This window comes from Neopsephotus bourkii, unplaced genomic scaffold (genome assembly GCF_033783945.1).
Source record: "Neopsephotus bourkii isolate Nb327-2 ecotype Australia unplaced genomic scaffold, CSIRO-AGI_Nbou_v1 NB_168, whole genome shotgun sequence".
NCBI classification, from domain to species: domain Eukaryota; kingdom Metazoa; phylum Chordata; class Aves; order Psittaciformes; family Psittacidae; genus Neopsephotus; species Neopsephotus bourkii.
The window spans coordinates 16465935-16688939 of NW_026900684.1; the positions used below are offsets into that span (position 1 = coordinate 16465935).

The 223005-nt window shown below is 39.7% G+C and overlaps 8 protein-coding genes and 1 long non-coding RNA gene across 14 annotated transcripts; 5 read left to right on the forward strand and 4 right to left on the reverse strand.

Moving 5' to 3' along the window:
- Window positions 1-21298: 21298 nt before the first annotated feature.
- On the reverse strand, window positions 21299-31663 carry RBM46 (RNA binding motif protein 46). Of its 3 annotated transcripts, XR_009728494.1 has the most exons (6): window positions 31585-31662; window positions 30491-30652; window positions 28288-28755; window positions 26809-27591; window positions 25478-25568; window positions 21299-22104 (listed from the first exon to the last, which is right to left on the reverse strand). XR_009728494.1 is itself a non-coding variant. In XM_061373734.1 (5 exons), the coding sequence occupies exons 2-5, from the start codon at window positions 30639-30641 to the stop codon at window positions 22079-22081; spliced, it is 1428 nt and encodes a 475-aa protein (XP_061229718.1). In that variant the 5' UTR covers window positions 30642-30652; window positions 31585-31660; the 3' UTR covers window positions 21299-22078. The 3 variants fall into 3 exon arrangements, 2 of the variants coding, with proteins under 2 accessions (XP_061229718.1, XP_061229725.1); XM_061373734.1 differs by lacking the exon at window positions 25478-25568 and having other exon boundaries at window positions 31585-31660; XM_061373741.1 differs by lacking the exons at window positions 21299-22104; window positions 25478-25568 and adding an exon at window positions 24075-24551 and having other exon boundaries at window positions 31585-31663.
- Window positions 31664-34287: 2624 nt separating this feature from the next.
- LOC133221390 (uncharacterized) lies at window positions 34288-35454 on the forward strand. Its single transcript, XR_009727996.1, has 2 exons — window positions 34288-34352; window positions 35321-35454. It is a non-coding gene; the product is annotated as an uncharacterized LOC133221390 (long non-coding RNA).
- A 10867-nt stretch (window positions 35455-46321) lies between these two features.
- Window positions 46322-49465, reverse strand: LRAT (lecithin retinol acyltransferase). Its single transcript, XM_061373651.1, has 2 exons — window positions 48815-49465; window positions 46322-48365 (listed from the first exon to the last, which is right to left on the reverse strand). The coding sequence occupies exons 1-2, from the start codon at window positions 49352-49354 to the stop codon at window positions 48213-48215; spliced, it is 693 nt and encodes a 230-aa protein (XP_061229635.1). The 5' UTR covers window positions 49355-49465; the 3' UTR covers window positions 46322-48212.
- A 4007-nt stretch (window positions 49466-53472) lies between these two features.
- On the reverse strand, window positions 53473-112006 carry LOC133223193 (uncharacterized). Of its 4 annotated transcripts, XM_061373686.1 has the most exons (21): window positions 111819-112006; window positions 111396-111496; window positions 110836-110905; window positions 109837-109967; window positions 108080-108168; window positions 105172-105271; window positions 103802-103845; window positions 102713-102790; window positions 93088-93284; window positions 91470-91529; window positions 90703-90767; window positions 88728-88834; window positions 85064-85175; window positions 78798-78897; window positions 70947-70986; window positions 69902-69953; window positions 66575-66686; window positions 63901-63984; window positions 62238-62361; window positions 56438-56528; window positions 53473-55329 (listed from the first exon to the last, which is right to left on the reverse strand). In XM_061373686.1, exons 1-21 carry the CDS (start codon window positions 111982-111984, stop codon window positions 55255-55257), a joined length of 1998 nt encoding a protein of 665 aa, XP_061229670.1. In that variant the 5' UTR covers window positions 111985-112006; the 3' UTR covers window positions 53473-55254. The 4 variants fall into 4 exon arrangements, with proteins under 4 accessions (XP_061229670.1, XP_061229679.1, XP_061229689.1 ...); XM_061373695.1 differs by lacking the exon at window positions 91470-91529; XM_061373709.1 differs by lacking the exons at window positions 53473-55329; window positions 56438-56528 and adding an exon at window positions 63256-63295.
- An 8641-nt stretch (window positions 112007-120647) lies between these two features.
- Window positions 120648-125741, forward strand: FGG (fibrinogen gamma chain). Its single transcript, XM_061373771.1, has 10 exons — window positions 120648-120805; window positions 120898-120942; window positions 121368-121551; window positions 121653-121746; window positions 122697-122827; window positions 123491-123624; window positions 123759-123943; window positions 124510-124787; window positions 125115-125284; window positions 125618-125741. Exons 1-10 carry the CDS (start codon window positions 120731-120733, stop codon window positions 125630-125632), a joined length of 1311 nt encoding a protein of 436 aa, XP_061229755.1. The 5' UTR covers window positions 120648-120730; the 3' UTR covers window positions 125633-125741.
- Window positions 125742-132214: 6473 nt separating this feature from the next.
- On the forward strand, window positions 132215-138892 carry FGA (fibrinogen alpha chain). The gene is made up of 6 exons (XM_061374292.1): window positions 132215-132362; window positions 133967-134095; window positions 134989-135172; window positions 135508-135653; window positions 136590-137670; window positions 138034-138892. The coding sequence occupies exons 1-6, from the start codon at window positions 132312-132314 to the stop codon at window positions 138741-138743; spliced, it is 2301 nt and encodes a 766-aa protein (XP_061230276.1). The 5' UTR covers window positions 132215-132311; the 3' UTR covers window positions 138744-138892.
- Window positions 138893-141604: 2712 nt separating this feature from the next.
- FGB (fibrinogen beta chain) lies at window positions 141605-148995 on the reverse strand. The gene is made up of 8 exons (XM_061373782.1): window positions 148840-148995; window positions 147041-147244; window positions 145638-145821; window positions 144816-145043; window positions 144098-144211; window positions 143428-143550; window positions 142949-143234; window positions 141605-142197 (listed from the first exon to the last, which is right to left on the reverse strand). The coding sequence occupies exons 1-8, from the start codon at window positions 148990-148992 to the stop codon at window positions 141969-141971; spliced, it is 1521 nt and encodes a 506-aa protein (XP_061229766.1). The 5' UTR covers window positions 148993-148995; the 3' UTR covers window positions 141605-141968.
- A 4973-nt stretch (window positions 148996-153968) lies between these two features.
- On the forward strand, window positions 153969-168185 carry PLRG1 (pleiotropic regulator 1). Its single transcript, XM_061373793.1, has 15 exons — window positions 153969-154103; window positions 155879-155985; window positions 156195-156337; window positions 157397-157450; window positions 157921-158014; window positions 158381-158471; window positions 158664-158765; window positions 160606-160698; window positions 161065-161214; window positions 161330-161431; window positions 161931-162033; window positions 162617-162725; window positions 164249-164388; window positions 166808-167001; window positions 167981-168185. Exons 1-15 carry the CDS (start codon window positions 154095-154097, stop codon window positions 168038-168040), a joined length of 1551 nt encoding a protein of 516 aa, XP_061229777.1. The 5' UTR covers window positions 153969-154094; the 3' UTR covers window positions 168041-168185.
- A 23645-nt stretch (window positions 168186-191830) lies between these two features.
- On the forward strand, window positions 191831-193891 carry LOC133221434 (protocadherin-23-like). The gene has a single exon (XM_061370311.1). It carries the CDS (start codon window positions 192053-192055, stop codon window positions 193889-193891), a length of 1839 nt encoding a protein of 612 aa, XP_061226295.1. The 5' UTR covers window positions 191831-192052.
- Window positions 193892-223005: the final 29114 nt, after the last annotated feature.

Here is a 223005-nt window from a genome sequence, read left to right on the forward strand (position 1 = left end):
TATGGACTAAGAGAGAAGTGACAACAGTGAGCATTTTCATTTCAAATCTTATTTCTAAGTTGTTGCAATATTTGTAAAGTTAGGAAGAAAAACAAAAGCTTGGGGTTAAATTCCATGTCCTGTTTCAGTCTTTTTAAGTTACTGCAGATCAAAAACCTATGCAGCCACAATGAATTACACTGGCAATGAGCAAAACCAGCTACTGCCTTCCCCAGAAATTTAAAGAAAAGTCTGTAATGGTCTCATAGGGTTCTGGCTCAGGCTGAGCTACTTAAAATGACAAATACACACCTAGTCATTCTACAGCTCCAGCCTAGCAGCTCTATTACACAGAGCCCCTTGGGAACCCTGAGGTAACCTCAGGGGTGTACTCCTTTGTCAAGAGAAAAAGAGCACTGTGCCAGCTGCTCAGCACCAAAGCCGTTTTACATCCCTGTAGGTCCTACAGGACAAATTACCCATTGCTGTCAGGTGGGGCTCGGGGCAGATGAGGATCTGGGCAGTGGCCTGGCCAGGCCAACAGTTTATAGCTGAGCAAGGGGGAAAGCAGGAGCCTGCATTGGGATGCTTTTTTCCTTGAGGTAAAAGGAGACATAAAAGCATATTTTCTTACCGAACTCAGATGGTATGTGATGGATGCCTACGGTTGAAAGCTCCATCAGGTAAGAGAATACCAATTTTATATGACTTTTCTGAGTTAGCTTTGACAATCCTTGTAGTATGATGTTATACTTGAAGTGTCCTTGTTTCTCATGGTGACTGGGCTTTACTGGTGCTCTAATTTCTATCTCTATTGCTTGCCAGCAAGTCAGTTCTCATTATCATTGCCAGTGAATATCATTTTAAGCGATAATCTGGTTCAGTCTGGTTAGACTGGTGGTTAAATTCTGGTTGCAGAAATCTTGTTGATGAGGGTGACAGGGAAGGAGAGAAAAACAGAGTTTGTAGCTGAGTGGTTTGAGCACAAGTAGTTTACTTGCTGTGGAGAAATATGAATATAGCTGAGAAAGACGGAATGACCATGCTCTGCTTTTTTCTCTTATGGTTGCATCTTTTAAGCTGTTTTCCCCGTGTATTGTGCCTGCACCTGAAAGCTTGGGCTCTGGTGTGGGAGGCAGCTATATGGAGAAATAAATATGAAATGTAATCCCAGAATATCCCCCTCTACCAACACTGAAGGGCTCTTTCTGTAGGTGCAGAGAGCTCTCCTGATGGGAAGGGGAGGAGACAAAAGGGTCTGCTCTAAATTTTTTGTCCAACTGAGGGAAACGCTGTGGAAAAATAAAGCACCTGGGGAATGGGGGGAAAGTAGAGAGTGGAGAAAAATCTATGCATTTAGATTCTGAGATGAAGAAATGAATGATATTCCCCAACACCCTAGCTGATACTAACACAGTGGTAGCTGATTAGAAGAGGAAGCATTTATGTTAATGATCTTATTTTGTGATTCAATTTTCTTTCAACTTCAACCATCTGTTTTAAAATACATGTTTCTATTAGGACACTAATAAGTACACATGGTTTAATGCTGTGTGCTAGTCACCAGTAGCTCTCACTGATTTAAATGCAAATTTTGCAGGAATCTGGTCTGCTAGATATGGTCCCTCTTTGAATTACAGTTTCCTGGAAATGCTGAAAAGAGGGAAATGTTTATGGAAAGATGTGTTCACATGTCCCTTCTGCTTTACTTGGAAATGATCTGTGAAAATGTAGCTGAAATTCAGAACATTTGGGATTGTTGTTTTGGGCCAGAGTGTCCCACTTATAGCAGGCAAATGCCTGGTTTTCTTCATTAGCTGCCACATGGCAGCTTTCATGGTTAAAGGTGGCACTGTTGGGCATTTCCTTCAGTTATAAGTGCAATTTATCTAGCTATAACTAAATGCAAGTATTCCAAAATGGGAAGTTAATTTGTTGGTGTAGTGTGAAGTTTCTTCCCAAGCAAGGAAGAAAGTCAGTGATTTTGGAGCAGTTTAAGGAAGCTCTTATCAAAGGGATGACAGTGAACATTTTGCACTCAGGATTCGTGTGAAACTATTAATACCCAAAACCTCCAAGAGATATAACATGAAACCCATCTGACAGCGGGTTTTTTCAGCCACTTCACACCCTTTCCCTCAAACCAGAATGTCAGGCACAAATGTAGACTTTTCTGCTCCTCAGTAAAAGAGCTTGTGTGAATGTATGTAAAGCATTTATTTATGCAGCTGTTCAAACTGATGGCATGGAATAGGCATAGAAAAGGAGCGAATGTGGGGTCCTCAGTCCCCGTGGTTTTTTTGACAGCCATGTGGATCACCCTCTCTTTCCTCCCAGAGCCCGTGAGAAGCAAAGAGCACAGCTGAATGTTGAATTTGGCCGGTTCCAGGGGATCTGTATGACTCACCTCTGCTAAAATTAGCTAAGCTTAATTTGTAACTTGTTGCTCTGTAAACACAAAAGCAGTAGCCAAAAAGACCAATCGGGAGCTAAGGATGGTGTTCGTTTTCTTTTCTGAAAGACACGCTTGAAAATTAATACTACTTACTGGTGTTTCTGATGAGCACCTCACAAGACAAACTGCGGAGGAGTGAGCTGCGGTATTTTGTCTCTCTCCCGGGTCTCACCTTAGCCTCGCTGCTGCTGGGCAATGAACGAGAGCACACAAACCCTAAATAGAAATGAGTGCTATAGGTTGGGCTCCCACTAGAAAATCTCTTTTTGTTTAATAACAGATGCCGACCAGTGTAAAAACAGGAGTCAATATTAACCTTGCCATTTAAGCTTTGACTTCATGGTAGAGCTATTATAATTGTTATTAGTTTAACTGAATTTAACCAACTTCAAGAAATACATATTTTTAATGTTAATATCTTTATTGTACTTTTTTTCATGTGGCGCTTTTCTTTCTCTGAAGTTGGCTGTTGAGATTATAGTTTTTTCATCTGAAATGACAGCTGCAGTAGCCAGGAGAGTTATAACAGGTTTTGTGATACTGGAAAATAGACACATCTTCCCAAAATAGTTTCTTTTCCCTAAAAAGAGTGACCATTAACCAAATTTTAATTTATTTGATTTCATAGATGGACAGTAATACTAAGTAAATGAAGAATCCCTCTGGATTTGCATTTTTATATCTTTTTAGTACCAAAAAAATCTTCATGACTAAGTTCATTTTTAGTGTAGTATTAAAACTTAATCAGAATTGACTGTCATTAATTCTGAATGTTATAAATTATATACAAATTTTAAGTCTTAAAGAAACTTACTTGCGAAGAGGATTAGACGGGGTCTTCTAATCCTCATTCCATCTGTTTTGACTAATATAATTAGAATGAGTATTTATAGTTTGTCATGCTCACCATGGGCCTTATCCCAAGGGAAGCCAAGTGTCTGGACCCGTGTGGAGCACCATTGACATCCTGCTTCAGCGTCATTCCTGCTTTCTCAGTGGCCTGCTTTGGCCAGAACTGTTTTGTCTCTTGTCCTGGTTTTGCTTATATGCAATCACTGTTTCTTTCAAGTGTATTGCAGTACCAGTGTATCAGACTTCTTTAGGTGCCTGTGCCTGAAAAGGATGGTGTAGCTGCAACATATTTTTCCAGGACATCAAGCCTGCAGAGGCATGACTGTACTTAAATTTCTGTGTTGTGTGCTCCACTGGGCCTTAGGTGTGTGCAAGGAATTGCATGGCTCAGGAGGCATGTATTTAATGAAGCAAGATAAAAATGGCAGCTGCTCGTATATTGCTGTGGTTAATGCCAGTGGCCACAGGTGGGAAGGAGAGAATGCTTGCATGCACAGGAGAAGAATACTGAGTATTGAGACATGCAGTTTAACCAGATTTGCCCACTTGAGGTATCATCGCTCCCTGCCACTTGATAGCATGTAATGTTGGTGAAATTGGTAAGAATTCTGCTTTTGCATTTGGCATAGTCAGGGATTTGCAAATCATTACTAATAATGCCTTTGTGAGGAGAGGCTTGAAAAGGCTGCTGGTAGAAAATAAAAGGGGACAATATACTGGGGGCATCTAATGCAAACAGGACAGTGATGGCGTAAAATTGCTACTGCTGCTTCTGCAGTATATTCACGCAGTCAACAGGAGCACAGAAACAAGTTGAACAGCATATTTCAGGTAACTCCATCCAAGCAATTTTCCTTTTACTGCTTTTTACAGTCCTACAGTGCAGCACTATGCCAATAAATGAGATTGATAGAAGATCTCCTGGAATAAAGGTGCCTCAGCAATTATCCAAGACAGCTTGCCAGTTTTCCTGGGGCTTGCCAGGCTATGAGCCAGCTGTGACTCATTCGGTAGCAGCAGTAGCCTCCAGACCCTGGGGTCTCCTGACTGTAAAAAGAGGAGCATATCCAGCTCTTGAGTGGAGAATTTTGAGGAAGAGGACAGCAGGAAGATGTCTGCACTGAAGAACGGTCCACCTGATACACCATTATCCTCACTGTGCTTGAGTTGTCCCTAAGAAGGTGGGCACCATTTTTTGAGATGAGTTGGATGGCGTTGCATGAGAAATTCTGTTGGTGGCCAGCTGCTCTTTCTCAGGAGCAAATGTGAGATAGTTTTAGGCTTGGTGAGTCTGAAGCAGTGCTCTTGTTGAACAAGGCAGGTCAAGTGAGATGGGGCAGGTATCTTCTCTGAGTTCATGTGTCTCTGCTGCTATGTTTAACTGATGGCTCTGCTCAGACTACTTGTAATAACGCATAGAGATGGTCTTGGGAAGGTGGGAAGAAAACCAAATGGATGAAAAACACCCAGTGAGTCCTGTGTTCATCAAACCATGAATTTCTTAACTTTTAACAACCACTTGAAAGAAAATCTTGAAACTGCAGTAACCCTCAAAATTGTGCACTTACTGCAATATTACCAAACTCCTGAGATAGATTCCTCAAAAACACTAAACTAATACACAGCATGCTTTATAGGTCTTGTTAAAAATTTATTATTTGCCTTCTGATTTTTGTGATGCCAGAGTTCCCCTGAGCCACACTTACAAGTTTTATTTTGTAACTTGTGTCAGTAGGAAAACATCACTTAACTGCTTAGACTTTTTTCAGCTCCAACAGCCAGAGCTTAAAGTAAACTCCATGATAAAAAGCTTCAACAAATTGATGAAAGCGTTGGGGTCTGATTAATGTGTTAGAAAATACAAAGATTTCTTTCTCTTGGTAAAATAAGAAGCAAGGTTGCTGACTATGAACTTAAGTGAATAAACAGCTGTGTAATTGGTGAGTAGTGTCAGGAAAAGCACAAGAGTAAAACTGGCCATAAATAGTAAACCTTGGTTGCAAAATGTGAGAAAGTCCTAACTCAGATGAGCAAAGCTCTAGGAGAAGCCCTTGCCATAGTAATTGAGCAGTGGTGGTCATCTTCTAAGAGGAAGATCACTTGGATCATGGAGGGAATTCCTCCATGAGCATTTTAAGAGCATTCCTGGTCTTCCTAAAAAGAGAAACCTCCACTGGGGCAGTTCCCCAGTGGTGCTTATTTGAAAAGAGCAAAACCATCTCATTTCAACTCACAGTCAGAGACTGTGAAACTTACCTTTGGGATGTAAACCAATAATGATCTATGCAGTACTCAACTCTGTATCTAATAAATGACCTAATTATATATCTTACATTGAGCCTTTTGTTAGCCCCTCCCAGATCATAATGGGATGCTGACCAGGCCTGATTTCAGGAGTGTAAAAAGGACCAAAGAGAAATAATCTTAATTTTTTTAATTCTATTTTTTTTTTCTGTTTAATTCTGGTCATCTTCCCCACTCAACCCCCCTTCTCTGGTCATCTCAAATGAGTTTTCTTTGATATAACTTGTGAGAGAAGAAACAGGATGTCGTGGTTTAAACCCAGTCAGCCATACAGTTTCTACCACTCCCCCCCTCTTTCTTTCTTTCCCCCTCCCTTCCACTCCCAGAGGGATGGGGAGGAGAATGGAAAGAATGCAACTCCCACAGGTTGAGATAAGAACAGTCGAGTAACTAAGGTATAACACAAACCACTGCTGCTACCACTAATGACAATAATGATAAGGGAAATAGCAAGGGAAGAGAATATGATACCACCTGCCAAAACAAGCCCGACCAAGAAGAGTGTGCCCTTCCAGGTAACTCCCAGTTACCTCCCCGGGCATGACGTGCTGTGGTATGGAATACCTCTTTGGTCAGTTTGGGTCAGGTGTCCTGTCTCTGCTTCCTCCCGGCTTCCCCTCCTCCCTGGCAGAGCGTGAGACTCACAAAGTCCTTGGTCAGAGTAAACATTTGAGCAGTAACTTAGAACATCGGTGTTATCAGCTCTGTTCCCAGGCCGAAAGTCAAAACCACAGCACTGCACCAACTACTAAGAAGGAGAAAAACTGACTGCTACTGCTGAACGCAGGACACAGGACTTGAGCCGTGCCCTCTAAATGAAGACCTGTAAAATCGTTTTTTTACAAATTATAGTGTAGTAAAGTGCAATTAATATTTTGATGTGACTCAGAAGTGACCTTTCCCAGTCTCCAGCATCAGGCTTGCTCTCACAAATGCACTGTTGTGGAAAGCTGATGTGTGTGCTGGGTGTACTAAAATGAAAAACATGAGCTGATTTCTTCCCTCCCCCCAGCTGCCACTGAACTATCATAAGTTATTGCTAAAAATGGTGCAGGTCCTCAGACCTTCAAGGCTGAGGTGTGCTGCTTGCTGGCATACCAGCCTACTGCAAAGGGCACCCTTACACCTTTCTGCATTGTGCCCTTCACTGAAGTCTACTCTCTTTTAAGCAGAACCTACCACACTACCAGATCCTCACTCCCCCAAACAGGTAGGTAGGGATGCAATCTGTAACTTTCAGGATACATTATGAGGAGTACACATGTGTGATTTTTGTGTGCTGTCTTGATTTTAAAGATGTGAGACTCATTCTAAGGTTAAATAAAAAAAATATATAAAAATTTCTGGAATTCAAACACCTTACAGGGGTTTTTGAAGACACAGGACAGAAAGGAAACTACATGCAGTCAAGATATTACACGACGGAATCTTTAAAGGCTTCTCTTCCCACTGCCCAGGGAGAAGCAGACTTACTTGCCATGCATCGCCAGGACTCCCACTGTGCTGAGCATCCCTTGTCTTTGGGCAGCAACCGAAGGAGGTCTGCTTGAATTAGGGGCTGGGTATTGCCTCCTTTTTTTTCTTCACCCCCTTGGTTCATGGCTTGATGGGAGAGAGGGTGCAAGGGTGTGCCTCAGTCTCAGGCCTTTTTGCTCTCACAGATGTTATATTTCCTGACTTAGATGTTATATAGTTACCCTCTGGAAATGCTGGTGATCCTGGGCACTGCCAGCCTTTACAATCTCCCATCCAGGCAACTAACAGATTTTGTTCAGCTTGTCCCATGTGCTTTCTAGTTTCATGGCCTCATTCTAGTAGAATGTGACCTCTGAGGGTCTCTAGTCCAACTCTTGCTCCAGCAAGACCAACATCTAAATCGGATCAGGTTCTGGCTAACCATGCTCAGCTCCCTCTGCAGCTCCTTGTTCCATTGTGTGCTCCAGTTCTCAACCACCATGCTAGTGGGTGAGTAGTAGAGCTCCACTGAGCTCCCTTCCCTGCACTTGGGAAACTCAGCCAGCCAATGTTCCAGGTGCAGCTTTGAGCTATGGGTAGCATAGAAGAAACACTTCCCTTGCCCTCCTGGCCAATTCTTACCTAAGACTTCATTGCCACAAGGACATACGGCTGACCTGTCTGGCTGCCTGCTCTCTTCTGCAGAGCTGATCCCCAGCAAATCCTATGCTTCATGAACAGCCAGCATGCTGCAGCTACGCAGCAGGACAGATTCTGTCTTCCTGTTTATCATGTAATCCTCTTCCCCACAAACTGAATCCCATTTTGCATGAACCATGTTTTCATCAGTCACGTATTACATTGCTGTGTTGATAAGATTAGTGCCTACCTCTTGCTAAGGATGACACTTGACAGTAAAGAAGGACTCCAAAGTGAAACTGCGTGATTTGGAATGACTGAGCTCCTCCATCCTCCTGTTGGCATGCTATGTGTAAATAATATGCGTTTGACATAGAATTTTTGTATACACTTGACAACATTCCCTCAGTAGACCAAAAAGCTGTGACTTAATCCTTTTCCTAATGTAGCAAACATTTGACAAGTTATTGCTTAAACTGAGGACTATTTATAGGTTGTTTTACTATTTAGTTTTGAACTCATGGTGACTAATGATAAAAATGATACTGTACAACCATCAAGTATTTTTAAAAACTCTCTGCTAGGTTTCTTCTAACACTTTGATTTTTATTATCTTTTTTCCATGAAGTAAGGAGGAGAGAGGCTTTTAAGCAGTTGGTTCTTTCACTTTGAGGGGGCAAAAAAACCCACCAAAAAGCGTATTTCTAATCCAGTGCCTCTTTCTAAAAAACAAACATTAAAATTTCAACATTGAAATAATCAGCTTATCTATCAGTGGGGGTTTTGCCAGCAGTTCTGTTGCTGAGCTTCCTTTGCATCCTTTTACCACTGAAGGAAGATAGTTGAATCGATCAGAAATGTGAACACGTTGCCTGCGGGGAATTCAGTTTATCATTCTGTGAAATTCCTCCCTAAGCTGGAACAAGTCTCAGTTGGTCTTGCCTCCTTTTTTGAACCCAATTTTTAGCTTATTTTAACTGCATAAATACACTCAAATTGTGCAAGCACGGTACCAGAGCAATGCCTCCACAGTGGCAATATTACCTAAACTACAGGATCTTTCCACCAGTAAACATGGCTGTTGCTACTGAGATATACCCATTGGAATGGGAGGACCTTTTCTGATTTCTGTATCAATTTAATGGGGGGTGGGAGGTAGAGAAATCCCACAGGATAGAACCTGCCAGAGCAAGCAATGTTGTTCCTCTTTCCTTGCTGCTTGCATCTGATGAGCGAATTCCTCCATGCTACAGCAGCAGCTGTTCTCTTCCACAGCTTGGAGGTGCTTCAAGCCTGAGGAGGTTGGGCTGAGAAGTTGGGAAGGGAAAAGATGCAGGGTTAGGCTTTGCCCCTCAGAATACAGCAGCTTGGGTAGGTCTCCAGTAATTCATCTGTGGCAGACTAAATGTGTAGGAGGGGAGGCAAGTTATTAAGGGCACAGAGCCAAGCTTACTTGCACCAAAAGGCTGAATTTGCAGTACCTGTGTTAAAACCTACCCACAAAATCTTTTTGGCTTGTGTAAGTATTCCTGATGAAATCTGAGGAGCAAGAGAAGTGGGAGATGGTGCCAGTGCTATAGGGCTGCCCCTTGGGTGCTGCTTCCTCCTCCTGTCTAGCACAAGCCAGCACTCTGAGCATATGGGTGGCCTGCAGCACCCATGCATGTCTTGTTTTTCACATCACAGGCCACTGCAGAACTATAGTTCATCTGTCTGGCTAATTATGTCCAGTAATTAAAATGCCTTTTTTCCTCTCTCTGTCAGAGGAATCTCTTAGCCATAGTGCTAGAATAACTTTTCTTATTCATTTTATAAAACCTCATTTTCTGTGCCTGTGTGTCGAGACCCCGGTTCAGATTAGCATCAGTGTAACGAAAGAAAAGCCAAGCTATTCTAGCTGGAGAGAAGCCCGGGGAGGTAGTCAGAATACATTGAGAACTGATGGGATCTGGCCACCTTAGTGCCTTGAAAGGCAGGCTTAATTTCTTTTAAAACTGAAAGTTAGCCAAATCCCTACCTTATGAGCAAGCTGAAATTCACTATTTGGCTGCAAGGGGAGGCTTTGCACGTTTACAGCCCTGTTTGCCCCATTCCTACTAAGGCAGCCTGTCCTGCGGATCGGCCAATGGCTGCCTTGGGGACTTGGTGATGCAGCAGCCCAAGCTCCTACTCAGGAGGGCAGCACCCTCCTCTGTGCCCTGGGTTTCACCCACATAGGTTAGGATACTGCTGGTACTGACCTGTCCCTTGGCTTTCTCTGTTAAACTTGTCCTCAACAGCAGCAGCACAAGGAAAAAACTTCTTCAAGCCAAGCCTTGCTTCTTTCTCATTTCCCTCTTCTCTAGCTTGCCTGGGTATTTCAGGAGATGAAAACATAAGTGTATGTCTGAGGTTTATTAGGTGTGCACACCTTTCAAAACCAGCTGTCATTTTAAACTCAGTTTGGTACTGAGTTTTGGCTCAGTGGAGGTGTTATGATGAATGCAGGCTCTGGTCCATCACATCTGAACAAAGCCAAGGCAGACTCAAGACTGATCTTGTCACCCTGCTGTGATACACATTCACTTGTAAAAACTGATGAATTAGTTGCAGTATAGAGGCTTTGTTCAGTCAAAATCTGTTCTGAAAAATTGCTATTGCAGTGAGTGCATTTGATTATGATAGCATAAATAAGTGCTTGGGGGGGGACAGGAAAGGAATATTAAAGAAACTCATATTCACACAAGAATCTGGTTCTTGAAGAACTCTAAAATTCTTCACTTATTATCAAGTATTGCAAAGTTGGAGATTAAAGTAACCAACACTTAAAAAAATTAGAATATCTTTCACGAAGCTGTAAGTTAATTTAATAATCATCTTCCATTGTCTCACTAATTTAAATTACTATTAGCTGTCTTGTCATCCTAGGCTGATATGCATGATGACTGTTCCATATTGCTCTCAGCTGGGTACCTGGCACGTACAAGGATTCATCATGAAATCGCATTTAATCTTTCACATAACTGCCACTATTATGCTATCACTAAGTTTGGCTGCCTTCAAAGCCTAACTTGAGCTACTGACTTTATTTCCCTGATTTCCATTAGGATTTAGTCCACTGGGGATAGTACAGTCATATTTGAAATTCAATTTAATAACAATGTTTTGAAAGCAGTGTTGGTTGAAAAGCAGAAGATGGGTTTTTCCCTTGTCAGGCTTGTGCTCGTGTTCTTCCTAGCCAAGGTGCAACGTGCTTTCCAGTGCAAGTCAGCATACGGTGTGAAACTTCTAGTACCAAAAAAACCCAGTAGAAGTTTCTAGAAGAACCTAACACTAAAATTGCAGAAATGCCTCTGCTTTCCCCCCTCCCCCCATGTTGCAGTTTAATGGCTCAAGACTTTAATATCTGCTTCCCATGAGATTTGATCAAGAACTGGCCTTAATGCTTTGATAGAATGCTTAAGAAATCAGTGTCTTCATTTTGCTCTCCATTATTTTGATGTGTATCTATTGGAAAATAAACTAGTTGGAGCATTAAACAAAAAAAAAAAACAAAACAGGTTGCTTCACCACTAACATTAACATTATGCGAATTAAATAGTTGTAGATCAATCTCTTGATCCCTTATTAAATTACTGCTTAGTCAAATATTCATATTTAGCTTTCATAATATTTTCTCAAATATTCATCCCTCCAGAACCACAGCCCCTTTGCTGCTTTTCTCTGAGTTCCATGTGAATGTCTTTGTTTTGGATTATTTTTCCCTAGAGGTAATAGTTTTCATATTTTCAGGCCAAAAACTCATGTTACTGTCTGTTCTGGAGCTGTATGGTTTTTTTTCATTGATGACTGGAATTCTTCCAGGTTGAGGATGCTGCAACTCTAATAATGCATTTATTTTCTCATGTAGGTCAGGACTTAAGACACGTGTGTTGCCAGACACATGCACCAAATATTTATTTCTGGTTTTGGTTGGTGTTTGCTTTACAAGTTACTTGTTTGCAGTCTTTTCGGTTCTCCACTCCTGACTTACTTAGCAGAACAGTTACGGAGGCTGATCTACCTTGAGGGCTGGTGAGGGCTTTGCAGGCCCTCTGTTATCTCCTTCAGCAGGGATTATCCCAGCTCCTCAGCACCCTGCCTTTCCTGCAGGCAGATCTTTGAAACCTCTCTTTTTCCCTTTGAACTTGGTGCATCAGGGAATGTGTCTAACCAGGTCCAGGTAGCCTAACCTAATGCCTCTGGGCACCAGGGAGCACCAGACAAGTCCAAAAAGATTGGAAGCTAAAAACGAATGAAAACAGAGGCAAACAAATGAATGTCTTAATGTACATTGACTTGTTAATTTGTACATTAAAAATAAAAATCCAACTCTGACTAATTGGACATCATGCAGGGATGTACATGAAACTGTGTGGAGATGGGCAGTATCTGCAATGCTAAGCTAAGCAAGAGACTGGCAGAGAAACGATGTGGTGGGGGCAGCTAAGGCAGGCAAAACTCTGCAGGATGGAAGGGAAATCTGCAGGGAAGGAAGGAAAATCACTGTTAAGCTTTCCCTTCTTCCATAAACAAGAAAGCTCTTGCCCTACTGTAATAATCCTGTGTTTACTTTTGAAAAACTTCTCTTTGAACATTTTTACCCTGTGTACATCTGCCACCTGGAAACCAACTTAAGTATGAACTTTCATATACTTCCTCTGTGCTTCACTTCTAACCTCCTTTTGCAGTCCTATAGTTTGTTTTCCATAGAGATTTTGGCTGCCATGGCCCAAGTTTGTTTTATACATCCTCCACTCCCTGTATCCCCCAGAACTGACCAGGTAACAAACATCGAAAGTTTGTCAGCTGCTTAGCTAATTCTTTGCACACTTTAAATGCTTCTACACAGATATTGTACTACAAAAGTACCTGTTTATTAGATGTATTAACATAAAATATATGCAGTGATTAGGTGGACCATTTTCCCACTTAATAGGTATCTTCCTGTCAAATAAGATGTCAGAATTTTGTTAGAGATGTGGTAGAAGCATTGAACTCCGCCTTTATGAAACAACGTCTGTGAAACATTACTTATCAGGAAAAGAACTGAGTTTATATTTGATACTTAGCAGAAATCTGTAATGTAAGCTTCCAACAGGACTCTGTTGAAGGCTTTGTTAAGAATATAAGAAAACATAACTGGTGACAGACACAGCTGAACTGGAAGGAGCCTGTATGCTAGTGATGCTGAATCCATACTCAAAATGATGTTCTGGCACCTTATCTCAAAAGCACCCTTTGAGAATGGACATAGTTTATTCGGAAATAGTCTCAAAACACACAAGAGAAGAACATTTTGATACCAAACAGTATAACTGAGAATGGCCAGCACTGTTTCAAGTAAAAGAATCAGAATAGATATGCTGAGTGGTGTGCTGGGTTTTGGATTTCTTTTTAAAGAAAAAACAATGTGACCTGACAAGGGGAAAGCAACAAAAGGTTTTCACTTAAATTTGACTGAAGCCTGTTGTGGAAGAACAATCAATGACCACGGTCAAGTTGGACAGGGCTCTGAGGAACCTGATCTAGTTGAAAATGTCCCTGCTCATTGCAAGGGAAATGGTTAGATGACCTTTAAAGGTCCCTTCCAACCCAAATGATCCTATGATTTTATGACATAGAAAAATATTTGATGGGGGGAAAATGCCAAGCAAGGTCCACAAAATATTGAAATAGCAATGAAGTGAGGAGAACATAGTCATGATGAGAAAAGCAGTACAGTTTGGGATGCAGTTTGTTGAACTGTCCTGGAAATTAAACCAAAATGAGCAAATATATGATACAGTGAGAAAGTTGATCATAGTTCCTTTTCAGGAGCTGTAATACATCTGAGTCCTATCTACACTAAGATTGTTTGGCTAGGATATTATCATTTATAGTCAAACATCTGCTTCTTCTAGCATTATGAATCCTAATAGTCCAACAAGTTTTCTAAAAGTTATGAAGCAGTTATCCACATAATGCAATTAAAAATATCTACTGGTACTTGGATCTTTATCCTTTTTCTCATCTTCTCTGCAACTCCCTCTCATGCAACAGTAATTAAAATGCCTTTTTTTAATGAATTGTTAAACTGCCAAAAGTAATTTAAAGCGGAATTTTGAAATGTTTCCCAAAAATTTTTCATAAACTCTTTCATAATCTTTCAAACAAGATACTGAAATTAAGTTTCCTTCATGTTATGTTTGTTCTCCTCTTCAGGCTGCTAGTACATGCTTCCTTGGACAGGTGCCTCTCCTGTCTCTGCTGGCTCCTGCTTGACAAACAGTGTGCTAGGGCATGAGAACATAAAATAGGAATCTTTCTACTCTGGATGACAAAAGAGGAAAGAGGCTTTTAAATTACTGCTGGCTAACTTGTAATAATGAGGCTGTTAAAACCCTGGGGAAGTGTCTGATCAGACACTTGTCCTCTGCACTGAAGGCTATCCCTATCCAGAATTTTCTAACATCTTAGAAGTTCAACATGTATTTACTTTTTCCTGAAGCAGAAAAGCTGCAGAACTAATACAGAATGAGGAAGGGCTGTGGAAGTCTTAGCACCAAATTAAGAACCCTCAAAATATGCAAAATTGCTTTTATCACTTTTCTTTCAGTAACACAGTATTCTCACTATCCCAGGGGTCTGCTGAAAATTTAAGGGAGAATGTCTTAGAAAAAGTCAGATCACACCTATACAGAAGAGAAGCTCTTTTTCAATATGAAATACTGGTATATCATGCAATTGAAATAGACTTAACAAGCATAAATCTGGTATGAAGTGGAAAAACTGGCTTTTCTGGCCAATAATTCTAGGGTAAGGCAGCAAAACTTTGGCAGATGCTCTGCTACAGGAGAATTCTTTTGCTACCTTTCACTGGCCCTAAAAGCAGCTATGCCTGCTTGCTTTTACTGGGGTTTGAAGTACAGGTGAGGAAGACAGGAAGCTGAGCTTCTGAAAGATAGGAGCATTAATCAATTACCTCCCAGTGTACAGAAGCATGCAAGAGTTCATTAAATATCTGTTATGACTGGCACAGTATGCACTATGCACCCCTTTACCCCTAGCATTAGAAGAGCCTAAATAAGCATCAGTAGAGCTGCTTACAAAAATGACAAGATATGATGCTCTTAAAGATTCCCGATCTACCTTAGGATGAAAATATTTTATGTTATTAGATTTTAACCACACACTTGTCCAGATGATCCCTGAAAGACTTTCTCTGGCAGACTGCTATACTTGCAGCTGCTTTGCTTCCAAACTCTCCGGTGAGAGCACCTAGCTCCAGCTCCTCTTAGAAACTCAATACCTGTCATTCACAGCAGCTCACCTCCAGGCACCCTGTGAATCAACAGTCTACGTCCTTCCTCCAGGTCAGACAAACCCAAATCAGGGCAGTGAGCTCTGCTAATGCCCAGTTCTGCTGTGGAACAGGGCCAGCTTGTGAGCTCTACTGTGCAGATTCACTAGAGCTAAAAAGAGTTGAACTCCACATACTTTACAGCTTGCTGGGATCTTCCTATAGTGTTATTCATGCAGTTGTTTAGTAGTTACTGAAGTATCAGACAAGCTTCACATGAGGTTGTGAAAAAGAAGCAGGGAAGTACAGCTGATGGCTATTAATAAAGACAAGCTGTTACCAGTAAGTAGAGCTGGTAGGTAGCTTTGAAATTTCTTGAGCTCTAAGCAAGAGGAGGTATCAAGGGCTTAGAAAACACCCTCTGTATGTGGGAGAAATCAAGCATTTTTGCAGTAAAGTACTGTACGGATTTAAACTTGGGAAATCCTGATCCAATTTATGCTGCAAAGTTTGGCACCTTGTGGACTTTGATGCCTTTCTGAAGATGTGCTTTCATCATCTATTATTGGGCTTGCTTGAGGAGATGTAGTGAAATTCACTGCTGTATTTGAACTGCTGGACAAAGTGGGTGATGTGACTTTCCTCCCTTCATCTACCACTTTGAAAGCTTAAATCCTTGACAAGGATGAATGGATGAAACAAATATAATTTGGTAGCTGAAATATGATATGGTAGCTAAAAATTGTATGCTTTTTTAATGAAAAAATATGTAGTGAAAGTTCTATTAAAACATACGCCTTAGTGTTAGAGATCAAGCAGCTTTCTCTCATGAACATTGTTTTAGATAATGGATGGGGGGGGAGGAGGAGGATTGCCTTTTTTTGTATTTTTGTCTAGCTCAAAAAACCCTAAAAAACCTTTAATCATAGTTTTTACTACAAGACTACATGCATGAAAGCTGTGCACCACCCCTCCTTGGAAAGCTAGTGCTAAAGATGAGCTGTCAACCATTTTCTGGCATACCTCTATTTCTGGTATAAAAGTAATACATTAAAAAACAAACATCTCCTTGGATTGCATGAAGAATTTGAGCTTTAGTCATAGTCGTCTACAAGGCAGAACTGAAACTGGGCACTTAGGCCTTGTTGTGTGGTCCTCAAAATATGTCATCCCATAGGCATGTTGAGTTTTACCTTACCTGGTTCTTTCTGCATGGACCTAAGGCCTCCTTTGCTTTTTAAGTTTGTGAGGTGTCTCTTCCTCAGCCAGAACAACTTGATTCCTGAAAGATTATGACAGCTTCTTGCCCAGAGTCCAGACAGACAATAGGTGTTATTCTGGCTAAACTTCCTGACCCTGTTTAATTGTGCTGAAGGTGCATATGTTAAAGTACACATCAACAAACAACACAAGGATCCTTGTCACTAAAAGGAAAAAGAGGGATTAGCGGAGGGTTAAAGGTCTCTTCCTTCATCAGTCTGAATCCAACCTACTGCTCTCCCTTCTTTAGGAGTGTTATAAATACTAAGTTCTGCCTGTGAAAATGTACTGGTAAATGGGCAGAATCATTCTTCCCATCTCTTGCTGTTTTAACCTGTGGAGCAGAGGAAGGGAGACATCAGGATGTGGGGCAGAAAGGCTGCTGCTGCAGGGCCAGCTGAGGCACTGGGCACAGGTAGGGAAGGTCATCACATGTGCTGTTTAAGGAATGCTTGCCCAGCACAGGACATACAAGATCCAGGAGTTATGTCCTCTCCTCAGTACCAGACACAGAAATCAGTTTGGTGGAAAGGAATAAAGAGCTGAGGTGGAATACATATAAAGGGGAAAATAGGCGCCTCCAGTGCCATTGTTTTTAGAACAGCAATTTTCTTCGTCATTAGAGTAACATCAGTATTGTAGCCCAGAGGTAGGCTCCTAAATAATAAAGGAGTAAGATTTAAGATGCCTCTTTTGTGTTTCCCATTGATTTGATAGGCTCCCTTTGCTCCGAGAGCTATTTTATCGCTTGAAATGTTTTGACTTCTCCTAAACAGCTATGTAACTCAGTGAATACTCGTATTGACACTCTAGTCTTTCACTCTTTGCTTACACATAGAGATGCTTCCAGCTTTTACAATGATCATTTGACTCAATATTTGGTTTTCATACACTAGTGAATATTTCCCTCTGCAGGAAACTGTAAGGCAATAGCAGCCACAGCCTCTGGCAGCACAGGAAAAAATGTTTGAGGCCTAAAGTGGCAACTCATGTAGTTGAACTTACTGAAATGAGTACTTGTTTCTTGGCAAGCTGCCCTAGCAGCATGGCCATGTTTTACATGAAGTTTTCTATCAAGGTATAGATTTCCACTGACTTTCACATAGTTTTGTTTCTTTTTCTCTCCCCAGCAGATTTCGACTGCACACAAATAATCTGTCTTTATCCATCCAGAATATTTTAACATTGGTACTTACAAATATTACCCTCCTTGGATTGTCAGAGAGAGGGTCATCTTTCATACTCTGCCACAGCTTTCTTGACTTCCTACCTAAGCTGAACTGCAATAAGCAGACCAGCTTCTGTGAGCCACAGTCTGCCCTTGTAGGAGTTTCTGGCTCCTGCACTGCTTCATTTCAGTTTCTGATTGTGTCAGTTTTGTGTCACTCACTTGATTTTGTAACAACAGTCAAGCTCCTGTACCTCAATGCTTTCCCTTCCTCATCTAAAACTCGCAATAGTATGCCTTCTTTCTGAAGGACCACAGGTTTTAAAATGCAGAGTACGGTCACTACTGTTCGATCTACAAGCCAGTGCTGCACTTGATGGTTATTACTGTAGATTATTCACCTCTTTCAAGTATAAAGCTTTCAAGTCTGTTGGCTTAGTTAAAAAGCATTACTGTATTCTCAAAACATAGACTGGTACAATCTTGGGTTTGCAGGCTTCTTTCTGAAGATACTGAAGTGTCCTTTTACTTCCTGAAATTTCAAGCAGTACATACAGTTTTCTTTCAATTCCCAAAAGCAGGTATTTTTTGCATTCTAGAGTCCTAAAAATTCCACCTGGTTTGACATTGTTCTACAGCTGTCATTTATGTTTTTGGAGACAGAAAAGCTTATTTCCAAGAAAATGAATGTAAGAGGCCTTGCAGAAACTAAGCCCTTCTGCAGTAAGGTGAAAGTTATGCCAGTTGGATGGAAGACCATTTAAACAAAAAATAAACTATTACTAAGGCATACTTACACAATTCTTGTCAATTAATGCCTCTCTGTGGTAGTTTTGCAGTGCCTGTACATTTGGAAAAGGCCTGCTCTCACCCCTGATCCATATGCCTGGTGCTACCCTTCTGGATGCAGCACTGCTTTCACAAGGCAACAGGCTCTGCCTCCTGATGTGGTTTTGTTACTGATGCAACCTGCAATGTGCTGAGGAGGGCCAGCCTTTCTACTCTGACTTTTTAAGCTGGAGAGTTCAGCCACAGACAACTTGGAATGGCTACATGTTGTGGTGGCTCCTAGCAAACAGCTTTGTTAGCTGGTGAAAAACCAAGGGGTTGAGGGAGCAGATCTGACTGCTTTAAACCTTCCCTTTTCTTGGACACTCTGGGGACTATTAGGGCTCTTTGTAACTGCAGGGAGGTTGTATTGCAGACTGCTGGATCATTACCTCTTTTTCTTCCCCTGGCTGTCCACGAAGTGGAATACTAAACAGCACAAAATGATGCTAAACTGGTTATTCTCTGCTACAGTGATTATGATAAGAAATAAGGAGGAAATTCTTTCCTGTTAGGGTGATGAGGCACTGGAAGAGGTTGTCCAGGGAGGTTGTGAATGCTCCATCCCTGGCAGTGTTCAAGGCCAGGTTAGATGAGGCCTTGGGTGATATGGTTTACAGCGAGGTGTCCCTGCCCATGGCAGGGGGGTTGGAACTTGATTATCTTAAGGTCCTTTCCAACCCTAACTATTCTATGATTCTAAACTCACTGAAACAGACTTGTAACAGCTGACTTCTTGTGGCTTGCTTTTGCCTCAAGTGCGCATTAACCTAGTAACTCACAGCCGACTTTGTGCTTTCCTGTTTACAAGAAATCTGCATTTAGTAACTCTTGCTTGTTATTACCTAAGATGCTAGCTCTTGGTGACAAGCAGCCTTAGCTCCCCCACCTCATCTACTGGGGTTTTTGTAGGTGTTTTTTCCTGTAAAAAAAAAAACAAAACAACAACAAAAACCTGGGGTTGGAAGATGGAAGCTGAATCCTGCACATGCTTCCTCTGTAACGTTGGCTTTACCATCTGTCACCAACCATAACATAGCAATAATACTATTTTAAAAGAAAGGCAAGCAAACGTGAAAAAATGTAACTGTAGGCATAAGGACTATCTTCTCTTATTTAGGGCAAGTTCTTAACACAGTGGGTTGAGCACAAAGGAACAAAACTTAGTTTCACTTAAGTCAGTGACCTGTGCTTTCAAAGGGACTTCTGGTTTCTACACCAATTACAGAACAGGATGGTATATGGATTCACTTGTCGGTTATATAACAGTACTGTAAAAATATGCAGCACCATGTTTTCCCTTTGTCATAGTATTTATAGAATACATGGTTTGTTTTTCAAAGGTTAATAAGCTCCAGTGAGATTTTTCTAAATGCAAAAAGTATGCTTCCAATTTTGCACAGATTACATTTTTAATGGTGTGTTCTAAATAAATTTCAAAAAACCAAATTAACAGCCACTGAGTGTTACTGCTGCTTCAGCTGCTTATTCTTTACACCTTTGTTCTTATCTGCAAAACAAAGACCAAATTTCTGCCTGAGGGTTGTGTTTGGCTTGCATCCACCCATAACGCATTACACTTAAACATTCGATTGTCGGTTTATGCAATCATAATTGTTGGGACTATTGAAAATAATTGCCAAGGTACACACTTATATTAATGACTGGAGTTGCTAGTTTATAGCAAAAGTGCTTTTTGCACAAAACTACTTCACAGATGGTAGCACAATCAGAAATCTAAACAAGAAGGATCTTGCACACCTGAAAAATACAACCCATGTTTTTCTACAGTACTGATCACTACCTCCTTCTGTTCCTGCGGGGAAGTCAGCTCTCCTACAGGTATTCATTTTAATACTCTGCACTCTTTTTTGCGGTTCATCACACCATTCCCTTGAGTAGCTAACAATATCAGTTCTACCTAGCTTTGGTTGGCCCTGATTTCCATTAGAAGTATCACAGAATACTACTGAAAAGTCTACTCTATTTTCAGGTGTCATTAAAGATTGTTGTTTTGGCCTCAGGGACCCACTTAGTTTAAACATGAACTAAAACAAGCCCCCTCTTCTTTCCGCCCAACAGTTTCTTAGGAAATCGTTACAGTTTAACAACTTTGAAATGGCACAGAAGCTATGAAGCAAACTTGTATTTTTAAAATGTCTCTTCTTTTTTCAAGGTTTTGCTAAGCCATTTCATTACCCTTCCTCTTGTTCAGAAAAGCACCTGCACTGGAGCTTCTGGCCAAAGCTTGCTGCTTGAGAAAGCAAAGTGAATCCTGCGAAGTAACATTGTGAAGGTACCATATGTGAAAAATACTATTTGTTTTACACACACCACATGCTAACAGTGTAAATTTAATAGAAATGTGAATTCAAGTACAGAAGTTAAACACATGATTTCAACATTAAAAATTACAACACTTAAAACAACTATTATGTAGCTAATATCAAATGCAAATTAAACTCCTATAACTATGCTGAAATTGACACAAAAAAAGGACAATATGGTGACGAAACATGCTGAACCAAAACAGGTGATGGACCACAATAGTTGACTGCTTTTAAGAAAAATTATTCGCCTTTAGATCTTTCCACTGCATCATTTTCTGTCTACATAATAGTTTCGACAAACACATTTCAGACAAAAAAAGCTTACAACCAATACTTGCATAGGTGAGGCTCTCAGACACTTGAAAGTATGCCACTTGACTGATGCATTCCTTGACCAGGAACTGAAACTATATACTAAATTCCAAAAAGAAAGATAATCTACTCCATTAGTTTGAGATTTTAAAAACAGACAAAACAAAACACACCCCTTATTTTGTCATTCAATAAAGCACTTTACTGAGAAAGGCTAAATAGTCACAATGAAAATCAAGATGGCCCAGTCAAAATTAATTATATTTACCCAATTTTAAAAATTTAAAACTATTTTCAGTTTAATGCTAAGCAATGCTTTCTTCAGACGAACATGGCCTGATTAGAAAGTGAGCAAACTGCTGCTCAACATAGAACAAGCAAGTAGAAGTGCTGGTTACATAGCCTGGATATGAATAAGGCTTCTCTAAATATGGAAGCACACATGTCCAGCAGAGCAGTGCTAACAGGTAATGCAACTTAGTGAGCTGTACATATAAGTACATGTAATTTGTATGTATCAAGTCGTGGGGTTTTTTTGCTCATTTTTGTCTCAAAGAATTACCTAAGGTATTGAAGCTCAACATTACAAATACAGTAATACATCTTATGTAGCCTGATGGTAGATTGACATCAAAACAGGCCTTTCAAAATACCACTCCTCTGTTGATGCAATGCTGTACCAGAAGATGTTACTGAGCACGTTCCTCCTATAAAATTTTGCATCAAGTTACAGAAACAAATCTGAGTATGATATTTAAGTTTCGTATTATGCATGTTTATGTACGAAAAGGCAGACTTGCCAAGGCGGTGTATTGTTGGTTATGTTTTTTGTTTAATGATTCTTAAGATTTATTATCACAGAAGCTGTAACATTTGTGTGAAACTCAAAATACAAGGAATTGTAGCAAATTATTTCAACACTAAAAATAAACTGTTTTATAAACTACTGCAGCTAAAAAAATCTTTTAAACAATTTTAAAATAAATCTAATCAAGCTAACTAAAACAATTTAACAGTCAATGTCACTAATCTTTAAAGTGAAATGTTTAATAAACACATATGTTTTACAGAATTATTCAATAAACATGTAATGTGATTTTCCAGTAAATCATAGAATGTATCAATGTAGTTAGTGGTCTTTTTCCTTTTGTAGCAAGATCCGAAGCAAAACATCCTGAGCTTTTCTTGAGGGCAATTCAAGCCAAATAGGGTGTACAGTTGGCTGGAGAAAAAGAGGGGGGAAGTAGAGAAGAGAGAGAATTTGATTTCAGCAAGCATATTGAATTACCTATCCAAAATGGACTTAAGTTTCTTAAGAGTTAAGATAATGGTATAATGAACATTTTCACAGTCTTATGCTAATTCTGAATTCTTCCCTTTCCTCTGCACTCCTAATACTAAAGTCAACAAGAAATTATATTACTTCAAGTACCATCAGTCTTTGGTATGGAACGTAAGTATTTTTGCATTATAGATATACATGCACCTTTTTAAAACCAAACTTCACAATAACAACCCTTTGTTTCACCTCAGCTGAGCACAAACTATTAATGAAGACAAATTTAATGTATTATATTACTGCTCTGAGTTGTAGTCATTTGTTATATATATATGTGTATATATATATAATACATACCACAGCATAATAGTACTATTAACTAAGTACCAAGTTCTGCCAGATGTACCCCACTGGGGATATGACCATACTAGGAAAATGCAGTAAATTCAGTAAATACCTGTTTTGAAGTGACTGATTCTACTGAAGTCAGTCAAGTCATTTCATGGATAAACACAGTCCAACATTGTTAAATTTATCTTTTTTTCCAAGTTATCCTACACAGGCATAGATTTACAAATTTATGTTCCCTGTCCCCAAGCAGCAGCAGCAACAGAAAAGTAACAGAATCTTCATTACAAGTCCTGAGTGACTGAGATGCTTCCAGCAGTAAAGTTAACACTGAGCATGGATTTAATGATGTTTTCAAACTGACTTACAAGCTTTAAAAAAATGAATCTCGCAACACTCAGAAAAGATGGTAATCCCCATTTAAAAAAAAAAAATGAGAGGCCTCAGGTGACAGACATCTACACTTAGATGCATCTACAATAGCGTATCTGAAAAAAAGAGAACGTTTACCCTTGTGGCATAAAATGCAGGAGGTTAAAAATAACAGGTTTTGCAAGTTGGAGGAGACATTAGTTTTTTTTACATAAAACTAACTACCCAAAGGAAGAGTCTAGGTCACGACTGTAGTAAGAATCCACTGCTGAACACAGACTTAAACTCAAGTTGGAAACACAAATAATTCAGAAATGACTGAAAAATTACCAAGAGTCATTTTAGGAGTAAAAACTGTAACCTTTCTTTGTGCTGCAAAATCCTCAGGAACATCAGACTGACTGATTAATCAGCAGGTCTACAAAAGCAGAGTTGTTTCCTTTGAAGATAAGACAGTGTTTCTGAGGGGGTAGAAAAGCCTCCACCAAACAGTCCTGGGAGGTTTACTTGCCTCTACTATCCTACTATGCTGCATTCATGGACAGCAAAGTTACATATGCTTGTTTAGGGACTATGCAAAAAATCATTATGCATAAGCCATCTGATAAATATTTAAAGACTTTCAAAGTCATACTCTTAAGTCATACTCTTAAGGAATATCTTACACTACACTCTTAGCCTTTCTAAAATTCACTAAAAAAAAAAACAACCAAAAAAAAACAAAACAACACCCCAATCATCACTTATCTGTATTTGCTAAACAAAGCCAGTGACCTTGTACTAACAAACAAAAAAAGAGCTGGTTGGAGATAAGAAGGCTGGGGGCAGTATTGGCTGCAGTGACCATGAGATGATGGAGTTCAGGATCCTGCATGGAGGAAACAGGGCAGTAAGTAGGACTGCAACCTTGGATTTAGAGAGCTAATCTTGGATTTGTCAAGGACCTACTTGGAGCAGTCCCATGGATTATGGCTAGAAGGTAAGGGCAGGATCCAAGAGACCTGGCTATGATTCAAGCATCATTTCCTCCAAGCTCAGTATCAGTGCCTCCCTATGAATAAGAGATCAAGTGCAGGGGACAGTGTGTTTCAGTACCATTTACTTTATACATTCTACGTCGCAAACTGGAATTACTGATATTTATGTGCTATACGTATTTAAATCCTTTCCCTTAATTCAGAGATTTATCAGTATTTTCTTTTCAATACTTTGCTAAATATTTTAAATACTCTCTTCTGGCTAAAAATTAATTTCTTTAAATTGTGTCTCACTAACATGCCACATGGGATAGCCTGTGTGAATAAACAGAGTACCCTATTGTGGAATAGGTCTAAAACCTGGCAGATCCCTCAAACTGAGTAAAATTTACCAAAATTTCTTCCCTTCATCATACTCAGTAGGGAGAGAACTCCCCAAGACTCAGACTTTTCTACAGAGGGTATTGTCTTAAGTTCCGGAAAGAAGTTCTGGCGTTTTCTGGTATTTCCTTAAACTAGTGGAATTCTACCAGAAATAAGTGAAAACAAAGTAACAACAAAAACTAAAAGAACCCCACAGTCATTCTCAGAACAATGTTCTGCTTTTCCAGGCTTCAGATGTTTACTCCCACTGAAGAAAGGGAAGTGAAAGTTCTACAGAGCACACCTATGCAACTTCAGGTTCTCTTCTGCCTATACTTAGGAAAGTCACCTGGATGAGCCAGTTTGAATCCATAAACTACAAAACTACTATATTACTGATGCCAAGGACCAGAATAATAATTAACATCTCATCTTTTAGGACTGACTGTGCACTAACACTGCTTCTAGACAATAGGTGGAATACAGAGTTTGTGTTAATTAGCATAATTATACAATCTTCAAATTGGAGCTGTGTTACATCTAGTCATCATCCAGAATAGACAAGAGCAGGAATTCTTACATGTTTTACTAACTGGATACCACATTTAATAGCCAAGCACCATTCTGCAAACAATACTACGGTGTTGTGTAACTTCTAAAGATGCTGATTTATTTGTGTTGAAATCAGATTCAAATTAATGAAAAAGGTACTTCTTCTACAGGGAATTCAGTTGGGGTTTTTTCAATTTTCTTCCACTCCCCAAACATTTACTTTCTAAACTTCAACATGTAGCAGGGCTCTCTTTCTAGCAAAGTGACATCCATACATGTAATTTTCATATATTTAAACAAGCCTGACTTTCATTTTTCTTCACTCCCTTGATCTGTTCATGATCTATCTAGTAAAACTAAAACACAGCTTTCTGTATTTTCACCAAGCATCACTTTCAAAATATTCAGGCGACACCAAGTGGTTAATTGCTGTACTGCTCTCCATTCAGGACTACCGTATGCAGTAACAACCAAGTATACCATTATGTGGAAGTAAATACAGAAATATGTATCATCAAAAAAAACCCCAAAGAGCATGCTTTATTAATTTTAGCAGCCCAATTTTAAAATTCTACAAATGCAGCCCTTTCTCATTTACTTAACTTAGTCTGCTTATATGCTTTAAAAAAGGGAAAAAAAAAAAAAGGCATTATCAAAAATTAAGTGGGAAGAACAACTAAGTTCCTGTAAGAGCGGTTACTTACCAGAAGGAATTATTCCTTGTCATCTTTGTAAAGGCATGCTTATAGTAAGTTGCTTCCAAGAAAAACATTCACACTTTTCTCAAAATCACTGCTACTTAAAAAAAAAACAAAAAACCCACCAAAACAAAAAAAAAAAAAACACCTCAAAGAAAATAAAGTAAAAGAGAGGGAAAAAAAAACCCCACAAAACAACCAAGAACAAAAAAGAAAACCCACAACACATGCATCCCTGCACCATCATTCAACATGCCAAACTACGCAACGCACTTCAGTGAGGAGGGGATCCTCTGTCACATCTAGAAACTCTTCTTTGGCTTCAGATGTTTCATTCATCATATTGTGTTACATTAAGTTGGAATGCAAATGGCTTCTGCAGATTAGATAGGGAAAAGAAATTCTATTTCTAGACTCCTTAGGGCTACTTTTCAGTATCATGACAATTCCAATGAAAAAGGTGTTTCATCTACCTGAAAGAGGTGCATCTTTCAAAAGCCAGCCATGTATGTTTGCTTTAAAATATGGGTCCTGCACAGAGCAGGCAGAGCAAATTCTCAGAAACAGTAAGGCCATCAAAAGTCTCATAGTTCAAAGATAACAAGACAGCATTACTAGCACTAGGTCATTAGGTAGACAGCTTTTAAAAACCAAACATGGGATCTGGGAATTCTGCTAAGTAAGAATTCACATTAACTGTGATCATGTGGCATACTGAAGTGCTAAAAAGCTTTCAAATACTGTTAAAGTCACCTTAAAATGTTTTGCCTACAGCACTTGTAACTATAATTGAAGAGATAAAAATCTCAACGCATACTTTCTTAATCTTTTTAAACTTGTTTACATTCTGGATTTTACCATAGCTGTGAATAATCATTCTTCATCTAACTTTTTTTTAATTACTCTGGCAATTCTTTCCTGAAGAAGTATAGGACAGAAAATACTATTTTTAGATAATGCTATCCGTAAAACACAGAACTGGCAGGTCAAGCACAGAACTTGAAGCTGTCTCCATTCTTCTTTCAAATAAATTTTCAGAACCACAATCATCACACAGATGACTTTTTACCTAAGTCACTTAACATGTCATCTAGTTCTTCTTTATAAATCATTATGGCAGATAAATGTAAGCAAAAATGACCCTAGCATTGCATTGTATACATGTTTACAGTTTTCCTCCAGTGCTCTCACTGATGGTCCAGACTCAGCTGACTACACAAGAAACAATTCTTCTGTAACTTATCTACATAAAGATATATACAAAACCTAAGATATATACACAAAGAACACTTGAAAAGTAACTTTTCTAGCTTCAGTTGGGAGGCATTTATGCTTACCTAGATGTAGAAGCGTGAACTGCGCTGCCAATTCCTTTGCACCTTCTACTGTTGTACATAGTTTGTCTGGCATGAAAATACTCCGGGAAGCATTAGCAATATCAGGAATAAGCACCTTGTACACCAAGAGTATTTTCCCATCCTGACTTGTGGTTGAATACAAGTAGTATTCTGGAGGTGCCCAATTATTTTTATTACAAAAATAATCCAGATGCATTGCTGCAGAACTGAAGTGACTGGATTTTAAAGAATACATGCTAATTGGAGTAAGTTTTATTCCTGGAAAAAATGGGTATATACATCTTTCAACTTCAGTGGGGACTGGACTGTGCTGACCATTAAAATGAACTGGAAGACTCACTGGTTTCCCTAAGGATTTTTGATGACCATCTTCTTTGTTAGGAAACCCCAAGAGGTTTTCAGAACTGGGACTTATCTGACCATTAAAATGTTGCTTCCAAGTACTTTCTTTGTTAACTGGCTTTGCCAGTGTTACCTCAATACTGGCTCCATCAATGCACTTTCCATTCATTACAGACATAGCAGCCACTGCATCATCTCGGTGGAAAAAGTGAACAAAAGCATAGTCTCTCAGCTTCTTTACACGTTCAACTATTCCTGGCTTGAACTTGTTGAATTCGGCTTTAATTGTCTCCTCTGTAGTAGATATCATTAAATTTCTTACATATAACACCTTAACTTTTTGCATTGTTTCTTCATCAACTTCTTTCTCAGGATCTGCCCAGTCTACTTGAATAGTATGACCCCAGAGCTGAAATGTTCCTACAGCAAAGTAATACAACAAAAAGAAATACACAAGTGAAAACAAAAATCATTCTTAGCAATTTCTCTACAAAAAAGCAAACATGATGCATGCCACATGGAAATGGTTTGTGTTCCCTGCATCTATTCAAGCAAAATATGTAAAATATTGCTACTTGAAATGACTAAAGAAAATAAAGTGCAAAGAAAAAGTTGTCTTTTACTTGAAAATCATTTTAAGAGTTTAACAAGTAAAAGATTAAAGACCTACTTTCAAACATTTTTACAGTATGAAGTATTAATAATGTCACTCATGCAGCTCAAAGAAAATAAGGGACACATCCCAAACACTGTATTTTTTAAACTCAGCTTTAAGAGAATTCATGTGCAGGGACAACATATGCAAATGAAAACTGGATGTGTGCCCAAGCAAATACATATCTTGATGTAAATTACAGTAACTTGAGTTTATAAAACAGATGTCTGCTCTTTCGTTCTCACAACTGCTTAAATTTCAGTTTCTTAAGAAATAAATAAATCCCAACCAAAAAATGTTCATGAACAAAAAATAAAAAATTCCTCTTTAGCTGAAAGGCACCACTGCAGTTTTGTAACTCTCAAAATACATTAAACAAAGGAAAACAGAGATGATCCACCACCCCACTCCATGCAATGTGGAGACACATACTCCTGCAGTTGAATTACGAATCAGTTTACCTGGGATAAGCCGCCTCCTAGCCATTGCAGCTGCTCTGTGAGATTCATATTCTACAAAAGCAAAGCCACGATTTTTAGTTTTGTCAGTGGCATTTGGATAAACAATGACATCTACCACTCCTTCTGTAACTTTTTTCATTTCATTCAGTATTTCTTCTTTCTTCTTTTCTTTTGGAATTGCTCCAATAAATAGTCTGCAGTTGTCCAAGCTTACACAGACACCAATAAACTTCCCTGGACGAACTTCATAATTGTTAAGAATCTTGATGGCTAGTTGGGCTTCCTCTTTAGTAGTATACATCACAAAAGCATAGCCTCGATTTTCACCACTGAATTCCATCATGAGTCTAAATTCATAGATCTTCCCAGCTCTCTCGAAAATAGGAACCAATTCATCTTCATACATGTCACGAGGAATCTTACCCACAAAAACTTCACATCCACGAGGTGGTGGAGGACCTTCCCAACCTTAGAAGAAATTGTCCAACAAAATCTTAGTACAAATAAAGGTAAATACATTTCCCCCAGGCTTCCAATTTGAAGGTGGGAGTTACCTATATTTAGTTTCTATTTAAAACTAGCATATTGTCATCCTGTATTTAACCCTTTTTTGTTATGTTTAAATAAACTAAATTAAAAAAAAGTCATAAGCCCACATTTATTATTTCTTTTAATTCAATCTTTTGTGTATTTTCACCGAAACCCACTGAGTCCAGCATTACTTAAAACACAGATAGGTTTCTAAGAGTCTACATTTAAATAAAACTTTTTCCTTCACGTAATAATCAAAGAGCACATCATCTACTCATGAAAAACACATCTTAACAGAATTGGGAAACTTTTGCCTTCCCACAGAATAAATTTTCCTCTATAAACTGTATACCAAGAACTACACAGTACACAAGGAAGCTACCCAGACATCACAACTGGCATGCATTTGCAGCTATTTGCTGTCATGGCTTACTCAGGAAAAAGTCTGGCTCTGTTCCACACAGCATTCAACATCTTTATGACTTTCAGCTTTATAAACATTTATAACCACTTCAGCTGAGGTCTGACAGGACATGGCAAGTAGTACAATTTGCAAGCTAGTACTGCCATCACTCCCATCAGGCCAGTCAGGTGCCCACATGAAAAAGCATAAACCAACAGTAATCCCGTTTAGCGAGTCCGAAGACAAAAGCAACCTTCATCAGGAAAGAGGGGAGGAGGCTATGCTTGATGGCATAGGGAAATCCTGACATTAAATAAGAATGTTAATTTATTAACTAGACAAATTCCCTATTATCTTCAGCCTGATAACCAATTAAACTGTGATTCTCGGTAACTAAAAGTCACCTACCATTCAAAAAGTTCCCCTTCTAATTTTGAAGCTGCATGGTAACTTAGCATTACAGCACATTACTGCTAACTGGGAGAAAGTTGCAACTCCTGACTTAAACCCCGTCTGTGCCACATTTGCCATGAGCAACATGTATATAACAGAGCCAACATGGAAATGGTTAAAAGCACCATTCCTCAAGTAGATCCCAACAGACCAGAAAGTTTCCTTGATTGGGTATTTGATCGCTGGGCAACAGACTATGGGATTCCTTTTTTTGCAGTAATTCAAGTAATCAAACTTCAATCAACATTAGAGAGTTATAATCCTCCAAGTGTTACTGAGATCCATGCTATCTTAAATTTTCTTCCACACTATTCTAATGACTTATATACCTAATGACATCATTATGTCTGCAGCAACCTAAGCAGAAGACCCAAATGAAGCAATGAAAATCAACCTTCTCCACTTCCCCAACACCCCCCACTCAACAGATACATTTTCCACAAGTGACATAAGCTGAAGAACTGTGCTGAGGTGGGAAAAAAGAATACAGTTTGTTTAAGGCAATTTTCAACCAGATCAGCTGTTTGCTCTGGACAGCAGTCAGAAAAAAACCAAGATGCTAAGAGGAAAAAAGAGCTGACACACAGACTATCTCCCCTGGCAGCAATACAAGCTTACAGAAGCCACAGCTTATACAAGCAAAATTAACAGTAAAACTCTTCATTTACAAATGGTTATCATAATTTCTTACAAGTCATCTACTACTGATCATGGTCAAGATACAGGATGCAGGGCTATACAAATTTTCAGCGTGATTCAGTGTAACTCCTTACAGCAAATAAACTCCAACTTTGTCATCTCAAAAGAAATGCTTACCTGGTGGAGGCCCACCAAATTTTCTTTGTCCATTCTCTTGAACCATGCTGTATCCAGTCTTCTCCATAAGGGCAAGTAAAGCAGCCCCATTCTGAGCGCCACTTCGGATTTTGCCACATGCATTTGCTGCAGCTTTGTTTTCCTCGTGCATATCTGCAATAGCTTCAATAGAACATTACAGATACTTCAATTCAGGTAATTCTACATTGTTATATGTACACAGAAGCTACCAAAGCACAAGAAAAACAATTTATGCTATATTTGCCTATTTACTGTGACTTTGTTTAGCATAAAGCTTCAATCCCAAATCCATCTACTATTGTCTGTGCACTTGTTTTCAAAGCATTGTTTTAAATTGTGATAATCTTGAACTTTAACCACTAACTATATATTCTATATTCACACTTTCCTAAGTTGTATCACAACTCTTTTCTAAGTATGCTGCCCTTCAACTAAAATAATGAATTGTTTCATAAATCACGTTATCACAGTTGTGTGGAGTGCAAGTTCCTGGCACTACCTGAAGTGCCAAGTTCCACTTTTTTATTACCACATTTTATAGAAATACTCCTGATTTTGAAACTGTACTTTAGTACTGAAATACTTAATTCATTAAGTCCATGCCTAAATAATATATTCAAAGAATTCATGAATAAAAGTAATTTAATTCAATCCAATACGTAATAAAACTAGGCTGAACTGTCTGACAAACTAAGGGGTTGAAATAATCCCACTTCTGGGGTCCTTATTTTCATTACTTTATCAATTTTCACAGTCGCCAAAACTAAAAACATCTACCCATATGGTTGTTGTTCCAGCCACTATTTCTCTGACATGCCAAATCTTGTACAATGGCTTTGGGTTTCTGTCATTCAGGTGATGGGGAACAATCACACTAAGAAGCCCATTTGGCAATTATCAGTCAAGCCCTTAAAAAATTAACTTTCAAGTCAGATTTATCTTTTTTTCATAGCCTCCTTTTCCTTTCACTGAATTTATGTCTTCTTTTCCCAAAAGCCTATGCTTTAAGGTTCAGTAATTCAATCCTTTGCAAAAAAAAATTACCACCAAAAAAAATAACCTACAACTCCTACTTGTTATTTGATGCCCCTTATGTTTTCAGCTTGCTTTGTCTTCAGGATCAGGGTCCAATTAATTATGATCTGAGACATGGCACTTTATTTTTTTCCAAGAAAAACAGTTAAAACCAGTTGTTTCTTGTCAACTTACTTTTACGTCAATTGATGTCAATTGAGGAAGCCTTGCTGTTCAGCAAGTATCTGGAAAACAGAAAATAAAGGAAACTAAATCAAGGACAGTAGAGTGAATAAATATTCATATGCCTCTCCCTTCATTAGGCTTCCACTATTCAAGGTCACAAGAAAACAACCATCTCAAGCACTGCAGCAAACTCAAACTAGTTGCACTTAACTGAATACTGCCAAAAGGGAGAGAAAAAGTGTTCCAGAACAGTTACAACTGCATCCTTTTTCTACAGCCTGAAGCTGAAGCGACCTTCTCTTCAGCTTGTAACTTCTGGTGCTTTTGCACCAGCTAAACTATTACTTTTTAGCTTGATGATCCAAATGAGCACCATTACCTACACAAATTATTTTGACAGCTAACTATAACTCCCTATCACTAGCAAAAGTAAGAATTAGCAAAAGTAAAGCCATAATAATGTACCAAATGTTATCCCACCTATCTTTATATCTAAAGGTTTTCAGATGATTGCTGGTTACACCAAGTAAGCTTTTACTCCGTACTCAAAACACTAACCACCTCCACAGTTGCTAGTCCTTTTCAGTTACACATTCTACTGAAAACTACCCCAGCACTTCCAAAATTATTCTGCATAATTTTTAAAAAAGATTATATATTCAATTTATGGAGGGATTAAGCCCCCTTCCTCTTTCACATTTATGCATATTATGCAATGTCCTAAGATGGCCTTCTCCTCACACAACAGCCCAGTCGTTTCAAAGGTGCTTTGAATCAAAGTACTAGCACATTCTTTTCACAGCAGCCTTCACATGACATTATAGACTTCCTAAATCCCTTAATCAGAATGCGAATAAACACAACTGTATTTTTCAATCATAGAAAAAGACAACTTTCGGTGGAGATACATTTTGTGTATTTTGTTTTTTCTATCAAGCTTGTATTCATTTTGGGGCAGGAATCCATGCAAACAACCACCCTAGTCACGTTTATATGACACCCATCACTGGTCATTAAAAAAAAGCCAAATGCCAAACAGCTCCTGGCTTTATTAAAATGAGATTCCAGAAAGGAAGCAGGATAGAGCAAAAAAAAATAAATCCCTGACAGACAACAGCAGCAACAGCATGACTCCTACCTGCTACAGTGTCCCATCTCCTTTCAGCAAACTAATTAAAATGTACTGTTTCACAGGCTACATACTTTACAAAGATCCCATGATCAGGAAAACTCTCTGCAACTTCAGGCCTAACAAGGTATGGAAACAGACAAAACTGGAGCAAGGAAGAGGCAAATTATTTTTCCCTTTTCCCTCAACGAGTTCAAACATTCAGCCAAGAACATTATCTGTAAGATCAGCAACGGGACACAAGATAAAATCGTGGGAGTTGACGAGCCCGCCCTCACCCCTCCCACGGAGGTGAAGAGGCACTGAGCTAGGACACCAGACCAGTGGAGGAAGCAACCGCACCAGACAGGCCTTAAGCCAAAAACGCCACCTGAGGCAAGCCCGCATGTGGGAAGAAAGAAACAGCAACCCTGGCAATACCCTGCTCTGCTCTGGCCGACTTGCACGTTGAGGATGCCCGCCGCAGCCCTTTCTCCACACGCCCTCGTCCCTCACGCCGCCTCTCCCCACAGTATAACACGGACCAGTGCCCGAGCCCGCCGCTACTCCTAGGGGCGCGACCCCTGCGCCACAGCAGCAACGCAGCTAGAACACAACACCACCACCCCACCCACGTAAGCCCCGCTGCCACAGCTTTCCCCCTCTCTACCCCCGCCCAGCCAATCACCAGGCCGCCAGGGCGGGCACGGGCATAATTGACAGGCAGAACCAGCCAATCGCAGCAAGGCAGAGGGAGGTGCGAGGCACACGAGCTTTAAAACAGACGGCCGTTGGCCGAGCGAGCACGCTGTGGGTGTGCGTGGCGCAGCTGCGCCGGGCGGAGCGGCGGAGGCGGAGGCGGAGGCGGAGGGCGGTGGACTGGCGCGTGCTGACTGGCGCCGCGTGGAACCTCGATGGCGGAGGCGCGCTGCCGCCTCAGTGTCCTCTCCTGAGGGAGGTAAGCTGGTGCCCGACCTCTGCTGCAAGGGGAGGCTTGTTTTTAGGCTCACTGTAAACGTTTCAGAACGTGGCTGGTATTAGTCATACAAACAGAATAGTTTGGGTTGGAAGGGACTTTCACAGGTTATCTAGTCCAGCCCTTCTGCAGGGACATCTTCAACTAGGTTAGGTCTCCCAGAACCATGTCCAGCGTGGCCTTGAATGTTTCCGAGGATGATGCATCTACCACCTCTTTGAGCAACCTGTGCCAGTACTTTGCCACCCTCATTGTAAACAAAAAAATGCCTTCCTCATATTCAGCCTGATTCTCCCTCTTTTAGTTTAAGAAGTCTCTCCCTATCTTTCTTGCAGGCCCCTTTTTAAGTACTGAAGGGCTGCAGTAGGTATCCTGTGAGCCTTCTCCAGGCTGAACAGACCTGATTCTCTCTGCCTTTCCACACATGAGAGGTGCTTCATCCCTCTGATCATTTCTGTGGCCCCAGATCCAACGCAGAGGGGAGAAAGGAGAGAAGGAATAAAAGAAAACTAAGAGAAATAGGATCATCACCCCATGGATGCAGCAGTGTCTTCTCAGTCAGGGAGTTGAAGTCCTTTAAGTTTCAATATCTTTCTGTTGCAGTTACTCTTTAAAAAGCGTGTTTTGGCCTTCAGGATATGCTCTGGTGTGTGCTTCTGCTTTAGGGAGCATTTAGTGCCATGCAGGTTCATGTTTGCCAGTAATACCAAAGTGGAAAAGGTATGCTTTCAATCCATGTTGTTTTATTTAATATTTTAGTCCCTTGGAAGAAGAGCTTAAAAGCTACAGGCACTTCTCTGGCTTACTGGTCTGGTGGTCTTGCAGTTTTAGCATAGCTCCTGAGCTCCCATCAAAACTCCTTTGAGGTCACAGCTGTGCAGCTGCAGCATGCTGCTTTGATGGGCACATCAGATACACTTGGGTCAACAGCTCGCAGTTTCTTCAGTCTGTTAAGAAAATGTTACAGTCCATTTTCCGTATCTAGCAAATGAAAGTCTCTCAAAGCCATCATACTTTCAACAGACTTCTTCCCCTCCCTTTTCTGAAGCTTTAAATGCTCAACTGCACTTAGTGATAAGGCAGAGGATCCCAGAACTGTTATCCTAGGGATATGCAAATTCATCTTTGTTATGAATATGTTCCAGAGGTTTTAGCAATATAGTTTTAAACATATACTACCATAAAATTGTCACAACATCATATCAGACATCTACCTATTTAAGCTTGCTTATTTGTCAAAGAGACAGCTTATTATCCTTTTTTTAATAACAGCATGAGATGCTAATAATGTATTTTACAAATGATATGCTTCCAGTTAAAAGTTCTGATTTTATATATATACCAAAGTGAGCATACCAGAGCTGTTGCCTTTGAGATTATACCACCTTTTCATTTTAGGTGTCATCTTTTGTTTTGACCGCAGGTGAGTCAGCCACAAAGCCTCTAACAGGAAAGAAATTTGGGGTATGTTAAGTAAAGTCTTGGGCATTTTGACTGCAGCTCAGTGTCCTTTTCCCTTGCAGAGTGCTCACTCCCTGGCAGACAACTCCATGTGTCTCACTTGGTATTGCTGGTGGAAAGTACTGAAAGAATGAGGACAATCATCTCTTCTAAGTGGAAAGAAAAACAAAACAAACAACAAAAAATACCCCAACAAAACCCACCTACAACTCCTCATCATTTTCTTTGTATAAGTGACATCTAACTGGAGTACAGATGAGTGACTATTGCTCAAAGGTAGAGTTGCTGAACAAGTGCTCAGCTGGAAATGTTAAACCATTCCAGCACTTAACAGAAGGTTTCAAGCAAAACGCACAGATTTGCCACCAGGTTTTACACTTTATGGCATGATATGAAAAAAAAAGAGAAAATAACAAAGTATTTGAAGCCTACGTTATGATCTCTTATTAAACATCAAAGTCAGACATAGGAACTAAAGACTCATTTTGTTGTTGACCCCTGCCTCTGTAAAAGAAATTAATGATCCTTTTCTTCCTTTGTGGCCCGTGTGCTAATTGGGTATCAGAGTTCTTACTGCCTCACCTGTCCACATGTGCTAGCTGCTTTTTTCTCTTGACAGTCTAAGTGTTCTGTATAATTAGGTTTTACTAAGAAGAACTGTTTTTAACCTGTATTTGTCTTTGATTTTGCTGTGACTCATGGTAAAGTCTGAGCTGGGTATTTTATTTTGTAGTAAGGATTTGCAGGGGAATGCAATACTTTTCGTAAATCAAGCAGTATAGCTGACAACTTAAGGTCTTCAAAAAAGAGTTTGCACACCTGAAAGCTTCTCGGGGCTAAATCAAAACTAGTTACCTCAGCACTCTCTGAAGTGTTGCTTTTCTTGTATTACAACAAGCAGAATTCTCCACAAGCAAACCCCTCAGTCAATCTCCCATTTCCAAATTTTTTGTTTAGTTACTTTTAACTCGTGTAATTCTGTCAAGTTGGAACAGTTGTAGGAGATAAATGCCTCTCTCTTCCATGTAGACACTGCCCCCAGTAAATTCCACCTTGGTTTAATTTCCCTTTCTCTCGCATAGTATGATTGCTTTGTCTGTTCAAAAGACATACTTCACTTATTTGTCTGTAGCTATTGCTTGGATACCTGTGGTAGAAGGAGAAGGAAGATTAACATTTTAGTTCCTGTTTCTAGGAGTGACAACAAAGTTGACAGCAAAGCAACAGTTTATCACCATTGTGATTTCTTTCTCACTCCCCATACATCTGTAAACACCACTCATCCAAATTAATGCCATGTTTTAATTCTTTTATTATTAACAAAGATTTACTAAAGAATTGGAAAGAAGACCAGGCCCAGAACAGTGTTTGTTATCAATCAGAGTATTTAGTTCTTTACTGCTTTATTGAGCCTTAGAACATCACTGTTTAACTTTTAAACCTGATGAATAGAAACTTGTTTCTGTAACTTTTTACAAGAGTTGCTTAATAATTTTACAAAAAGCACTTAGCACAATTTCTGGTTAGAAAATTACGTTAAATTGCAAATAATGTGCTATTTACCCTAAAGCTTTATACCATTCCTATTAACACTGAGTGAGTTTCCTCGCAAATGTCTTTTTGAAACTGTCACAAGTCTGATGGATGAGGACTGAGGGCAGAGTCCTGCCAGGATTATGCCATTTATTCCTTTGGCTAAATTTGAAAATGTGAAAGAGGTCTTTTTCTTACATGGTTTATTTTATAGCACTGCACCAGACAGTTGCTTTGCTTCTCATTCTAAGTTATTTTAGGTAGCTGTAACACAGTAGTCCTTGATGTTTTTTAACTTCTGTTTCATTGGAATGCTAGCAAGCCCCAGCATATATATTCCTGGAGTGGGCTATTACTGCAGTTGTAATATATGTTAATAGAAGCATAAGCTTTTTTTGCTGGTGTAAATTTTACTATGGCCTGGAGCAGGAAAAGAGGGTAAGTAGTATTTTTGCACTCTGACAGGTTTGATATGTAGGTAGTGGAAATACTTTAAAAGGAAGCAGACGTCCTTTGAAGTTTAGACAAAAGTCTCTGTAGAAAACCTAGACATAATGGGATTGTAAATCTAATTATAATAAGCTGCTTAGAAAGACTTCATTTCAGTCAGTCCATTTTATTTGGTGTTTCGTTTTATCAAGTAGCTGCATTGCCAGGTTAGGTAGGATCCTCCTAACAAGGCATCCTAGTGCCTAAAGGGTCTTTTTTCTTGAAGGGTGCTGCTTGCTCTCATTCAGCTTTCTGCCTTTAAAGAGTTGGGATCTTTTTAATCATAAAATTATGAGTCTGATACTGCTGAATAAGCATTTGAGGGAACAGAATATTAATTGTGGGGAAATCATACAAAATTGCTTTCTTTTTTTGTAAAGCACTTCAAGACACACATACCACATGACTTTAACTTATAATGCAGTGAATATGAAATAGTGGATCCTGAAGCATGTCCCGTCTTCACTTAGATGAGTGAATATCAACAATTTCACTAATGTAAATTGAATGAAATCCAATTTAAGCCAACATTGCTGAGTGCAGAGTGATGTAAAATCTGCATAATGAAGTGTATAAAACCACTTCCCCTCATTGCCTCCAGAACGATTGCTTTCTGCTCCCTCCACATCTCACTCTAAAAACCTGGACCCTTTGTGAAAAAGCTATACCTTCAGTCACCAAGGAAAGCCCTGTTGTCTGGCAGTGGAGCCAACCCTCTACTGCCAGACAACAGTAGGATCAGATGGGAACTGTAAAAGTAACACTGCAATCGTATGGTGGAAGAAGAGGTGAATGTCAGAAAATAGAAGGGAAAACAGGATGGGAATGGGAAGGACCAAAGAAGATGGAGAATTCTGTACTGTGGTACTGTGATCTTCTGATGCTCCACTGTCACAGAATGCTTTCCTGTCTGCTTTTTAGGCAGATGTTTTAAATGAGTTCTGAAATGACAGTATGTCCTCCACATGTCTGTACAGCAGCAGTTAAAGAGGTTTGGCAGTTTTAGTGCTTCTGAAAGTGGCCACTGCCCCAGCAATCTGGAAATCAAGTTTTCTTTCACAAGGATGTGAAGAGCAAAGAGCTATGGAGTGGGCTCCCTTCATCAATCACACTGCTGGTGTCTCCATACTCACCAGAGGCCATAGAAAGATCAGAGACAGTCCCCTCTCAGTTAGTGGTCAGTTTTTAATTTCTTTGCAAGCGTCGTCAGAAAGTACTTGCACTTACAGCACCTTCTGTGAAAGTCTTAGATGATGTTTCAGCATCAGAACCAAACAAGCATCAGGCATCAAACTAAGTCTTTGGTCATACCTGATCTAACCTAAACGTTAACTGGAAGTTTGCGGGGGGCTACAGGTTCTTGTATCACATCAATTTTTGAGTATTTAATAATTCCAGAAATAAATGATGTTGTATGTAACAGTGGAGAACAGGATTTCTTTTTTACTTTTCCTAGATTTAAAAATTTAAAATACCCTAACTAAATATTTTAAATACCTTAACTGAGGTTTGAAAAGCGGAAGAGTCCACTCTTTCTTTAGGCTGTTCCTACTTGGCATTGAAGTCCAGCTTATTCTATGATTCCTAAGAAGCATCAGTTTCTCAAGCTCGCATCCTTTTAATTTATGATACAGCTGCTGTGAGCTGCTAACTAGCTTTTAAGTCAGAAAACTCTGGACTGTCAATGCCAATTACAGTTAAACTACTTGCAATGCTTCCATGTAATTTTCTTTATATGTTTCCTGGGGCTTTAAAGATACAGTGCTGTGCTTGGAGACACAATTAAGAAAGTCTGAAGCAGTTGTAACCTGTGGTTTTGTGTGCTTCTTTCATTTACATGCTATACGTATTTTTATAGATTATATACATATGTATATATGCATTTGTATATTACACACACATAGAATCCCATGATGTATCGTCGAGGTTTTTTACAGGATTCATGAAGTACAGCTAACAGAATGATTTCTAAATGCTTGTCTGTATCCAGCTGTTGTCATTTCCACAAATCTAGTGCCACAGCCAAAACTGATGAAAAAGTAAAATGAACTGCTACATTGTGAGCAACTGAACAAAACCAATGTTACGCAGTTTAACCATATCTTCCTGATTTCCGGTTAGATGTCATATTAGTGAAACAGGAATTCAAAATAACATTTCTAAACCTACTTAGCAGTTATGTCATCTTAAATAATCTGATTTACCCATTCTTTAAATGTGAGTTTCACAGTTAACTGCCGTATTTGCTGGGGATGGTGCATTTTCCTGAATGGAAGAGAGCCACTAGGTGGGAGTATGTTATCTTCAGAAAAGTTTTGTCAGCCCCGGCTGGTTTTGTTTTCAAGGAGATCAGCACTTTGCTTTTCCGAACATCGAGAGATGCTGCAACACTGTCCACACCATGCCGAGCTGGAGAGAAATTTGGTTTTTTTCTTTTTGTGCTCGTGTCCACACTAGATGCTGAGGAGACACTGCTTTGCTCCTCCTTCAGTCCAGGAGGACCAGACCTGGGCATGGATACAAGCAAAGGCAGAGGCTGACTAGAAGTGCCACCCCTCAAAAAGCAGGTCTCTTACCCAAACAAACAGCACAAGCACTCTTCATAAGCTAGTTACTTAGAAACCCCCAAGGACCCAGACTAAAATAGATTCAGAGGATCACCTTGCTAACATAAAATCTAATAAATAATGTAAAAAAAAAAAAACCAGCCTTGTTAAAATATATTAAAAGCCAGGCATTTGCCAGGAAGAGAAATGGAAGATGATGTAGAAAGGGCCCTTTGAGGAATTGGGCTGTTGGGGGGGGGAAAAACAACAAACCCAAACAAAACCTCCAAACAACAACAACAACCCAAACACCAGCACCTTTTCTAATATTCAACACTAAAGTTTTCAAAGCGAGACAGTTCTTGTTTACAGGCAATAAGAGCTTCACAGTAGTCATAAACTGAGGGGTCTATAAAAGGCATTTTAGAACAGAAGAGTAAATCAGAACAAACTAACATGACTGGTTATATTCAAATCTAAGGAAACTCCAGGATGGCAAAGTTGGACTGAGGTGTAATGTGGAGTAAGTTTCTGAGGGCAGCCATGGTCCTAGAATAATGGTGCCAAATTTCTGAAGAATTTCACTACAGATTTGGAGAAACCACAAAAACTTTTGAGTTCCACATCAGGAATATCTGATTTGTAAGACAGCAAGGGGAAAAATATGAACCCAAAATGATGACTCATTGTTCCCTGTCATACAAGAATGGGAGGGACAGCTAATATAATCATCAAGTAGCCAAATAAAAAGTGCTTTTTTATATCACAGTCTTGCTGTATAACACTTTGCCCAGACGCATAAACTAAAAAAGGAATAAGACAGACAAGCAGATGTAGGGAAAGAGTATTAAACATGGTGAAATGAATGCGAGCTTTAAAGGTGAAAATTTGTGAATTGTTGGTTGTGGAAATATTTGACAGTGTATCAAGACCCTGTCCCCAAGGGCTCACTGTTGCTCATTGGTGGAGAACAACATGGGGCTAAACTGACCTTCACATATAGCCAAGCTCATTCTGATGTTGCAGAAAAAAATTGGCACTTGTATATATGGCTCTCAAAGATATAACAGCTCCGGGTTGTCTTGCTGCAGCTCTGGATTGAGAGTTGAGTTTTCCTGAAGTTTAATGGGAATGGTTGTGATCACAGAAAAAGATCACAGAAGGCAGCTGAAGCACGCATTGACTAGACCAGAAAAAAAAGAGAGAAACACTAGTGACAGACAGTCCGCAGGCAGCTGTCTGAATAATTTGAAAAACTACAAATAATTTCAAAGCTGCCCAGTTTATGACCTATAAGATTCTTCAAATCATAGTTCAATGTAAAGTTCAGAGTCACCAGGGGTTCATTGCTGAACATTGTTATGGAATTTCCTTAGGTACAAGATTTTGGGGAGGTCATGAAATGATAGAATACTTCACACTTAGTCTTGCTCTCTGTGAAGCCAGTGACAAAGATCTTTTGATTTGAGCTGGAAGAAATGTAACCCAATGATGCTGGTGTAATAAGGAAGCCTGGAGTACTATGTACTCAATGGTAGATCTGGTGAATTACTGTGACTCTTCTAAATGGGGTATTTTTTTTAAGTATGCAGTGCTAGTCAAGTGATTTTATTTTTAAAGTAACTTCTCTTTATTTTTTTATTAGGCTCAAATGTTTTGGTATAAACATGTTTTGCTCACATCCCATGCTCCCTTCCTCCTCAGTTACACAGTGAGCTCACAGTTAAAGTCACAAATCCAGTGGCTTTCCCATAAGAACAGACTGGTTTTGCAAGCACAAATTTGTATTTAATTGCAGAACTAAGTACTGTCTGTGGATGGCTTTTAACACAGTCCTGAAGCTGAAAAATGCAAACTAGAAAGTTACTGAGGGAAAGTAATCTCTGTAACTGGTTTGGGTGGATATTTCCAGTTTGCTTCTAAAAAACTATTTGCAAGTCATAAAAACCTCATCATAATTTTGAAACACATTTACATGACTATGCATCAGGTCTACTGCCTGTACAGTTCTCAGTGCTTGAACAGTGAGAGTTACTGGGATGCTCAAAGACGTCAGCAATGGAAACGCTTTGTTCCTCAGCAGAATTTCAGTTCATTGGCAACATAGAATTACTGCTTTCTCCAGGCTAGTTTTTGAAAAGAAATTCCCAGTCTACACCCTGTTTGTCAATTCATGATGAAATTGTCATTCTAAAATAATTACTTGTACAACAAAGTGGTTCTTTCTTACATACAGCATGACCAAACCTATTTGCTGTCAGAAATTGGGAGTAATAACTAAAGGAAAATAAAAAGCTGTCTTTAAATGAAAATAAAAAGCAGGTAAATACAGCTTTTATAGCAACTGTCAGTGCTAAATGGCTCACATACTGGATGAAGAGACGGTATTTTTGCTTCTATTTGCCAAGGCCATATTCTAGTTTATTACACATTTGGATTTCCAGAGGAGCCGAATTTTGTGCACATCCTGAGCTTGATAAAACTGAGGAATGGGACATCACAATGTGGCTGCGGATATCATGGGATATATCTTCACATATACATCAGGCATCGCAGCCTTACACACCAGTCTGAAGTGATTCTCAAGCCTGGGTGAGGCCTTCAGGCTCCTCTTCAAAAGCCTGGGAAGAGTTAGCTAGCTTTGGGAAGGACTCCCCAGGAACTAGCAGAGCTGGAATGTGTGTAAAGTAACTTGTGAATGAAAGAAGTCTTGGGATGGAATTTAAACAGCCAGGGGCATACCTACATGATTCAGAGCTCTTGCTTCAGATGAGCTGGTATGACTGCAGCACAGGACAGGATCCTAAGCTGATAATCAGTTCAGGCTCTAGAAGCAACAGAGCTGTGATACTGTGGTGCTGAACCAAACAGCCCTCTTTCCCTGGGGCTAAATGCAGTATGATGTTTTTCACAGTTGTGCTGTTTGTGGTTCTGGAGGCAACCAAGTCATCCTTGGCTCCAGGCTGCTGATGGAGGACACTGTTGGTCCTTTAGACGGACCCAGTGAGAGTGGTTGAAAGACCATGCCTCCCTCCCCCTGAGCATTCACTTACAACAACTTTGTCTGCAAACAGAAATAGCGGAAGTTACTCTTTAATGCTATTTTTCCACCAGGGGTGCAGGAGACCTCTCATTATCTTCACACCCACATTGCTTCCCTTTTGGTTAGAAATAATTACTGACATTTTACCTGCTGTGTGGCAGTAGCAGACCTACTCCTTTCTGTATTTCTGTGCAGTACTGAATGGAAATGTGCAGGCACTTTCTGAAAAATAGCAAGGTGCATATCTGAGCCAGGTCTCAGACTATGCAGAAGCAGAAGATAAGGTGGCTTGGCAAGTTTAGCAGAGCATAACCCTTCATTTGCATGTATTCTTAATTACATAAAATAGTATGCCTCCTGAGCCTCGTGGAAAACTCTGGTTTCACAGGCAGGGAGGTTGCCTTCTGGTAAATAACCATCCATTCTGTTTATTTGGTATGTCCAATTCAAGGTACCCACAACCTTATGCAAATATTAACAAAGTCTCACAGCTTACCAGAAAACAGAGATGATCATTGTCATCATCAGTTATAGAAACTGGAAAGAATTCAAAAAAGAGAAACTGGGCAATAGTTAGAGAGGTACAGCATTCACTCCCTGGTCCTTCAGAAAGCTTAGTGTGCCTTGCCCTTGCAAGTAACATAAACCTACATTATCTGCCTTCCCCCACTTTCACTGCCTTGTCAGGCCAAGCACCTAGTTGTAGGTGTGATATAGTTGCAGGGAATCCAAATCACACTATCACAAGAGAGACTCTTTTCCAATTCATAGAGAAGAGGCAACTATTAAAACAAGGTCACAGGGCTAAATATCTCTTATAATCAGGGAAAACATTAAGAAGATACGGAACATCTTAGAGAAAGCTTTCTACCCTAGGAGACAGAGAGTAAATATAAATCACCTGTTTTGTCACAGGCAGAACAGCAGTACTGCAATCAGTGTAATTCTTATTTGTCTCCTAAAGATCACCCCACTTACCCCCTTCTCCCACAGTCTCTGAGCACTCAGGGCCATTTCCTATATGTTCCCTTGACTTCAGAAGCAAAGCTAAGCCCAAAAATCAAGCATAGAATACATTTTTAGGAAATTATGCCAAAAAATAGCTCTCAAATACTTCTAGTGATTTATTCCTACAGCAGAAATTGTTTATTTTACCAGCAGTGTTCTGAAAGATTTCTGTAAGGCTCACAGGAGAGTGCGGTGCACTACAGTAAAGCCTCAGAACTACTAAGCTTTTGTCTTCACTTCCCATCAGTAAGCCCATTCATGATGGTTAAGTGCTCAGAGGAGTCAGGTCCTAAACTATTATAAAGTATAAGCAGCAAAGGGCTCCTAGAGTCACCTGAGAACTTCTTTTAAAGGAAGTTCAGGGGATAAAGAGATGCTAACTAATGACTGTATGGTACAGTTCTGTATCATTCAGTGGTGTCTGATGCTTTAATGTGAGAACATGCAATAAATAATATAACACCATATCGTTTCTAGAGATCACAGTTCTAACATTTGTTGCTGCAGCTTGCTTTCTGAAACCTGTCTGGATGATGTCAAGTCACACACAAGTTTAATTCCCTCTTCCCCACCCCCTCAGACTTTAACAAGTATTGCTATGATTTTGTTTTCATTAAAAGCCTCAATGGTATTTATATGTAGAATTCTCCTTCAGCACAGGAGGACCCAAAGGTGAAATCAAGCAGCAGATGACAGTTCACCACAAAATGAGTAATCATTTATGTTCCAAGCTAAAATTAATACAAACAGAAAGCTCACTGTTCTAATGTCTTCATTTAGCAAATTTCTTTTTCCTTTTTTTCTTTTAAATACAGGTTTTGTAAAAGTATTTTAAGCCTTGTGGATGCTCATTTTATTTTTGTTTTCTTTGGAAAGCCTGAAGTGAAACATCTATCCTTTTAACCTGATATCTTCACTACTTGCCTTTCCCAGTGGCACAGAGGTGATTGTTACACTCCTCCATTCCATATTCTGGCTTAACCACACAGCTTTTCTAAACAGCCCCACCACTAAAATAAGCTGCAGCTCTAGACTTACACTCCTCATCACCATCACTTAGTTACTAATGAACAACTTCATTTCTAAGCAAACACACTTCCAAACAGTTGAACTGCTCCACAGTTTTCTGTGTTTATTATACTATAACTAGCTCCTTCATTTCAGTGGCATCACAGTTGAGCTCACTCCTGAAATGCAATGCTCCACCTAGGAGAAGTGCTTATTTTTACTCACATAGTTACAGAAAAAAAGTCGACACTGACATTTACCAAAATATTTCAAAGCACAAACACCACACGCTGAGCTGAACATGAGAATTCATGCCTACTAGTCATGTTTTTCCCCCTCAGAGTATGACTGAATCAACTCATGCCTGACCTGTAAGAAAATTTCCAGATCTCTGCTAGAATTATAGCTAGTAGGAAAAACTGAACATGCAACTGAACTTCTGTTCCTACACCCACATTATTACTTTGACGAAAGGATACGGTAAAACATTATGTCATAAGCTTAGAAGTTTACATATTGAAGGAAAATTCTCTACTAATGCAGCTGGAAGTCTGCAAGGAACTGCTTTCATTTCTTTCATAGACACCTGTGAAAATCCCAGTTTAGTCCCCCAGTCTAATCTGGATGCTTTTTGCTCAACAGCATTAGCAAAGTATTTGTCTTAGAATCAGGGAATCAACTAGGTTGGAAAAGACCTTTAAGATGATCAAGTCCAACCAGTATCCCACGACTGCCAAGTTCACCACTAAACCATGTCACTATGGGCCTTATCTACACACTTTCTGAACACTTCTGGGGACAGTGATTCTACCTCTTCCCTGAGCAGCCTGTTCCAATGCCTGACCACCCTTTTGGTGAAGAAATATTTTCTAATATCCAACTAAACCTCCCCTTGTGCAGCTTGAGGCCATTACCTCTTGTCCTATCACTCGTTACTTGGGAGACCAGCCACCTCCTCACTCCAGCCTCCTTTCAGGTAGTTGTAGAGAGTGATAAGGTCCCCCCAGTCCTTCTCCAAACTAAACACACCCAGTTCCCTCAGCCACTCCCCCTAAGACTTGTGCTCCAAGGCCTTCACTAGCTTTGTTGTCCTTCTCTGGACTTGCTCCAGCACCTCAATATTTCTCTTCTAGTGAGGGGCCCAGAACTGAACACAGTATGCAAGGTCCTTAGATACTGAAGTTAAAGCAGGAACATTTCTTTGCCTTCCAGAAATCTCACTTGTGATTTGGTTAGTGGTCATGACCCCACTGTTTATTGTATAAGCGAATCATAAGAATTACTGGAATTCTTATAAATCCCAAGTAAACAAAGGGGAAAAGAAAAGCCCACCTGTAATTGGACACCATGTAGCTGCATGTTAATGGACTGTTCAGTGCCCTACTGGGATATGTTAGAGTAATGCTATAGCATTATACTTGATTTCAAGAGGCCGGCAGATGTTTTGAAATGAATAAATTCTATTTATATAATTACAATAATGACTACAGTTCATACCTTATACACAGCAAGTAAAAAAAAAAACACTGGAATTTATGTAAATATTACTAATGCATACACTATGAAAAAGCAATTCATGTTAATTAAAAAACACCTTAATTTTAGAAGTTTACCAAAAACAGTTACACTGAGCATTGCAATCTTTGAAAGTAGAGCAGAAGTTGTTTACAAGGATCCAACAGAAATTGGTACCCAGCACCATGAAGCTGGACTGCAGGCTGAATGTGCACCGAACGCTGGGCTGAAATCCCCTCTTGGCTGGTTGCAGCAGCAGTCAGGCTGCTGCTTCCTATGAGCCTGGAATTTCACCCCAGTCTTTACATTCTTTGTCAGTTATAGTGGAGAAGCCAGAAGAAAGATGGTTAGAGAGCAGCCAAGTAGACTCACAGTTCCAAGAATCCCATCTTCAAGCAGCTGTAAGGTCTAGGGGAAAGGAAGGAGGTTTATAGCACACTTAAAGTGAGTCTCTAAAAATGGGGAAAGCGGCCACTTCAGTAGCAGAGCTGATGACAAGATACTGAGCATTGCCCACAGAAAGAAGCAAATCTCAGGTTCAGTCCTTGGTGAAGACACCGCCGTATTTGCCTTTGATTAGAAAGGAAGACAGGCACGGCACATTAATATGTAAGTACATGTGTCACACGGAAGACAATACAGAAGCTCATCAACTTCTCTGCATACATCAACACATTGCTAAGAAGTAAATTAGCAAAGGTTTTTAGCATTCAAACAGATTAACCTAATTTCAAATCCAACAGTACACATTCTCAATAAACAGAAAGGATGAAACTCCAGCTGATGGCTTGAAAGTGAATACTTATTTGCAAGAGATGAGTATAGAAAGACGTCATCTTTCACCAAGAGGCATTTGTTTTAAGGCAATGTCCAAAATGACAATAAAGCTACCAGAGAAGATGCTTCAGTGATGTTGGATGCTTTACGGTGCTCACATGGGTCCCGTGACCGAGGGAAGGTAGGGACTAAATTGGCCTCTGTCCTCTTCCTCCCTACCATGTGCCCTGCAACGCTGGAAATTTCTGATGTCTGTATGTTACTGGCTGTCATAAAGCATTCTAGCTTCTTCCTGTACCCCCTCAAGCCCTCTGTCACCATTTCTCTTAGCCACACTAACCACTCCCGGTGGCAAGGAAAATGCTGAGGAATTGCCATCTTTCCTTACCATGAACCCAATTAAAGAGTTGTGTTTATGCAATTAATGTAAATGAGAGATTTGTGAACATTTCCTAAGAGGGAAATGACTGCGGCTAGTCCCAGCTATGCTTCTGCAGCACCCAGAGCCCAACCTAGGGTTAGTTTTTCTTCTTTGCTATCAAAAAGAGTCAGTTTACTCACTTGTATCTCCACCGAAGAGTATTTTAGGGACAGAGCCAGTAACTTCTGAATACTCACTATATCTACTGAATGAAGAGGTAAGCAGTTTGTTCTAAATGTCCACTTCGTGGAACTCCATCATCTATTTTTAGTAACAGTTGTGACACCTGGGTATGTAGCTAAGAAATTCAGGAACATGAAGGATATTACCAGAATCGCTTACAGCGAAAGGCAAGGAGCAGAACTGCATCATAACCCTACTTTTTCATGATTTGAAGGTGTGTTAAAATGTACCAACTGAGATTTTCAGGAAATCTATTATTTGGCTTACACAGTAAGCTTTGCCTTGTGCACTGTGTTCTAGACAAAGTTGTATTTAAAAGTGGCACACAAGGTTAGGAGACTTTACACAATGATGATGAGTAATCTGTGCTTTCATAAATACAGTAGTATACATCCTATATACAAGTGCTGGCCGTGAGCCTTTGGGAAGGCTGTTAGCCAGCCATCCACAGAAAGAAGGGAATGAAGATTGTAGGCAGCGTGGTGGAGGGTGCCAAACCGAGGCAGAATATCGATGCTAATCCCACCAGCACTGAAGCAAGAACGCTCCTCTGGTCCCGAATAATCATCTTCACAGTCTCACAGAACTGGAAAAAAGAAAGAAAGAGGAAAAGATAAGGGTTAAAGAGGAAAGCTTCAACCGGACAGCTGAAGATGCACACTCCTTCCCTTAAGAACAGGCAGTCGCCACCCGGCTCTCCCGCGGGCCCGGCTTTGGCTCCGGCCGCAGCACTGAGCTGCTTCCGAGCATTCTAAGAGCACAGTAATTGTATTATGAATTCCTCTCTGCTCTTCTCGCACCTGAAGCCAACAGAGCCCCGCCGAGCAGCGCCCCGCCGAGCAGAGCCGCCTGCTCCGGGAGGACGGCCCCGAGCAGCATCCTGGGGGTCCGGCTCTCACTTAGTTTGGGGGAGCGGAGGGCCCGAGGGGCAACCGCCGCCGGGAAGGGCCGTGCCGTGCCGCTCCCGGCCGCCCGTCTGCAGGCAGCTGAGCGCCGTCGCGGATCGCGCCTCCCCGGCGGTCGCTCGGGCCATACCTTGTCGGTCTGGAAACTGACGGGGGACCCGTATCGGCAGTAGGTGACGAAGTGCTCGCAGTTGTTCCAGAGCAGGCTGTAGGCCGTGGCGCCCACCAGCTTCTCCGCCCGGCGGGCCGCCTCCTCGCTGCTCAGCACCTGGTCCTGGAACAGGCGGTCCATGTGGTTGACGAGGATGCTGCCGCCGTAGGCGAAGTCCTCCACCGTGTCCACGCGGATGCTGGCTGTCTTGGTGATGACGCCCAGGATGAGCCGCTTGTTGGTCACTACCTGCTGGATCTGCCGGCGATCGCCGGTGAAGGCGGGCAGGATGTCGGGCATCAAGTGGGCAACGCGGTTCTCGCCCAGGTAGATGCCGAAGTGAATGAAAAGGGTGCGGGGCACCTCCAGCAGGTCACCCCGCTTGAAGCAGCTGGTGTCGTAATAGGTGGGGGCCGGCGGCGGTTCCCCGCCGGAGCTCGAGGGCAGGGGCCGGACGTGGACAAGGAGCAGCAGCTTCTCCAGCAGCAGCGACGCTACCTGAGGCACCGGGTTCTTCATGGTCGGCGGGGGGAGCCCTGGCAGCCGCCGAGCAGCCCCCGCCGCCCGCACCCGCTTTTCTAGGCTACCGGCCGGGGCGGGGCGGGCGCCTGGGCCAGCCCACCGGGGAGCGCCCGCCCCGACGAGCCGCCACGCTTCACCGGGGAGCCCACCCGGCTCACCCCCCAGTCCGGTCCCGGCTCGGCTCTCGGGGGGGGCGCGGTGGACCCTGGGGCCGGCCGCCGCCTGCAGCAACCCCCGGTACTGCCCAGGTAGAGAAGGGCAAGACAAAGTGCGCTCAGCGACCTTCAGCCGCCCGGGCAGCGCCGAGGCGGGCTCTCTCCCGGGACTGGGTCCGCCTCGTTCACCTTTCCCTGCTGACGGGACCCAAGTGGCTCCAGGCAGCGCCCCGCTGAGCCCCGCGTGGCGAGGGGAAGGGAGGGAGGCGGGGGACTGCCGCGGTGCTCACTCGGCGGCGGGCGAGGAGCGGAGCGGTGGCCTCGGAGCGCGCCTTTCTTCCTCGGAAGAAAACAGGTCTCCGAGGGAGAGAGGGAATCCACATTCACGAATTAACTCGCCCGGCTGAAAAAAGAGTGGGAACAGGCGAAGAGGCATTCCCGCGCGTTTTGTTTCACGCTGATCCATTATGTAAATGGCTAAATCCTGGCAACGGAGCCCACAAAAGAGCGGCCCTGTCAGGCCAACAAAGCCAGCCCATCCCAGGCTGATGAGGTTCGAATTCCCGCCCCCTCGGGGACCGTGGGATGATGGATGGGGTAGACATTCATCTTACCTGGAAGATGACAGGGCCCGGCGAGTGGCACGGCGGGAGGGAGGGGGCCGCATCCCCGCTGCTGTTGTTCGTGCCGCAGACAGCCCCGCTCGGCGGCAGGGGAAGCGCTCGGCCCCGTGGGAAACACGGAGTAAGAGGGGTAGGGGGTGGGAGCACTGCCGGAGAAGTGGTTTGTTGGAGCACCTTACCCCAAAGCCAGCCCCAGAGCTGCCAGCGCCCCGCGTCTGCTCGCCGGCGGGCAGGCAAGGCAAGACACGCGGTGCCAACAGGCAGCGCGAAGGGAAGCGGTGGTGTGGAACAGCCTATTCCTTTTCCCAGGCAACCCTATTGACCACCAAGCATTTTTATCTCCTCGGTGACTTTAAACCCGAGAGTCTGTGGATCACGAACGAGGTGCCTAGACCGCTGTCGAGCTGTAGACCCCCTTCGGTCATACTAGAAAAGGAAGAGAAAGGTTCTCCATCCCTTTTCCTTTCCATCAGGGTACAGCTCTGGTGTGAGCAGAAAGGCAAAGTGGATGTGAAGGATCCAGAGTGCGAGAGCTTCATACTACCATAGATACCGAACCAAGGTTTCAGGCTGGATCTTGTGCACAGGGAAAATGAGGCTTATTAATGACCCAAAGCAAGTTTTACACACCTTTGTGAATACAGTATTTCAGGGAAATGGGTTACCTCACTGCTTGCAAACAAAAACCCGTGGCTGGTGTTGCCCTCCTGTTTCCTCCTGCTTGCAGCAGAGTGCAGCTTCCCAGAGGACTGAAGGCTATCCTCACCTTGCTTCATCTGCTATGACAGACTGGCCATAACCTCTTGTTTGGTTGTTGAATACAGCCCAGAGCCCCAGCACCTCTCACCAGAGCGATCGGGTAGCTGGGATTTTCTTTGGAGAGACTCAGCCAAGCTTTTATGCAACAGAGGCTCACCTCAATCAAACCCCCTACTTCAAATTGTGTCACTTATGAAAGAGAAAATACTATAGATGTGGCTTGTGATGCTGGTAAGAGCCCTGAGCATTAGCCACCAGCCTGCATAATTGCATAATTGAGAGAGCTGCTTTCATTCAGAATCAAGATGTTTAAATGTATTTGGAAGGTTTGAAGCTTTTGCTACTAGTAAACAAAAACAGAGGCGGGGGAGGGAGAAGGGGAGCGTTTCTCATTTTAAACTAGTGCATATTTTTAAGGGACAGGGGAAAAAGAAAAGATTAAACCCCCTCATCATGGTAACAGGTCTCACCCATCTGGCAATGGTCACAGCACTGGAGCACTGTGCCATAGCCAGAAGGTTATCAAAGCCTCCACAGAAAGTCCTGGCACAGAAAGGATCCTGTCTCCTTCCTGCAAGGATAAGCACTGGTCCTGCCCTGGGCTGCCATCTCCACACACCCACCCCCAAGATGTCAAGGGAGTGCCTGGATGAGCGTTGCTGAAATAGGTGCTAAGAGATACTTCAGTTCTACAGTTCAGATTTCTCTCCCCAGCCCAAAGGAAGGTAGAGGAATTCGGCTGAACTGGCAAACACAGGCAGCTCCCAATGGGATCTTTTACTTTGAGGCATCCTTTGTTTGCCTCCTTAATGCCAGCTAGCTTTAATCCCCAAAACACTAGGGTCCATTTCAAGTAAATCCGGAAAGGAAATCAGGATGAAACCAAAGAAGAGGAATTGCCACGAGGAGGAGACTCAGATTCTTACTACATGGGAGGGTTTCAAAGGACTAAGATGAGAGCTGTGACAGTTCTGCAGTGTAATTTCCTCATACCCGAGGCACTAAAGACCCTCCTCTCCCTCCCCCATGACTACTCACTCATTCTCAGGCTCAGACAAGACAAGCGTTAGGGGCAGCAGACATGTCTCCAGTACAGCCTCACTTTTCCAGCCAACACACATCCCCACTAAGGGAAATCCACTCAGATACTGCCTCACCAGTACCTCACAATGGTTGTGAGCATCCCCGACTGAAAAGCACTTCAAACAAGAAGTCATTTCTGAATGAAGCCATTCAGATTCCTGAATGGCAACCTGCAACACAACACTTTCTGCTTTCAAACCTTAAGGGCTGCAGTCCTATTACTTTCAAACTGCCATGATGCAAAGTGAAATCTGAAAGGTATACTTACAGATATTTTTCCTCTGCTCTGGTCCCTCCTATTCTAGTGGGAAAATGGCTTCACTGGAGCTGGCTCTACTGAAAATACACTTTTGCCTGGCACATCCTTTATCTTGGGTCACTTTTGTATAATAAGCTATGTACTTTTAACACACAAATTGCAGTGGGGAAATCACTTTGAAATACTAGCAAACATTGACAAAGTATTTGCTTGGACTGTTAGCTGCTATAGAATACTTATAATGATAAACCCCATGATTTACTCTGAAGAGTTAGGTGAGATGCAATAAGAAAGTTGTGAGAGGTAAGAGAATGCAGCCTTTGTTTTGTAGAGTGGATGAGCCACAGCATGAAAACATCCCACATAAGAGATGTAAGCCAGTTTCCACTGCACTGAAACTTATATTATATAGAACCTTATTTTATACACTAGGCACTACTATCTTCAGCCTGCCCTCACAGCTAATGCAGCAGAGAAAAAGCTGGAAAGAAGGCACTTGAAAGGGTAAATTCTCATCCATGTGAGGAACAGCCTTAGTTTAACAAGCAGGCAAAACACTTTTAAGCGACTGAGGTCAAACCAATGCTGACTACGTACACACTCATGTTCAAGCACAATGTATGTTTTACCAAACCTTTCTCAATTCCTCAGCCTCTACTGTAGATTAAGAAACAAGTGCAGCTTTAACCAGCTTTCAGGTCAGCTGGGATTGCTGGAACAAGTATAGGTTCATGAATTCAAAACATGTTAAGGAGGTCAAGGAGAACAAAATCCTTGGATAGGCATTTTTGGAGGCTGTGATTTGCAAGAAAAGTATCTGAAAAGCAATGCCCACTTGGTTTAAGCTGCTGCACTGAAAGAAATAATGGGACAGAAAGCATGTTTGTGAGGGATGGTTTCACAGCATCCAAAAGGGCGATTCCAGAGATAAAATAACTCCTTTGTATTCCCATATCTAACCCATTTGAAAACTGTACCGTTCTTTTCAGCTAATTGCCGCTCCCATTGTAGAGCTGTAAATGACCAGCTCTCCAGAAAATAGTATCACTTACTTTTTCAGGTTTTGTATTTAACAAAGACCAGGGACAGAACAGATAAAACCTGAAGGGAGAAGGGACCTAGCAAGACTGCATGAAACTGCAGGCAAATGAAACAACCCCAAAACAAAGAACCTTTGAACTAAGTATCACTCTCTTCTTCCAGTACAAGAAACAACATAAATGACTGCAACAAATCTGTTCTTTATAAATGTTCACTTTTATTCAGAAATGATTGCATATACATTTACAGAGTCACTTTAGCAGCATATTGAGTGAACTACAAGTACTTACTGTAGCCTTTTTATCCTTGTAGGATATCCTTGCTACTGAAGTCTACCACTTTTTCATTTCCTCTCAATACCTTTGTCTGTTTTGTTAGGCTTCCACATTATTAACAAGAATTTTCTAACAAACAAGGACTGTAAACATAAAACCAGCATGCTGGTTATTAAGCTGGATATTTTTCTGCAATGAAATGACTCATTTTTACTAGACAGAATCATGCTGTATACATAGATCGTACTTATGACTCGCTAAGAGAATAGTATGTTCAGTTGGATAAAGCATTAATTTATGATATCTTCAATGCAAATGAACAAAACCACAGAAAAGCTGGGAGTAATTCCTTGTATAGTCCTCATTAGCAATCAGAAGGCTAGGAAATTAGTATTAGGGGTAGCACAGACAGATTTAGGGATGACAGGTATTTCGGTGACAATTTAAAATATCTTTCATAATTTTATCTCATTTGTCAGCACTAACAATTAATAGTCTCCCCAAAATAAAGGAATATACTGATTTCTGAATACGTAACACCTGCACATGTGGAGTAATATTTCTGTGGCTTCTGCAGAAGAAACACACATCGTTGTTGGGCCAGAACTTCCAGCCTGATACTGTCCCAGGAAGTATGATATGAACTTTTAAGTCTCTGCTTAATGAGGTGAAGTAGTTTAGGAGTACTTTAATTTGAACATGCTAGTCATATTGTGTAGGAAGGGAGATGGGGAGGTCATAGCTGGGAGTCAGAAGAGAGATGGAGCATGCTACATTCAGCATGTTATTCCTTCACAGCAGGAGGCAGACCTTTCTGTGGGAAAGGGAATGCAAATGACAGCCAAATGAACTTAATCCAGGCAGGATTCTGCTGCACAAAATGAGGATTTAACAGCCCTGAAACAAAACGAGGTATCCCCCTGCCACCCAACCCCTTTCCTCCCTGCCAGGATGGCACCATCACAAGAGAGCACAAGCAGGCAGACTATCCTTTCCTCATCTTCAGAATTAATCCCACACTAAAATCTGCAATTTCTTAATAGTCAGTGCTTTCAATCAACATATTAACTAGTAAGAGATATTGTAAAATATAATAATGAAGCCTGTCATTAGCTGGACAAAGTGCTGGAAGTTTGGTGGATCACCATCAAAGGTCGGCATTTACTACCAGTCACTATATAACAACAGCAATTATAACTTTCCTTTATTGCCCCACAGGGAAAGCTGTTCCCCAGTACCAGACCGTGCTGACTCTGCAGCAATGCACAGCACGTTATCCAGCCTCACTCTGTGCACAGAACAGCTGATAGGCTTGCAACTAGATCAGTCCATTTAATTTCAAATAAAGACTGACAGAAGGAAAAGAGAAATGGACTGAACAGGATGTAATTTCCATCTTTGAACAAAGTTTATCTTATTATTAAATGTTATGTTGCAATTTGATTAATTCTATTTTACAGAAAATAAATTAATTCTTCATCCAATGTATTATCTGGACGGGAAATGTTATCAGTCACAGACCAAGCTATTAGTCTCATATTACTTAAAACATTTGCTAATCTGTGCATATAGCTAAGCCTCTGAGAGATAACTGTCACCAATTTCTACTCTTTAAGAAAAAAGAATATCTCAAGAAGCCAGTTCTTGTTTATAACATGTTTTGATACCACTCAGTGTTAAAAGCATATGTATTAAACACCTGTTACTCTATCAGTGATTTTAAATCAGGAACATTTTTAATCTGGAAATCCAACAGCATCTGTCCAAGTGCTTTGCCCTGTAAGAAAAAAAACAAAACCAACATTTCATTTTACTACCTTAAATATACCACCTCTGTAAATTAAATTCATAAAAATGGTTTAGTAAGGTATTTTTCCTATAGTCAGGGTGAGAATTCAGTATGTTTTGTAGGTTTTATGAATACTTATCTCTAAATATACTATTACATAAATTTGGGGTGAGTTTTTTCAAGCCTTAGATTGTAGGCTATCCAAACTTCTATTTATCTTTTCCATTTATTTGGCTTTCTCACTTGTGAATCAGTATAGCTAAATAAGAACTACACAGCTGAATTTCCAAGCATCTAAACCTGAACAGACTGAATGGTTTCTTCAACTTATTTGGTACCTAGTACTAAAATCAATTTATTTGGGGTTCAGTTCTGCTATCTGATTCATACATAGCATCATCTTATTTTGCGAACAGTTGTCTTGACTATGCTGAATTTATTTGTGGGCATAAGCATTTCTCAGCCTATGGTGGCAGAACTGTGCTTTGCTGTAGCTACAGGATTGCCTCATTAAGAGCTCTCATCTTCAGGTTTAGATGTTTCAAATATTTAACACTGAAATTGTACGCTTGCAAAAATAGTTTTGCATTCACGTATCATCAACAAAAGAGATCGCCTATCCATCTATTTCTATCTTTCATATTTATATTAATTATCAGTGCTTTAACTATATAGGCTAAGCTTGAGGAGCTCTTGTACAGTTAATGGTTCCTGTATACACTTGGAAACATTTAATCAGAATTGTCTAGTAATTTTGCATTCTCCGGAACAAGGCAGCCTTTCCTGAGAAACTAATTTTGCTGGTGCATCTAAGCACCAGCAGCACACCGTAAAAAGCTTACCTGATTCAAAGACTCTCTGAATAGTTCCTTGTACACATCCTTTTCACCAAATACTCTAAATACCTTTCTACTTCCCTAATTCTTTTAAGGTTTGAAAACAACATAAGTAGATAATGTATATAAACAGGAAATTAAAAGGAACTAAAGAATTAAAGCCAAAAGCTTAACAGTTCCAGCTCAAAAGTTGATTATAAAGAGACTGTTTAATACACAGGTATTAAAGGTAATACTAAAATCAATGCTTTGATACATGCCTGTGGGTCACTTCTTAGAGATGCTATGCCACCACCACCAAGGGAATTCTTCAGAACAAAATTTAATCCATGGATTCCTGGCAACTCGTATCTGTAAAATAAAATCCACACATTGCTTCTCAGATTTTGTAAGAAACATTTGCACCCATCACCAAGCAAAAGACAGCATGCAAAAATTCCATGCTATTGATGGCACCCCACTACTGAGTCAAGCCTAAAAGTTAAACGAAAATGAACCCATCATCTTCCCTCCCTTCTTGTTCCTTCCCCTTACTCCAAATCAACAGTCTGTAATAGTTTTACAGTAGTACCATAAAGTAATTATTCTCCTCTTATTCAAGTTCAGAACGCCTTCATCTGTCATGAGGTGGCTTTCTACTCTTCCCCCCAACCCCCCCAAGAGTTGAAGCCCATACAGAAAGCTCCGTAGACAAGAGGGTCAAGATCCAATATGAACTCAGAGAACACAGCACCCAGAGGGAAGTATTGTTAATATTTTCTAGTTCTGTAATGAAAAGTACAATTACTTAATTCCTGGAACTCACTTTTGCCAACAAAGGCCGCCAGCTCCTTGGTAATGTGTCCCCTTTATTACTGAGAAATAACTATGAGTCACTAGATCGAACCCTTAACTACAGATAATAGCAAATGAAAAGTACAGGTACACTTCAATGCTTGCTTGCGGCCATGTACTTTGCTCAGATAAAATTTTATTTCAGTGTTACAGACCTATATTCCTGTTCCATTGCCACTCTAAGCATTTTTCCATCCTTGCTTTTGACTGGTGCATTTCCAATTTGGAAGCTTTCATAGAAGTTGGAAAAATGGCTCTGCGGTTTCCTAACAAAGTTATTTCAAATTCTATAAATAGATCTACAGCATATTTCCATTTGCACAGATTTTCAGTGTTTCGTCATCTTCCTTGTATTATTGTTTTTCTTCGCTTTTGCTTTCCTCCAATATTTTCTTTGTCTAAGGACTTGATAGCTTTCCCTTTTTTCCATAGGAAAAGGATTTAATCAGAATGTGACATGAAGAACAACTGAGAAAGATTATATCCAGTTCTTGCTCTGTCTCCAGATGTGTGACTGCTGCAATTTGAATCCCACTTCCTCCACCACCACCTATTTTTCTTTAGTCATCTATCTGATCTTTATCAGTTTAAGATGGATCCCTCCAAACCTGCTCTCTGAAATAGCTGGGATTCGTGCAGTGCTCTTGTACTGCTGATTTTGTCATTCTGAGGTTAATCTTTTTCAGCTCCTTTTTAGCATTGTAAAAATTACAGCTTTCTGATATTCACCACCCTTGTATCTTGGGCATATGACCTAAACCTCTCCTGGAAGGAGATGATTCCGCCAAACACTTCAGTTCTCACTATGCTCTTGCAAACAGTAGTTGTGGAACGTCTGCACCTACCTGCTAGGCAAGACACTGTTTTCACTGTTCCTTGTACTCTTTCATTATGTCCTGGTTTTAACTGGGATGGAGTTAATTTTCTTCCATGTAGCTGGTGCAATGCTGTGTTTCAGTCTGAGAACAACGCTGATAACAAGCCCATGTTTCAGTTCTTGCTAAGTAATGCTTGCTCGAATCAAGTACTTTTCAGTCTCTCATGCTCTGCCAGTGAGGAGGGGCACAAGAAGCCAGGAGGAAGCAGAGACAGGACACCTGACCCAAACTAGCCAAAGGGGTATTCCATACCACAGCACGTCATGCCCAGTACATAAACTGGGGTGGAGTCACCCAAAAAGGACCAATTGCTGCTCGGGTTCGGCTGGGTGTATCAGTCAGTGGGTGGTGAGCAACTGTGCATCACTTATCACGATAGTCCCTTTTGGTGCCCAACGTGGGGCACGAACGGCTGAGATAATGACAGATCTGACCAGAGCGTGTCAAAACATCATAAACATTCACTGCATCGGTTTAATAGTCACTGGCCACAGTGTTGATCTACTTGCTCTCAAGAGCTGTTGCATTACATAATACCTTACATGCAGCATGCATTCCCTGGAGTGATGTTTGTTATCTTTGGGGCCTGGCCTAAGATTATCATTCTGCTGTACTTTGTAACACTGGGTTTATAATATGATAGAGTTGCTGGCCGTGAAACTAATCTGGTATGTGTAGTTAGCATTGCTGTCACCGCTGTACTTCAGCAGTCATCTATTGGGAACTGCTAATAATTACGCCTTTTGCCTTTTCTCCTTGGAGATCCAGCCTATGGGGGAGACATCTTCCTACATCTTCCTTCTTTCTGACATCTTTGTTCTCCTCCAGGCTGATTACAGTGCTTGAGAATTTTACCATGTTTGTTTGCTACAGTGTTTGAGAATTTTAAGGGTTTTGAAAACCAACTCTGGCGACAAGCACTGCAGCCACTCCAACCCCCAACATTACCACACTCTAGTATTATAATTGTTAGTTACTATTAAGAGGAAAAGTGGTGTTAGCATTCGGCTGACCTTCCTTCAAAACTAGTTGACAGGAAACACTATCAATCATGTTTAAAGGCAAATCCAGTCAGAAGGCAGGAAAGTTTGATTAATCTAACAGTGCTCTACTAGACAACAGGAATACAAGGAATAAAGCAATTTCCACAATAAGTCATTTACATAATTTGCTAAATGTAACAGCATAATCAACTACAAAGCAGGATCGAAGACCCCACAAAATTTTCAACCGAGAAACTCAATGCAAATTACCAAGAACCATATACTATGAAAACTAGAGGTCTATACTGTATTACCATACTATACTGTAAATCTTACTCTGAAAAGCTAGTGAAGACTTCCAGGCAGCAAGCAATCTCACAGTTGGCAGATCTCTCCATAAGAACTTGACTTACGGAATATGTATTACAGAAATTAATACCTCAGCTCTCAAAAGAAGCTTCATGAAAATCAATCATTTAAACAAATCATGAGAGAAAAGAGTGTACAACAGCAGAAGCACACGAAAGAGTGGAAAAATTTCATTTCACTTTCTGCAGTCATTCTGGCAAAGGGAATATATAACACAAGCAACAGATCTTTGTTTTCAACGTCAGAATGGCACATTCATTTAAGTACTTGGAGGAAATATTTACAGTAAGATCCTCTAGCTAAAAACTAGGATTACAAAATTATATACAAAGATCAACATTTTCAATATTTTAAGTCCTGGTTGAAGAATCTGAGCATCCAAAATATTTCTGCACAATAAATACACTCCCACAATAAAAAAAAAGAAAAACCACTATAACCATCCTAACACAATACATTAACCAAACTGTTGACATGCATGTACCCATTATAATTTAATTTAATTAACTGAGATCTAAAGGAAGAAAATACTATCTACTTGTACAATTCAATCAAAAATTTTAAGAGCTCCTTTTAAAAAGCCCAGAAAACAAATAAATCCTTCAAAGAATACCAAGTCTGTGACAGGAACCAGTAAAACAAGGAAAATTCACTGTTCTAGCTGAGCTCTTATGCACAATGGGGTGCCTACTTAACTACTTCCTTCAAAGTGCTGTCCGTACATATACAAAAAAGTCAGGTTTCCCTGTGAACTTCCTGTTAAAATGCATAGAAATAGTAATGTCATTTAAACCAAGGAAAAGATAGAATTCCTTCCATCAGAGGAAAGCAAGAACTGAGTCCATAGGCTTAAAGAGGTGCTTCCATATGAGATATACTACAGAAAGGTATTTTTACTCCCCAATAATAAATATACTTAAAAAAAAAAAAAAGGCAATCTAGAAGCATCAGTACCCTCATTTCTCATTCTTCAGCTCTTAGTAAAAATATCCCATAAGAAGAAATTATCTGTCATTTTTATTTCTGAGTAATGGGATGCTCAAAACATAAAGAAGGTAACTGTATTTCAGAAGATGAAGCCAGCAAATTCTCAGAGGATATTTTTACTGTCCTTCTTAAGTGACTAACCTAGTATCACTAAATTAAAAGTTTCTTATTCCATATTTTAAGATTATCAGATCTTTTACAAATGCACTCTACACAGGGTGGGGAGCAATCACATAGGTTTGGGGTTTTAGGGTATGGGGGTGAGTGGGTTGAAAGACCACCTTTTGTTACTATGTTACCTGAAAATCTGGAAGTTTAGGAGCTTTCACTGTTCTCTATCAAAATAATCCCACCTTTTAGCTGTTCAGTACACCTATTTAACAGTTTTAATGAGAAACAATGAAAGGCAACTGGTTCTGTAGAGAGGCAGAGCCATGGCTGGTATGGTTTTAGTAGCAAAACTAATATATATTTCTTAACCACTCAATTTTAATAAAATAATTGAAGGAAAATGAAAGAGTAAGATAGCTCTTTTTAGGACAGTTAAAGCTAAAATATAAAAAACTAATTTAAAAAGAAACTATACAATCTGAAGCACATGAGCATAATCCTTATAATCCTAAATATTTCCACAAAAGGATTTACTAGTAGTTTTTCAACTCACTCACAGAGCTCCATTATCACATCATTAAAAGAAGCCAAACCCAGGAACAGATAATCTAATTAATCAAAATAAATTGGCTTCATCCAGACACAGCAAACTTAAAACTTTTATTTATGAACATAAACAACATTAAGGAACAACAATGAATCAATTTCTAGAAGTATCATTAAGAGGCTTGACATTTTTGATCTCTTCCCTTCTCTGCTGTTTCAGAGGAAATTCAATTACATTTCTCAGTATCACAATTTATCAGACACATAGATTTGTTAGCACTTACGAAACAGTGGGTGAGATCTGCACTGAGCCGCTTATGAAGACAAAGAACAGCACTTACAACTCAAAGATCAGGGGTTAAAACAACTCAAAGCTCTCCCTGAGCTCTGAGGTGCACCCTTCTGACTCAAGCTCTTTGAGTAAGCAAAAGGACATTTAACAGTTTATCTGCTATCAATGGAAATACGTAATTTTGGCAGAATCTTCACATTTGAAGAATAATTGACTTTGTTATCAAAACATATTTTAGAAGACTAAATGTTTTGTTGCAATATTAAGCTTTTGGGTTTTTTTGAAGAGGAAAAGATTTAAAATCTGTTCACTGTTTTATTGGACATCCTTAGGAGAATGAGCCCCATTATCCTACAACATCCTACAATAACAGTGTATGTCTCATTTGCTCAGGAAGGACCCTGAGCATCAGGTGAAGATATTAGGAAACCAAAAATGTTACATATGCTGTCTGCTGGCAGACAATATTGTTTTGTAGATGAATACAAGGTACAAGTGCCCTGTTTGCAATGTATTCTCTTTCATATTTTAAACAGGGAAATTAGCTGTGCATTTGGGGTTTTTTCCATTAAATTCTGGCTTGGTATGTATTGCAAAAAAATGGGTCAGAGTGTGGTACTCAAAGGAATACTTTCTCTCAAGTAAGTGAACTTCACAGGATGAGGCATGTGTCTGATGGCTGTGATAGGATTTTGGGGATTTCAAGCTGCCAGTTCTGCAGTGGCTGAGTCTTGGGAAGCTTCAATTTACTAAGGCTCCTGCAGTCTTGAAATGGTTAAGGAACAATGGAGAGCTAAATTTCTCAGAGGACGTTAAGTTATTTTTATCTGGTAGAGACATTCTGTACTGGAACAGAACAAAAAAATAGCCCCAACACTAGTACGTTAATTCTGGGAATTTAAATACCTTCACTAAACTGCCTTTGTCCAGTTTCAGGAGAGGCCCAAGCTCATGTTCCTTTTTTAATGACTATAGTTTAAGTTACTATTTGAAATGGCAAAAAAAAAAATACTGAAGACAGTACCCATGTTTGCACTATTTATGCTAACAAGCTACTCACCTTGTTACTAGTTCTTCTTCAGGTTTTTCTTGCTCAAAAAGGTGTTGGAAGTAGTTCTTCAGGGATTGAGCAGTTAAAGTTTTCTTTAGGTATGGATAGTAAAGGGGATGCCGTGCTATCACACCTGTTGGGTATAACTGGTGCTAGTTAGAACAGGGGTTGTTAAAACCAATTTGTATTTATACTTTCAAAACCGATCTGTGATCCTCCTTTTAACTGAAATCGTACATATGGATCCTCTATAATGAGCTCTTGAATAAAACACAACAATATGACAGTTTTCCCTCTATCTGTAGAGGTAGTGTGGAGCATGACATGAAAGAACGCTCCCACACTGTGACTGTTGGACTTTTTCTGGCTGCAGTTCCTGCCACTGAAAAGACACCTGAAGAACAACACTGACACACAACAAACAACCCACAGGCAGTTCTCTTCCACTAAAATGTTTGCAAGACTTGGACAAGTAACTGCAATTAACCGTAACAAGGAACCATCAGTGACTGAAGGTTTGGTCCTTGCCCCCCTCCTAAGCATGAAATCCTGATGTGTGAGAAGTTACAGTTTTATTGCTGCTAATACGCTTTCATAAGCTTCAGGTTAACTTTATGCTGAAGCTGAGGCTCCACAGCAGGATCAGGAAAGCAGACTGGTGTCACAAGAATCTTTTTCTCTGTGGACTTTGAAGCCAAATTAATCTTCAAGGTCAAGTTTGTTGTTGTTATTGCTGTTCCTTAATAAAGCAGTAGTGTCTTTATATCTGAGGAAGTCTATTAGCTATGCATCATTCATAATCTGGCAATGCTATATTGCAACAGTGGCCAACCACGAGTAAAGAAAAAGAAAAAAGGAAATAATGAAGAATAATTATTAATAACAATAAACAATAATAAACAATAATAATCCATTCATTAACCCCAAAACCAGTTTCACAAGCAAGGAATAAAAAACTATATCCTTAAATATAAATGAATAAAATTCATCATTTTTAGCGTGACAGCAAATTAACCCCCAAACGCACCTTTAATTCATACCGAGCTTTGAACACCATACGCTCTCATCTTCCAACAAGTAAGAGAGCCAATTGTTGCATGCAGAAGTAAGGAATAGAAGGAATTATTAAACAATGCAAGAAGCAGCACATGAAGGTAGAGAGATGCACACTTAAATAAACCACTTGGATTAACAGTATAATAAAACCACTCTCTTACATGCAAGAATAACTGGTATTTCCAAACACTGTTGGTATTTTAGCCATATATATGTCACAAAATTCATGTATGGAAATATTACAAACAATCGAACAACCAAGAGACTACATGACACAATATATCTGCGAAGGAGTAGCAAGTGACATGTAAAGGAAACCTTAAAAAGGCATTTTTTAACTTAATTTCTTAACTTTGCAGATTTTTCTTTGCATGTATTTTTTTTTCATGACATTCAAGTATTATTTCTTAGAACCTTAGATTTCAACAACCACTGAACATAAAACTACTGGTATTTCATTACTAAAATCCTTTTTTTATATATATTTGTTGTTTCAGCAGAGACAATTAAAAATACCCCACAAAAATCAAGTGATGCGAGAGATTTACAAAAGAACAGCCTTGATACTAAAACTTATGTGAAAATCTTACATCAGTTCAGAAAGCAAGAAAAATACCTATGTTTGCAGAGTTGCCTTTGCCTCCACTTCTAGTATAGGCAAGATCTTCTAAGCGGTAAGTATGTGGACCACTTGGCAGATCTATACAACATAAAAATGAATACATTTAATGACAGCTGCAAATAATAGGACATTTTTAAGTAGTAACTGTCATTTTAAGTGTATACTTTCTGCATTGTTTGTAGTATTCCCGAAAACATTTCTCTAAAGCTTTCTTCCCGCAGGAACATCTAGAGAACAAGAGGTGAGGCTGACAGCTAAAACTACAAAATCGATCCCTCTTGTGCCATCTCCCAAATCCCTATTATCTTTTTTACAGCTGAATGCTGTGCCAGGCATCATCTCTTCCACCACCTTTGAATATGAAAATTCATCTTGATCTTAGCGATGTGGTATCTCTGAAGGAGGCGTAGCAGCTTCCTGTCATTTCTTGACTAGGTTACAACTTAGGTCCCCTTAAATCTCTCTGCTTCCAGTGCAGGTGGAAAGCACATGTAGTTGTTACCATCCTGATAATTGTGTAAGGTCTGTTTATTCTGACAGTGTCTGTAGAGAACGGTCACAATTTAAAATACCTTTTAAAGACACCAGGTGTAGCTGACTTTCACAGCCACTTATAACAGTTACTAATTCAGCTGCATAGAAGAAATTCAAGATTTCTTTTTCAAATTATTAATTTTGTAAATATCTTAGTATTATCTAAGAAAAGGTCATAAATGCGCTAGAGGAAGCCAACCTTATTTTTTTAACCTGATGTCTGAAATTGGAATTTCAAACCTTTAGGAACATAAAGATTGTTGTGTTTCATTGAACAGAATTCATATTAGGTATTTTTATCAATTGTCATCAATACATCAAAAAAGCAAACCCACTCCTGCCCAAATGCAGAAGAGTTTATATGTGAAGGTTGATGGTTAAGTTACACCGCACAGACCTCTTGAAATAACTAAGATTAGTAGGCTGTCACCATTTGATTTCTGTTTCCCAAAGCAAGAGATGAAGTGATCACTTTGCCACCGAGTTTCAGTTGTTTGCTGATAGGACTCATCTATACTCCTGCCTCGTTTCAGACTTCCCATCCCTCAGTTGCCTTCCTCTTTGACCCCCTCCTGCCGTTTCCTGATCCTTCTGCACAGAAGTAGCAGCTCTTCCCTCTCTCTGCTCTCAGACACCAGTAGGGGGAACATTTGGAGCAGAGAAGCAACAGCCTTCCTGCTCTGTCACAACTTCAACCAGAAACATGCCATGAAACTTCTCAGAAAGTATTAAAGATTGTATTTATTTAATTGGGGAATATTACTTTTGATTAACCATCTCCATTGTGAGAGAATCTGAAAAAGTCCAGCTAAAGCTCACTGTTAATTTTGGAGAAGACTACCACACTTCACACACCACAGAAAACACATTATTTTTAATAAATTCATTCAATACACCCCTAAAGAAGAAATGCAGTCCTTCTTCAAAGGCTAAAGTATGACAGTGTTTAAACTGTATAAGCTGTAGAACTCTTTTCTCCATCAGACATTTTACACAGACAGTCTTTGACAGTCTCTCTTTAAACAAAACCAGTTCAAGGCAGTGTTCTGGTGTTCTCATTATTACCCTAATTGATTTATCTTTCATGATCTGTTTATCAGGAAATTGTTTTCATTTAATAAACATCTTAAACAAATCGACATAAAGAATTCCCTCCAAAGCTAGGGCAAATGGTGAATTCAAATTCCACCCTTCCAGAACCACATCCAGCAGCATTTTTGAAATCCATTTTCACATATTTTTCTTATCTATTCAAAGACAACTAACAGTCCCTCACACTTGAGATAACCATGAAACTACTTCCCTCCTTAATAAATGCTGACAGAAAATGTTTTAGCAGAAGCTACTCCTTTTACAGTGCAACCCATTTGTCTATTTCTCATCCATGCTGTCCATGGCCTTAAGCCACAGAAGTAGGTAAGTATTTAGTCACAAAAAGAAAACTTTTCTATTTACAACTAAGGGCAAAAGTTTAGAGGTCCTTCTCGGGGGAAACAACCAGAGGAGCTCTGCTGTCCCTCAAAAGTGCAGTTTGCTTGAATGAAGACTGAAGAATTCAGTACTTAAATGCTCATGTCAGGCACCTCGGAAAGTTTTCTCCAACAATAAGAAGGCAATGGGAAGCCTAATAGATTTGTGTTTCTCCAATATTCAGCATTGTAGTCACCTTAGCAAAAATGCTGGATCATTAGCCTTGTGTGTTTTCTTTAGAAGTCACCAGTTCCAGGTTGATCCCATTCTTCTGCATTTTGTGAAGGCTGCCATATCGAGAAGGGCCAAGTTTTAACTACCTAAATGTTAAGCATTCTTAAGTCTGCCCTCCATTCTGAACACATCTATTTTGATGTAAGGTAAACCTAACTATTTCCAGGATTAACAAAGTAATATTGCAGTATACTTTGAAACCATGTTTCAATTTAAAATCATCATTCCAACCATCTTCAGTTGTGTCTAAGGCTTAGGCTTTTTTAATAACAACTTAAAAACCTGCTACAGTCTAAAATTCATTTTATACTGTGTGATGCTAACATCTTTTGCTTAAGTATTTTACAATGGACTTAAAAATATAAAAAGGTAAAATATATTTCACAGACAAAATCTAGCATGTGATTTTCCAGGACAAAGACAAACATACCTTTCAATTCAGTGCTAATCTCAGGTGGATCAAATGAAACAACCTCATCTGATGTAAAGGTAAGATCCTCCTCAAACGTCTCAACATGCTGCCCATTTAGAAATAGGCTGACCTGGAAAAAAATACCCATTTTCAAACCATTGAATTAGAAATTCAGTGAAACATATACATAAAGTATATTTCTGATTAAGTACTGGTCTGGCACATTTCAGTAACAGCTTTACAGATAAGATTCTGTTGTTCTTTTTTAAAAAGTCACAATAACAATAATGATCCATTATAAACATAAAAGGAATCTTCATGTAGGGCAAAAAACATAAAAATCAAAGAAATGCTCTATCTAGTTAGGTATGTTTTAAAAGAAGACAGAGTCTTTCTTTCTGTCTTCCTCTATATACTGCAGCACTGCATGGAATTTTGTGTCACAGCTCTTGACAGTTGGATCCCAAAACCTGAAAGCTCCCAGCTCTTCCATGATATAACCCCCTTTTCTTCTTAACATCACTGTCTGTATTAATTCTGGAATTCTGCCTGGATCCTTTATTCATCTTGAAATAATATATTAAAAAAAAAAAAAAGTAATACTGGATATTTGGGGGTTATGTTAAGAAAAAGATGAGCTCTTCCTATCCCCTGCCCCAAAGGTATCTGAAAACATAACATAGTCAAGTATTCTATTTCATTAGCTGATCAAATTATTCACTTAAGATGTAAGCAAAGTTTATCCGGATAAATCATATAGCACAAACACGTAGAGGTATTAACTGCATCCATTTCATCTGTACTGGAGGACTCCCAGTACTAAAGAGTCAGACATACAATCAGGTTACACTGCCACAACAAAACTATACACCAACTTAGCTGCAGCAGTTATCAGTGCTCAGTTGTCAGCAAATGCAAGATAATGCTACTCAGCCCTCTTTAGGATTGTTCTTAGCGAACAGCTAACAGTGACAAAGGCCTCCAATGGTTATGCAAGAAGAAGATTTAAAATTTATTGATTTATTCCTCCAGAAAAGCTGAATCAGTAGATTTGCTGGAATTCTTTTCCCTGAGGAAAGTTTTAGGTTACTTTTTAAACATGAGAAACCACACATGGGAAATAACTGTTGTAAAACCACTGGTGATCTGATAAAACTGGGACAATTGCATAAAAGCAGCGAGAACAACAAACAAGATATTGAAACCAATCTGACACTCAGAATGGTGTTATCAAACAGAAAACAAAAGAACCCACTGTGGTAGTATTAACATATCTGCAAATCTCCTTATGGACTGCTTTTGGGTTTAGGTCAGATGCTGAACTAGAGCAAGTAGGCTCTTTGTACCCGAGCTTCCAATCTAGAAAAGCAGTTAATTCATACCTTATGTACTCTCTAACCTCTAGCTAGGCCACTGCTGTTAATACATGGCTGTAACTTTGAATTAAGGACTTGAATTACTTACACCCCAATGTTACATAACCTTTAATATTACTGCAGTACAACAGTGATGGTCACGTGACATTTTGTCAACAGTGTACCCATGCACTCATCAGATTAGCTCTACAGAGCAGAGATTTTGATTTTCTGTATGGAAAAGAGTAGATGAGACACTCCTTTCCTTCCCTGCCAAATTAGATAACTGAACTCAACAGCATTTTACGAAGTCTGGAACACAGTGATAATTAGTAAGGTTACATTTCATTTGATGAACAAAAGAATGATAGGCTAAACTTCCATTAAAATAATAACCGCATATGAGACTTGGCAAAGACAAGCCATTCATGTAAAGCAAGTTACAACAGTAAGTACTTGAACTTCTTTAATAGACAAGCTGAGGTGTTTCTGTTTAATGCTTTTTCACTATGCACTGTTTATGGACTTAGTTTTAATAACTAAATAGCATCTCCTCCGTAAAATGATTCTTAAATTATTTCCCACTAATGCACAGTACTACTCAAAGGAAAATGCAATGTCTGGGCACATTTGTGCCAACCACTGTATGGATATGAAACAGTCCTTTCCTGAAATGTTCAGAACACTTAAATTGATTAGTGATAATTGTTTTAAGTTTGGTTGGGTTTCTTGGGTTTTTGGTGGGTTTTTTTTGTTTGTTTTGGGGTTTTTTGTTTGCTTGAGGTGGAGATTTTTGTTGGTTTTTTTTTTCTTTAATCAACTGGTTTTCACTTGTTCCTCCCCTCTTCCCCCCACCTTTTCACTTGCTTCCTGTGCTTCTACGGCTTCCCGTCACCACCCTAAGCCTGTCACAAAACCTGCGGTCTGACACAGACCAACATTCTGGCCTTTGGCCACTTTCTTGTTGGTGGATTAGACAGAAAGCTCTTACTGAGTGAGAAGCACCATTATCAGGATGCCTTGGCACAAGATACATGCAACAGCTACAAGACTTAACAAGGGCACTGGAAAAAGAAAGGCATATACGCAGTTTTGTCTGCAGTCTCCAAAGGATAAATTAAGTACCTGATGGCATTCAGAAAAGCCGATTCCAATATTTATAAATCCAAACATTTTACATTTTCAGTAAAACCAGTTTCCTCATGTTTACCTTGAGGATTTCAATCAAGACAGGGGTACGTGAACAGTGGAAAAGAAGTATGGCTGTAGTTCAATGTTCCATCTCACACTGTAATTTTTCACCTAGGACCGCCTAGTTATCTGAACCATAATTTCTCAGACTGAAAGGAGACTGCTATGAAGTGAACAGGACCACAGGGATAGATCTTATTTACAGGCTCCTCCATCATACTCATCACAATAGTTGCACAGGCTTTCATAATTTTCCAGGTTTTGCAGTATAGGCAAGAGCAGAAATTACTAATCCTACTTCCATAGATAGGGAAGGGTCCAATTCTCTGTAGTAAAACCTATGTGAATTAGAAGAGATTCACTGATTTTACTTCCCTCCATTAGCAACACATGCAAAATACAGACACCCTAAAAATACAGAAGATGTGTCCAGGTTAACAAGATAAATGATCAACTGTAAATACCCTCTTTAAATAGGGCCCTTTAACTCCCAAGAAATGTATGTTTCATAAGCACTCTTTGCAAATGCAGTAAAATAATTCAAACCTACAATTCCAGGACCCTGAAAAGAGATGTTCAGTTTTGATGCAAGATACTTCACAATTCACAGCAACTAACATGCAAGGTTGCCACTTTCAACTGTTGTAAAGTGTTCTGTATGAGTAACATTAGCCTCTAGGGAAGTGTTTAATAAAAGTTACAAGAATACTTTGCAGATTTAAGACTTAAAGTCACAAAAAAAATGCCAGTGTCGACAGCATCTTTCAAATTACTTCAAAAGATCAGAGTAGGCGCTTACCTGAACATTGCTTTTGGGATAATAGAAGAAAAATGGCTTCAAAACTGGAGACCTAGACACACAAAAGAACTAGCATAAATGCATTTAACCACAAATTAATGAAAATATCCGATCGTACACCTGCATACTATTCATACACCAGACAAAAACTTCCACGGCATCATTAAGAAACAAAGATTTTGTTAAAAAACAAACAAACCCCAAAAAAGTTTTATGGGATGGAGTAGCCAAAATATAGAAAACATTTTCTTCACAAAGGATGCACTTCATGACACTGAAGTCTACCGCACATCACTGGCCCCACACTGATACCTAGGCTAGTTACACAGAGCTGCTGGAAATGTATCTGTAGTTTCTACCCCAGTCTCCATATGCAAGACAGACATACTGAAGTATTCACTTAGGGACAGGAAAGTTTTAGATGCCCTTATGAGTATGGAAAGGTGAGCATATCAATCACCAGCAGATTTTAGCCATACTTAGGAAATACTGCATTAAACCAGGATTTTATTGTTGAGGTTTTTTTTATTTTTCATATGCTCAACATTATTCACCTTGCTCACACAATGGGTTCATGTTTTATGGGATGGGGTCCAGGACATTTGACCTCACATTTCTAGGTGAAGTGAGCTGGTACAGACACAAATGTGCTGTGCTCACATTCCAAACTAACAGGTACAAGAGAAATCCCATCCAGAAATCTGCATGTATTAGCACGTACTTGAACTACTGCTCTGCCATAAAGTCATATTTAAAGTTCTCCCTGCAGCTCATCAAGCACAGACAAGCATATTGTTATGAGCTGATCTGACACCTACTGAGAATTACTGAATAACTCTAATTCAGTATTTCAATAAAGAATCTCACTATTTGAACACTTATCTTGCAGTACTCATTATTAACTTGTTATCAGTTATTAAGCACAGTGTGTAACACAGACTAATTACTTCTGTGGTCACTATTTCAAGGTAGGGAAGCTTGTGATGGTGAGTGGTAGGAACACGACCATCACGCATTACAAGTTAATTATCAGGAGTTAACTTACACTGTGGGGTGCCCTCCAACAATTCCAGTGAGGCCAGGTGCTGGAAATGGAAATTAAATTCACAAAAGAACAGTTAAAACCATCTTCAAAATACTAATGTAGCTTGAATAATTTCTATAAAGCACATCTAATAAATACTGGGAAATATCTAGTAAATCACATAGTCTCATAAATTAATAAAACTGAACATTTTATACAACAGTTAAAAAGGCAAAACATGTAAAAGGTACTATGACTTCTAATAAAAAATAACTTATTTCAAAATGTGCAAATTATAAACTAAATCTTAGGTTCTTGTATTCTGTATACCAATACAAGTCAGGCAATACATTTGACAGAAAAAAAGAGCTTAGCTTTGGTGGTTTTGTTGCTGTTCTTTCATTTAAAGAGAGCAGAGAAACAATTCTGACCTCAATCATGCTGTGTTTTAACACTTGCTTAGTATGGCCTTGCTTACTAGATGAACTGTTTCAGATTAACTTGCATCTTCAGCATTTTCAATGGCTACCTTTGCTTTTCTTAAGGTGCTTCATAACGCAGATCCCATCCTCTCTCTTTGATACATAGGTAATTGAGAAGCTTAAGTCATTAGCATGATCCCAGATTTGCAGTAAATCAGCACTGCGATTAGACTCTTGTTTATTCTTGGTATCAGGTTGCCAGGCTTTCCTACCATTAAACCCATCTACCCAGCTCTACCTCTGGAACAAACATTTCTGCTCTCCTCATCCTGAGCAGTTTTCCACCCTTTTTTCTGCCATGGAGCATGCATAAAGCTTCATGTAATATTGCAAGGGAAAGAAATGGTAAAGTGCATACATTGAATCAGTCGAGGAATTAACAAGTGTGTTAAGCAGTCCCTTAGCAACAGATGCTGTGGGAAGCTGCCCACATGGTATATTTACTCAAATTAATCCTGGCTAAAATGGGATTACTGCTTCCTCCAGGTGTGAATCCCCTGTGTTTGTGCTCTGAACAGACTAAAAGCCATGTAACCTTGCTGCTGTGGTACTAAGCTTACACTAATAACCTCTACTTCTCAGCATGCTCTTTTAGCTTGGAGTCAGTGTCTTGGTAATGTCAACACACACCACAGCATAGATTACAGACTCTTGCCATATTCAAATTCATCGGAAGTGATTTCCCTGAAAGAGTGATTAACGAGGGTTTTTTTTAATTGAAGTTTTTGAAGGTGGGTGCTGTTACACAGTCCTTGTCTTGATCACACTGCACTGTAACCAGACACATTTGTAATCAACAAAACTAAAATTCAGTGCACATCTGAATGACTGATTCAGAGATGGTAACAGTAAGAAACCTGGAGTCTTTTGCCTAAAGCTAGTCCAATAACTCTGCCAGCTTGGCCACTGTGCTAGTACAGTACTTGCACATTGTAACTTAACTCACAAAATAAACAGGCTTCACTGACTATACTTTTAGCCAGAGGCTGAAAAAAACCCAACCCAACCAACCGACCTCAAATAACACCAACTTTCAGAAGGTGTTACAGTTGAGAATAACCGGAAGGGATTACGTGTGTCACTCCTCCTTTTCCCACAAAAAAGCCTGTAATGTTTTTTAGTACAGGAGAAAAAAGAATGCCTTCAACAAAAGGAATCAAAAAAAAAACCCCAAAACCAACAACAAAAACCATGAACCACCTCCTTACCCAGCAGGTTCTGCTGCAAAATATGTGGCAGTGGATAGAATGTGAAATAATCCCTTACATCACTGTTACACAACTTTAAATGATCCAGTGAAGATTCTCTATACATATTACCTGTGCACTCGTTCAAGCATAAAACTGCCATTCCACATTAAAACTAACTGCACTTACTTTACTGAATTGTGTGCCTAATTTGTTTATTTAGGTTGCTGGGGGAGGAGGCTGGATATGGGAAGGTCATGTTGAAAGTACAGGTTCATAAAGTTAGTTAATTTAAATTATCTGCAGATTGTCACATGGCCCACTTCCTGCTAGGCAGCTGAACTGCTCATTAAGGATACCAGATTTTGTGCTGACACCAGTTTCAACTTCCCGAAAGCTCTCACTTCCCTGCTCTCATACAATAGAAATTGGCTCCTACAACAAAGCAGGGCTCTAATCACAGACAAGAAAACAATCTAAGAGCAACCACTGCTCGCACCTCATGGCTACAATAACCTTCTACTGCTGCTTGCTACCGCTAGTCTTTCAAAGTTCTCTAGTATAAGCTACTGTGCCAACAGATCTCCCTCTTGAGATACTAGATACCCCTGCACTTAAATGCAATTGCAGAGCAAAGCTACGTCTGTGCAACATCACAGTTGCAGTGTTACTAACTTCTGTATCTAAGCCACTGCTTATGTTAACAATAGCAAAATGGGAGAGCTTTTAAGTACAATCTAATTTTACTATATGCAATTCCTATTTAGGCTTCAGGCAGAGAAGATGAAGCAGATCTTAAATTAATGATGACTTATAATCAATGGTTTACTTGTGTAAATAGCACTAGAGCACACCACCTTGCCTCAACTCAGCTCAGGGCTCAGATCCCTATCACACTTTCCTGGTAAAACAGGACAATAGAAGGTGAAGCACAACTTGGTAAGAGTGGACTTGTCACTGTTGCAAGACCTACTTCTGGTAAGTTAACTGATCTCCTTAGATCAACAGTTGGCCCAAGACACCTTCTTTAACAAGATCTCCTCATGCTGTACTTTATGCTTCCTTTGCATTGTAGAGCATCTGTCTGTGCAGATGCTCCCCCAGCCTCTTTTCTGGAACACCTTATCTACGACACAAACGATTTGACATAGAGTATCAATCAGGCTGCAGTTATCAAGTCAGTAAGATTATCGGCTAGATTGAAGCTGCTGATCTCATTTCCCAGAAACTTTGTGACCACTGTTTGTTATCAGAGCTCTATTCATTAGTTCCTCAAGGCAGATAAAAGTATCACTAGCACAGTGTCATCCTATCTGACCAGTCACCCTCTTAACAAGTTGCTTCACTTCAAGCTGATGAACAGCTTCACCACCACTACCTGTCAGATTCTTTGCCTCAGAATAGCACAAAAATGATTCACTACAAAATGGCTGAATGCTGGAAACCTTCCTTTCAATTCATGTATAGTCCCTTAGTCTGTAGGTACAGGATTCTTCTGGTGTAATCATCGAACTGAATATGATGCTATTTATTTTGCTTCAAGTGTTTGATCCAAAAGCCTACCATTTCTGAAAACATTTTCCTTTGCAGTGCCTGAGGACCTAGCCTGAGAACTACAAATTCTCCAGGTGGCTGGGCATGTAAAAGCCAAGAGTCAGTACTGGGGATTACACCACATGAATCCACTGCTTTCATTAACTCCCAAGTATATGGCATTGCCCTGTGTTCTGGAGCAGGGGGGAATAAGGGGGAGAGTGAGTGAGCGGCTGCACAATTCCGAGCTAGGGGCTGGGCTTAAACCATGGCAAGCATGATTAAAGAAATGTCAGGCACTAAATCCATTAAATTCTTTCTAGGTAACTAAGCACTGGTACAGGACCCTTACTCTGGATTCTGTGCTTGAAAAATTTGAATCTACACTGAATCTACAAAGCAAAGAATCAATTATTAGTTAGCAAGGGCTTCATTTTGGTTAATCTGTGCAATTCTTCATACAGTCTTATCCCACCTTCATTTTATGACTCCTCCCTCTAGCCTACTTTCAATCTTACCCATTTTCAGGCCAATTACCTTAAGGAAAACAGACTATCATCATCTGTGTGTACACGTATGTATATTTATACGTGTTTGGTTTTTTCCTTTCTGTCATGATTCTTCCAGCGCACCTGTGAGACCCCACATTTTAGGTACAAATTTTCTGTAGAAATCTGTATTTTTGAACAGAATAATATCTGTTATATCAAAGAAAGATGCTAGACTACACAAAACATCTTGTAAAATGTTTTGGAGTAAAGAAGCATGAAAAGGCTCTGACTTGTTGAAATCTGAAATGCTTAAGTAGTTTAAATAACAGGTGACACTTCTATCTTTGGAACTTCACAGAGTTTTAAAACACAATGAAGTCTCCTGCTCACCAACTTAGTTTTTGACCCCAAATGGTTTGCTCCTTGTATTTCCAGTGACTAAACCAAAATGTTACTATATTCACTGCATATTCTAAAGATATATACATAAACCCCATATATTTCTATATAAAAAGCAGACTTCAAAGATATCTTTAAGTGATCAAACTAGACAAATCGGAAATCTTGGGTTTTACACTCAACAGTTCTTACAGTATAGTCGAGTAGAAATACAAAATGCAGACAATCTGTTTTTACAGGGGTCAGTCATAATTCTTAATTATTCTATCTATGTCCTCTGAATACAGCAGATAAACTATCTTCAGCAACATTATTCTCAAAAACTGGGGACTGCAGTAAACTGTTAGAATGAGGACATTTCTTGAAGCATCTTCCAACACACTTAGAATGTCAGTCATAATATTTACATATACTCAAGCACTTTAAAATCTCAAGTTGTATTAACCAGCTGTCATCTTAGTGTCAAACTCCGGTCATTTTAATGTGAAATAAGGGTCAGCACATGACTTCAGCTATTATTAAAACATTTCTTAGCTACTGGACTCCTATTAAACTATAAATGTCAGTTTCCCACAGCAAGGCTTTTCTTGAACCCATGCTACACTACATTTTATCCAGAGTAAAATATCTGAATTAAAGAAGACAAAGTGAATACACTACATCAACATAAATTATTTACATGCTAACCATGTGGCTGCCAGGACTGTATATAATGAAGACATTTTCCTTGAGTAGTACAAACCTGGTCTGTGATGGCTAGCTTTTATGAAGGTGTATTTCCATAGTCTGGGCAATGCAGAATTGCACTGAACTCACACAGGCTCCTACAGATTTAAAAATCTGAGTCTGTGTGTCCAGGATTTTTCACTGCCAAGCATAGAAAAGCTTACTTTATAGAACAAGGAAATAGCTGTGAAGACTGCAGATGCATTTGAAATCTCTACTTTTTTTTTCAGGATACCATACATGCATAAAACCAAACTTGCTCACTGCTGTTCAAAGAAAAAGAAAATGCTACTATCAACTTTCAAAGTATTGAGAAATAAACAAAGTATACCTTTACCAATCAGAAGTTTAACAAACTCGGGTATTAACTGTAATTGGATTAGGTGTGTCAGCATATATATTTTTTAATACCTTGTACCCCCTTTTAAACTGCTCAGAACAACATAATCCAAATGAAAACTGACAAAGTATTGAAACTGGCAGACTAAATACCATGCTTAACAGAAGTTTACACTAAAAGCCTTCCATTCCAAACAGTAAATGAACAACAAATCACTCTCTAATATATGACATGTCTATATACAGTAACTTCAAATTCTTCTCTGGCCTTAAGAATCCCATCTGCAGTTTTAGTAACACTTCAGAAAATTTTTGTATAAGTGCACTCATGTGCCCATTGGTCTTCAACAAAACACTGGGAATTTAAAAAGGATTAGAAAAAAATATTAGGGAACAGCTATGAAAATCTCAGTATTTCACTTCAGATTATGGAAGCTTTTTAGAAGATGCCACCTTCCCAAACTTCTCTTTTGCAGGTCTAACCCCTTGCCTACACTGCAGAGCACAAACACACACATGCTTCAGCCCATTCCAACACATAGGTAGTATTCCTTTCTCATTTCTTTCTGACATCAAAGATGAGATTTCATAAGAAATACGGAATTTCAAATCAGCACAATGCCTTGAGATGCCTTTCTACTCATTATCAGAAGATCTACCATAAATGGGGTGGTGGGGAATAATCAGCACTCTCAGGTTAGTGCTCTCCTTTTATGTAGCCTAAGTTTTATTATCCATTACATTTAACAAAAATATATCAAAATATATTTTGGAAAAAAGCTGCAAAAAAGTAAAAATTCAGAAATACTGACATCAAGACTTTAAATTCACTAGAAGAGCTAAAAAGCACATCTCTGACACAAGACCTAACAACCTAAGTTTTAAATCTCTGCTGTGAAGCATGAGGAAGATCACCCCTCAACACAATTGTTGCAATAAGCTTTTTAATCACAGGAAGAAAAAGAATTTCTTTCATCTTCCTGTTGTTCTCTGTACTGTCTGAAAAAGTATAACAAAAAAATCCCCCCAAATTTTGAGTCAAGTGATTTAATTTCAGCCTAATCAAAAGCCACCAAGCTAGGCTTTCAGTACTGGCTACTAAAGATACTAATACCTTTTTTACCTGTAATTTGTAATTCTCATATTATGATCCTATTACCAGAACAGAACCCCTTTCCAAACCTAGCTCAGGGCTCCACAAGTATCAACTACTAAGCTGGAATGACCTCATGAAGAGTGACAGTGCTCCTGGATTTTATCTCAAAAAAGGCATCTGATAAACACAAGTAAATCGAACAGACTAGGCTTAGTGCTGCCTCTCTCAGATACACGAGTACTGGAAAATTCCATGGACTAGAGAAGGAGCAATTAGGACTCTCCACCCTTATTCTGAACCATCAAATCTTTCTCTAACCCTCTCCTCTACTCCCCATTCCTAAATTTTAGTCAGCCTGGTTCCCTTAAATACTGGTGGAGTTCCCTCTAGCATTTCTTTCAGGAAAGCAGAACCGAGGACTCCAAATTCTTTTGTGGTTATGCTTCCTGCCACTATCTCAGGAAACCATCTATAAAGCAGAGTACTTTCCAATGTTACTAGACACTAGAAAGCTTAGTCGGTGGTGTTTACACAGCTTGAAGATTCTTTGATAAAAGGTACCATATATGAAACTTACTATCTGTACAACTGTCCACACACCACTTACAGTAACAAACACCAACTGCAAGAAGAATAAAGTTAAAAACAATACCCCACAATCATTAGATACAGTCCAAGCAGATCACCAAAACTTTCCCTTTTTTTTCCCCCTCTTTTTGCCTGATACAGATCAAGTGACTGTTCTTTGTTTCTTAATGTCCAAAAAATAATGGAATTAAGTGTTTAAGTTCAGGTGACATTGCCCTGCAAGACAGCAAGTCCTCCTTTCTCCTTGCTGCTCATTACGAAGGACTTGTAACTTGTCCCTGCTTTCCCTCAGTTTTTCAATAAATGACTCCAGAAATATGGTCTTTCCCATTGCTGCTCACTATCAGTCTTACTATGAAATTATTTATTATTTAATTATTTTATTATTATTATTTTTAGAGATATATTCTAAAAAGTTTAAGCTATTTCTCTAGGAAACAAAACTAGCACCTTCACCATCATTCATGCAGACTGCCCAACCTGATTCTACACTGTTTCATCAGGAAAAGCCCTGATAACATGAACTGAAAGCTTGCCAGCCACCTTAAGACACAGATGTGCACATCTTGTGGTAATTCAATTTCAATGCTGTACATACTCCACCCAACCCAAGCACTGCAGAGGTTTTACTTTTTTTCATTCTGTGAAGAATGATGGTGAAGGGGAAAACTGAAACCTGAACAAACCCAGCACTTTCAGAGTATGACAATGTTGCACATTGGTGTAACCATGGGCAGGAAAACAAAGACTGCTGAAAAAAAGGAAAAAAGACAGGAAAAGACAGTAGCAGCAATGGAAGAATAAAGAGTATCAAGGAAACAAACTGTGGACTTCCAGAGATTTCCTTTTATCATTTTGCTAACATCTACAGGTTGTATTTCTACACCAAACATAAATACCCTTTGAAAACTACAGTTTCACTATGCACAGTGCAATGAAAGTGAACACGGCTTAGTTTTGGATGCTAGTCATACTCATGGAAAAGTAAAAAAGTAACTTTAAAATCCTTAGAAGACAATGTGAATATTTACCCATGCCAGTTCCAGCTGGAGCAACTTCTCTGGAGAAGATTTCTACAGCTTCTTTTTGCTTATGGTGTACAGCAAGCCAAATAACAGCTTCTCGAGGACCCTGCTTCAAAATAGTAGACATTAGATTAGCCTAGATGCAGAATGTCAGTTAAATTTACCAAACTGAAAAATAACTGCAGCTCAGCACTCAAGTTATATTTAACTGAAAAATTTAGTGCTCACTGCTACAAGCTACAACTTTCATTCAGTGACTTTTCATCCAGCATCACTATAATTTTCTGTTAACGTTTCATTATCTGTTTTTAATTTACTACCATGAAATCAGCTATTGGATACTTCAAACTGCTAGGACACTGTGCTGCTTCTCCACTGTTCTCAAAGAATCAAGTACTAGAACTAACAGTACTTTATAAGAAACTAAATACTTGGCTTCACTCAGTGGAACTGGCAAACAAACTCTCCTCTTACTTGAAGTGCACTGAGAATACTTTACGGTCAAATCAAGAGCCAGGATTACTTTTCTTAGCATCAAGAAGTAAGCAAATCTGCTCACAGAAAAGAATTCAAACCTAATCCTTGGGAGTTAAATAGGAAAGCATAACTTGTAAAAGCCACCATGTTTCCAGAGAAAAGAGCAGATCTCCTCTGAAGGGAAACCCAACCAGTACTCTGTTCCCTACTCCGCAGTCAGCTAAGACACCCACCCTTGCAGACAAGAACTCTCTTACTTAAGATTTTACTTCTTTAAATATCTCCTTTCTGCCACCATAAAATCTACTGTTGGAATTAATACACTGGCAAAAGCCTCAGAATGAACTTTAGGTCTCACTGAGAGAAAAGACTGTATTTGAGAATCTGCATCCATCAGTAAGAACCACCTTTGGTCTGCCTTTGAATCTAAAAATATGAAGCCTGCTCACAATACAAGTCTGTCCTTAAGTGTCCTTGAGTGTCTCTTACTTGTCCCAAAGCACAAGCACAACCATTTCTATCACACATATGAAATGGGACTGCACAAGGTATAAAGATCTACTGGTCAGGAGTTTCTCACACAAAACTACTTCAAGTATGGAGTTCTGCAGCAGAGTACTTCTCTCTGGTAGTCAGCTCTCAAAGTCAGCTTTTTTTTGTTAGTGAACACAAAGAACTTTCTAAAGATTCTTTGGTAATGTTACATGAGATTCTTGGCTTACTTATATCAATGTAAAATACAAAGGAGTTTGACCACAAGATACTAGGGGATTTCTTCCAGTGTTTATGTTCTTTTTTCATATAAACAGGAAAGGATGTATTTCATGAAGGCATGAAAAAAATGAAACAAAAAATACCAAAGTCTGGTTGGTTGGGTTTTTTGGGGTTGTTTTAGTCTACAGTTCTACAGACCTCAGAGCACTTCACACCTCTCTAAATGCCCTGGCTAAAGTGTTTCTGTAGATTTGGCAGCTCTTCTACTAAAAATATAGAAAAGTAAAAAAGAAAAAAATTGAACATATAGCTACTTAGGATACAGAAAAGGACATTCTCCTGGAAGAAAGGAACTATTGGATTCTGGAAGATCCAACCCTTTTTTAATCTATGGCAGATGTTTTATGGCAGGAAGTTAATATACATGACTAAATAACCTGGCTTTAGTTTATTCCAACTTTTTCCTTACATATAATAATTTTAAATTAACATTTTTCCTGCTAGTGTAACATTTTTAATGGATTTTAGCAAAAAAAAAAAAAAAAGCCTATTTCTTTACAAATGCAGAAACCAGCGACACTTCTGAAAGCATCAGAGATTCTAAGTACTCAGCACACAGGAAAGATACAGATGATGCTAGACTTCAACAGCATCAACTTCAAATTGTTGGGGACTGATATATGGAGCAGAGAAGACACATTTTATGGTCAGATGAAAAGAACAGAGCCATGACTCCTTAAAGGAGTCCTCTCACCTCTAGGCTAAGGAACGGCATAACCCTACACAGTACCGAATTTTTCATGACTTAACACTGAACAGAGAGAGGAACCTTTCTTAATGCTAACAACATCCTTTGTCTAATAGATAGGAACAGGAGAGAAAAAATGAACACCTTGAAGTTGTTATTATATGCAAGCAGTTGTTCGATCACAAATTTAATTCAGTTCATCTAAAACCACATCTCAGCCTTCTTGCTGTTTTGATGTTTATTCACTACCCAAAGTCGAATGGGTGTCCCTGATTACAAGAACTAGAAACCATGTCAAAAGCAATTCTAAAATTACTTTAACCAGCTGTCAATTTACACAGCTAGCAGTGAAAAGACTCATATGCCTAACAAAATGGAAATTTACTCCTTAGAATTCTAGTAAATACAACAGCATCATAACAAAATAAAGTGTATTCCACCCCCTACTTCTCACTCCCAATTTTAATACTTGACTAAATGTTTTAAACTTATGTTTTTTCCTGAGAAACTACATGCTGAATCTGAACTCCTAAATTGCCCATCTTTTAACACATCTCCTAACCCTTAAAATAATTCTTATTTTAATTGCCCTCATTTCTGTAAAGCTGCATTGTTTAAAACCATGTAAACCAGATGTGAAATCCAAGTATCAACTTTAAAAATACCGATGCCTTCTATATTAGTATAATTTTCCCTCTGTATACAGCACATTTTTCTTAAAAGCAATACTGTTGAAGATGTCAACATTCAAAATCTCAAGTCAATCTGAGGAATTTAAGTAACTTCAGCAATGTAGGAACATGGATGTATTTCCTAGTGGCAGCTGCTGAAATGGTATTTATCATAAATGTTGTAATACACCGCATGAGTGTTCTGGCTACTGTAAGAGTATCCCAAAGAGACTGTTATGTTAACACAGTACCAAACCCTCCATTCTAGCTCAAATACATGACAAAATCGCAACACAAACAAGCTCCCTTATGCCAACTTATATCAAGGCAGGAAAGCTTCCTGACTTTATAGCTGGTGATCAGTGAAAACCTAATGATAAAGGGCCTTCTTGGTTCAGTATGTTTAAACCTAAGTTCTAAATATTCATAAATTTGGAAGATGATTTTTCTCTATTTCCTACTCTAGTGGCACATCCCCACAGAGGTACTCTGAGGTACTGTAATGATAAAGGTAATTGCTTTCATCTTGCTTAGGTACCCCTGTGTAGATATACTCACAGGGAGACACAGTTCATTTCTCAGCTTCCAAGATCCCAGCCTGGAAAATACCTACCACACTACTACGATGCAGGAAATCCTGCAAACTTGGTTCACATTTTTGTTGGCTTACCTCAATACTCATGTAGATAAACCCTAAAATAAAAGTTTAGCAGAGCCAATGTAGGAGAGGTTATATTATTCCAGCAGACCGTGTATCACAGAATAGGGTTGGAAAGGTTGGGCAGGAATGCATCACTGAAAGGACAGAAATTTCCCTCTGAATTCAGAAACAGATGTCCTGATCAAGATAATAAGAAACCAATCAGGTTTCCAATTTAAAAGTTTCACTAGATTCTTGTAAAATTGTTGCTACACAGAAAATATGCAGCCATGCCACATTCAACAAATGCATTTAACATTATTTCCAAGTATTCCCATTTAACAGTCTACCACAGGATTAAATTACTACAAATAATATTTAATAGGAAATACTCTTGCAAGAAACATAATTATGCACTCACATCTGCTTCCTTGTTCTAAACTACATTTTCTTCCTTGCACACAGATCCAAAATACAGTGGTCTGTGAAAATAATAAGCTGATTCCTGTTTTAAGTGGATGAATCCAGATATACAGACTATTTTAAAGTCATTTATCTTACAGTATCATAATTTAAAAATAGAAAAAATTTATATTCCATCAAGTCTTAAGATGTGTTTACAACACATTTACAGTGTGTTTTAACCTGGCTAACAACTGGTTAGTAGAAAATGAGAATACACAGCACAGTTTTTAATATACCAAACCCTTAACACCTGATATATCAATCACACATCAAGTATCGCTAAACCATGAACTCATTGATGCTGTGACACTATTATAACCCCCTTCTTCCCCCATCACAGAAAGCAATAAAGCAGGAGATACTAAAAATTAAGTTACTCAGTGCTGATTCAGGTCCCTTTGTTGCTCATGCTGGGCTGCTGCTGCTAAAGCAAGCTACTGGAATGGCAAACAACCACCACATAAAGAGGTGAGGAACACCAAGAAAGGAGGCAAGCATTTCTTCATTTCTCAGGATGCTTTATGTCGTCAGAACAGTCAAGACTCCACACAGAAGCTCAGACTACAGCATACAGGCCTACATAAGACAGGATGTACAGCGATTTTACATCTGCAAAGGCAAACCTTTGCACCCAGTTTGACAAACCTGCTGACAGACCTGTATGAGGATTAGTTGAGCCACACCAGCCATCCACACTGAGCTCCAACTGTTGTTCCACTTATCCTGTATTGGTATTCATATACATATTTACTTCTCTCTCAATTAAGATTTTAGAACCTTCAAAGCAAGAACTGTTTTCCTACTGTGTTAATACATTGCCTAACACAACATGGCTCTGGTTTTGAGCGCTGTTATTTGCAACCCAAATAACCACATCTAATTTGGATGGAAAGACACAATTGGAAAGAGCATTTAAGAGACTACATTATTGCTGCATGAAGCTCCAAAAGACAGACGTTTTCCTTAGGATTCCATGACTTTATATTTTAAATGTAAAAGCAAACAGCCCCCCCCCCCCCCTTCTACTATGGCTACTTTCCAGATGAAAACTCCTCTCTGTTTAGTTTCTTCTGAACTTTTGGAGGAACCGAGTAAAGGGGAAAGGCAATAACGTGATTTCCTGTATTTCAGCCTTAGCTTTCACATACGATTTCAGGCATGTATGGGAAGCACATATAATGGAGATAACACTCTATTTTTAATGTAAGACCTGGGAGCTGAGGCTGAAAATATAATAATTGCAATTACTGAATTTCATTTGGAAAATTCATATAATGTACTCTTAACAAGACAGAATGAACAGTAAGGAAGAAAAAAATGCTCTTTTTCAAATCATTATTCACTCCATAGAATGAGACAGAAAACTTTCCATGTAATATTAAAGAATGTAATACAGCAGATAACCATAAGGAGCTGGTAGGAACGGAATACAGACAAGTTCAACATCTGGAACACTTGTTCCTTTGTTTCAATACTTTGACTCTGCAATCTCAGCAACACACTTCACATTGCAGGGTTTATGATCCTGAAAGGAAAAAGACCACATTATAAAGCTCATTTCTCATGAAGCAACTCTTGCTCCTGTGCAGAATGAAATGGAAGCTGAAGCACTAAAATGAGCAGCTACAGATCTAACTTGCCCAATTTCTAAGAACACTAGGAGGACGTTTGCTCTCTTTCTCCACATCATGTTCTGGTTTCCTATACATACAAATTGTCAGCTATTTTTAAGTGTCAGCACTCCTAAGATCGACCTCAGAGCTGAGTTTTGCCACATGTACCTTAAGAGTGTTGCAAGACTGCCACTGTCAAAGAAGAAATAAATGCTGCTGTTCTGGAATACACTAAACTGTCTAAATATTTAAAGTGCATGTAAGTGAGGACAAGATTTACAGTCTTTTTCCTCAAAAAAAAAAAAACAAACAAAAAAACCCAACCAACCAACCAACCAAAAAAAAAAAAAACAACCCAAAACCAACCTAAAAAAAAAATCCACCAAAAGTCCCTAAGCTTTCGTATTCTAGATTTGAAAAACAGACCATGGCATATCACAGCTGCAGTGGCTATGGGCATCATTCATATCCTTACATATGCATTTATTAAGTCACAAACTACAATGCAGAATTATATAGTTGATGATTGTTTCATAAACAGTACTCCCAGACAGTTTTAAATTTGCAGAGGTAACAGTAATTATTCTACCATTTCCTGACTCTGCAATCTTTATAATGTGGTCTTTCAGTTACATCTAATGCAATTTAAATCTACATCATGACAACTTTTACAAGAAGGTATTTCTTTAGATGAATAACATTAGAACAGACTACAACAACATTTTTGTAAGATTTCATATCAGTGCTTTTGGAAGATCCAATACTGTCCAGAGCTTGTCAGTGTTAATTTTATACACTAAGGAGTGACACTGAATTCTTTGTAAGATGATGGGGTGAAAGTCCCAAGATGATAGTGACTTCCTTTAAAGTTGTGGAAAAGATAACAATATGGAGAGATTAAGAGAGGTCAGTAAAAGTTTAAGAACGCTCCACTGAATACTTACACCATCTATACTCCTTCTAGCATGAGGTCCATATGTATCTTCAGACCCTAAAACCTGTATGTTAACTGCACTGTAATCTTCATACCCAAGCTGACTGAAAATAAGACGAGTCCTGCAACAAATGATTTTTATTAGTAAACTTCCTGATTACCTGAAGAAGTCCTGTGTGGTCCACAGGAGTTAGTTTTGTCATGTAAACTGGACTATGAATACTTTACACTAAGCAAACGGATCTGAATACTACAGATCAAGAGATTACTGACAAGGAAGTCAGGCCTCTGAATTTATCCCCAGGTTTCAAACTGAGCCTTTTGTTTATTCACATTAATTGAAAGATGACAGGCAAAGACAAATAAATGGATTTTGCCTCTTACTTCTATCTTTAAAACAAAGACAGCTTGAAATGTAATTACAGATATGCAGTCTTCCTGGTTTTCATACTGGTAATTCAGTTTTTAGCTCTGTTTCTGCTACAAGGCATTATGAACTACAGTAAGTACATGGAACTACCTTGTTACATCACAGGCACCAATGCATCAAAAAAAAAAAAGTCAAACTGAAGAAGGAACTTCTGTTCAAGCCTTAAAGATATTTACTTGGGATTCCTGAGCATACAGCTCAAATGCCAAAAAGTAGGTCAAGTTTTTAAACAGAACATTTCTTTATTACTAGTACCTTTCCAGTCTGGCACTGAAAGCACTCTCTTTCTATAAGGTTATTTCCACCAAAAGCACATTGTGTCAAGAGTGCCAAGTTTGTCCAATCATGATTAATAATGGGGCTGAATATTACCTTTTTATACACCATGAAAACACACACTTCTTTTAGAGAGCCAAGAATTTTTTGACAAATACTAAATTTGAGTTTAACAGACTGTTTGCTACAACTATTAGAAAAAACAGCCCAACACTCAAGCATTAAAACTGAAGATGATCACTACAATTTTAAAAGCATAATCAATTGAAGTCCAAATCCTGCCCCCCCCCCCCAAAAAAAAAAAATCACGGTAAACAAGTTAGAAAAAAGTTTTAAAAGAATCCAACCATTAAAATCAGTCCAATTTATTAACATCTTGCAGATTGGAAAAGTAAGCTAAACACTGAAGCACCTAAACTGATCTCCCAATAGTCTTGGCCTGGTGCCCTTCTAGATGTATAAAAGATTTTTTCAGTTGAAACACTGGAATTATGTTAGGATGAGAAAAATATTTTTCATCAGTGAAACATTTTGAAGACACTTTTAATATAGCATCATCTTTGAAAATATTAGCAGTATAGACAACCTAAACAGAAAATATAATTTTCTAAGTGTTATGAGATGAAGGTGGTCTGTGTACCACAAATAAGGTAGCCACCTTTACTACCACGGAAAGACAGACACTTGATTTAAGGTACCTAAATTTGCAAACCATGTCTAGTAAGTTATTTTAAGTTACTTATCTACAAACGTTACCTTTAGAGATCCTAGGGTTCAAAATACATTCTGTGGGTAACCTTTAGCCCTTTCATGTGTCTTGGTAATGCAAGAGAGTACCATCAAAAATAAAAGGACACCAAAGGCTACTCCAAAAAGACTTCTTCACATACATACTGCCAAATAGTTCCTGCTTTTGAAAATGAATAAACAAATAAAGTACAAGCATGCATAACAGAAATGAGTCTTATTACAAACTGCCAAAACTGCTTGACAACTTAAGACTGCCAACTAGATTGACCTTTATGATTGAAGCACCTTAAATTTGTGCACCTTATTCTGTAATCACTGCCATTAGACTACTGGATAGTTTAACCTGTAACAGACTAGAAGCTGGCTAGCTGACAGATCATGTCCTTCCAACATTCTCTTGCAACACGAAGGGATGCTGGGGAGGGGCTCTTCATTAGGGACTGTAGTGATAGGACAAGGGGTAACGGGCTCAAACTTAAACAGGGGAAGTTTAGATTGGATATAAGGAGGAAGTTCTTTACTGTAAGGGTGGTGAGGCACTGGAATAGGTTACCCAGGGAGGCTGTGAATGTTCCATCCCTGGAAGTGCTCAAGACCAGCTTGGACAAAGCCTTGGGTGATATGGTTTAGTCTGAGGTGTCCCTGCCCATGGCGGGGGGGTTGGAACTTGATGATCTTAGGGTGCTTTCCAACCCTAACTATTCTATGATTCTATGAACTGGTGGAAAGACTGAAGTTATAACTTTCTGAAGAGATGCAGTCGCTGGTAGAACATTCTCTGAAGGTAACCAGAATAGCTTAACTCTTATTCTATGTCTGAGTTGACACAGACAAATCTTTCAAAGATGCTGAATAAATGATTTCACACATTAAGTTCTTAAGACTGTTTGAGATGGAGAACATATTATGGGCAGTACTGCTGCGATTTTTAACGCACAGAACAAACCGCAGCTGCTGCACGCATGCCTCATGGGCTAGAGGTCACTTAGGAAGCCAGCTAACCAGTCTGGCAATTTCCCATCAGCCCTCATCTGAGGATTACTCAGGACAGCACAGTAAGCAGGCTGAATTTATTTTCTAATAGAGAAAATAACTAGAGGCACTAACCACCACAAGCTGTTTCAATCGGCAGTCTGGTCTGAAATAATGTCCAAGAGCAAACACAAAAGGGACAATATACCCATCCCCCCTTTTTTTTGTTCTGTTTTGTTGGGGTTTTGTTTTGTTTTGTTCTTGGGTTTTGGGTTTGTTTGTTTTTTGTAATTCCTCAGAGACTCTGGAAGCCTCTTTGTATTTTAACAGCTCTTGAAAGGCTTTCCTTTCACTGATTTTCTCAGTAGCTCTTGGACACATACACTTATCCACATGACTCTTAAGAAAAGGTTCCTTAACTTCATTACACATCCTGCAACAGCCTGCTGTCATCTGCTATGTCTCTCGAGTGAAATCACATAGCTCCTCCTTCACCACAGTACATGGGCACATAAGCAGTACGTCACACCTTGCATTTCTGACAGGTGTCTATCCTAGTGTACTTGCTGCATAGGCCTGTAATATGGTGTAACAGGGAGTTTTATAAAACATGGCACAAAGAGATTTACCTCACAACTAGAAAGGTTGGAACTATTGGAGTAAATGCTCAAACACTTCCATGAGGATATGGAATTGTATTTAAGAGGAATCCCTCTTAACCCAAGTAACAATATGACTAGAGGTTTATCAGTCTGTCTTACAACTGTAAAATTGTTCAAGCAAACAAAACCATTAGTCAGGTTTTACCAGGAACTAAGAATTTTATTTTAAACACAAACTGCCTACATTTCATAGCACTAAGATTTTTAATCAAGTAAGATTTTTAATCAAGTTCGGTGAAAATCAATGAAAGACAGTTTCATAAGGGTTGCTCTCTGGCACTGAATAAATTTTAATCTGAAGCACAGTTTTTCCATCATTAATTTCAGATTCTCTCCACTGTCCAGCCATCTATTTTCAATAGTATTTGAGACCTTTCTCTGTCAAATGTAGCTGAAGTGTAGTTATACACTGAAAACATTTCCTAAACAGGCTACTTAAGTCTTGGAATGTCTTCTGACCTGCAAGATTATAATCTTTTAGGGTTCTTACAAGGTTCATATGGTTGGCATTGCTTATTACGGTTCTATTTTCATCATCTCTGAAAACAAGAAGTCCAAAACCCTTCCAAGACTCAAATACTAACCTCTGCAGAATACCTTCTGCAGTGCGTTTTCCTTTTTGTACTGCTTTTGGACCTCCCACTGGACAGACAGCAGTAGCTCTGAAGCCATCAAGGTAAGTGGCATTAACCTGATGATAAAGGGATTATAAAATTACATGGGATTCAGTACTGATATGCTATTAATGCTCTCTGACAATCATCCACACATAAAGCAGAAGCAGAACAGAAAGGAACCATCACCACACAGATTTACTCTTATTATTTAAAATTCAGAATTGTATTGGAGGAAGAGTCAAATCTGCAAAACTCTGGAACCTGGAATCACTTCTCGCTGTTATCCTTAAATTTTCCTGTGTTTATCACTTTCACTACATGGAACACATTCTAGTGTTGAAAAGCTGAATAACCTACGACAGTAAAACAGATCAGATGCAAGTTTCCCAGAAGTATTGAAGTAAATATGGAAAAATATCACATACATACATACATACACAAAAGAACATGCTATGCAGTGCAAACATTTAACTAACAGGCATCTTACTAGACTTACAGTGCTATAGCTGCTTAACAGAGCTCTAATACACTGACAGTAATAACTGTAACGCATGGCCATAAATGGTAAAAAAAAAAAACACACAAAAAAAACCCAAACCACAAAACAACAAAACATTTTTGAAACTAAACATCTTTTAGAAATGTGCTTATCATTTACTTTTAAGTTTTTGTTGTTTCAAACACAACAAAAATGTTATTTTCAGATTAAAAAGACACAGATATTCCCAGATGCAGATAATGCAGACACAGACTCAGGGAAACTAATTTACTGTTCCAGCATTATGTAACTTGAACTGTTGAAACTAAAACTTCTGAGCAAATGCAAAGAGCTGACAAGACAATATTGTACTGAAATTGTAGGCTGTGTACCAAAAAAGAACAAAAATCAATGCTTCATTAGATGAAAGTTTAGAAAAATTCATGTTCAGGTTACACTCCCACAATACTTTTAAAATAACAAACCCCTTTTTTCATAAAGCTGATACAGAACTGAAAAACTAACTAAGGTCGTAAGTGACGTGACCTGTGGTGTCCTACCAAATTCTAAAACTGCTTTGTGAGTATGCTTTCATTACCGAGTCTCTAGAGAGCTCTTCCATTCTGCCTTTACAAAAACCAAACCTGCTGGGGTGACATTATTATTCGTTTTTTAAATATTGCATCTTTTAAAAACTGAAACTTATAAAAAAATGGTTTTAAGAGTGCCAGAATTATTTTAAAACTGCAGTGAAAAGTTGCAAAGAAAATTACGCTCAGGCACACATTATATTATTTAAACATAAATATTAGCAAAATTCCCTGCTTAGCTGAACTCACTTTTGATATGGCTGTACTAAGCAGTTAATTTCTGATCTCAACCTTGCTTCTGTAAGTCAGTTTGACACTAGTTTAAGCAAGAAAAGGATCCAGCCCTACTGATACTTCAATAGACCTGTATTACCTTATCATTCATTCAGGGAAAGACCACCACTGGAAGACTATAGACTAGAAGACAAACAGAGAACTTCACTATTTTACTGGCACTGCAGTTTTCTTTCAACAGAGCATTTCAGGAGATGATCTGTCTCATTCTTAATTGCTCTCTTGACAAATGTAGCTACTCATCACCTTTTGAAAACTTGGTAGATAAATTTCACAAGGAAATAGAACGAAATTAACACACCAGTATAAAACAAGTACAAAGGTGTTACTGGGCTAAGATGTTTTAAAAATTAGTAGTAGTAATAGTACGAAAGAATGATCCCAGCCTTCTCAGGAGGTTTGTGGATACGCTTGTTATATGAATTAACATTTTTTTATGTATCAAATAATGTATTTCTTTGGCAAGAGGAAGGATGAGGATTTTAAATTGGTAACAGTTTATGGTAGAAAATATATAGTATTTTTTCCAAAATACAAAATTTTGTAAATCAAAAATACCTGTCATATAAAGAGGTAATACCTTATAAAATGCTGAAGGAGGGGATCCTTTTGCTCCGTGAACTTTCACTGCCCCACCATCAAAACCTACAGTGGTTAAAAATCAGTATTTAAGCTTCTTCAGTGTAACTTTCAAAGACGTTCTTCTGTGATACTTATTAAGCAAATGCACTTAATTAGAAATGAAATCACTGATAGCTGCACTGCCACAGAAAAGAGAACCTTTCAGGAAATGGTCCTCCCTGCCTTAGAAACCCAAACAATAAATTAGTGACTGAATTTGTGACTTCAGTGAGGCTTTTAACAGAATGATTGAAATGTTTATTCATGTACTTAAAAAACACTTAACATAGAAAGCAGCCTTAGGACTTCAGGCCCAACACTTACTCTCCACTTAACATAAAGTTATTGCACATACACAGAGCAAACAATTTACTGTAGTTGGTTGGAGTCGACTGAGGTCCTTCACTTGGTAAAGAAACAGTACAACAAAGATGAGAAACCAAAAATGACAGCTTATTTGCTGATAGCTTATTAAGTGAAGAGAAAACTTTAGCCTTTTTTGTCAATAACAGAAACAGAACAGTCTGAATGTATGTTCCTGTGCAATTACCATGTTCAGTATTAGGAATATTAATACCAAAAGGGAACTGAAGAAAATTGCCATCATGGCATCAGGTTCAAGCCTGAACTGGAGAAAGTTAATAGGCGCAGCTCCCTGAAAACCAGCCATGCAGGATCAGCGTCAGACCTCACGTCAGACAGACAGCATTACACTATATAGCTCACTTGCAGTTAACCTGAGCTTGCAAATATTGAGGAAGCAGTTCAAAGCTTTACACAGATACCCTGAAAAGATCAAATCAGAACTTATCTGAAAAAGTGAATGTGACTAGCAGAAATCTTACACATCACTCAGATAACATCATCACTCTCTCTGCTAGATTGACATAAAACTAATTTAATTCTCAATAAAGAATGATATCCCTACAGTCAGAGTGAAAAATCTGAAAGAGTTTCACACAGGTGAAGGAGTAATACAAAGAAAAAAAAAACCTGCACAAAACTAAATGCATAGCATGCATCAACAAAAAGAAAACAGAAGCACCTCTCAGTTCAAACATTGCAAGTAATCCAGTAGGACAATAAAATCAGCAATGTAAACAGCAAAAAATAGATAGCTTGCTTGTTTTTACTGGTGTACGTGTCAAAGCACTTCAAACTAAAAATATTTAAGAAATCTGCCCATTTTCCATCTGTTATATTTCTAAGAGGGCTAACTGAAAGTTCATGTGGAAGTTCATTTTAAGTTCAAACATGTCATATCAGGTCATTTGCAAGCTAAAAGTTCATAGGAAGGTTAGGGTTTCTTTTTTAGTTTTATAATAAAAACTAGTGGCTAAGAGCAGCAAACTGGTCTTATCAGACAGCCATTTGGTTCACTGTGCAATTTTACAGTACTTTTATTATTGATGCAAAACAGTTTTGATGCAAAACATTTTTGATGCTATGTGTTTTGAGTTTTATCACAGTAAGATTTTATTTTAAGATATCGATTCTCCTAAGTTTTATAAAGACACTCAGCATACTGTCACAGGTAATTTCCATTAGAATGAAAGAATATATAATACAGATCCGGTAAAAAACAAATGTCAAATGACCATAGCTAAGCATTTTTTCCAAGCCATCTTATCCAACCAACAGATCTTCAAATCTGTTAAGCCTGGGGTCTTTTTGTTTGTTTTGTTTTTAAAAGTAAATGCAGAACACACATTTCCACCTCTAGTCTACCGGCTTTTGAGAGTTTCAAGAATAGTAAATGGACCTTTTCAAACTGACATTCTTTGGTGGAAATCCTGTACCTCAGCACACTTCGACCACTTAAGAAGATCCAGATAAATGCCTAAGAAAAACACTATTACCAAGTAGTGCTTTGAAAGACACAACTTTTCCATTGTTACTAACATTTCAAATGCCATATGAGAAAAAAAATGTACAATTTTATTTTTTTTTTGAGCAAAGAAACTGAGCAGTTTAAAAAGAATACTGAAATCACAGTGGAACTGTCTCAGTGTTGCTTATCCAGAACATAGTTTAAAGACTTGGTATGTGCAAGGCATGCATTAAGAAGTAAAGCAAAAGGAGCAGTGAGCAAACATTTAAATTAGCCAGCCAACAAGATAAATCAAGAACATGATCAGAACTTCTAAAGGAATTTCTAGCAAAAGTCACTGAAAAATCAGTTTAATACATATCACACTTTAAGGAACTGACTGAACAAGGAATATGCAGAGAAAACACGGAAATTAACTGCTTTAGTTTGATAAAGCACGGAAACTCAAATAAATGCTTCAGTTTGATAGCTCAGTTCACTGACACAGATCTCTTAACGTATAAGGGAACTAACCTGGAATTTCAGTGATAGAAACTTTGGAAAAGTCACATGTGACATCTGGTAAGAGACAGCGCTGAGGATCGCCCAATTCATACACCAGCTGTTCAGCTACAGTGCCGAAAGAGATTAGTCCCCCAGTGTCTGGTGGTTTGGAAAGAATGAAGTCTCCTTCAGAGGAACATTCTACAATGGGAAAGCCTATGTTGTGCCTAGAATATGAAAGACATTGAAAAAAACCTATGAATACACAGGGAAAGCGAAAAGAAAAATGAGTAACATACCAGAATTTTACAGTAATGACTAATTAAATAAAACTGATCAAGACTTGTAACGTTATCTGGTTGTTTCTGCAGAAAAACACATAAGAAAAAGCACTGACAAAACTGCTCAACCAAAATAATATGAGGACACATTTTATTTCCTGGCAAAGACTGCAGATATAACAAGAGATATCAACAGTAAACAGACAGAAGTGGAGCAGGAAATGGAGAAGGACACTAACAAAAATAACTAAAGTAAAAAGAAGCTTAAAGAATTAGAGAACTATGATTAAAGAGGTAAATTCAGAAGAGGCATCACAACTGCTAATTCTAGGCTAGTCTGGCTATGGCAGCACACACAGCATGAAGGTGAAGATATGTAAATATATCCTGCACTCTGGATTTGAAAAAGGCAGTCAAAGCGGGAAGAACAGACTATGTTGGAAATCTCAGAGATGAAGGGAAGCAGGAGACAGGAGTAATCACACTTACTACAAGCAATCTCACATGTTAATAATAACTTACACACAGAAAAGTTATAATCATAAATCAGAAAGATATATGAAAATTAAGATCTTCAGCCCAGAACAATAATAATAAAAGAATGAACAGAAAATTATGAGGCATAGCAAAAAGAAAAACAGTAAAGGAGAAAGTTATAGATATGTTTGTAAATGAAAATACTCTTTCTCCTCACATTCTCACCAGAGTAATACACAGAAAGTGATCAAGTAACTCCTAAGTTTGCAAGAGGCACACTTTGGTCATTACAGTAGCAGGGCAGAATTTCAGGTTCATGTGGACAAGATCTAGATATCTGCTCTCCTGGATAAAAGGCTTTTATTTTATTTACAGAGAATTTGAGTAAAAGTAATAACCTAAAAATAATGAGGTGCCTGAAAATTAAGAGAGACTTAATATTTTTCTAAAAAGGTCACCTGGCTCACTCCCCTCTCACAGGAAGTTGGAAATCTGTGCAAGTAAAGTATCCCAGAGACGCAAGGAGTTAAGGAGATACAGCCCCTTGCAAAAGCAAAACTGTTACAAAAGGGTCCTAACAATGAAAGGTGGTGAACATCATGATTCTCATTAAAGAATGAGATTAATCAATGACCTTCAGGTCCATCGTACACAATTAAAGTTATCCGATCCCTGAAATTAACTGGTTTTGTGTGCTAGTGGTAACAGTGTGCTGAACATACAACCAAATTGGTTATCAGCAAAGGTTAGACAAACTTAGCTTGTATAACATAAATCCACAAAGTTCTGAAGGAAGTAAGCAAAGAAACCAGTGAACTCTTCAGTGACATTTGTGAAAGTTCATGGGAGCCTGAACAGATTCCTTATCATTGGGAAGCTTCAAACATAACCCTGTTATTTAAAAAAAGGATTATGAGACAAGCTCCGTTACCAGGGATCAGCAATTTTAATACTGATAGTGTACAAAACTTGCAAAGTATGGTAGCTGGAAGACACCTAGAAAAGCCCATTTCAAATCAGTAACAATTATACTTCATTAGACTGGGCTCTGAAACTATTTAAACCACTAAACAGATAAACGTAAACAAACAACAACCCACAACCCTCACCCTGCTGAATACAAAGAATTGAATGGAATTAACAATTCCTTATACCAATTCTTCTAGGGTTGGAGGGGGTTTTGAGGGGAAAAGAGGGACAAAAATGGCTGCAAGAAGTATGTAACATTCAACATTTTAAAAGTCTGACATAGAAAAAAGTAACACCCCAAACCCCCCTCAATTCCTGGCCCTCAGTATTAATGCAGAGTAACAGACTAACATGTCATTATAACAATTTTACAGGTAAGGAGATATGTACAAGAAGCATCACAATTTGCCCAGTGTTAAACAGCAGGATCAGTGAATGAACAGTAATGCCAGAATTAGGAAGCTTTTACTCTGTTGGTGCCATGCCTTTGTGTTTGACCCTACCATCTATCTGTCTTGTCTTAAGCCAACAGCCTCAGGTACCTTGCCAGCAAGATCAATGAAGCTTATTTGAATCACCTACCCAAAAGTGAAAAATGACTTCCATAAAGACAGATTACCCAGTGCAATCTATCCCACTGCAGTGACAACAGGTATCCTTGCTACAGCCCACTTTGAGCCAAGTCACCAGCACATGCAAGTCTTATTATACATTCCTGAACCTATGGCCCAGTGATCTTTGTTTTGAAGGAAAAAGAGGTGAACTGTAGACCCTCAACTTCCTACTCTGAACCACTGAGTCTACCAACATCAATTTAACTTCAGTTTGGTCAAGCTCCACTCTCAGAAGACCTGAACCATTAAAAAAAAAAAACCATAAAAAACAGCAACAGTATAGTGAGGCAAAAAAAAAAAAAAAAAAAAAATCAGTCCCTAAAATGGTTAAAATCTGGCAAATACTTAAGTCATTAAAAGTAGCCCAATCATGGAAGGCAAGAGATAAACAGTATCAGTATAAACAATACTATTATTCAGGTCCCTTCATGTGCAAAAGGAAGGACAGACTGATTTTCCTGTTATCTTAGGACCATCAAAGTCAAAGTATCTATATGGTAGAATTTTTTATGCTGCCAGAATTCCTGGAAGGAGACCATATAGGTACAAACATACTGTCTGCAGCCACTTCTAAATAACCTCCAAGGTTGAGACATACTTGCTATATAAAAATTGAACTCAGTTCTTACCACTTAGAGCACAGTGCTGACCCAAAGCTTGTAAGAAAAACCACAAGGAGAAAAGCAATTCTAACACAAAAAAACCCAAACCCAAACAAAAATCCAAACAAAACCAAACCCATACCAGCCTTTCCTCCCCTACCCTAAAAAACACCCCAAACAACCAAAACCAAAGGTGACACCCAAAGTCTTCCTAGGAAAGGCATGCCTACACAGCACACTAGCATGTCCTAGCATAAGAATTTTTATGCTATACTTAAAGCATTCTGAAACCCAAGACCCAGAAGGTCAGTGAAAAGAACACTACAATCAGTGACTTACTCTTCGTTCATTTCTCAAAATGTTCATTTACTTCATTCGTGTTTCAAAAGTTAGCAAAGGTATCAAGGAAGACTTTTTGCTTTTGTCTGAGATAAGCGTGAGAGATAAGCATGGTGTACCTCTCAAGGTACACCATTACCCCATGAACTTCCCTGAACGTTCAGTTAGTTAGTTCAAAGACGTGTTCTTCCAGGCCACATCATCCCTGAAAGTTTCCCTCAGTTTTTAACAATTCAAAACACAAAGATCAAATGAATTGAGTAAGATGCCCCTGGATTCTACCTGTACTGTAACTGGATGACTGAGAAAATATATACATCCTATACTGCCATGTAGCAGATGCCAATAATAACCTACATTATGCCTAAGAGAAAAAGGTCTTTTGTGCATTGTTAAAAGACATTAATTAAAATAAATTTTCAGCTTGGAAACAAACTGGGATAAGTCACTCCTATGGCATGATTCAGTCAAGTGACAGCTACTTAAATTTGTCATTAGAGCTCACCAGCAGAAACAGCTCCCTGGATGAAGTATTCCAGCACATACCATCAGTACTTTGATCACACCATCACCCTGATCCACATTTCCACTGAAGGAAATAACTCTTTGCCCAGTTCACTAGTAGGTTTTGCTGGGTAGCGACACGCAATAACATGCCAGCTTTATGCTGGCATAACCCACAGCCATGTTGTAATTTTGTTCAGTGTAGCAGGGGAGTTAAACCGCAGACCAATGAACTTGAACTTAGCAACAACTAGAGTCATGGCATCCAAAGTGGCACAGGGGCCAAGTGGTTTTAATAAAAGAATTGCATCAGTTTGGCCATAAAATCCCCTAGCAGATGGGGCAATATCAAGCAATGTAAACAATTATGAAAGGAAACTACTAAAATGAATTCTAATCAAATTCTATGACAGTATGATTAATAAAATATGAGAAAAAAAATTACTATTTTTAAAACATTTTGAGTAGTTCTTTTAGCACAAATACAGAAATAACATACATCAGTTTGTGAAAGGAGATGACAACTACCATTCTTTCATCCAAAACAGGTTTTGGTTTGTATGTTTGGTATTTAAATAACCAATAAATTATACGCATTAGTAAACCCGACCACTGAATAAACATAAGCCAAGATTAAACCTCAGAAACCTCCTAACAGTTAAAGCAGGTCCTCATTGACTACAGCACACAGATAAAGTTTTAAACAGGTTTTGTTGCTCAAGTTACCTTTCCCATTGACCACCCACAGCTGCTGCCCTACTGTAACAGGAATCAGGATTCTGAAACGGAGTCTCCAGTCCTTTCTCTGCCAGCCAATTACTTAATCTTGGATTATTTTTTCCATGTAAAATGCTGTTTTTCCTTCCATTCTGGCTGTCAGAAATGTTACAATTCATGGGCATGTCACAGGTGATAATGTGAACTGTCTTAAGCAGAGATCTTCTGCCTACTCTGTGATAACGCACTATTCAATCTCTGGTAGCTATGAAGACAGCCTTCCTTCTCATTTTGCCACAAAACTTACACCATTTGTATTACCAAAAAAACTAAAATCCATTATCAGTACTGGGTCCTGTTTGGCTCAGGGAGAAAGATACTGAGATAAAATGGGTATTTCTTCCCTCATAAGGTGCCAAACCCACAAGTATCTCATTCTGGCCACTGCTGATAGACCAAGACTACTGGCAACAAAAGATGGGACAGCTGGTGTAGTACATTAACTTGCAGGGGAAGATCCTGCAAGAAAAAAACAAAACAAAACAAAAAAGCCACAGCAATACACATGACATGGAAGTGAACCAGGGTCCAGCTAGGCTGTGGTATGAACTTTTAGCTTTACAATTAATGCTGTTTCCTGGGATATGACTCAATGAATGTCATGCTGAGGACAGCTCTAAGCTGACCTTCTCAACTCCCTGGGCATGCATTTTAACCACTATGCCATTAAATAAAAGGCAGAAACTGCTACCACTTTAGCGGTGTTTTTACAACCAATTCAAAACTGCTAACGTGTCAGGCATGACCAGCACAAACTTACAGGTTAAGATACAGGCATCTCTTTACATGTAGGTACCAACATGCTTCCTAACTTCTACTGCAATTCCAGTTTAGGCAAAAATTATTGTATCACTTACCTACTCTGACTAGGGCATTTCAGAGTATGCATTGTATGTAAACACTTAATGCCCAGGCAATTTCAGGCCAACCAGACTGGGTGCCTGGTGTTTTCAGCTGCCTGGAATAGATGGCATTACATAGAAAAAGGCATTCCACATTGCTGATTGGGACTCATGCTGGATTCTGTTCAAGTCCCAAATTAAGCAATCTGGATCCAGCCCTTAAGAAACTACAACTATTGACTTACCCTTTTGGTCATCCCAGGCCAGAGGATTATGCAGTCTCAACCATTGCACGCTCTTGGCTTAGGGCAAAATGTCAGTGTTTATCATCTCCTCAAAATGATTACTCTACTGATCAGCATTAGTTTATTCTCTCCTGCATTTCAAAACAAAACAAAACAATGTACTAATCACCCACTGGCACTAAATAATAGTAAGAGACAGCAATGTCTTGGGTTAAATGAAATTAAAAACAGAGCTGTGCATTATCAATATAGGTCTGGCATCACGGTTCATTTCTGCACATTACATAAATTCCCTATGGAGTGCTGCACACTAGACAGTAAATAGGGAGCAGTGATGTATTATCACTTCTTCTGGCCATATGCTGACATACATTACTACACAAATAACAGGAGTGCTTTTTTTTGACACCATTTATTTTAAATCATTCAAGAATGCACACTAGTCTTCTATAAACTGTGAACTAATAGTTTCTTGCATTTTCTCTGCTAAACATGAAAGAATTCACACAAGAGGCAAGTCAAGCAGCACTCTTCTCGCTGGAAAAGTAAACAGCATCTAGCCCCTCTATCTGTCTGACCATTTTCATGCAAACTGGACAAAACCTTACAGCTTCAAGATCCCTGCCTTTAAGTCAAATACATTAAGGAGATACTGCCAGCACAATTAAAAAATTCCAGTGCCTCAGTTCAGCAGACAGAAACCAATTAAGTTTGGCTTCTGTTAAATAAAGGAACTTGGGAGAGTCACAAGTTGGAACATATACTTTACTTATTTTACATTAAAAGCTTACTTTAACAAGACAAAAAGAGATTTTAACAGCTAATCATTCAATGGCCACAATGTATTCACATGAACATTACTGAGGCTTAAAGCATCTTTTTGCAGTGGAATTAAGTTTCCAGAAGCGGTATGCATCAGCCATTTCAAGAAAATTTATTAAACAAACTCCCACAAAACTAAAAAAACTATGGTGGATGAATGAAGTGGGTCTAATCCAGTGCCTCAATACTCCTAAAGACATGATAATATATGCATGGAATTTGAGCTCTGACTCTTGCTTTGCCTAGCTTTACTTAGTTTAATTTAAAGTGCTCTTGTTTACACAGCTGATTATTTTTTCTTAATAGATAAACAATAGACAGATAAGGTTTATAAGCCTAAAATTGGATAAATTCTTCCTTTTTTGTTTACAAGTTAAAAGAACTTACACCCATCAGTCCTTCTTTACAGTACACTTACACCTTTTTCTGCAGCCAAACACAGAACAGCAATGTACACTACTGTTCTTGGGGAGAAATAAAATCCAAAGAGAGTCAAAATATGACCAGAGTCCAATCATAACCAAACCTACCCTCTGCAATAAGATGTGACAAAAAGACAGACTGACCTCTTGACCAGAGAACAGCATAAATACTATGAAAGGTTCTCTTAAGCTCTAGTGTAAAGGTCCAGAAAACATTTGCAGAGCTGAATGGTAAGTAGTCTTGGCTGCATGAACACACAGCAGTGGGAAATTTATATTTGAAAGGCACTCTAACGACTAACAGAAATTTGACTTTGCTTCTTTCCCTGCATTTAATGACTTTGTTGGGCTGATCTGGAATTAACATTATGTATCACAGACGCTATGATTTATTGAGATCTAAACTATATACCCTTACTTTCAGGAGACTGCTAAAAATGTAGCTTTTCATAATTGAGGGAGAAATCATTAATACAGCATACTGAAGTAACTTCTGCAAACTCTGCCAGAGCTCTGCTGACCTACTGGCAATACAACCGATGCTGGTGGCAGCAAATATTGCATGTTTTGGTTATCTGGTCATTACTGTATTATTAATGTGCATTATTACACAATGCATTATCTGCATGCATTGAAAAAAGATTCAGACTAATAACAAAAAAAAACCCATGCCATCAAGTTTCTTTAAATTAAGGAGTCAACAGGTTACTATTAAGCTATCAGATGGAAAACGTGGTTTAGTACAGACCAAAAGCTTTCGTATTTCCTCTTCATGCATTTGGACCTAAATATAGTAAACATCTATTTATTGGGGTGGAGGGAGAACAGCAAAGCTCCAACAGATCTCCTCCCCTCCTAAATGGATGTGCTGGACTACAAGCCCACTTTAGTCAGTCATCTACTCTGCCTCTCCAGACATAAAGTTCACGTTAGCTTGGTTTTGACTAGATCCAGGAGTTTATCACACAGGCTGACACACAACATGCTTTTATTTCAAGAATTTCATCAACTAAATGCTTAAAACTTACTGAATTTGCAAACAAACCCACTAGTTTTAAAGCACCAGGATTAATTCTTTAGTAGACAACCTGAAAGTAAATAAATTACTGTTAGCACAGTTACAATCATGCATAGTTCAGAAGGATGCAATGGGACAAGGTAACAGAACCGTATTAGGTGCTGACCTTCTATATTGTTTAGCAGCAATACAAGCCAGGACCAGTCAGCTCTAAGCCACAAGACTACTACGATTTTAGATACAGTTACATGATTTTTATATATACCCACATGGGTAGTAGGTAAGCATATCCAAAGTATGTACACTTGTCTATAAAATTAGGTACACCCAAATTTTTATGAGCTACACCAGTAGTTCATAGCTTAATAAACTCAAACTTCCTTTTTTTTTCTTTTTTCCCAAACCAGACTGCCATTTCTCAAAGAAAAATCCTTAAAAATAAAGAACTACCTAATCATTTTAATATGAAAAGTAGCATTTTCCAAGATTCTCTTTCTTCCTTTCATTCTTTTATAAAGCAAGGTCTTTTGGATAATACAGCATAGTTAAGTCATCAGGAAATACATCAGAATAGGAATGAAATTAGCACTTACAAATTTCCAAACTGAACACTCTCTTGTTACTATAAACTCTCTCATTTGACTTCCTACTAAATACAACAGTAAGTCCAGTCTGTTCAGGGCTAGTAGCCTGACAACAGGTGAAAAGAAATGGTCTGACCTTTCACCTATACATCAGCAGTGTTCAGGAACTCAGAAGAGCAGAATGCACCTTTCAGCACCACACTCAATCTGAAACAGCCACTACAAGGAGAATTAAAAAATCTTGGCAGCCCTAGGTAACTACTCAGGAGAGCAGCTCTTCAGATTGAAGGGCCCAGTGTCCTGCTGTTTCATCCACCTGGACTACAGGTTGTTCCCAGTGGCCGTCATCCCAGAGTGACATTAGAAGCAAGAACACACAGGATTAAAACCACACTTCTCTCCTGCATTTCTCCCACTGCTTTTTCAGCACTCTCCTCAGTCATGTAAAAGCAGCACTGCCTTTTATGTGACATGGCACAGGACAAGATTCTTCTCTCTCATCCCAAGACAATAGGGATAAACTGCAGCCAGAATCACTCATCCTACCTAAAACATATTCCCTATTTTTAAGCTACTCTTAAAAACAAGTTGGTCAAAAGGAGGCTATATTAAGTCCTTCCTCAGCAGGCAGAAGGGCCTACCTGTGTGAAAATCCAATTCAGTAAGACTGAACACAAGATATGTAACTTTTTTGAAAGGACTTGGGATCTCCACAGATGTGTTGAGCTACATCATACATCAAGAGGTATGCATTCATCTCTACCAAAGCAAATGACATAAAATTTGTGACTGAACAGTAGGCAACTGATCTAGCTGATGACTAATGCATATTGTCTGTCTCATTACAATAATACATAAAAGCCAATAATAAATCTTTCAAAAGAGCAGATCATAAAGGAGAAAAAAATAAAAATCAAAGCAATAATTTTTTTTAAATCATCGGCTTAAGTTAACAAAGCAAGCCCCCAGTTGGCCAGAAAGGAAAACTGCAACAGGGAGAACAGACCACAGAAGAGTAACATTAATATGGAAAAATATCAAGAGGCCCATATTGCTTCCTTCAAAAGAATAAAGTAGAAGCAGTTATCACAACACATATAGTAGGAAACCTCATCTTTGGTCCCCTACAGACATACATGCTGATGTCACAATTACATACCAGTCTGGTACTGTATGCCAATCAGTGAATATTCCACCTGTACACTGAGCACCACATTCAATGAGATGACCTGCAAGGCTGGGAAAATGACATTCAAATAACTAAGTATTCTGTAAAATCAAGTTTCACAAATCCAGCTTAAAAATTATAATAGTAGTAACAAGGGATTCTGAAAGATGAGTGTAAGAAGAGTTGAAAGGAATAACTTCTACATCAAGAATCAACTTCCAGGGAAATAAGAACACTTACAAGCTTATCTAAATATGCACAGCACATTTTTAAATCAAGAAATAAAAGATCTCACTTCAAACGTGAAGGACAGAATGTATTATGATTATGTACTATGATTTTCAAATCTCTAATTGTGATATTCCACAAACACTCAGGAGAATTAGAAGGAAAATCCTTATCTATCATCCCCAATTCAGCTGAGACAAAGTTTCTCTCCACATTTATTCTCATGCAAAAGGAGATCAAATCATTTTATTACTAGGTGTACTCAGGTGCCTATGCAGTCACTCATTTTTATAGACTTCAACACAGTCAGATTACACAGAATATTAAACTAGGCGACAGAATTTTACCCTATGCTTTATACACCAGATTCCTAACCTCAGGGCTTACAACTAGGGTTTGCAAATGGAGTACTGACACTTAGCTTCTGCAAAACCATACAATGATGCTGACCTCTGACTGAATCTCTCACTATGCATCTTTGAGGATAAGACCTGCTACCATCTCAACTATCAACAGTGATGGCAAACAGGAAAAGCTGAGAATTGCTGATCTACACTGTAAGGTTTCACCTCTTGACACAAAATGGAGAGGAAGAGAAAGTTAAGCTGTTTAAATAAAATCATTCACTCCTTTCCTCATTTTGTATTTTAAGTGTATTCCAAATGAAGTTTCTATAATTTCAATTCCAAGCAACAGTATTAAATGAGCCTTACAAAAGAATCCAAAACCTAACAAAAACATTTAAATAAATACTTTCAATAATAACATGCAAAATCACTGATTAAAAAGTTTTGTTATCCTGACATTATGCTACAAAATATAAATTTACCCATTTCTTCTTATATCATTTACCTTCCCGCAGCTAGCAAGTCAAATTCATCCCTATTCCAGCCAAACTACAAGAAAAATACAAAAGTGTTAAATATAGAAACATTTCATACAGTACAGAAAACTGCATATAGTGTGTTCACTGCTTTGAGTGACAATGCATTGGATATGTTTTTACTTAACTGCAGAAATCTAAAGAACAGTAACTGGCAGAGGCTGTAAGTGGATTTGAGTTGCTATACAGTGAGTTTGTTAAAGAGCTCTGATGTATTTCAGTTTTCCTCTTATTAATACACAAATATAAATTCTCATAGTCACACATTCTTTAAACAAACTGGAAGTGAAATGTTATTAAAAATTTGCATGAGCCAGAATTTTTAAAGTCTAGCATCTATTTTGTGTCATGGAAACAGACCAGTACAGATTTTCAGGTTTTTTGAAGATTATCACTTCCTGAAGTACTACAAGTCATCCTTAATAACTGGAAATATATTTTCTGTTTAACTAGAAATTATTTTTCCCCCAAGTTCAACACAATGCAAGCAATATATTCATTGTTTCTTACTTAGACTATGGCAGAAGACTCCCTAAAATCTTTCAGTAAATTAGATAAGGCTGCTCTGGCATAGATAAAACATACTGACAGCTATTTTAAGAATGTAAATAGCTAGGAATAAAATAACCAAACACAATGGCAATTACAAATGGGAAAGTTTAATTCTAGATTAGGCAGTGTTGGATATGGAGGAAGTCAGGAGAGTATGAAGTTTTAGAAAGGATGTTTGTAACCAGACATTAATGTATACCCTCTTTTTAACTCTTCTTAATGTGCACCAAAAGAAAGCTTGCATATTTCACAGTGTGTGGTCATTCCCAGAAATGTATAACCTGCCTAAAATACTTCAGAAAACCACATATCCTGCTTGTATAATTTAATGAAATTCCAATAATTTGATAAATGTTGCACTGAAATTCAACTATTTAAAATAATACTGTTTATCCATTAAAAAGAGACCAGTGTTTCAGACCACCTGATGTGCCTCCCGAAAAAAACAAAATGAGCTCTACTATCGCCACCTTGTGGTAAAGAAAAACATGGTTTTTCTTAACCTTGCACATTTAAAAGGGGGAAAGTTAACTAGCGAAATGCTGGTGAAACATGATTCTTAGCTTCACAAAATCCAGCTTCATGATAGTCAAGTTCATAAACAGCCCTGCTATAAGTTTAGAAGTGAAAACTGGCAACTTTTCATGCATGTAAGGAAAAAAATAATTAAGTGCTTACTATTTTTAATTAAGTATCTGCATTTTAATAATGGACAAAAACTGGCTAACAATGATTGTTGAATATTCATTCAATTAAGTTCCCTACATGGGAATTAACTTGTACTTACAGAATGAATGAGCGGTCCTAATACAATCCCACTGTCGACACATCTACCTGTCACAACAATATCAGCTCCAAGGTCAAGAGCCCTGCTTATTGGCCTTGCTCTAGAGATGACAAAACACAACAGCAAATACTTCATTTTTTTAATCATTATTAAAAAAAAAAAATCAAATCAGTTTCCTGCCATACACAGGATAAAAATCACTTAAAAAATCCTGTGGGAAATCAGTAAAATCAATTTGTCATTTTGTATATACACCAAGATTATTTTAAAAAGCAAATATCAGAACACCTTATCAAATACAGGTACCTAAATGGCATAATTGAAACACGTAATGCTCACAGAAACTGTCCTGAACACAGTGCATAGAGGATCACTTCTATCATCAGCAAGAGAAAATACTAAGTGTTTTTCAGAGATTCATTACTCTCATTCATTTTATATACATGAGTATATAAAACAACGCCAATAGTCTTCACAGAGAAAGCTTGGTGACTTTCCCCTCCAACTTTAAACCCTCCAGATGAATTTCTGTGTTTTTAGACCTTGCAATATCAACCAACTTCAAAGAAAATCACTGTGCAATCATTATTTCTGAAGAAACTCAGACCACAGATTTTCCAGATTCTTCAGGTAAGAGTCAGCACAGTCAAAATTTGTCAGGCTTGAAAATATTCACCCAGGTGAACTACTCAAGTTTATATACTTTAGTGAGCAAGCTTTGACCAGAGTGCATGGCCCCTGGCTTCTAAACCCATGATATCTGCTGGACCCTTCTATTCTTTATTAAATAGGCAGCTTGAAGACACAAACCACATAAACCATGGGCCTTGAAGAACAAAACCAAGTGCAGTGTTTTTCCACAGTTTGATAGACATAGCCTTGTTTTTGTCACGAGGTAATTTAGAAGACACAGAAGTTCTTAGTAATGTAAGCATTAAGTACAGTGGTTTGGTTTGGGATTTGTTTTTCCAATACTACCTGAACCAAAGGATACTAGCTAAAACAACAAGCAAATATACAGCATACAGAAAAATTTATACCTCTGGGCACAGTGTTAAGTAACCCTCATAGGTAAAAAAAAAAAAACAAATGGGGTTTCTGCATACATACAGGACGCTGATGGAAAAACTGCATAATGACCTTTAGAAAGCAGTAAATACAGCTGTTTGCTTCTTACTGTTAAAGAATGTATGTGAGCTTAGTCCACAGAACTCCTAATAGCCCAAATCACGAGAGACAAAAGAAACCCTTCAGGATTGATACCCATCTGAAAAATTTCACTGGGAGTTTACACACTTGAATCAAGAATCAAAACATCATCAGATTCAGGGAATGAAGAGTGAACTATCTACAGAACTTACAAATTGTACCCAATTCACTCTGATGCTGACCTATTTACAGGTGCCTATATATAAATCTATTATTTGGTTTACAAATAAGCATCCACTGCTGATGCTATCAAAGAAAAATGTAACTTCAGAAACAACCCATTTAAGGGGCTGGTAATAGTGTTATGTCAGTGCAACTGAGATTAAAGGGCCCATAAAGAAATACTGTTTTTATTAGAAAACCAAGACCACAAGTCCAATGTTCCAGAATCTGTTAATGAAGCAGAGGTAATGGATTTTTCAAATACCTCATCCTCATACTAGCCTGCTTTTGTCCTCTCTGCTTCAATTTACATTGCTTTTTAAATCTGTAATAAATCATAAACCACCAGAATCAGAATAAACACTCTCTCACAATTACAAATCTTCAACATTGTTTCTTTGATTTCATGTTGTTACCCATGATCTGCAAATGCTGTAAGTCAAAGTTTAACGAACAGAAAATCCAGCTACAACAGAAAATGCTAAATAATAATTTAAAAAGATTCATCTACTAAAAGGCTTTATTTTACAAATTAAAATATATGCTGTTTTAGGTACAGCCATACCCTGTTATGTACCAGTGATGTGTTTTAAAAATGCAATGATAATAAGAGAAAGAGCACGGCAGTTTTTCCATGAACATTAATGTAAAAGAGGAGGGACTGTGTGCAGACTGTATGAAAACGCTGAACAGAAAAACGGGAGGCATCACATACATGACCTGGAGGATGCAAAACCAGGATCATGAGGATCATCAGCTGGGAGAGATGCTGGCTTTTGGAAACACCTGACCACTGTCAAGTAAGGCATCACCAGCAAAGACAAAGAAGTCATCATCCCACTTCAAACTTGTCAGGCCACATCTATAATACAGTGTTCAGTTTTAGTCCCTGTTGTACTAAAAAAAAATCATGGACAGGCTGAAGAAGGTCCAGAAAAAAACTACAAAGACTATGAAAGGACTGGGAAGCCTGCTGCACAAGCAGTGGCCGAGACATCTGGGTTTGCTCTGCTTAGAGAAAAGGCAGCTCATGACAGGCCTTACCACCATGTGCCAGTATTTCAAGAGTGACTACAAAGAAGACAGAGACCCCCTTTTTACAAGTAGTCACATGTAAAATACAAAGGGTAATGGGCGCAAGTTACTGCTGGGGAGATTCTGACTGGGCACAATAGAAGAATTTCCACAATGAGAACAATTAGCCATTGCAATAATCTCCCCAGCTGGACACTTTCAAGATTCAGCTGGACAGGGTGCTGGGCCACCTAGTCTAGGTCATGCTTTGCCTAGAAAGAATGGACCAGGTGATCCTTGAGGTCCCTTCCTAACTGGTATTCTATGATACTATGATTGCCCCATTTCTCAGTTCTCTTCAGAATCTGGTAAGGTTCTAAATTAAAGGATTCTTTACAAATTAAAAGGAATTTTTTTTCTGGTTGGCTGAATAACACAGAGGTGAACCTCACATACTAGGTGGTTGTAGCCAATGTGCAAGAAGTATTTTTCCATAATAAAAACAACTTGTGAAATGACTCACCCAAGATACACATTCATGCTATGAATGCTCTCTGGAAATTGTTTGCCACTCTCTATATCAGTGATACCAGCTCCTTTTAGGTTTTCCTTCTGTCAGAAAACAAAGAGAGCACCACATCAATGAGCATTTTGTAGTTATCTACTCCAAGCCTTTTATTAGTATCAGGCAACAGGTCTACTTCATAGCAACTCTAAGCAACGTGTGAACATTAAAATCAGCAACAACACGAATCAGCTGAATGGCTAAAAGCCCAAGATGCACTTTTAACCACAGTTTTCCAGCACACAGAAAAATACACCAGTCTTTAAAGAATCCTAGTTTATTCACAGATTATCAACTGAAATGAACTGGTATATTCCCTGGGCTTTAAATCTACCTTTAATTGCTGTAGAACTGAATAAATCAAACCCTGAAAACATAAATTTGTCTGCCATAACAGCAGTGGTGGCGTGGCCAGAAAACAAGGCTAATTCTGCAGTTCCAGGTCATACCTGGAATCCATTGTGTTTCCAGAGAGGTAAGTAGGTAGGGAAGGTGGGCATTTTTGACCATGTATTGGTAGCTTGGGAAACCAGTGGATCCAGGGGCCAGTGACTGCATAGACTCGGTATCTAATGCTAGTTACAGGGTGAAACTATAGTGTGGAAAAAATCATTCCCTGTTGAATTAATTTGGTATTCTATTGAAACCCTACCAAACCACAAGTAACATTTCCTAGTTTTATTTATAATGTCTGGTATCAACAGTAGGAGTTGTCTGTAGACAGTAAATGCTGTCTCTTTTTGTTCCTGTAAGTTATGTACTGACAATAGAAAATCCATCTCGGATCAGAAATGTCTGTGCCAAGCTCAAACAATTCACTGTCATACTAGTAATGAAATTCTGGACCATGAATGCTAGAGATTTCAGTAGGACAGAAGTTCCTTGAAAGGAAGTCGAAGCACTGCACATAATTTGCAAATAAAGAATCTTACTTGACCATGTTCCACACTGAATAGCATGCAAGGAGGAACAGAACCTACACAGATAAATAATTTTCCAAGTTAAAAGCAGAGATCTAACCACAGCACAAACCTATCCCCTCTTAACCATTATCAATGTGTAAACTCTTTTCACAATATCTTTTCAGGTATGGCCAATGCTTTCTGCAGAACCAGAGTTTATACATAAAGCAACATCCTTTAATTCAAAAAACCTATGTGTTTCATCTTTCAAGTTTTGGTTGGCTGGTTGTTTAATGTTACAGTTTCAATACTCCCACTTAACATTACCTTACCATTCATAAACTAATTACTTGGAAATAGAAATTACTACCTATAAACAAAATGACACCAGGAAATGCCTGTAAATTACTGAACACAGCTAGAAGAGATGAACATTTGAATATGTGGTAACTACATCACGTTTAAGTCCAAGAGATTTTAACAGTCAGGATTATTTAGTTTAGGCAGAAACAGTAACACCTTCTTCTCCCAAAGAGCAAGCAGCCCTTAGATCACACTCAGTTCACTTAAAAAAGATAAACAGCAGACCCAGTCATAAAACTCCCACCCTACACACACTAAACACAGCTGTACCAAGAACTGTTTTCATGCATAAAAAAATAAAATGAAGCAAAATTTTTAGATGCCTTTAATGGTAGAAGGCTACTGCATAAAGATACACAAAATAAGTTCCTATAGGGCAGTAAATGCCACCTTCATGCTATATAGACTAATTTTCACAGAGCTACTAAGCCTTAAGACAAAGTACAATACCTCACTCATTAAATCATCTCCAGCAACAACAGCTATTTTCAAATCAACATCTGCTTTCTTTGCCACCTCCTGAAGGGCAGCTGCACAAGCAAGCGGATTAACTCCCCCAGCGTTACTGATGACACGAACACCTAAACAAAAAAGAAACATCAAGTGCAGCAGTGTCAACAATCACTTATATTTAAAAAAACTTTAAAAAGCATGCTGGAACACAAGCAAGGTATCATCAGACATCTAAGAGAGCACTAAAATCATGTTAACATATGTACCCCACTTAATCTGTCAAAGGATCAGGGTAAGTCAATGCAGAATCGTTTACAGAAAAGTAATTGTTACAGATACTTCCCACCTTTCCTTTATACATGGAAGGAGAAAGCGACCACAAACACATACATGATGAGGCAGACAGTATCAAAACAACTCCTACAGAAACAGTATTTGACACCAGTCATTCAAGAACCCAGGCTCTTCAAACAACTGCATTTTAGCAGAAATACGCATCTATCTCTTATAAACTCCAGACTGTGCTACCAAGGTACTGGGTACTTTGACGTGATTCCCTTTCTCCTCTCAAGCTCAGAAAGCTGTATAGCCATACTAATGTAAACAGAGGAAAAAGTAATCAGGAAATACATGATATTCTACAATTATATGGGAAGCCCCAGAAACTTCTACACTGCATTGAAAATGTGTAGCTCTGATGTTTTAACAAAGACCTGTAAAGTGATCTTCCATTCAGAGATTAAAGCTACAATAAGAAATATATGGAGATGTATGTACATATTTATAACAAGCATTTCAAATTAATCAATTTTAAACATCACCATCAGACTGCACATCTATTATGACAAGTTTTTGCTGATGCTTTAAAGTATTATTCCTAGAGGACAGCAAAACACTGGGGTAAAAAGCATCCATTTACAGTAACAGAAACCGCACAAAACTCACCTAAACAAGTGAACTGAATTAACATACAAACTCATGTGAAGAGTAGCATACCTTTCCTGTGAATATCTTTTATATAGGGAGCCATGGCAGCAGAGACAAAATCTGGAGTGTAACCTAAAACCTGAAATAATTAAAAGCTGTAACCATCGGTTATGGTTAAGTTAACCCAACCCCCTTCCTTGGTTAAGATAGAAAAGAGGGAAAAAACCTAGTTCTCAAGATGTTTGGATAATGCCATGGAAAAGGACGTGAACACTTCCACTAGGTTAAACTGAATATGTAAAAAAAAAGGCCAACTTCTATGGGGCTTTGAGCAACCTGGTCTAGTGGGAGGTGCCCCTGACCATGGCAGGGGCTTGGACCTACATTATCCCTTCCAACCCAAACTATTGTATGGTTCTATGAAACGAATACATTTAAGTAACAAGCACGCAAAAGCAAACGTGTCCCCATAACCTGCCATGTCCCAAGAGGACCCGGAGTACCATCCGCATCCGAGGAGAGCTCGGAGGCACGGGAGCCCTCGCATCACCGCGGAGCGTCACCCGACCCAGCCCGGCCCCTCGCCTGAGCTAAATTGGGCATTCCGGGGCTGAGCCGCAGCTACTTACGGGAGACCGGGCTTTGGCAGTCGCCAGCAACGACACTGTAATCTCCGAGAGATAATCGAAGACGAGGAAATCCAGCTTCCCTCCGTACAGCAGCTGCGGCACTGGCGGGGCAGGGAAGAACCGGCCATGAGCATCGCGGTATCCCGGCCCTGCCGGGGGGCAGCGCTGAGGCGGGGCGCGCCGAGCCGGCCCACCCTGCTCTCGGCGGCTGCCATGCGGGCAGCCCGCCCCGCCCGGGCGTGCAGAGACAGCCCTAGCCCTGCTGCTTGCGCAACGGGGATGTTTGCGGCGCTAGTAGCCGCCGCCCGTCCTGCCACGGGTCTCGCCAGGCTTCCGTGCCCCACCGAGAGCCCCCACTGCCCAGCCGGCTCTCCCCGCTACCCCCGCAGGCAGCTGCCTCCATGGCCCCGTGCCTATGCCTACCCGCGATCGCCGTGTCTCCCCAGAAGCCCGAAGCGCAGCCGATGCGCACCGCGGCTCCCGCCGGGGGCTCACAGCCGGTGCTGCGCCGCCTGCTCCAGCGGGGCGGGTGGGCGACGGCCCTCAAGAGCCGCGGTCCCCTAAGTCCCAGCAGGGCAGCACAACTCATAGTGGTGGCGGCCCAGCGATCTCCGGGCTCTGCGGCACCGCCCCTGGCTGAGGCCAGGGCCCGCCCCGCAGAGTGGCGCCGGCCCGGCTCGGCCCAGCCCAGCCTAGCCCGCGGGAGCAGCCTGATGGATTGCTGGGATCGCACAGGGGGCAGGTGGGGTGATTGGGGAAAGCGAGGGGAGGAGGTTTATAAACCCGATTTTGCTGGGGAGAATGGCAGAAGTTGGGGAGCTCCCGCTCGGGCCGGCCGATGGTGAACGGCTGTGATGGCTCCAGGCAGCATGTGCCTAAAGGGGGCATCTGGCTTTTGGTTTTATTCTGTCCCATGCCAGACATGGATCCATGGCAGGCAGGTTTGGGGCTGCTGCATCACGGAGATGCTCAGGGTTGGCAAGGGCACACGTGCCACTTCTGGAGCTCCACGCTTGGAGTGTGGGGTTAACCATAAAGTGGAAACCCCATTTAGGGCTATAGTAATGTCAGTCTGGGTATGAAATTTTAATGACTCTGTCTCCTCCTGTAAATAAGAGATGTGTTTATTTAAAAATAAGTCTTTCTGTGGGCGTACAGGTCTCCGTTTCTGCAGGAAGGGGTTTGCAGGTCCCAGACTGTATTTCTAGTTAGTGGATGTGAGGTAAATGTCACCAAAGCAGCAAATTCCCCAACATGTGGGGAGGAATAATTTTGCAGTCCTTTGGTCTGCATTGGAGAGCTGTCTGAACACACTGTATATTATGAGGAAAGGCTTATTATGGAGAGCGACTGTTTAGCAGGGCCTGTTGCAATAGGATGAGGGGCAATGGTTTTAAACTAAAAAAGAGGGGAGATTCAATGATGAATCCACATCCTTGTGAGGAAGAAATATTCACATCCATGTGAGGAAGAAATATTTTTACACAGAGGGTGGTAAAATACTGGCACAGGTTGCCTGGAGAGGTGGTGGATGCACCATCCCTGGAGACACTCAGGGCCAGGGTGGGTGCACCATCCCTGGTGACACTCAAGGCCAGGCTGGATGCAGTTCTGAGAAAGCTGATCGAATTGAAGGGTGTCATTGAAATTGAAAGCTGATCATTGCAAGGGTGTCAAACAGATGGCCTCTGAAGGTCCCTTCCAACCCAAACTATTTTATGATTCTATCTCCACAAAGGGCTGATCACATAGAGGTACTTCACAGTGACTCCCTTTCTACAGAAAATCAACATCATTCATCTGGTATGACAAGGGCTATGACTGAATTGCTCTTACGTGCTATTCTAATGCAATAGCTTCCAGGCCTCCCTTAACACATACACTATGATACTAAGGGGTTTTTTTAATTGTCTCTTGCAAATGAAACGATAAAAGTGGGGTCTTTGCAGGAATGCTGAAAAACACAATGTTCAGTGAGGCATTGAGAGTGCTAAGTATGTGATGACAAGAGCTAGTTTTACTGATATATAAAGTAGCCATGTTGAAAATACATGAACAAGTACTTCTGAAAATTGTTGTCAAAGTGTCCGGTTAGACTAATTTCTAAATGCAGTTGAGAGAAGATAGAAAATAGTCATGATCTGGTTTTAGAGTTTGGTTCTTAGATGCAATGTTTTCCTACTGCAAAAAGGACATAAAACACCCTTCTGACCTTCTCAGTGCCTAAGAAGTGATGAACAGTTACTGTCCTAATTTATTAAACAGGCAGAACCAAGAAGGTAACAGAGAAAAGCTGGTTCCCTACACATAGAGAGGACCTAACTTTTGATTAGCAAATTTTTGAAGCATTTAATTATTATGTTTAAAGCCTGCAGGTTTTGAGTCCCTATAAACTAGTAAACATCCAAATAAATCACACTGGGGGAAAAAAAACCAGCACAAAAATGTGTTATGTATATATAGCTGACTGCAGATAGCTTTGTCCTAAATATGTGTTGTAGTTCTTCAAAATAAACTTTGAAGCAAGAAGCAGAAAGAGCACCATCTGGTAAAAAATACACAGCTATCAGTGTAGCCATAAAGACAAACGCTTTCTGTAGTTAAAATTATAAGTGGCTTCCATGTGTGTTACAATGCACATTGGAATACATTGCAATGTGTATTGAAGATCCAACTTACTGTAACATAGGAGGAAACATGGCTAATCCTTAGCAAGTCTTCAAATGGTCTCAAATCCAGTAGTGAAAATAAAATGCCATTTACCTTGGCTGAGGCTCCATAACCAACATGCTGCAGTCCTCATTCACTTCTGTGCTTAAGCATAGCCAAAATAAATGCCAATCACGAATGAGCATCATAATTTATACCTCATGAATATAAGTAAAGCTCCTGCTGAAATGGGTTGGGCCAAGATTTCGTGCTGCAAAACTGAGTTTCTGGATACGAGAAGCCAAGGCGACATAAACAGTGCGGACCAGAGGCCAGTAGGTGGCTGTGTTTCACCACCAGCCGCACCCGCTTCGCCGGCAAAGCCATCTGATGCCCCAAGAAGTGTCATCTGCTCCCAGCATCCCCTGTGCTGTCTGCACTATGTAGAGAGTCAAATGTGACCATTTCGCCCTGGATGAACAAATACATTTTCTCTATATTAATATATAAGTATTCACCTGCACCTGTGTTCACTGGTAGAATGGTTTCGGAATCTACAGGGTGCTTTATTCTTTTTAACTTTCAAATACTTTTGTAGCCTGGTTTGACAGCAGCTGCCATTTGTTCTGTGAAGGGCTGGGTCTTGCTTTGTCAGAAACCATTTTAAGGCCTTAGGGAGCCTTAAATGCAATTTTAGAAAGTTTGAAAATGATATTTATGTGTCTGTGAGAAAATGAATATCCAACGTGTATAAAATACTAGTACACAACTGTTGTTGTTTCAGCTGGGATAGAATTATTTGTTGTGGCTTAAATTGTGCCAACACTTCTTAGTTGATCTACCAAAAACACAAGGAAAGGGTTTAGGATTGTTTCCATATTGTCTCCATTATTTGCAATGGTGCACTGAAGAGATGGAGGGGTCAAAGACTATTCTGTTGGTTCCCCCATCAGTTTGTTTCTTATGCAATTTAGACTTGTTGATAAGAAGGTTGAGGCTCCAAAAAAATAATCCATTTTATTGGCAAGAGTAATTTATACAGTTCCTCTATTCCTTCCATTTGATTAGACAAATAATTTTCTTAAAGACTGTGAGTTTCTATCATCATCATCATCATCATTCCATTTTGAGCACTAATAATTACCTCAGACCCTATCCTTTCATCCGTTAGGCTAGGGTTGTATTGATGAAAACAGAGGCAAATTATTTAGAGACTCTTTACCAGGTAGGCTCAGGAAACAACATTCTGTCACAATCAAGTCTTTTTAACTTTGAGACTGTGGGCTTCAGGTGAGATGTCAGAAACGATCTACTGCGCTTTGAGGACGTTAGGTGGCACTGTGTGGTTATTGATGAAACCCAGAAGAAACTACAGTCAATGACAAGCCTATGTGAAATTCATACTCGGAAGTACTACTAAAACACATGACTGTATTTGTGGCCTACATAGGGGACATAGGTCAATAATAGATGCTGTAATTCTGTCACATAATAGGAATCCATTGTTTAATGTGCAGCTTTTTAGAGTAAACAAGATTCTGAATTCTTCTCATAAATCTCATAAATTATGGCTTAAATTTTCATACAGGAGAAAACAAAAAAAAGCTTCAGAGTAGGAAAAAAGCAAAATAGCAAAGAGTATTGTTCAAGGGTCAAATGTAGGTCAGTCCAAGAGCCACTTTCCTTCAGTGACTGTAAATACTTCAATTTACTTTTATTATGCTAGTGCCATTGATGTTTCAAATACAGGCCCGTGCTTCCCTCCCTGTAAACAGATTTGTGCACCAGCATGGAGCACACATGATGTGAAAAGAAATGTAAAATTCATTCTTCTACTAATATCATCCTGAACTAATAGTGTTCTCAGATAATCCTGGAAGTCAGGGAAGACAACAAAGAGTACATTTTAACAAAGCAAATACATTGTGCATAATTTCTCTAGGATTTTTCCGACAGTCAAGCTTCCTCCAATTGCTTTAAAAAAGTACAAGTAACGTATTTCGCATGCCAGGATTTTACTGGCCTGAATAGGATCTGTTTATTGAGTATCTGTCCTCTCAACTAATTACAAAATATTCAGCAAATATTTGAATTTATTACTTATCTTCCCACAAATTAGTGTATCTCTGTTTAACAAATGGAGTTCACTGCTCTTGCCCTCAAGGTAAAGTATACATTGCAATCTCTCTTTTGCAGACGGTCTGAAAGCCAACCTTTTCTAAGTGAACCAACAGTTGAAAATGATCTCTGTAAATCAGTAAAGGAAGAGAATTTGCCATGTTGCATCTGATACTCCAATTTAAGGCACAAACAACTCAAAGCTCAATAATGATGTTTAACTCATACAACACATGCTTTGGGGCTTTATAGTATTTTAGTAGATGTTTAGCATGTTGAAGTTTAACATACTATGCTCTGGGACTCAGAAAAACCTCAGCTGTAACAAATCAACAAAATATGTAGTATTCTGAGCTATATTGATTTTGTTCCTTTATATCCTATTTCTGTTGTGTTTAGAGATATGTTCTCTCTTAGTTCCTTAAGATTTGGATGAAATATAAATAAAATTTTTAACATATGAAAGTAAGCAAGGACTAAACAAAAACACTATAGGATTTTTATAACATAAGATAATGGCTCATCCAAACCATCAAACGTCTGGCTTATGGACATGAGGTATTTTCAGAAGTATGTTAATGATGAGGTGCCTTGATTTTTGACCTTATAAATTGTTAAATATTTTTGAAAATTTGTCATAATATTCAAAATCAAAATAAGAGCTGTGTATTAAACTGATGATGCATTAGCTGCATAAACACCCCTTGGTTATTCTTTGCAGAAACCCAACGGTCTTTAACATTCCTATATTATGAACAAAAAGTGATGGGAAAAATTACCACAAGAATATGACTAACAAACTAGATGACTTTCAGCAGTCATGCATCAGTGTAATATCCATGCTTAGGTTTAAGAAACTATAGTATCCCATAGTTATGTAAGAATACACTCTAAGGTGAGTGAAAGCATCTCTTCTGCATTCATGGTTTGCATGCATCAGAGTATCCCATGAATTCTTTCAAAATTGAAGCTTCTGGCTGAGATGAAGTACATAAATTAATTTTTTTCCTTACTCAGTTTTCAAAGAATGAAGTATTTCCAGCCTGTATTTAAAAAGAAGCATAGAAAATATCTGTACTGGTGTCACAGGTGAAAAAGAAATTAAAGCATCTCCCACGCAGAGCAACTGATTTTTGCTGACTCACAAATCCTCCAGGCATTTCACTTCAGGAGGGGTGAGAAGGAAATCTGTTGCACAGAATGGACTCTTTTGGCCATTTGACAAGAATGTTGTGATTTCACTTTTGCCCAAGTTTTTAATTTTGAAAGAGAAAGAGAAAGATGAGTTACAAAACTTTTTTTTTCATTTTCACTTTCCTGCAGTTGTTTGTTTAGCACACCAGCAACGTAACTTCAACACTAGACTGCTTTTTTGTCATCTCTGTTTCTCATTCTAATTATCACTCACTCATTGAGTGACCTGGCAAAGGGAATTTTGCTCACTAATCTGTATAGCTTACTAGTTGTACAAGCAGGGTGATGCTTATTAGTGATAGGCTGCAAGGGAGACAATTTTTAAATATTTACTATTGGGAATTTTTCAACATTTACTTTTGGTATTTATTTTTAAATAAGAAAATCAACTTCTGGAGCATCTGGGGAGAAAAAAAAAGCGAAGATCTTCATTTAAAACAATAATAAAATCTACTGGGAAATGTTAAAATATATCACTAAAGTATTTCTGAAATGTTGCAACTGAGTTTTCAAGTTAGATTGTTAAGGCATGTAATTTAAAGAACACTTATTTTTCCAAGACAGACATGAGAATACTCTGGAACTAATACTCAGGAACTAAACAAACACAAGCATATTTCTGGTTTGTATTTCTGAGGGAAGATTTACTATGAATAACGGGAAGGTGTTGGATAGTCTCCCAGTGGCTGTTTGACAAAAATACTAACTAAAATTGAGTTGGAGAAAGCTCTTTTTAAACAAATAATGATTCACCTTTGCTATCTGATCAAAAATAAGTTGAAGGAAAAAAGTAAACTGACTGAGAACTCTTCACCTGTGCTACACGAATTGTTCCTCATTTGTTACCAAATTAGCAAATAGACTTACTGGAAAGAAAAAGCTGTTCAGAAAATCAGTGCAGTCAAATTACGTTGGACACGTCTCAGGGTACAACTAGGTCTCTAGCACATTTGTTTGGTAAATGGGTCAGCTATTTTGCAGCCAGGGTGATTCAAGACAAAATTACATGTAAGGGAGGAAAAATACTACATAGTCATTCCACTAAGAATACCTGGTTTTCCAACTGAAGGAAAAGCAGGAACAATTTATTTCTAAGTCATGCAAGGTAAAACTTTTGAAGGAAAGGAAGCAAATATAGGAAGGATTAATTATTCAAGGCTAAATCATGATCATGTAATCAGTAAAGCAAACAAAAATTTCCTGAGGTTTAAATATTTACATCTTCTGCTAAGAAGTACAAATGGTTGCAACCAGAAGTACAACTATGCAACACTTATAAATGTGGTGTACAGGTATTTTGTACAGTAAAGCGATGTTTTTGCTTTATTCAAAATTTATCGATTCCTTCATGCATGTGAATATATGTAGTGACAATTTTGTGTAGCACAAGTATCTCACTGAAAATTCAGTTTTCCAATTCCTAACCTATTTGCAGGCATAATGATCCTTTTGTTTTACCCACTCAACTAGCTAATTGTCTAGAACAGTTAAACTCTACTTGCACATTGAAATTATTTAATTACAGCCATTTTCATGTTTTAATTGTAAAATGTTAGGCATTTAATGTCAAGATTAACTAAGGTACTACTGCCAGTGTTGAATGTTGTCACCTTTTCTGACTCCTGAAATTCCTGCCCAGGAATGTAAGGCAAATTTTGCCTTATTCTGTTACTAGATATTCTTCTGAAATTGTTTCAAGCCTGTACATACTGCTGTTAGTGACAAAAGGGAAGGGTGTATTCTTTATTCTGTTAAAGGATGAAGGCTACTTGGATTGTGTTACGTGGTTTGCCTATCATATCATGAACATTACGTGCCTGTCTGCACTCTTGAGTTTACATCTGTGGCTGGAGCTTGGCCAGTCAGTATACAGAGTTCATACCAGCGACATACTCATGCTATATTGTCATCTAAGGGAATCCTGGCAGTGCACAGCCACCTTCAGGACTCCCTGGATCCCATGTCATGACCTGCAGCCGGTGAAGCAGCAAAGCAAGCTCAATATACGAGCAGCAGTGGCAAGGAGATTAATGTGTTAACAGCACCAACAAGAGAAAACACAAGAGCAGGTAGACTTTTAGGCAGTTGTATTTATTTTCACTCTTTAGGAAACAAGGCTAACCATGTGAAAGGTGGAGCCGTGTCCTATTGGTGTCAGTAAGGAAAACAGAAGCAGATTCTGCACATGACTCTTTGAAGTGGGCAAGTGAATTAATGCCAGCTTTGGAAGGACAAACTTCTACCATTGGCCATCCATTGGAAAGGACTTTTGGCAGTGTGGCAGCTAACTCACTGGTCATCAGTGGAGTTACTGGAAATCTGGCTCTCCTGTGAACAGTGCATCAGCTTCACAAAAGTGTCCCATGAATTTGATTTTTGGCATCATAAATGCTCAGATTTTCTTATAGTAGTATGTGGTTGGATCCTTAAGCATGATGTATTGAAGTCAAAAGCTTCATTCAATATTGTCTCATCACAGATGATACTGTACAGACACAAAATGAGGATTTCACTGGAGAAGCCACAGCCTAAAGATCAGGTGCAGGGCATGCAGTTAAAGCTATTAATGCTATAATACAGATAGCAAGCAGAAGCACATACATGAAATAATTTATTTTGGATAAAGGCCAAAGCAGAAGAGAGAGCCAGTTTTGTAGGTGTACTGCATAAGGCAGACACTGACAACATTAGTTCCCCAGCAAGGAAGCTTTGACCACAGTTGTTCAGATGGACTCTTTGGGTTGAAGGGTAAGGAAGAGTCATACTTTCATTGTCTGTGAGAAATACCACAGGCTTCTTTTCCAGATGTGCCACTGCCTAACATGACTTCATGCCTTTCTGTGCCTCAGTTTTGTTATCTGCAGGATAGGGAAAATAGTGCTGATTACCAAGCCCATTGAGTTCTGTGTCAGGGAAGTGCTACGTAACCACAAAACAGTATTTATTGTCAGGCTATCAATAGTTGTTACACATAATTCAGGTAACTACTGTGGCTTTTCCTTGAGCTGTTTAAGTGAAACTTCTACCAGTTCCCATCCCAGTGCCATGTGTGGGTTTCCTTACGCTCATATTACCAAAAGTAGCATCTCAATGCCTCATCTCACCTTCCTGCCTCCCCTGAGACCTCCTGGCTGGAGCAGAGATCAAGCAGATAACTGGGAAGCAGGTTCTGAAAATGGGAGGAGTAAGAGATGTGTGCAAATTCTGGGAATCCACCTCAATCCCTACCCCACCTCCTCCCGCCACCTCTTGGTGCCCGCCCACAGCCCCAGCCTGCTGCCTTAAACTACTGCCGCCCTGTGCTGGGTTGAACATTTTCGGCTGCTGGCTGCGCCGACTACACTGAGCAGCAGTCGGCACCCAGTGGGACAGACATGATGGTGCTGAGGTTACAGAACTGGGCTGCCCTGGGGCCTCTCCTCTCCCTGCTCTTTTCTACCAGTGTGGCGGTAAGTGAGGAGACAGCGTTATAAAACTGTGTTGGCACAGAAAGCCCTGTTGGTGAAAATTCACTGAAAATGGTTTTCTTTCTTCCCTTCAGTACATTGCTACCAGAGAAAACTGCTGCATATTAGATGAACGATTTGTAAGTACCTGAACGATTTTCTTGTATTTTAAAAGCCTAATTAGGGTTTTCCTACACTGATTATGAACTACCATTATCACCTGATCCTCACTGTTATTTTCAATACCTATTAAATGCTCTGTCCTTAAACCTGTTACTTATTAATGGCAGTATATGCTTGGTAAAAACATACCAGAGGCTGCGCCGTTGATGAAAGCACGTATCTAGAATACAAGTAATAGCATGCACTGTTTTCTTGCTATGTGTGCACACAGTGTGGAAGTAAACCACCTCTGTAAATTCAAATACAGCAAAGTGGCAAATGCCTACCCTTTGTTATCCACAATTGTCTGTATAAGCAGTGCCTGAAACTTCCCCTGCCCAAATACTCTGCTTTCCTTTTGTTGCTCCTGAAACATTGCCTATGATTATTCTTTCCTTTTTAGGGTAGCTACTGCCCAACGACCTGTGGCATTGCAGATTTCTTTAATAAATACCATCTTACCATGGATAATGAACTGCAGGAAATGGAGAGAATTTTGAGGGAAATTGCTAATTCCTCAATAACAGCAGATCATTTGATTCAGCACATTCAAAGCCTCTACCCTGCAGAGAAGCAGGCACTACCAAGTGAGAATATAAAAATAACTACACAACTGATAAATATAATTTATGTACTTTTGTGGGGATTTTATTCGTCTGATTGCAATAATATTATACTTGTTTTACAGATTCAATTGAAGATTTCACTAAAAAGTCCAAGAAAATAATTGAAGAAATCATCAGATATGAAAACACAATTTTCGCTCATGAAAGTACTATACAGTAGGTATCTTTCATTCTATTTTATGCCGTTTGACAATCCAAATTGTTTTTGTTCTTTTCTAAAGTGCAGCTAAGGATCCCCCAGAGGGGGTTTTGTTCTCATGTAGACAATTATGCCCACACTTACATTAGTAGCTGCCTAGCAAGACACAGAAAGATCATGAAGATCACATACTGCATTCCCTGCTATTTGCATAAGCCATTAATTGTGCAAGAAGTGCAAGATAAGAATGTCAAGAAGCCTGGTGATACTTTTATTTACATTTCTTTTGCTGTGCCAGCTGGTCCTAAAATCTTTTTCATGACCTTTGGAGATTTTATTTCTACGAGTTTGTGCTGTAAAGCATAGTGTGTGGAATGCTTATACAACCTGACTAATATCTAGCTAATTTTGCTGCATACAACCATGAAAATCAGCTCAGTTACATCAATGTAAATCATAAGCAGCTATAAACTCTGTGGTAGTCTTTTGTAAACTGACATTGAAAACAAAATTGAAAAACATCATTAACTTTTCTAAATCTTAGGGATATTTTTTTTTATTTCAATGTAGAGAAATATCCACCTTTTAACATTATATCAAAGATGGTTTAGGTATTCTGACATTTGCAGCAGTTTATTTACAGTATTTATATTTTACAAATGCATCCATGATGTGAGCTGGCATTGACTTTTGGAGAACAAAGAAAAACTTTTCATAGCATAATATTCATACATTAATTACTGGTTTGAGTTTTGCAGATTAGAGTCAGGTTAAGTTTAGCTTAAGGTTAAGTGCATGCTTTCCTATTTTGGCTAGTTTCCTCAACATTTAATCAGTGCTCATAGAAGCAGACCCTTTTACAGGGATGTATGTAGCAGCATGCTACATAGGTGAAGCATAGACATGTGTATTACTTATTCAGAAACAGGTGAAACAATAAGCCATGTTTATGTCTCTCTCTGTCTAGGCAGTTGACAGATGCACATATAATGAACAGCAACAGAATCACGCAGCTGAAACAGAAGATTGCCCAGCTTGAGTCAGAATGTCAGGAGCCATGCAAAGACACAGCTGAAATACAGGAGACAACTGGAAGAGGTACCCCAAATGCTTCTTGTATGGTTGAGGGTTTGTTCTGTTACAAGTACTGCCAGGTAGCATAACAGCAATGAGTTATTTATAATCTTATGGGCCACAGATTTCTGCAAAGTGTATAAAATTGCAAGTTATGAAAACAGTGCTTAGATCAATATAAGCACCAGGTAGATGCTCTGCAAACAAGGCATTCATATGGGACAGAGTTCTTGTTCGTTGTTTTGGCCTTTTTGGCCAAAATGTGATTATCCCCAAATGTATGCTCAACATGAGGGATGTGAGTAGGGTTTTCATGGACATAGGACAAAAAGAAGATAATCTATTATCACATTTCTACTGAGTCATCTGAAAAAAAATTTAATTATTCCATTATCTCCAAAAGTGCCTTTGTTGTTGCTGTAGAAATTAATGCAGTGACTGTATTTTATATTTAAGTTGCTCAACTTCTATCTGAGACTAAACTCCTCCTCATCTCACACAACTCTTGTGACATTCAGTAGGATTACTTATAGAAATGACATTAAAGTATATGGAATAAATAGCTAACTTTGTAACAATGACATTTAGATTAGTTGTATTTCTTCTACTAAGAAAGCTACAATATCAAATAAATGTGAGGATAGAGCTGTAGGTTAAATAACCGTCCTTTGAATATCTTTGCTTCAGATTGTCAAGACATTGCAAATAAAGGTGCCAGAAAAAGTGGTCTTTACTTTATCAAGCCTCAAAAAGCCAAGCAGTCATTCCTAGTCTACTGTGAGATTGATTCATATGGCAACGGCTGGACAGTATTACAAAGGGTATGCCGCTTTTGTATTATTACCACAAACAAGCTTATTGCATCAGCAGTGTCTTTATTTACCTACACTAGGTGCACATATTTATTACTGAGGTTTTTTATTTTGTTTGCTTGTTTGCTTGTTTATTTTCCCAGAGACTGGACGGGAGTGAGGACTTTAGGAGAAATTGGGTTCAGTACAAGGAAGGATTCGGACACCTATCTCCAGATGACACCACAGAGTTCTGGCTGGGTAATGAAAAGATTCATTTAATAACCACACAGTCCACTCTGCCATACACCTTACGAATAGAACTGGAGGACTGGAGTGGCAAAAAAAGGTATGTGCTCATGATGCTTCTAAACGTGACAGCTTAAAGCCTACTGCTCCTGTTGCTGTGTCCATTTGTGCAGCTTTCTGAAAAAATACTGAGCCCTTTGGCTCCTGAACTCACCACTGTGACAGTACCCACCATGTGTGACCTGTTGCCAGGCAAATGTATGTGTCTGAAGGCCATGTGCTGGCAGCCCTAGTTTTTTTTGGCAGAAGGGATGTTTCTTCTTTCTTCACATGAGACATGAGCTCCTTCTTCCTGCTGAGAATTTTCTCATGACCTAAAGAAGCCTTAGCATTATGAACCTGGGAGATATATATATGTGGGTGTATATAACATAGATCATTCATACATCACTGAAGACTAGTAGTCAGAAAACATCTCTGATAATGGAGCACAAAAGTTTGTTGGATGTGTGTCACTGAACTGAGGCACATAGTCATGCAAAACCAATCCCTTTCAGACACTATTATGCCATAAAGGCCTTTTCTGCATTTCTAACACATATTTTTCATTCTTGCATGTACTGGAAATGCAACGTTCTCATATTCACTATTCTGTTTTGTTAACAGCACTGCTGACTATGCTGTATTCAAAGTGGGAAGTGAAGTAGACAAGTATCGACTGACTTATGCCTACTTTATTGGTGGTGAAGCTGGGGATGCCTTTGATGGTTTTGATTTCGGAGATGATCCAAGTGACAAGTCCTTTACCTATCATAATGGCATGCGGTTCAGTACCTATGATAACGACAATGATAACTATGCTGGCAACTGTGCTGAGCAAGATGGATCTGGATGGTGGATGAATAGGTGTCATGCTGGCCACCTCAATGGCAAATATTATATAGGTAAAGTATCTCCTAAATACCTGTAACCCAGGACACCACATTTCAGTGACAAAGAAAAATGGGTCACTTTCATTGAGTATGTTTTGTCATCTGGATTTCCCAGAGCTGAGGTAGCCCATTCCTTGCAATAAGTGATAACACTAGCAGTAGGAACTCATGTTTGAGTGGGAGAATGAATCAGTCCTGACAGAAACAAAGAAGGGTAATGGACAAGGCCTGTTAGCATGCCCAGGGATGCCATAGAGGTGTTAGTACCAGAAAAATGTATAGGCACATGAAGTATTCTAGAAAGCAACTAATGGTTTTGCTCCAACTGGTATTTTTCAGATGGTGTGTACACATCAAAAGATGCCGGTCCATCTGGATATGACAATGGCATTATCTGGGCAACCTGGCGTGACCGGTGGTACTCCATGAAGAAAACTGCAATGAAAATCATCCCATTCAACAGACTGTCAGTAGATGGACAGCAGCACAACTTGGGCAGCGCCAAACAGGTTAGACCACAGGGCTAAGGCAATATTTAATATGACAACAGAACACAGTTAATTACTTCAAACACTGAGCATAGAAAGCTGAAGTGTTAATCCCACTACATCTTAGAGAAGTTGGCTTTGATTCCCATTTTGTCACGGAAATATTTGTACTTTGATTTTATTCTCACTGATTCTTTTAACAGATAACTAAATGTATAGTCTTGTGATCAGAAATAATTCCCTGCTTTCATGTGCTTCAAATATGTATGAACGCTATCAACATGCCATTATAGCTTTATGTACTTTTTTCTTTAGAAGAACATTAAAATGCTCTTTCTTTTTTTTCTGTTGTAGGTTGGAGACTCATAAAGGGACAATTCCACAAAGACTGGTCTGAACAGGGAGAACAAACCTATTATCTTTTTTAGACACTGAACTTACCTAACATTAAAGAATTCAGTTTTGACTGTAAAACACCGTTGACTGTAAAATGCCCAAGCCTCTTCCCTGAGCAGTGCTTACTTTGTACGTGGTTATTTTTTTTCTGTACAAATTCTCAATAAATTTTTGATTATTACAAAAAAAAAAAAATCTGAATTTCTGTGCTTTACTGTTGGCCAAACAAAACAAAGTAAAATTTATGATTGTTAGAGGGTTGATGATCAAACACATAAAGTCATAACCCTCATTCAGTCATCTCTGAATTGCACACCAGTAGTTTCTGCTTTTTGTTTAGAGGTGAGTGTTGGAGCTATTTCTCCAGAAAGTGGCTTTTTCCAAAAGTTTTCATTCTATTTTCTGATGTAACTGATTTGTGACATAGATCGAAGTACATAGCAACTTGAAAGAGGACTATTTTGCTGCTGAGTGCTACTTAACTGAGCTTACAATGAAGTAAGGAAGATATTTTAAATCAGGATGTGTTAGGAAGTGTACTATCAATGACCAAGAACAAATATTTTACTCCAAATCAACAAGTTTCTCAAATATTACTGAGAATAAAAGTTTCATTTGCTTTATAGCACATAGTATTGCACTACCAACCATTATTCTCAAATGCCCCCTTTTTATGCATAAATATCTAAAAATGAATCTAACATATGCCATTATTCAACAACAACAACAACAACAAAAATTACAGCAGAAATTCATTGTATTTTATTTGCATTTTCTTTTTTTAGATCTGGTAATAATTTTCCATGTGATCCACATAAGCAAACTTGCAGCACAGTTCAAGAACAGCAAAGAATTTACAATGCTATCTGAATGTACTCACTTAGGATATCTGATGAGTGCGTTTGAGGGGTGCATTAGGAAATCAAATCAGATCTGCGGATAAATTGCTCAACAAAAAAGACACTCAGAGCTAGAATATATACCTCTATATCTCTGTATCTATGTCTATATCTACATATCTGTATCTGTATCTATATAGCTCAAGTTGATATATTTAGAAGTGAAATACAAAGTATATCCTGGTCTTTATTTTCAGTTACTAGTAAAAGGCCAGAGGTTCACCTGATATTTCTGAATAGCACATTCAAATGCTTTAAAGACAGGAAGACATTACTCTTGTAATACAGATCTAAAAGGTGGTTTATGCAGCCTCAATACTTTCCCAGGTCTGATGCAAGGCTGATGCTAAGCCTCTTTCCCTGGATCTGAGACTCCATAGCATGATAGATTTCTGTTCCCATGTAATTTTTACTGAGGTTGTTTTGACTTGGTGAAGTTTCACCCTTGAGCCAAAATCTAAGAGGAAGACAGGTTTCCCAGGAGTAGGTGAGTAGAAGCCCTTGTGTAACATAGGGTCAGCATGGGGTTAACAACTGTTTGGGATGAGGGACAACCCCTCCATACTACTGAACACAATATTTGCACAGCAATATTGCACCCATGCAACCAGCCATGCTGCCGGCTCACCACCAGCCTTGACATCTAATTCCTCACAAAGCAAAGCAGTATTTCTCACCATTTTGTGCTGTGAGGCCTTTCCCATGGTTCCTTGTAGCTGAAGCAGTATGTGTAGAGAGGCCTGGGGGAAAGATATGAGCTGGGGATTGGCAAGTCCTGTCTGATCCTGGTTCTGCAAACAGCCACTTGAGTGGCATTGCCCAAGTCCCTTCCACTTTCTGTTTCAGTTTATACCACCTATGACATGACATTAAAGTTCTTATCTACATGTTTGCAACATGGAATTATAAAAGACTCCTTTCCCCTTCATTGCTTTGACTTCTCTATCCACACTACGTTAGGTCTGAACTGTGATTGGCCTCTCCTGATTAGCTTCCAGACACATTGATTTATTAGATGAGAATTTGCTGTGTCTGCACACATTTCAGTGGTGTGAGCTGGCATTTTGTAGGTTGCTCACCAGAACTAAGATTGCCTTATTCTTCTAGTTGATTTGTTGGTTGGTGTCCTAAGCTTTTACAACTCATTTTAACCTCTTTGGAGAGGACCATCTGCTCCGGTGGTCAGGAGGGTCAGAGCTATTAAATCCAAGAACTTGAAAAAGTTCTCTGCCAGAGTTCATCAGGGAGTCTGCAGGATCCCAGTCTGCAGTTACATTCTCTGGGTCCTGAAAGAAGACTGGAAACACTCATGCCTTTTGGCACTTCTTTCTACTGTTTCCAACCATCTAGCTATCAGAAAAAGGCCTGAAAAGATCTCATGTTTCTTCGGACTCTTAGAGAATAATACTCTGGGTATTATTTTTTTGCAAGAAAATATATTTCAGCCCTTATTTTGTAGTAGTGGTGGAATCACCATCCCTGGAAGTGTTTGAAAACCATGCAGATGAGGCCCTCAGTGACATGGTTTAGTGGTGGTCTTTGCAGACCTGGGGTAATGGTTGGACTTGATGATCTTAAAAGGTCTTTTCCAACCTAGGTGATTCTATGATTCTATACTGGGAGGTCATATTTCTCTTTTCTAAATCAGTCTTTATCATACATGATCCTCAAACTATTAGCTATATGTCCTGGGTTTAGCAGTGGCAGTCATTTTTCTCTTTCTTGGTAGCTGGTGCAGGGCTGTGTTTTGACTTTCAGCTGGGAACAGAGCTGAAAAACAATGATGGTTTGGTTTGGCCAAGGACTTTGTGGGCCTCATGCGCTGCCAGGGAGGAGGGGAGCCGGGAGGAAGCAGAGACAGGACACCTGACCCAAACTGACCAAAGAGGTATTCCATACCATAGCACGTCATGCCCAGGAGGTAACTGGGAGTTGGCCGGAAGGGCTGAGGGGACTGCAGGGTTGGAGGAGGTATCGGTCGGTGCTTGGTCAGGCTGGGGGGGGCGAGTTATAGGTCGGCTGGTGATGAGGTGTTGTATTCTCTTCCCTTGTTATTTCCTTTATCATTACTATCATTGGTGGTAGCAGTAGTGATTTGTGTTATACCTTAGTTACTAAACTGTTCTTATCTCAACCCGTGGGAGTTGCATTCTTTCTGATTCTCCTCTCTGTCCCTCCAGGAGTAAGGGGAGGGCAAGAAACAGGGGGGGGGAGTGGGTAACAAGCTGTCTGGTTGGGTTAAAACCACGACACTATATTATCTACAGTGAAAGTTGTGTGGTTTTGGCCAAGCCTGCCCTGCTCTGAGTCTATCAAAGTTCATTATAGGATTTGGTGGCTATGATGAGTTTGCCTTTCTCTCACACCTCAATGCTTGCAGTCACTCTTCCAAAGACCACTGTAGCACAAAACAGAAGAAAGTGGATGAGGAAAGGGTAGAGGTAGAAAAAAGCAAGTAAGGTGGATGGACTGGAGGACTTGCTGGGTTCCTCAGTCTTTGGGACATCGCATGGAGACAATGTGGGACCAGATGCTGGGACTGGCTAGTGACAAATTTAAAAGAGTTTAGTATGAGGAACATATGAAGAGAAGGTGGAGCTGAGAGCTGGAGCTGAAGAAGACTGGAATCTAAGGAAAGGTATCTAGAGGAGGGATGTGAATGAGCAGGCAAGAGGAGGAGAAGTCAGTGTTTGGGAACTGATGGTGAGGACTTACGGTAGTACAGGAGACAGAGGCAGTGCTGGGCAAACAAGGGCTGGCTCACACCTAGGGTACACAAGCCAGAGTTAAATCCCAGATTCCCAGCTATTACTGTGGCAACCTGCCAAGAGCAGGGCAGCTGAAGTCTGTCCTTTGACGGTGAATTAAAGTTAAATCCAAAGTTTATCTAGCTCTTGGCCTTTAGCCTTTCAAACAAACACAGAGAGAAGTGATTGGATGATTGCAACAGGAAAGCAAAGGTACAGGCTGAAGGTCAGGCCCAGATTCAGTCCTCAACTGGAAATTCTGAGGAGATCCTCCTTCACCTCAGCTTCACCCAGAAACCCCTTCACATGAAGCAGAAAACACCACTTAGTTTACCTAATGGTAATGGTTGGTTATCAGCTTTTTCCAGTCCTTTTAGCCATGGTGGCCAAGTTTTACTTGGACCAGCGCTCTAGTTTTCTACATTTGAAGGTCACCAGAGAGCTTTGTCCTCCATCAGGGTTTGTGGAGGCCTGGCACATGCTTTGTGCCGTGTCCAGTTTTACACTGGTAGCTGGTATCTGGGTCACCACCTAGCAAATTGTTGCATCCTCTGTAAGCACAGTTGGAAAGGCAGAAAATCTTCTGCTTGGTGTGCTCTGACTACTATCGATTTTTAAGTCCTATTAAATTACCAAAATAATGTTCAGACATTATTGAAGATCACAAAGTCAAGCTCTTCCAAAGTGAGAGAAGCCAGAACTAAGGTGCCATGTCACATCACATCTGAATTATGAAGGATGCTTTCATTGTTGCATAGGTTGTAATGCAGGTAGGGAATAAAACCAGGTGGGGCATAGTTGTGTCTTACTTACAGCTGATACCCTGCAAATTCAGGTGCTATTCCTGCCCTCATCCCTCAGTTCCTGTGAGATCAGAAGCAAGACACTCAGGTAAAGCACTGCGATAGCTGAGTGATGAGCACTATAGGAAAATATGTGAAGCTTTAAACAGTCTGCAGGGCATCATCATACAATGAAAAGAATGTACAGCTCTGAGCAGCTGCTTGCTGTCTTTTCCTCCTTCAAGCATTTTATTGTTTGATAAGCTTTTAATAAGTCTTCCACAGAATTGCTGCAACATAATGAACAAAACTGTGTAGGACTTGGAGTGGGGAAGCAAGATCAATTTTGCTCCAGCTGAAGTTAGTAGCTGAGGGTTTTGGTGTGTAAGAATATTGATTATCTGCTTTGAGTTTAGGAGCTGCCTTATGGACATTTATTGACCAAAGAACACAGCAACGGCTGGCTGATCTTCAAACTGAGCAAAGGTAATATGTGGTCTGTTTGGACATTTCTTGCTGAAGTTGTTTGGGCTGTCTTGTTGCTGAAATAGAAGTCTGTTGAATCACAGCATTACTAGCACTGCACTAGCAGTGGGATTACTAGCACTGAGATTCAACAGAAGACTTTACAGAGCACGTTGCAGAGAATTTATATGAACAAAATGTCTTGTTTCAGAATGTGCACATATAAAATAAGACTAAGCCTTAAATATAATAGAAACACTTTGTCATGCAAAACCAGGTCTTGGTGGTGTGTTAATCAATTTAGCACCATCTTAATGAGCTCTTCTGCTACCTGAGAATAAGACTTGGGTAGATTTAGATTATACATTAAGAAAAAATTCTTCATCACAAAAATGTGATGAGACATTGGCACAATTTACCCAAAAAAGTTGTGGATGCCCCATCTTTGGCAGTGTTCAAGGCCAGGCTGAATGGAGCTTTGAGCAACCTGGTCTAGTGGAAGGAATCCCTGGCCATGGCAGCGGGTTTGGAACTAGGTGATCTTTAAGGTCCCTTCCAACCCAAACCATTCTATGGTTCTCTGATATTGGTATATGTTCGATTTAAGAGGGTCTTCCTAGATAAGAGAAGCATGAAATACAAGGCCAGAACTGGGAGGAAACAAAGGGTCCCATTCACATCTCTCTAAAGTAGAACATGGTAAGATGTTGCAGCCTGTACATGATGAGTTTTTCGAATGTCATGTTGTTTTAAAAAGCCAAGAGAGAATTTTGTTCTTTTGACTCATGAGGTCAACATGTGCTCTAAGCAAAGATTTTCTTGCTTATTCCTAATCACTATGGTGGCAACTTTTGAGATGGGCAGCATCTATCAAGTGTCTGACAGCCATGTGCGTCATTCCCCAGTAACAGTAAGGCTAGTTATAGAGCTCACATTATTATCATCAGTTACCCCATACAAACTATACCCATTATGCAAACATTTCAGAAGGCATGACTCTTCAGGAATATTTTATTATGCTTAACATCTGTTCTGGGACATTTTCATGTACCACTCTACTGTGGTACTCTTCATAAATTTGTGTTCATTTCAAACGAATCTTACTTGATACAAAGTTATAATATGCCATTTGTGTAAGAGACAGCATAAACACATCATGCATCATACAAATACCACTAAGGTCTAGCTGTAAAAACTGTTGTAAATTGCGCTCTGGCCTCCTCAGGAATTAATTTCAGTTGGTGACCACGTGGTCACAGATAAACTTTCTTAGACCAGTACTTGCCTTGGAAAGGTTGATGAATTTCACAGCAGTGGAACACAGTCACAGAGAAAGGGCAAACCAATGACTTCCTGTTTCAAACAGTAGCTCTTTGATTATGCTGCCTAAGTTCCCATTGCACAGTGTGTGTCTTCCAGGAGGTAAGCATTGCTGGATCTCACTAGGTCCTGTGTACATCTAAGTTGAACGTCCATTTATGAGAAACCAAGCTTTAAACAGATTTTTATTTTCCTGGAATACATGATGTTGTCCACATGTTGGTGTTGTACAAACTTATCTGGAGCAAATAACAGCCCAAACTTGTGCAACATGCCTTAAGTAATCACCTAAGGGGGAGGGGGATATCTGGCATGTTTTGTCTCCAAACAGAAGGGAGCATAATGATTAATCTCAGCTTCACACTAAGGTTTAAATTGCACCCAGAGATGGGGGAAGAGTATCCTTTCAGTTAAAGTTCTGCTTGCTCTTCTCCTGAAGATGATATCAATGAGGATCCTCTGTGTGTTGCTGTGCCTCTGCTTAGCCTGGGTATGAATTTGATTCTTTTCATATCTTTCTGTTTTGAAGAGTGTCTATTAGATAGATAAATTTTGACTGTCATCTAGTTTGTAAAAGTCAATGCACACCCATATGCACAAGCCTACCGCAACCATTTCACTGCTGGACTTTCATCAATAGTTCTTGAGCATCCAGCTCTCTCTAGTTTTGTTTAATTTGGTTTTACTGAGTCTGCCTGGATTCACGAGCAGCATATATATTAATTTGAATTTATAGATTCATAGGTAATGCTGTAAGTCTGTGGATGCCTGTGGCTCCAGCCAGCCAGGAATTTTCATGTTTGTTAGGGTGAATTCTGCTCTCATTTGGATGGTACTCCAGCAGGGTTTTACATGTACAAATGATATGCAATACCTTTATTATAAAATGCACATTAAAATCCCAGGATTCCTGTAGCAGCAATATCAGGTTAAACTAGGGCTAAGTAAGAAACAATTTTTAGATAAGGAAACAGACTTGATTTTCAGCTATGTTAATATAAGCTTGTTTTTCTTATTGAGGTCTCAGGCCATAACTTTATGTTAGATTCTTCACATTTCTCTTTATGACTGTGTTTTGAAGAATATGCATATTTTAACAAATGACAGAAATTATAGAAAGCTGATGGGACAAAACAGAAGCAGTCATACTGCAGCTGTCAATGCTGAAGGGGCACAAACTACCTAAAAGCAAAGGGTTTTTTTGTTATTTTTAAAAGGCCAGATCCTCAGGATTAATCAAACCAGAGTGAATCTACCAATTTTAATAATGACATTCCAGTTTCCCAGGGCTTAACAACAATATAATGTAACTATATATAACATATATAAGTAACACAGTAGAAATCCTTACATTGATTTGGCTTAGAATTACCTTGTATAGATGCCCTTCTCCTCAGGTTTGAAGATCTCAGTATATTTATTTCTCTTCTTTCCATTAGCACAGTGGAATCCACCCATCAGTGACCTTACTGTTTTTATTACAATGTTACTAGCTTTCTTGCTCTTTATGCCAGGCAAAACATGGCTACAGGCTTACATGTAGCAACTGTAATTAAAATCAGAAACACTAATGGGAAAACACTCTTCATATATATATACATATATAAGTATATATATTTAAGCCAGTTTTGTGTAGACTGAAGGTGGTAGAATGAAAACACAAATTTAACACTATTGCAGCAAGTGAAAATAGAACATAGGATTTTTTAAGTATTTGCTTTAACTTAACCAGTTTCAATCTGATTTCAAGTTAATTTTATATTTACACACGGAACAAAAGATTTTTATGGAATTACATTGCTATAATATATCTTGAGCATCACCAGCTCTCTACATAGCAGCAATAATTTTAAGAGATGAAAAGCTTTATTCTGACAAAAAAAAAAAAAAACAACAAAATTGTATCTTCCAAGAAATGTCAGGAATAAAACAGTGCAAGGGCACTGCTCAGTAACCAGTAACAGCCAGATGGCTGTAACTGCCACACGTCAGCTATGGCACTGAGTGTCTGAGGACATCAACATTGTGTTTCTGTTCTCTTGGCAGCTGTTTAGTTAATCTTGGTTTTGCTTTTGCCCTTTTTCCTCCTGGCAGGCACAAGATGGAGAAAGTACCTTTGAAAAGGAGGGTGGAGGAGTACGTGGTCCCAGGATTGTGGAGCACATGTCCCAGTCTGCCTGCCAGTATGAGAAGAACTGGCCCATCTGTGCAGATGATGACTGGGTGAGCAATGAGCTCTGGGGGCGAAAAAGGGACCTATCAGTAGAGTGCTCATGGACCTCAGCTGGACTGCTATGATGGGTGCCATGCAGCCAGCACGCAGTTGGGGCTTGGGTCTTAGGGAGGATGGGTAATACTTCATGTCAGGGCAGCCTGGAGAGATCTCCTGCAGGAAAGCAAGGAAGGAAATAATTAGGAGAAAGAAAGAGGTGGAAGTTTGCCAGGGTGTAAAATCAGAAGAGAATGTAAGTCTAGAAAAGAAAGATGAAATAAAAGAAGGTCATACCTAGAAAAAAATAAGGATTTTTTTTTAAATAATTTTGATATTGCCACTTTTGTAGTTGGTAAGAGAAAGGCACCAGAAAGATGTGTGACAAAGAAAATAAATAGCTAAAAATAACTTTCTCTTCAGTACTTACTTTTTAGGACGTCAGATGACAAAAAGTTCAGTAAAAGGTACATAATTATCGACTGGATGTCTTTGTGTGTAAACTGTTCATTTGTCTCTCTCCTGCCTCATATGTCTTAGCCCACCTCTATGCTACATTTATTTGATGAAATCTTGGCTAAGAGATTAATTAATTAATTAATTAATTAATGTCTGTAAGAACATTAAGATTTTCCGAGGAAAATTTTGCTTAAATAAGTTGGCCTCTAACATCCCTGCTCAAACCGGACAACAGATTTCTTACAGCAGCCCTTTGGGAAATACATACATATATATAAAAATGGACATCTGAAGAAAACTTGCAGAATCTCACCCAAACTTTTTTTTTATTATTATTATTTTTTTATTTTTTATGTGTTTTCAGTGTTGGCCAGAAGTCTGAAATATAATGCTAAAAAAGTTTACTCTTGAAGATTTTAACACAATTATTTCCATCTTCTGATTTTAGGGTACAAAATGTCCATCAGGCTGCAGAATGCAAGGACTGATCGATGAAACAGACCAGGATTATAGTCACAGAATAGACAAAATCAGGAAGCTGCTCTCAGAAAATCAAAACAACTATAAAAAATCAAATCGGATAGTTGTGGAAACTGTAAATGTACTGAAACCAAACCTGGACAGTGCTCAGAGTGAGTATCTTGCACCCAGTTTTATTATCCATTGCTGAATTACTATTTTTTTGTGCATAAGCAATATGTAGTGAAAATATATCGTAGAATCATAGAATTGTTAGGGTTGGAAAGGATATGCTGCACTGGACCTTATGAACAAGACCCAGAATAAACATAGTAATTAAGACTCCTAACTGCTAACTAGTAACAAGTAATGTACTTTTTTTACCTGTCGAGTACTGTGAGAAATATGTGCTTAATTACATGTTTTAATTACTTATTTTAAAAACCCCTACCCTTTTAGGAAAGAAAATCACACGTACATAGCTGACTGTGAGGCATTTCTGTTTCAGAGATTGATGATGATTATGGTCGCGTATCAGGAGAACTGAGACAGAGAATTGTGACATTAAAGCAGAGGGTTGTCACTCAATTAAACAGAATTAAAGCTTTGCAGAGCAGCATCCAGGAGCAGGTGACAGAGATGAAGCGCTTGGAGGTGGGTAGCTGCTATGTAGTTTCCATTTTTTCTAGGGCTTAGCTACAGAAAGAGGGTCTATCCATTACACTGTACATGGTGAGCAGTGCCCCCTCTAGAAGAAAACTTGATGAACTCTCACAGGACCTGATTTGCTGAAGCAAATCCCCAAATGAGTTGCTTTTCGTGCAGCTAGGTGTGGGAACGAGTATGAGCTCAGGAGGACTCCTGGTCCCATTTCTCACTTCTCAGACATGTACCAAAGATATCTACTGATAACTGGCTCTGCATGAGGTGTTTCTCCTCCTATAAGGAGTTTCTGAGCAGCTAGGATGAGAGGGGTGTACTCTGTCCTTCCCTAGTGCTGCCACTGCTGCCCAAGCCAGTGCTGGCACTAAAGCCCATGTTCCCAAGCTGCAGCCAATCCTTTTGACAGTAATGAAAGCAAAAGTCCTGGCACAAACAGTGGGTTTGCTCAAAAGCCTGTTTTGATCCCCAGATCAGAGATCCATCTTTTGGATCATCTAGGAAAGCAGTGGTAGCCTTAGCATGGCAGGCCTCACAGCAGGGCCATGACAGGCTCTGGGACAAGCCCAGTGTCTTTCCCTCTCCTTGGAGGACTCATTTCTGCCCTGGTCCCCAGGGAGTTGCCCAGGTCTACAGCACTCCCTCCAGACCCAGTAAGACACCCCTATGAACCAAGAATAAATGGAGCAGACATTGGGAACGTGCTACAATATACTTCTCCGTGGAGCTCACGTGCACTGTGCTATTGCATGTGTTGTATTTATTGGAAATTAAGCCAGGGATGATTTCAAAGCTGAGCTTTGGAAAAGCTCTGCTGTAGGTGGGAGGTGCCAGGATCTCTCACTTTTCCTCCAGTCCAATTAAAGAATACACTTGCTTAAGAAAGTCACGAAAGGTCCCTAACCAAATTATTTCTCTCTGTTTACATAGGTGGACATTGATATTAAGATACGAGCTTGCAAAGGAACCTGTGAGAGAAGTTTTGATTACCAGGTGGACAAAGAAAGCTATGACAATATCCAGAAGCAGCTTACCCAAGCCAACTCCATCAACTTGCACCCAGAGCTTCAAACAACCACCTTGAGCACGCTGAAAATGAGGCCAATTAAGGACTCAAATGTTCCTGAGCATTTTAAGCATAAGCCTCTGCCAGAAATGCAAGCTCTGAACATAATTAATAACATCAAGCAGATGCAAGTGGTATTAGAAAGATCAGAAACAGACACAAAGCCCTCCCGAGGCGACAGCGTGTATCTCGCGGCAGAATCAAGGGGGGATGGACCTTCACACACCAGCAAATTAGTTACTCCTGCTCACGGGAGAGAAACTATTAGTCTGGGAGACAAAACCTCCTCCACTGTCCGTAGGTGCACCAAAACTACCACCAAAAGAGTTGTCACTGGCCCCGATGGCCCTAGAGAAGAAGTAGTTGAAAAAACAGTTTCTTCTGATGGCTCAGACTGCTCCTATTTGCCAGGGGCAGGAAATGTTAGAGAGGAAGGGAGCATGTACCATGTTGGTGGGACAGATGGTTTCCACAAGCTAGAGAGGTTATTCCCTGAGCTAGAGTCCTTTTTTACTCCTGACTCTGCATCCACTGCTAGTAAGCACTTTGGTGGATCAAGCAGCGTTTCATCTAGCAGCCACACAACTGGTACAGGCAGTAGTCACTTAGGTACTGGAGTATCCAGTCATTCAGGGACTTATGGGGGGAAAGGCAAATTTACAGACTTAGGAGAGGAGGAAGAAGATGACTTTGGAGGACTTCACCTTCAGCCATCTGGATTCCCATCTGGCAGTGCAAGTCACTCCAAGACTGTAGTGACCAGCGCCTCTTCTAGTTTCAACAAGGGAGGCTCCACTTATGAAACCAAATCACTAAAGACCCGTGAAATAACTGAGGAGCTAGGTGGGGTGCAACATGATCAGAGTGCAGAGGATACCCCAGACTTTCAGGCACGCAGCATCAGACCATCAGGAAAGAAGCAAAGGAGAGCCAGCACTGGGAAAGGTACACAGGCATCACAGAAGTAGTTAATTGAGGTAGTGGAGCCAAACTCCATCAATAACCAAACTGACACATTGGTTTCAGACAGTGTGATGTTAAAATGTGAACACTGTGTCCATTTATTGCCACCTTGGAAACAAAAAAAATAGTTCATTGATATTCGGGTATTACGTAGACAATTCACAATTTAAGATGTATGTAGTTTTCTTTTCTGAATCCTTTTTAATGTTGCCTGTCCCTATACATAGTGTATTTCAAGACACGTTTAACAGTTTTCCTCAGAACTATTGGTACTTGGATTCCTCTGAACCTTTTATTAAATTTTGCTGATAACTCCTGTCAAACCAGATCAACTTTTTTTTTTAGACTGTGATGATATCCGCCAGAAACACACTTTTGGTGCCAAAAGTGGCATTTTCAAAATCAAGCCAGCGGGATCGAATAAGGTTTTGTCTGTTTATTGCGACCAAGAGACAACTTTGGGAGGATGGCTATTGATCCAACAGAGAATGGATGGATCAGTGAATTTTAACCGGACCTGGCAAGACTACAAGAGAGGTTTCGGCAGCGTGGATGGCAAAGGGCAAGGAGAGTTCTGGCTGGGCAATGAAAACATACACTTGCTGACTCAGAACGACACTCTCCTTCGGGTAGAGTTAGAGGACTGGGATGGAAATGCTGAGTATGCAGAGTATATCATACAGGTAGGATCTGAAGCAGAAGGGTATGCCCTTGCCGTGTCCTCCTATGAGGGGACTGCTGGGGATGCACTGATAGAGGGCTGGATGGAAGATGGCACTGAATACACATCCCATGCCCAGATGCGGTTTAGCACCTTTGACCGGGACCAGGACCGCTGGGAGGAGAGCTGTGCAGAGATGTACGGGGGTGGCTGGTGGTACAACAGCTGCCAGGCAGCCAACCTCAATGGCATTTACTACCTGGGGGGCCACTATGACCCCAGGTACAATGTTCCTTATGAGATCGAAAATGGTGTGGTCTGGCTGCCATTTAGAGCCTCTGACTATTCCCTCAAAATTGTTAGAATGAAAATCAGGCCCATTGAAACCATGTAGAAAGACAGGCTTTTAATATATGTTACAACTATAAGTTGAAAAGATTTTTTTATATATGAATTTGCATGATGTACCTTTACTCTGTGAATTTGAAGGCAACTGGACACATATGTGGCTTTAAAAATAAACACTGATTAATAATCAACAAACCAGTACTTTCATCTTATTTGCAATTGCCAAAACTTTTCAAGGAAATATTGATTTTAAACCCCTTTTTTATATGAACTTTGTCTCTGTCTTTCACAATAATAGAATCACTGAATAGTTAGGGTTGGAAAGGGCCTTAAGATCACCTAGTTCCAACCCCCCTGCCATGGGCAGGGACACCTCACCCTAGAGAATGCCATCCACAGTTCTGTCTTTGACAGGTCACACCTAAGCTGGAGCTAAAAATATTTATAATTTGGATTATTTATTTTGTTTAAAAGTGTTAAAGATAATTTAGAAGTATGTTCACCATGAAGTCCTGCCTCCACTAGCACCAAACATGAACATCTGATCAAGTTCAATAGTAACGCTTCTGGGTGTCCCCTTGCATTTCCATTTTGAGGGCAGCATAACAGTATCAGAGGAGTCAGTTCTCAGGCAGAGCTGCAGAGGGTTTGGATTCTTGCTTTTGCCACAGACCTAACATGGAGTATGCATTGATAAATGGTGCATCCATTTTAGGACTAACTTTTCAGGATCTCCTACGCTGTGGTTTTACAAACAGGAGATAGACCTTCCATCCCTTTGATGAATTCTAGGCAGATTACCACGCATATACTGTAGCATCAAAATAAGACGGTTCATGATAAATCACCAAAACACAACTTCTCAGAACAGGCAATTATTTTATAGTGACCACTAAAAGGTTATGACTATAACCAGCAAGATGTGCATCATCTCGATGGCAGTAGTATGTAGCCTGTAAACCAAGTATCTTTCCTTGGTTTAGAAAGTTCCTCGGCACATGTGTCAAGCAAAGATTCTTCTACAGATAAGGTGTTTAAATCAGCAACTTACTGACAGTGTATGGTAAGGGTTTTTTTAGCAAAAAGCTGGTTCATGGAAAAACAGTTACACAACTGCACAAGAACATGCTGACATAAAATTGTACAAGTATTTACTCTTTAATATTTCTGTGCTTCTGTTGAGAAACAAGCATGAGCAAACTTTCTTGCCTCCAACCTCACTGGCCAGCATGTTTCATACCATTTAACAGTATCAATAAATACTGGCAAAACAGCTCACTTTGAGCCTTTTCCCAGTGCTTCTCAAACACAGCCACTGTCTAACCTTTTTGGAGATTTGGTGAAGAGCAAAGACATCTTTATAGCCAAGTGCAGAGAAGCATCTGTACTGTTGGAAAATGGGCTTCTGCTTTATGCCTTGTTTTCTTGTTCCCTAGCCTCAGTGGAAGCCTGCCTGTGGGAATGCTGCACATTTGCACTCATGTATTGAGATGATGACATTCTATCTCCTCACCCTCCCAGACTCCATAGATTAACACAAGAGGTTACAGATGGGATCCATCTACTGCTAGCGATCTGGGTCACTTCCTCTATGGAGGAAGGCAGTCTCCTCTGAAACATGTTCAATCCTGCCTACCAGGCTTGGGAAGTCCTGTCTCTGGGACAACCTCTGCTTCTGGCTACATAGGGAAGCACAAACTACCAACTTCAATGAAACGCACAATCTCACCTATGACTGGAGTCACTAATTGCTCTAGTCCCACAAAAATGATTGCATGAAAAACATATCAGCCAGGTCTTCTATTGCTGTATTTTATTCTGTGATAAAAGGAAGTTTAATATCTTCATCAACAACATAGACAGTGGGATTGAATGCATTGTCAGCAAGTTTGCAGATCACACCAAGCTGAGTTGGTGCAGTTGACACACCCAGGAAGATATCCAGCAGGACTTGGACAGGCTTGAGAGGTGGGCCCATGTGAACCTCATGAGGGTCAACAGGCCAAGTGCTGGGTCCTGAACCTGGGTAGGGGCAACCCCCACTATCGATAAAGGCTGGGGGATAAAGAGATTGAGAGCATTCCTGAGGAGAAGGCCCTGAGGGTGCTGGTGGATGAAAGACTGGATATGAGCTGGCAACATGTGTCTGCAGCCCAGGAGGCCAATCCTAAGGAGTGTGGCCAGAAGGTCAAGAGAGAATTATGCCCCTCTGCTTCGGTGAGACCTCGCCTAGAGTACTGCATCCAGCTCTGGAGTCCTCAGTTTAGGAAAGACATGGACCTGTTTGAGAGGGTACAGAGGAGGGCCACAAAAATGATCAGAGGTGTGGAACAGCTCTCCTATAAGGAACATCTGAGCAGGGCTTCTTGTGATAGGACAATGAGTAACGGTTTTAAACTAAAAGAGAGGAGATTCAGGCTGGATGTGACGAAAAAAAATTTTACACAGAGGGTGGTAAAACACTGGCACAGGTTGTTTAGCGAGATGGTGGATGCACCACCCCTGGGGACATTCAAGACCAGGCTGGAGGTGGCTTTGGGCAACCTGATCACTGGAAAGGGCTTGGACTAGATGACCTTTGAAGGTCCCTTCCAACCCAAACTATTCTATGATTGTATGATTCTATGGTGTAGGATGGTGGAAGAGATATCCAGAGGCACAGTATGTGAGCCAGGTCCCCGGAAAGGGCATATTTTATCCAGCATACAGGGTTTTAACTAAGTGACTGGTGACCTACCCATTTGTTAGATAATGTCTTTTCACTTTATTCCTTCTCAACTTGTTACACAGGTAGTTGTCATTATCTTTATAATAGAAAAGAAAATTATTTAGTGTCCCTTATTTAGTGGAATGTGTTCGCTCCTTCCCAGATAATTCATAAATATGTTGGAAACAGGTGAATAAAACTTTAGTTTTAAGGCTTTATTTAGTTTTCAGAAAACAGAATAATCCTCTCCCTCTTCAAATGTGGCATAGAAGTCCGTTGTAAAAGAGTGAAACAAGTTGGGATGGGTTTTTTTATCAGTGCTATTCTATACTAGATACCACTGTCTCGTGAACAAGTGAAAAACGGAACCAAATACACTTGAGTTATTTTCATCAGTCAGATTTTGATTTACAGTTGACATTGCTTTTCACTTTAGGTCACAATATGCTCATGCATACATATTTGGTTCTCATACATAAAAACAAGCCTGAATACCATGCCTAAAAAGATAACCATGTACAAATATTAAAAGAAAATCCCTGATTCTGTACATTTTGATAATGGTTAATGTGGAAAGTATGGCCTGATTTTCATGCTCATCTTCTTCATTGAATACCATGACCCTTTCCAGTTCATCCATACAACACCATCATCTGTACCATGTTTTGCCATATCCCAGCTGTAGGCCCCTCCCCAGTAGTATCTGCCATTGGGGTTGGCTGAGTGGCAGCGGTTGTACCACCATCCACCACCATCTTCTTTGGAGCACTGTTTTCTTGGATCTGTAGTTAACCTGATGAAGGAAAAAATAAAGTGTTAAGAATGACAAATGAACTGTAAGCAAACAGATCAACAGAGTACATACACCTGCTCCTGCACTGAAATTTTCAAACCGTAATAAATATGTAGTGACAGGAGAAGGGGAATGGCTTTAAGATGACAGAGGGGAGATTTAGATTAGATATTAGGAAAAAAATCTTCACTATGAGGGTGGTGAGACACTGGCACAGGTTGCCCAGAGAAGCTGGGGATGCCCCATCCCTGGCAGTGCTCAAGGCAGGTTGGATGGAGCTTTGAGCAACTTGGTCTAGTGGAAGGTGTCCTTGCCTGTGGCAGGGGGCTGGAACTCGGTGATCTTTAAGGTCCCTTCCAACCCAAAACATTCTATGATTCTATGACCCAGTATGTGTTACTGGAGTGAGTAATAATATTCCTACTTAAGCAAGACAGTGCCATCTGCACATAGAACAATATATATATATATATATTGCATCCAGATTTGCTGATTTGTCTATGGTAACATCATTCATGGAATCAATAAAATTCAGTGTGCTTGCTTCTTGTTTGTAGAGCAGCACTAACATTTTATATAGTTTTACTTGCCCTTGGCTATGTCAAAAGAACTGCATGGACGTTTGGCTGGTAACTTGCAGGGATAAAACACATTTTAATAAACTACAAAATCCTGTGAAAACTAACAGCAAACTAAAGAAACATTATACTCAGTTCTATTATTTTTTTAAATTTCTTACACAAGTACATACCATCCATCATTGTCTCTGTCAAAAGTACTGAAGAACATGCCGTTGTGAATTGTCATTGTCCTGTTTTCTCCATGCACCTGTGAAGCTCCTTCCATTAGTGCATTGCCTGCATTGCCTTTGTAGTTACTAACTGAAAGCTGGTACTTGTTTCCTTCATTCTGTATGGTGAAACCTCCATAATGAGCTGACACTTTATTGCCATTCCAGTCTTCCATTTCAATTAAAACTTCAGTGGGCCCTATTTTGGTAAGTTGGCTGATTTTGTCATTTCCAAGCCAATATTCACCTGAGAAGCAACAAGTGAGAGCTCTGTGAAATAGACTTCAAATATACTTCAAGGCAAATTTATTATTTGCCTATAGGTCTGCCTAAAAGTGGATTAGTTAACTAAAAGAAAAAAAAAAATCAAGATCTTAAAGAAATACAAGAAAACAGTTTCAGTAAGAAGAGCTCTTTGTGTTTCATGCTCGGTGTTTTACCTGGTGTATCACAGTAGTTCTTCCCTCCACTCTTTGCAACATTGCCAAATCCTTTTTTATATTGATCCCATACTCTTCCAAAATTAACACTGCCATCCTGGCGGTTCTGAATCAACGTCCAGCCTGCAGAAGCAATAGTTTTTAGATTAAATTGCCATTAAGAAAGGAACATGAAATGTTAAGATACAGTCCTTTGATCTTCATCTCAAGTCAAGTGGAGCATATTGCAGCAGGTCTGAATTTTCAAGCTCAGCCTTACCATTCTTACTCACACTTAAGTAGTGCTTTGCTTCATAAGGAAAGGTGGGAAAAGCAGAACTTGAAGGACTGCCCTGATCTTTTTGTCTAGCACATGGCAGCAGGGTAAGGAATGAGACAGGCTGTCCTTGTTTACCCACCCAGATATTGTCTACTCTAGTCACAGTAAGATATGTTTTTATTTGCAAACCCTATCCCAACAATTTATCTCCAGTTTCATTATAGAAGTATCCTACTGTGCATCTGAAGAAGACCGAGAAGACTCTTCAGAATGAGTCAGTCAGACTTAAATCTCAAGTAATTACAAAAGTGATAACTCCATATTAGTTTTTATAAAACGCAAATTACTAAAATGATTTTTGAAACATTCATATTAATTAATATTTTAACACCACTGTTATTTCACACTAACCTCCGTTATCTGTTTCCATGTCACAGTATACTCTGTATGGTCTGACGAAAGGATCTGGCTGGATGAGGTACATTTCGGATATCTCACCTCCTTTTCTGATAATATCCTCACATTCTGAGAGAATAAATCGGAGACTGTTACTGAAAAAGCTATGAACTTCTTCAACAATCTTCTTATCCTTTTGTTTGATGATTATAAGAGAACAATTTTAAATACATATAATTTTATATATATAATTCTACTTTCATTTTCATTTCTGTGATACATAATGTGAAAGAGTGAGGGAAGAAAGAACAGCTCATTTGCATTGTTCTACTTTTCCAAATAGGAATTTCTAAAAGTTCAAACTGAGTGGTGAAAGACTGTATATTTTCCAAAGACTTTCTGAACTAGACAAACTTGTGAAACAACCTTTCCTGACTAAAAAAAATCAAGGGTCACAAATGTATCACCTCCACCTTACAAAACACTGAAGCACCTATTTCTTTAAAATGCCACTGGCCACTAGCAAAGACTGATCTTGTGTAAGAAGATCTTTGGTCTGACCAGTATAGATATCTGTAAAAGATTTTTCGCATTTAGGATCACCTTCCATTTTTTCTGCTATCCTAATCAATGACAGACTTCAGAGCTCATTCAAATCAATTGAATGATGCATCTATCTATCTGCACAGTGAAATAAATGGGAGGAGTGATGTCACCATAGGTGAATAAGTACCTTTGCCTGAAACCACTGGAATATTGCAGGAAACAACACATGGGGAACGGCAGTAATCCGTCTGGGTTGCAATGGCATTTTCTAGTTTTTGTATCTTTTTGTGTAAAGTATCCACAACTGAACGAAGGACCCTGAGGCTAGATGGGATGTTATTGTCCAGATTGTCCTTTATGTAATTATAATGCAATTCCACTTCTGTGTTGTACTGAGAAAGTACATCATCATTGTCTAGAAAAGCAAAGAGATGAAAAGCAGATTAGTTTTCAACATGTTTTCCAGTTACGGAATAATAAAGAGCAATCTGTAACCACAACTTAAGAAACCACTTCTTTCCTTAGCAGGGAGAAAGGATAGGCGTTTCCTTCGCTTACGTTTCCACGATGCAAAAAAATATGCAGATATTCTCAGGAAAGTGGTGCATACGTATTGTTATTTCTTTGCTAGCTAGTAGGTTTATCAGTGGTGCTATATTCTGCCAGAGAACTATAATGAGCTTCTCTCCAGGGAGCCATGGTGCCAAGCAAGGTGCTGGGCATAAAGGGTTTTGATGGACATAGGAAAGCAGGTAAGGGGGAACACATGACCTTCATGTTTAGGGCTATCATATGAATTGGTATTATGCCTTGGTATAAGATCCATTCCTTTGACCTCTCAAATTATTCTTTTTTTTAAGATTTAAGAGGACATGGTTATGGAACCCTGCTTTGCTCGATATTTCACTGTATTTTTAATTTTTAAAAGAAGTTCCATTAACAAGTAACAGCAGCAATACTAATAGAACTGAAATAGCATTTACACTAGTAATTCATAGAAATAACATACCTCTTCTTTGTTTTTGCCTATTTACCAATTTATCATCTAGAACATTCACATATTCATAAAAAGTTGTAGAGGTTTCAGACAGCTTGCTCACTTTGTCCTTTAGATCACGAACAACTGATTTCACAGTTTTTTCCTGTTTTACCAGTGTAGTTTGCAGCTCACATCCAGTTGGACATAGCACTCCCTTAAAGACAACAAACAAACAATAAAGTCAATATAAAAAGTTTCTACTTCCATTAGTGTATGACCACACGTCTGAATGCACTGAATAGTTAGCAGTGTGAGACCAGATATTTATCTAGATCAGGACTCAAGACATTAAACTTCTGCAAAGCAGCTGCAGCTGATGGTCAGGAAGGAGCCCTGAGTTCCCCATAAGGATTCTTTCATAGAAGATCTTAGGAAAAGCCCTCTCTCTCCATACTTTTTTGGTCCACTATCTGCTTTTCATTTTTCTGCCCTGCTAAATGTTCACAGTGTTAGGCCACCTGAACTATGATTAAAGCCTATCAGGAACTACCTGGTGCCTGTGCCATGTTTATACCTACTCCTCTCCTCTTTCTCTGTCCTCAGAGAACCAACCATGTTATCCATACCTTGTTATATATATCTGTTGTGAAACAGCCACACAATTCATTTTAAAATTACCATCTCAAGAAACTAGGCACCATTGCTTCCACAACAAGTGCTGCACCGTCAAGGACAGCAATGTTTTAAAAAGAGGTGGGAAATTCTGAGGTCCTGTGAGAACCGAAATACCCAGGCAGCAGTGGGCCTTACCACAACTGTGTATTCATTAAGCTTTAACAGACTTCATTTGTTGGCAACCTCCATACTCAAATTTGCTCTCAGACAATAAGATGTCTCTTAGCACTGTCACAGCTTGCGTTTTCTAGCAGAGAGCACAGCAGGGACTACTGCAGGGGTGCATGGAGTATGCTAGGTCTCAGCATGCTTGCACACTTCTACGTAAGTACTGGGGTAGGACTGAGTGTATAGTAACTAGTTTGAAACAAACGGGAGGTTACTTTTTTGGTCCCTAGGTTCCTTGAGATTATCTGAAATTCAAGCCAGTGCTTCTACAGTGGTTTTTTTTTGTTTGGTTGGGTTTTTTTCCCTTCTTAACAGTTACCTGTTCAAAATCATAGGGATAGTGCAGGCTAACCCACAGGTACTTCCTTTCCTCATTTGCAGTTCAAATCCCATTGGCTGTCTGACTCTGTGACTAATCCTATGAGCTCTGTGTCATTACTTTTTCTGAATGCAGTCCTACCAAACTCAAATAAAATGAAGCAAAATCGGGCTGCTTTAAATGAATGACTGTCCCTTGCGTGGCAAAGAAAACTCCATGTTGGGTGCACTAGAAGAAAAGGACAGTCTCTTATCAGCAGGCAGATACCTACCAGCTCTTCTAAAGGATGCTTGCAGCCACCAGCATCAGGGTAGATGATACGTTCTTTCTTGTCTCCTGGTTTCACCCTCTTTGGGGGCCGGGGCTGGTATCCGGTTCCACTGATGGGAGGTGCTACGGGCCGGAGTGTGGGAGCCACTTCCCGCCTCTTGTCCAGGGGTCGGTGGCCTCGAACCCCAAGCTGAGGGCTGTCGTCCTGCAAAGCCAAAGGGAGAGGAAACTGAATCTGGGATTGCTGTTGTAAAACGTGATGCACAGGGTAGAGGCATCCGATCAGCACTCTTTAGTATTTTAAACATCAAGGAGAACCATGGAATGGAATGCAAAAAAGCAATAATGGAAATATTATGCTGACGTTATCTAAAAGTCATTGCTATGCCCTCTCTTGTAAGACTAGTCACACTCCCTCTACCCTGATATAGACAAACTAAAAAGTCTTCAAACCAAAGCAAAACAATATTTCAGTAGCTCATTCTGATCAAGAATAAAGTTTATATAGTTCAGAGCCACTAAGCACCGTGAGGCCATGTTAAGTAGGATACAAAAACAAACCCCAACACATTCTTGGGCTTAAGAAGAATATTCAGCATTATGTTATCAGTGTCCCAATTTTTCATCAGACTACAGGAAAATTTGTAAGGTGTCAGAAAATCAAGCACAGTCAAATACATCATCAGGTCTCAGGCCACATGCCAGCTATTAACTGATGGAATTAGGAAAAGCATTCAATGCTGTCTCTCGAGCTAGGTTTTTAGAGCTTGTTCTGATGCATATGTTCCCCATCCCTGCCAGAAATGGTAAAATCTAAGAGGCTGGGAAGAAAAACAGGGCCTAAACAATTGTTAAACTATTTGAATTAATAGTTGTTTGAACTACTGAATCAAAATCTTCAACAATCTCAGATTCCACTCTGACTTAGCTACAAATAATAAACATTTGTAGGAAACCAGGATCAGAGACTTCAAGTGGTTTCAAAAGTAGGCAGCATACAAATCACAAAATTCCTGACTTTGCCTTCCTTAGCATGGTAGTGTTATCAGTAGTAAACATACAGACACAAATGTTTAGATTGTACGACAGAAAATCACCACATTTTGGCTACCCTGACCTATGTAATTTTTGCAGGAATTTTCAAAGATATAAAAAAATGTACTGAGATTCTAAATTATATTTCCCATTAAACATTTTACTTAAAATTACATACAGGTTAAACTGTTATTTTAGATTGATCTTCACTGCTTGCCTTTTTGTTTAACGATTGCAACCTCTCCATTTCTAATGTAAAGCTGTATGAACTGGCAGTTGATTTATTTTTTTTTCAATGTCTACTGAATCCATAGGGAAGTTTTTACTGTCTTTGAGACAGGACATGATTAATTACACATTAATTCTACTTATTTGCACCTGATACTACTTGTCTGTAACATCATTATCAACATTGCTAAATTAATATCTTTAACTAAATTCAGCTAAATAATTAATTTTACCATTGGACATTTTTCATTCCTTGCAGAAGAATAAAATAAATAGGAATAAAATATCCAAACTGAGAAAAGAACTATCATGCAATTACACATACATGAAGATATAATACAAAGGTCATTTCTTTTAACACTTCAAGTGGGCATCAAGAATATGCACTGGATCATTTTTTCCCACAGCTTCAAACTTAGTTAATTCATATAAGCTGAGTCATGCATGCAATTAAATTAATTATTAATAATTATTATAATTATCATAATTATGATTATTATTATTGCTCTTATTATTATTGATGATCAGTATTACAACCTCATCATCATAGTCTGTAGAGGCCTGGGATTTAACAGAGGAAACACAGAGCAGGAACAGCAGGAGCAGTTTCATGGTGCTGCCTTGCTTGAGCAGTTCAGTGACCTTCTCCCACCAGCAGCTCTGACAGGGAGAGGTCCTCTCTGTTCTCATATATATAGGAGGCAATCCTCATTTCCAGCTTCACAGTGATAGGATCAACCCTTCTGAGCAATCACTGTATGTCTGTTAATATTCAACCTTTCTCTTCACTGTGTGCCGGAATGCATTTGCTGTTGAGCAACTTCTTTGGATAAATCTTATCTACATGTCCCAGAGACCTCTGTTGGTGCTGGCACCAAACAGATGTTTAAATCCTTAAAAGTATCTCCTGCTCAGATTACACAAGGTTACAATTTTCTCAAAAATCACAAGTCTTTCAAAACAGCTGAAAAGGTGAACATCAAAAGAAAAAAAAACCCACATCATCAGGTCTCACTGTGATGTCTCCTTTTTTTCTCTGTTGAAAATTTGAGTATTTCAGAAATATCATTTAAATTTGAATTAAATTCACATCATACAGATTGCTACATTCTTCTGGTGCCTGATAGGTATGCAAGTCTTTGGGTCTCTTTAAGTACAAGAGCAAAAAGGAGTATATTATGCTCAATACGTAAATAATTTTGAATGAAAACATTAAAGATCAGATGAATATTGTAAGCTATTCCATCACTTTAGTATTGTAAATTAACTAAAGTGAATAATGTTACATATGAATTTGCTGGTTTTATTTTTTTTAATACAAAAAGTATATCTGTTGAATATTATTTACAGGTTTTTAATAATTTTTTAAAAGAATACAGCATTAAGTTATCTGTAATCATAGTGGAATACTCAAACATGTTTTCTGATGCTTTATAAGAGTATGACATATCACTGCTCTCATATTAGCAGGCTTTTAACATTTTAGTGTCTTTATATAATGTGATTTTCTCACGCATTATAAATGACCATAGCACGCTTTTCAAAAGCCATTCATTTTGGTGTCTGAAGACACAAAGAGATGCAAACCATGGGCTGAGGTTCCATTTCAAAGATCTGCTTGATGGAGTGGGAGATTTTATGGTAAGTAAAGATGAGGACAGCTAAAATTACTTGGTTTAGGCCTTTTTCCTGTATTTGTGCTGTTGTCAGAATTCTTGTAAACTATGGAGATTCCTGAAATATGAAAACTATTTAACCTGACCGGTTTAATTATTAAATAACTTGGACCAACATCAGCTGTGGCTCAAGGAGCTCTAACTCCACTGAATTTGATCCCTTGCAGGAGGACATCAACAACACTTTGATTTGGAAGAACACAAACTTCTCCTCTCAGGCATTAGAGAATTCTGCCTAAAGCCAAAACTGACATCATTAACATACAGTTTCCAAGATATTATCCCTGATTCTGGGCATGTCCCAACCTTAAATGCAGTTTTCCCCCCAGGTACCTCTGAGGGAAGTTCAGTCACCCTCATCTTACGTATTAGGAAGGGACATAGAAATGCTGAACCCTTGCTCAGGGATTACGGGTAGCTTGCAGTACAGCAGAACTAAAAGAAGGTCTCACTAGTCCTGACCCAGAAACTTGCTACTAAATTATCCTGGCTCAGTCCAAACAAAACTTAATTAAATGTATGAATTTGTCCTAAATCCATTCTGAAACCATTGCCATGTTCTGCAGTAACTTATGGTGTCCTTCTTCAGGCATTAAGTACACTTTGTCCCCTATGAAGAAGCGTGGCTGTGCCTGTGCAGAGAATGTCAGGGACCAGATGACAGGGATTGGCACTGAAGCCCCCAGGCTTGATGCAGAGTCCCAGAGAGGGAACCCCTAGGCTCCATCTGCCTTCAGATGGGATTTCCTCTTTGAAACTTGTCCTTTGACCCTCCCAGCTCCAGTACTTTTCTTTGGTTTCCCCAAGAGAGTTGGGCGGTTGTGTCTCTCTCGGGATTTACTGTGAACAACACGTGTGTCATACCACATCGGGTTTGCGTCAGAGGAGCAGATGCCCCAGCTGGTGAGCCAAGGCCTTGTCTACACTGCAAAGATTTTGCCTGGAGAGTTTTATCAGCAAAAAATGGTCCAAATTTGAACTACATACAGAGCAACCTACACTGGCAAACATGTATACAGAGAAACATTTCGGCAGCAGAATTTAATCTACATTAGCGTGCTGGTTATGAGATGTGATTTTTCTCTCATGCTTGCAACCAAATACAGTTGGTTCACACTTTCTAAGGACTGAATGAAGCCTTATTAACTGCCACTGCTGAACCCAGGACACAACCACAGCCATGGCTTAAATTTCTTCTAAAAATGATATCAAAAAGGCTTTCTCTTCAAAACAGGACACCTAATCTTTGTTCCTTCATATGCCCTCCTCCAACTCATGGTTAATGAGAAGCTGTTCCCAAAGTTAACGTGCCAGTGGTACCACAACACACCTGCTATTAGGAACTGCAATAATACAACACAGACCTGGTGTTTCAGGACATCCCTTTGTACAGTATTTTTGTATTGAAAAGGCACCTACTGGCAGAGGCGTATGTGTATGTTTGGAGGAATGACTATTTGCTTCTGCCCCCTGTGTTTGTTGTGCCGACGTGTCTGGCAGTGGTGGAACCCTCTTTACACAAACCCCTGTCAGGCAAGTCATGGTCACTGGATCATAGCTTTTCAGAGCTGAATGTGCCTTCTGAGGTGTTCTTGGGGTAGGGGAACAGAACCTTCCTGTGCCACGATGAGATGTAGTGTTGACTAAATTAAACTTTAAAATAGCAGTTCATATTAGAAATGTCCTTTTGAACAACTAGTGTTGTAATATTGTCATACTATGAAAAGAATACTGTAAACTTAAATGTTGGTCTCTGCTGAGATGAACATCCCCATTTCTTGCTTTCATTGATAACAAATATTACTTCAAAGGTTTTTCATAAATGAGAATTAATGCTTTATGCATGTTCTGGAAGCAAACAAATTCTCAAACATTAATGAGTGGGGCTGTTCACTTTGAACTTAAAAAAGCACTAAAAGCACATGCCACTTACCAGTCACCTTGTCTAAGTAGCAATTTATAAAAAATTACATAGTGTATTATTTCCAGAATTACAGCTGGCAACTGCTGCTGGCATGCAAGAAGACATATAGTGAAGAAAATTAATAAAGTACATACCCTAATCAGTACTGCTGTCATTAATTTATTGAAGTTCTGGGACTAAATTTCACCTTGGACTACATATTCTGTCAAAAAAAAAAAGAAAGAAATTACTACAGAGATTAATTTGTCCCCTGATTTTCTAAAGCTTTCCAAGGACACCAGGAAATAAGGTGAGGTTATAAATTTCTGAGGGGAATGTTTATTTGTAAAAAAAAAAGCAGCTACAGGGCCATGTGCATACTAGTAATAATAGCAATAAACAGCACATAGGAGCGAAATTTTCTTGGAAAATATAAATGGATAATTATTTGATTTTGCACTGCTACAAGAGTCTGTATTTCAAATTTAGTTTCCTTTAAAAAGGCAGTAAAAATAAGCCTGATTTCTTTCAACAGACAATAGAAAGGAAACAACTGCATTATGATACTCTGTGTTGCCAGAGATTAGCCCTTAAACCATTTCTACATATCAAATCCATTGACCAATCAACAGGTACAGACTACTCTGTGTAAGCTTAAAAACCACCAAACCTGTATGAAATCCCTTGTCACTAAAATCTCATTTTAAACCTTGTGTATCTTCAATCTAGCCTCACCAGCCTGGGAGGATGCAACAGATTTGCCCCATTTTAACACACCACCCCATGGAGTTTGCACTTTTAAGACCTGACGGATGATGCTCCTCCTCCTCAAGGTGCTGTGCTGGCCTTTACCCAAGGCTTGGAAACCTAACAGGGATCACCAGAGGGACTACTAAAATAGGTCCTCTTATTAAACATGAAACCTGGCTGGCTTGTCTTGAAACTGAGCTGGCAATGCTCCTCTGCTGTTAGCGGTACAACGTAACCGACATCTCTCCCACACCTCAACCCCAGACCAGGAACTGGGAGCCAAAGCTACTTGCGGCACATGTCTAGCTGTCACTGTATCTTAAATTACAAACCACCAGTGCCGCCACCAGACATGACCCATCAACTCAAAAAAAAGAGAAAAGATGGTCATTATGTCAACCAGGAAGTTTGTGTGCCAGAAATAATGCCAGGTTAATTCCATCCTGTGGCTAACCAAGAGCACAGGTTTGAGCTGAGTGATGTTGCACTGGATTGCGTTTAAACCAAATCAGTTTGCAAACTGCTCACAGCTCAGGCACACAGACAGATGTAGTAAGTGGCAGGCATAGTGGTAAAGAAAAGCAATGTGATGGTAGGGTTGCAGAAGATGTGTTTGCCAAGTTCCAGCTCTGGCTTTGGAGATTAAGGCTTCCTAAGTTTAGGAGCAAGTGAGTGTACGTGAAGAAAGTAGATGCCAATTTGCACATATGCATTTGGTTATTCTGCCTATGAAGGCAAGTGAAAAATCAGCTGGAGTATCCGGGTACATTTGGAAAAGAACTACAAGCCCTTACATAGCATACATGCTGTTAGGTGTAGTCACACTAAAGGTACTTTCTCAAAAATGCCAAGTATAATGGCTAGCATCCCCTGTTAGTGCAACAGGCCTGGGACTCTTTTGCTACATCCCTCTCATGCTGTGCAGTTCCCTGAACTGAATTTAACCTTGGGAACCCACAATAAACATAACGCCTAAAAGCTGTAGCTGCACGACCCAAAACAACGGGCAAAGGCCAAAGATTTCTGTAAAACCAGGCTGACCAGAGGGTACCCAACCCCTCAGCCTAGGGAACCGTTGCGCAAATGGCGCCGACTCCTCCATCACCCCGGTCTATGAAAGTCCAGGTGCCTTTCACAAGGCTGAACATTGCTCTCTCCTGGCCGGTACCCCTCACTGCAGTCCTCTCGCCGCCCCTCCTCCCCGCATCCGCGTGACCGCATACTCCCAACAGCGCCTGCGGGCCTCGAACCCACGACCTCCGCCCGCCCCACGAGTGCCATAAACCCCACCTCCATAAGGTCCCGTTCCCGATCCCTTTATCTGCTCCGCCCCTCTCGCGCGCGAGTCTGTGCCTGCGCCTTCGCGATGCGTCACTTCCGTTGCGGCGGGGGGCAGGTGCCGGAAGTGTCTCCATAGCGGTCTCGGACTGCGGTGGTGGTGGTAGTAGGAGATCGCCGGCGCCATGGTGGAGGTGAGGGGGGGAGTGGGTTCGGTTACCTCCATTGGGCACCTCATGTGGTCCCTGCCTTGCCGCTGAGTCGTGACGGGAGGAACTAGGGAGCGCTGCCGGGGCGGCGGGGCGGCTTGGGCCCGTGATGGGGGGGGAAGCCGGCGGGGACCACCGAGCACTTCAGCGCACCCCCACTTCGACCTCGGTGCGAAAACGCCGCTGTGGTGGTAGACCACGGCAGTCTTTCTGCCTTCCCAGCCCCTGCCGCGGGGACAGCGAGTGGGGCACAGGTGTGAAGGCTACAGGGTGCGGGTTTGGGGCGGGAGTAAGCAGCAGGTAGCAATTTTGGTTTGAAAGACGCCGGATGCGGTATTTGTGCTGGGATCTGAGAAATGGTGTTGTGATTCCCGGCCTCCGGTGACTTACTGGCTTTGTCAGCTAGCCAAAGAAACGGAATCCGGCCTGTGAGGGCTTGGAAGTGAAATTATGGAGAAAGCCACTGGTTTTACAGGCCCTGAAATAGTTGCTGTGAAGTGAACATCATGCACTTCTAAAAGCAGGTAGTGTTGTCAGGAGCATGTACGAAGATGCAGACACTGCTGCTGTATGTAACCCTATAGCAGGGCTTTTTACAAAAGAGTATTTGTCAGAAAATATTTGTAAATGCTTTTTCCCTCCTGGGGAGGTGTTGTGTTACCTAGTACTCGTGTTGATTTCAACAGCTGCTGTTGTTGAATGGTAATTAGCTTCTATTATTCTAATCTCTTTCTTCAGATGTATGAAATTCCTAATCCTACTCTAAATGTTTTGGCTCGGGTTTTTTTCTCCTGTTTAATACCTGGAGATTGTAGGCAAGTATTGAGCCAGAGCAGAAAACTTTGTGTAGCTGCTACTGAGTCAGGAAACTAATAGCCACTGCAAAATGGGTTGGTAAGTGGACAAACAACTTTGAAGACAGGAAAACAAAACTTACAGATAGCTAAATAGGGAAAGCACTTGGGTAGTGAGTCTTGAAGGCTGGGCAGTGCCAGAAGTTATTCATGTAGCTTCCAGTTTGTTGCAGTTTTTTGTGTGACATACAGAATGTACAGTCATGCAAAGAGTTTTGGCTTTGTACCTGAGCAAGCAGGCTCAGATTTACAATGATTTTTTTTTCCATTGAGAGGAAAATATTAGCAAGAAATTACTTGTACTGTTAATAAGTAAAGAGCCTCTATAAGTTAATAGCTTTTTTACTCTGCTTGTTAGTTTCTGGATGGGAATTGTAAGTATGTTTTGCTCATAGTAACAAATGAAAATTATAAAAAGAAAACAAGTTTTGTCAGGTTTTATCCCAAGTTTTCTCTTAGTAAACTGCTATGTTTATGTAAGGTGTCACAGAAACTGGTGATTGCTCTTGTTCTTTTTCTGGTGGTAGTGAAATAAAACTTACAGAAGTGTTTTCAGAATTCATTATTTTATTGCCTACTTACAAAAACAGAACGTGAAAGGAGGAGGAGAAAAAGCTTGTACACTCATGGAGTTGTCTTGTAGATGCCAGTGCAGAAAGCCTGATCAAAGTTTTTGGCAGTTTCGAAGAAAGGGATCATTATTTTAGGTAAATGCTAAATTAAAAAAATTAACAGATAAACATAATTTTCTAGTTTCCAAGATGAGTGGTGTTTTCTGTGAACTAAACAGTGCTATGTTATCTTATGGTACTGAAGTCTGGAAATTGCTGCTCGGTTTAATCTGTGTTTCAGTTTTTCATGTAATTATAATCAAATGTATTTAAATGTTCTTTTCTTTCCTCTTAGGAAGTCCAAAAGCATTCTGTCCATACACTTGTGTTCAGATCTTTGAAGAGGACTCATGATATGTTTGTAGCTGATAATGCCAAGCCTATCCCGTTAGATGATGAAAGGTAAGTACTGCACTCAGTCAGGTTTTAACCTGTGTTAGTGATTGCTCCATCCAAGTCACAAGTTCAGAAGGTTCTGTAGTAAAACAAAGTAGTCTTGAGGGGAAAAAAAATACCATAAAGTAAGTTGTATAAAGTCTCTTGGATCTTTCAAAACTTAATAACAACAAAAATCAGGGTTTATTCAGGCTTATGCTTTACTCTCCCAACAGTCACAAAGTAAAGATGGCAGTCAAGTTACGTACGGAGTATGGCTCAGTATTACACATGCCTACTCTTAAAGAAAACTTGAGAGAGAAAGGAGGTCCAAACACCGGGGATCCTTATGGACACAAACAGTACTCTGGAAATCAAGGTTAGTTTTCTCTTAAGGGTGTATTTGTCCTTTCTTTTGTAACAGCATCACTGATGTAAAATCCAAAGAATGCAGTCCAGTGTGTTAATCCATTGGAAATAAATGTGGAAAACAAAATACTTTTTATTTATTTATTTGGTTCGTATTTTTCTTGCTACGGTCCATAGGAGGTAAGTGATTCAGAACAAGGAGGAAGTTTCTTTTAACAAAGGAATAATAGGCTGCTGTGAAGTTTTTACAGTGATTCATTAGTAAAAAGAGCAAATTTTATGGTAACATTAGTGTAAGCTGTACTTGGGTATTAGAAGGATGAGTAATGTATTTCTCCTTTTTATATGTTCATGATGGTCAAGGACGTGTTTTTTATTTGGTTGGGGTTTGTTTTGGTTTTGGTTTTATTTTGTTTCATAACGTTTTTTCATGCTTCCTTTAGGTCTGCAGCTATGAAACCAGAAAATTATATTAAATCTCTAGGCTATTTTCAATCTATGTTTGGTGATATATAAAATTTGTATGTAATAAGTAGATCCCATATGGAAACTTCTCTTCTAAAGAGTGCTAAATGCCTCCTTATTTCAGTTAAGATTTCTGTTGTTTTTTTTTCTCAAGGTACTTTATTTGGGAGTATTCTGAAATATGTTGAGAGATAATGAAAAATCTTTAAAGAAAAAGAAAAACCTTTTTCTTTTCTGATACCACAGACAACCAGTTGTCTTTACTAGCTTACGTTTCAGACGCAAGTGCTATTTGTGTACTTGAATTCTTTTGTATGATAGCTACTACAAAAGGCATCTTTGACAGTATGAAGATTTTTCTCTTGAGAGTCCCTCTTGATAATGGGTATCCTCACCATTTAAAAATTTTTTTTTTTTTTTTTACTATTGAGTTTTAGAATATGGAAGTAATTGGAACAAGTGGAACGAAACTAAAGAATGTTTGCGTAGTACACTGGAAGTGATTGTTAGTTTCTTCTGCTGCTGTTTTGCTTTATTTCCTGTTTGAGTACATCATTTTCAGTATGAAATGTAATTATTAATGAAACATTTTGTTGCTTTTCAGGACAAGAACTTGAGTATTTGATAACTGGCACACATCCATATCCACCGGGGCCTGGTAAGTAAAATTCTGTGTGTGCCTGGGTTTTTTGGCTTCCTGTAACAACACGGTATCCTAGCAGGAGCAGTCTTCCTCTTGCTGTGAATCCATATCTCATAGTAGTGGGAAATGCGATTGATGACTTTCATGGTATTGATGCAGATAGTTTTGTGACTGATAGGAAGGAGGAGGATATAGGTACAGATGCTGTGTCTTCTCAGTGAGCCTCAGTGAATATAAGCTTGCTGTGAGGTAGTCATTCATTTCTATGAGATTTCACCTTCTGTGGTAACATTATTACAAAAATGTTTTAGAAATCTCCTCCGTGATATTGTGGTCCCCTTTCTCTGGGAGACTTTTCCCTGAGAAAGAGACATTAGGGTCTAATAATTTGTGTCATTTGATTTTGTCTGTGCTTGGAAGGGTTATGTTTCTATGTTGTTACATTGGCCATTGCTAATTGTCACTACTGTTTTATTTTTTTCAAGGTGTGGCTCTGACAGCAGATACTAAGGTACAGAGGATGCCTAGTGAATCTGCAGCACAGTCCTTAGCTGTGGCACTTCCTGCTTCTCAGTCCAGGTACTGATGTGTTACTTCATTAACACTTTTCTATGGGGATTTCAAGGCAAAATACCGAAGTCAGGATAGGAGCTACTTTGAGTATTTTGTATGAACTCATTTATGAAATGATTAAAGAAACTACTTTTAGTGTGGTCAGGTGTCATTTTTCTGTGCCCTCCTGTTTTCATGGAAAAGAAAAAATGAGGCTTTGTTTGTGGGTGTCTTTTACCTTGAGGTGGTCAGTCACAGGAACAGGTTGCCCAGAGAGGTTGTGGAGTCTCTATTCTTGGAGGTGTACAACGCTCAACTGGATGTAGCCCTGCGATAACTTATTTAGTAAAAGAAAGTTGATTCCAATTCATCAATCATTTTCATTCAACCTAGGTTGGATGCAAGTCGGACAGCTGCTGGTGTGGGTGATATTTACAGGCATTCTGGAATATCTGAGCGTTCACAGCCTCCTGGGATGTCCGTGGTGAGTTGCACATCTAATGTGAAAAGTATGTAATGTTCACCAGATTGCTTCTGGATACATTTGTGTGTTGTGTGGAGATCTCCTGACTGACTAAACGTACTCAGTATTGAGATGTCACAGCAAGAAGGCTTTAGGTTCTAGGTAAGGAAGTAAGTTATAGAACATAAGAGTAACCTTCCTTTTGACTTACAGGCTATGGTGGAAGCTGGTGGAAACAAAAATTCGGCATTAATGGCAAAGAAGGCTCCAACCATGCCCAAACCTCAGTGGCATCCACCTTGGAAACTGTACAGAGTAAGTTACAAATGTGTGAATATGAACATGCACATAAAAATAAATGAGTATTTTATGTTCTGTGAAGACCTCAAAGCATAATTTTCCTTCTCATTCACAAAAAATCAAATGAAAAGTGATCACAGCTAAGTTGCTTATGTACATTTCCTTAAATAACAAAGAGGTTAAATTACAAACATCATTCTATATGGCAAATTATTTTGTAAACATTGTAAATTTTACCGTTATATTTACATTGGGGTAGCTGTATTGTGATAAATTTGTTATAGAGGTTGTTTTTTCTAGTCTGATTCTGTGATAGGGGAACTCAAAGGCAAGGTGCAGAATTCGAAACTAATAAGATGTTCAAGAAATACTGCTAATGCAGTAAAATTGTCTCCAGAAACACTTAAAGGCAGTCACTGAGTCAGCAAAACTTCTTTTACTTGATATGAAAATGGGGAGAAGAGCTGAATACTTGAATTACAAATTATCTCTGTGGTTTGATTGCTTGATTTCTAGTCTTGTTTTTTAATTACTCTAATTTGCCTTTTAATTTTCTTAGCTATTCCCCCCGAATCTGATACCAGCTTCAAACATTTTGGTGATAAGTATGGCAAAGGAGCTGAGTTGAAGAGAAAATCTCTAAGCATGTGTATCTGTTCGGATCTTTTTTAACTTTTCAGGTGCATCTGTTTGAACGTGTACCTTTTTTACTTAAGGGGCTGATTCTTACTATGAAATTCAAACAATTTCATATTTTGTCTAAGAAAGAGTCAATTTTATTGACCCAAATAAACATTATGAATGTTAGGCTTTCCTGACACTGCAAAATCTTATGTTCTGGTATCAAAACTGCATTAGCAATGTTCATCTGAATGTAGCACCATACATAGGCATTTAGATCTTCAGAAGAGTCCTGAGTGCTGCATTAGTCATGAATCTTAAATTACTTTTTGCGATCAGCCTTTTTGAAAAAAGCACTTTAGCTCAAAGGAATACTTGGGTTTTCTAAATGTGGCAGTAGTGGAATGTGCTCTTCATAAAAATCAAAACAAATGCCATTTGAAAAAAATTGCACCAAAATAAACCCATGAAAGATTTTAGGTAAACAAGTGAAAAATGCGTACTTGTTCAGAAACGCTTTCTTTTCAGAGAAACTGTAAATACAATTGAAGTCACTGTATTAATTCTACATCTAAACAGTTTTAGTGGAAGTTTGCTGTCAAAATCCGTGTTCAGCATGAAGAAGCTTTTTCAGAAATAAAGCATAGCTAGAATGCTAAATGTGGGTTTCATCTTGTCTGTTGCATTTTAACTGATCTCCCCAAGCTTGTGAAAGGTGAGGACCTCAAATAGGTCAGATAAACTATTTCTTAGATTTCTCCCTTGGAAATGCCTGTTTCTATTTCTAGACTAGGAAGAAATCTGGACAATTATCTCAAATGTGGCTGTGGTCTCATCTGGTCAGAAGAATTCACTTTAGCTTTCCAAAGTATTTCTATCTAAGAATTTTTCTTGTTTTAGATATTTTTTTAAATTAACTGTGTAACAGTACATGAAATACAACATCCAGTGAAACCAAATATGGGGTTGGATGTTTAGCTGTTTCACTTCAGAGAAATTAAAGAGACAAGCTGCTGTAAACAAGCCCTGTGTTGGTAGAGCTTTTCTTACGAGATACGTCTCCAACATTTTGTTACCAGAAAGTTTCTCTTCAGATCTGATGTTACATTTGACTTTTTTGGGAGTATACATTTCCTGGTGAGTACAAATGAACTTCAGTGCTGAAAAATGAAAGTTATACTGGCAGATGTATGTGTATTATTTCTGATTTAAAAAAATTTTATTCTTTCTAAAGGTTATCAGTGGTCACCTGGGGTGGGTGAGATGTATTGCAGTAGAACCAGGAAATCAGTGGTTTGTCACTGGCTCTGCTGACAGAACCATAAAGGTAAGAGGCTGGAAGACATCACTGACAAAGTTTGGGTGGGGGGTGTTAGCTTTTTGTTGTCCTGTTCTTTAAAAATGTCTTCAGCTCTTGGAAACAACTTCTTGCAACTCCTTGTAGCATAACTGCTTGCAGAATAATGAACTACAGAACAGTTTTTTTAATTTATCACCTAGTCATAAAGGATTTGTGGATTACTACTACTTCTGAGATTTCATTAATTACATGGTAGTAGCTGGAGGGCAAATGTCTATGTTACTGTAAGTTTTGATTTACGGTGCAGCAGGGTCACTTGCATCTGGGCTGTTTACCCAGACTGTTACTGGGTAGCTTTTACCTGTCTACCTCAAAATCTCTATTTTGATGCAGATCTGGGACCTTGCTAGTGGCAAATTGAAATTGTCTTTGACGGGACACATCAGTACTGTGCGAGGGGTGATAGTAAGCGCAAGAAGTCCATACCTCTTTTCTTGTGGAGAAGACAAACAAGTGAAATGCTGGGATCTTGAGTACAATAAGGTAAGCTAGTTTCTTTAATTCGAATTAATTGGTGGTGTCAGATATAAAAATCAAAGCATTTAGAAAATTCTTTCAAATATCAAGTTAGTGTTTGTGCATTTTTTTACTCATCTAGGTTATTAGGCATTACCATGGTCATCTCAGTGCTGTGTATGGTTTAGACCTGCATCCAACAATAGATGTACTGGTAACGTGTAGCAGAGATTCAACAGCACGAGTAAGTACAGCATTGTTTCTTTTTAATATCTTGGTATGTCAGTGTTTCAACATCCTCCATTTTAAAAGATAACATGAAATTAAGATGAAAATACTAAGGTGATTTTTTTTTTTTAGCTTTGTCTTCCGTTGTTGATAAAACTCAAGCCTGAATACACAAAAATGCAGTATCACTTTAAGATAAGGTTTTATTTCTTAATTTAGTGGGTAGACTTCATAGTGTATATATAGGATTGCTTAGCATTTAGAAGGGTAGTATGGCTTTATGGTGACTTCAAATTATTTGTATGTCTAGAAATTCAGTGTCAGGCTTCCTGCTCCCCTTGCAATTTTCCAGCTGAGGCAACTGCGTGATGAGCTGTTGGGTGAAAAAATAAAACCTAAATACTTTTTAATCAGTAGAACTATGGCAAGGAATTCATGTAATCAATGACAGTGCCTAAGATACATTGAATGTGCACCTCTTACTGACCTCTGACATACTTACTGTGAATTCATAGATCTGGGATGTGAGGACAAAAGCCAGCGTGCACACACTATCAGGACACACAAATGCAGTAGCGACAGTGAAGTGCCAGGCTGCAGAACCACAAATTATTACAGGTATGGTGGGCATGGCTTCACAGGTAACATGATTGAAAAACCTAATAATTTTGGTATGTGTTCATTAATTATGTGAGGTTCATAATGCAATCCATGTTAATTTACTTAGTTTCTCTATTAGTTTTCTGTTGAAAATAGTCAATGCCATGGTTATTTCGTACTGCTAATGGCATGTTTAAGCAAATAAAGATTTACATTGCTTGAATATTTTTCTGCGCTTTGTTTCTGATGTTTACATTTTCTGTTGTACTAGGAATTGAGACTTGCCTTCTCTGTGATATACCACAGTTCTCCCAAATTCAGTTAATAAGTGTCCAATACCATGCTTAAATACTGTTTAGCTTCTTTCCCATTGCGTAAAAAATCAGGTTTGCTGTGTAAGTTAGCTCTTAAATTTCAAACCGTGTAAAAAGACCATTACAACCCAGCATCTTCCTCATCTAGAGAGGCATTTAATAGCATATTTTTGTAACAAGCATAGTATTTTTGTCTTTTTTCCTATAAGGTTTTGGCTGCCTTATCAAAGTGATAATGATGATAGAATCAATATGATGTTTTCTGCTACTTTTTATTTTCATTGTAGGCAGTCATGATACTACCATACGGCTCTGGGATTTAGTGGCAGGAAAAACTCGTGTTACTTTAACAAATCACAAGAAATCGGTTAGAGCAGTAGTGCTACACCCAAGACAGTAAGTTTTCCTTATTCTTTTACACTTTCACAGTTCAGAACATTGTGTGGTGATAGAAAGCCAATGTGAGTGGTGATTTAGAATGGTAGGGCATAATAATGTGAAAAACTAGTGAGCTTAGAATGCTGTAAAGTGTACGTATATCAATTCTCAGATACGTTTTATTATATTGATTGTGCTCCCCAGGCATTGGTGTACATTAGCAATCCTGAGAATGTGTTACATCCCACATAATTTTTTATGTATGTGCCTTTGAAGTCATTGAAATCAGTGACACAGTAAGGCTAATGATAAAGATGTAACTGAATGATTGTTAGCAGGTAGTGAAGTCGGTTTGTAGAATGGTACATGTGTGAATAATGCTAAAGAAGACAGGGATTAATACAAAGTGGGGGTTTTGAATATGTGGTTCTCTGCACAAAACATTTCAGTCTAATTGATCTTAAAAAGAAACTTCTTGAACTTAGTCTTTGAAGCAGGTGTTGTTGGAAGTGTTCTCAATTTAGATGCTGTATTTTGATGCATCAGTAGTTGCCTGTTTGAATAAATAGACATTAAAACAATGCAGAAAAGGAATTCGCGTAGAACTATAATACTTCTTCACTTCTAATATTTTAAAATCCTGTCAGTGCAGAAATACAGAATCTTTAGTAAGTTCTGACCAATCTATGTGTCTTAAAAACTGTGACGGTCTTATGCAATGCCTGTTAGTTATACCAGAGAAAAACCCTAATTTTACTTATATTCTGAAAAATAATCTGGTTTCAGATTCATCAGTTGTACCTCTTTGGAACTAAACTTGAACTGTTTTTATCAAGCTATAGCAACTGTCAGCCTAGTTTTTTTTTATATTTCAGTATTTCTGTTTTGTTTTTTTAAAAGGTCTAGTTCTTTTCCTAATATTTTTTTTTAATTGAAGGGTATATTAAATAGCAAATGGCTTAGACGTTGTGTCAATTGAAAGTATTCCTACAGGGTTTTTTATGTGCTACCCAAATAACCTTGTAACTTCTTGCACATGTTAAAATGAGGGAATTGCTTGTTTTAGGGATACTGTGATACTGTGAACTCAGTAAAACAAGTTCTCTTTCAGAAATAGTTCACTTTTTTGCAGTTCTTTATCTTTGGTTGTATAGTTTTGAATGACTAACCAGTAGTGGGGGTTTGCTGCTTTTTTTTCCTTTGGTGCCTTTGCTGATGGTTCACTTAAACCTGAAAATCTGCCAGAATAACAATTGAGAAGAACTTAGTGTACATTTTTAATATTTGTTGGCATATTAACACTCTATATGGCATAGGATTTATAAATTTTAGGTAGTCTGTGGAACAGGAAGAAGACAGTAAAAATAGGTAATTCATGATGTCATACATTTGCTTCATTTTCTGTGAAGTAAAAATGTCAGAAAAGCAGTTTTACTATTAAGTAACTTTGAAGCTAGCATTTAAGAGCAGTTTCAATGAAGGATGTCTGCTATACCTACAGCTGTTTTGAACTTCAACATACTGTGCTTATTTTCTTTCAGTTACACATTTGCATCTGGTTCTCCAGATAATATTAAGCAGTGGAAATTCCCAGATGGAAATTTCATTCAGAACCTGTCTGGTCACAATGCTATTATCAACACACTGGCTGTAAATTCCGATGGTGTTCTGGTCTCAGGAGGTAAAAATGAAAAATAAATGTTTGTATTTCCCCTTTACACTCCTCTACAATGGCTGGAGGTCCTTAGACAAAGATGCTAGCTGAGATGTCCTTTATCTGGGCCTATAAACCTGCTACAGCATACAACTTCATAGTCTTTTATCTTTTTGGATGCTACTGAGCTGCATGCCCAAAAACGTATCTGAAGTTACTTTTAATGTGCTGCAGGGAGGAGGTTTCCTCTTCTCACCCGACTGCTTGTGCAAGGCTCCAGATTTCATCCTCTGTGATCTCCTGATGATTAGAGTTCCCTCGGGAGTGGTGTGGAAACTGGGAGCTGCCTCAGAGACACCAGTTTCTTTAGCTGCTCTCTGTTAGTAAGAAGTTGATGCAGTGAGAATGGATAGAGCATATAGGAATATCTTGCCAAGGCTTGCTGTACCATTTAAATGTGAACTCTTCTTTGGTCCTTATGCAGCACAAATGCACTGGTTCTGTTGTCTCAAAGTTTCCTGCACACGTTTTCTGATGTTACTTTGATTGTTCAAAAGATTGATGGTTAATCTCCAAATATTACTGTGAATCAAACTCATGTTTACTTAGCAATATTATGTGTTCAAGCATTTGGAAATTAAGAAACTAGTCCTTTGGCTCCAGTGCTTATGAGAGGATTTTGTGTCTATTGTGACACATGGATTTAATTTTTTAATTCAAAGCTCCCAGGATTTAATAATCATCTGATATATTAGAGTATTGTTACCCGTCTGTGAGCCCCTGACCTCTTGGATCTATTAGTTTGTATTCGTGTATCTGTGTTGGGGTAGCAGAAGAATCCCAAATGCTTACTGTGTCTGATCATGAATAATTTTATGTCAGAACAGTTATCCCATTGTAGGTAGCATTTTTCCATATATTAGTTACCCAAGCACTGTAATAAAATTATTTTGTTTGAAGTATGTGTTACTTAAACCATAGTTTGTAAAATTTGAGTTCTGTGTTTGTACAAGACAAAGTACGTACATAGATGTCCAGTTGCCAGCTGGGTTTAAACCATGACAGTAAACTTTCTTTCAAAAAAGCTTGTCAGTAAAAAAGCTTTGAGAAATCTCGATAGGAAGATGGTGTGTTTTAAATGTAGATGTTGTTATAAACAGGGAAGGAATAAACAGTGTGGAAAAAGAAAACGCTAATTTTACAGCTTGAGAGCTGAGCTCTAGAGTAGCAGTTCAGGATTGCATGGGAGTTTAAACCCAAATCTCTGAGGTCCTAGAGCAGTTGCTTAATTATGAGATTGTCCTGGGAGAGCTCTAGCAGAGGAAAGTGAATTAAGAGGCCAGGCTGTGGTGTTCCACATAACTTGCAGAGCATGAGTTTTTATGTCTCAGTTTTGCTTGTCTAATACTTTTGGTAGTTGTGAACAAGGAGGGGACTCAATTCACAGCATCACACATGATAGCTTAAGATGGGTTCCATGAGTTTACATAATAGTTACAAAAAACATATGTGTGTTTGTAACCAGAGAATAACAAAAAAAGTAACAATGAAGCTACACTGTGGCCATGGATTTGGTCCCGCTTGGTCCCGTTAGATACAGTATATCCTGTAGGCTAGCGATGTGGGTAAGATGGAAATGTGCTAAGCAGGAGTTGGGAGATAGCTGATAATAAGTCACTTTACCCTGATTATGTTTTCAAGCATGTATAAATAAGTTGATACTAAATTAAAATAAGTTGAGGTTACCTTAGGAACTGTAAAAACACCCTTCTTGGTTTTTTTGGTGGTTTTTTTTTTTTTTTTTTTTTGGCTAGCTCATAACTGGGGCTCATAGCTTTTAAACTCATAACTTTTTTAGTAGATCTGTTTTGGCTAGATAATGCTTTGGGAGGAGAGGTTGTTTTTTGTAACTGAAAAATTGCTTTGAGAGCATCCTTGTGAATACAGAGTTCAGATTGCTATGAGTATGCTGCAGGTGATGACGGCAGTAATACTGGCAGTGGTTTGAACTGGATTTGAAATAGAACCTCTGCAAACATTAAGCTATTTCCCATTACTGACTCCTTAATGTTTGTAATCTGTTTGACAGGATGACATCTGTTCAACTTTAGTGGAGCTACTGACCAAGGAGCTTGATACTGAGAATGCCAGTCCATGCTGTGCTTCCAAAGCACCTTGCTTCAGTTGCCATGTGTTGTAGTGTGTCATCTCTCTGGGTTATCTAATACAAAGCTGGATGAGATTCTGAGGAAGCTTATATCAGCCTTAAACAAGATCAGCCTTTCTTAACTAAGAAGGAAACCAGTAGAAAATAGCAAACCTTGTAGGCTCTACTGAGCTATTCTACATGAATGTTATAGCTGATGTATTAGTTACTTGTTCATGATACTGTTTTTAGAAAACTAGTAGAAATTAACTGGTTAAAAATATTGTTTCTTTGTTTTAGCTGACAATGGTACAATGCATCTTTGGGACTGGAGAACTGGATACAATTTCCAGAGAGTACATGCAGCTGTGCAGCCGGGCTCTTTGGACAGTGAATCAGGAATATTTGCATGTGTTTTTGACCAGTCAGAAAGCAGACTGCTAACTGCTGAAGCTGATAAGACCATCAAAGTATATAAAGAAGATGATACTGCGGTATGTCAAAGTGGCTTTATAATGTTATGCAGATCAATAAGAGACATGCACAGACTTGTGTAATCAGTTTTATTGAAGTTTGGAAGCAATATGTTTGCAATAACATTAAGAGGACAGTAGCTAGTTTCTGGACTCCTAATTTTTTATTATATGCTATAGTACAAATAAGTGTCAGGCCTGTCAACTCTTCTACACATGTCCTTTGTGATGAGGTTTGGAGAAATCTTAATACAATGATGCATACTGCATTTTAAAGCCAGTAGGGAACTGTGTGTGTTTATATTGATTAAAACACGGGAATTTGCAAAAGGATTACATTTGAAAGATTTATTGTACTTCTGTATATGATTTAGTTTAGTCATTTGCTTTGGCAGTTTCCAGAATTCAGAGTAAATAGTCTTATTTTTAAGCTGTTATTCTCAAATCCAGATCCATTTACTAATGGATAAGACAATAGATTTATTATATAGTTTATCAGCATATGTCTTCAATATAAAGGATATAAGGATTTTCATTAAATCTTAGGATTTTTGCATTGAATTAGACTTGGAACAACTCTTAGGTCTGAAGGAATACGGAATGTTTTATCCATTTTATGACTGGGCAGAATGCAGACTCTGGCATCAGCCAGTACTGATATTAATATCGCTGGAAGGACTGTCTCTGGAATTCGTGTTCTTTTGCTTTGATCACTACAGTGTTGTTCCTGAAATGCCACTGGCAACCTGATTTTTGTCCTTGTTGCAAAAAAAAACAAAACCCCACAGAATAAGTTTTGTCATGTACTTCAGACATTGGGATGATATAAAGTTCCATATGGGTCAATTAATTCCATAGTAGATTAGGTAATTACAGTGTTACGTATGTCATAGAGTCTATATGCTATGTGAGTAACATTTTAAACTAAACACTAATTACAGGTGAATTTCGTGTTTAAAAAAAAAAAGAACCTCATGAGATTTTTCTTTTTTCCCTTTAGACTGAAGAAACTCATCCTGTCAGCTGGAAGCCAGAAATTATCAAGAGAAAGCGATTTTAGTGCAGCAGGATACTTATACTATATTTTTGTTCTGGCTTTCCTGAGAGCATTCAGTCACATTTTGTTCTGCCTGGAACAGCAGAGCAGGAAGTCAGCTAAGTCACTGCTATTTCAACATGTTTTATAATAAATCTTATTTCTCTTCCCTTTTGTCTTTTTTTTTTGTTTGTTTGTTTGGTGTGATCCCAGCAAACCAGTTGCAGCTGTTAACTTTCTCTTTGTGGAGCGTATATAGTTCATGAAAAGGATAGATGTGCAGGTGGTTACTTTTTTGTATGAATCTACTGAGCGTAGGTCTAAAATTATTTTTATGAGCCAGGTTTTCTGAAAGACCCTTACTTGACTCCAGAAGTTAATTGCAAGTTCATGCATAGAAGCCATGTACTGGGAATTTCTTGATTGACACTCTAGATTTTAGACCAGTATAGCTTACTGTACATATTCTAATTCTGTACTGCAATGGAACAGTATACATACTAAATTACAGAGTAACTGTAATCAAGAAAGGAGCAGGACAGTATAATAATGATGTAGTTTACCTTATAAACACAGCCACTGAGCGTTGCCAGTGCTGTATTATTGAATTAAATAGGTTTTCAAAGTGTTTCTTTCCTTAGGAAAGCTTTCATATGCAACTACTCATTTCATTTCAGAGTGGACCTCCTATAGGGATTACCACTGTCAAATCATACTGTTCACCATCACCATGGTGTTAGGACCAGCTGACTTTCTTTGTAAACCACCTGTTTGTTTTTTCAGTTATCTAAAGTATATATAACATTAGAGTACTGAGGTCTAAGAGGAAAAGCTCTTAAGTCATTCCAGCCTTAATTTTACACGTTGCTGTCTCTCCATGATCTTCTGAAGGAATTTAAAATATTTCTGAAAGATAATTTGTACTCCTGAATGGACAAATCTTTCACTGTGTTTACAAACAGTCACATAACATGCAGTAAACATAAAAGCCTCCTTGCTACAACTTTTCTGTGATGTGTGTGATGCTCTAAAGCGTTTTCTATTCATGGGGGAGAGAAGTGTTGAAGCTGTCAAACCATCCAGTTGTCGGCAACTTTGCTAGCAGTTTTAATAGGTGCAGCAGCAAGGTTCATGCTGGGTAGGTGCTGAGAATTGTTCTGTGGCCGCATCATTGATAGCAAGCAGTTCACAATAATTATTTCTGTTCTCTGACAGTCTGACTTTTTTCAAGCCTGGAATTAATGTTAGAGAAATGACAAGTTACTTGCAGTGTAACTTACAAAAAGCTAGTAAAACTAAGTGCTGCTTAAATTATAAGAATTTTTGTCTTTTTTATGGTACTCAGGAAGTCTTGTACTTATAATCTGAATGTTTGACAATATTATTTTAAGGGAGTCCATGCTGCACAAATACCCGATTTTTGGTTGACAGCTGTTGTCTGAAGCATCTTTACAAAAGAGAGAGGAGAGTATTTGGTATTTACAAGTTGGATTAAACATCTTTTATTTTGCTAATTTGAATTTTTCTAGATCTTTATTACAGCTGTTATAATTTTAACTAACATAAAAGGGGAAAACACAGACTGTGGCTTAGATGTATCTTGTATTACTGCTAATGCTTCATTCCAGAAATCAATGAATTATTGGCATTACACAGAAGTTTCTTGCTCACAGTGAAATCTGCTGAAGATAACCAGAGTGGAGAGGAATAATGCACTTGAAAAGGGTTGGGATTGTTGTGAGGTTTTTTTGGTTTGGGGATTCTGGGGTGTTGTTTTGTTGGAGGTTTTTTTAGCGTCTATTTCTTGTGACAATTTTGAGTCGGGAAGGGGAAATCAGAGATTTTGGCTTACAGTTCCAGCACATCTCCTCCCCTTTAAAAACTGCATTTATTCCACTGTCACTTTGAAGATTGATCAGAAAGTCTCCTGCAGAACCTGTGCACTGGGTAAATACTTGGTTTGCAAAAAAGGCTACTCACTATTATTTAGGATAACACTTTTCCTTTTTGGTTCTATAATATGCTGTACCAGTTCTAAATGTCTGTCTTTTCTTTTTCTTTTTTTAACTGTATTAACATTTGATTTGCATGTTCATTTCCATCCCAGCAGTGTTTTTCTTCCACTTGACAGTAATGTGAACAGCATCACATATGTAGTATTCATGACACGTCAGAATTATTGTATTTCATTTAAGTTCTTCTCTAGCGCAAAGTGTGCCTCGATAGTGAATTTATACACATATATCTGTTTGTGGAGGATACACAGTGACACTAGATTTGTCCATGTAAGTCACAAGGTAAAGCAAAATAGGAGGGTCTGGTCCATTGGATGTGTTGTCCCTGATTCTGGGAAGTGTCACACTGCAATGTCAGTTAATAGGAGCCTAATCTCAGAAAACAATTGTAATTTATTTCATAAAATTTTGTTATCTTCTGTATATGATTAAATCATACACATTTCTACCATGAACCCTGAGTTTTGTTTTATACTGTACACAGTTGCGGAGAAGAAAATGTTTTTTTTGTTTGTAACATAATTCAAAAAAGTGTAACTGGTAAAACTGAGAGTTTTTAAGATCACTCTTTGCTGTATACTGAAGCTTACAGTGTAAACTATGGAGCTAGAATGCTGCCATTTGCTGGCAGCATGAAAATCGTGTAGAACAGTATGTGTTTGGCACCTTAAAGACCTACAGAAGTAAATCTTTAATAGCCAGTTTCTTTTTAGTCCTGTTGGATAAAAATTAAAAGTGCTATGCCGGATTTAAGTGACAGCAATTTAGCCATCAATAAAGCCTTCAATACAATACGATGTCTTTTTTTTTTCTGTTTGGGGTTTTGTAGCTAGAAGAATGGAAAATAACTGTATTGAAAGCTAAAGTTATTTAGGATTAAAATGGACTGTTTCCCATAGTACAGTAACAAATACTCTTGCAGATCAGCTATAATGGAAAGTATTGCTAGCTATTTTATGCACAGCTTCCTATCTGCATGAAAGGATTATCAAAACAAATGCAGTATTGTTCATTACCTTTTCTCTATCGTGTTTAATTTGGTATGTTTATGGGGAACAAATTAAAGGGGTATTTCTGTCTGTGGCACATAACTGAAAATTTTCTTGCATTGAAATCAATGGGAGCTTAGCATTGATTTTGATTTTTTTTTCTTTTTTTTTCCAAGTCAAAGAAAATGGTGAGGATTTGTAAATTGATGAATGCTGGTAAGCCTGATCAGCTGAAAAAAGTCAACTTACAATCTTGTTCTGTAAATTTAATACTAGATCAGCAGGATTTGAAACTAGTGTAAATATGACGTTCTGTGGAAGCTGCTCCATAAGCAGAATATGCAGGTGGTGAATCACTTTATTCCTTTGAAAGCAGGCAAACAGCTAAAATGAGCTTGGAGGCTGTATGAAGAGGGAGAAATGCGTCTTGACTTCTTTTTTTGTCTGTGGTTTGAAAACTTGACAGGCAGGGACCTGAATTTCACTGGTGGTCATTTGGGTAGATCTTGTCACTTCTGGAAACTCCATCTGATGCTAAGAAGCAGCTTTCTGGTTTAGTAGGACAGAAGTTGTCTGAAAACTGGCAAAAAAATGTTGAATGGAAAATGCGTGGCCATCCCCGTCTAAAGATGATCCTTCCAAGAAAAGTATCAACATTTTTCAAGTAATTCAACATTTTCAGTAAAAACACAAATTTTAATGTTGGAGATTACTTGAGAGGTTGTCTAGTAAAATGATCTAATCAGCATAATTTTCTCATTAATTAGTATGTATGTACAAATTCCTGTGAAGCAATGCTTGGGTATTTTTAAAGATGTGTGGAAAACTCCATGGGATTTGGGAGCACAATGGGAACTCTGAAGTTTCTAGGTGTGGACTTGCTTTTTTCAAAATGTTCTCTTGAAGATCTTTTCCATTATTTTGACTTTAGGGATTTGCAGGGTCAGCCCTTAGGTGTTAACTGTTTTCCTATTGCTGCTTGCATTGAAACTGTAGTATTAGCTTTGTAAGATTTAGTTTTGAACTTTGAAGTCAGTAACATTATAACTTCCTTCAGGTGCATGTTGTCACCAGGCTTTTGATAGCCTTTCTTTAGGTTTTTGTTTTGAATATAGTAAGTACATAAGCCTCAAACGTGTATCTGAAGGATGGATTAATTGGGGCACTTTCCTGCAAATTAGACCTCAATAGTGCACACAGTAACTGAGCTAATTGTCTTCAGGTAAGGAAGACTGAAATCACTGACAAGAAAACTACAGTTGAAAATGAGAAATCTTAAGCTTGCACAGGCTTGGAAAAACTCTATGGTGCTGGGGTTTTTATTTTATTGAAAAAAAACCCATACCTTGCACTTGTGCTTTAGAAGTGCAGGTAACGTACATAAAACACTTGTTTCTGCCAACCCTTTTTGCTTTATTTTTAGGGAGAGTAAGTGTCCCTGTAAGACACATCACCTTTACTCCTGCTGTAGTAACAACTCCTGAGCTTGTGGATGCTGCAAATGTTTGTGGGTTGGGTTTTGGTGTGTTTTTTTTTCAGCTGATGCATTGCTAGAAGGAGGGCTGAAGGGTTAAGCCCTCCAGAGCAAGGAAGAATCAATGCAAGATCAGTATGAATTATGGATACCAAGGGCTACACCCAGAGAAGAGAGAGACCTCCTAGAAACCCGATAAGAAAGAGCTGTAACTAATGGAAATCTCTCAGGGAGAGGTGAAAAGGACAGTGGAAAAACTAAGACTAGAGGAGACCAGAGCTATGACATCTAAAAGTATTTGAAAACATGCTGCATTTACCTGGCAGGCTGGAAGAAAGGAGATATTTCTAGATTAGATGAATGCTGCATGGGTATAAATGAAAGAATGGGAGAGAATAGTGCTAATGTGGGTGCAGGCAGTAGTGAAAGTGAAAACGTGAGCACCTGAATGCAAATTCATTTGACAGCAACTTGCAAATGCATTTCTGAGAAGTGCTGGCATTGCATGTATCTGCATGGTCCAGTACCCTCGCGCTCTGAAGTTAGAAAATTCTGTGGCACATGAAAAATTGCAGAGCAATGCAGTGAGGAGTCTGGAGGGTTTTGCTGTCTCAGTGGGATTTTTATAAAGGAAACACAAGTGCAATTCTAAACAAGACCAAAGAGTGTGAAGAGTGAAACCAAGGTTTGCATTGTGAATAGTTTAAAATATGGTGAGACTGATTTTCACAGCTGATTGAGTGTAAGGATTGCCTTACAACACTTGAGTTTGCTTCTTTCTGACATGCCAGTGGTGTGCTGTAGAATGAGACGTGACTCTATAGCCATGGAGGTATCATGCTGACAGGATGCATTGCTGTTGGGAGACTATCATGTGATAAATAAGGGCGTAGTGTATGCAATCAGAAAAACTTTTGTGCTGCATCCAGCAGCGCTTTTCTTAAATAGGAAAAGACACTACGAATTGTAACATGACTTAACTATTTCCAAGTAATCCCCTTGACAAGCAAGCTTCCTGCATTGACAACTAGAGATCTGCTCTCAATAAAGCAGCAGAGTATGAATAGAAAAATTCCATACAAAAATTTGAACATGGCTTCAGCTGCCAGATGAATCAAATTTCATCTCAAAGTATATTAATTCTTTCCTGCTCATTCAATTTATTTTCTTCCCATGCAACATGGTAATGAACATGCTTCTTTCAAAGAAAGCTTGGCAGTGCAAACCTACAGGGATCAATCAGTTCTGTTAATGGCTTTGTTCTATTTTGGAACTGAAAATCCCAATGAAGGAGTTTTATTATTCCATGTTGCTCAAAATCAATGTGTAACAGGAAATTCAAAAGTAACTAGCAACTTGGAGTCATCATGGTAGCTAAATGAAATAGATAAAAATGCTTGCTTCTAATTACAATGAATGTAGTGTAATGCAGTGTAGTTCTCTTCCTGAGCAAGTCTATTTTGTTAATTTATTTCTTAATTTGTAGGTGAGCTTTTAAATGTCCTTTAATCACATAAGGGGAAAGAAAACTGCTTCCGTTGTTTCTCCAGCTTTAGCTGTGTAGGTACATGCAGTTGCCAGGTCAATGATGCAGTTTTTCTCCAGCCATTAAAATGATATGACTGTGCTTAAAACAGCACAATGTGTTTCAGACTTTCACACGCTGAAGAAAAGTTCCAGATGCTTTGTAGTAACACAGCCCTGTGGTCTGTGGCAGTGTGTTTTGTAGCGTGTTCTCTCCCACAGGTTTCAATTTCTACTTGATTTTTGTTTTTTAAGGTGACTGTAGCCTTTAATGGGGAAAACACTGCTAAGAAATTGGAAGCTATCTCTAGCCTGTATCTCCAGCCTGATTAATTATGATCTGGTAACTCCTTTTATTCCTTTACCCAAACTTGTTCTGGTCTTCTTCCATCAACAGCATCCCCATGGAGCCTGCAAGATCCTCAGCTGTTCTGGAGAGCTTCACATTGTCCAGTTACAGTGTGCAGTGCTATGGATTGCTCTTCCAGGTGTCCACGTGGCTCTGCCTCATTATATCAAACATGGAAACTGAACTACGTGGTGGGAAGTTGTTCTTGGAGATGAGGAAAACATTGACTGGATAAAATCTTATTTTCTCGCCTGATATGCAGCCTGATGTCAAGAGATGACTGTTCTCCCTCCATCCTCACAGTTCTTACCCCACTTGATTTTTTTCTCAAGGTATCCTTCTGGTGTACAGTACACTGTGTATAACATATGCCAGTGGTTGCTAGCAACGCCTCACACTGACTTTCCTAACAAAATCTGACAGCAATTTTCACATTTTTGGAAGAATAAAGGCAAATGGTAAAGGCTAAGACTGAATGAGATGCATGCCATGGAAACCTAAACCAAAGTCAGAAGATGTTTAAGTAAATCATGTCTGTAGGCTTTTTCTTTTTAACCTCCTGTTCTGCTCAGCATCGTGCTCAGTTCCAGTTTATTGATCTCAGCTTACTCTAGGATAAGTTCAGGCTGACTGAGCTGAGACTGTCCCAGCAGATGCTTTGTATTGGTTAAGCTGAGTGGGGGAGGATGAGGTGGAGAAATGCCCAAATCTCTGCTAGTGAAAGGCTGTCCTCCTTGTAAGGGGACAGTGTCTAGCTTTTCTCTGTTTCACAAAGTGCTCTTCATTTCTTAAACACCATAAATAGTTGCTATGAATAGTGTAGTAAAAAGTCCTAGTGTTGCAGGTAATACAGGTCTCTATGGACAGAACTTCCAAATTGTCTTAAGATTGTGGGCACCAGAATATTCCAAGACATGTAAGGCTCACTATAACATGATATCTCTTACTATAAGTAAACAACAGCCAAGAAGCCACTATCAATTATAGTCACAGTTAGGAAATGGGAGAACTTTCTGCTCCTTAGAATCCACATCTCCATAAAAGAGAAAAGCCTGAATGTCAGAAGGGGTGGTGGGGTCTGTGTGTGCATGTGTGTGTAGAAATGGAATGGCCAGAGCATAAATGTCTGTGTGCTGTTCTGTAAATGTATGCTTTACACCCTGTTTATACTGAGGCAGTTCATTTGAAACTGATATCTGTGTGGAGAGGTGAACCTTGCATGTGAAAAACAAAACTGGTGATTATCTGCAGGGGACACCTTAACAATTAACCACCAGGAGCCAGGACATGTTAAAATAACACAGCTGTTGTAACTCATACCTCAGGGCAATAGCGTGTTTTCACGCTGCCCCAGTTTTAGGACGTATCAGTTCACACTTTTTTTAACTTGGTGTGTTTCTCTGGTGTAGACAGGACCAGAGGAATATGTGGTGGAATTTAGGAATGTTCCCGTATGGAGGATACGCTTTGCCAAGAACAGGAAACCTCATCCTCTTTCATCTTTTCTCTCCCATGGTTTTTGTTGAAAGGTTTTCCTGCACTTTCTCACATGCAGTTCATATAAAGTAATTTCCTCAGTAGAGTGGGAACCGAATCAGTATTAAGCAAGAGAGGATAAAAGTTCCCTGAGACTTTACCTGGGAAAGATTAAAAAGTATTAGGTTCACTTTTTTTCTGTTGATAAGCAGATATAAAATAGATACAGTCAGCTAAGCCTCTTGCAAAAATGCGTTTGATGTCTCAGCTCTTAGAAGGCACTTTCAGTGCTTTCAGATTTCCTTAGGCTGCTGTAATTTCGCCCTGTGCCAAGACTGATAAGGGTACCAACGCAGCAGAGTGAAATTCTGCTTCCCTCCTTCCTCATCTTCAGCCTGCCTCTTCCAGGGAGGAGGTGAGCAGAAATCCAGCCACAACCCTCTGCTCCCAACCCAGAGCTCTGCCCCTTCCTCCAGTCATACCCAAAGCCTCTTTGCCTCTTACTTGTTCATGAGCACAGTAAAAGAGTAATCTGTTATTTCCTTCATGTGCATCAGAGACCATCATGAAGGTGAGTGTATTACAGGGAATGAATGTTTTTTTTCCTCTTTGATATTTAGAGATGAGAAAGGGATCTCCTGCTTTCTCTTGTCTGAAAGCAGCGCAAGGATAAAAATAATGCTGGTGATCTGTCATTTACCACAATGAGCACTGAGTGTGGAGTTACATTTTAACATGCTTTTCTCCAAAGAGTTTTAACTTCTTTTCAATTTTGTCTTTGAAATGGGACTGGGCAGCATCACTGATTCGCTCCATTGGATTTCTAGATTTTGTTTGGTGAGATCAACGTGGTTTAGAAAAAAGAAACTGTACAGAGGAATATAAAACATAGCTGGCTCTGCTCACTGCTTCACTACAGCAATCATTGTCCCTAGCAAACATGTAGCCTGAGCAGTAACTGAGCATGGCAGAATGGGCTCCTGCTCCTACAGCTATGGTGATAGGACTGTATAATTACTTGTAAAGCTTGTTCCTCACAAATTGCATTATCTCTTTGATCTAGGCCGCCAATTGAAGATGCTAGTGTTGACATATTTTTGCTGTTCAAAAGCCCATTAAATGTTTCCCACAGGACTGAGTGTGGTGTAGTCCTATCAGCCCTGGGGGGCATGTCCCAATTTAGAGGTTTCCTCACACGTACATAGGTAGATCCCACCTGTGCTCTCCATACGTGTTCCACCTCTTGCCTCCCTTTCCTAGGGATGAATGGCAGTGACAGCAGCTTTGGCAGTGCAGTGTGGACTATTTGCAAGCATGCCCAGCTGTTCAGGATGTTTGCTGCTGCCTCATCCATTCCCTGTCTTCTCTGGGAAAGAGGCAATAGGCCATTGAAATGCATGCTAGATCCATAAGGGCACTGTTGTGGCCTGTGCTCACAGACTTGGTGCGGGGAGGTAGGCTTTCACTCTAAAAGCTCAGCCCTATCTCCCTTGTCATTAACATTGTGAGATCTTTATGCCAAACCAAGTGTGCTTCACAACTTAACCATCTATGTTGTGTGATGGACATTAAGCAAGAAAAATAAAGCATATGCACATTCCTGAACACATAAAATTTGGGAAGCTAAGTTTGCAGCTCCCATTTCATGTTCTTTTCGTCTCATTTTACATGAAGCATCAAGACAGCAATGCTGTGAGTTGTATTGTGTGTGTGTGGCACACATCCTTGCTGCTGCATCTCATAATGGGAGGAGGAGAGGAAGTGTTGCTTGTATATGCTCTGCTCTGAAGTGGTCTTTGCCTTGCCAAAATCTCTTCATTGGCATTTTCTCCCTATCTGGCTCATTGGAGCCATGCATTTGTTTTCCATTAGTTGCCTCAGTTAAAATGATGAGTTTCTTTCTTGTTGCTCTTAAATATTGCTTTTTAAATGAAAAAATAACACACTCATTCAATGGCCTGATAAATCGTTGGAAGACTGTTTCCTTATTTTCCTCATGCTCTTCACTCATTTTCCATTTTTTCCTTTGTTTCACTCCTTTTCTTTGAGCCAGCCTTGCTCACCCACACACCAGGTTTAATGTGTTTCCATGTACTTTGTGCTGCACACACAAACTCCCGCTGTCTGCCCACGTCAGGGAGAGCCCAGCTGACCAGTGTGCTGGGGACAGGACACCGGAGATACCAGAGACAAGATGACGACAGGTGAAAAGAGCATGGTGTGGTTAAGTAGCAGCATTACTAATACCTGTCCCAGCTGGTTGCCTGACTCACTTTCCATCTACCTCTTCATGTTCCGTATCTGTTCAGGCTTTTGCTTCCTTTAAAAGGAAGTAGGGAAAAAAGAAGATAGAGTGCGCAAGAGTATTGAGAAATAATGCTGAAGTGAGGTCTTTCATATGCTCTTTGTATCCTATAAACCCACCAGCAGTAGAACCATAGGATAAAGCCTTCCAAATATCATACTGTAAAGCTTCCTCTATCAAATCCTTAATTTTTCCTTTTTTCTCCCTTTGCAAAGATTTAAGCCAACAAATAAACCTTGCCTCATAGCCCAAAGGTCAATAAATCCACCCAACATACACCTATGGGGAAATTAAAAAGTCACATTGTCCTCCTGGCTGCATTTTCTATGATGTTTTTCTCTCCTAGTACTTCTGGCCATAAGCCCTTTGCAGCAAGTTCTGCTGTTGTGTTTGTGCCTCGAAGCTGTACTAACAATAACAGGGGAGGTGATTTCTACCATACTGAGTGGTTTCCCTTCTCAAAGTATATTCAGTTACAACCAGTTAATGCTAATTGAGGTGAGATAGAGAGGGTAAGCTAGGTGTGCTGAGATGGGATGTTTTCATTCCTTTTAAAACATTCTAACAGCATTAATGTGCTGCTTCTTTCTTTCATGTCCTTCCCCAGCTCAGAAAGCGATAAATCATAGGATCAATATTTGTTCTGTCTAAACACCTGTTTAGAACACCACTTTGAACCATTTTCTTGTTTTTATGCCTTTGCCTTTTCTGTATGTTTCTTCAAAAAGGGAAAAATCCCCAGGCTGGGATTATCAGCACAAATGTTTTGTCTTTCCAACAGAAAGGTCAAATAACATTAAGTGGCTTCTGAACTTGGGCGTACAAAAACTCCCTGCATCAAATGGCCATGTTAGATCTAGGTTTTGAAGAGAGGATTGCATCTTCCAGAGCTCTGTTGAGGCTTTTTAATACCTGAATTGATGTGTGGGGGAAAGCCAGGCATGAGTTCACAGAACAGCAATTTAGTAGGAAATCAAAGCCTCCCAAGAGAGAATCTTACCGCTTTCTCCTTCCCCAAGAGATACTTATTTTTCCAAAGATCTCTCTCCTTCTGAGGAGTTGCTTAGCTGTTATCTGCAACAGTTTGATATCCTCAGATACCCCATATTGCTGCTCATGTTGGGGTGTACATGAGAATGGGTTGCAGTCCCTGGGTCATCACCTTGTACCTGCCAGGCCATGGTGCAATTTGCTGCCCCATGTGTTAATACAAATTGAGGTACTTAAGGTTAACTCATGGGAGCGTGAACTGGAGAAGTTGAAATGCTGATCTGGGTCTGGTTCTGTGACTGTGGGACAGCAGTCATTGCAGAGGAGCAGCAGAGGGCAGGGGGAGGTAGGTTGTGTGCCACTGCTTTGATGGTTATGCATCTTCTCTGAACACTTTTCTCTGCCCAGCTTACTCTCACTGGTGCGTGGGTAATTGCCCCTGTACTCATTGAGAGGCTCTTCAATGCATTTCCCTGTCCTTAAACATTCCACTTCATGGTTTGTTCCTTGTTTCATGATTGATTGTGTTTGAAATTGGACATGGAGATGTGTACGAACAGAAAATTGAAGGATGGGTCTTAAACTGCGCTGCTGCACAATATTAGCAGCAGGGCTAGCAGCCAGTGAGTTCACTTGGCCATGCCAAACCCAGATTAGACAGTACAAACTCTGACAATTTGGTATCATTTTCTGAAGAAATTATTCCAAGTGTATTTTTGTGTTTTGGGAGAAAAGAACAACTTTCTTTTGCTGTTGAGCAAATACAGGGCGTCTGCCTTATATGCATTATGCATATCCAAGGAAATGTACGCAAAAAAGGTTTATTTTGGAGCTTAGTGGAAAAAATCTAGTCCCTGCAGAGTAGATGGGAGATTTGCCATTGACTTCAGTCAGGCCAGCATTTCACCTGATACTTTTTACATATGTTTTTATATGTTATGATAATTCATGAATGAACTAAAACAATTCCTGTAGAGAATATATGAGGATTGCTCTTCTCTACCTTGAGGGGAGCAATCTTTACTTGTGGCTTACTATATGGGTCTGTGAGTTCTCAGAAAGAAATGTGGATGGGAGAGTCTTTACTACGTGAAAGATACGTACTTTATCTTTTATCTCTCTTCTGTATAATCCATCAATGGCAGCGTTACACAGAGGTTAACTGAGAAAGGAGCACAGATGGGAAGAAAATGTCTGAAACCAGATCTGAAGGGGGCTGAGGTGATGTTGTCTGGATGGGGGTTGTAACATGAGGAGAAAGGAAAGAGAGTATCTTGCCCTTTGAGCAAGCCTGTCTTAGATTGTTCCAAGTCTACGATCCAAAGGCCTGGTTGGGTTTCCAGCCTTGTTCTGGCTGGATTTCTAAATACTCAGAACCACATTAGTAGCCAGGACAAATATTTTCTGTTGTATTTGTTTGTTGCCTGGCCAGGATTGATTCTGATGAATCCTTCTGGAAACAGACCTCGCCATTTCATCCAGGCCTTTGCCTCCCAGCTGCGGGTTTGTTCAACATGTTCCTTACAAAGATGCATCTTCCATCAGATCAGAAAGCAATACCCATGGAGATTATGAACTGGTTTTATCCCTGTGTGAGCCTGTGCTCCACAGTCTACCTTGGCCACCTCTTGCCTTGGTCTGAACATGTTAGTTTTGGCTCGGCAAGCTCCAGCAATCCAAGGAAGCTTGTCCTTTCCTGGCCCAGCCACCAGCTAGTGCTGGCCCTCGGCCTGGAAAGCTGCTAATGTGAGAGAGAAAAGGGGTAGCTGGAGAGTCATTTTCTGTTCAAGATCTTCGACTTGGAAACTTACTTTCTCTTCTTGTTCAGACTGCCTTGAGTGGGGTGAATTAAGTGGTTTGAAGTTTAGAGGAAAGGAAAAGGCTGAAGCTAATGTCATGCTATTTTCTGTTGCAAGACTCTTGTTAGCAGGCATTTGGGGGAATCCTCTATTATTGTAACCACAATCAGTTTAAATATCCAGTGAAGTAGGAAGTGGCCACCCAGAGAAAATAAAACTATAGCGAATCTAAAGCCTAAGTAAATCAGAGCGTGAGAAGGTATTACAAACAACTGGGAGGAGGAAAATGCTGATGAGCGCAGAGGTCCCAAGCCTTTCCTGACAAATCCATGTTGCTCAGCTGAGGTGTGGAAGGAGTAGGGCTGTTTGGGTGCCACCGTAAAGCAAGTAAAGAAGCTTGTTTTTTCAGAGCAACTGGGGTGTCTTCCATACCTGTGGTATAACTGATTCCCAACCACAATAATTTACTTCCACATAACTGCCAGCTATCTGTATTTCCAAATTGATCCCACAGTTAGGATTACATAGCTGTTATTTATGCAGTTAAAAAAGTGTATTTAAAATTTTTAAGAAGATTTAATTGCTTATTGCAGAAGACATCTCTCTATTAGCCTAATGGCGTGCAATTCTGAGTGGTCCAGGTTTTTCATTTCCCTGGTACACTATTGAGTCCTGACTTCTAGGTGGTACTTCTGCTGTACTTCTGTCAGGCAATTAATCTAGGCAGTAATGACATGAAATTATTGTAGTAAATAAAGCATTTCAAATAAGTGCTTTAGTGATCAAGCAAAGAAGCCCATGGGGGTATTTCAACTCATTCTGATTTCCTTTAAAGATTATCTTGGCCACAAAGTACTGTTATTCACCCTTGCAATATGAAATTTTCTGGAAAGCTTTACCACAAGTTCTCTTATATCATATTGTTTTATAATAAATTATCATGGTTTGGCTGATGTTCTGTTTTAAGTCTGCTCTAAAACAGAAGGAAGGAAAGTAGCCTAAAATAGCAATTAGAATAGAGGTTTGAGGGTCATGAATTATTTTCTATTTCTGTCACTAGTTTAGGTCTTAGCTCAGAATGCCTTGAAATCACAGAAGAACTTTCACTGATTTCAGTAGATTTTGGATCAGGTGCATTCAGTCTAACCTTGGACAACTCAGGTGCCTTCTGTGCTTGGGAGTCAAATGTGCATGCTCTGCTAACACCTCTGACAAGATCGCTGTAAAGCTTCATTCATCCATTCACATCTGTAGAGAGCTTTAGGACTCACAAATGAATGCCACTTTCAAAGTACAAACTGTTATTTCAGTGTAGATTAATTCAGTTTACCTTCCCATCAGCTGCCAACAATCTGTTTAGTGCGGTGAAATCCTGACAGCCTCTGTCAACTACTGAAATCAGCTCTTTCATGACAGAGGAAAAAGAGTAAAGGCAGACCTGAACTCTTCCCCTCACAGAGAATGTCTTTGTGTATGAAAATAAAAATCCTGTCATTTCAAAAGGCCTCTCGTAAAAGAAATGCACATTAAATTAAAACCGCTGTTATTCTTTAGATTCCATCGCAATACAGACCCCTCCTGGTTCTTGATGAAGAGTGAGGTGAAATATCGCACAACTGAGCTGCAGAGAAAACAGCAGCCTGTTCCAAGAGTGTAAGCCAAAATGAGCGTTCAGAGAGAGATCACCATGTCATGAGCTCATGCTGGCAATGTGGTTTTTTCTATGGGTGTAAGCTGAGAGTTGAGCCTGAGAGAGACCCTATATTGAGCCTCGCAGGAGCACTTTCATGTGTGTTGTTTTCCTTAGCATCATGAGGAAGTTGTGAACTGCTCCCAGATCTAGAAAAATTCCTACAGCCCCAGCAAGTCCCACTGCCCGATGGTCTCCTCCCCTTGCCTCGCCACCACGCACCGATAAACTGAAGATGGAGCCAGAGGTAAAACATCCAGATTTTACTGGGGGACAAAAACATTTTGCCCTGCGTAACTATTTGAGTTTGTGTGGCGGTCCAAATGTCTTGCCTGTGTTCATTGCAGATGTGGTGGGCAGATGTAGGGATGTGGTGGGCAGGGGCATGGTGATCAGCGTTTGGAAGCTGAAAAGCAGATTGAGGCTTATGCTAGGTGGCACAGCATGGAGCCTGGTTTCCCTGCCCCAGCATGTCATCAGGGAGCCCATGTGTGTTATCCCATCAGCAGCTCTTCCCTTGCGGAGCAGGGGCCCCGGGGTGGTTGTGGAATCCCTGAGGAAGGTTCCCTCCTAGGGGTCAGCCCAGAGGCCAGCTGCAGAAATGGTCTTTCTCTGGTTCTTGTGAAGGGAAAACGATGTCCTGGGCACCACCCGAAGTCAGCAGAGTGCCCAGTTTCTCTGTACTCTGAATTGTCAGCCAAGTAATGACAGGGATGATGGCAAATTCACTAGGATATTTTATGCCTTTCTCGTTGCTGCTTTTTTTCCTTCTAGTTGTGAGCAACACTGGGATTGCTGCTATAAACATGTTCCTCCCTGTGCCTGAGGTCTGCTTCCAGCGGAGTATAATCCAGTGCTCATCCATTTCTATACCTAAACACCATACAATTCCTTTTAAGAGTGTCATATCTTTCTTCCTGGCAAAATCTGAAAAGCACAGCAGTGATTCTTTTCCTTGGTCTACTAAACAAGCCTATAAGTCTTATTAGGAAAAATGTATTTAAAAATAGGTGTACTCTTCTGATCTGAAAAGTGCAAATGCCCAGTTTTAGAGTATGACGGACACTGGGGGGACACCCAGCTTTGGGAGGGCCTGTCCCCAGCTGCGCTAGCCCCAAGACACCTACTGTGACCAGCAGGTTTAGGAATTCAGTCTCATTTTCCTGATGGCATGTTTCAGCAAAGGGATGCATTTTGCGTTATTCTGAAAAAAAGCTGCTGTAAAGCCTTTGATGCAGGAATTTGGGAACAATGGGGTCAAGCCAGATACAGACACATGGCAAGTGCAATTGAAATAGTGAGCTAGGCCTATGAAAGTTCTTGCCTAAAATTAGCTGTATGAATTTAGTCTTCCTGTGATACTTTCTTGTTCCTGTAGTAGCCACATTCTAGGGAATCTGTGTATAGGGATTTAGAAGAACTATTTTCCTTTTACAAATACCCAGCAGTGTTCCTTTTCCCTGTAAATGTATGACAGAAGTTTACCTTGAGCCTCACTTAAAGGCTTGAGAAGCCTCTCCTTCCTATCCTTTTTTGGCTGAGTTCATTCTGAAAAACAAACACTGATTTCTGTATTTACTCCTGAACGATACCTGAAAGCATTGCAACCCATAAACAGTTAAAGGTAACAAAGGTGAATATTCAGTAATATGACTAGGATTAATGAAAATACACTTAAAAAGAGATTTCATTGGCAGTTCTACATTGGGAAACAATCTGCTTTTGGTAACAGTGTAATCTCAGTGTTTGAAAATTAAAAACCACTGCTGTGACACTGTGATCTCAAGCATCTCATAATTGGCATTCCAGCCACCAGAGCAGAAGATACATAGCTGAAACTGGTAAAAGCCTGTGTTATTTTATGTTTGAGCACATGAGGAAAAAAAGGTCAGCAGTTCAAATACAGTAGAGCAGGCTGGGGAAAGCAAGCGGCAAAAAAAAGCCTGACGACACTGCCTTAGGATTCAGGAAGGGGTATCGCTTGCGTTGGTGACTCCCTGTGTGAGTGCAGGCACACTGAGCTAGTGTGCAGCATGGAGCTCTTCACCTCAATGTATTCATATGCTGTTCACCTGCCTAGCAAATCTTTTGTGCAGCTGAGAGTCCTTCAAAGAGGTGTTGCTGAAATCAATACAAATGTGCCTGGGGAACTATAAATAATGGAACACCTGATGCTCTAAGACACTAGTTCGGCTCTAGGGATTATGATGGTGAGATAGCTGGGGCTTTTCTGGCATATAACTCTCCCCTTTGGTCTGTTATTTCAGGCTGGGGACCCTGAGGGTGATGCTATGACATCTCCAGCTGAAGAGCAAGGCTGGAATTACCTAAAGACTCTGTCCGTTGTAGGATGCAAAATGTACCCTATGGACACATAACGTAGTATCTGTGTGTGGTCCTCTGTGGAATGGTGATAATGGACCTTCCCAGCCCCATAAAGATTCTGTAAAGATAAACTCTGCAAAAAAGGATAACGACATTGGATAATTCAGTGAGAACACTGTAAAAATAAGGTTTTCCCCTGCAGATATGGAGTGTCCGGAGGAAGCTGGCAGAACTGCTTTTAGATGCAGCTTGCACTTCCTAAATTAAAACAGGCAACCAAATTCTGTTTCCAGCACTCAATTTGGCTTACTTTCAAGAAAATAGGATCCATTAGTTAGGATTTGCACAAATGTGTTTTCACACATAGTAAAAACGGGTGCCTATCCAAAAGCTGCTAGGTGCTCCACTACCACTTACTGAAATGAAAGGAGCAGAATTAGCCAGCAGCAGCTTACTGCCAGCTGCCAACAAAAACAAACCTGCTACAGGAGGTAATGCAAGCATCTGCTCCCCTATGGCTTCTATGTGGTTTCACCCTGCCCAGCTGCACCTCCAGCTGACACCTCCCTGAAGAAAGGCATAGTCCTGCATAATATGTGTGCCCTGAAAATCAGCAGGTCAGGGCACTTGTGCACTGGGACAAGGAGGAGCGCTTTGTTCTTGTGTATTTATAGCCTTGCCTTAATAGGCTCTCTAAGAAAACAGGAGAACCTTTTAGGATCGTAATTGTGGTAGTGTCAGTTGGAGCACGGGAGCCAAGACTCGGGCATCCAAACTCCTTACGAAATTATCATCTGGAAAACAAGTGCAAAGGCTCAAAAGATTCTGATGAATTAGTTGTTTTTAGCATTTGTGTGCATGTGAGAGAAGAAGAAAATAGCCATCGGCCTTAATTCACACGTGAATTACAGTATATTTTACTTTGAAAAGCAAAGCCCTTTTCTGATTTACAGCTATTTTCAATAATTACTTAGGCATAGTGGCTTAGCCTATTAAGATCCAGCTTTATGTGTCGACCCTCTCTCTTCTCAGTGCCACAAGCTTGAGTCCTCAGCAGGGACTTTGGCTGATGAAGTGATAGCAGCAAGTTTCCAGATCTTAAGCCTGCTGTGTGGGCTACTCTTCCGTGATGAGGGCAGCTGCCCTGGGAAACTGGATTTTCATGGATGTGAAAGCCAGAAAGGAACAGTCTAATCATACAGCCTGACTTCATTCTACTTGTAATTCCTGCCTAAAGTCCTGTCATTTGTGGCTGAAATAGAACATGCTTTTTTGCCTCATTCTGAAGACCGTAAGTAACAGAAAATGCATTCTATCCCATTTCATGCCATTACAATTGTTCTTGCTATTTGCATCTTGTTTGCAGCTTGAGCTCTTCTAACAGGCTTTCAGCTTCCAAATACTGTATTTTGGCTTGCTGGCACCAGCACTGCTTTGCACAGTGTTCGGCAATGTTAACATCAGCTAACTGACATCCCTGAGGGGAAATCTGGGAAGAGTGAATTCAGAGCAATCCTCTACTGGATGATTTCTTATGTATTCAGATATGGTTGTCATCATTTTGTTTTGCTTGCTCTCAGCCAACTCTTGTTTTTCAAAGCTTCAAAGTTTAGAGAGAAAGATTTTGGAAGTGTAGGAAATGCCATGGTATCATATTCTGTAGATGCAGAATAACTTTCCTAATGCTGCATCCCTGAGTTAAGAGGCTGCATCTGGAGGAAAATTATCTGTGGATTTAGAGCTCCTGCAACTGCATCTGGTCACTGCATACTTTTGGTATCATCTGCAGTTCAGACAAACATATCAGATAACAGAATTCGGTCCTGTTTTGTTTCTCACATCTGTTCTTATATGCCCATGGAATTTAACTACTGGATCTGACTGCAAGTTGTGATCTATTATTGTGTGAGAAGAGTTGATTATATAGATAATTTTATACATTTTGTGTGAAAACTCAACACAGTAGTCAAGGGAGGTATTTTATCAAGGAAGTATTAAATCCAACCTGGAATTATGTTTTATCAAGCTTTCTGGAGCTCACCTCTGAGCTGTAGAGAGACCACTAAGCTCTGGATTCAGTGGTGGCAAGCAGATGGCAAAAGACAGCTTTATGTGAATGTAACCCATCCAGTGGGAAGTTCTTGTGTGTTTATTTCTATCCCAAAAGGGTGGTGAACCATTTGCTGTCTTAAAGGGTTTGTTTCAAATCTGCATCAGCTTGTCAGAATGATAGCAAAAGAAAGAAGTCTTCCTTATGTTTTAAAGATAAATTCACAATATGTGAATAGTGATATAGATTGCAAACCACATGAAGAAGTCAACAGCAATCAAAAACAGGGTTTTCTACTTTTGTATAGATCCCATTGCTAGAGTAGTAAGATCTGTGGCTAAGTTCACAAACTAAATGTAGGTATATATTAAAAAATGGTTAGAATGTCAAAATCTGAATGCACACCTATTACAGAATCATAGAATCATAGAACAGTTAGGTTTGGAAAGGACCTTAAGATCATCTAGTTACAACCCCCCTGCCATGGGCAGGGACACCTCACACTAAAGTATAAATAAAACAGTTTGGGTTGGAAGGGAATTTAAAGCTCCTCTATTTCCAAACCCTCTGCCATGGGCAGGGACACCTTCCACTAATCAAGGTAGCTCAAAAGCCCTATCTTATCTAGTAGTATCTAATTAAATTCTGATAATATTTATTTGCATATTTTATTTTATCTGATATTTTCTAGAAACTTTATGCATAAAAGTGACATGAGTTAAGGAACATATTCAGATTTTCCAGGCAGATACAAATATATTTGAGTAGTCATCCAGACAAGTGATGTGACACTCAGTTTGAAGCTAAACAGAATTGATGGCAAAGAGACTAATGAAGATCCACAAGGCGGAAGCACAACATCAGGACAGATGATTAGGCCTGGGTAATAGCATATGAGATAAGTGAACTAGAAATAAGGTTAATCTGAAAGTATTGATCTGGGTAGCCCTACTTAGGCAATTGTATCTGAGCGACAAATTCTGAAATGATTACCCACAGAAGGCAGCAGCGACATCCATTCCACAGGAGGAGCAAACGCATCCAAAATACATCTAGAACAAAAGGGAAAAGAAGCCACTATTACTACCTGTCCCATAGCTTCATAACTCTCAAACCAGTCTTTCCTGGAAGTCTTTCCTACCTTTGAGGGCAGACTCAGTACACTATTTCCAGCCAGATTCTGGCAATAACATGATTCTTCATCAGTGAAGGCCAAGCGTCTGTTCCACAGCAAAATGAGTTCTGCAAATTAGTTTGTGATCAAGAGTGAAGGAACGGCTACCAGAAAAACCAAACAAAAAACCTCTTGACTACATCTCACTGCGTCTATAAGGAGACCAGTCCTACACATAGCTTTCTATTATAGCAACTGTGACCAGGCTTCATTGGGTCACCAGCAAATCTTTTGTGCAGCTGACACTCCTTCAAAGAGGTGTTGCTGAAATCAATATATGTGTGCCTGGGGAGCTATAAATAATGAAACACCTGATGCTCTGCAAAGTTAACGCTTTCTCCATACATCATCTATTCCAGGCTGAATATATGTTGTGACCCCAACCAGTAAGGCTGCGAGCAGACATCCTTTCTTAGATCCAGCTGCAATACTTGAAGATATTAGTGTTTCCTCACCCCACAGTTTTGCCAGAAAACTGATTTATATGGGATCTCTGTAATCCAGCACAGGGGAAAAAAAAAAAATCACTGGGGTTAACAGAAATAATTGTTTCAGTGTTGCTTAAACTATTCTTTGACCTTAAAAGTAAACCCAAGGAGGATCAGGGAACACCACCTGGTAGGCAGAAATGGAAGTGTGGTGCCCGCTGGCTCAAGGGCAGTAACTAGCAGCTGAGCCCATACTGCCTTCAAACAGCACAGGAAATAACTTCATGGAAAGACTTATTTTTTATTTAATGTTATTTGCTTCAGCTTTGTCTGGAGCAGTTCAGCCACTCTCTGCCCTCAGCTGGCTGCTACCGCCCATCTGATGAGTGCCGGAATGGATCCTGTCGCGCTCCCACCCTGCGTCAAACCCGAGTCAGCTGGTTTGGCTTGAACTGCTGCTGCTGCTGCTGCTGAAGATGATGTGCAGCGAGCCAGGGAGCTGCAGAAGAAGGAAGCAGTCATGCTGCTTTACCCCCTCAGCCATCTCTGTCTTCAGTGTGGGAAGGTCACATCTTAAGCTGCCACAGCTGTTGCGTGGGCAAGGCAATGTTTGTAGGTAGAATTAACTGTAATTATGATGCACCTTCATGGTTAGAGCAACACTATCTCTGTTTCAATAATTTTTTGTGCGCTAGAATTGCACCACAGCTTTAGTTTGCTACAGTTTAATTCTCCTTAAAGGAAAAAAATTCCTGTTAATCCAGGGAGGATCAAGCTACAGAAAATATTGATTTACAAATACAGGATGATTAAAATTGAGCAGCTGATGCAGTTATCGCCTTCCAGTTTCCTTCCTTTCTCCTTTCCTAGAGGTTGGGTCTGTGCCACAAGGACAGCTGAATTGGCATTCAGAGCTGCTCGGGAAGCATCAGTTCTCTGCCTTGCACATGGACCACAGCAAAGAGGAAGGGCTGGAAACTTCAGTGGTTTGAAAGTAGATTCACATGCTGTTCACCTGCCTACCAAGTCAGAGGTGGCGATCTTTAGGAAAGGGATGGGAGAAGAGATGGGTGACTGCTATCTGACTGAGCAAGCTGGCTCACAGGTAATCCCTTCTAAACTGTAATGGACAGGCATTTAGCACACTGTAACACACATCCCCTTCCTTCAAACAAGGCTGTGCTCCTGTCCACACGCTAAAAGACTTGGTAGATCTGAGGAGTTAGAAAGTGTCTTCACTAAGAAAGAGACTGCTTGAGGATGCAAGGAAGTAGCTAGTGCACTAGAACTTTGCACCCTTGCTTCCTTTGGGATAATATCATTGTGGCAGCTTCCCTCCAAGTCTTATGTGATGCCACTTGTCTTTTTTGTGTAGGTCACCATGTCACAGATAAAAAAGGGAACAGCAGGAGCAGCTAAATATATCCAGGAGACCACAAGCATCTCCTCAAGATTTAGAAACTTCTGGTTGTGATTTGTGGAAGAAATGAGGTCATGGACATGGTAAAAGAGAGGGAGAGAAAAAGCTTAAGAAGGGAACAACAGAAAGAAGAAAAGGCTCAGAGAAGGCAGAAAAACAAAGAAAGTGGAAGAACACTTACAAGGCAAGGCTCACATGCACAGTAGAAAGAACATCTATAGTGTCCCAAAGATGTGGTATTTCTGGAAACATGATGTAGCTGGGCAGTGCTTTTGACTTCACTTGTTACAAAACTGCTAAAGCACCCTGGTCTCACAAAACGCACGAGTGAGTACTGACAGAACCACAGATAACTGCATTCATCTTACTTTTTTCCCCACTATCTCGACGCATGCTGTGTCTGAATACAGAACTTTGCTTTTTAGGCACTGCCTGACCTTGGCAACAGGAGGTTTTGCTTAGTGTTCCAGTGAATGTGCCTGATTGAACATGATTCACATGTTTTCTTAGTGACTCCATGGGCTGCATGGGACATGGCTGTTTTTCCAAACTTGCTGTGATTCAATGGAATTCAGGCATTTTCATGCTGAACATCTGTGACTTGGGGAGGATCCATGTGTTTTCTCAATGAATATGAATGAAACTGGCAAGGTCCTCAGTGTTTCCTTCTTGCTTCTATGCTTGTAATTATCATAGTATATAAATATACAGAGACTTTCTCAGAATGTGTCTAAGAAGGTTTTACAAAACCTATCTTTTGCCCAGCCCCGTCTCTCTTGTAAGGGAGGCAAGTCAGATACAGTGGATAAGGTCTTGTGTCTCCCCTCCCATGCATGCAGACACACACATGCACTAAGACTTCCAGCCTTACTTTAGAACCCAATTCTCCCACTTACTTGGATACGTGGAATTGTTGGGTCCCAATAGTGTCAGAAAAACCACTTCTCCTCTGTGTGGATACATCAAGGGCTGTTACAGTGGGTTTGTCCCCTCCTCGGGAAACCAGTGCTCTGGCAGTGGGACGTGGGAGACCTTCCATGACTTGAAAAATGGCAAACAGCAAACCAGCTGCCCTCCCTAGTGCCCATTTGTAAGAGAGGACCAAGCTGCAGAAACTTCTCCTGCTACATTATTGTCTTTGCCCTCATTTTCCTTGTCTGTCCTAGCAAGAATTTACTTTTCTATGACCAACTGTCAGACTTTGCCATAAAGGTGAAATTAAGTTTGGCAAAGGACCAGTAGGAACAGCAAGAGACTGGTAAATGCTTAAGTATTTTACTTAGATGTCATGGAAAGATGGATGGTTGGTACTTAGCATTTATATGATGCTGTATATTCTCACTGTCATTGAAGAAACAATAATTCATCCTCAGTGCACTCCCAATTAGATATGGGAGTCAGGAATAGTGAAAAGGGAAAGAAATTCTGGTCTTGCTGAAGCTGATGAAGTTTCTACTTAAAGCTTCTTTATAGTAAATGCTTCCCTGCCATGCCAAGCACTATTTACTGACATAATGCTAGGATAGCAAGCAAGCCTTTACATGGAAAATGAGGACAACGTTATTAAGGTGATAAAATTCCTTGCTCAATTGGGCATCCCCGTTAATCCTCGCACGTTTCTGTCCCATTTAAAGTCCCTGCCTTCATGAGCCATGCCACCTGCGCTGGCCACCGCTTTCCCACCCTCAGCAGCTGATTCCCCGAGGAATCAAGATCGGCAAAGACTCCTCCGAGTCTTCCAAACGCTGCTCGACACGTCCACGCGGGGGTCACCAGCCCCGGGCGCGGGGAAGGGGCGGGACGGGCGATGTCCCGGCAGCGCAGCTGGAGGCGGCGGGGCGGGGGCTGCGCCGGGCGGTAGCGGTGGGAGCCGCCCTCCCCGCCTCCTCGCACAGGCTTGTCCTTCCCGGCACCAGCGGCGGCCTGCAGGATTTCCTCGCGCAGCAGCGGGGCGAAGCCACCTGCCCGGCTGAGGGGAGCGGCGCGGCGCGGCGCGGGCTGCCCGCGATGCCGGCTTAGCGGCGAGGCATGGCGCGGCGGCAGCGGGGCGGCAGGTGCCGGGGCGGCGGTCCCCCGACGGGGCGGGCGCTGGCGCTGATGGTGCCGCTGTGGCTGTGCGCGGCGTGCGGCGGTACGGCGCCGGTGTACAACCTCAGCCTGACGGTGGACGAGGGGCTGCCGGCCGAGACGCTGGTGGGGGACATCCGCGCGGGGCTGCCGCCGGGCGCGGGTCCGCCGGGCGGGTTCTTGCTGTCGGAGGGGAGCGGCGAGTCGGCGGTACTAGCGGACTTCCACGTCCAGCCGGAGACGGGAGTTATCCGCACGGCGCGGCGGCTGGACCGGGAGCGGCGGGCGCGTTACAGCTTCGCGGCGGCTACGCTGCGCGGCGAGGTGGTGCAGGTGGAGATTGCGGTCACCGACGTGAACGACCACCCGCCGCGCTTCCCGCGGGACTACCTGCAGCTCAACATCTCCGAGCTCAGCCCGCCCGGCACCGCCTTCCGCCTCCCGGCAGCCCGCGACCCCGACGCCGGCCGCTTCGGTACTCAGGGCTATGCGCTGCTGGAGGAGGGCAGCGCAGCGGGGGAGCCGCCGCTCTTCCAGCTGCGCTACGGGCGGCCGGAACCGCTGGAGCTGGTGCTGCTGCAGCGGCTGGACAGAGAGCGGGCGGACGCGCACCGGTTGGTAGTGGAGGCGTGGGATGGAGGCAGCCCGCGGCGCCGCGGCCGCCTGCGGGTGTCCGTGCGGGTGCTGGACGAGAACGACAACGCGCCCGCCTTCAGCCGCAGCGAGTACTGGGCGCGGCTGAGGGAGGACGCGCCGCCGGGCACCTCGGTCTGCCGTCTGAGGGCCACGGACCCCGACCTGGGCCCCAACGGCGAGGTGCGCTACTCCATCAACCGCCGGCAGAGCGACCCCGACGGCTACTTCGCGGTGGAGGAACGCAGCGGCGTGCTGCGCCTCCGCCGCCCTCTGGACCGCGAAGCGCGGGCTCTGCACCGCCTAGTCCTGGAGGCACGGGACGGCGGCGCCCAGCCCGAGGTCTCCAGCGCGCTCGTCTCCGTGTCCGTGTTGGACGTGAACGACAACCGCCCTGCCATCCGCCTGCTGTACCTCACCGAGAGCGGCGGCCCGTGGGTCTCCGAGGGGGCGCGGCCCGGCGACTATGTGGCCCGCGTCTCCGTCTCGGACGCGGACGAGGAAGGTGCGGAAGAGGGCGGCGGCGGCGGCGGCATCGCGCTGGCCCTGCTGGGCGGCGACGGCGCCTTCGCGCTGCGGCCGTCGGGCGTCGGCATCTTCTTCCTCTGCGTGGCGGGGCCGCTGGACCGCGAGACCCGCGACCTGTACGACCTGCGACTGGTGGCCACGGACGGCGGCGCGCCGCCGCTCTCGGCCGAGGAGCCGCTGCTGCTGCGCATCGCCGACCTCAACGACGAGACGCCCGCCTTCCCGCAGCCCCACTACCGAGCCGCCGTCTCGGAAGCCGCCTCCCCCGGCACCGCCGTGCTGCGCCTCAGCGCCTCGGACGCGGACGAGCCGGGCTCGCCCAACGCGGAGGTGCGGTACGCGCTGGAGGGGGACCCGGCCGCGCTGGCCCTGCTGCGCATCGACGCGCGGAGCGGCGCCGTCAGCACGCGCGCCCGCCTGGACCGGGAGCGGCAGGCGGCGCTGGAGCTGCGCGTGGTGGCGCGGGACGGCGGGCATCCTCAGCGCGCCGCCGCCTGCCGCCTCAGCGTCCGGGTGGAGGACGCCAACGACAACGAGCCGCGGTTCGAGCGCCAGGTCTACCGCGGGCGGCTGCCCGAACATGCCGAGCCCGGCCGCTGCCTCCTTCAGGTGAGCTCCGCCCCGGGCCCGGCAGGGTGACGCGGCGGGGTGGCACGGAGCCTTCGTGTGGTGCGGGGTGGCGCCCTCGGCGCCCCGCGCCGTGGGTGAGCGCAGTCGGTGCGCAGTCGCTGCTGTAACCGGCGGGAGTGCCACTAAAACCGTGTTCTGTAGAGCGGGTAGTGGGCACAGAAGCTAGGCCTTCAGAGGGACTCCGGTGTTGGCTCTCAAAGAGTGTTAAAGTCCTGTGCTCCTCAGGGTCTGAGGACCTGAGATAGTCCTCGGAGCAAAAACAGTAAGACCCATCTCTGAGGGTCAGTGTGATGCACATGGGAACAGAGAAGAGGCCAGGCAAGTTAACACAGAGGGACCTTTTTTGTTCGGTTGGTTGGGATTTCTTTTCCCTAAATTTTAAGTGCTTCTGGAACTTTGCAGTATTTCCAGAACTTTCTGCTAATCATAGTATCATAGAATGGTTAGAGTTGGAAGGGATCTTAAAAATCACCTGGTTCCAACCCCCCTGACATGGTCAAGGACACCTTCCAGTCGACCAGGTTGCTCAAAGCCCAGTCCAGCCTGGCCTTGAACACTGGCAGGGGTGGGGCATCAACAGTTTCTCGGGGCAACCTGTGCCAGTGCCTCACCACCCACACAGTGAAGAACTTATTGGTAAAGAATCAGTTCACTCCACCTTCACAGAAATTGATTAATAGAAAAGCTTCCTACTTGTACGTTTAAAAAAACCCCTTATTCTTTGCGGGTGCAGTTGAATAGAGGCTTTGCAGAGCCAGGAGTTGCCAGATAGCCCTGTTGCTTTTACCTTGTGAGGGCATTTTGGAATTTATACCTGTAAACTGAGCAAAGTCTTTTCCACCAGTAGCAAATTTGCAGCAATTGGCCCTAGGAGGAGATGCCAGTGTTTCAGAGTTTGTGCAGCAATTTACACAGATCTGGGGGAGAAGTGTGTTTAACGAGACCTTGGGAGAGCTGCACTGTGTTTTCTCAGTGCTTTGGCAGAAAATTCATTCTCTCTTTACTTCTGGGTGGCCAGCTTCATTTGTTTTAGGTCAGGGAGGTGTGGGTGTAAACATGCACACAGGCGTGAGTGTCCGTGGTGCTGAAATGCAGCAGGGTAGAAGCCATGGGGGTGCACTGCCACAGCCTGATGCATGTCTGGGGTTGGTGAATAGTGATTTCTTTTGCTTTTGATTTAAACAGATGGAAGCATCCTGAAGGATTCCTAGAGCATTTTAAAGAAAATAAACTGTGATTGTGGCTTTACTTTTTCTTGTAGGTTTTGGTACACTAATAATGCAGATTATCAGGTTAAAGGTGTCATAAACTATGGATATCATCCATGATGGACTGGATTTTGAAAGTGTCACTGTGCTGCTGTAATCCTATTTAAAGAGTAGAAAGAAATAGTTAGGTCCTGGTGGCTGAATGAATTCAGGCCAAAGGTGAACAAAATGAGACACTGGAGATGTGCGTAGGCAAAGAGCACCCCATGGACTGACAGGGAAGGAAGCTGGTGTTTCTACTTGCAGGTTAATCCTGGATCATCAGAGTGATATCCAGGTTTTATACTGTATGATATAATAGGCTTAAGTTTTAAACAAACCCACCTTTTAAGATTTAAGCATACAATGATTGGACTAGATGATCTTTTGAGGTCCCTTCCAATCTCTAGCATACTGTGATACTGTAATAGGATCATATGCCAGATTGGAAGGGACCTTGAGGATCATCTAGTCCAACCTTTCTAGGCAAGGCACAGTCTAAACTAGATATCCCAGCATGCTGTCCTGCTGAATTTAAAAGTGTCCAGTGTTGGGGAATCCACCTGGATAATCTCCACTTCCCTGGAGAGATTATTCCAATGGTCGATTGCTTTCACTCTAAGCAAGAAAAGCTATCATGAAGCAGGAGTCTTCATTTATTTATCATTACATATATTCATTCAGCTTCAGGAGCTGCACCTAGTGATAAGAATGAAGAGAATAAGTTTTGATCCTGCCAAGTCATATTCAGACTCTGTGGTATGAGTCCTGTCTCTAACTGGGTTTTTGAACTTAAAAGCTAGCATGGAGAGGAGGTAACCACAGACTGTGTTAATGCTGCTCCTAGAGAACTGGATTATGATCCAAGACACCAAAGGAGGCTACTTATGTCCCTTAGCTTCTGCTCCACAGCCTGGAGGGTGCCGGAAGAGGTCTGAGGTTGTTATCACATATTTGTGAAGAACGTTTCTGCTCTGTTCAGTGTTTGGATTGCAATCATAGTAGCTGGATGTCTTCTATAGCTTCCAGTCTTTCCCCTCCGTAAGCAGAGAGACTGTTACACTAGTGCATCGCTGGGTTCATGAGTAACCTTTGCTTGAGGACCAGCTGGTGACAAACCAATGCTTTGTAGGTGGTGTGTCTAGAGCTTTCTGTCCTAGTGCTTTTGCTGTAGCTCTGCCCAGCCACAGTTTATTCACTCATGTTCTTGACTGCATGTTTATAATAGATTTCCTTCCTTCTGGGAAATCTTTTACTCCTGCTGTGATTATTATTTAGTTTACCTCCCCATCCCCCCTCAGTATAGTCCATAATGTGGGCTAGATTCGTGAAGTGGATCAGCTTGCATTTGTCTGTCTTTTACCAGTTTCTCCTAATCTGTGGGATTTCACCTTTGAGAAACATTAACTGTGCACTTAGGAGATATAGTTTTCAGCACTTCTGGAAATACTACTTTATTCGAGGCATAGACACGTGTTTTTCTGTGTTGACAAAAGCTCTTCTTTCCAGTGCAGATTGACCAGTAAGTGAGAATATGCATCCTGAAAAATAGGTGTAATTTGTTTGGATCAGCTAATATAAGGAAGAAGCGTGGCAATGTAATAATTGCATTACTGGGGAAAATAACGCAGGTGGAGAGCAGAAATCTGAGCAGAAAAATGGGAAAAAGTCTAAATGAAGAAAAGGGAAAATCAATGGGAAAGTAATGGGTTATTGAACATTAGAAACTGGAGCACAGGTGTGAAACACATAAGCAGATTTTCGATGACACCGGCAGTATTTTTCATATTTTTGTCCATTTTTGGGTGCTAAACTTGTGGTTTATTACTGGTCGTTACAGACACACTTTTGTTAAAATTTAGGCTTTACTGGTGAGAGGATTGAAAAGCAGCAAACGATAAAAAGATACAGGCACAGGGAGGAAAAGATGAACACAGTTGGAGATAAATTGTAGACCAAGGCAATTTGCAGTAACTAAAGTGGAAGCAGCAGAAGCGCTCTGTGTGATGTGATGTTAGCAGATGGTTTAGTAACGCTTTGATTTTTGCAGGTACATCAACATCCTGTTTCTTCATGTAAGAGATACTATATGTTTTTTTTAGTGGTCATTGGCCTTACAGATGCATTATTTATTCAATTGTTATAATGAACTTTCATCATAATATGTATCTGTTTCCTGAAGATATTCAGCATGACCTAGAAAGGCAATAAGAATGGAGGAATGTGTGAGAGCACCTTAGGCTTTCTCCTGTTTTTTTTACTACACCTTTCACCCCATTCTCAAGGACCAACATGATTACAAATGCCTGTGGACTGTTGATTGATGGTGATAGTTATGTCCTATTTCTGCACTCCTTGCTGTCAGCTTGGGAAATCCAGGTGCATTTAGCATCTGATGATGCATAACTTCGTGATGATTGCACCTCTATGACCCAAGAGTGAGGAGTGTGACCGTGTCTCTTTTCTGAGCCATTCCCTTAATCCTATGAGTAAAGTAAGGAATAAAGCTTTTCTATAGACCTGCCTTGATAACATAGGTTAAATTCAATAGATCGATTACAAATTTTATTTTCAAGCTTTTTCGGGGGGGGGGGATAGCAGTGCTGCTTAATACTCACTGTACAATATGTCTGCAAATTATAGTATTGAGTGGCCAGGTTTGTCAGGATTTTCAGTATTCTACCTGAAGCGGCAATATATTGCATTTCTATCCTCCTCTCCTCCTCCCTCCCCCCACCTCCCCAATGCATCAGGCTAAAACTTGCCATAAAGAGAAATAATTCAGCGCATAGGTTGGCACTAGTTTTTCCTGTGTGGCAGCTTTCACCTTGATGGGGTGAAACCCCATTCTGTTTCGTGTCCTCCAGGGATTCCTGCATAAAAGAATTTTTCTCCCTTATTGGGCTGTACAGAGTTCATAGTTAAGAGATTTGGTGACTGGGGCAGCTCTCAGGTTAACTCAGATTTTTAACTTAATGAAAGTGCCTATTTTGTGTTATACAGCATAGTACTCCTATATCTGTCTGGGGCTTGTAGGTTAAACTTACTTCCACTGCCGGAGTATGTTGTAGTGTGTAAGGTACTCTGTGGCATAAATGTCATTCACTTTATCCTCTGCATGCATTCTTATGAAAATTGTAACAACTTATGTACCTGTAACTGCATCCTGGAAGAGAACATTAATCGTCATGAATTAGTGACAGTCATATCTGTAGTTTTTTACTAAATTTACTTTATGGTTTATTAGAAAATACATGTTTATTTGCTTTTGAGTCATCTCTGACAGAGCAGAGGAAGTGGAAAAGTGTATGTTATCTGTCAAATGATAGAGACCCATATGCATTTCACTGTTAGGATAAGTTGCCCTTTTCAGGTCTGTTAAGGAGGCTGTTTCAACTCACTGGTTAGAGCTCCTCAGTTCCTTTTATTTTAAAATAACAGACTTTCTGATGCTAAGATTGTGGGGCATTTGTAAATGCAATACCAGCAAAGAAACATTTTGTTTAAAGCTCTTAAAGCTAACTTAGGTATATCAGAAACCATGGAATAATAGACCTGTGTGGGTTTAGAAGGTAATATTTGAAGGTATACCATATGTAAGATATTTGAGAGAAGTTGTTCATTCTTACCTGAAATGCACATTTCCAAGAGGTACTTGCAGCACGAGAGTGTTCTAAATAAGACATTTTAACGTCCATATTTTCTGAATTTTTCTCTGCCTTCTGCAGCAGTAAAAAGAAAACTAAAAGGATAAAAAGTGATGGAGGATGCTGCTGATACTGATGTCCCTACTGTGAGGGATGGAGACTCAGAGACTCCTTTGTTATTGAGCTGCTGAGCAGGAAGCAGCATTGGTTGGAGACTGCATTTTTCTTCCTTTTCTCTCACTAAAAGTTGAAGCAAGGAGCTAAAAGGATAGTCCTTTCTCTGATGGATATGGTACTGGATCATTTAGTCCACACTGCAGTTTCTGAAATCAGAAATGAAGCCGGCAAACTAGGTTCATGTAATTTATAAAAAGCTATAAAATCCAACTCATCCTACTTAGAATTAAAACAAGAAGCCAGAAGAGATCAACCCATCAATCTGTTGGCTTGACATTTCCAGGTCTAGTGTTCACTGCATCTGATTTAAAGAAGTCAGCTGCAGAAAAGACACATTTTGTTTGTTGACGTAGAATGCTACTGTGTTTTAAAGCTAATGCAATTGACAACAGGAAGACCAAACACCAGGCTGAACTACAGTTACAGCAAAGAAATTTATCACCTAACCTGTAACTATAATGCAAAGCTATTTATTTGTTCATCCAATTCATGTTATTATTTTACTGAGCCTGAAAGCAGTTAACATGTCATCATTTATCTGTTAGGTATATGTATACATTTATAATTTTGAAACAATTATTTCTTTCTAAATTCACAACTAATTTCCCTTTCCACTCCAGAAGCCATTCAGTAGATTCTCAGTAGATTCTAATACCTTTGTGGCTATCAAATTACTTGTTATGACTGTGCAAAACTTTTTGCAATCTGCTAATATGTAGTTTTGAAAGTGTGGATGGTCTGGGCTCAGAGATAAATAAATGTCTCTTTGAATGTGTGCAGTAGCTGCTGGTTGCATGACAGCAGAAAAATTGAAAAAAGTATCAGAAAATGAAATACACTATTTTAATAATTATTTTTAAGTAGCCTTACATGAATGGATTTCCTACATATTTTGCTTAAGAATACTAATTGTGGTGCCCTTCTAGGTTTTTAACAATAGGAAAACCCTTCCATTTAATAATTGAAATGTTTCTAAGAGTGAGAGTCTGTTCTTTGATGGAATCCTTTCAATACCAGCTTCCAACAGTGAATGGATGCTTGCAGATGTAAAAAACTCTGATCCTGAAAGTGAAAGGATGTGATAAATGGGAGGTGGAAGCCTCTGACATTTGCTGCTCTTAGTTTGTAGTTACTCTTAAACATGGCAAGTGTTAAATTTTCAGTATTCAGCACCTGGAAAAAACCCAGATCTCTGGAGGTAAATAATTCCTCCTCTTCCATGTACTGAACGTACAGCTGTTTGCTAACTAAACCCACCACTTAGAGAACACACGAAACATGGAAACATCAAAAACATTGACATGGAAACATTTGGTTTTTATTTGATGATTAAAAATCATGTGAAAGTTTGAGAACAAAAACATTTTTAAAATTACTTCAGAAAATGCCCATTTTTCCCCCAGTTCTCAGGGAAGTCTTTTAATTGATGTCAGCAAGCTGGGTCTGGGAAGAGGGAAAGTTTGAAGGCTTGTGCGTGACCGAGTCTGAAATTCTGTGTATACTTTGATCTGTAGCCATGATGAGAAAAGAAACATGCATGAAAAAGGTATTGTTAGAGAAATCAGATGTATCCCTAGCTTTGGAGTAGTGGAAGAGGAGTAATGATATTAAGTAGTCTTAATCATGTGCTTTATATCACAGAGATCTCTGTACTAAAATATAAGCTGGAAGACCAGTGGCAAACAGAATCCTTGAATACCTTTGGCTGCTAAGTTTGTAGAATTTTATGCAGCATAACCAATTCAGTTATGTGTCCAGCAAATGTTCCTTTATAGCCACTGACCTTCTGGAGTAATGATTTTGAACAACCCTTTCAGATGGAAAGCATTCCAATTCAGAAATGCAAGGGTTTTGCTGGTATTCACCTTTATATGAAAAATGCTGACTTTGGCACTTGTCTTATTAGTAATTTGCTCAAGTGTATTATAAGCTGTAAATGGCTGGGTATAGCCTGTCTGTTCATTTATCAAATATTAATGTCAGTTTATCATATGTATAGATTTCCATAAATTGCTAGATCAGCAGAATACTTAGTCTTTCCCAGAAGGCTTTAAAGCGTTGGGAAACAGATGAGTTAGGAATCTTTTAACTTCCAGCCTACTGTGCAAACAGACTGACACGCTGCAGAATGAGCCCTTTATTTTACTTTGCTGTTCAATTCATTCTTGAAAACAAACTTCTAATTGCATGCTGAAAAAACATCAATGATTTACACACTCTTCATTTCTCTTTTAAAATGCATGAATTTGATTTAGAACAAAGTCAGGAACTTTATGGGCTTCGATGTGCGTGTAGATAGCTTGGAAAACTTGTTCAGTGCATTAAGGATAGAGTTTGTCTGAGCAATCCTTACTCCACATTCAGTGCAAAACAGTAATATGAACACTGCTGTAGCGAGCAGTGGGGCTGTCTGTCAAACTGACTATCCAAATCCTGCTGCAGGTGTCAACAGTACGGAGTCACAGATATCAGCTAACAGAATACTTGGGGGGAAAATACCACACAACTCACTTGGCACAGCTGTTACATGTAAGAGCCTTTGTATGTATTGTATCACACCAATATCCCTCCTACTCCCATATCTTTTTTTTCTCATAGTTGCTAACTCTGTATGCAGACGAGTGTAAGAACAGGGTGAACATGTAAGTCTTTCCCTCATGGATTCTTGGTGTTAAGCTGTTTTCAGCTCAGGGACACCCCAAGCAAGACAGATTCTATGTATTTGCAACCCCAATGATTTTATATTTTTTTTCAGTGAATACATACCTAGCCCTCAGCTTTTCTCAAGTATCATCAGCCACAACATACTGTGGCAAGGGGTGTGCTGATCAGCTACCTGCTCCATAAGGAATTGCCCTTTTGCTTTGAACCTGAAGAAAGAAGAGTGATCAGTCCTGACTACTAGTGATTTCACACATTTGTTATATCACTTCTCCACCTCATTTCCAGTAGTCATTCTTGTTAGCTGAAATATAAATAATAGCATTTGGACAGCAGCAGCTCTTGAATGCCAAATGCTGAAATGTGCCACTGGTGAAAACAGAAAATTAAGCTTTGTTTGCAAAAGTGATGCAGCAGAAGAAAGTTCACATTTTATAGAATTGATAGAAAATGGTATCCTAGCTCTCAGTCTATGAAGAAAGTTTACCAATCTGTGTAAAAAGGCATTTGTTTTGGGAGAAGTAATAGATTTTTAAGATACTGCTTATAAATCACAGTTCATGCCGTCGGTTCTAAGCTCTTTGAGACTCCTCTCTAAGAAGTTGTACAAAATCAGGAGCATTGACACTTAGGTGAAATCATTCTTCTCTGTTGAATGTTGAATTGCAAGGGATTTACGTCATACCTGGAGAGCATGACCAGCAGCGGTATATTTAGCATTGCAACAGAAGTTGTGCAGCTGTTTCTCACCTTTTTGTACTGAACTGCTGTTCTGTATAAATTTGTATATATAATTTTATATATATATATATATATATATATAAAATGTGCAGCAGATTAAACTGTTGTATTCTGTCATACATGGCCAAATGTAGTAACTGTCAGCATTTACAGTAACTGCTAGTGCAGAGGGAATGTTTGTAAAGATCTGTGTGCTGGCTGGCCATGCTTGGATGCAAACTCTCTGCCGAGTCCTCTTGATAATGACTTGGTGTCGTGGTTTAAGCCCAGCCTGTCACTCAGAAACCACGCAGCTGTTTGCTCACTCCCCCCGCTTCCTTCTGCAGCTCCCGGAGGGATGGGGAGGAGAATGGAAAGAATGTAACTCCCACGGGTTGAGATAAGAGCAGCCCAGTAACTAAGGTATAACATAAACCACTGCTGCTGCCACCAATAATAATAATGATGAGGGAAGTAACAAGGGAAGAGAATACAACCGCTCAACACCCGCCGACCAATACCCAGCCTGACGTGAGCGGTGATCTTGCCCTTCCAGGTAACTGCCCCCAGTTCTACATCCTGGGCATGATGTACTGTGGTATGGAATACCTCCTTGGCTAGTTTGGGTCAGGTGTCCTGTCTCTGCTTCCTCCGCCCTTCCAGGTAACTGCCCCCAGTTCTATATCCTGGGCATGATGTACTGTGGTATGGAATACCTCCTTGGCTAGTTTGGGTCAGGTGTCCTGTCTCTGCTTCCTCCCGGCTTCCACTCCTCCCTGGTAGAGCATGAGACTCAGAAAGTTCTATGGCCAGTCTAAACATTACTGAGCAATAACTAAAAACATCGGTGTTATCAGTGCTGTTCCCACGCTGAAAGTCAAAACCACAGGACTGCACCTGCTATTAAGAAGGAGGAAAATGACTGCTGCTGCTGAACACAGGACACTTGGTTATGGTTTTCAGGGTAGGTGCAGGAACTATTTTCGAAAGTAGGATGGTTAGTGATGAAATTGTTCTGTGGATGAAGTCAGTTCCTATTCCTCACTTAGTCCCATTTAAATGAAGCAGTGTAAAGAAAATTTTAACTAGGCTTTTTTTTTTGTGGGGGTGAACTTGACAGTGCAACTCAAAGCCTCACTCATCTGACCGTGAGTTAGCCAAACATGGTTTAAGGGACAAAGCTTTTGTTGCAATCTCTTCTTGTGCCTACTTCCTTACTTTTTTTGCTTCCTTCACTTCCATTGTTATGTTGGTTACTTTAAATGGGTCAGATCTATAGACTTTGAAATAGTGCTTTGTTTAGAAATACTATTGTACAGAACAAAGGATTTCGTTCTGTAACTGGAAGTACAGCATTAGAGAGGCAGCTTTAGGTTCTGTTTCTTCCTCTCCTTTGACTGAACGAAAACAAGCATTACATTTATGCCAGACTTTACTAGCTCCATTTCCTGCTGGATATGACTTAAAATAAAAATCAGGATACCGTCATGCCTATTTACTTGTGCTCACAGGCTGCAGTGCTTTAAGCATTAAACTGTTGCATTACCAACAATATTTGCTGTAATAAAAGCAAATGTACTAACTTCCAGCCTTGACAGATGTCTCAATCCCCTGCACTGACCTTGTGTAAAGTGTTTGTGTCTCCCCTTCCCCCTCACTGTCCCCAGCTACCTCCCTCATGCAGAGAATTAGGTTGTCATGCTTATGTCTGCTTCACTTCCACTAGCTTGTGCCTACATCTGGTACTGGGTAACAGGAAGGGCGATTTTTTAACTAATGCCTGACTAAACATATGTGAGACAACTTGTGTATGCCCTGATTTTTTTAGCAGTTATAAACATACACATATGGTTTAATGCAGTCCAAGGAGCTATGCGTCTTACCAGTCAGAGTAATTGCTGGGAATTGCTGCAGTCAGCCTATGGTACATTACCTTCTATGTGACCTTTTGTTTTCAAATGTGTAATACCCCAATAAATACACATTTTTCCTACACATTCAGTTTTTTCTGCTATGTTTTGTAGCTGCTTTGAATTCTGAACTTATCTGCAGGCATACCAGAGTAGTGACTTACGAAGCCTTTTCTCCCAGGTGTCTTTCTGTGGTGTGGCGGCATTGATAATAGACCTATTATTGTATGAAACTGTGTTTTCTCTTAGGCTGTTGTCAGTCACAGTTATATTGATATCTTTATCTCTGCTTCCATACACAAATGGAGTTAGGTATTAAACATTCTCCATAGATGCATAGGCACCTGTTTAGTTTTACTTAGGGATACATTGTTATTCTTTTGATAGGCTATTGCCTTGGATATTTACCCAGTTTGAGTCTGTGAGAAATCCCAACATTTTTAATTAGCTCATTTTGTGGATACATTTCAGTTTGGTACTTTTATCAGTATGGTGCTTAATAAGATTTCTGTAGGAATGATGTTCAGTTATGTGGGCATGGACTCAATAAAACATGTGCATTGTGCTGAAAAGGTTTTCAGTTGTCTTAAGATGCTTTGGAATGGAGGTGAATAAGCTCTTTGAGGCAAGGATCCCTTTGTTAATGCTGATGCTGTACATTGTATCACAAACGCATGCTCTATAGATTTTTTTTTTTTGCTGTACTATTAGAAAATATTAGAAACATTCTCAAGAATATATCAACACAGAATTTAAACCTTAAAATTTGCAGTGACATTGAGGGAAAGGGGAGCAGTAACCTGAACGTGCCGCCTCAGTGCTTGCTCAGTTTTCAGCAGGTTGGTTCCTGTTTCGAGTGTTTCGTGTGTGTACACTTGCTCATGAAGACACTGGCTGGAATTTTATTTTTCAATGCTTTGAGAAAAGAAATCACTGAGAGGACTTCAGATTTCTTGGGGCATGCTGTGCTCCCGTTGTAGTTGCTCTAGTGTGGCTGTGAGGTAGCTTTTTAGCACCCTTAGTAACAAGGGTCAGTTGATGTTTGGAGCCCCATCAGGATCTAGTCTCCAGTGCAGGGTGCAAAATTAGGATGGGGCAAAAGTTGCTTAAACTGAAGATTGACTGTTTAACTTGGAGTACAAGATTCAGTAATGCTGGATTTTAAAAATGACCAAACCTGGTAATTCCTGCCTGCTTTCTGCTTTGTGTAGATCTATAGGAGTGTTATACAACAGCATCACACCAGTTGATGGCTGCAGAAGTTGTGAGGCAGTGGGGAACTGGGAAGGTCTTTTCAGAAAAGCTTTTGTTGCACAAGTGTGCAGGGGGCTTAAGAACCCAAGCTGCAATGAAATCAACCATGACTTGTTCTCTGGGGGGCTTTCACATTCTCTGGATTTTGAAAATCCCAAATAATTTAATGTGTGTCTGTGGGTTTCTGAGGGGAAGAGAGGTCACTGCGTGCATGATGCTGTAGGAGCAAGGGAATGAAATAAACTCCAAATGTGACCTGCTTTCCCAGACCACAGAAATTTTAATGTAACATATTTTAAAACGATATGTGCTGCCATCAGTAGTAATACTATAGTCATTATTTCCACCACGAGTTTAGTTTGATAACAAAGTCACAACTTAGAAAATTCTTTTCCCTTTAGACTTACATTTGTATACTTTCTAAAGGATCTAAGAGCATTTCACGCTGGTTTTAAAAAGGAAAAAGGAAGGCAAACCTCATATATTTGGCCCCTCTTGTTTGTTTGTTTGCTCTCTTTTGTTACTATAAAGTAAAGCTCCTTATTTTGGAATTTGTTTCTTCTTTTCTTTTTTTAGTGTCTTTGAAGTTGATGTCTTCAGCAAGAATTTTGGCAGTGCTGCAGCCTTACAATGATTTTGCTCTGATACAAGGCTGCTTTTGTGTTCCCTTTCCATTGAAAAAGCCCAAAATCTCTTAGGTCTGTAATTCACAGTTTGAGAAGTAAGGTTTGAATTTCATGGAACTAATCAATAATTACTGTCCTTTTTTTGTTTTGTTTTGTTTTGTTTAGTTTTAATCTCCATTTGTGCCTGTAATCTGAGGAGGGGGACAAGACCTGACAGTCGAAACACACTTTTTGAAAGGCTGACTGCTTTTAATTGTCAGAAATGTTTGTCTGAAGGGAGAACCCAAGGCAATATTTGGGAGATAGACCAGAGCATGTGATATATTTGCAAAATCCTGTGGTCATGGGACACAAGTTTTCCTGCAGTTTCTGAAACTGCTGTTGAAATGCAATGTTGAAAAACGTTTTTGCTTCCTGGAAGATTTCTGATGTCTGTTGTATCTTATTGGAGGCAACTTAAAGCATGCTTTTTAAGACTTCAATTTTTTGCTATGGTATTATTCTTACTAATTGCTCATAACATTAGCCATGTTTTAGGCCCGTGAGCATGCACTAAACTGTGGTTGTTTTTCCTAGAAAGCGTGGATGAAAGTCAGAAACATTGCTGGGCATTACCAGGTTCAAATCTCAGTAATGCCGTCCCCAAGGGCTCCCAGTGACTGCACCTCCCCTCGGAAACACCACATCTCCAGGAAGCAGAGCAGAACTGCTGCACCTTCTAAAACACATGGGCAGGCAGGCAGGTGTTATCAAGTCTCTGGCTCTAGCTGGACCACTGGACCTCTCTACCACATCATTTGTGCTCAGTATTTTCCAAATGGGAACTGACAAGTTGTTTGCACAAGAATGTTAATACTTAGCTGGTAATATCTCACCTAAATCAGTTTGCATTTGTCTTCATTTTAGGCTGGATCACTTTGATTCACAGTCATCTATGTATTTTTTTTTTTTTTTAATCCTCTTCAGTTTCTAAGGAATACATTCGCAGATTACAGAAAAAAATACTACTTTGTATGTAATTTCATATTTTGTCATTCTACATTTATTACTTCAGTCTTCTAGCTTTTCTGTATAAAGATCCTCTTGATCTGCTACATCAACAGTGCTTTCTAGTTTCAAGAAGTGGTGAATGTTTATTGAAGGGCTTATGTTATTTTTTTCTCGTTAATGGATAGACTTAACAAGCTGGTTATCAATACAACCAAACTATTTGTTACTTCCCTAGGCATGTTTTAATTTCTTCTTTACCTAGTTTCTTACCATATGATTTTTTGACTAATGGCTGCATTGTCTACTAAACAAAACGTAAAGAAATGTGATTTTCATTGGTCGCTTTACTAAATCCAGATTGGACTGACTTAACGTGTCTAGAAATATCCGTTATTGAAAGGATACTGAGGTACCTTGCAAAATGTTTTATTTTATCTTCTTTTCTGTCTTCTCTTTATTTTGCATCTGTTTCGGTCAGGCTGCTAGGATTGCAGTGTTCACATTCAGTTGTTCTCCTTTTCTAAATGTAGTCCATTTTATATTTTCAAGACAGATGGTTTTGTTAAGGTCTAGATTGGTTGTGGCTGGAAACCTGCAGTTTTGTTTGTCAGTTCTTTAATAGTTCTAGGTTTGTTCCTCCTACTTTGAATGCTGTTTGAGTTTTAACTTTAAGGTGCATAACTTCCATTCCTGTACTGTTTAGTTATGATGGCAACTATCATTGCTGATGGAAGAAGTGAGCAAGGTACTCCAATTTTAACAGTGTGTTACATTCTCATCACACCGATTTCTTCTTATTTTCTTCTCTTCATGAACACCTATATATCTTTATCATGATTGACTGAAGTCACAGACTTCTTTCATCTCCAACCCCCTTTTTTTTTAGTCTTTGTTAACTGTTCATTTTTAACAGTATGTATTTGTCACTTTAACATACTGAGATGTAGACTGTTGTTTATTATTTTTTTATTCCTTGTTATTTATTCATATTTGTCATTTAATTCAAGTTAAAGTTATAATTATATGGTCTGAAGTATTCATGTCTAATGGCTTTATTACTTTCATTGATTGGTGAGTCTCTGAGAAGTTAAAGCTCCTCATAAATAAATGATTCCTGGTTATATTCCTTCTCCAAGAACATTATAATTCTCTCTGTCTATCTTAAAGCGTAACCCTGGGTCTGAGGAGCCCTATAGCAGATACTCAGCTTTATTCCATGTGATTCTTGGGAAAAAGAAAAGAAAAATCCACTGAACAATATAGCCTCTGAGCACTTAAGAGCACTTAACAGCTGTTAAAATTTCATCTTCTTGCTCTGAGGACCAACCATCTCTGTTTCTCTTAGTTTGCAGGATTGCATGTGAATTCATTCTGTTGGTTTTTGTTTGTTTATTTTTTTGTGGCATTTTTTTCATAACATACAGGTTAACTGGGGTTGCAAGCAGAGTTCCTCCTCTGGTAGGACATTTTGCTGGCTGATATGTTAGGGATTTATTTTGTTAGGCCATTCATTCTTCAGCCCCCTGGAATCTGAACCTCTTTGGGGTCTCTAAGTACCTTCTGGAGATACCAAGTGACTGTTGGGATTCAGCCCTGCTCCTCTTGGCTTCTGCACCTTCCAGCTCTTCATAACAAAGCTTTTCTCACATTTTGTTCTCAGTGAATCTTACGTGTCTCCAACTAAATAAGAACCCATCTTCTTTCTTCTCTCAGAAAATTAGTGAGATTGCCCCCTGTGAAGTCTCTTCTTTCAAGTCTTTTTGAGCTCGTGTTTTATCCACTTTCAGTGATTTTTTTCTTGCTTAGATGTCCTCTGCTCTCTCCACTTTTTTCTTGTGGACAAGGAGGAGAAAACTCATTCCTGGCTTTAATCAGCCTCACCCAATGAAGCCATAGTTATTCTTAATGGCCAGCTATTCTGTCTGGTTGGAGTGGTGTGGCTGGAAATGTTGTGTGTGAGAGTTACTCAGTGAATAAACGATATTTATAAAACAGTTTCCAAATGTCAGACAAAGCTCATGGGTAATTTAAAGTAAAGATTCCTGGATATTCTCACTGTGCAGTACTAAAACTGCTCTTCTTGCATGGAATTGTTAATGAAGCCTTCAGAGAGCCTCAAGAGGCATACAGTTGTTTGTCATATTCCTCATCCTACTTTTAAAAATGCTCTAGAAAATTCAGGATGTCTGAATATTTAGAATATCTGTAATTACTTTTAGAGGTAACAATTATTGAATTAAATAAGATGCATCCCTAAAAAGCAAGAAATAGAAACTGTGATTGGGGAAAATAATTGTTGTAGTTCTATTCCTCTTGTGTCTGTGAAGTTCCTAAGTATGAGTATGAGATCTTTGGTGGCTGTAATTCAGCCTACTTTTGTTCATAACTTTGCTGTTGCATGTACCAAATGAGAGGAAAGAGGAATACCCAAGTCATTAAAGTATTGATGGATGATAAAAACAGTTGTAAAGTATAAGAGGGAGGCAGATTAATAGAGACAGAGATGAGACTGGAATACTAAGCTACCATCAGCCAGGAAAAAAAAGGTATTTTGTTTGTATCATGACTTGGTATTCAAAAGAGAAAGATAACAAGAGCCAAGGGGAATGTGCTGAATTGTCTCTGAAAAGAGTCCTGCAGAGTGTTTAGGTTTGTGTGGGTAGTGTTCCAAATGTGTTGTGATTACTGTGCTTAAAATACTTGAAAGCAAAAAAGAAAGCATTTTAGTTTGGGGATGAATGCTGTTGTGCAAGTTTCACATGGTTCATAGGGTTGAAGTAGAGCTCTAGAAACTGCCAGAAATTCACTTAAGCTTTCAGAGCAAAACAATGTGTCAGTTTTCCTTTTGTATGTAATTGAACACTGTCAAAGGTGTGTTACAAATAGAACAGTTGTGTTACAAAGTTAAGGATTTGTGCAAATAGTTTTGTAATGAGGTGAAGCTGCATATGTTTAGCGTTAAATATGCTGGTCTCCAGACTGATCTACAGGAACAGCCTCCTAGCTGTGAGACAGGGACTAAGCACTGATCGCAGCAGCATCTTTTGGAAAGTCACAGTTACAGGCACTTTGTGTGCTCAGTATTTTCTGGTCGTTTAAAACACAATAACATAAGAGCATAGGTATATGAGACTTCTGTTTGGTACAGCTTTCCATTGTGGAACTGTCATCTAAAAACAAATTCTTCAGGGAGAAGGAGAATTTAGGGAAGAGATTTCCTCTAAGGTAGTACATATTTTTTGTTGCAAATCATAGAAGGGGACATGCTGATAAAGTGATAGGCAGGCTGGCCTATTTTTGTTTCTTGCTGTAAAAAGGCCTGTTTCCAGAGCTAGATGTTAAGAAGAGAGCCCCATTCAATACCATATACATCTAGAACAATTTCTCCTGTTCAGATATCTCTGTGCTTTTTAAGAAGTATGCAGTAATTTGTCCATTCAAGAGTCTTGGTTTTTGAAAAAATAAAAATAAAGTGGCAGTGTTACTTCTTTAAAAGATAATGAAAATGGGGCTCAGTCAGGTAGAGAAGCATAAGTTGAGCTCTAGTCATTTGGATACTCTTGTTTCAAAAATGAACTTCAAGAATGCTTTTTCACATCTAACTCCTCTACAATTATTCAGCTTGCTGGAATAGTGCATGTCCTCCTCATATGTACAGTCATTGTAGACCTTCTTACAAACTGTAATGTAGTACACAGATTTAGATACTAAGAACATGATACGTATTTGTGACAATTCCAGGAGGATTTTATGTCTTCAGGGAGTTAGTAGGCTGTAAGGATATTAATCTCTTCTAGCTACAGCACTGATAATATGGATAATCTATGTGATAAATTATTCAAAGACTTCAAATACAAACATTAATTTGGTAGAGCCATCATTAATTGTTCTTTAGTCTATGTGTTTTGGGATAATTTATCAATTTTCAGTAACTCTAGCACCATCAGTCAGAATGGTGAATTTTTTGGATCATCAATTATGATTTTGGCATTTCAACTAGCAGCACAGAATAAGGAGTAGCAAGATTAAGCTGTCATTGATATCTTCTCTGGGTCACATCCCCAGAGGTTTGGCTTCTGATAGCTCTTTTATCACACTTGTTCTGATTCAGTGCTTTAGATCTTATCATGCCTTGTCTGAGCTGAAAAATGAATCCAGGCTTTCAATCAGAATGAATCTGAAATTCATTTTATTGCTTTTTCCTATTTCAAATTAAATATGAAATTAACAAGGTGTCGTGGGCAGAATGAAACATTGACAGTCTTTGGCAATAAAGCAATTTTTTTTTATTCTTTTTTTTATTCTTCAAGGAAAGCAAAGAAATGAACAAAGTAAATATTCTCTCATTTTTGTCTCACCTGTGTACTCACTCAGTACAGGGCCTGAGGCAGAAATCAAGCTCCCCTTTCCCATTTTCTGGAAGGAGGTGTGTGATATCTGTAAGTGAAGGCTTTTCCTGATTATAGTCACAATTCAGACTGTATTTTCCACAATCACAGATGTAGATGTATGCTTGGAAAACATTCCTAGTCTTGAAGGTGTTCTTAATCACTGTGGTATTATTCTGGTGAGATGCTGTAGCATACCAGGATGTTTCCCAGGGAACTGATGATAAGAAAGCCAGAACATGGAATTCATCTTGCAGAAATGAGACATAAGAAAGGAAAGTTGAAAGAGAAAGAAAAGTCCTGGAAACTAAGGCAAGGTTCTCTTTCAGGAAGAAGAGGCTGCCATGGTTTTTCAGTTTTCTTTGTTTTCACTCCCACTCTGGCATTGCTGTTGGTTTATTTTCCCCAGAGTTCTCTTTCATAGTGAAAGCCCAACTTAATTATCTTGAATTAATGAGTTAAATATAAAGCAGAGGAGACAGGAAGGACCTGCAGTGAAGTTGTAGAAATGGCATAAAAGTGTGTCTTCAGGAATGCTTCTACAGCAGTACTTGCTGGGAATGGTAATGAGTTACTTTGGAGCTTAATTGCTTTGTGCAGGTGTTAACAAAGGGAAAAGCCTCAGCTGCATTCACTGTAGTGGGATGTAGTGTTAACACTTTAGGCAGTTAATTGCCTAACATACAGTTCCTCAGCAGAGATTATTAGTGTGTTCATTCCCATTCTGTAGAAATTTCACCTGTTCAGCATTTAATGTGCTCCTTGCCTTTGATAACCATTTAATGAAGTTTCACTGACCCTTGTGTAATACGTTGGTCTTTCTTTGGTTAGTATATGTTGTGAGCAGGAAAAATGGATTACTGGAAGCTTAAACCTGTGTATTACAATTAAAACCTCAATAAGTTTAGATAGTGTCCTGAATGTCTGTTGATCACAACATTTTGTTTTGTTAGTTGCATGTAGGAAAAAACTCCAGTAACTTAAGGTATTTGTAAGTCTCACAGACTAAGACTTTGATAAGGGTTGTATTTTAGTGAACTCTGCTTAAGTAGAGTTCATGTTGCTGTTCCCTGTGATTAGAAATGGATGGGTTTAATAAGTTACTCGTAGATGTCTTTTTTATTTATTTTTTTGTGTTTATTCAGCTATTTTGATAGTGTCTGAAAGGTATTTTTAAGATACTGAGATGTGGTAAGTGCATACCCAATTTAAAATCCCCAGGTTAGGCTATTTAGATCAATAGGACAATGAATTATAGTTAGCATGCTACCACATAGAAGTGGTCAAGTATTCTGCTGTTTGCAAGCTTTATTATTTGGTTTGAAAGTCTTCTTTAACTATAAATATCAGGTTGTGGGGAGCCTGCACAACAAAAAGTTAGGATTTTTTACATCTTAGTAGAGGTACTACCCAGAAATCTTCTGGAAGTCCAGCAGATAATTAAAACAGATCTTTTGGTGAATTTTAGACATTGATATTTTCTGTAAAAATTGTGCAAAAAGATACAGTTTTTTTTTTCTTCCCTCTGGCACTGATTTTGTGATAAAGGGAATTAAAAATAATAGTTACCTTTCCCACTCCTACCTATGCCAGTGTTCAGCTCTGACCCATATGTAGATCCATGCAAAGCTTTGGGCCTCTAAACCCAGCAATACAGAGCATGGAGTGTATGCAGGTTACCAAGGCTTTTCTGCAGTTGTGTCTTCAGATAAACTAGTGTTTCTGAGCAGTGAGCGGGATAATTGATAGTGTTTAAATTAGAGTCAAGAGTGGGTTCTTTGCTCCCAGTCCTCTATACAAACTACAAAACCTAATCTTGTTTCTTGTGTATTTTTAGTTACATTGGGTTTCTTTCTAATTGACCATGTGAAACTTTTGCATTATAATTATAGTAATCATCAGCTCAATAGAATTATCTTAGAATTTTTCATAGCATGAGCCAGGATGGTGACTTGTTCTGTCTGCTGCTCAGAAACTTGCTTATATGAAAAATGTGCTTTTAATAATACAGATGGCAGTAGATTATTGGAGAAGCTTTTATGTTTGTCAGCAACATTTGCATTTTCATGCTTTAGCAGTCAGGAGCATTTAGTAACATCAATGTGACAAATGCGGAACATTGAGTCCTGTCATGTATTTTTGGTGTGTGGCAGAGTTCTTCTTTTTCTAATTAAGTCAATTAAGCCAACCATGCAGCCAAAGACCTTTTTTTTTTTTCCTTTGTCTCTTTCTGCAGTGTGGTTGGTAAGTCCCAGTCTTACCCAAAATAGTGGTCAGTCTGTTTCATTCCTGCAGAGAACACCTGGCATGTATCAGCAAACTTTGCTGAACATGAAAGCTTAGTCTGTTGACCATCATACTTCTCTAGTTCTGTCTGTGTTGTTATACTTTTATATCAAAAGGTACATTTTCTCCTGTACTCGTGGCCATTACGAGTCTTCACGTCTAGTTCAGTAACTGTGGAGTTTAGTATATAGTCCTATTTCTGAATTCCTTGTCCACTGAAGTTGAAAGCCTTAACTGATAAAAGTGGAGTGAAAATAAGCATCCAGGGATGGTTTCTCAGCCGTTTGCTTCTCTTCCTGCTGTCATTTTTCATTTTCCCTTTTAGTGCTGTCTGACTTGAAAAGAGCAATTGTCTTATTTCAGAACTGTTGATTATCCTTCTTGGGCAATGATGTCCAAAGCCTTAGACTAAAAGGAATCTCTCTTCCAGTCTAGTCCTGTCTTAAGGCCTTGAAAATGTATGGTACCCAGGGCTTTACCAACACATGTAAGTACCTGTAGTTATGTGGTCATCTAGCATGTAAGTATAAACAGGAAGACCAGTTTTAATTTTATCACTCTCTGTTCTCTGATGTCTGTAATAACAATAGTGTTCCTGTTTATTTAGATCTAGCTTTGGATATTGTACTTGTATAGCAACTTAAGCTGTGTCATTGACTAAAGTGGTCCTAGCCATGAAAAAGAGCAAAATTCAAAGTGCTTCACTCTGCTACTTATATTAGCAGATTCAGAGTTGAAAAACCTCCTGAGGTTATTTTAGTTAACAGTGACTGTTAAATTTCCCAAATTTCTTTCCTGCAGAAGAAATGCACCCCAGTTGTGTACATTTCCTATGCATTTCACAGGTACAGTTTGTCAACTACTGTCCTAAAACAAATTTAAAGCCACACATTTTATATCTTCAGAATGACTGGGGGCAGTATTTTATTACTCTCTTCCGGAGCTGAGCAGCTGTAGTGTGTCCAACTGCCTTCATCTGAGAAGCTCCAGAACCAACAGATCAGGTCCTGTTGTGAAAAAGAAACCAACCACCCACTTTTATTTGTAAAACAGGATACTGACTCCTCACTGTGAAATCAGGGCTCACAGGAGAATGAGAAATCTAACAGCTGCTTTTAGTTTATTCTGAGAAGACTCACATGCTTCCACGAGGCTTGCATCTGTAGGCAGCAAGAAACCTGGCTGCTTGAAAGCACTCTCATTCCTTCCACTTGCCTGGATGTTATTCTCTGTGCCTGGGTGATGATTGTTTTCATGGCTGCTTATCCTCAGCTCTGACTGTAGAGGTTGGATGTGTAGACGAGTAGGTATGAGTAGACTTGTTTTCACAAGCAACTTTGTAGTTGAAGCTACATAACAAAAGCAGTTATGGCTTTCCTGGGGGAAAGAAAACTCCACAGGGCACTGGATGTGTGACAGATGCAGTTACAGTAAGGAAAGAACTGTGCAAGCTTTATCTTCTGGGGTAAAAGCAGTCAGCGTAGCTGAAACTCTTCATGGAGCATGACAGAGCTCTGGTGCTACCTCCTTTTTCAGACCCTTGGACTGGAAGCTTGGCCCTGCCAGATGACATACACAAAGAAGTTATTGAAGTGTAAAATTAGGCATTATTGTGTAATATTAATGACCAGAGAAGGAGCACACAAAGTCTAATTTATAAAACTTGTCAATGTACTGGGGTTTTGTTAGTGTAAGAAAAAAAATCGGTATTTTTCCTAAGCATATTGAATAACAATACTATAAAAATACTGTTTTTCTAATACTTCCTTATGAGATTTTGATTTAATAGTTACATAAATGCTTAGCTTGTTGAAATGGCCCAATTGAAAAGATGCGCTTCTTACCTTCTGTGTAGTGAAGTAATGTCTTAAAAAGCTCTAAGATCTTCTAAACAGTGGAAGTTTAGATGGGATATTAAGGAAGAAGTTTTTTACAGTAAGGGTGGTGAGGCAATGGAATGGGTAAGCTCTAAGATCTTCTAAACAGTGGAAGTTTAGATGGGACATAAGGAAGACATTTTTTACAGTAAGGGTGGTGAGGCAATGGAATGGGTTGCCCAGGGAAGCTGTGAATGCTCCATCCCTGCCAGTGTTCAAGGCCAGGTTGAAGAGAGTCTTGAGTGACATGGTTTAGTGTGAGATGTCCCTGCCCATGGCGGGGAGGTTAGAACTAAATTATCTTAAGGCCCTCTCCAACCCTAACTATTCATGATTCTATGTCAGCAGCATCTTTTCTTTAGGCCCCAAATAACAGTAATTCTTTCTTTGGCTGTAATTCTCCAATTCTGTTCTTTCCTTTCCCTCTCCTTGTTTATGTTCTTGTGTTATCCCTGAGTGTCCCCAGACTCTCCAGAAGCTCCCAGTGCTTCTGGGAGCTTTCAGCCTTGCATTGTAGGACCTGACTGAATCACAGCTGTAGATTCTTCCCGCTTGAATGGCTACTTCAGTGTTCATTGTTTTGTTGAGAAGGGAATTTCTGTAATCATCTGGAAGGAATTTAATTTTGTTCAAGGGAAAGACTTGCATGTCTGTCTCTTTCAGAAACTAGTGGTGCCTTTGGCCGTGGTGCTTGCTTGCCTAAGAGAACACAGATTTGTTTCTTTCTCCTTCCTTTTGATGGTGCTGACCACATACTGCTTACTTGGGGAGGGAGGAGGATTTTAGTTTAGCCGGTTTTGTCAGAAGAGTAGTTTCAGGAAAGGGGTTTTGCCTTCTATTTTGATAAAGCTAAGCTTTTTGTCATCCTCATCTCTCATGGAAATGGTCTCTGAAATTTTTGTGTCCATCGTGGAAAAGAGCATTTGAACATGTAACTTGAAACTGATGTTTCTGTCACTTCAGAAAAGCAGTTTCTCTTGTAGGTAAGCCATTTCCATTGAAGAGCTAAAAAGATGAGGAGTGTTGAATTTGACCTGTTGTTTAATGGAGAGTTAGCCGAAGGAAGACAACGTAAGAGGAGATGTGGTGAGTGACTGGGGCCTTCTCTTTCAGTCTGGTTGGAGCCTTGAATTTGTAGCGTGTTCAGTTATCTGCTCCATTTGAAGTGATGAGGCCTAAAGGTGAAAAAACTTGTGATTATTGTTTTTAAGTCCAACAGTGACAGGAATGGGACCCTCTGAGCTGCTCTGGCCTTCTGAGTGTTTGGGAAGGATGATAAATTCAAATGAATACTAAAATAGGTTGTCTAATATTCTGCAGGGAGATTATATTTTACTGGTGATACTTGAATGGTGATAAACTTTTTTAACAACTCTTCTTTTTCACCAGAGTCAATTTAGGATTGCTAGGGTTCAGCCAGCTGTCTAGTATCCACATGCAAATCTTATTTACATCTTGGATATCTAGGAAATAACTCTAATGTTTGATAGCAGAGAGAGATGTTAGCACACGTAGCATACATCCCAGTACATAAGCCATTATATTTAGTTTTCCCCAGTGGTTTTGTGGAGAGGAAGAGCAGGATGTTTCAGGATTTTCTGAGAAGAGCTCTGAAACCAGCTCAGTGTAATCTCCATAACCCCTGTGAGGTGTTTATGGCAGTAACATCCCCATTTGGGAGGAATTCTGCTTCTTGGCAGTTCCTGCATGAATTTGGAGGCAATTCTTGTCAAGTCTCTTATTTGGCTTCCTCAGGAATTGGGAGGTTATGTTACAGATGGTAAGTAAATAGAAGAGTTGAATAAATGGAGAGCCAAATGCGGTGTGCTTCAAAGGAGACCCTTCTCATAAGAGTTTTAAAAGGGAGTATATCATAACTGAAAAACAGTGAATAATTTGTTTGTCCTGATTCTACAAACCCAGATTATTAGGAACAGCTCTGTAGCATGTGACTAAGGAATATTCTTACTCTTTATTCCTTAGCCTTCAGGAATGAGACTGAATGTCTTGCTCTGGTTACTACTGCTTCGTTTGTCTTTATCACAGAAACTACTGTGAAAGAAGCTGCTACTTTTGGCAACCAAGCAAAGAAACAGACAATCCAAACATGTACAGATAGTGAAATCTTTGTACTAAAAGTATGTTCCTTTGTGGTTGGTGCTTATTCATATCAACAGGAACTTATCCTGTCAGAGGATAGAAGGGATTTCATTTTGCCAGTGCTATTGGTTTGGGGCTTTATGGGAACCAAATGTATCCTATGGAAATATCTGAGAGTTTACCACAAAATTCATAAAGTCTTATTACACTTGTTTACATTAAAAGGCCAAAATGCAGTTTTTCACATGACATTATCTGGTTGAACACAAAGTGACTGCTATGTGACCTTTTAAATTAGATAAAAGTAGTATGTAATTGTGGACAGATTAATCCAATAGACAAAATAATAATGGTTACTTTACTGAGTGATTAAATCCCCCCAAAGAGGAAAAATGTATCTGTTTAAATATTACCCTTACAAAGAAAATAAGGACTGAGACCTCAGCAGTAGCTGAGATTTATGAGATTCTGATGCTCACTGAAGAAAAGGGCTTATATCAACTATATACTAGCTTAAAATTAATTCAACATTTATAATTTTACATCTACATTGTAGCTGTATTTATGTGCTGAAGTATGTTAATGTGAGACAGCTGCTGCGGCTTTGTTCAGAGATGAAGACCACATGAACTGGGTTTGCATGCAAGAGAGAGACTCTAGTACTATTCATACTTGAAAGTGTTGTAGGAAAATGCTGTTTCACCGCAGAACTTTGCCTTGGCACTAAGCAAGCAGTAAGTTGTGTCTCACTGCAGGTTTTTTTTATTTCCACTGCTTCAGAGGTAAAAACTGTAGATGCTTATTACCTGCAAATCAGCAGAAAGAGCTTACTTGCCTAACCGCAGTAAGTAACACATGTGAAGATGAGAAGCTTATAAAGATTACCAAGGTGTCTGTCAATGTCCCATATGTCCACCAATGAAGTCAGATGGTCTTTGTAGTAGTAGTATGAATTCCTCAAGACTGCTGAGGAGCTGCATGTAAACTAAAGCAGACAGACATACTGCAAAGGCATTCATCACAAGATTTGTGCACTAAAGACTGTGCTTTTCTACACTTGATCTTTTGAGTCATGTCATCTGCTGTCATGTAATTCTTGCTTTCTGAATTAATGAGTTTGTTTTCATGGTGACAGACATGCATATATGATGATCAGGTATTCATTAAGGGTTTTTCTGCTGAGTTCTGTGCTAATTTTGTTTGCTTTGAAGAAGCTTTTAACCACTGTATTTTGCAAGAGACATTTAACATGTCAGTCATGAAATTGTCCCATTTGGTATTGGCATAACCTCTTTGCTTTTCTTGATGAAGTCCAGAAATAAATAACCATAGAATTGACTTTTACAAGGCGACTTTTTACACTTAATGCATGAATCCTACACCTTGTTTGTTTCCTGAAATGCATTTTTCTTCCCTATTGCATTCCATATTTGGGCATTGGTAGTCTGATCTGTGGGCAGGGCTCTTCATCTATAGTATTATCATCCATAGCAGCAGTCGCACCTGCTTGCAGCTGCCTGGAAGCAGAGGGCTCTCTTGAAGTTGCAGTCCAAAACACCTGATTGTTACAGGCTTCCCATAATTTGTCTTTAGCCACTTATTTTGCAAAACATTATCAATATTTAGTAATTTATTTTCATCGTTTTTGGGAAAGTTATCTTGGTGCTATTGATTTGGGCATGGATATCAGATGAATGCATGCCAGCATGACTGCTCACATTTTATCACTGATACAAGTGCTGTGGAGTGATGTTATTTTCTATACTAGGTGTGAAATGAGCCTTGAAAAAGGCATAGAGTCAGCATTCCTTTTCCTTTAAATGCCAAGGTGATGACATTATAAAGCTAATGATAATTTGTCTGAAATTTCCTACTCTATTGCTAGCATATTAAAATAGAGTAGAATTCTTTGCAAGGGGAAAGATTATTAAAGGAGGGTAAATATACCATGGCACAGTTTGCTTTGAATTTGGTATTAAATATATTTTTTGTTAATTCCATAAATGAGAAATAGTATCAGAGTGCTTATTTTTGCAAAATTTTAGTTTAAGCAGTTTTAAATACTGAAGATGCAATTCTCCTGTAATTCAAGGAGTCATTGAGACTGGAGGGAAGGTAGAGCAACTAGCAGTTGTTTTTCATCATGTTGTAGATGTTACAGACTAAATGGCGGGACAGAAAGCAAACACTTTATTGGAGGAATATAATACTGAGGGAGAGACCTTTTTCTGCATGCTGGCCTGCATAAGGGGCTTTTCTTTTGTCTGGAACCCACAGGTGGTGACAGTGGGGTTAGTTTCAAAATGTGTTGGAGTGCATTCATGGTCAGTTCAGATCAGTCTCTCAGGATTTCATGCTGTAATAGGGAATACTGCCTATGCTGGGAAATGGATTTTGACATACATTTTGAAAATGCCTTTGTGTGCTACTGTGGCAGTGTTACTAAACTCGTGGATTCCTCGTGTTGCAGAACAGTAGGAATTCACAACAATGTTGCCATGGGTTTTTGTCTTCAGCACAGAATCTATTGTGTTATTTTATAATTTTTATCTCTGTAGTATAATTTTATATTATTTTATAGTAGAATTTTGTAACTTCTTTCCTGCCCTTTCTTTGAATTGGGTGAAAAAACCTCCCACCTTAAACAGTTTTTCTGTCCTATCCTGTCTCATGGCTTTAGAAATTGTTTCGGTGGATTTTTTTTTTCTTCAGAGAGTTCCTACATTTTCTTTTATGTCCTTTCTTTGGTCTCAAGCTGAGGCTAGGAAGCACCTAGAGCTTTCTCCTAGTTGTGCTAGCAACACACAATTACAGATGATGGAAGTTGATTGCATCAACTCCAGATAACTATTTAAGCCATTTCCAGTAAAGCTAAAGGAGATGGATTGGTTAGTTAAACATAGCTAACCTTTGAAAGACCCTTCACATCATCTCCTGGTTCTTCTGTCAGTTGTCCAATGCCAATATCATGGTCTCATGTCTCACAGCCTTCTCCCTTTCACCCACACCTCCTCTTCAGGATTCAGTTTGCTTCTCCACCGTTAGCCACAGAGTAAATATTTCAATACTGGCTGTGCAACTCTCAGGACAGCACTAGTGCATTGCATGCTGTGATTCTTGAATCACCAGTCATTCCCACCCCTCCTGTGTCATAGCCTTATTTATAAGTTTGGGTTTTGTATTGCAAAGTATAATAGCAGTAGCAGTACATGTATGAAGCGATTATTTTCCTGATATTTTCTCCTGATAATGGCAATTTTTTCTGAGTAAAGGATAGTACAATTCCTATGGACAGTTTCCAGACAGAGAAAAACCATTTTAAGTTGTCAGTAGTGAGAGAAAATAATTGTAAATCTTACTGTTCTATCTTACAGTGTCTGTGGAGATTGCATCTCTGGCAGATGGAGAATGTGTGTAACTTCAAAGAAGGTTTTGCCTCTTAATAGGAACACAAAGTATAATTTTTGTTGTTTGGTTTGGTTTTTTTTTTTTTTTCCCTATAAATCTCTTTACCTTGCTTACAAATATTTTGGAGCATATTGCACAGCCTAGCAGGTAATTATTGTAATCAAGTACTTGGCAAACATCCTCTGCTGTGTGACAGCCCTGTCAGTCTCTTTTTTCCATGTAGGCTACTTATGAGTGTATGTTAATGGTAAAGTAGCTCTACCAAGTATTATTAAAGACAGCTCACTGTTCATGAGCTTTGGCAGATACTGACATGGTCACTGTATTCAATTATTTCTAGATATACTTCCAATCCATTCTGCGTTCACTTCAAAGCACACTGATTTTATGTCATCCCACCTGTGCTCCTGGTACATGACACTACCAGATGTTTGTTCAGGCAGGACTGCTGGAGCATTAGATTACAGATGTGAAAGCAGCTCAAATGGTGGAGTTGTGAGCCTTAATGATGCACAGAGCATGGTGGCTACGTGGGGATCGTGTTTCTGTTTCCTGTCACAAAAAACTGTCTGCAAAACACAGCAGTTGACTACTAAAGTGTGCAGGCTTCTCTAAATGTATGTGTGGAAGAGCTGGTGGGCCAGATGGGCTACACTTACTTTGTAGTATAGCCGGTGCTTTCCCACCAAACCCCATCAGTACCAGAATAATTAATTCTTACATAAATTTTTGAAGTGTCTTTTTAACACCTCACATTTAAAAATGTTATTTTCCTGCTTTTTTCCTGCTCAGATTGTTTCCTCTCTTTTTATTCTTAGTTTCCACCTGTTTCTGCAAAGTCCAGCTCCTTGATGCGTTTTTGTTTTGTTGTTGTTTGTCCCATCCCCTCTCTCCCCTCTGCTCCTCAAAATGATATTTTTAAAATGTCAATTTTTAACTTTAACTTTTGCACTGTGTTTCCTCCAACTGCATTTCTCCTCCCCCCATTACTTCTCTGATGGAGTTAATTTGAGCTGCACAGGTGCTTGCTTAGGCCACATGTGTTCTTCCATTATTCCCTATTGTCAGTTTGTATTCTTTAGCCTATCAGTTGATTTCAGTCCTGCTCTGTGCAGCATTATTGCAGCTTACCTTTACATCTGCATACTGAATGCATCTAGCATTACAGGAAGTGGTATATTTCCAAATTTGAAGAATCTGCCAATTAAGCAAGTTCCATACTTTATAGTGAAGTGAATCTCCCTGTCAGAATTTATTGTGGAGATATACCACAATGGTGTGTTTTGATGGCGGTTCCCATGATGATAAAGATCTGAAGAAGATGGATCAACCAGCTCCATGTTTCTTCTTGGTGGAAGACTCTGGAACAGTAATTGGGGTAATTTTTAAGAGATCACCTCATGCCTTTTCACCTTTCATGAGTAGGTGATCATTAGCAATGGTTAGTTACTAGTCATCACCAGTGTTCCCACTACCTCAAGAGGTAGAGACCTCAATTCCTGTGGACAGAAGCATGAATGGACATCAAGGATAAGTAGATCGTCATCACTGGAGAGAGATCTTTACTGGCACTGCTCCACCATTTTCTGGGGCATTGTCAGAGGCTAAGGTTTTCCTTTACTACAGTGCTGACCGATGCCAGCTTCATACTCAGTCAAGGGGGTGGGCCTATTTTAGTGCTGAATGATGTGAGTCTGCAGATCCATTTCCCCAGCTTCACATTGCAAGCTATGACTTAATGTCAAATGTTTCTCATTTGAGAAATGGGAATAGAAAGGAAAGATTGGTGTTTCTTTTGGCCAGAAAATTAACAAAGTGGCACATTAGAGTAA

Bases quoted from the DNA above. Each gene is read 5' to 3' on its own strand.
- FGG (XM_061373771.1), top strand. From the start codon at position 120,731: ATGATGGTGCTGAGGTTACAGAACTGGGCTGCCCTGGGGCCTCTCCTC. The intron at 121,747-122,696 runs GTAGGTATCTTT...CTCTCTGTCTAG, and splicing joins GCTCATGAAAGTACTATACA to GCAGTTGACAGATGCACATA. The intron at 124,788-125,114 runs GTAAAGTATCTC...GGTATTTTTCAG, and splicing joins CAATGGCAAATATTATATAG to ATGGTGTGTACACATCAAAA.
- LOC133223193 (XM_061373686.1), bottom strand. From the start codon at position 111,984: ATGAGTTGTGCTGCCCTGCTGGGACTTAGGGGACCGCGGCTCTTGAGG. The intron at 91,530-93,087 runs GTTAGTTCCCTT...TGATCTTTTCAG, and splicing joins TTCTATCACTGAAATTCCAG to GGTATCTGTGTAAAGCTTTG. The intron at 88,835-90,702 runs GTATTACCTCTT...CTTTATCATCAG, and splicing joins CTCCTTCAGCATTTTATAAG to GTTAATGCCACTTACCTTGA.
- FGB (XM_061373782.1), bottom strand. From the start codon at position 148,992: ATGAGAACAGAGAGGACCTCTCCCTGTCAGAGCTGCTGGTGGGAGAAG. The intron at 143,551-144,097 runs GTTAGTGTGAAA...TTGCTTCTGCAG, and splicing joins CATGGAAACAGATAACGGAG to GCTGGACGTTGATTCAGAAC. The intron at 142,198-142,948 runs GTATGTACTTGT...TTCCTTCATCAG, and splicing joins GACAGAGACAATGATGGATG to GTTAACTACAGATCCAAGAA.
- PLRG1 (XM_061373793.1), top strand. The intron at 155,986-156,194 runs GTAAGTACTGCA...CTCTCCCAACAG, and splicing joins ATCCCGTTAGATGATGAAAG to TCACAAAGTAAAGATGGCAG. The intron at 160,699-161,064 runs GTAAGAGGCTGG...ATTTTGATGCAG, and splicing joins CTGCTGACAGAACCATAAAG to ATCTGGGACCTTGCTAGTGG.
- RBM46 (XM_061373734.1), bottom strand. From the start codon at position 30,641: ATGCACGAGGAAAACAAAGCTGCAGCAAATGCATGTGGCAAAATCCGA. The intron at 28,756-30,490 runs GTAAGCATTTCT...ATTTCTTCTAAG, and splicing joins ATTTGGTGGGCCTCCACCAG to GTTGGGAAGGTCCTCCACCA. The intron at 27,592-28,287 runs GTAAACTGATTC...ACTTTGCTGTAG, and splicing joins TAGGAGGCGGCTTATCCCAG to GAACATTTCAGCTCTGGGGT.
- FGA (XM_061374292.1), top strand. From the start codon at position 132,312: ATGATATCAATGAGGATCCTCTGTGTGTTGCTGTGCCTCTGCTTAGCC. The intron at 135,654-136,589 runs GTGGGTAGCTGC...CTGTTTACATAG, and splicing joins CAGAGATGAAGCGCTTGGAG to GTGGACATTGATATTAAGAT. The intron at 137,671-138,033 runs GTACACAGGCAT...TTTTTTTTTTAG, and splicing joins GAGAGCCAGCACTGGGAAAG to ACTGTGATGATATCCGCCAG.
- LOC133221434 (XM_061370311.1), top strand. From the start codon at position 192,053: ATGGCGCGGCGGCAGCGGGGCGGCAGGTGCCGGGGCGGCGGTCCCCCG.
- LRAT (XM_061373651.1), bottom strand. From the start codon at position 49,354: ATGAAGAACCCGGTGCCTCAGGTAGCGTCGCTGCTGCTGGAGAAGCTG. The intron at 48,366-48,814 runs GTATGGCCCGAG...TCTTTTTTCCAG, and splicing joins TCAGTTTCCAGACCGACAAG to TTCTGTGAGACTGTGAAGAT.